This window comes from Gordionus sp. m RMFG-2023, chromosome 1, assembly GCF_954871325.1.
Source record: "Gordionus sp. m RMFG-2023 chromosome 1, tfGorSpeb1-WG-v2, whole genome shotgun sequence".
Lineage (NCBI taxonomy): Eukaryota > Metazoa > Nematomorpha > Gordioida > Chordodea > Parachordodidae > Gordionus > Gordionus sp. m RMFG-2023.
Window position 1 is genome coordinate 31,794,728 of NC_088775.1, and position 288,358 is coordinate 32,083,085.

At 27.9% G+C, this 288,358-nt stretch overlaps 3 protein-coding genes and 1 long non-coding RNA gene across 8 annotated transcripts; 2 read left to right on the forward strand and 2 right to left on the reverse strand.

The window, feature by feature from the left end:
- Positions 1-38,776: 38,776 nt before the first annotated feature.
- LOC135932019 (dehydrogenase/reductase SDR family member on chromosome X homolog) lies at positions 38,777-86,701 on the forward strand. 3 transcript variants are annotated; one of them, XM_065469357.1, is made up of 4 exons: positions 38,777-38,935; positions 38,978-39,467; positions 45,582-46,041; positions 86,510-86,701. In XM_065469357.1, the coding sequence occupies exons 1-3, from the start codon at positions 38,920-38,922 to the stop codon at positions 46,033-46,035; spliced, it is 960 nt and encodes a 319-aa protein (XP_065325429.1). In that variant the 5' UTR covers positions 38,777-38,919; the 3' UTR covers positions 46,036-46,041; positions 86,510-86,701. The 3 variants fall into 3 exon arrangements, with proteins under 3 accessions (XP_065325429.1, XP_065325431.1, XP_065325430.1); XM_065469359.1 differs by lacking the exon at positions 86,510-86,701 and adding an exon at positions 47,135-47,180; XM_065469358.1 differs by lacking the exon at positions 86,510-86,701 and having other exon boundaries at positions 45,582-46,124.
- Positions 41,754-42,780, forward strand: LOC135932020 (uncharacterized). Its single transcript, XR_010573250.1, has 4 exons — positions 41,754-41,866; positions 41,963-42,080; positions 42,121-42,428; positions 42,473-42,780. It is a non-coding gene; the product is annotated as an uncharacterized LOC135932020 (long non-coding RNA).
- On the reverse strand, positions 47,786-182,108 carry LOC135924200 (uncharacterized). Its single transcript, XM_065459250.1, has 55 exons — positions 182,096-182,108; positions 166,244-166,321; positions 162,467-163,197; positions 161,272-161,791; positions 159,765-159,951; positions 141,499-141,987; positions 141,181-141,307; positions 137,873-138,213; positions 134,663-137,424; positions 134,428-134,540; positions 130,739-131,203; positions 130,293-130,366; positions 129,807-129,944; positions 124,691-124,942; positions 121,091-121,213; positions 120,579-120,869; positions 119,856-120,019; positions 119,256-119,380; positions 117,619-117,813; positions 117,085-117,462; positions 115,764-116,861; positions 115,392-115,610; positions 114,340-114,481; positions 114,001-114,214; positions 113,238-113,535; positions 112,679-113,074; positions 112,051-112,204; positions 105,636-105,816; positions 105,113-105,314; positions 99,801-99,917; positions 97,735-98,036; positions 97,106-97,453; positions 96,667-96,978; positions 95,473-96,544; positions 94,871-94,969; positions 94,509-94,669; positions 93,776-93,932; positions 93,426-93,689; positions 85,554-85,745; positions 85,148-85,387; positions 84,358-84,611; positions 73,436-73,736; positions 62,700-62,947; positions 62,198-62,504; positions 61,817-61,995; positions 59,633-60,856; positions 58,210-58,576; positions 57,975-58,058; positions 50,825-51,354; positions 49,908-50,500; positions 49,490-49,685; positions 49,156-49,297; positions 48,967-49,080; positions 48,522-48,748; positions 47,786-48,207 (listed from the first exon to the last, which is right to left on the reverse strand). Exons 3-55 carry the CDS (start codon positions 163,044-163,046, stop codon positions 48,130-48,132), a joined length of 18,336 nt encoding a protein of 6,111 aa, XP_065315322.1. The 5' UTR covers positions 163,047-163,197; positions 166,244-166,321; positions 182,096-182,108; the 3' UTR covers positions 47,786-48,129.
- A 30,176-nt stretch (positions 182,109-212,284) lies between these two features.
- Positions 212,285-242,949, reverse strand: LOC135931210 (CREB-binding protein-like). Of its 3 annotated transcripts, none has more exons than XM_065468164.1 (27): positions 242,575-242,949; positions 242,027-242,526; positions 241,824-241,940; positions 241,498-241,774; positions 241,220-241,330; positions 240,782-241,089; positions 238,381-238,604; positions 238,077-238,194; positions 230,608-230,863; positions 230,237-230,454; positions 229,779-230,033; positions 229,069-229,657; positions 228,719-228,837; positions 228,162-228,332; positions 227,866-228,023; positions 227,661-227,741; positions 227,517-227,573; positions 227,177-227,254; positions 227,003-227,070; positions 226,598-226,748; positions 225,654-225,800; positions 224,759-224,872; positions 217,722-217,887; positions 217,369-217,584; positions 216,776-216,955; positions 216,410-216,691; positions 212,285-216,231 (listed from the first exon to the last, which is right to left on the reverse strand). In XM_065468164.1, the coding sequence occupies exons 1-27, from the start codon at positions 242,633-242,635 to the stop codon at positions 213,361-213,363; spliced, it is 7,893 nt and encodes a 2,630-aa protein (XP_065324236.1). In that variant the 5' UTR covers positions 242,636-242,949; the 3' UTR covers positions 212,285-213,360. The 3 variants fall into 3 exon arrangements, with proteins under 3 accessions (XP_065324236.1, XP_065324235.1, XP_065324237.1); XM_065468163.1 differs by having other exon boundaries at positions 241,498-241,783; XM_065468165.1 differs by having other exon boundaries at positions 216,776-216,931; positions 241,498-241,783; positions 242,575-242,946.
- Positions 242,950-288,358: the final 45,409 nt, after the last annotated feature.

Here is a 288,358-nt window from a genome sequence, read left to right on the forward strand (position 1 = left end):
ACCTAAATGGCGGCAATTCGTAGTTTAGTCATTCTAGTTTAATATTAATTACCGCAATTCGTAGTTTAGTCATTATAATTTAACATTAAATACGGCAATTCGTAGCTTAGTCATTTTATTTTAACATTATAACGGCAAATCGTAATTTAGTCAGTTTAATTTAACATTAATTACCGCAATTCGTAGTTTAGTCATTTTAATTTAACATTAATTACTGCAATTCGTAGTTTAGTCACTTTATTTTAACAATAAATACGGCAATTCGTAGTTTAGTCATTTTATTTTAAAATAAAAAACTGCAATGTAATTTAATCATTTTATTTTAAAATTAAATACGGCAATTCGTAGTTTAGTCATTATAATTTAACATTAATTATGGCAATTCGTAGTCTAGTCATTTTATTTTAAATTAAATAGAGCAATTCGTAGTTTTATCATAATTAATTTAACATTAATTACAGCAATTCGTAGTTTAGTCATTTTATTTTAAATTAAATAGAGCAATTTGTAGTTTAATCATAATTAATTTAACATTAATAACAGTAATTCGTAGTTTAGTCATTTTATTTTAAAATTAAATACAGCAATTGGTAATTTAGTCATTTAATTTTAAAATTAAATAATGCAATTCGTAGTTTAGTCACTTTATTTTAAAAATAAATACGGCAATTCGTAGTTTAGTCATTATAATTTAACATTAATTATGGCAATTCGTAGTTTAGTCATTTTATTTTAAATTAAATAGAGCAATTCGTAGTTTAATCATATTTAATTTAACATTAATTACAGCAATTCGTAGTTTAGTCATTTTATTTTAAAATTAAATACGGCAAATCGTAGTTTAGTCATTTTATTTTAAAATTAAATTCGGCAATTCGTAGTTTAGTCATTATTTTTTAACATTAAATACGGTAATTCGTAGTTTAGGCATTTTATTTTAAAATTAAATATGGCAATTTGTAGTTTAGTCATTTATTTTAACATTATAACGGCAATTCGTAGCTTAGTCATTTTAATTTAACCTAAAATGCGACAATTCGTAGTTTAGTCATTCTAATTTAATATTAAATGCGGCAAATCGTAGTTTAGTCATTTTAATTTAACATTAATTACTGCAATTCGTAGTTTAGTCATTTTAATTTAACATTAATTACCGCAATTCGTAGTTTAGTCACTTTATTTTAACATTAAATACGGCAATTCGTAGTTTAGTCATTTTATTTTAACATTAAATATGGCAATTCGTAGTTCAGTCATTTTATTTTAACATTAAATACGGCAATTCGTAGTTTAGTCATTCTAATTTAATATTAATTACCGCAATTCGTAGTTTAGTCATTATTATTTAACATTAAATACGGCAATTCGTAGCTTAGTCATTAAAATTTAACATTAAATACGGCAATTCATAGTTTATCATCTTAATTTAACAATATATAGTGCAATTCGTAGTTTAGTCATTATATTTTAACATTAAATTCGGAAATTCGTAGTTTAATCATTTTATTTTAAAATAAAATACGGTAATTCGTAGTTTAGTAGCTTTATTTTAAAAATAAATTCGGCAATTCGTAGTTTAGTCATTATAATTTACCATTAGTTATGCCAATTCGTAGTTTAGTCATTTTATTTTAAATTAAATAGAGCAATTCGTAGTTTAATCATAATTAATTTAACATTAATTACAGCAATTCGTAGTTTAGTCATTTATTTTAACATTAAATACAGCAATTCGTAGTTTAGTAATACGGCAATTCGTAATTTAGTCATTTTATTTTAACATTACATACCACAATTCGTAGTTTAGTCATTTTATTTTAAAATTAAATACGGCAATTCGTAGTTTAGTCATTTTATTTTTACATTAAATGATGCAAATCGTAGTTTAGTCATTTTAATTTAACATTAATTACCGCAATTCGTAGTTTAGTCATTTTAATTTAACATTAATTGCCACAATTCGTAGTTTAGTAACTTTATTTTAACATTAAATACGGCAATTCGTAGTTTAGTCATTTTATTTAACATTAAATAGAGCAATTAGTAGTTTAGTCACTTTATTTTAAAAATAAATACTGCAATTCGTAGTTTAGTCAATAGAATTTAACATTAATTATCGCAATTCGTAGCTTAGTCACATTATTTTAACAATAAATAGAGCAATTCGTAGTTTAGTCATTTTATTTTAACATTAAATACGGCAATTCGTAGTTTAGTCATTTTATTTTAACATTAAATACGGTAATTCGTAGTTTAGTAATTTTATTTTAACATTAAATACAGCAATTCGTAGTTTAGTAAAAAAAATTTAAATTAAATACGGCAATTCATAGTTTTATTTTAACATTAAATACAGCAATTCGTAGTTTAGTAAAAAAAATTTAAATTAAATACGGCAATTCATAGTTTAGTCACATTATTTTAAAATTAAATACTGCAATTCGTTATTTAGTCACTTTATTTTAAATTAAATAGAGCAATTCGTAGTTTAATCATAATTAATTTTACATTAATTACAGCAATTCGTAGTTTAGTCATTTATTTTAACATTAAATACAGCAATTCGTAGTTTAGTAATAGGGCAATTCGTATTTTAGTCATTTTAATTTAACATTAATTACAGCAATTCGTAATTTAGTCATTTTATTTTAACATTATATACCACAATTCGTAGTTTAGTCACTTTATTTTAAAAATAAATATGGCAATTAGTAGTTTAGTCATTTTATTTTAACATTAAATAGGGCAATTCGTAGTTTAGTCATTTTATTTTAACATTAAATACTGCAATTCGTAGTTTAGTCATTTTATTTAAATATTAAATACGGCAATTCGTAGTTTAGTCATTTTATTTTAACATTAAATACGGCAATTCGTAGTTTAGTCATTTTATTTTAACATTAAATACGGCAATTCGTAGTTTAGTCATTTTGTTTTAAAATTAAATGCGGCAATTCGTTGTTTAGTCACTTTATTTTAAAATTAAATACGGCAATTCGTAGTTTAGTCACTTTATTTTAACATTACATACGACAATTCGTAGTTTAGTCATTTTATTTTAACATTAAACACTGCAATTCATAGTTTAGTAATTATATTTTAACATTAAATACGCCAATTCGTAGTTAAGTCATTTTATTTTAATATTACATACAGCAATTCGTAGTTTAGTCATTTTATTTTAACATTAAACACTGCAATTCGTAGTTTAGTCATTTTATTTTAACATTAAATATGGCAATTCGTAGTTTAGTCTTTTTATTTTAACATTAAATACGGAAATTCGTAGTTTAGTCATTTTGTTTTAAAATTAAAAACGGCAATTCGTTGTTTAGTCACTTTATTTTAAAATTAAATACAGCAATTTGTAGTTTTATCACTTTATTTTAAAAATAAATATGGCAATTCGTAGTTTAGTCATTATAATTTAACATTAATTATCGCAATTCGTAGTTTAGTCATTTTATTTAAATTAAATAGAGCAATTCGTAGTTTAGTCATTATAATTTAACATTAATTGCAGCAATTTGTAGTTTAATCATTTATTTTAACATTAAATGATGCAAATCATAGTTTAATCAATTTAATTTAACATTAATTACTGCAATTCGTAGTTTAGTCATTGTAATTTAACATTAATTGCCACAATTCGTAGTTTAGTAACTTTATTTTAACATTAAATAAGGCAATTCGTTGTTTATTCATTTTATTTAACATTAAATACAGCAATTAGTAGTTTAGTCACTTTATTTTAAAAATAAATACTGCAATTCGTAGTTTAGTCATTAGAATTTAATTAATTATCGCAATTAGTAGTTTGGTCACTTTATGTTAAAAATCAATACGGCAATTTGTAGTTTAGTCATTATAATGTAACATTAATTAGCGCAATTCTTAGTTTAGTCATTTTATTTTAACATTAAATAGGGCAATTCGTAGTTTAGTCATTTTATTTTAACATTAAATACTGCAATTCGTAGTTTAGTCATTTTATTTTAATATTAAATACGGCAATTCATAGTTTAGTCATTTTATTTTAACATTAAATACGGCAATTCGTAGTTTAGTCATTTTATTTTAACATTAAATACGGCAATTCGTAGTTTAGTCATTTTGTTTTAAAATTAAATGCGGCAATTCGTTGTTTAGTCACTTTATTTTAAAATTAATACGGCAATTTTTAGTTTAGTCACTTTATTTTAACATTACATACGACAATTCGTAGTTTAGTCATTTTATTTTAACATTAAACACTGCAATTCATAGTTTAGTAATTATATTTTAAAATTAAATACGCCAATTCGTAGTTTAGTCATTTTATTTTAACATTAAACACTGCAATTCGTAGTTTAGTCATTTTATTTTAACATTAAATACGGCAATTCGTAGTTTAGTCATTTTATTTTAACATTAAATACGGCAATTAGTAGTTTAGTCATTAAAATTTAACATTAATTATCGCAATTCGTAGTTTAGTCACATTATTTTAACATTAAATAGAGCAATTCGTAGTTTAGTCATTATAATTTAACATTAATTACCGCAATTCGTTGTTTAGTCATTTTATTTTAACATTAAATACGGCAATTCGTAGTTGAGTCATTTTATTTTAGAATTAAATACGACAATTCGTAGTTTAGTCATTTTATTTTAAAATTAAATACGGCAATTCGTAGTTTAGTCATTTTATTTTAACATTATATAGGGCAATTCGTAGTTTAGTCATTTTATTTTAACATTAAATACGGCAATTCGTAGTTTAGTCATTTTATTTTAACAATAAATACAGCAATTCGTAGTTTAGTAATTTTTTTTTAAATTAAATACGGCAATTCGTAGTTTAATCACTTTATTTTAAAATTAAATACACCAATTCGTTATTTAGTCACTTTATTTTTAATTAAATAGAGCAATTCATAGTTTAATCATAATTAATTTAACATTAATTACAGCAATTCTTAGTTTAGTCATTTATTTTAACATTAAACACTGCAATTCGTAGTTTAGTCATTTTATTTTAACATTAAATATGGCAATTCGTAGTTTAGTCTTTTTATTTTAACATTAAATACGGAAATTCGTAGTTTAGTCATTTTGTTTTAAAATTAAAAACGGCAATTCGTTGTTTAGTCACTTTATTTTATAATTAAATACAACAATTTGTAGTTTTGTCACTTTATTTTAAAAATAAATAGAGCAATTCGTAGTTTAGTCATTATAATTTAACATTAATTGCAACAATTTGTAGTTTAGTCATTTATTTTAACATTAAATGATGCAAATCGTAGTTTAGTCAATTTAATTTAACATTAATTACCGCAATTCGTAGTTTAGTCATTGTAATTTAACATTAATTGCCACAATTCGTAGTTTAGTAACTTTATTTTAACATTAAATATGGCAATTCGTTGTTTAGTCATTTTATTTAACATTAAATACAGCAATTAGTAGTTTAGTCACTTTATTTTAAAAATAAATACTGCAATTCGTAGTTTAGTCATTATAATTTAACATTAATAATAGCAATTCGTAGTTTAGTCATTTTATTTTAAATTAAATAAAGCATTTCGTAGTTTAATCATAATTAATTTAACATTAATTACAGCAATTCGTAGTTTAGTCATTTTATTTTAACATTAAATACGACAATTTGTAGTTTAGTCATTTTATTTTAAAATTAAATAGGGCAATTCGTAGTTTAGTCATTTTATTTTAAAATTAAATACGGTAATTCGTAGTTTAGTGATTTTAATTTAACCTAAAATGAGACAATTCGTAGTTTAGTCATTCTAATTTAATATTAATTACCGCAATTCGTTGTTTAGTCATTAAAATTTAACCTTAAATACGGCAATTCGTAGTTTAGTCATTTTAATTTAACATTAATTACCGCAATTCGTAGTTTATCATCTTAATTTACCAATATATAGTGCAATTCGCACTTTAGTCATTATAATTTAACATTAAATATGCCAATTCGCTGTTTAGTCATTATATTTTAACAGTAAATACGGCAATTCGTAGTTTAGTCACTTTATTTTAAAATTAAATACGGCAATTCGTTATTTAGTCATTTTATTTTAATTTAAATATTGCAATTCGTAGTTTAATCATAATTAATTTAACATTAATTACAGCAATTCGTAGTTTAGTCATTTATTTTAACATTAAATACAGCAATTCGTAGTTTAGTAATACGGCAATTCATATTTTAGTCATTTTAATTTAACATTAATTACAGCAATTCGTAATTTAGTCATTTTATTTTAACATTACATACGACAATTCGTAGTTTAGTCATTTTATTTTAACATTAAACACTGCAATTCATAGTTTAGTAATTATATTTTAACATTAAATACGCCAATTCGTAGTTAAGTCATTTTATTTTAATATTACATACAGCAATTCGTAGTTTAGTCATTTTATTTTAACATTAAACACTGCAATTCGTAGTTTAGTCATTTTATTTTAACATTAAATATGGCAATTCGTAGTTTAGTCTTTTTATTTTAACATTAAATACGGAAATTCGTAGTTTAGTCATTTTGTTTTAAAATTAAAAACGGCAATTCGTTGTTTAGTCACTTTATTTTAAAATTAAATACAGCAATTTGTAGTTTTGTCACTTTATTTTAAAAATAAATATGGCAATTCGTAGTTTAGTCATTATAATTTAACATTAATTATCGCTATTCGTAGTTTAGTCATTTTATTTCAATTAAATAGAGCAATTCGTAGTTTAGTCATTATAATTTAACATTAATTGCAGCAATTTGTAGTTTAATCATTTATTTTAACATTAAATGATGCAAATCGTAGTTAAGTCAATTTAATTTAACATTAATTACTGCAATTCGTAGTTTAGTCATTGTAATTTAATATTAATTGCCACAATTCGTAGTTTAGTAACTTTTTTTTTTTTTTTTTTTTTTTTTCTCTTTAGCTTTCACATTTTCTGGTGGTAAGCTCCTTCAACATCTCTCTCCACTTTATGTTATTCGTACAATCTCTTTTATCTATTTTATACTTCTTTATATTGGCTCTAACTTTATGGCCCCATTGAAGTTTTGGCCTTCCTCTTTTACGTTTGCCCATCACTTCCAATCTTTCAACTATATTTCCTATGTAGTTCATAGGCCTTCTCATTGTGTGCCCATACCACCTAAGTCTGTTTACCATTAACTTAGTCTTAATGGGCACTACCTTTAAACTATTTAGTATTCTTGTACTGCGCACCTTATCCTTTCTTGTTACCCCAGCAATCATCCTCAGCATTCTCATCTCCATAGTTTGTAGCTCTCGTCTGATTCTTTGGTTGGCCATGTTTCCGAACTATATAGAATAGTTGGTTGTACTATGGAACTGTAAATTTTTCCCTTTAATTTGTGTGGGATTCTTTTGTCAAATAGCACTCCAGATAAAGATCTCCACTTTAACCACCCTTGATTAATCTTATTCTTTATCTCTTTTTCTATTGTGCCGTTTGTTTGTATAGTGGAGCCCAAATATTTGCAGCTTTCAATTGCGGATATCTGCCAATCATTTATATCAATACTCTCCGTTTCATCTCCTCCTATCACCATATACTCCGTCTTTTCTCTATTTACTTTTAATCCGTGCGTTTCTAGGATATTTATCCAATTCACTAACCTTTCTTTCATTTCATCCTTGGATTCGGCAAGTATCACAATATCATCTGCAAATATCATATTCCACGGGACTGTTTGAGGTATAGACTGTGCTAATACATCTATTACTGTAATGAAGAGAAGTGGGCTGAGAGCCGACCCTTGATGAACTCCTTCGGCTATTGTAAAGCCTGCTGAAGTACCTGTTGTGCTACGGACCATTGTTGTATGTCCCATATACATATCCTCTATTATTCTTATATATTTTTCGGGAACTTTTTTGTGGCGTAGCGCCCACCAGATAAGTTTTCTTGGGATTCTATCAAAGGCCTTTTCTAGATCGAGAAAGACCATGTGTAGCTTTTTGTTCTTTTCCCTGTATTTTTCACTCATTTGCCTAATTGCATGGATAGCATCGGTTGTTGATCTTCCAGGCATAAAGCCAAACTGTGTCTCTCCTATTTCGATTATTCTTAATCTTTTTTCTATTATTTTTTCGTATAGTTTTAGACAGTGTGACATTAGTTTTATGCCCCTGTAATTTTGACAATTGTGTGGATCCCCTTTATTTTTGAAGATAGGAACTAGATAGCTCTGCCTCCATTTTTGGGGGACCTCTTCATTTCCAAGTATTTTATTGTACAGATTTGTGAGGAGATGTATTCCATCATCTCCTAGTGCTTTAAGGCTTTCTATTGGAATATCGTCTGGACCCCTAGCTTGTTTGTTTTTCATATGCTTGAGGCATGTGATTATTTCTTGTTCTGTTATAGGTTGTACAAGGTTCTGACAAGGGGAGTGTTCGTCGAGATGCAATATGTGGGAATTAAAGTTGAGAAGCTCCTGAAAATATTCTTTCCATCTATTCATTATTTCTTTTTCCTTTATTATCAATTTCCCATCTTTATTTTTGATTACTTTCGGAGCTCCGTTTATATCCCTAGAGTTCTTTTCTCGCTGTTTGGCTAATCTGTATATTTTATTTTGCCCTTCTTTGGTATGTAGATCTTCGTACATGTCATCGTATGCCATAGATTTGGCCCTAGCCACCGCCTTTGTAGCTAATCTCTTGGATTTTTTGTATCTTGACTTGTCATCTGCATTTTTGGATTTGTACCATATTTTATAAAGGGCTTTTTTCTCCTGTATAGTGGTTTGTACCTCTTGATTCCACCACCATAGTTCTTTGTGTGATTTGTTGCCTCCCCTTGTCAAGCCTAGCGTCGATTTTGCAGTGTCTATTAATCTGGATGAAAGGTCTGTCCATATTTTTTAACTGACTTGTGAGCAATTTATTGTTTCAATGTTTGCATTGATTGCAAAGGCATCTGTCATTGTTTTTAATTTGCCCCATTTGATGCATGGTTCCAGTTTTATCTTATTTTGAGTGGATTTATTTGAGATTTGTAAATCCATGATTAGTAGCTTGTGTTGCGCGGCGATATCTTCTCCTGGGATGACTTTGCAGTCTATTACATCTTTTAATCTTCTGCGAGAGATTAGCATGTAATCTATCTGTGTTTTCCTAGTACCACTTTCATATGTTATTAAATGACTATCTTTTTTCCTATAGTAGGTGTTGGTTAAGGCAAGGTCGAAGGCTTGCGCAAATTTCAGTACGTGCTCTCCTTCATCATTTCTTTCTCCGTATCCAAAACCACCATGATGCCTTTTGTAGCTATCTCTTGCTTTCCCCACATGCGCATTTAAGTCACCACCAATTATGACTAGGTCATCCTTAGGGATTTCCATTACGGCTTCATCAAGGATAGCTCTAAAGTCATCTTTCTCTTCTTCCTTGCAACCCGTTTGAGGAGCATATACTGATAGGATGTGTAGTATTGATTGACCAATGCAGAGTTTTATCTTCATTAGTCTATCCGAGATCCTGTTGACTTCTACAACTGAGGAGGTTAGATCTTGACTGAGGATGATGCCGACACCGTTCCTATTGCTAACAAGTCCATTATAGTACAATTTATACCCATCTCCAATCATCAAAGTCTTCTGTCCTTTCCATTTCGTCTCTTGTATGCACGCTATATCAACTTTTCTCCTGTTCAACATTGATGCCAATTCTCTCGTCTTACCTTTAAGCGTTCCAATATTCAAACTTGCCAGTCATGTCTTCTTTGCTTTGACCTTTACTTTTAAGGCAATTCGTTGTTTAGTCATTTTATTTAACATTAAATACAGCAATTAGTAGTTTAGTCACTTTATTTTAAAAATAAATACTGCAATTCGTAGTTTAGTCATTAGAATTAATTAATTATCGCAATTAGTAGTTTGGTCACTTTATGTTAAAAATCAATACGGCAATTTGTAGTTTAGTCATTATAATTTAACATTAATTAGCGCAATTCTTAGTTTAGTCATTTTATTTTAACATTAAATAGGGCAATTCGTAGTTTAGTCATTTTATTTTAACATTAAATACTGCAATTCGTAGTTTAGTCATTTTATTTTAATATTAAATACGGCAATTCATAGTTTAGTCATTTTATTTTAACATTAAATACGGCAATTCGTAGTTTAGTCATTTTATTTTAACATTAAATACGGCAATTCGTAGTTTAGTCATTTTGTTTTAAAATTAAATGCGGCAATTCGTTGTTTAGTCACTTTATTTTAAAATTAATACGGCAATTTTTAGTTTAGTCACTTTATTTTAACATTACATACGACAATTCGTAGTTTAGTCATTTTATTTTAACATTAAACACTGCAATTCATAGTTTAGTAATTATATTTTAAAATTAAATACGCCAATTCGTAGTTTAGTCATTTTATTTTAACATTAAACACTGCAATTCGTAGTTTAGTCATTTTATTTTAACATTAAATACGGCAATTCGTAGTTTAGTCATTTTATTTTAACATTAAATACGGCAATTAGTAGTTTAGTCATTAAAATTTAACATTAATTATCGCAATTCGTAGTTTAGTCACATTATTTTAACATTAAATAGAGCAATTCGTAGTTTAGTCATTATAATTTAACATTAATTACCGCAATTCGTTGTTTAGTCATTTTATTTTAACATTAAATACGGCAATTCGTAGTTGAGTCATTTTATTTTAGAATTAAATACGACAATTCGTAGTTTAGTCATTTTATTTTAAAATTAAATACGGCAATTCGTAGTTTAGTCATTTTATTTTAACATTATATAGGGCAATTCGTAGTTTAGTCATTTTATTTTAACATTAAATACGGCAATTCGTAGTTTAGTCATTTTATTTTAACAATAAATACAGCAATTCGTAGTTTAGTAATTTTTTTTTAAATTAAATACGGCAATTCGTAGTTTAATCACTTTATTTTAAAATTAAATACACCAATTCGTTATTTAGTCACTTTATTTTTAATTAAATAGAGCAATTCATAGTTTAATCATAATTAATTTAACATTAATTACAGCAATTCTTAGTTTAGTCATTTATTTTAACATTAAACACTGCAATTCGTAGTTTAGTCATTTTATTTTAACATTAAATATGGCAATTCGTAGTTTAGTCTTTTTATTTTAACATTAAATACGGAAATTCGTAGTTTAGTCATTTTGTTTTAAAATTAAAAACGGCAATTCGTTGTTTAGTCACTTTATTTTAAAATTAAATACAACAATTTGTAGTTTTGTCACTTTATTTTAAAAATAAATATGGCAATTCGTAGTTTAGTCATTATAATTTAACATTAATTATCGCAATTCGTAGTTTAGTCATTTTATTTAAATTAAATAGAGCAATTAATAGATTAGTAATTTTTTTTTAAATTAAATACGGCAATTCGTAGTTTAGTCTTTTTTTAAATACGGCAATTCGTTATTTAGTCACTTTATTTTAATTTAAATATTGCAATTCGTAGTTTAATCATAATTAATTTAACATTAATTACAGCAATTCGTAGTTTAGTCATTTATTTTAACATTAAATACAGCAATTCGTAGTTTAGTAATACGGCAATTCGTATTTTAGTCATTTTAATTTAACATTAATTACAGCAATTCGTAATTTAGTCATTTTATTTTAACATTACATACCATAATTCGTAGTTTAGTCACTTTATTTTAAAATTAAATACGGCAATTCGTAGTTTAGTCACTATATTTTAACATTACATACGGCAATTCGTAGTTTAATTATAATTAATTTAACATTAATTACAGCAGTTCGTAGTTTAGTCATTTTATTTTAACATTAAATACGGCAATTCGTCGTTTAGTCACTTTATTTTAAAAATAAATACGGCAATTCGTAGTTTAGTTATTTTATTTTAACATTAAATACGGCAATTCGTAGTTTAGTCATTTTATTTTACCATTAAATACGGCAATTCGTAGTTTAGTCATTTTATTTTAAAATTAAATACGGCAATTCGTCGTTAAGTCACTTTATTTTAAAAATAAATACGGCAATTCGTAGTTTAGTCATTATAATTAACATTAATTATGGTAATTAGTAGTTTAGTCATTTTTTATAAAATAAATAGAGCAATTCGTAGTTAAATCTTAATTAATTTAACATTAATTACAGCAGTTCGTAGTTTAGTCATTTATTTTAACATTAAATACAGTAATTCGTAGTTTAGTAATATGGCAATTCGTAGTTTAGTCATTTTATTTTAACATTAAATACGGCAATTCGTAGTTTAGTCATTTTATTTTAACATTACATACGACAATTCGTAGTTTAGTCATTTTATTTTAACATTAAACACTGCAATTCTTAGTTTAGTAATTTTATTTTAACATTAAATACGCCAATTCGTAGTTTAGTCATTTTATTTTAATATTACATACGACAATTCGTAGTTTAGTCATTTTATTTTAACATTAAACACTGCAATTCGTAGTTTAGTCATTTTATTTTAACATTAAATACGGAAATTCGTAGTTTAGTCATTTTGTTCTAAAATTAAATACACCAATTTGTTGTTTAGTCAATTTATTTTAAAATTAAATACGGCAATTCGTAGTTTTGTCACTTTATTTTAAAAATAAATACGGCAATTCGTAGTTTAGTCATTATAATTTAACATTAATTATCGCAATTCGTATTTTATACATTTTATTTTAAATTAAATAGAGCAATTCGTAGTTTAGTCATTATAATTTAACATTAAATACGGCAATTCGTAGTTTAGTCATTTTATTTTAATATTAGATACGGCAATTCGTAGTTTAGTCTATTTATTTTAACATTAAATACGGCAATTCGTTGTTTAGTCACTTTATTTTAAAATTAAATACGGCAATTCGTAGTTTAGTCACTTTATTCTAACATTACATACGGCAGTTCGTAGTTTAGTCACTTTATTTTAAAAATAAATACGGCAATTCGTAGTTTAGTCATTATAATTTAATATTAATTTTGACAATTCGTATTATAGTAATTTTATTTTAAATTAAATAGAGCAATTTGTAGTTTAATCATAATTAATTTAACATTAATTACAGTAATTCGTAGTTTAGTCATTTTATTTTAAAATTAAATACAGCAATTGGTAATTTAGTCATTTAATTTTAAAATTAAATAATGCAATTCGTAGTTTAGTCACTTTATTTTAAAAATAAATACGGCAATTCGTAGTTTAGTCATTATAATTTAACATTAATTATGGCAATTCGTAGTTTAGTCATTTTATTTTAAATTAAATCGAGCAATTCGTAGTTTAATCATATTTAATTTAACATTAATTACAGCAATTCGTAGTTTAGTCATTTTATTTTAAAATTAAATACGGCAATTCGTTATTTAGTCATTTTATTTTAAAATTAAATACGGCAATTCGTAGTTTAGTCATTATTTTTTAACATTAAATACGGTAATTCGTAGTTTAGGCATTTTATTTTAAAATTAAATATGCCAATTCGTAGTTTAGTTATTTTATTTTAAAATTAAATACAACAATTCGTAGTTTACTCATTTTAATTTAACAATAATTACCGCAATTCGTAGTTTATTTTAATATTAAATCCGCAATTTGTAGTTTAGTCATTTATTTTAACATTATAACGGCAATTCGTCGTTAAGTCACTTTATTTTAAAAATAAATACGGCAATTCGTAGTTTAGTCATTATAATTAACATTAATTATGGTAATTAGTAGTTTAGTCATTTTTATTAAAATAAATAGAGCAATTCGTAGTTAAATCTTAATTAATTTAACATTAATTACAGCAGTTCGTAGTTTAGTCATTTATTTTAACATTAAATACAGTAATTCGTAGTTTAGTAATATGGCAATTCGTAGTTTAGTCATTTTATTTTAACATTAAATACGGCAATTCGTAGTTTAGTCATTTTATTTTAACATTACATACGACAATTCGTAGTTTAGTCATTTTATTTTAACATTAAACACTGCAATTCTTAGTTTAGTAATTTTATTTTAACATTAAATACGCCAATTCGTAGTTTAGTCATTTTATTTTAATATTACATACGACAATTCGTAGTTTAGTCATTTTATTTTAACATTAAACACTGCAATTCGTAGTTTAGTCATTTTATTTTAACATTAAATACGGAAATTCGTAGTTTAGTCATTTTGTTCTAAAATTAAATACACCAATTTGTTGTTTAGTCAATTTATTTTAAAATTAAATACTGCAATTCGTAGTTTTGTCACTTTATTTTAAAAATAAATACGGCAATTCGTAGTTTAGTCATTATAATTTAACATTAATTATCGCAATTCGTATTTTATACATTTTATTTTAAATTAAATAGAGCAATTCGTAGTTTAGTCATTATAATTTAACATTAAATACGGCAATTCGTAGTTTAGTCATTTTATTTTAATATTAGATACGGCAATTCGTAGTTTAGTCTATTTATTTTAACATTAAATACGGCAATTCGTTGTTTAGTCACTTTATTTTAAAATTATATACGGCAATTCGTAGTTTAGTCACTTTATTCTAACATTACATACGGCAGTTCGTAGTTTAGTCACTTTATTTTAAAAATAAATACGGCAATTCGTAGTTTAGTCATTATAATTTAATATTAATTTTGACAATTCGTATTATAGTAATTTTATTTTAAATTAAATAGAGCAATTTGTAGTTTAATCATAATTAATTTAACATTAATTACAGTAATTCGTAGTTTAGTCATTTTATTTTAAAATTAAATACAGCAATTGGTAATTTAGTCATTTAATTTTAAAATTAAATAATGCAATTCGTAGTTTAGTCACTATTTTTTAAAAATAAATACGGCAATTCGTAGTTTAGTCATTATAATTTAACATTAATTATGGCAATTCGTAGTTTAGTCATTTTATTTTAAATTAAATCGAGCAATTCGTAGTTTAATCATATTTAATTTAACATTAATTACAGCAATTCGTAGTTTAGTCATTTTATTTTAAAATTAAATACGGCAATTCGTTATTTAGTCATTTTATTTTAAAATTAAATACGGCAATTCGTAGTTTAGTCATTATTTTTTAACATTAAATACGGTAATTCGTAGTTTAGGCATTTTATTTTAAAATTAAATATGCCAATTCGTAGTTTAGTTATTTTATTTTAAAATTAAATACAGCAATTCGTAGTTTACTCATTTTAATTTAACAATAATTACCGCAATTCGTAGTTTATTTTAATATTAAATCCGCAATTTGTAGTTTAGTCATTTATTTTAACATTATAACGGCAATTCGTAGCTTAGTCATTTTAATTTAACCTAAAATGAGACAATTCGTAGTTTAGTCATTCTAATTTAATATTAATTACCGCAATTCGTTGTTTAGTCATTAAAATTTAACCTTAAATACGGCAATTCGTAGTTTAGTCATTTTAATTTAACATTAATTAACGCAATTCGTAGTTTATCATCTTGCAAAGAATATGGGTGGTGACGATATGGCGCGAGGTTCGAGTCAGTAAAAATATATTTTATTAACTTTATTGACTAATTTCTTTTTCTTTTCTTAAGGTATTTATACGTTTTATAAAATATAAATTAGAATATAAAAAATAAAATAATATAAAAAAAAAGTAAAGTTAAACCGAAAGTTATATAAATAAGGTTACGCAAAATAATAAGTAATATAAGTTGAATTACAAAAATAAAAAGTTAAGTTGAAAAGATAAATTTGAATTCATAAAATGTAATATAAAAATAAAATTAGATTACAAAAATATATAATTATATAACGCAACATTCTCCCTCTTCTGATAATTTCATCGGAGAAGTCATAGAGAGTTTGTTGTTCAAGTGGTTAACCATTTTGGTAATCAAGTTGTATCACGAATCATCATAACGTTGGCTTGTCCCAATCGTTGGTTTGATTTTGCACGTTGGTTCGTTTAAATCGCAATTTTTTTTAAAATCGTCATAATCATCAATAAGTCGCGAATAATAAGAATTAATAGTTCATCAAAATATTAAAATAAGTGAAGAATGATAAATCAATAAGATTGTTAGATTTTTAGCGTTTTAATTTTTCGCGTTTTAATAAATTTTATTTTTTCGCGTTTTAGCGTTTAATTAATTTTTGCGTTTTAGTATTTAATTTATTTTTGTTTATTTTCAATCTCCGAGGTTAAAATATGCAAATAAAATATTATTCACATTTCCCTCTCTTTAAATAAAAAATTTAAATTTAACACCCTAATTTTAATTCAAAAAAAAAAAAATTCTTCATAAGATGTTTTGAAAATTCACCATATAATTTAAATATATTTTTCTAAAATGAATGTTTTTTTACATAACTTTTTGTCTTCAAAGCTTTTAATTTCAAAAACTTTTTATCATATTAAGTATTACTTATAAGGGTTATTTGAATCAATCATGTGATTTAAAAATTACATTTTAACATATTTAAAATTAAGTTTTATCTTCTTGTTTAGGATTTTTAATATTTTTAATTATATTTAAGAATTCATCTTTAGGTTTATGTTAATTTACAACAATTGGTCATCATTCAAGAATATCCATTATGATTTTACATTTTAAAAATTTCATGCCTTTATCCTGGCATAAAATTTTAATTTATAATACTTCTTACGTGGATTAGAATAATAAGTAACCATCATTGGTCTCACAAAATAGAATTCATAACCTATCGTTCAACTTCCATATCAGTTCTTCCTAGGTTGTCACATTAGGTTAGGTGCTGGCTATTATATTCCAGTCCAACATCCAGAGCCGGGACACCATAAAGAAAGAAGCTTTTTGCATGAAAGAACGTACTAAGGTTTGATTCTTGGTCATCTCAGTAGTTTAGGTAGTCACAATAGATAAGGTAGTCATAACATCACAATAGATAAGGTAGTCATAATAGGTAGTCATCTCCATAGGTTAAGCACAAGGTAGAGTCATAATAGGTAGTCATCTCCATAGGTTAAGCACAAGGTAGAGTCATAATAGGTAGTCATCTCCATAGGTTAAGCAATCAACACAATAGGTAGTCATATAAATAGAGTCATCTCAATGGATTAAACAATCGTCACAATAGGTAGTCTAAATAGAGTCATCTCAATGGATTAAACAATCGTCAATAGGTAGTCATAGAGTCATCTCAATGGATTAAGCAATCGTCATAGATTAGATGGTCATCTTTTTCTAGTCCACCACCCAAAGGGCACCATGCAAAGAATAAGGATGGAGACGATATGGCGCGAGGTTCGAGTCAGTAAAAATATATTTTATTAACTTTATTGACTAATTTCTTTTTCTTTTCTTAAGGTATTTATACGTTTTATAAAATATAAATTAGAATATAAAAAATAAAATAATATAAAAAAAAAGTAAAGTTAAAACGAAAGTTATATAAATAAGGTTACGCAAAATAATAAGTAATATAAGTTGAATTACAAAAATAAAAAGTTAAGTTGAAAAGATAAATTTGAATTCATAAAATGTAATATAAAAATAAAATTAGATTACAAAAATATATAATTATAATAACGCAACACATCTTAATTTACCAATATATAGTGCAATTCGCACTTTAGTCATTATAATTTAACATTAAATATGCCAATTCGCTGTTTAGTCATTATATTTTAACAGTAAATACGGCAATTCGTAGTTTAGTCACTTTATTTTAAAATTAAATACGGCAATTCGTTATTTAGTCATTTTATTTTAATTTAAATATTGCAATTCGTAGTTTAATCATAATTAATTTAACATTAATTACAGCAATTCGTAGTTTAGTCATTTATTTTAACATTAAATACAGCAATTCGTAGTTTAGTAATACGGCAATTAATATTTTAGTCATTTTAATTTAACATTAATTACAGCAATTCGTAATTTAGTCATTTTATTTTAACATTACATACCACAATTCGTAGTTTAGTCTTTTTATTTTAAAATTAAATACGGCAATTCGTAGTTTAGTCACTATATTTTAACATTACATACGGCAATTCGTAGTTTAATTATAATTAATTTAACATTAATTACAGCAGTTCGTAGTTTAGTCATTTTATTTTAACATTAAATACAGCAATTCGTAGTTTAGTCATTTTATTTTACCATTAAACACGCCAATTCGTAGTTTAGTAATTTTATTTTAAAATTAAATACGGCAATTCGTCGTTTAGTCACTTTATTTTAAAAATAAATACGGCAATTCGTAGTTTAGTTATTTTATTTTAACATTAAATACGGCAATTCGTAGTTTAGTCATTTTATTTTACCATTAAATACGGCAATTCGTAGTTTAGTCATTTTATTTTAAATTTAAATACGGCAATTCGTCGTTTAGTCACTTTATTTTAAAAATAAATACGGCAATTCGTAGTTTAGTCATTTTATTTTACCATTAAACACGGCAATTCGTAGTTTAGTCATTTTATTTTAACATTAAATACGGCAATTCGTAGTTTAGTCATTTTATTTTACCATTAAATACGGCAATTCGTAGTTTAGTCATTTTATTTTAAAATTAAATACGGCAATTCGTCGTTTAGTCACTTTATTTTAAAAATAAATACGGCAATTCGTAGTTTAGTCATTATAATTTAACATTAATTATAGTAATTAGTAGTTTAGTCATTTTATTTTAAACTAAATAGAGCAATTCGTAGTTTAATCATAATTAATTTAACATTAATTACAGCAGTTCGTAGTTTAGTCATTTATTTTAACATTAAATACAGTAATTCGTAGTTTAGTAATATGGCAATTCGTATTTTAGTCATTTTATTTTAAAATTAAATGCGGCAATTCGTAATTTAGTCATTTTATTTTAAAATTAAATACGGCAATTCGTAGTTTAGTCACTTTATTTTAAAAATAAATACGACAATTCGTAGTTTAGTCATTTTATTTTAACATTAAATTGGGCAATTCGTAGTTAAGTCATTTTATTTTAACATTAAATATGGCAATTCGTAGTTTAGCCATTTTATTTTAACATTAAATACGGCAATTCGTAGTTTAGTCATTTTATTTTAAAATTAAATACGGCAATTCGTAGTTTAGTCACTATATTTTAACATTACATACGGCAATTCGTAGTTTAGTCATTTTATTTTAACATTACATACCACAATTGGTCATTTTATTTTAAAATTAAATACGGCAATTCGTAGTTTAGTCACTTTATTATAAAAATAAATATGGCAATTCGTAGTTTAGTCATTATAATTTAACATTAATTATCGCAATTCGTAGTTTAGTAGATTTTATTTTAAATTAAATAGAGCAATTCGTAGTTTAGTCATTATAATTTAACATTAACTACCTCAATTCGTAGTATAGTCATTTTATTTTAACTTTCAATACGGCAACGTAGTTTAGTCATTTATTTTAAAATTAAATACGGCAATTTGTAGTTTAGTCACTTTATTTTAACATTCAATACGGCAATTTGTAGTTTTGTCATTATAATTTAACATTAATTACCGCAATTCTTAGTTTAGTCATTTTATTTTAACATTAAATAGGGCAATTCGTAGTTTAGTCATTTTGTTTTAAAATTAAATGCGGCAATTCGTTGTTTAGTCACTTTATTTTAAAATAAAATACGGCAATTCGTAGTTTAGTCACTTTATTTTAACATTACATACGACAATTCGTAGTTTAGTCATTTTATTTTAACATTAAACACTGTTCTTAGTTTAGTAATTTTATTTTAACATTAAATACGTTAATTCGTAGTTTAGTCATTTTATTTTAATATTACATACGACAATTCGTAGTTTAGTCATTTTATTTTAAGATTAAACACTGCAATTCGTAGTTTAGTCATTTTATTTTAACATTAAATACGGAAATTCGTAGTTTAGTCATTTTGTTTTAAAATTAAATACAGCAATTCGTTGTTTAGTCACTTTATTTTAAAATTAAATACGGCAATTCGTAGTTTTGTCACTTTATTTTAAAAATAAATACGGCAATTCGTAGTTTAGTCATTATAATTTAACATTAATTATCGCAATTCGTAGTTTATACATTTTATTTTAAATTAAATAGAGCAATTCGTAGTTTAGTCATTATAATTTAACATTAAATACGGCAATTCGTAGTTTAGTCATTTTATTTTAATATTAAAACGACAATTCGTAGTTTAGTCTATTTATTTTAACATTAAATACGGCAATTCGTTGTTTAGTCACTTTATTTTAAAATTAAATACGGCAATTCGTAGTTTAGTCATATTCTAACATTACATACGGCAGTTCGTAGTTTAGTCACTTTATTTTAAAAATAAATACGCCAATTCGTAGTTTAGTCATTATAATTTAATATTAATTTAGACAATTCGTAGTATAGTCATTTTATTTTAAATTAAATAGAGCAATTTGTAGTTTAATCATAATTAATTTAACATTAATTACAGTAATTCGTAGTTTAGTCATTTTATTTTAACATTAAATACGTCAATTCGTAGTTTAGTGATACGGCATTTCGTAGTTTAGTCATTTTATTTTAAAATTAAATACAGCAATTGGTAATTTAGTCATTTAATTTTAAAATTAAATAATGCAATTCGTAGTTTATTCACTTTATTTTAAAAATAAATACGGCAATTCGTAGTTTAGTCATTATAATTTAACATTAATTATGGCAATTCGTAGTTTAGTCATTTTATTTTAAATTAAATAGAGCAATTCGTAGTTTAATCATAATTAATTTAACATTAATTACAGCAATTCGTAGTTTAATCATAATTAATTTAACATTAATTACAGCAATTCGTAGTTTAGTCATTTTATTTTAAAATTAAATACGGCAATTCGTAGTTTAGTCATTTTATTTTAAAATTAAATACGGCAATTCGTAGTTTAGTCATTATTTTTTAACATTAAATACGGTAATTCGTAGTTTAGTCATTTTATTTTAAAATTAAATATGGCAATTCGTAGTTTAGTTATTTTATTTTAAAATTAAATACAGCAATTCGTAGTTTACTCATTTTAATTTAACAATAATTACCGCAATTCGTAGTTTATTTTAATATTAAATCCGCAATTTGTAGTTTAGTCATTTATTTTAACATTATAACGGCAATTCGTAGCTTAGTCATTTTAATTTAACCTAAAATGCGACAATTCTTAGTTTAGTCATTCTAATTTAATATTAATTACCGCAATTCGTTGTTTAGTCATTAAAATTTAACATTAAATACGGCAATTCGTAGTTTAGTCATTATAATTTAACATTAATTACCGCAATTCGTAGTTTATCATCTTAATTTACCAATATATAGTGCAATTCGCACTTTAGTCATTATAATTTAACATTAAATATGCCAATTCGCTGTTTAGTCATTATATTTTAACATTAAATACGGCAACTCGTAGTTTAGTCATTTTATTTTAACATTAAATACAGCAATTCGTTGTTTAGTCACTTTATTTTAACATTAAATGCGGCAAATCGTAGTTTAGTCATTTTAATTTAACATTAAATACCGCAATTCGTAGTTTAGTCATTTTAATTTAACATTAATTACCGCAATTCGTAGTTTAGTCACTTTATTTTAACATTAAATACCGCAATTCGTAGTTTAGTCATTTTATTTTAACATTAAATATGGCAATTCGTAGTTCAGTCATTTTATTTTAACATTAAATACAGCAATTCGTAGTTTAGTCACTTTATTTCAAAAATAAATACGGCAATTCGTATCGTAGTTTAGTCATTATAATTTAACATTAATTATCACAATTCGTAGTTTAGTCATTTTATTTTAACATTAAATACAGCAATTCGTAGTTTAGTCATTAGTGTAAATTTGTATCTGACCTGGATGGGAGATTGAGAGATCAGATGGTGGCTGGAATCAAAATGGGTGCATTGGAGAAAGTTATTCGCGCCAGATTTCCAGATGGAATAAATGACATGGGAGAAAGGGTGAGTAACAGGTTTTAAATATTGCTTTGGCAATGGAAAGGGCTGAGGATGAAGTGACAAATATGATGGTAAAAAAATCAATAAACTTAAGGAGCAGATAGAGAATAATCAAGGAAATATTTCTAATTAAAAGTACCCATATAATAATAATAAAGAAAAGGGTAATTTTAGTTATTACAATAATCATAGTAATAATTTTAAGTTCAGAGATAACAGTAAATTTAACAATAATGATATGTGTAAATACAATGAATGCTTAAAATGTGGAAGAACTCCCTTTTCAATTTTTTTCATCAAGGGTGAAATGTTATAATTGCCAAAGGGTAGGGCATTAGCTAAATATTGTAAGGGACGGAAGTTACATGCTATGCATCAAGATGACAATGACTCATCAGATTCAATTAATATTTCCCAAATTGGTATAGTGCGAAGATATTTGTTAGGATAAATGGAGTACCTATAGAATTTGACTATTATACGGAGACACAGGTATCGGTGTTTGGGAAACAATATTGGGATGAAATTGGCCGACCCAAGCTTTAACCAATCAAACCTTTGTTAGTATATGGTAACCAACCGCTGGATGTACTTGGTGAGACTATGGTAAGGGTTTGTCTTAAAAAGATAAGCAGATCACTACCTATTCTTGTGACCCGTTCAAATGACATACCATTATTTGGAAGTAAAAAGGTTATGACAACTGATAAACAAATTGCTGGCATGACAACAAAATTTTTCAGTGTTTTTGATGACAAGCCAGGACAGTGAATGATATGGAAGTTAGCACACATCTGAGTGAGGCAGCAAGGCCGAAATTATGGCCAGCTCGTAGAGTACCTTTTCCATTACGAAAACCAATTGTATGGAACTCGATAGATTGGTTAAATCGGGGAATATTGAAGGAGATTGACCCAACAAAAAACGTTTGACATGGGCTACTCCAACAGTAAACCTATGCAAAACAAATGGAGAAATCAGGATTTGTGCGGACTTTAAGGTGACATAAACCCATATATTTTATACGATTATCATATTATGCCAACGGTGGATGATCTTTTAACCAAATTAAAATATGGGTTGAAATTTACGGTAAAAGATTTGAAAGATGCATATTTACAATTACCAATAAAAGAAAGTTCAAAAGAATACTTGACCATATCAACTCATATTGGTTATTTCCAATATCAATGTATGCCTTTCGGTCTTTCTAGTGCGCCGACCATTTTCCAAAGATTTATGGATAATTTATTACAAGACTGCCAAATGACCGGAGTATATCTTGACGATATTATCATAAAGGTGAAAAATGATGTAGAACATTTGAATAACGTAAAAAAATATTAATGAAATTAAAACAGATGGGTATGAAGGCAAAATGGGTCAAAATACGCTTTTTAAATGAATCAGTTTCTTTTCTAGGTTTTGTAATAGACAAAAATGGAATACACCCAGCGAAAGAAAAAATAGATGCCATTCGAAGGATACCACTCCTAATAATATACACCAATTACGATCTTTTTTAGGACTTGTGAATTATCACGAGAGATTTTTGCCACATTAGCATGGAATTGTCGCTCCAATGCATAAATTTACAAGCATTAAATGTTGATGGGGTTGGTCGGACATGGAACAAGAGGTATTTGATAAAATAAAACAGCTTTGTCAACAAATAAAACGCTAATTCCATATTCGCCAGTCAATTATATTGGAATTTGACGCCTCCAGCACTGGTTTTGGAGCTGTGTTGTGTCATTTAGTAAAAAAAAGTATTAACAGACCTATTGCATTTCCTCGCGAACATTATTGGAGTCAGAGAAAAATCATGCACCAATAGAAAAAGAGGCACGAGCACTTTTTTTTGGAATAAAAAAATTTCATACTTTCATATTTGGTCGAAAATTTATATTGCGAACAGATCACAAACCTTTGGAAAAATTATTTGGTGTTAAACCAGAACTACCAAAAATATCCAATAGTCGATTAACGCGAGCTTGGAAAATGTCCGCATATGATTTAGATATTGAATATGTTCCAGGAAAATAAAATAAAGTAGCTGATACTTTATCTAGGCTTCCAGTAGAAAGCATAGAATCAAATACCGATGAAAAACATGCGTTAAAAATCAGAGCTATAAATTTGCACGATATAAATATTGGTCAAGTTGAACTCCAAAAGGAGACAAGGAAGGATAGCTTGTTTAAAAAGGTAGTTAAAAACATTCGTGGATGGGTGGATTTTGATGCGAACAAAGAAACAGAGTTAATTTGTTTTTATAATCGTAGAGAGGAATTGTCAGTAGATCATGATGTTATTGAATGGAATGGGAAGTTGGTAATTCCAACCGTTTTGAGGAAATCAATATTAACGATTATACACAGAGGGCAACCAGGAATAAATGCTATGAAATCAATTTTTAGAATGTATTGTTGGTGGCCTAATTGCGATAAAGACATTGAACAATATGTTCATCAATGTATGCCATGTCAAAGTAACCGGTCGAATATTATGGAGGTTCCTTTATATTCGTGGAACATATCTAATATGCCATGGGAACAAATTCATTTGGATTTCGCGGGGCCTATTGATTCGCATTCATGGTTAGTTGGAGTTGATGCACATACTAAATGGGTTGAGGTTGAGTTAATGAGAGAGACCACGTCCACGACAATGATCAGGGCTTTTGGGAAATGGTTCGCACGGTTTGGAACACCTAGACAAATTGTATCAGATAATGGACCTCAATTTATTTCTTGAGAATTTTTAAAATTTTGTTTCGAGAAAAATATTATATTGATACATATATACCGTACCATCCAAAAACAAACGGTTTAGCGGAAAGAACAATACGAACCCTCAAGAGTCGATATTTTGCAACTAGGAGAGACATCAGGGAGTCTGAGGAAGTCATGGGAGAAGTTTTGATAGCATATAGAATGGATGAACATCAATCAACTGGACGTTCACCAGCAAAGTTATTATTGGGGCGAAATTTAAAAACGGGATTCCAAATGTTAGGGATGAAATGGAACGATCGAATATACGACAAAAAGCAGCGCATGATGAACATAGTCAAATGAGGGAATTTGAGATTGCACAACCGGTATGGGTGCATAATGAAATAAATTCAGGTTGGAGAGAAGGAGTTATAAAATCCAGAACTGTTAGATATTTTTATTTGGTCAAGGATAGAATGGTATGAAAGCATGCGGATCAAGTTCGAAAAGGGGAGGTAGCTAAAGAAATGGAGAAGTCTGAGCCAGGGGAAGAAAATAAATAAAATATGGAGTCAGAGAGAAAGGAAGAAAATATAAAAATCGGATATAGTTGAAATTTTAGAAAATGTGGAAGATAACGGAAAACTAGAAACGTGGAAATCACAAAGAGCTAGGAAACCTACAAATCGGCTGATTAAGTAGTTGTAAGATCATATGTGTGGGGATATGTTATAAATGAGATATATTATGTTATCAGTGGCGTAGCTAGGAATTTTCCTTGAGGGGGTCCATACACATAAAAGCAACCACCTTATACGGGCCTTCGGCCCTTTTGCTCGGCCTTCGGCAAGGTTTATCTTACAAATCATAAACATATCTTCTATAATATATAATAAATATTTTCTTAAATGCATCAATAATACGTTATTATAATTTAGTAAATTATTCTCAATGACTTTATAATAATACTTCCAGAATAATTTTAATAGTATTATAATATCCTTCCACAAAATCAAAATCAGGAAAATATAAATATTAATGGTATTTATTTGATATAAAGTCACTTTTAAGTCTTTTGAACGTATAATCTAAAAAAATTTTTGCTCTGGTAGGGGTCCAAACCCGAAAACCACCCCCGTAGCTACGCCACTGTATGTTATATATTCAAATTTGGACAATTCAATTTATATTTGTACTGTTATTACATTTCAATTTATTCAAATTATATTTTTATTTTAGTTATAATTTTATTTTATATGTTAACCTTTTTAATATTATAGTCTAATTTTAATTTGTAAAAAATGTTAAATATACCTTACGAAAAGAGAAAGATATTAGTTAATAAAATATATTTTTTAAACTCTCCTTAAAATTGTTTTTCTCTTCATGGTGCTCTATTGGCAAAAAAAACTCGCCACCACGTAAATTTTTTTTTAGAAATTTTCTTTTAAAAAAAAATTTTTCTCTTCGAAATGTAAATATGAATAATAAAAAAATTATAAAACGAAACAAATAAATTCTATATAAAGAAGGAAAAAAAAGGTAAAAATTATTTTAAAGTTCCATTATGTTTTCATTCAGACTCATTAATATTCCCTGGGAAATTTCTATTTATGATGTACTGTTTGAATTAACTAATAATTGTGGTGTACATTACTCAAGAATACTTGGTAGTGATGACGTCATGTTTGAATTTGTGAGCCTTAAATAAATGGTCAACTATTTTGAACTACTTATTGGAAGTTTTACGTATTTAATGACTCGGAGTTTATTCAACTCCATTGTATTTTTGTAAAAATATGAAGTGTTATAATTTCTAAATATGTATACGAAATATTAATAAAATATGGATATTAAACCAGAATTAATATATAAAATTCTAAAATTGGTTGGACCACTTACTGAGATTTACTTAGACAGAATATTAAGTTATTTTTCGACCAGCACATTACCGGACTCTATTAAAATAAATACTTTGCTTAATAATTTATCAGACGAGGTCTTTGACAATATTAAATCAATTTGCTCCGATACCGACATATTAGATCTTAAAATAGTGACTAAAAGGTTAACTTACCTTTTACCTGTACAAGATAAAAACATTTTGATAAACAAATTTAACTTAATTTGCTCCGATACCGACATATTAGATCTTAAAATAGTGACTAAAAAGTTAACTTACCTTTTACCTGTACAAGATAAAAACATTTTGATAAACAAATTTAACTTATTACAGCAGAACACGAGTGAGAATTTCATGCAATGGTATATAAGAGTATCGAAACTACATAAAAAATGTAATTTTTCGGACGACAGTAGATTAAAAGAAAAATTACGTACATCTACCTTGAATGACAAAATAATATATAAATTTTGTAAAAATATTAATTTAACCTTAAATGAAATGGTAGAGCTAGGAATTAAATTAGATAGTATCAATGATAAATCAGATGTTGATAACATAAGTTATATGAATAACGATAAAAAGTCTAAAGATAAAAACTTTAACAATAGAAATAGATATGACAATAATAATTATTTTAGACCTGATAATAATTTTAGAAATAATTATGATAATAGAAATAGAGATAGGAATTACAACAATAATTTTAGATACAATGATAGGAATTACGGTAATAATAATTCGAGATACCACGATAATTATAACAATTATAACTACAATAACTATCGCTACAACAATAATAATCAGTCTAATTATGGTAGAAATAAAACATGGCATGATAACAATCAAAGAAAACAGATCCAATACGGTGACGCAAATCGTAACATTTACTAAACAACAATTCAAATAATTATAGAGATAGCGACAATAATCAGAGAAAGCAAATACAATATAACAACAATTCAAATAATTATAGAGGTAGCGACAACAATAATAGAAAGCAAATACAATACAACAACAACGATTACAATATGAATATTGAAGAAATTATTGAAGAGAAAGTCGACTCTACAAAGAACAAAGATGATAGCGATTTCAATGTTAACAACTTATCTGGGGACATGCTCAATGACAAAGATAATGCATTTATGACTACTTTAAAGGTGAACGATATTGTTACATGTATGCAAGTCGACAGAGGCTCAAAACATACTATTATACCTCATGGTCTGGCTAAAAAACTTGGTATTAGAGATGTTAAGAAATCCGAGTTACAACTTACCTCTTATGACGGAAATTTAATCAAAATCATCGGCATCACTCAAGTTAAAATGACTTATGAAGGTATCTCAAAATATTTACAAGCGGTAGTCGTTGAATCAAGTAAAAATGCCTTGTTGGGACGTACCAGGATCAATGCTTTCAAAAATATTTTAAATAAATTTATAGCAAATGTTGACACTAATTAAGAAGATGTAATTAAAAAATTGATTAAAGATTGTGAATCCAAATTGACTAATGGGCCAATCAACAAAGCAAATGTCAAATTACATTTAAGAAGAGGTGCCCAACCTAAAATTATACCGCCTAGACGTACTCCTTATTCGAAAATTGATCTTGCTAGCAATGAACTTAAAAAATGGATGCATGATAAAATTATTGAGCCGGTGAATGATGTCCTGAGCAAGTCTTGTTACCGCTGTCTACAAAGATGATGGGAGGATTAGACTTTGTGCTGATTTTAAGGACATTGTACGCAGCTCTAGAAGATTTTCGATACCCTCTACCACGAATCAATGATCTAATAGCTAAACTTTCAGAAGGAAAGAAATTTACGAAGATTGACTTAAAAAATGCTTTCTTACAGATCCCGATTGATAAAAGTTGCAGAAATATTTTAACCATATCTACGCACAAGGGATATTACCAATTTACTAGACTTCCTTTTGGGCTTAAGACCTCATCTGCAATTTTTCAACAGATCATGGATCAAATCTTCGGTGACATGGATGACGTCATATTTTATATTGATGATTTACTTATAACTGGAAAAAACAATGAAGCCCATCTTAACAACATAAAAAAAGTGTTTGATAGAATATCATCGTTTGGGCTAATACCTAACTTCAATAAATGTTCTTTAAAAACAACATGATATTGACGCCAAAGGGATTCATGCTAATCAACAAAATTGATGCATTAATTAATATGCCAGAACCAAAATCAGTTGCTGAATTATCAACATTTCTGGGAATGGCTGGCTACTAGAGAAAATTTTTAAATTTTGCAGAAATAGCCGATCTTCTGTATAAGATTGTCAACAGAGAAAAATGGGCTTGGAACCTAGAACACTCTAAAAGTTTTAATGATCTTAAGAAGTTGATTAGTCTTCCACCTGCTTTGACATATTTTAACCATGAATTACCTATATGGATAGCCACTGACACATCGAAATGTGGTTTAGGAGCTGTATTATTTCATACTGAAAAGTATGATAAAGAAAAACCTATAGCTTTCGCGTCAAGAACTTTATTAAAATCCGAAATGAACTATACCAATATTGAGCGTGAGGCTCTTGCTATTATGTTCGCTATAAGGAGGTTCCAGGAATACTTAATCGGCACAAAATTTACAATTATTATTGACCATAAACCTCTAGTTCACATCTTTACCAAGGGTCTTAAAGATAATAGCACTATGTCCTTAAGACTCCAGAAGTGGAATATAACATAAGGAGAATATGATTTTATAAAGTATAAAGCCAGTAAATATAATGTTGTTCCTGATTGTCTCTCGAGATTACCATAAGAATGTCATGATGAAGCTGTTGAAAATATCACTATAATAAATGAATATGGGGATTTACCTATTAATTTTAATCAAATTCGTGATTAAACTTTGAAAGATATGGAATTAAAACAAGTCATAAATGATATTAAGAACAACAGGCCTATAATAAATAATATTTATAAAAACATTGATTTGGAATTAAGTATAATTAAGGATTGTCTTTACAAAAGCAACAGAATCATAATTCCATCTTCTATGAGAAAAAATATACTATAGTCATTACATGAAGGTCACTTGGGAGCAGGAAAAATCAAATCCTTAGCCAAAGATTACATGTGGTGGCCTGGTATAAACAATGACATAATGGAAGTGAAAAGTTGTGACGATTGTAACATATATCATGATAATCCTATAAAGATACAAAAACCATGGGTTTCGGCAACCAAACCGTGTGAAAGGATACACATAGATTATGGGGGTCCGTTTTTCAGAAAAAATTGGTTGATAATAGTCGATGCTTATAGCAAATTTCCAATTATTATTCCTGTTAAAAATATTACGACTGATGTTACTTTAAGAAAAATTTTTAAAACTATTTCGCTATATGGAAAACCTGAAACTATAGTTACTGATAACGACAATAACTTTACGAGTAACGATTTTGAAAAATTTTGCAACAAATATGGTATCAAACATGTGCTCACATCTGCTTATCACCAGCAATCCAATGGCCAGTTAGAACGCACGGTGAGAACGTTCAAAACACATATGAAAAGTAATATTAAAATTGACCTAGATATCGCACTTGGCAAATTTTTATTTAATTACAGAAATACGCGTAATGATACTACAGGAGTTACATCATCTCAGAGAATGCTTAATCGAGATATTAGAATTAAATGGGACTTATTAAAAATGGAGGAGAAGGAGAATAAAATAAAGGTTAATTTACCACGAAATAGAACCTTTAACGGAGATTTTGTTTGGTTCAAAGTACAAGGTGATGATGCAAAGGTATGATCACACATAAAGAAAGTGACATGATGTTCCAAATTAAGACAGAGAAAGGTATTTTGAGGAGACATTTAGATCAAATAAGAATTAGAAACTGTTTTAACACACTTATTAATTATGACTCTAAGGATTCTTTTAAGGAGGGAAGTGTGGACAAAAATATAAAAATTACTGATAATAACGATATAACACCTATTTCTAGACCTGTGCGAATTAAACAAAAACCTGTTTATTTAAAAAACTACATAACTTAAAATATAAAATCATTATTAAAATGTATAAAGTAAATTAAATATTAAAACGCTTACACTAAAACGCAAAAAATTAAAAGGCTGAAAATATTATATAACATTCTTATTAATTTATCATTCTTCATTTATTCTTATATCCAATTTGATGAACTATTATTTCTCATTAATCACAACTTACTGATGATAATAACAATTTTGAAAAATGATAATAATAACAACTGAGCATTACAAAGTCACGATTTATAAGGACAACTTAAGGATTTCAAGCTTGCGATTTAAACAAAACAACGTGCAAAATCGATTTAAACAAACGATTGGGACAAGCCAACGATATGATGACTTGTGAAACAACTTGATGAACAAAAAATACGATAACATAATTAAACTTATGTGAAGGCTTTTTAGAAGAAGGAGAATGTTATATATTCAAATTTAGGCAACTCAATTTATATTTGTACTGTTATTACAATTCAATTTTTTCAAATTATATTTTTATTTTAGTTATAATTTTATTTTATATGTTAACCTTTTTAATATTATAGTCTAATTTTAATTTGTAATAAATGTTATATATACCTTACGATAAGAGAAAGATATTAGTTAATAAAATATATTTTTTAAACTCTCCTTAAAATTGTTTTTCTCTTCATATATTATATATTATTAATGTTATAAATCATATACATATCAATCATGCATGTGTATACCAATTGTTATTATATACCTTTTTATCATGTGATATATTAATACTAATTAAAGGAATTGTATAATCATCTTAATTTAACATTATATAGTGCAATTCGCACTTTAGTCATTATAATTTTACATTAAATACGGCAATTCGTAGTTTAGTCATATTTTAAAATTATATAGTGCAATTCGCACTTTTTAGTCATTTTAACATTAAATACGGCAATTCGTAGTTTAGTTGTTTTAATTTAATAATTACCGCAATTCGTAGTTTATTTTAACATTAAAACGGCAATTCGTTGTTTAGTCATTTTATTTTAACATAAAAACGGCAATTCGTAGTTTAGTCATTTTAATTTATAATAAAAACGGCAATTCGTAGTTTAGTCATTTTAATTTATAATAAAATACGGCAATTCGTAGTTTAGTCACTTTATTTTAACATTAAATACGACAATTCGTAGTTTAGTCATTTTAATTTAACAATAATTACCGCAATTCGTAGTTTATTTTAACATTAAAACGGCAATTCGTAATTTAGTCATTTTATTTTAACATTAAAAGGGCAATTCGTAGTTTAGTCATTTTAATTTAACATAAAATGCAGCAATTCGTAGTTTAGTCATTCTAATTTAAGATTAATTACCGCAATTCGTAGTTTAGTAATTATAATTTAACATTATATAGTGCAATTCGCACTTTATTCATTATAATTTACCGTTTAGTAATTTTATTTAACATTAAATACGGCAATTCGTAGTTTACTTATTATATTTTAACATTAAATGCGGCAATTCGTAGTTTAGTCATTATATTTTAACGTTATATAGTGCATTTCGCACTTTTTAGTCATTTTATTTTAACATTAAATGGGCCAATTTGTAGTTTATTCATTTTAATTTAACAATAATTACAGCAATTCATACTTTATTTTAACATTAAAACGGCAATTCGTAGTTTAATCATTTTATTTTAACATTAAAACGGCGATTCGTAGTTTAATCATTTTATTTTAACATTGAAACGGCAATTCGTAGTTTAGTCATTTTAATTTAACATAAAATACTGCAATTCGTAGTTTAGTCAGTATTTTAACATTAAAACAGCAATTCGTAGTTTAGACGGCAATTCGTAGTTTAGTCATTTTAATTTATAATAAAATACGGCAATTCGTAGTTTAGTCACTTTATTTTAACATTAAATACGACAATTCGTAGTTTAGTCATTTTAATTTAACAATAATTACCGCAATTCGTAGTTTATTTTAACATTAAAACGGCAATTCGTAATTTAGTCATTTTATTTTAACATTAAAAGGGCAATTCGTAGTTTAGTCATTTTAATTTAACATAAAATGCAGCAATTCGTAGTTTAGTCATTCTAATTTAAGATTAATTACCGCAATTCGTAGTTTAGTAATTATAATTTAACATTATATAGTGCAATTCGCACTTTATTCATTATAATTTACCGTTTAGTAATTTTATTTAACATTAAATACGGCAATTCGTAGTTTACTTATTATATTTTAACATTAAATGCGGCAATTCGTAGTTTAGTCATTATATTTTAACGTTATATAGTGCATTTCGCACTTTTTAGTCATTTTATTTTAACATTAAATGGGCCAATTTGTAGTTTATTCATTTTAATTTAACAATAATTACAGCAATTCATACTTTATTTTAACATTAAAACGGCAATTCGTAGTTTAATCATTTTATTTTAACATTAAAACGGCGATTCGTAGTTTAATCATTTTATTTTAACATTGAAACGGCAATTCGTAGTTTAGTCATTTTAATTTAACATAAAATACTGCAATTCGTAGTTTAGTCAGTATTTTAACATTAAAACAGCAATTCGTAGTTTAGTCATTTTAATTTAACATAAAATACGGCAATTCGTAGTTTAGTTACTTTATTTTAACATTAAATACGGTAATTCGTAGTTTAGTCATTTTAATTTAACAATAATTACCTCAATTCGTAGTTTATTTTAACATTAAAACGGTAATTCATAGTTTAGTCATTTATTTTAACATCAAAACGGCAATTCGTAGTTTAATCATTTTATTTTAACATAAATGCGGCAATTCGTAGTTTAGTCATTTTAATTTAATATTAATTACTGCAATTCGTAGTTTAGTTACTATATTTTAACATTAAATACGGCAATTCGTAGTTTAGTCTACTTTATTTTAACCTTAAATACGGCAATTCGTAGTTTATTACTTTATATTAAATACGGCAATTCGTAGTTTAGTCATTTTAATTTAACATTAAATATGGCAATTCGTAGTTTAGTCACTTTGTTTTAACATTAAATATGGCAATTCGTACAGTAATCCTATTTTACAGCATTTTATCATAATTTATCATTATATACAACAATTCATAGTTTAGTTATGGCAATTTGCAATTTACCTGACAATTCGTAGTTTATGGCAATTCGTATTTTAGTCATGGCCTTTTAAGATATGGTTTTGGAAAAAATGATCAAGCTTATATTTTTTGATAAGTATAACAAATGGTAGAATCACGAAAAAGAGATATCCACTATAATAAATCTTAGGTACTAGTTATATATTTAGTATATATTGAACTTTTTTTATAATAGAAAAATAAAAAGGTTAGCTTAAGTTTTCCTTAAAATCAAGTTTCAAGAAATTATGTGTACTCTCAAAATTATCATATTCCATAGACGTAGCCAGGATTTTCCTAAGGGAAGGGGGATTAAAAAAATACTGGGGACTTTGCCCCTAGACCCCATTTTGGGCGGGGCCTTCGGCAGGGTTACCTTAGTCTATATATAGTCATATAAAATATTTTTACAAGATAGGTGGTTAATTTCAATAAAAAATATAAGCCTGAAACAAATATGAAATATATTTTTATTAGTTTATATGAAATATATTTTTAATAGTTTATATAAAATATATTTTTATTAGTTTATATAAAATATAATAAATTACTTGTATATACATTAATATAAAAGCATGGTAATAATTTATTCCAAACAAGTATAAGAAATTTATTTATAAAATATTAGGTAAATTTCCACTTTTACAGACATATTTGATATTAGAGTTAATATTTTAACAAATTTTACTAATCAATGCTCTTGATAAATATGGCAACAATTTGCATTCAATTATTTAACGCCATCTATTTATTTTAAAATAATCTTCATATTATTCATCCCACAATGTCTTTAAAAGATATTTTCTGTCCTTATAAATATTTTATAGTTTTCTGTAAAATATATAATTCGCTATATTGGTAAAAATACTTGAGTGTCATGTGATAATTGATAAATTATATATACTGTAAATTTTACATTCTTTCTTTCAAATTAATGTTTAAGATATAAGCATAGAATTTTGAGGGTCAGGGAGTGGGGGGAGGACTAAGGGGAATATTTTTAATTAGCTTAAAATGATTTACACAAAAAGTGATAAATTTCTGAAGGGGGGGATTTCCCCTTGCCACCCCCCCCCCTTCCTGGCTACGCCTATCATATTCCATAAAATAATATTTGGTTTTATTTTTATTTTTTTTAAATCTATTTGTTAATTTTAATAACTATAAAAGTTATTTAATAAAAAAAATAATATTTTATCAATTGATAGAGGCGGTACCAAGTTAAATTATTAGTATGCATTTTCAGTAGAAACGTGATCAAAATTAAATACTATAATTACTATTGTCATGGTGTAGCCTATGATATATATAACTATATATCATTGGGTGTAGCACAAATACGTGATACGTGATAAAAGCGTTTTCGCCCTCTGGTTGTGGATACAACAGAGCTAAGCTAGGTTTTCCTCAAAAATCCATCAAACTGGATAGTTAATTAAGGGGAGAAAAAATGAGGGGCCTTTCACACGTTTGTGGGCAAGCCGCACGTACTTGTACCCGCAACAGTCCGAGAACTGTTGCTTAAACGTCTAGGCTAATAAACAAAAAGAAATGGGCAAAACAAAAGCCTATGCCCAAGAACTGTAAAAATAATTTAATTACTTTAAGGGTGAGTGGTGTCTAATTTTAAGCTTAACATCTTTAATGTAAGCCTTAATAATTATTATCAATAATTGAGAATGTGTTCATATCAATTGAAATTAGAATTTATTCATGAAAATAAGGAAAAGCTAATGGGTCGCAAATTGTTTAAATAGGTGAAAATTCCAGTGAATAGGCAAAAACCAGTCAGTAATAGGTTTATGACTATCCAGCAACGAACACCACACAACAAAGGTTGTTGTTTTATTTTTATTTTCCAGAGAAACAAAATACTCTACGAAGTGATAGATAGATTATATAGCGAAAAAGGTCTTTGATATTGATAAAGATATGAGAGAAAGGAACTATGATGCAAAAATAGGAACCAGCTCCGTAAGTTTTAGGAAATAGAAAAGTAATTGTTGGCCAGGATTAACAAAAGGCATTATGGCTTGATTGTTATATGATAGTCTATCACTCACGGAAACTCTACCAACAAACATAATTAAAAACCACGCTCCCCCCCCTGTCGACTGGTTTCTCCATAAATGAAATAACAAGTGGTCAAAAATAAGGGAAAACAAAGCTCCGGGGCTAGATAATATCACAGCAGAAAAACCAAAAATAGCACCTATAACAATATCTCGCTACCTATTTGCCCTCTTTCAATAAAATATGGGAGAGCGGAACTACTGCAGTGCGATGGAACAAATCCTGCCTAAGTAACTACCCAAAAAACTAAAACACAGAAATTAAAGGGTTACTGAGCTATAACCATCACATCCTGTAGCATGGAAAAAAAAAATTTTTTGGTTCACTCAAAAAACCACAAGCATGTCACCTACCGAATCTTCCCCATAAAAATACATAAGTCTATACAGACCAAAAAAAAATATAAATATACTGGAGCCAAAAATTTGTTCAGAAAAATAATCATACAGAAAAGTAAGTACAAACACCCTTCTACTTTACATTTGTAAATTATGACGATTGATAATGTTAACCATGCAGCTTCGTTGTAAGAAAAAAAAAGACCTCAGCATCTTCCAGATCCAGAAAACCATTAATACATGTTTGGATACTTCGAAATCAATGACGAAGAATATTTCCTACCTCCAAGGTAAAAAGGAGTAAAACAAGGCTAAACTTTTGCCACTCCTAAATATAAACATAAAAATAAAAGGAAAAGAGAAACACTGGGAACGACCAATGTATTATATGTAGACTCCAATTAAGATGTTATGTTTTAAAAAATAAAAAAGTTAAAGACTTTAAATCTAGTTAAATAGCAATAATTAAGAAAAATAATGAAATGAATAAAAAAAAACAGTTTTCCTCTTTATTTTCCCCAAGAAAAACATGTAACCACTTCAAAAACTTATAGTTAGAAAGAGGTAAATGTAGTCACAATGTACTTAGGAAACATACTTAATAATAAAATTAATTGCAAAGAAGAAGAAAAATAAGAATACAAAGGCGAGTGGAAACTTTTAAACGTATATAAAAAGTATGGAAGATAAGAGAGAAATCGGGTTTTCTAGACTGAGGGCACATCCACAATTCCTATATTAGTCTATGGGGGGGGCGGACATGTTAGAGAGACCAAAGAAACCAGAGTTGTACATTTGCTCAAAATAAAAAGATCTAGATCTTTGAAGATCGTAAAATTTGAAGATCTTCTATTTATAAAAAAATTTGAGCAACGATCTTAAAAGATCTAGATCTTTGAAGATCGTAAAATTTGAAGATCTTTTATTTTTTAAAAATTTTGTGTAACGATCTTCAAAGATCTTCATGATATTTATTTTTTTACCCCTTTATTAAAAGTCCACAGTGGCGTAGCTACGGGGATGGTTTTCGGGTTTGGACCCCTCCCAGTACTAAATCTTTTCTTCTAGATTATACGTTCAAAAGACTTAAAGGTGACTTTATATTAAATAAATGCCATTAATATTTATATTTTTCTGGTTTTGATGTTTGTGAAAGGATATTATATTACTATTGAAATTATTCTGGAGAGTGTTATTATAAAGTCATTGAGAATGATCTACTAAATTATAATAACATATTATTGATACATTTAAAAAATGTATTTATTATATATTATAGAAGATATGGTTATGATTTGTAAGATTAAATCGGCCGAACCAGAATTTTATATGTATGGACCCCCTCTAAGAAAAATTCCTAGCTACGCCACTGAAAGCCCAGATGTTTTTCAATTTTATTAATATAATATTTCTTCTATGTTTTATACCTCTCCTCCTGCCTTGATGAAAATTGAAAAACATCTGGGCTTTTAATAAAGGGGTAAAAAAAATAAATATCATGAAGATCTTTGAAGATCGTTACACAAAATTTTTAAAAAATAAAAGATCTTCAAATTTTACGATCTTCAAAGATCTTGCTCAAATTTTTGAGCTAGATCTCGCTCAAAAATCTTCAAAGAAGATCTTTTGTACAACTCTGAAAGAAACTTGAGAAGGAAAAAAAATAAATAAATAAAATAAATAAAAAGGTAAATAAAAAGGTAAAATAAAAGAAATAGATGACTATAAACAAATAAATGTCTCATAAACTAAAGAGGATACCTTGTACCCCAGAAACATTTCGAACTCAAAAACTATGGAAAAATACAAAACATACCCAAAACTAAGTTAAAAAGAGCTGACGATTAATTCTAGCCCACATAAGAAACACAAATTACAAACTATTTCTCAAATGCCATTAATATATCTTAACTCATATAATGGGAAAAGTATAGAAGTACAACAACACCTAAGACATTGCATATGTAATGTATGTATTTAAAAATATGGGACAGTCTGATTTAAATTAGTACATTAAGTCAATAAGATAAATAAAAGCTAATGTCAGTGAAGCAAGTAATTCACAGAAAAGGTGAAAGACAAAGTCAGGAGGTAAATTGAGAAATGAAGAGATTAAATAACCTGAAATCCAGAAATAAAAAATTCAAAAAAATAAAAAAATTTTTTTGAGAGATTTAGGTAGTTCGATTTAATTTTTAGTAATTTCTTTATAGATTTTTTGTTTTTATTTAGCCTTAGGAACTGTTTCAAATTTAATCCCCCCCCCTGGCTACGCCTATGTCATATTCCATAAAATAATATTTGGTTTTATTTTTATTTTTTTAAAATCTATTAGTTAATTAAAATAACTATAAAAGTTAGTTAATAAAAAAAATAATATTTTACCAATTGATAGAGGCGGTACCTAGTTAAATTATTAGTATGCATTTTCAGTATAAACGTAAGAGTTGATCAAAATTAAATACTATAATTACTATTGTCATGATGTAGTTTAGCATAAATAAAAAATGATTATTTAAACGTCAGCTGTTTATTTAAAATGCTAAATTATTCCTCAGGATTGAAATTTTTTTTTAGGATATACAATACGATAAGATTTTTAATCCTTCATTATTATGTTTCATTAAAATCCCATATACATGAACTGACATCATCAGTGATATATTATAATCAAGAAGCACTTATAAAAAAAGTAATTCTGGTGACCGGTGGTAGTTCAGGCATTGGATATGAAGTGTCTAAAGCTCTCTATAATATAGGTATGGACGTAATTATTGGTATATTAACTTAGATTTTATAAGTATTTTGTATATTTATAGCAAGTAATCAACGAATTGAGGGTGAATATGCAATCAAAAAAATTATAAATGGCAATGATGATAAGTTTAAGAAAGGGAGAATATCCTATCATTATTTGAATCTTTTAGATCCAGTATCGATCGTAACCTTTTCAAATGTCTTAAAATTAAAATATAAAAAAATTGATGTATTAATTAACAATGCAGGTATTATGTCACCAAAATCTAAGAATTATTCTGAAGATGGTTACGGTAAAATATGTTTGCTGTTAAGCTTAGTGAATAATGATTATAAATTATTCCAAAAAATGGATATTAAAAACCAAATAATAATAAATGACAAGCATTTTATAATCAATTTTTTGGGACCTACACTTTTAACATATCTACTTCTTCCTTTATTACAAAACAATGATGGAAAATATGCAGAAAATTATGATGCACGTATAATAAACTTATCATCTGTTTTACATTATATTGGGATCCTTGACATTGATAACCTTGATGGCAAGTAATATTTTTATATAATTAGATATGTTATGTTCAAATTATATTTGTATTGCAAGTATTTTAATTTTATTTTTGAGTAATGTGTTAAGCTGGCAAATTCAAGTAAAACATTATATTTCTACTTTCTGGTAAAATTAGCAGCATATTATATACAGGGTTGCCAGGTCCCCCATCCCATCAGTGGGAGACTCACATATTAGTTTACCCACAGACATATTCCTCCTACAAAACTCCTGCAATTTTAAAATTTCTCCAGCATTAAAATTTTTAATTTATAAATAATAATTTTGAGAAATAAAATTCTATTATTTATTTATTTTTTAAGTAAATATTTAAAAAAATTTCAAAAAAACATGCCTAGTTAGTCAATTTGCTTCCTCCTACTATGTTTTATCCAATAATAGCACAAAATCATGATAACCATATGTTTATTTTACATAGTTATGATATTATAGATAATATATGGAAATATCTTAGCCCTATGACATTAAAATAATGTCCAGAATTTGAACAATTGCAAAAAATTATTAGTAATTATAAAATACCAAACCTAGATACAGAAATTCTCTTTGAGGAATATTCACAATTTTATTCTTATTATGAAGAAAAATTATCAAAAAACTATCACATGAATACCCAAGAAAAATGGATGGATTTTCTTTCTAATAAAAACTCACCATTGATAGAGAAAATATGCAATTTTCTATTTTCTATTCCGCATTCAAATGCTTCATCAGAGAGAATATTCAGTCTAATGACTACTGCTTGGCGAAAAGAACGTCATCATTGGAAGCTGAACTTATGGTTAAACAAAATATAACTATTCATGCATTTTCAGCCTATCTCCACAGTGCCGATGGGAAATCTTTATTGCAACTTTTAAAATCATCCATAAAATATAATAATTAATATTATGCTATATTTATAAACATGAGAAAATTATATATCATAATTGTTATTAGTAAATCAATAAAGAATTTTCATTGTCTTTAAAATCTTGGTATATTAAATATAACATATTAACTTAGATGAGTATGCTACATCAATTACCCCGGCCAAAGGCTCGGGAATTGGGGGTGGGGGATATGGGGGGCGAAGTCCCCCATTAATTATTATAAAAAAAAAAACTCACGTTTTCAAGTGAAGAATATCTGGCAACAGGGGCCCCTAAAACGGGGGGGGGGGAGTAAATTGGGGGTACTTTTTTTAAAAATTTTTTAATTTTTTTTTTACATCCATCATGATAATGTGATTTCTGGTTTATAAATGTAATAATAAACCCCCCACCACCACTTAATATTTAATTTAATATATTTACGGAAATTTTGGTCGATGTTTAGTAAATTTTATTTAATATCTCGTAACCAAGCCTTCTGGGGGAACAGGCAACAAGAAGGCAATATGATGGCCCTTATTAAGCTTATTGCAGATTCTGAACCTATACTAAAAATGTATATACAGCAAAATGAAGAAAGAAAAAAGGATAAAAAAAATAAGGGATTAAAAACGAAATTATATTCAAACCTATTATCATATAATAAAATAACATAAGCATTCTCATTGAAACCATGAAAAATATGGTTGTAAAAAAAATTCAAAATGAGATTACATTTAACAGGTGTTTTTCAATCATAGTTGATGGCACATACGATGTTTCTAAATCAGAAGCAATAGCTTTGATAGCAAGATATGTTGAAAATAGTGAGACGCCGAAGCCTGTTGAAAGACTGATTGACATATATTGTACGGGAAATACCACAGGTCTCGATATAAAGCATAATATAATATCCAAACTTGGCTCGATGAATTTACCCCTTGAATATCTAGTTGGGCAAAGTTATGATGGCGCCTCAAACATGAGTGGAAGAATCAATGGTGTGCAAGCCTTGATTAGAGCAGAGGCGCCAAAGGCAGCTTTTATTTGGTGTTATTGTCATCGATTAAATTTAATCGTTGTTCAATTATGCCAATCAATTAAAAAACTTCGAAATGTTCTAGGAACACTAGATAAGATTTATGTCTATTTTAATGGTGTAAAAAAATATGAGGTACTCAAAAAATTTAAGTGTAATGATCTGAAAAAATCGCAACGATTTCTACGCGTCAAGAATACCACTCGGTAATAGTTCCTTATTTATTTAAATTTTAAATGTTCTTTTTATTTAGAAGCTGGCTATCGTCATATAAAGCTATTGTAAAAATTTTTCAACTTTATGATGCCTTGAGGGCAGCTTTAACAAATTTAAAGGATTCTGAAGATCCTGCCACTTCCACTATGGCAGTGCTATAGTCTTTAGAATAGAAAAATTTGATTTATCTTATCACTTTGTGTTTTGGATAAAATATTGTTGATAACAAGTTTGGTTGTACAAAATTGCAAACCATTTCGAAGGATATAGGGTATGCAATAAATCAAATTCAATTGGCAAAAGATAGCTTGATTAATTTGAGAAGTATAATATAAATTATTGTCTTAATTATTTTTTAATCTAATAGATAATGACACTGAATTTTTGGATGTTTTTTCAAAGGCGCAAGATTTTATGAAGGAGAGAAATCTACCTTTTGATTTTGAAAGTTCTAGACTTCAAACATTACAATCCAAAAAGGAGAGGTATATATACTTTCATCATTAAATATAGAAATTTTTTTAGCTTTAAAATAGGTGTGTTTTATGCTGCACTCGATTTAATTATTATGCAGTTTAATGAAAGATTTAATGATGATTCAATGAAATTTTTACATCAAACATAATTTTTTACGCCAAAGGGAATGGCAGAAAAATCAATTATTAAAGAAGATATCGAGGATATCTGTGAATTTTACAATTTAAATTCAAGTCAAATTTTCGAAGAAATGTTGAAGTTTAGAAATATTTATAAGATGGCCAAAATAGGGAATGTAATTATTACTCATGACCTAGAGGTTCAAGAATCTAAAGATTTGTCAGATTCTGAGAATTGTAAATTTATTTAATTAAAATATTTTTACCAATACATTATTTAGCTTCTTCTGATGATTATGATAATTCAGGGACTTACGATTCAGATTGGAAAAACTATTCATTTATTTTACCTTATCGTTTACTTTAAAATTTTTGCTTTCCCTAATTTAAGAATTTTATATAAATATTTATTAACCATTCCCACAACCTCATGTACTGCCGAAAGAGTAATGAGTAAAATTAAATTAATTAAAACAAGACTGCGCAGTACCTTGAAAGATTCTTTTCTCAATAATTTAACCATATTGATATTATCAATGGAAATTTTTTTATTTAAACAATTAAATACTGATGAAATTATAAATTCTTTCGCTTTCTCTTCCCCTAATTTATCTAAATTATTAATTTAAAAATAATATTTATAAAGTTATATTTTTTGCATTTTATTTATATTATATATTAAAAATTGATGCAATAAAAATTATTTTTGAAATTTATGGGTGTCATAATTATCATTTTTTCGAAGGGGGGGGGTATTTTTCTTGGGGGTATTCTGCTTCATTCGCTCAAAAAATGTAGGGGCCACTGTCTGGCAACCCTGCTTAGAAAATGAGCATTTCTAATAAAATCTTATTGAGTTATCTCTTTGTTATGTAAACCGTAGAGAGATCCAATAGTCTTTTTATAAGGATGGATATACCAACTATAATATCTTTAATCAACTTATCATTGAAATCGGATGGACAAGTGTCGAATCTTCTTTTCCATAAAACATACTTGTTTCAATCTCAGACGCCAAAATAGCTCACATACTTTAGCTTACATGCAAATATACTGGTAATTTTGTACACGTCTCTATCGCAAGTTGATCCAATGTTATTAATAAAGTTGTCCTTTAACGTTTCTTTCATATATTTACACATGCCCTTTAATCTATTTACAAAATTATTAATACCTTTACCTTTTCCAGGATTTCTTTTAGTTCTTAAGAATTCAATACGATGAGCAAAAATAATCTTTGGCCTTTTGTAAATTTATAATTTTCAGCGTTTAAGTACAGTAGCGTAATAATGTTTACATCTTTTCAATCGTTAAATTATAATATATTTTTAATAATCTGATATAGTTTTTAAAAATTTCTAACCAAATGCTAATTTTATCATTGTAAATTATGTGCACTGACCGCGTCATTATAATATCCATTTTGCAATGTGAAATGATATATCAACATTATAACCAAGATCATATAATCACTGGTTCTTCATTTATATATTAATGTTTACACAAGTTATTCATTATATCAAAATATAATAATCATTCCATTTATATCACTATTCGAATGTTTATTCATATAAAATAGGGCCGTGCCGATTCGATTTTCCTAAAATATTGATCCAATATTTATATTGATTCTATCTTTGAACCATTATCATAAAAGTAACAATATTTTCTATTTTTATAAAAACCAACTAACTTTCACGAATGATTAAGTGTATTTTGTTTTTTATTTTCCAAAAGTTATTATCATTTAAAATATTTCCAATGTTTATGGGTGAATGTGTAAAGTTTTTAAACAACACCATTTAGCCTATTTAAAAAAAGGCTAAATCAAGATTTTAGCCAAAATATTATTACCTAAGTCTCGAAATTCCAACCTTTCCGCCATGTGTGGGCAAAATGAACGTGAGTAATTTACTTTTGGCATTTTAAAAAATTGGCTAAATTGAGCTGTTTAACAACATTAGCTGAATGTGATTTGTTGGATATTTTAAAATCCTTTCCTTGATGTAGATAATTAACAAATTATAGTGTAAAATTTTTAACTATTTTTGAACAACAAATAAATTGTATTTTAGTTCCTCTAATTAATATATTATTATGTAATTATTTATAAAATAACAAAAAGTATACACTTATATATACAATCATAAAATAACCAAAAAAAATATAGAATCGGCTAAATATCGGTGCTGATCCGATATTTAATATCGGCACAGCCTTAATATATAATATAAAAAAACCTTATCAAACCCGAATTACCTTATGTTGGAAATAAAGGTATATTTATAACTTCCGTATAAAAAAAGAGTAACCACTAGTGTCAAAATAGATTTTAGCCAAACAAATATTATCTAAGCTTCAAAATTTTCCCAAATTATGGCTGAAAGTTTTGACTTTTTTTCAGCTGAATCTAGAGGCTTAGATAATATTTGTTTGGCTAAAATGCTAAAATCTTGATTTAGCCGTTTTAAAAATTAGGCCATTTAAGAACATCAGCAACCACTGACCAAATTTAAACTAGGCTGGAAAAGCAATTAAACTTTTTGAACATAATGTATATTTTTTTTATTTCTGTTTTTACCAATATTTTAAGCAGTGGCTTCTATATCCTCTAATCCTTTGAATCAAAAATACCCTCCTAAAAAAGAGCAACAATATTTATAAAATCCCCCCTCCCCCTGTTTTTTTAGTTTGAATTTACCCTTAAAATGGTATTGAATATTTTGAAATAAGGATTGAAGGAGCAGTGGAATATAAATTGTAAAAAGAAATTAAATGAATGATTTTCTTTAACAAAATAACTTAATTAATTTTTCCGATAAATTGATAGAAGAAACATGTCTTCTAATTTTGTTACTAAAGTTTTTTCTATTTTTCATCATGCTTCAAAGTCGAGATTTAATCAGCTTAATTTTGCATATAACCCTTCTTCATTAATGGTATCGATATCACCAAAGAATACATATGTACCCTTTCTTTAGTTTATTTGGAAAATCAACATAAAATAAATGTAAGTAAATCACATTATTTAAAGTAAAAAAAATTTGACTCCCACTATTATTTGTATTTTTTTCTTGAATAAAAGATCTATAATGTTTTGTGTAAATTTCAATGAGAAAATATATTTTATTTTGAGATTTAATTTTTAAAATTTTTTTGATGGGTGCCTTCATAGAGTTGGATAAAATTGCTTTGAATGTGTATAACCCCCTCACAAATGTAATGAAGCACTTGCCTGGTACCCCCTTCTCACCCCGTTGTAGAAGCCACTGATTTTAAGAGATATGTCCAATTATTAGTTATATATTTTGAAAGAAAATATTTGCAAGAACTTCAGATTTATTGCAGCCTTTGTATTTCTTTTCAATTTTACACTTCTCACGCATTTAGGCACTACTCCTCAGGTCACGCTTTCTACGCTCGCTCCAAGCTTGCCCTAACAGCTTGGACCATTAGCCTAGCCAACATACTATCACCCAGTAGGAAAGGATCGCCTTTTGATAAATTTTTACCCAAAATTCTGGATAAATCTCACCACGGTAACAGGGTCGTAAATGTCAACTGTTGCCACCCAGGTATCATATATACTCCCGGGCTGTACCAACACTTCGCTAGCCCCGTCTTGATGTTGGTAAAACTCTTAAATTGGTTAGATCTACTACGTAAACCCATTCAAGGAGCCCAAACTATTTTGTACCTAGCATTGGCACCTGAATTGGGTAATTCTACAGGCCTATACTTCGATAATTGTCGCCCTATCTTACCATCCAGTCTTAGTCGTTCTCCAGCTATTCAAGAAGCGGTCATGGAATTATCGCAGGCTTACGTAGCTCCCTATCTTTAGAATTGAGTTCTTATAATATTTATATTAGTATACATGTACGATAATTTTGATATCTTCTTTGCTTTAGTATTAAATTTTTTTATAACGTTTTATAGATCTCAAAATTTTTTCCGCAAATCAATACATGTGGCTAACATATATATAATGCTGCTTGATTAGTATAGGGTTTTATGTCCGTTTTCTCGTCTAAATTGAATTAGGGTTGAAATATTATTCCTATGGGTCCTCTCCATCTCTTTACCTTTATAAATTAATTTTAAATGTTATTTATATATTAAGATATAGTTCTATCTTCTTTTGGCCTAATGATTTAATTATTATTGGGTCCTATATTAGTTTAACCGGCCATAATCATTATTTTTATCATGCTTGTTAATAAAAAATATTTAATTTTTAAATTTATAAAAGAAATTAAGCCTCAATAAGGAAGACTAAAAATAATAGAATTTGAGGGTTTTGCTAGTTATAGCACTAAGATTGTTATTATTTTACATTTAAAAAAAAAATTTGTATATGATTTTTCTATTTTTAAATATTGAAAAATAACTGGTTTGTTTAAATTTTTTTTGGAATGTATTTGTCCAGCCCTAATCCAGACCTCTTCATTTTTACCCAGTCTATTCTCATACTATCTCTTTTTACCTGAACTTCATTTTCTTATAAAATATTAAATTTTATTTTACGACCCTTCCCCCTTCACTATCCAAATAAACTCCACCATATTTTTTGTCCCCTCGCCTTCATTCACTTATCACCCCCCCCCCTTTACTTAATATTTACCTCCTTGGGATGCTTTATTTTACCTTATTCTTTAGGTCATTACGCCCGGGGCCAACTCCGAAATTCAAATATCACCCCCATTTTTACCCTCACTTTCAACTGACCTAAATTCTTACTTTCTCCCTTTGTCTGAATTTATTTCTTTATCAATTTAATATTGGACTTTCATAATATCATATTTCATTCTACCCATCCACTTGGGTATTAATAATTTGACAAATTTTACAGCTAGAATTGAATTACCCCCAAACACGATGATTTTGTCAAAAAGTATTATGACTAATTATTATTATAGTTATATGCGATTTTTTTAATCCAGAATGCGTCAAACGTAATGTAAAAAAACTTCAAAAAATATCCATTTTTAGCCAAAAAGAAAGATGCCAAATATATTGGGAAGTGATTTTTTCAAGGTTAAACACTTTGTATAGGGGTTTAATACACTGATCTTCTTCAAACAATTTGTTTTTAGATTTATAATTTTAATATTATATAGTTATTTACAATTTTGCCTTTTCGCACTTATTGTAATTAAATTTACATTAAGGGTCTATCTCCACTTTTTTAAAATCACATTTTTGTTGGTTTAAAAAAGTTATAATATAATTAGATTATGAATTTGTCATAATTTAACTATATTATTTCTAAAAAAATTTTTTTTAAATATCTTATAGTTTTCGCCAGAGAGCATAGTGTTTTTTTAAATCGCTATTCATTAATGGTTATCACCTAGACATTTTATAATTCCTAATGATATTTTTAAAAATATTGAAGACCCGATGTGTTTTTACACAATTTATTGTTTAACAATCTATATCTTTAAAAATAAGAAAAAGTTTATAATAAATGTATTTTTTTTTAATAAAAATTATATAATATTTTTAAAAAATTCAATAATATTAAAAACAATATAATATAAATAACAAACATATAAAAAATATGTAATAAATTGACTAATTGATATGGGATGAGAGTAGAGTTTGAAAAATTTAAAACTTAATTTAATTAAATTTTTAGGAGATAAATGCATTTTTCAAATGATGTAGTTTGGGGCAAAAAAATACGGTACAATTGTAATGGATGAGCATTTATCAAATGATTGGTCGTAAAGTCGATATCTCTAAAAAAACGAGTTATGTTTTAATTTATTTTAAAAGTTTTTATGTAAAAAAATACATTCAAAAATAATCGAAATTGCATTAATTTTGTAATAAATTTTGAAACGAGGGGTTGTAACTAGAATATGGCTGTTTAAACTAGCTTTAAATGAGCTTGAAAGACTTTAACATTGATATAAAAATAAAAAAAAACTGTTTATGGATTTAGTAATCCTGTATTTTCGGTATCTAAATTCTCGTCATTTGATGGCGTATAAAAATAATCATCGATCGCCTTGAAATATAATTTTTGTTTATTAATTTCATTTTTAAGTTTAATCCAGTAAAAAAAATATTAATCTATTTGTTTAAGGTCGGGCTTCAAAAACGAACTGAAATTAGATTTATTTCGATTTCAATCGAATAGTAAATTATTCGTTTTGTTCGAATATGAATCAAAAATTATTCAATTCATATTTATTAGGCCATAAGGGAGTAATATCTCAAATCTCAACTTCAAATCATACAAACAGTTTTCACTCATTCAAAAAAAGTCTAAAATCTTTGACCACTAACTTGACTGTACCGTGATATTGATAAATAGCTTACATTATTTAAAATATTATCGAGTCTCTGGCTCTCAGCCAGTGTGGTGCTTATTTGAGATTCAGGGTTTAAGAGCGCGAACAATTTTTTGATATCGAAGGCGCCTTTGTAATTGTCAAAACTTTCGTCCGTGCTTATAGAATTTATGATTGACGTTTCCGTGTTATTCTGAGCTGCCAGAGTATGATTACTTTTAAAGTGTCGAGGTACAAGATTTTTGAGTTCTGAACCTAGGTATTTATTTTTTAGAATATAGATTAAGTAAACGTAAATATCTATCTACCATGCCTTTTTAAGATTGGTTCTTTTGTTTTACGGGGGATTTACTTTATTGTATTTTGATGAATTTTATCAAATATTTTTTTAAAAAAAATGCATGATATTTAATGATGATTATTTCTAGGATTTATGATTATACAGGGAGGCGATGATTTATTTAAACATTTACGTGAGTTAAATGATATGGCCTGGTTGAAGGATAAAGGTCGGTTTTTGTTCTTGGTGTAAATCCTATCGAATTTATTATTGCTGGTCAGTAATGTGTTTAAACGTTGATTAGCTTCTTTTTTAAAAAATAAAACAGTATTATAAATTTATTTGAAAATAAATTACAATGTTAGGTTTGAATTAATTGTACTTCTATCAAAATTATTAGTTTTGGGTTCCTTGAAAGAAAGCTTGTAGTGTTTAGTTAAGGGCGATGGCTTGAATATGTTTTCGTCCCGAACTTCTTTACCATTCATTAAAAGAAGTTGTATTTCGTCATTCATACATTGGAACTATTGGGAATTTATTTAAATATACATTAAACAACATATAATAGATACACATTAAACAAAATATAATAAATTTTGCAAACAATTATTTTTAAGCTGACAGTCTTAGTAAATTGGTTTTAAGTTTTCGTCTACAAATGTAAAATAATCAACTCAAAGATTTTTTGAGGGTTAATTTTTTTTATCGTTTATAACGTTTAATTTATCTTGCATATTGAGGTTGCAAGGAGGGTAATAATCATAGGCCAGTTTGTTGTAGTGACTACTTTTCAGATTTAAATCATTTTTTATTGTTAAATTATTAGTTTTATCGTTTTGAATGGCGACGATGTTATTCATGTTCCATTCCTTCGTATTTGGGGATGTGTCGAGATCGAAGTTGCTTAATTTGCTAAATGTATTGAAATTTTTTTTGGTATATAGATGTTTTCATTTTTTTAAAAAAGAAAAAATTAATTCAAGCAAAATTAGTATAATTATAAAATTTTAAAGATAATATATTGCCTGAACTGATTTTTTTTGGAACAAGATAATAATCTAAATTTAAAGGCCAAACCTTGGAGATTTTAGTATAAGTCTCTATTATACACGAAGGTAGTAAAAAAAATGAAACCTTATTCTTTTCATTTCGTCTTTAGTTATATCTCTTAGCAATTTTTCGTCGCAAACACCAGTCTGCTGGCTTTTTGCATTCGTGAGTTTCCCGCCATTTTTATTATCGTTGCCAGCCGAAAGTGGATCGCTAAGAAAAGTATTGACATTGAGATTCAGCGTAAATTGCTGAGATTTAGCAGTATGACCAGTAACAGTTGTCACTTTGCTTTTCTGATGGGATATTGTGGTCATACTACTATTGAGGGTACAGGTACGATCCATGCTGCTAGCATCATCTTCATTATCATCGTAACTGCTATAGACGGCCTTATCCTTTGCTCTAGGCAAGCATTTTTGGAACGAGCCTTTATCGATATTGTCGGAGCGAGATTCGGTTAAGATTGATCGGCTCACCGCTAAATTGTTGCGGTGGATAATTACGTTGTTATTTAAGCGAACCATCGGGGTTGAAGGGTTATAGGATAAGCTCTCATCTATGTTTTGGTGGGATTGGCTGTGGTCGGATTTACCGAAAAATTTAAAAAAATTACTCCTCTTTTTAAGCTTTCTTTCGTTTTTTTCCTTAAATTTGAGGCTTTTACTCATCAGGACCTTAACGCAAAATATTAGTATATATAATATAAATATATAAGATCAATAAATTTTCCCCAAATTTTAAATCATTTAATGGATTAGAAATCTGTCTCGGGCCGGGCTGATTATTTTTAAAATATATCTAAATTTATCAATTTTATGTTGAATTTTTTATGAAAAATAAAAATTTGATTTTATTTCTAGAAACTAGACGTAGACGCCATATAACATATTTCTTTTATTTTGATTAATTATAAAATTTGTATATTTAAATAAATTCGGGGCGGGATGTGTTTAAAAAATTAGGCGATGCAGATCACTATGATGGATATTATTTCCTACACATAATTGGGGGTCTCTGGCTATATCATCTGTAATTTGAAGCGTTTTGCGAGTTGAAAGCATGGCATATCGAGATCCACCTTTATCACAATTTTTAGAATCCTTTCCGTATTTGCCTACCTTACTTTTGATGAGAGTAGATCTTTCAGTTCCACTTGGGCTATCATTAGTGACATTCAAGCTCCGATTATAATTGTTATTAGGATCAATGTGTCCTTTAATTCCGTTATTATTATAATTCTCATTAACATCATTAGCACTTGTCGGGAAATAAAACGATGTAAGCTTCTTGAGATGACCATTTTTCCTCCTTCTTTTGTATCGACAAAAATAATGTCCGCAAACCATTAACATGGTTAGAGACATGAAAACTATGGCGGGCAACGTAAAAAAGAATTTGAGATAGTCTACGGGATCTAGAGATGCAAACCATCCTTTTATGGAGTGGATTAATGTTGATGAGCTGTTGCCATGAGTCTTAACATCAATTATTTGGGAATCGTTAAATGTGAGTTGGTAAATGCAGTATGCTTTTTTATATTAATGTTGGAAACATATTTTAAAAATATGGGGAGAGGAAAGCATACGAGTATACAAGCGTTTGCAAAATTAAGCATTAAAATATCGTGCAAAATGCTTCATTTGAGTATTTTTTTAAAAACGGTAAACTTAATATTTAAGCTAGAAAAATATTGCCTATGCCTCGAGATTTGACTAATAATTTAAACCTTTGTGCTGTCTATGAAAAAATTTCATAATATTTTTCGAGATAAAATATACCCATTTATAAAAATCGACTCAAATGGAGGTCATCTATTATTTCTCTCCCAAAATCCTACCTTCTGCCTCATTGGGGCGGGGGAGTGGCAACGTCTTTTGGCGGCTAGTGGAGGAAAGGTTCCCTGTGATCTAAGTCTAGAATAGGATCACCGTCTCCTCGACGGTGTGTAAAAAGAAGGATGAGTGGAACTACGATTCGTGAAAATGAAACTTATGACGACCATAAACGACCTGATAATAAGTGGAGAAACCAGTTTACGGGGGATCGAATAAGGGTTGCGACATGGAATATTGGGAGTATGACGGGAAGAGCGGGAGAAGTGGTCGATGTATTGTATACAGGAGACCAGATGGAAGGGTAATGGCGCAAGAACGATGGAAGACTAGTGAAAAGTATAAATTCTTCTAGCAAGGAAGCAATGAGGGTAAGGTTGGAGTTGGGTTATTGGGGAGAAATTGGTGGACAAAGTAGTCGAAGTGAGAAGGTTAGATAACCAGATAATGATTATCAAGATGATTTTTGGTAGAAAACTATATAATATTTTCTCGGCAAATGTTCCTCAGGTTGGAAGAGAAAATATATTTTGAGACCATCTATTAGGGGCGACATCGAGATTGGCAAATGAAAAGGGGATTCCTGACTGGTGATCTGAATGGATTTGTGGGAGCAAGTAGTGAGGGTTATGAAGGAGTACATGGAGGATTCAGTTACGGCATGAGAAATCTGTAGGTGGGAGGATTTTAGTGATGCTATGGATATGATTATCTGTAATACAATGTTTAAGAAAGAATCAGAGAAGCTGGTGACTTATAAGTCGGGTAGTACCAAAATTGCATTGGATTATTTGTTATTAAAATAGATGTATAGTAAAAAATGTGAAAGTGATATCGGGAGAGGAATGTATTAGTCAGCATCTAATAGTTATAGGAAATCTCACTTTTAAAGGGGCCAGGAACACTAAAAGAAATTTTGTGGCAAGGCTGAAGGTTTGAAAATTTAAGGAGGAGAGTACTAGACGTCAATTCAATATGACATTGGCGATAAGGCAGGTGGAGGTGGCACAAGCATCTGGGGTAAATGACAAGTGGAGACCATGAAGAAAGCTTGGGTGATGACAACTGAGTAGGTATGTGAATGGACAAAAGGGTCACTTAGACATAAGGAGACTTGGTGGTGGAACTCGGAGGTAGCCAAAGCTGTGGATGAGAAACGCAGGTGCTTCAAAGAATGGTATAATAGTAAAGAAAATAGTGATAATTATATTTACAAGATGGCGAAAAGAAATGTTAATAAATTAATAGCGAAGACACAAGAAAAAAAAGGCAGGAGTTTGTTAAAGAAATTGAGTGCGCTGAAGGAATGGGAAATGTGGCTCGAATGGCAAAGCAGATAGCAAAAAATAGGCAGGATGTGGTAGATGTTAGATGATTGGAAAATATGGAAGGAAAAATGGTGATTGATAGTAGTGGTATTAAGAACACTTGGAAGATCAAGTTTGGGTCGTATTTTTAGACTCAAACTTGAAGTTTGGGTCGTATTTTTCGACTCAAACTTGAAGTTTAGATCGTATTTTTCGACTCCAACTCAAAGTTTGGGTCGTTTTTCTGACTCAGACTCAAACATCGGGTCGTTTCATTCAATCAGACCCAAAATATGGATCTTTTTTTAAAGACGACTTAAAGTTAGGGTTGCTTTTTTTCACCTCTAACCCAATATCTAGATCATTTTTTTCGACCAAAAGTCAAATAACATTTAGTATATATTAATATTATAGGCGGGAAAGTTACTTAAAGCTTCTTTAAATTATAATGCTCTGATTAACTATTCATCATAGTTATATTTTAAAATTTTTAAGTGAAGATATACCAAAGAAAAGTGCCATTTGTCATGATGGTTATTTTTGAACTTTTTTAAATGAAATAGATAAAAATATATATTGTAGACATGTTAAATCAAAATTTCAGTGATGATGTACCATAGATAAGTGGTAATTGTCATAATCGCTATTTTTGAACTTTTTTGAGTTTTTTTAAAGCAAATTGCTAAAAATATATATTCTAAACATGTTAAATTAAAAATTCAGTGAGGATGTATCATAGATAGGTGACAATTGTTATAATCGTTATTTTTGAACTTTTTTCAATTTTTTAAAGCAAATAGCTAAAAATATATATTCTAAACATGTTAAATTAAAAATTCAGTGAGGATGTATCATAGATAGGTGACAATTGTCATAATCGCTATTTTTGAACTTTTTCAAATTTTTTTAAAGCAAATTGCTAAAAATATATATTCTAAACATGTTAAATTAAAAATTCAGTGAGGATGTATCATAGATAGGTGACAATTGTTATAATCGTTATTTTTGAACTTTTTTAAAGCAAATAGCTAAAAATATATATTCTAAACATGTTAAATTAAAAATTCAGTGAGGATGTATCATAGATAGGTGACAATTGTCATAATCGCTATTTTTGAACTTTTTCAAATTTTTTTAAAGAAAATATCTAAAAATATATTCTAAACATGTTAAATTAAAAATTCAGTGAGGATGTATCATAGATAGGTGACAATTGTCATAATTGTTATTTTTTAACTTTTTCAAATTTTTTTAAAGGAAATATCAAAAAAATATATTCTAAACATGTTAAATTAAAAATTCAGTGAGGATGTATCATAAAGGTGACAATTGTCATAACCGCTATTTTTGAACTTTTTCAAATTTTTTTAAAGGAAATATCTAAAAATATATATTTTAAACATGTTAAATTAAAAATTCAGTGACTGAAATTTTGATTTAACATGTCTACAATATATATTTTTATCTATTTCATTTAAAAAAGTTCAAAAATAACCATCATGACAATGACACTTTTCTATGGTACATCTTCACTTAAAAATTTTAAAATATAACTACGATGAATAGTTAATCAGAGCATTATAATTTAAAGAAGCTTTAAGTAACTTTCCCGCCTATAATATTAATATATACTAAATGTTATTTGACTTTAGGTGGAAAAAAATAGTTCAAAAATAGCGATTATGACAATTGTCACCTATCTATGATACATCTTCACTGAATTTTTAATTTAACATGTTTAGAATATATATTTTTAGCTATTTCCTTTAAAAAAATTTGAAAAAGTTCAAAAATAGCGATTATGACAATTGTCACCTATCTATGATACATCCTCACTGAATTTTAAATCAACATGTTTAGAATATATATTTTTAGCTATTTCCTTTAAAAAAATTTGAAAAAGTTCAAAAATAGCGATTATGACAATTGTCACCTATCTATGATACATCCTCACTGAATTTTTAATTTAACAAGTTTAGAATATATATTTTTAGATATTTCCTTTAAAAAAATTTGAAAAAGTTCAAAAATAGCGATTATGACAATTGTCACCTATCTATGATACATCCTCACTGAATTTTTAATTTAACATGTTTAGAATATATGTTTTTAAATATTTCCTTTAAAAAAATTTGAAAAAGTTCAAAAATAGCGATTATGACAATTGTCACCTATCTATGATACATCCTCACTGAATTTTTAATTTAACATGTTTAGAATATATGTTTTTAAATATTTCCTTTAAAAAAATTTGAAAAAGTTCAAAAATAGCGATTATGACAATTGTCACCTATCTATGATACATCCTCACTGAATTTTTAATTTAACATGTTTAGAATATATATTTTTAGATATTTCCTTTAAAAAAATTTGAAAAAGTTCAAAAATAGCGATTATAACAATTGTCACCTATCTATGATACATCCTCACTGAATTTTTAATTTAACATGTTTAGAATATATATTTTTAGCTATTTCCTTTAAAAAATTTGAAAAAGTTCAAAAATAGCGATTATGACAATTGTCACATATCTATGATTCATCCTCACTGAATTTTTAATTTAACAAGTTTAGAATATATATTTTTAGATATTTCCTTTAAAAAAATTTGAAAAAGTTCAAAAATAGCGATTATGACAATTGTCACTTATCTATGATACATCCTCACTGAATTTTTAATTTAACATGTTTAGAATATATATTTTTAGCTATTTCCTTTAAAAAAATTTGAAAAAATTCAAAAATAGCGATTATGACAATTGTCACCTATGATTCATCCTCACTGAATTTTTAATTTAACAAGTTTAGAATATATATTTTTAGATATTTCCTTTAAAAAAATTTGAAAAAGTTCAAAAATAGCGATTATGACAATTGTCACCTATCTATGATACATCCTCACTGAATTTTTAATTTAACATGTCTACAATATATATTTTTATCTATTTCATTTAAAAAAGTTCAAAAATAACCATCATGACAAATGGCACTTTTCTTTGGTACATCTTCACTTAAAAATTTTAAAATATAACTATGATGAATAGTTAATCAGAGCATTATAATTTAAAGAAGCTTTAAGTAACTTTCCCGCCTATAATATTAATATATACTAAATGTTATTTGACTTTTGGTCGAAAAAAATGATCTAGATATTGGGTTAGGGGTGAAAAAAAGCAACCCTAACTTTAAGTCGTCTTTAAAAAAAAGATCCATATTTTGGGTCTGATTGAATGAAACGACCCGATGTTGAAAAACGACCCAAACTTTGAGTTGGAGTCGAAAAATACGATCTAAATTTCAAGTTTGAGTTGAAAAATACGACACAAATTTCAAGTTTGTCGAAAAATACAACCCAAATTTTGAGTCGGAGTCGTAAAAAACGACCCATATTTTGGGTCGAGGTCGTTTTTTTTGGCTTGGACTTGGGTCGGAGTCTAAAAAAACGACCCATATTTTGGGTCGAAGTCGTTTTTTTCGGCTTGAACTCGGGTCGAAGTCGAAAAAAACGACCCAAACATTGAGTCGGAGTCGAATAAAACGACCCGAGCTTTGGGTCGGGGTCGTGACTCGCGGCGTTTTAACAACACTAATGTGGGAGCATAAACTGCATCACGGACGGATGATGGATATAGTGAAAACTTTGAAGTGAAGGTAGGAACTTCATCAAAAATCCATGCTGAATCCATTATTATTCATCTTAACAATGGATGTGGTGGCACGAAAGACTTCCGTGGGAGCTATTATATGCAGATGACCTTGTATTAATGGTAACAGTCAGGAAGAATGAGGGATAAAATTAGTAAATGGAAGATGGCTATGGAAGCAATGGGCCTGAAAATGAATGCAGCAATGACAAAGGTGATGATTGGTGGAGAAAATCTAAAGATGGAGCAATCCGGCAAGTGACCTTGTGGTGTATGTGGGAAAGGAGTTGATAGAAATTCAATCCAATGCACCAGATGCCAGAAATGGGTACATAATAGATGTAGCGGTAAAAAAGGAAGTTTGATATTAGCAAGAATGACCTTTATTTATAGAATATGCATAAAAGGGGAACATAATAATGATAACATAGAAAATGGTGGTCTAGATATTGGCAATGGGTTATTCCTAGGAAAAGTGGACAAGTTTTGTTATTTTGGTGATATGTTAAACGCAAATGGTGGTGTAGAATTTGCATGTTGCAAGGGTCAGACAAGCTTGGAAGAAGTTCAGAGAGATGTCGTCTATTCTAAAAAATAAAAAAGTCTCGCTGAAGTTAAAGGAGAAAGTTTACGTAAGCTGCGAGGAGTTGTTTAGTTTATGGCGGCAAAACATGGGCAATGAAAGCGACTCACGAAGCCAAATTAGAAAGAACAGAGATGAGGATGATTATAGATGGATGTGTGGGGTATCTCTGAGAAAGAGAAAAACTAGCAAGGAATTGCGAGCAATATTGGAGTGGTAATGCGACGAAATAGACTAAGATGGTTTGGGCATGTGTCAAAGGATGACTGGGTAGAGATGCACCTTGATGGAAGTAGGGGGGTCAAGACCTAGAGGAGGGCCCAAGATGATGTGGAGAAATGTGATAGCGGCTGATATGAGAATGAATCTTACAAATATTGATGCTCAGAACCGTCAAAAATGGAAAAGAAAAATCAAAGGGAAAACTGGCCTAACTGGGAAACCTGGAAATCGCCATGAAACAGAAAAGAAGAAGAATATTCATCTATTATTTAAAATATGAAAATTATTCGAGATTAATGCAACTAGTAAGAAGATGATAATATTTTTTAATAAACGTTCAGAATATATATAAAATTGATTTCGAAACGCCAGAATTTTGGCTTATCTTATTCGCTCGAACGTTCTTGTATGTTTTTACTACGAAAAGAGAATTAAGTGATTTTCCTACTTTGTTTAATATATACTATATAAATTATATATTATAAATATATTTAAAATCTTATTTCGGCTGGCATCGATAATATAATTTTTTTTAAGCTGAATGAATTTTAAAATATTAACATGTAGAGTAAGGAGATTCTTCTTCAATTTGTGGGCTCTTAAAATATATCGTGCCTTTTCCATTGGGGCATACTTCACCGCATCCTAAAAATAAAATTGAAAATTAATCTATCCTGCAAAAACGAAACCAACCTATCTTATAAAAAAGATATTAACAAAATATTATATAACAAATTCGCAAAAACATATCTAACAGCTCACCAAGAAAAAAGAGAAACAGAAATGAATTGCATACCTTTGATCGACAGGTTAATCCTTGTACTCGTAAGCTGAGATTCGCATGCCCATTTAATCCCAAAATTTTTGACGCCTAAGAATTGCGATATTTCGGGCCTGCTTTCATCTATTCGATTTAGACATTGCCCTTCGATTGTATCATTAATCAAGAATTTAGGGTTAAGAGGGTGGTTACGGTTCATTTTAGCTGGACACTCATAATCGACGTTAATTAAACGAGTCCTCTTAATGAGAAAATTATTATTGTCTAGCGATATTAGAGTTGAGTCGTTGTAAAGCCGAGATCCTATGGTTGACTTTGTAGTGATATCGTAGAAGAGAGAATCGTGGTTTAAAATGTTGGTTATGGGGCTAAATCCATTAATCTAATATTTGTTACGTTAATAAGATTAATAGTCAACTAGCAAATAAAATGGTAAAGAGGTAGGGCCTACAAAAAAACTTATAAAATCAATATCTTACATCTTTTTTATAGCAATTATCAAAGATCAGTCTCGCGCCTTCCTTTATTTTTAGAATGGGTAGCACCTAAAAGACACTAACCTTAGAGGGGACGCGCCCACATATGTCCTAACTTTTTCTTCCCAATAATTTTTTAATAAAGGAAATTTTAAATCATAATATTTTAATACTCATACTAATTTTTTTATAAAAAATATTATCAAATTCGAAAGAAAAAAAGGACATATTAATAAATAACAATGCTATATGTCGTAAAATTAAAGTCAACTAGTAGCGTTTCTAGAGTTGGGGCACAGGGAGCTCAAGTCCCCTGAAAAATTTTAAGAGCCCCTGATTTTTGAAAAAAATATTTTAAAAAAGGTCATTTTGAAAATGTTAGCTAAAAAAGGTCTTCTTGAAAATGAAAAAAGATCATTTTCTAAAATAAGAAAAAAATTCAGAAATTAAAAAAATTTTGAGCTCCGAAATGGTAAAGGCTAGTGACTCCGCTGAAGTCAACAAATTTAGTTTCACGAATTTATTTTATATTTGGACTTATATTGGCATATTTTTAAATATGGGGGCCACCTACTATTTCATCTTTTATTTTCATAAGCTCATTCTCAGTAATTTTATATTTTGTTAATAAACGTGGGAAGATATTATAAAAAAAATAATATGAATAAATGTTACTTATCTTCAAAAGATAGTAGGTAGTATTTTTTTTTAAGAAATTCACTTTTTAAAACTCGATATATTTTTATTTTATAATTTAAAAAAAATGATTCCTTTTTGAGAGGTAGGACACATCCCGAAGATGCCAACGTGACAGGACTGCTACCCTCACAGACGGACCTTTGATAATCTATAATTTTTTACGCGGGATACTCCAGGATTTTTTTATAACTATTTTATATAGTAAAAGAGATAAGTTTAGAAATAATTCGGATATTCGTTATTTTAAATAAAAATATATAAACCTGTAAATTAGCTAAACACCCAACGAAGCCGGTTTTATTGTCACTTTGTACACCATCCCAGCGGGTGCCCAAAATCAATTCCCATTCCCCAACCTCCGCTATAACTGGAATAATTCTTCCTTTTTTTAAATATAGCGATTTAGACGATCCACTTAGCACGGAGAGTTGAACCTCGACCCTTCCTTTTCTCATGTCATTGGAATAAATTCTTATATGAGCCAGGCTCCAATCATTAGCTTTCCCTATTGGATCTAGCTTACCCAATCCCAAAACGGCTTTTTGCATCTGAGTTTCTATCTCTTCCTTTTCTTCTCCATTTTCATCATTTTCCCTCTCTAATACATCTAAGGAGTCACCTGATTTTTCTGATATGTGTGATCGTTGCCCCTCTCTGGCATGAAACAATAATAGAGAAACGTTTCCGCTTCGAGTAACTTGCGGATAATGATATTGTTTTATATCACGATCAATGCGTGAAGTGGTTATTAGCCTGAGGGATCCCGAACGACCATGATGCTTCTGCAAGCTTAGGGAATAAATTTGATGGGGACCTCTTAAGCTAGAAATATGCTGCTCAGCCTTGTTGATTACCCTAAATCGAATTGTTATAACGGTGACGTAACCAATCCTAACCTCAGGAATAGATGGAATGGCAAGGTCGAACGAAATGTTTAAGGGCATAGTCCGTGCCTTGATGGTTTTATGGGATTTGTCAAACCCGGTTTCAACAGGATTCGAATTTGCAGGCCAGCGTTTGAGGTAGAAGTGGGCATAACTCTCATCAGAGTATGATGACCCGTCTATAGAAACCACGTTTTCATGGTCTTCGTCTATGAGTTGTCTTAGAGGATCATTCTTAATTAAGGCTAGGACTATGGTATCGAATGTTCTATTAATGAAACCATGCAAATTTCTTTCTCGTGTTATTTGGGCTAAATGACAAGTACCAGGTGGCCCCTGCTCATATATTTTGTAGTTAAGATTTTTGGTTTTAGCTTTGTAACTATAATCGTTGAATTTTTTTGATAAATTTAATTGGCTTTTCTTCTGGGGATTTACTTTCTCGACATGGGTATCAACATTAAAAGAAGCTTTAGTGAAGGCGTTATAATTCTTGGCAATTGTATTAATATTTAATAAACGACCATTTTCAATGGCAGAACCCATGAGAAGTGATAGTGAAGTGTTAAAATTGTCACCATGATCTGCGGAGCAACAGGCAGCCTTGATTATTATAAAATACATGAATTTATTCATAAAAAGGCAAATTATTGAAAAAAAAATGGTCTAAGGAGCATATTATACACTAATATAAAGTAGAGGACGGCGTTATTATAGAAATATAGCAACGAATTAGGGTAACGCGTTACCTTTTTTTGAATGAATACATTTTATAATCATATTTCAACCATTTTTTTTGTTTAATATGTATTTCAAATATAAAAACATATTTTCAATTAACTTTCATATTTATATCATTCAATATCGTACCATAAATTATACTATAAAGTAGAGTGATGTTGATGTGTATTTCTTTCTATCATCATTAGCTATTCAATTCGTTTGTTATTCAATTAAATTTGCTAATAACAAATTAATCGATTAGAGTAAAAAATTTGACGAACAATAAATATAAATTATTAGTAATTTTTAAAAATCATAAATTTTGATAAATATTCGAATTATACTTTTTTTGAATTTTGCAAATATTAGTAATTAGATTTTAAAAAATCTAGCCATAAACAAATAGTTTATTTTTTCTGGCACTTGCAATATTAATTTTTTTTATCGTAATAGTGGCCTCTTGATTGAAATTTTTTAAACCTAAATTAAAACAAATGTAAATTGTAAGATTTTAAATTTTAATTTCTTCAAGATTAAAATATAAAAAAAAATTAATATTATATTGTGATTTTTTCTAATAACAAATGTATAATTGATGAAATAAAATTTGTTTATGCATTATTTTTTTCATAGTAACAATAACAAGTAAGTAACGTTTTGGGTAAGGCGTTAAATTTAAAAAAGTTACTTAAAAGGCATTATTTTTGCAGAGTAACACAAAATGTAATGCAGTTAATTTTTCGAGTATCGTCTACGAAACTAATATAAAGCGATTATGTTTAAAATAAGTTTTTTATAGTGTAGCGGTTAATTAAAAAAAACCATATTAGAATATATTACTTGCGGCGAAATTGTGGTAGCACTTTCGAGAACTCTGGTTAGCTCATCCATAGAAACGTTAACAGGTTTTACCGTATTTGTTTGTAAATTTAATATACAATTATGTGTCAATAGGACAATAGGGTACATATCATCAGGTTTATTCGAAAATCCTATATTGACTATTGATACGCATTGCGCTTGTTAAATTAAATAAAAAAACAATATATTAAAAAATGCTACGATTATGATCAGTTTTTATTCAAGGTTGGTATTTTATTATTGAAAAATTACGTATTAAACTCAATACCTATATCGTTAAGCTATCCATACGGCAAAATATTTATCAAAATCCTATGTAAATATAAATTTAAGGGTTTAATATGGCCAATTTCGACTTACTTTGATTTGGGCATAAAATCGATCTATTTAGACATGCTGAATTTTTGAGAGGTCTAACTAGGTGAAGACCTAATACACTGGCTAATTTTTTGGAGCCGTTCGAACTCTCCAACCTGGAAATAATTAATTCTGGAGGGACCAATGAAAATGAGCCATTTGCAAGGTCAGTAGTCGATATGGCAAATATTATTTGAATTGAATCCTCGTTATCTGAATGATGACCTCTCTTGAAAAATTTTCCCATCTTTGAAATTACATTATCAATTTTAGAGTTTGTTAGGGGAACTATCGATAATAGGTGAATATTCTTAAATAATTTTTAAAAAATAAAAATTTGTCAAGTGAATGTATTATATTTTAATAATCTGAGTTTAAAAAGATATCGCATGGGTATTTTTTTTGAAGGAATTGTTATTTAAATAATAATAAAAAAGGCTTAATAAAACACATTTATACTATTTTACATATGATCAATAGGGTGTAAAAAATTACGTTCCAATACCTTTTTCTCCGTGTCAAATATATAGGCCATTTTATCGATAAATGTCTCCCACATGTTTAACAGGTAAAAATTGATAACATTAATAGGACGTAATTCCATCACGATCGAATTTCGAGAAATTTCTTCTGATGTATGAATGGATATATCAGATATTCCCAAAACATCCAACCTAATTACTTTTACCATGGGGGACTCGAGATTTTTCCCATTTTCTGTGGTCGAAGATTCTACGAATAAATGATACGTGCCTGAATATCGAATATTATACATTTTAATAACTGTATTCCATGTGAATTCAGCGAAACTTATATCGCGAAACGCGAATGTCGTCGCGAATGAATTTTATAACGAAACTTTTATCGCGAATCCACATTAGCGAACTTTTCCGCGAAGACAATATCGCGATTTTTTTATAGCGAAAACTTTAAAGTTAATACATTAGAGAGAAATTTTTAACGCGAATCAATAATAGCAAAAATTTTATAGAGAAGTCATTATCGTGAAACTTAAATCGCGAAGACAATATAGCGAAAGCTTTTTAGCGAAATATATCGCGGCCTAGTATTAATTATTATTTATTTATATTTAATGTCAATATTTTATTTATCAACAAATAAACATCTGATATGAATTAATATTTTATATGATTATTATGAAAATGAATTTCTTTTCGTTGATGTTTTTTTAATAAAAAAAAATGATATGCTACTATTGTAATATTATTTTGTTACAATTAATTAGTGATTTTCAAGCCCAAAATATTAAGCAAAAAATATTTTTTGAAAATAAAAAAGATTTTTGAACATATTTTGATTTGATAAAAAATTTTAAATCTTCAATTGTAAATAAATCTCTTTTGAGGAATTCTTTTGTTGAATTTTATTATAAATAAACAATCTTTTAGGTGAAATCTTTTATAGTTTTTTTTATATCATTTTTGTAAAATTATCTATTTTTTAAGTATATTAAGAGAGGTAGGTTTTCTAAATAATTTTTTTTAAAAATATTTATGTTATTTTATATGATCGTTTTAAGGAAAATAATTTAATGTGACAATTGTCATATTCTTTATTGAAGATGTTCCTTGGAGAAATGACAATTATCATAATCGGTATTTTTAAACATATTAGATTTTTTGACGCTAAAATATGTATTTTTAATATATTAAATTAAAATTTCAATTATCATATCGTTATTTTTTAAGCTTTTTTGACATAAATAGGCTAAAATAAGTATTGTTAACATGTAAAAATAAAACTTCAATGGAGATGCCCTAGATAAGTGACAATTGTCATAATCCTTATTTTTAAAGTTTTTTAAATTTTTTGACGCAAATGTTAAAAATTTTAGATTGTAAACATGTTAAATTAAAATTTCATGAAGATGTACCATAGAAAAGTGACAATTGTCATAATCGTTAATTTTAGAGATTTTGAATTTTTTTGACAAAAATGGGTTAAAATAAATTTGACAATTGTTGTTTTTAAAGAGTTTTGAAATTTTTTGATGTAAATGGGTAAAAATATATATTGTAAACATGGGAATTGAAATTCCATGAAGATAAACAATAGAAAAGTGACAATTGTCATAATCGTTAATTTTAAAGATTTTGAATTTTTTTGACGAAAATGAGTTAAAATATATATTGCTAGTGGCATGTTAAATAAAAATTTTGACGATTGTCATAATCATTATTTTTAAACTTTTTTTGACGTAAATGAGCAAAAATATGAATTGCTAACATGTTAAAATAAAATTTCAGTGAAGATGTTATACCATAGAAAAAATTGTCATAATTGTTGTTTGTAAAGTTTTTTGAAATTTTTTGATGTAAATGGGTAAAAATATAGATTGTAAACATGAAAATTAAATTTCCATGAAGATAAACAATAAAAAAGTGACAATTGTCATAATCGTTGTTTCTAAAGTTTTTTGATTCAAATGGGTAAAATTATAGCTTGTAAACATGTTAAAAAATTTTATGAATATGTACCATAGAAAAGTGACAATTGTCATATTCCTTATCTTTAAAGTTTTTCAATATTTTTTTTGAGAAATCATTCAAAAAAAGATATTTTCTTATTTTATTGAAATAATTCAGAAAAGTGCCATGTTAATTATAACAATCTCAGATCTTTAGCTTCTTATATTTTTTTGAGAAATGTGTTAGTAACATTTGTCGAAACAAAAAAAACAAATGGAAATTTTCAAGCTCATAATCGTTGTCCCTTTTATCCTGTTTAAAATTTGATAAAAATATGCAAAATTATTAAAGATAGTTGTAACTCATATTAATTTTAAACTTTTAAGATTTGGATTCACAATCTTATTACTTTAATTAACAAACTTGAATACCCTGCATTCACAGTTAGCAAATATTTTTGTATATTCGTGGCAAAGTAGTGCTGAGTCTGAATTCAGGGTAGGATTTTTATGAAAAGAACTTAAAAACCATATGAATATTATTTAGTAATATGATACAATCAACATCCTATTAATTTAATGTTAAGATTTTGAATTTTGTAAACATATGGTAAAAATGGATTACAATCTATATTTTAACCCATTTGCGTCAAAAAAATTCAAAAAACTTTAAAAATAACGATTATATAATTATCACTTTTCCATGGTGCATCTTCATGAAATTTTAATTTAACATGATTACAATCTATATTTTAACATTTGCAACAAAAAAGTTCAAAAAACTTTATAAACAATGATTATGACAATTATCACTTATCTATGGTACATCTTCTTGAAATTTCATTTTAACATGTAAGCAATTTATATTTTTGCCCATTTGCGTCAAAAAATTTCAAATAACTTTAATATAACGATTATGACAATTGTCACTTTTATTTGATACATCTTCATGAAATTGTAATTTAACATGTTTACAATCTATATTTTTATCTTGCGTCAAAAAACTTTAAAAATAGGATTATGACAAGTGTCACTTATCTAGGATATATCTTCAAGAAGTTTTATTTAAACATGTTATCAATATTTATTTTGGCCCATATTTTTACCTTGCATCAAAAAAATTTAAAAAACTTTAAAAATAAGGATTATGACAAGTGTTACTTAACTAGGCTACATCTTCACTGAAGTTTTATTTAAACATGTTAACAATACTTATTTTAGCGCATTTACGTCAAAAAAATATAAAAAACTTTAAAAATAACTATTATGACTATTGTCGCTTTTATCCTAATTCCAATTTAACATGTTAAAAATACATTTTTGCCCATTAACGTCAAAAAATCTAATATGTTTAAAAAGGTTCCACGTCATTACAAAGAAACCATTACAGAGAATGTATTTTACAGAGAAACCTTTATAGAGAAAACAATAATAGAGAATGCACTTATAGAGAAAACAATTATAGAGAAAGTCGTTTATAGAGAATTATTTTATAGATAAAACAATTATAGAGAATGTCGTTTACAGAGAATGATTTTATAGAGAATGATTTTACAGAGAATGTTTTTATAGAGAATGATTTTACAGAGAATGATTTTATAGAGAATGTATTTTATAGAGAATTATTTTATAAAAAATTTTATTTAAAGAATATGATTATTTTATAAAAAAAAATTATTTAAAGAATATGATTAATTTATAAAAAATGTTATAAATTTTTTTGTAAATTTATGTGCTCTGCATAGTCAAAGGGGGAAAAAAATTATATGAAATATTATTAAATATTAAAATTACCTTATATAAGCGAATTATTGGGCAGTTTTTATTGTAAGAAAATTATTACAATCGGCAAAATAATAAGAGTTAAAATATAAAATTATAAAAACACTATTTTCGAATTTTAGAAAGTTTTTTTATAATCTTATATCGTGTTTAAATAAAATTTTAGAAGGTTACAATTATATTAGTATCAAGTGGATAGTAAATTCAGGGCAATCAGCTCTGTATAATATTATAATGTAAAAAAATATAAATTTATTATTTAAATATATTTATAAAGAGTAACTAGTTACTTTGGACAGTTACTTTGTATAAAATGTAGTCAGCTACAGTTAGGATTTTTGTAAATGTAACTAGTTATAGTTATCTTTTATCAAATCTACTTAATTTAACAACACTTATGTTATTTTAATTCTTCTTATAATATTATTTTTCCTAAAAATTTTAAATTATAGTTGTGAAACACGGATAATTCTTTCTTTAGTTAAAATATATTTGTCACCTTAATCGTACAATCAATGTGCTATATCAAAATATTTTTATGGCATAATTGTTTGGTTATCAATTGAAAACAATCTATGTTATTTTATATAAACGGCTCTCTATCATTGTTTTTTCTATAAATTTTTTTCTATATAATTGTCTTTTTCTGTAAATTTTTTCACTTTTTTTTTAAAATTATGGCTGAATTTATTTTAAGTAGTCGAAACAATCAGTTACTACTTCTTGATTTTTACCTCTTTCAAAAGGAAAAAACATCAAATCAAACAACCTATTGGAGATGTATTCAATTCCATGTGGATGAATGCAGTGGGCGCGCCCGAACTAAGAACGGAATACCTATATTCCACAATAAAAAACATAATCATGTACCAGACATTGCTGATATTGAAGCAAGAAAAGAGATGAATAAAATCAAACAAGAGGCTTCTAGTACCCAATCTCTGCCCAATAATATAATGGCCGATATATCTAGCAATATATCTATAGACGCCATTGGGAAAATGCCTAGTTGTTCCTTAATTAAAAGACAATTCAAAGAAAAAGACGCCAAGTAGGAAGAGCGCCTGCCATTCCCTTAAGCCTGATTGACTTGGTCATACCTATTGAATATCAATTATCCAATGATGATGAACTTGTTATATGATAGTGGTCATCATGATCACCGATGCCTCATATTTTCAACCATAAAAAATTTAAATTTTTTATCAACATGTGATAAATGGTATGCAGATGGCACATTCAAGACATGCCCTCCTCTCTTCCAACAAATATACACCATCCACGGGATGTAACATAAAACCATTATCCCAGCTATTTATGTCCTGATGACATCACGTCGCCAACAAGATTACCTTAATATTTTCAATCAAATAAAAAATTTTAAATCCTAAATTCATCATGATCGACTTTAAATTAGCAACCTTATCTGCTTTTAAACAGTCGGTTCCACTGACTGCGATCCGCGGGTGCCTGTTTCATATGTCGCAATGTATATGGCGCACTGTTCAAAAAAATTCATTAATTTGCAATGCATATAAAACGCAAACAAATTTTGCTATGTACATAAAAATGTTAATGTCACTGGCATATGTACCAGTGGAGGATGTAATTCATGGATTCGAGGAATTATGTGCCTCTGAATTCTATCAAGAAAATAGAAATATTCTCGCCCACTTGATAGAATACTTTGAAGAGACGTGGATTGGAAAAATGATAGCTATGGAGAGGAGGTCGCCAATATTTAGCATTTCTCTATGGAATTGCTACGAATCAACACTAGCTGGTGAACCGAATACCAATAATTCAGTAGAAGTCTGGCATCAAAGTTTTTCGTCTCATATAAGTTCCCATCATCCAACGATCTTGAAATTTATAAAGAGTTAGTAATTATATTATATTAAAAACTTTTCCATTTGGCTCTCAAAGACAAAGATAGCCTGAATTGTTACGAATTGGAACAATACTCTTTAGGATTAATGGCCCCGCTGTCAAAGAAAGAATATCGTGAAAGATCCAAAAGGATTTTTCTAATTGTTGGAGATTTTTATTCAAGAACTATGCTGGATTATTTAAGGGCTTTATCCCAGTCTCTTCAAAGTATTCTATCAAGGGGGCGAGAATATTTCTATTTTCTTGATAGAATTCAGAGGCACATAATTCCTCGAATCCATGAATTACATCCTCCACTGGTACTATGCCAGTGACATTAACATTTTTATGTACATAGCAAAATTTGTTTGCGTTTTATATGCATTGCAAATTAATGAATTTTTTTGAACAGTGCGCCATATGCATTGCGACATATGAAACAGGCACCCGCGGATCGCAGTCAGTGGAACCGACTGTTTAAAAACAGATAAGGCTGCTAATTCAAAGTCGATCATGATGAATTTAGGATTTAAAAAAATTTGGAAATTTTTTATTTGATTGAAAATATTAAGGTAATATTGTTGGCGACGTGATGTCATCAGGACATAAATAGCTGGGATAATGGTTTTATGTTTCATCCCGTAGATGGTGTATATTTGCTGGAAGAGAGGTGGACATGTCTTGAATGTGCCATCTGCATACCATTTATCACATGTTGATAAAAATTTTAAATTTTTTATGGTTGAAAATATGAGGCATCGGTGATCATGATGACCACTATCATATAACAAGTTCATCATCATTGGATAATTGATATTCAATAGGTATGACCAAGTCAATCAGGCTTAAGGGAATGGCAGGCGCTCTTCCTACTTGGCGTCTTTTTCTTTGAATTGTCTTTTAATTAAGGAACAACTAGGCATTTTCCCAATGGCGTCTATAGATATATTGCTAGATATATCGGCTATTATATTATTGGGCAGAGATTGGGTACTAGAAGCCTCTTGTTTGATTTTATTCATCTCTTTTCTTGCTTCAATATCAGCAATGTCTGGTACATGATTATGTTTTTTATTGTGGAATATAGGTATTCCGTTCTTAGTTCGGGCGCGCCCACTGCATTTATCCACATGGAATTGAATACATCTCCAATAGGTTGTTTGATTTGATGTTTTTTCCTTTAGAAAGAGGTAAAAATCAAGAAGTAGTAACTGATTGTTTCGACTACTTAAAATAAATTCAGCCATAATTTAAAAAAAAAAAGTGAAAAAATTTACAGAAAAAGACAATTATATAGAAAAAAATTTATAGAAAAAAGAATGATAGAGAGCCGTTTATATAAAATAATATAGATTGTTTTCAATTGATAACCAAACAATTATGCCATAAAAATATTTTGATATAGCACATTGATTGTACGATTAAGGTGACAAATATATTTTAACTAAAGAAAGAATTATCCGTGTTTCACAACTATAATTTAAAATTTTTAGGAAAAATAATATTATAAGAAGAATTAAAATAACATAAGTGTTGTTAAATTAAGTAGATTTGATAAAAGATAACTATAACTAGTTACATTTACAAAAATCCTAACTGTAGCTTACTACATTTTATACAAAGTAACTGTCCAAAGTAACTAGTTACTCTTTATAAATATATTTAAATAATAAATTTATATTTTTTTACATTATAATATTATACAGAGCTGATTGCCCTGAATTTACTATCCACTTGATACTAATATAATTGTAACCTTCTAAAATTTTATTTAAACACGATATAAGATTATAAAAAAACTTTCTAAAATTCGAAAATAGTGTTTTTATAATTTTATATTTTAACTCTTATTATTTTGCCGATTGTAATAATTTTCTTACAATAAAAACTGCCCAATAATTCGCTTATATAAGGTAATTTTAATATTTAATAATATTTCATATAATTTTTTTCCCCCTTTGACTATGCAGAGTACATAAATTTACAAAAAAATTTATAACATTTTTTATAAATTAATCATATTTAAAAAATTTTTTTTATAAAATAATCATATTCTTTAAATATTTTTTTTTATAAAATAATTCTCTATAAAATACATTCTCTATAAAATACATTCTCTATAAAATCATTCTCTGTAAAATCATTCTCTATAAAAACATTCTCTGTAAAATCATTCTCTATAAAATCATTCTCTGTAAACGACATTCTCTATAATTGTTTTCTCTATAAAAATTTCTCTGTAAAATACATTCTCTATAAAATAATTCTCTATAAACGACATTCTCTATAATGGTTTTCTCTGTAAAAGTTTCTCTATAATTGTTTTCTCTGTAAAAGTTTCTCTGTAATGACGCGATACCGTTTAAAAATACCGATTATGATAATTATTTTTCCAAGGAACATCTTCATTGAATTTAAATGATATTTTTACCCTTTTGATTCAAAAAATTTCAAAAATCTTAAAAAATAACCAATATGACAATTGTCACATCAAAATATTATCATTAAACAGATCATATAAAATAACATAAATAAGTTAAATATAAATATTTAAAAAATAGATAATTTTACAAAAATGATAAAAAAAACTATAAAAGATTTCACCTAAAAATTGTATAATTTATAATAAATTTCACAAAAGATTCCTTAAAAAAGATATATTTACAAAGAAGATTTAAAATTTTTATCAAAATATGTTCAAAAATCTTTTTGAACTTCAAGAAATATTTTTTACTTAAAATCTTGGGCTTGAAAATCACTAATAAATTGTAACAAAAATAATATTACAGCATATCATTTTTTATTAAAAAACATCTATATATATAATCACCGTAATCAAGAAATGAACGTTTTCGTATATCCTTAATGTTAATTTTTATTTTTCTTATCAACTTTCCTATCTTTTTAATGTTAATTTTTCCTATCAACTTTCCTATCTTCTTAATGTTAAATAAATCGATGGAGACTATATCTCTCTCATGTTAAATTTTAAGAAAATTTTTTGTACATAACGGGATTCGAACCCATGACTTAACGTTTTAAAGGGAAACGTTCTTCCCACTCAGCCACCTTCTATATTAAATTTTGTAATAATCTTTCTTATATATGTTATTGTTATGCAATTTTATTTTTATTGGCTTATTAATCTTTATTTTTATTGGCTTATTAAGCTCTTATTTTATTGGTTTATAGTTATTTATATTATTTAATTTTAAAATCAACCATTTTTTATTTTAATTAAAAAAATCGTAACGAAATGATTACAACAGGACATAATAGTACATCTGCCAAAGGCCCCAAAATATAGGAGACAGTAATTAAAAAGATGTTTAATTTTTATAGATATTATTACAGAATAAATCACCACCAGGTTGGCACAAGATTTAAATCATGTTTGAGCTTACCTCTGGTTATCAGAAAATAATTTTAAAGTCTCAACTGACCCATACTCAATCTGCATTTCACATGTTGATATTAATAACGAAATGATTACAACAGGACATAATAGTATATCTGCCAAAGGCCCCAGCATATAAGAGACAGTAATTAAACAGATGTTTAATTATTTTCTTTATTAACTAAGCAAACTTTATTTATTTATTTGAGATTCTTATGATACAGAATATTTAAAAATGTAGGTATAAATTGGTATTGTATGTTATTTCCAGAGTTCAAATATTGTTTGAGAATACTGGCTTATTTTGGGTTGGTAATATGAGATAAATGTTTATTTTTCAATTGGCTAAATATAATTTAAATTTATTTGTTAAATCTAATTTATAATAAGTACTTAGGTTTAGTGAGGAAGGTTAATTTTCTGGCATGGGAAGATATTGATAAATAGGAATTTTAAGCTATTTGCAAAGTTCCCATATTGTGGTTGAGATAAAAAAAAATTTTTACTACCATATTTTGCAATGGTGAACGTATATTTTTCATAAAATCTTTATGTAAGGAGTTAATGTTTTACAGCGACATGCTTTTTTTGATCAGGTTATCCTGGCTATTGCCGATACCTCAATTACTACCAGATTTTTCTGTATAGATGCTCCTGGTGGATCAGGTAAGACGACATATCTTTATAATACTCTACTACACTATCTTAGAGGACAACAAAAAAATGTCTTACCTCTAACCTGTGTTGCTTGTCCTGGGTTCAATTGCAACGATTTTAATCTTCCATCTCCTGACCCTATCACTCAATCTAATTTATATGACCCAATAATAGAAGCAGATGTCGCAATGGTAATGTTAGCCAATCTAAATGTTTTACAGCGACATGCGTTTGATCAGGTTATCCAGGCTATTAACGATACCTCAATTACTACCAGCTATTTTTATATAATGGAAAAAAGAAATACTTTCAATCTCCTTATTTAATGGAATTTACTTCCAAATTTTAGAAAATTCACTGAATGTTCTCAAAAAAAAATTTCCTGTAATAGTTCATGATTTTTTTATTCCCGTCATTCTTGATGGGTTATCAACTAGTCAAATAATAAATAATATGTTGTTTTCCTTTAAATAAATGCATTCGCAATATATTTATTGTTTCGCGGTAATGTGTTCGCGATTTCGCGGTAAAAAATTCGCTGTAAAGTGTTCGCATAAAATGTATTCGCTCTAATAAATTCGCGACAATAGCTTCGCGAAATTGTCTTCGCTATAAATGTTTCGCGAAAAAAATTCGCAGAATTGGTTTCGCGATTTTACCTTCGCTTTAAAAACTTTTCGCGAAAAACGACATACTGAATTGACCTGATACGAAGTTTGCGATTTTAAACTTTGAGGTAGAGTTTAAACTTTCTATTTTGTTAGTCTTAAGTGGGCAGGGGGGGGGGCATTTTTGTATTTAATCGTTTATAGCAATATTTATAAATACATAAAGAACACAAAAAGATACTTATGGCCCTAAAACTTACAAAACGTTTTTTAATCATGGATAATATTAAGCATTTACGCACAAAATTTCAAAGAGATTCTTTTAACATCTAAATATTGAACGCAAACCTAGAAAAATATATCGAAAAGGAAAACACTTTGTTTGAACCTTTTTAATTATCTATCTACAAAAAAAGCTGTACTTAGACCATGATCACCATACTTCGTGAGAAAATTTACTAGTAATACTAATCATATAAAATTTTGGACACTCCCCAAACCTGGCGCCAAAAATGTTCCTGAAATAAGAGTTTTGGAAATAGAATCAAATTGGAATAATTGTTCGGATCGGCAAAGAAAACCGATTGGGCAACAAACTAAAGTAATATGGGAACCGTAAAAGGCTGTCAAGAGTTTTCCAGGTGGTACCTGCCGATATTGTAATGGTAAAGTGTAGGAATAATATTGGGCGTTTTTCGAATTCGTACTATTTTCAGCGTCGATATTTTCGCAAATGCTCCTATTTTCTTTGGTGATAGTAGACGAGGATGGGTAATAATTAGTAGTTGAGAGAAGATCCGGCTTTATCAAATATTGGTTCAAATGTAAATTGTATACAAATTTAAATATGATTAATCTTAATTCTGATTGATGTTTCTCCGTGTTATGCAACGATTCTAAGACTATCTTAAGGGTAACGTACTTTATTTGAAAATAATTTAAAATAACATTAGATAAAGACCTAATAGAGTTAACTACGGTTAGTTGTGTCATTAAGATAATATTCCCATTCAAAAAATAAGTGGTATTGAAATAAAGAAAAGGTTATATTTAAAAAAAAGGTTATCTTAATTCATGATAAAATTGTCTGAAATTTATAGGGTTTCTATAAATCCTGCAGGGCTGTAGCCACGGGGTGGGGGGGGGCAAAAAAATTTTTGGGGGCAAACCTGGCTCCCAGAAAAAACCTTTGGCCCCCAAAAATTTTTCTGCCCCCCCCCCCTCCAATTGAAATTTTTTTTTAGAATTGATTATTTTTATATTTTTAATATAAATTTTGAATATTTATTCAAAAAACATGTCTATTTAGAATTGATTATTTTTATATTTTTAAAATAAATTTTGAATATTTATTCTACAAACATGTCTAGTTTGTTAATTTTTTTCTATCCTGTTTTATTTTTATTTTTATTTTTACCCAATATTAAATTATCATTCATTCATTTTTTTCCATTTTTTATGTTGTTTGTAACATTCTCTATAGGTATCACATTTATATTATAATATATAACCAGTTATTTTATTTTACAGCGTTTATTTTAAAATTACGAAGAAACAATCAGTTATTAACTCTTATTTTAAGTTAAAGTTAAACAAATGTCAAGCAACATCACCTCTACAAACTACCAGTAATACTACATCAGAAATTTCAGAAACTGATTCTTCTCATATTTAGTATAAATTTATATTATTATTTCATGACTTATATGATATTGATATAGGGCAATACCTATATATTATTTCATATATATTTATTTTATATAAGATAAGAGACAGACATTTATTATTAATATTATCATTTTTGTATAATAATTTTAATTATTAAAATAAATATATTCACTCATATTTCAAGATATGAATGAAGCTAATAATCTAGAAAATGATCCTCACTACACTCAGGAGGAGGAAGATGGTAAATAGTTTAAAATTTAACCCAAATTTTTCTATTTATATATTTTTGACAATATCAATAGGAGTAGGAGATTATGGTGTTTCATTATTACATTTTGATTTTAAAACAAATAAAGACGAAGAAGATACTCGATCATCTTCATCTAGCAGCTCAGTCTCTCATTGTCAAGAGGCAACTAGTAATTGATTTAATATAAAAATATTATATTTTTTTGTTAATCTTTAAAGATATAATGTTTATGACCCTTTTCTAGTTTTTAATACTGAATATTTATAATTTTACTGATCAACTTTACTGATAATCTTCATCAGGGTTTGCACTACAGTATAGCAAATACTTGTATCTTAAATACAAGATAAATTTTGTGTTTGTTCATTTTCAGCATGCCCTTCCTTCGCCCATCCTGATGACCATTATTATTTATGACCCTTTCCCTCATTACAATTTATTAATTATAATATTTTTAGTGTCAAAAAAGTCCTCTAATGGTTCAATTCAAATCTCAGGTGACCTTGGCCAGAATAAATCAAATCAAATTAAACAATTACGCGAAAAAAGATATCCATGGAAGGCAAAGATCATTTCAAAAATCATGGTATAGAGGCCGAGACTGGTTGGAGTATAGTGTAGAAGCTGACGCTGCCTTTTGTTTTACATGTAGGAAATACTTGTGTAATCCAAGTGATGAATTTGGACAAACGGGATTCAGAAATTGGAAAAATGCGTTAGCTGCCAAGAAGGGACTGCTAAAACACGAGAGCTCAAAAGCTCATTTAAATTCAATTACAATATGGCATGATAAAAATCAAAATATAAATAAAGCTACAGAAATAACTAAAATGTTGGGAGGTGATCAAATTAATCGTAATCAATGTTATATTAAATCAATATTTGATTTGATGCATTTCTTAGCATACAAGAGCTACCTTTCCGTGGGACTGGTTCAACAAATATTACGGATGCTGCAAAATATGAAAACATAATTTATTCTTCTGGGCTATTTATAGCAATGTTTTCCTACACCATCCAAAAAGACCCTGAATTAAATAAAATTATGAAATTTATACCCCAAAATGCCCTGTATACATCACCACAGATTCAAAACGAAGTAATATCCATTATGGCAGATATGGTGCTTGAACATATTTCAGACAAATATAATAAAAGCGAGATGCCTTTTTTTTGTCTTAAGGCTGATGAGACAAAAGATGCTTCAGGTTGTGAAAACCTGAGCATAATAATTCGCTATATTTTTTCTGGAGAAATCCAAGAAAATTTAATAGGAATCATTAATTTAGAGTGTCTTTCTGCTGAAAGCATTACAGATTGCATTTTAAAGCAACTTAATGATCTAAATATTAATTCAGCTAATATAATTAGCCAGGCATATGATGGTGCAAACGTTATGTCTGTCCGAAATAGAGGAGTGCAAACACTTCTTCAAAAAAAAATTAATAAAAATGTTCCTTTTATACATTGCTACAACCACAAGTTGCATCTTGTGGTTCAAAATTGGTATAATAATATTGTTATTATTTCTAATTTTTTTAATTTATCAAATGCATTGTATAATTTTTTCAGGCGTTTTAACGTATCCTGTAAATATACAGGCCACACCCTTAAGAGACTTTTAGACCAGAGGTGGACTGGTCATTTGGAAACATATAGCATTATTTATGAGAATTTTGAGGCTATTGGTGAAGTATTATTTTACTTTTCTAATAGAACTCTTAATTCAGAGGTTTCAATTCATGATTCAGTCGAAGTCTCTGGTCTTTTATCTATTAATATAAATTACATTATATTAGCTATCATAATTTATGAGATATTAATTACAATAGATCCACTAAATAAGTATCTACAATCAGTAGGTACTAATCTAGTGGATGCTAAAAATTGTATTGATTCTACTATCAATATATTAAAAAATAAAAGAAGTGATAATACTTTTGCTATGAGTATGATTAAGGCTGAAAAACTTTTATCAAAATTTAATCTTACTCCCCAAAAATCATCGCGGGTACGTAAAACGCCTAAAAATTTCCATTTTAATCTTTTTTCATCTTTTAATACATTGTCCCCCCTTGACACTGATTATTTTTTATCAGATAAAATGGCCCCATTAAAATCCCTGTTAAACTTAAATATGGAAACACTGCATCATGAAATTAAGATAGCAAAAGGATTGCTAGCTACGGAAGCTAAAGAAAATCATAATTTTGAAAATATCTTACATATTATGTATAAAAAAAAATATAATTATGCATTTAAAGAATTATATAAATGCTACTCAGCAGCGATAATCATTGGGATATCAACGGCTTCTTGTGAAGCCTCGTTCTCTACATTAAAGAGAGTTTTATCGAGAAGTAGAGAATCTATGAAGGATAAACGTAAACAAAATTTAGTATTAATGGCGTTAGAAAAGGATAACGCAGAATTTATCTTTTAGTTCATTTATATTAAAATTTAAAAATAAAAATCGCCGTATTCTATTATAGTAATATTTTGTTATGTATATGCATATTATAGTATTATTTTGTTTTGTATATTCATATTATAGTATTATTTTGTTATTAAATTTTTAATAAAAATAGGAAAAAATTATATGAATGCGTAATTATTTGTTTGATTTTAAAAAAATAGTGCCCCCCCCCCCAGTAAGCACTTGGCCCCCTAAGTATTTCTGGCTACGGCCCTGACATCCTTAGATGTAGCACAAAGAAAATTTTGAACTCTATAGTTTTCCCAATTTTCATAATGTGTTTTTTGATCAAATAATCACGATTTTATCATATTTTACTAAAATATTTTTTCCTCATTGTTCATAAATCATAATTGTGTTTTATTTCTGTATTTAAACATTCATCATCAATCATTATCGACAATATAATAACAGCTCAACTCAAGTAATTTTCACCTGAAGGAAATTTAATTATCAGTAAAATATTAAAAGTTAAAACATATAATAACTGAGGTAAGAATTATGAGTAGAATTAACAGTTAGAGAGATATGGGATGGGGTTGGTAGTTAATTAAAGGTTTGGGAGATGAGATAAAATAGGATTAATTAATTTTTTTGATAACAAATCTAATTTTTAAAATTATTTTGGCTGAATCAATTAATTATTCCCAATTACAATTTAATGAAATATATTGATAGAGCATCATCTGAGAACAAAGTAAGAATCTAATGAATTTGCAACAGCTGACTTAATGTCAATTTGTCTCTTTCCCTTAATTTAATGTGTGTATTGGAAAAATTATTTCTATCTTTAAAACCTGCATTTAAAATGTCTTCAAGATATTTACTCAGTAAATATTAGCTAAACCATAAATATGAAAGGATTAAAAATATAGTAACTATTCGATAAAAATTTAAATCTTATTAGTGATGGGTTGACAAATATAAGAGGGAAATGCATTATAAATTTTATTCTAACCCCAAGCCCTATGACCAATATGCATATGGAGGAATATATATATCTAATGATTTATTAAAGTAATTGAAGAAATAAAAAAAAAATTTACACTATATTAATTAATAATGCAAATAATATAAAAAAAGTATGAAAAGAAATAAATATCAAATTATTGAATGTATTTTGGTCTGTGCAAATCATAGATTTAATTTGCCTTTAAAGAATATAGCAAATTCAAAAGGGATTTTAATCTTACAATAAAATTTATTATAGATTCATTTACTGATTGCTCCGCTTAAATCGTTCATAAATTTGATATGTTTTCACTTGATAACAATTCTTTAACCAATCAATTATTTTGGTATATTTCAATTGTCTAGGTAAATGAGGATAAGCAGGTACGTAACGTAAATTATTTTATATGCCTTTGTACCCAACATAGTCTTAAGTGTTGATCGTTTTACGTTTTTAGCTATATTATTCACCTGTAGGTATTTATCAAATTGTAATAAGTAGATTTTGTAATACATTCAAATTTATTAAAAGATGAATAAGTAAAACGATCAACACCTATGACTATATGAACAAAATTATGGCCATGTTGGGTGGAATGTGTTAACTTTAAATAAATTGTATTTTGTTTAAGGATACAATATATGGTAATTGATTTATTATCGTAAATATTCTTTCAATGAAGATATAAACATATTATTGTTAAAGTAAAATTATCCTTTATTCTTTTCATTTTGTTAAAATAAAATAATATTTATTTTATTCTTATAAATCCATTTATATCTTAAACACCAAATTGGGCATAGAGGCTTATAATATAATTTACGTTCTTGCTTATCCTCAATTACCTGGACAATTAAAATATATCGAAATAATTGATTTGTTGAAGCATTATTATCAATTGTAAACAAATCAAATTTATGAACGATTTAAATTTTAAAAAGCGAAACAATCAGTAAATGAATTTATAATACATTTTATAGTAAGATTAAAATCCCTTTCAAAGACTTGTGAATATGGATAAAATACAGAGATAGATTTATAGCAGGCGTAAATGGTAATAGTATGTTATGTTCAGAGATAGATTTATAGAAGGCGTAAATGGCAACAACGTAGTTATAAAATTGTTGAAAATTTAACATATTGGAGTAAATATAAATTATTGAGATCTTTGTATTTTTTAATCTTTTTTGCTTCAGCTTGGATCAATAAATTTATGTTGGTGTTAGAAGTCAATGATGAGACACAAGTAAATCCCCTATTAAAGATTTATAGAGTCAACTGAATTTTAGTCATTCTATCAGGTCTTATTCCATTCCGTTACTATTTTTTTAATTGTAAAAATAATATTCTACAAATAAAAATATTGGCGCCTTGTTTCTTGCAAGAATTTTAAAATATATCAATTTACTTCACAAAATTGAATATCATATTTAAAATTTTAAGATTGACTCGGCCCGAATAGGCCTGACCCAGGAACAAAATTATTTTTAAAAAATAAGCCCAAGCTTCAGGCATTTGCAGATCTCTAACTTATGGTGTGCTTATAATTTTTAGAAATCATTTGAATATATTATATTCATTAGTATAGTTAGGTTATCGACTTAGTTTAGCCAATTTATTTTGACTAAGGTTAAGCCTGAGCTAGTTTATTTCTAGCCAAGGCTAAGCCCCTTAAACCTGATTTTGATTGGCTACCGCTCTGTAGTAAATCATATAATTTAATTCAAAGGGAGAAAATAAATTGTTATATGTGTCATTTTTTAAACTTTTCCAATCTTTTTTAATGAAAATATAAATAAATTATTTTATAGTTTTTATATTATATAATTATTTTTTATGACCTATATTCGTTTTTTTAATAAGAATAATATAAATTATTACCTATTTTTATTAATAATAATGGAAAAGTTTTATAATAACGATTATGACAATTGTCACCCTTCTGAATTACATTATTATTATTATTGAATTTCCCTAAAATAGATTTAAAATATTCATTTATGTCTAATTTCATTCAAAAACATTGGAAAAGTTAAAATGAGGAATATTAGAATTTTCATCCTTCTGAATCTTATCATTAAATTTACATCAGTTACGGCATGAGAAATTTGGAAGGAGAGAGGATTTTAGAATTTAGTGATGCTATGGATATGATTGTTTGTAATACAATGTTTAAGAAAGAATCAGAGAAGCTGGTGACTTATAAGTCGGGTAGTACCAAAAGTGTTGTGGATTACTTGTTATTAAGGAGATGTGATCGATGTATAATAAAAAATGTGAAAGTGATACCGGGAGAGGAATGTATAAATCAGCATCGACTAGTTGTAGGAGATCTCACTCTTAAAGGTGCCAGGGTCACTAAAAGAAAGTTTGTCCCAAGGCTGAAGGTTTGGAAATTGAAGGAGGAGAATGCTAGACGTCAATTCAATATGGCATTGGCGATTAGGGAGGCGGAGGTGGCACAAGCATCTGGGGTGAATGACAAGTGGGAAGCCATGAAGAAAGCTTGGGTAATGACAACTGAGGAGGTATGTGGATGGACAAAAGGGCCGCCTAGACATAAGGAGACTTGGTGGTGGAGCCCAGAGGTAGCGAAAGCCGTGGATGAGAAACGGAGGTGTTTCAAAGTATGGTATAATAGCAAAGAAAATAGTGATAATGATATTTACAAGATGGCTAAAAGAAATGCTAAGAAATTAATAGCGAAGGCTCAAGAAGAAAAAAGACACGAGTTTGCTAAAGAAATGAAATGCGCTGATGGAATTGGAAATATGGTTAGAATGGCAAAACAGATGTCAAAAAAGAGGCAGGATGTGATAGGTGTAAAGTGTTTGAAAAATATGGAAGGAAAAATGACGATTGATAGTAGTGGTATTAAGAACACCTGGAAGATTTACATGAAAGGACTTTTGAATGAAGAAAATGAATGGAATAATAATATTAGTTGTGCAAAGGTAGAAGGTCCAGGGTGTAAATTTGGCAAGGACGAGATAAGGAGAGCAGTGAAAAAGATGAAGAAAGGGAAGGCATCGGGTTTAACGATGGTGGTATCAGAGATGTTTAAAGGTTCTGATGATTTAGGGATTGAATGGTTAATGAATTTAGCAAATCAGATTGTCACAGAAGGTACTATTCCCGAGGACTGGCGAAGAAGTATAATTATCCCAGTATACAAGGGGAAAGGTGATCCTTTAGATTGTGGGTCTTACAGAGCTATTAAACTCTTGGAACATGCAATGAAAGTATTTGAGAGAGTGTTAGAAAAGCGGATAAGGGAACAAATCAAAATTGATGAAATGCAGTTTGGTTTTACATCGGGAAAAGGCACGACAGATGCAATTTTTGTGGTGAGACAAATTCAGGAGAAGTATCTTGCGAAGGAAAAGAAACTCTATTATGCGTTTGTTGATTTGGAGAAAGCATTTGATAGGGTGCCGCGTGAAATTACAAGATGGGCCTTGAGAAAATCCGGTGTGGAGGAATGGTTAGTTACCGCAGTGATGGCAATGTATGTTGAAGCACAAACAGCAGTACGGACGGATCATGGTGATAGTGACAGCTTTGAGGTGAAGGTAGGACTTCATCAAGGATCCGTGCTGAGTCCATTATTATTTATCTTAGTAATGGATGTGGTGGCTAGAGAAATGCGTGAAGGACTTCCCTGGGAGATATTATATGCAGATGACCTTGTATTAATGGCAAACAGTGAGGGAGAATTGAGGGATAAAGTTAGTAAATGGAAGATGACTATGGAAGCAAAGGGCCTGAAAATGAATGCATCAAAAACAAAGGTGATGATTGGTGGGGAAAATCTAAAGATAGAAGAATCAGGTAAGTGGCCTTGTGGTGTATGTGGGAAAGGAGTTGCTAGAAATTCTATCCAATGTACCAGATGCCAGAAATGGGTACATAAAAGATGTAGTGGGAAAAAAGGCAGTTTGATGTTAGAAAGAATGACCTTTATTTGTAAAACATGCATGAAAGGGATACATAATAATGATAACCTAAAAAATGGTGGTCTGGATATTGGCAATGGGTTAACCCTAGAAAAAGTGGATAAGTTTTGTTATATAGGTGATATGCTAAACGCAGATGGTGGTGTAGATTCTGCTGTTGTTGCAAGGATCAGACAAGCTTGGAAGAAGTTCAGAGAGATGTCATCTATTCTTACAAATAAAAAAGTTTCTCTGAAGTTAAAGGGGAAAGTTTACGTAAGCTGCGTGAGGAGTTGTTTAGTTTATGGCGGTGAAACATGGGCAATGAAAGCAATTCACGAAGCCAAATTAGAAAGAACAGAGATGAGGATGGTTAGATGGATGTGTGGGGTATCTCTGAGAGAGAGAAAAACTAGCAAGGAATTGCGAGCAAGATTAGGTATAGAAATGATTGGTATGGTAATGCGACGAAATAGACTAAGATGGTTTGGGCATGTGGAACGTATGACAAGAGATGACTGGGTAAAGAGATGCACAATGATGGAAGTAGGAGGATCAAGACCTAGAGGAAGACCCAAGATGACGTGGACAAATGTGATAGCGGCGGATATGAGAAGCTTGAATCTTACAAGTATTGATGCTCAGGACCGTCAAAAATGGAAAAGAAAAATCAGAGGGAAAACTGGCCTACCCGGGTAAACCTGGAAATCGCCATAAAACGGAGAAGAAGAAGAAGAAGAGCGTAGCCAGTCAAAATCAGCTAGAGCTTAAACTTAGCTAATCAAAATTAATGCTTAGCCAATCAAAATAGGCTTAAGCTTAGCCAATGAAAATTAGCTTAAGCTTGGTCATTCAAAATTGGCGTAAGCTTAGACAATCAAAATTAGCTTAGGCTTAACCAATCAAAATCGGCTTAAGCTGAGCCTTAGCTAAAATAAAATCGGCCAAGACTTACTTAACCTTAGCCAAAATAAATCGATTTAGGCCTATTCTTAACCAAAAGAAATCAGCTCAGGCATAGTATAAATAGGCTTAGTCTTAACCAATAAAAATCGGATAACCTCATCCAAAAAATACAGGCTCAGGCTTAGCCAAAATAAATCAGCTTATACCTAGCCTTAGGCAAAAAAAAAATTGGCTCAGACTTAGACAAAATAAATTGCTTAGGCTAATCTAACCAAAAAATAGCAGCATAAGATGAGCAAAAGTAAATCGGATCAGGCATAGTCAAAATAAATCGGTTATTACCCAACTATATTCATTAATAGTAGTTCAAAATTCTTAGCACTACTTTTTTTAATGGTAATAAATGGGATATTAAAATATTTAAATATTATTCACTTTAAATTAGTGTTAGAGAATAAACGAAATATTCGATCGGTAAAATCAGAGCACTAATTATAATAATATATTGTAAACCCCTTTATTTTATACAAACTGTTTGACCCAAAAATCTTTCTGGGATTTTTGCTAGGCCGTTCTCTATTATAAAAATCAATGACAAAATCTGGACATTAATATCCTATATTTATTAGGAAATGCTTTCTGGAACGTTGAGATACGTGAAATAAATGCAACGCATTTTTGGCAATGGGAATGGAAAGCAAAAATATTTCTTTTCGAGGTCAACTCCTTTAGCCCAAGAGGGAAAAATGATATAACTTGATTTTGTAAAATTTTGGGTAATAGAACAATATCAATTAAAAAATCTTTCGGAGTAGTTCAGAATTAATAGTGCCAGTTTTTTTATTCCATGAGAGAAAATGAAAAAATAAACAACTTAATTTTGGGGCCGGATAAAAAGTGTTTGGTAATTTGGGAGTATTTTAAAATGAATAGTACCAGTTTTATTACATCCACGAGGGGAAAAAGTCAAACTTTTATACAAACTAAAATAATTGTTTAAAAATAATAATGCATTTTTTGTAGATTGTTGAAAAATTATTTTTATATTAACTCTGAACCAGACTAATATTGTATTCAAACCTGAGCTAGGTCATATTCTATAGGATCAAAAAATTTAAACCAATCAGGTCTTCACTATGAAATTCTCATATGTTATATGGCAAACTTCGAAAGAAACATCTAATAGTAGTTTCACGATATTCTTTACAAAACTATTTCTTATAAAATATTACCGTTATAGTATTGTCAGTTGTCGTGCTCATTGGAATCAGGGAAGTTGGAACAGTCAATGTTGTGAGATCGGCGGCGGATGAGCCATATATTTTAACCATTTTGACCTCTATAATCAGGTGAGCGCATTCCGTTATTTCATTCAACGCCTTGTTTCGCTTGAATAAGTCCACGGAAAAATTTAACGATGTTCTATCGAAAGGAGCTTTAGCTTTTTGAAAAACGTTCGTTAAGGATTCATTCAACGTGATGTACCCTTGGGATTAATATTTTGCAAAATTAAATGTATATCACTTTAAAGAGTTGTATTTATAACAATAATCAATATCAATGTAAGAGGCTAGAGGTCTATAATGAACAAATTTTTAACCCGCCCGCCCAGTTTTAAAACAAACTCTCACCAGCTCAATGCTTAAAAATTATTTGTTCGATTGGTTTGGCTCTTTATCTATTTTATTTTAATATTACTAGCTTAAACAATATGATGCAATATTTTTAATACAATACAAACCCGTTCTGCTCATTTTGTCCAAAAATATTTAAACCAGTTAACTTATAAATACTTTTAATTTTAACCCGCTCTCCCAATGTATAAAATTTTCAACTCGCCTGCTGCAGACCTCAAAACAAGATCTCATCATAACTGATATTCTATACTCATTTTTTTTTTCGAATACGAGGATTTCGTGCCTAACAATTTGATTTGAATAATAAATGAAATTAAGACGAAAAAAACTTGAAATTTCCAGGAAAAAAAGTTGACACCCATTAATTAAGCTCAAATAAAATTACCATCTTTGCCCAGGGTAAAATAGCCCTCGCCGTTTCCATTAGTTATCTCATACTCTGATGAGCTGTCATTAACGCTTTCAGCATTTGGAAAAAGGTCATCTACGTGAATCAGAGCAGACCCAAGAGCCAAGTCCGAAGGTACGCCTAAATAATACTTCAAATAATAGTTGCTTATATGTCGGATAGGAGTGTCAATCAGCGAAAGGGTCATATTAAGATACGTGCTAAGCGATGGATTTCCTAAAATATATACATATATATTTAATTTAAGATATGTTTTAAGTTTCAAAAAACCAGCAAATCTTATAGAAGTCACTCTTTTAAAAAAAATATGATCAATAGTTAGGTATTAACTTTCATATAATTTTTAAAGGATACATTTTAAAAAATATTTTTTTAAATAAACCTGAATCAGTGGCCCTAACTTGAAAACGAATAATTTTATCGGTTTCGGTCAAATTACCGAGTCGTGAAAGGAATGACGAAGCGGAATTATTGATACCTATTATTCCGGAAGAGTGATCGATAGTGAGATGCGGTAAGCTTCCTCTTTGCGGACTCAGGATAGACAGAGTGTATTTAATTTGTGCGTTCTTACCTTAAAAAATATAATTAGTTGGTTTAAATTCTATAAAGGTCTCATCAAGGAGCAACGAGTAAGGAGTTCACCCACAAGTTTGGATATTAGATGTAGAGTTCCCCAATGAAATTTAACTTATAAATCAGAATTTAATCAGCAATAAATTTGACCTAACATGGCTGATCTCATCAAAACACATAATATATATGGCAACGGTTAGTTTATGCTTAAAAAAAATAGGTGTGCTTTTGTTTTAATAAAATTTGAGCGTTGTTTAAAGCTGGCTATTTAATTATAGCCTTAGATTCCCCAAAACTATAAATGAGAACGAAAAAAAATATAAAAAATGATTAATTTGGCAACATGTATAAATATAAACATCGCTGAATCTTGGTTGGCTTTTAAAAATATCAAATTCACAAAAAATGATAGGTGAATAGTATGAGTCAGAGTTGGCAGAAGTGAAGTATATGAGAACAAGAATAAAAATTAATTTCTCCAAAGTGATATTGTTTTTTTATTTGATACTAAAATCTTCCTATGACACTTGGATATAATGAATATTGATCAACTTACAATCCTTTTATTTAAATCAGATAATGATTTCAACTAGGGTTGTACCGATCCACGATTTTTCACCTCTCCGATCTAATATTTATTTCAAACGGCACCGATACCGATATTTACATTGATATTTTTGTATATTTATACAAAATAAGGTAATGGAATAATAAAATCTGCTTATAATTTTTTTTAAAAACATTTAAAAATATTATATCTAGTAAACCAAGATTTTCACATTGGAGCAATTTGCATGGAGGCAGACCTCCAGGACTCATCACTCTTCTTGGAAAATTCAAGCTTCAACATCCTTCGAAGATCGAGAATGCCAAACTCTCCGCATTTTATGTTGCCACCCAACAAGGAGTCACGGCATGAGTTACACGCTTAGCCAGGCTCAATAAAGAATGCAAATTTGGGCATTCAACGTATTATCGAGAATAGTGGCCACGATTTCCAAAGAGATCAGGAGAGCAGTTAGGAGCTTCATGACCATAGAAGACATATATAATCTAGGTCTAGAGAAAGATATTAGGGAGTCAAATGATATCAAAGGCGTGAAGTAGAAGCCATACTTAATAACATTGGCGGGGCTAAAAATAGCCACGAGACCGTAAAACTCAAACAGGACTCCAATGGTCATGGTAAATCTCTTGTAAATTATGATGCTTTCTGCCACGACAAACATTTCGAAACGTTACGATATACGCTACGACAACTGCCGCGACAAACGTTTCAATGTACGCCGCGCTATGACAACTGCAGTGACAAACGTTTCGATGAAGGTTACGATATTCGTCACGACAACCGTTTCGATCAACACTTTGATAATCGTCATTACAACCGCAATCGTTTCGACGACCGTTACACCACGACGATCGATACGACAATCGCGGGTACAACTACTATGACAACCGCCATGACTGTCGTTGTGATTTTAGTCAAAGTTATGATCAACGCGAAAATTACTATAGAAGCGACAATCGAAACAATTATCCACGTCACGGTCATCATAGACATAACCCTCAAAACAGCAATGATTTTCTTAAATATTCGCCTAGGCTCAACCATTACTACAACAATGATAACTATACCAATAACAGATCTTATGATCATAAAGATCGTGACTTTCCGAAGATCATCAATACCATGAACATCGTTGAAATCGATGATGAAGATGTCATAAACACAGACGTCAAAGAGTACAATCTCCAGAATCTGGAGGTGAACAATCTGGGGGTCAATGACACCAGATATAATGCGTATAACATCACTGTGAGCATTAACGATATACCCATGTTGATGCAAGTGGACACCGACACCAGGTACACGATATTACGAGGCACACAGCTATGGCTGTAGGGATAGCCACGACACGCGAGACCGATATTAGGCCGACAGGATACGATGGCAGTGCTATCAAATAGGCCTAGCCAATGTTAACGTGAAATGTGAAGAAACACACAAAAGATGGAAGCCATAGTGGTGGATAGTGATAAGTGCCTCCTGTTAGGAAGTGCATAGCTCCACGCCTTCAATAATATATTAAAAACATTCATTACGGGTAACGTAGACGATAATCTCGATAAGGTGATTTCGACTATGAAAAATGACCTTGAGGTAACACGCTCCACAAACCCAAAATGATTAGGAAAGTGAAGATTCACTTGAAGCATGAAGCTGCACCTAGAATCATACCCCCTAGGAGAGTGCCGTATGCTAGGATTGGTGCAATGACACGCGAGTTGGATGTCTGGTCAAAGGATAACATCATGGAACCTGTATCTCAAGTCAGATTGACAAGTCCACTAACACCTGTTTTCAAGAGAGACGGCATCATGTGGGTATACACTGACTTTAAAGACACCATAAACCCTGCTCTAGAGGATTACCCCTCCCCCCCCCCTACATCAACACCCCAGTCCAAGTCATACCCATCAAGACAAAAAACGAATACTTTCAATCTAAAAAATTAGCTTTTATTTGATACCCATATCTATATTTTGTGTATAAAAATATTCCTGACCCGCAAAGCCTAGACCCGCCATTTATGAGTGATTATTATTATTACAATAAAAAAATATTTTAATTACCTTTTATTTGATACCCATATCAAAAAAAATTATTTTTTACACCCCCCCCCCCCCTCCATTTACCCTCCAGACCAAGTCATACCCATCAAGACCAAGAATGAAGACTTTCAGTCAAAAGGTATTAAAATTAGCTATTATTTGATAAAAATATTCCTGACCCCCCAGACCTAGACTCGTCCATTAAGGGGAAGAGATTGACCTGCAGTTGAATAGATCTTTTGATTAGCTATCGATTGATACCCTATATTAGGCCTATTCAAAAACGAATTCGAATCGAATAATTTACTAATTGAATTCGTACGAATAATAAAATCTACTATTTGTATTCGAATAATTTGAATTAATTTTTTTTAATAAAATAATTCATACTCAAATATGACAAATTTTTTTATTACAAATTTGATTTTAAACGGAAAAAATTATAATAATATATAATCAATAATCTGATAGTATAATAATATATAATCAAGTTATAAACAAAATTAAAATGTATATTATTAATTTAATTTATAATTTAAGTCAATTTTTAAGGCAAAGAGTTTTTCTTATATTTTGTCCTTATATTACAAGCGGTTTTTTGACAATAAATTAGTTCCAACTAAGAAAAGCCTTTCACAAGCAGTTGATGTTCCTTGTATAGATAGATAATCCCTTGCCATTTTCGAGAGTATGGGAATCCGATATGCATTTGCCTTCCACCACATTAACGGGTCAGTATTAGAGGTGGACGCGGGCCGTGAAATTAGGCGTGACCCATCGTGTCACGGTGGGTCACGGCGTGAGTGTGAATAAATTTTAAATTATTAGGCGTGACGTGCCTTCCCAAAATTTTTCCCGGGCGTAAACATGAATTTCCCGTGAATCACGGAAATTTTAATTTTTTTTAAAAAATTTTGAAAACAAAAAATATTCAGGCATTTTATAAACATCTGATGTCACGCTCCTAGTTCTATCTTCTTTTTATGTTTAGATGTTTTGTCGCGAGATTTTTTACTTAAACTTTAAAATTTATTCTCAAGCACTTAAGGTAGGCTTAATTTTAGATCCTAATTTCAAAAGCCTTAAGTTTTAAATAGACGAAGAAAAGGAAGATATTTACAAAACAATCTTAAAAATGTGAAATGATATAAAATTAGATGATATGCATAAGTCAATGCCAACTGTCATTTATAACTTTCCTAATTCATCCTACATTCATAAAAAACCATATATTCTAAATGAAACATTTTTTTAGATGATTCTGATGAAGCATCAACATCTACCGATGAAAGCTGTGTGGAAATAAAAAAAAATAGACATTCTTCTTTTTCTAAGTAAAAATTTGGATTTATAATATGTATTTATTTTTTGTTATTATGGATTATGGAATTAAAGAAATAAATAGAATAAATTCAAAAAAGTGTAAAAAATTATACCATTAAAGTTTTGAAAAATTTAAAAACAGGCGTGAATCAAAATATTGCCTTTCGTGAGGGGGCGGGTCGGGTCGAAAATTTTTTAGTGGTAAGCGTGAATGGGCGAGAATATTATTTATTGCCACCTTGAGCGGGGGTCCGTGAATAAAAAATTAGGCCCGCGCCGACCTCTAGTCACTATCACTCTTTGCTCTTAGTTCACTCAGATAAAAATCTATTTCACACAGTTGAATATTATTTTGTTTAAAAACAATGTCTAGCCTGTTTTGTTGAATTTTATCTTTATTTGTTTGACAGTTATAATTATGAGCTTATAAAATAAAATCATATTTAAATGGGGGTAAATTAAATACCTGTATATCTATTGTAAATCTCTTTAAATTTGTCCATTAACTTGGATACATCAATATCATAATCAACAGATATGATTTAAAATATTCTAATTTAAGCCTGGGATCTAATATTGTGGTTATTATTGCATCATCGGCAGTTAAATTATAATAGCCCAACAATTTATCACATGCTACTTTGAAACTATTGTTAAAGGATTTATGGAAACCAGGTTTTTCATTTTTTAGATGTTCAAGAATTAAAATATAATAAGGTATAACCAAATTATAAGTGGATAAATCTCCCCACATACCATATTTGTAGTTTCTTATAAAGGCAATAGGAGAGCTTTAATTTTTATAAAGTCCTCCCATTCTTCCTATATGTTATCAAAGTATTATATTATTACCTAATTATAAATTTTAGTTTACCTCTGATATTTGTTTTTCTTGAAGAATTTTAATATTAGTTATTACTTCATTAACTAATATTGTTATGGCAGGCTTTATCAATAAGCCCCTTTCAATCATTTGGTAGGTGCTATTCCACCTTATTTCACAATCCAATTTTGGTTTTAAAAAATTTAGGGGAGGGTGTAGGGAACTACATATATTTTTTAATAAATTTAATTTTTTAGGGGAATTACGAATCATTCTAATAATGTTTCTTAGTTTTAGAATTGAAGGATCTAAAATTTTTAAAATTTCTTTGGATATTAAATTAATTACATGGGCAAAGCATCGGATGTGCCCTATTTTTATTAATGGATATTTTAAAGAAAATGTATCAATAAATGTTTTATTATTAGTTGAATTATCTAAAGTCATATAAAAAATTTTATTCTCTAAATTATAATTTTTAATTATTTTAACGAAGGCTTTAAATATATTTTCACCTGAATGTGCTTCATTTATTGGACTGACATCCAAAATTATGTTATTTATTTTAAAATTATCATCAATAAAATGGGCTGTTAGCCCTAAAAAAGGAACCTGTGTTAGGCTAATCCAAATGTCAGATGAAAAATTGATCTGACTTTTATTTTTAGATATTATTTCCTGTACCAACTGTTCTTTTTCTGCAAATGTATTATACATGTGCAATTTAAGAGTATTGGAGCGTACAGAACAATCAAGATCACTTATAAAATTTTTAAAATCATTTGAATTAATAATTTTAAAAGATATATTATTATTTATAAATAATTTTAATAGATTATCCTTAAAATTAATTTTTTTTGAAGAATTTGGTGTAGACTTTAAAAAAATGTCAATTTTATTATTTTTTTTACTAAGGTGTGAATGAAACCTATTATAATGAATAATAAGAGGAGATGTTGTTTTGCCTTTACATTTTATAATACTCTTGCAGTAATTTCAAGCAGCCTTTTCACCGTCTTTAAGGATTTGATATTGATCCCATATGATTGCTCTCTTTTGTGAGGAAATTTTCTCATCTTCAACATCAATCATAATTATCAGAAGCATTCTCCTCTAACATAATTAGGCTAGCTAACATAATTATTGAGATGTAATATATTTTTATATACCTCTGGTTTGTGTAATTTTTAATATAACTTATTATGAGATATTCAAAAATAAACTTTTCGTGAGATTCAAAAAATGTGGCAAATAAAAATTTAAATTTCCACTTCAGAAATTTTTAAATTTGTGCTAGAATTTTTATAAACACAAACACATCACCTGTCAGATTGGCAGGTCAACAAATAGAAATGACAAATGTTAGATTTATTAAACAATTTATTAAATAATTCGAATAATTCGTTTTATTCGAATCGAATAAATGATTATTCGTATTCAGATAAAACAAATAATTTATTATTCGTATTCGTATTCGTAATTATTCGATTAGATTTGAATTATTCGAATCGAATTATTTTTGAATAGGCCTAACCTATATAAGACATAGCTTATTTCATAAAGCCAAAAAAAACAACATTGAAAATTAATAAATAGCAATAAAATTAAAAAGAAATGAAACGAAACGAAACGAAACGCGCGTAAAACGCTTTTTAAAATAAGATTCCTCTTTATCACGATTAAAACATGATAATATCGTATTATCATTCCTTAACTTAAAACCCTAATTTTTTAATTATCCCTTTAAAACCCGTGATGACCCTGTATAGTTCTAATCCCTTTAAAAATTACGACATATATATAATCATAAATTATTTTTTTTTATAAATAATTGTATTAGAATCAATTAACCTTGAAAATAAAGGCAATTAATAATAGGATTAATTGTTATTGAAATTTATTATGATTAATTGATGTATTTATATTGATTTGTAAAAGATATATAAACTGAAGAAATTAATTACAGACATAATAAAATTATTCATTGTTTTCACGATTTTTATAATAATAAATTAATGAAAGGAACTAAAATGCAATTTATTGTTGTAATGTTTTAAAAAAATTATACACTATTTTTTGTTATATTATCTGCAACAAGAAAAGGATTTTAAAATACCTAATGTGTCATATTCAGTTCGTTAAACGGCTCGATTTAGTCAATTTTTAAATCGTTAAACTCAAAATTTTGACCAAAAGTAAATTACTCAAGCTTATTGATTTTGCCCACAGATGGCAGATAGGTTTGAACTTATATTTGCGAAATTTCGAGGCAGGTATTAATATTTTGGCTAATCTATATTTCGCCCTTTTTAAAAACTGGCTAAATAGAACTGTGTTTAACACCACTACATTCACCTATAAATATTGCAAATATTTTAAATGAGATTAACTTTTGGAGAATAAATAAATAAAATACACTTATTCATTCGTGAAAGTTAGTTAATATTGATATTTTTATTATATTGATGCAAAGTTAGATGGTAGATAAAAATTAATATAAATATCAAATCGGTTTTTTTAGCAATATGGGATAGGATCGGTTAAAAATTTGTGGTTCGGCACAGCCTATAAAATCAATAAGCATTTTTATTTTGAAAACTTTTTTGGGGGAATTATGAAGATTTATTACAAGAAAAGGAAATTAGTTTAAAAAAAATATATTAAAAAAATATATATTCATAAAATAGGTAGTAAATTTTTTAAAAAATCGGCTGATCCGATATTTTTCCCTAAAAATTCAATATCAGCACAGATCCGATAGCAATATTTAATATCGGTACAATTCTAATTTCTACTTTAATAAAATTTCTATACCTTAATTTTGATTCATTCATTAACTTTTTCTATTATTATTATCCACCCCATGGCAAAAATTTTCTAATTTGAGAAATTAGCAAAAAAACTAATGAGAAAGAAAACCTGTATCGTGGTCCATGGCGGTGACCTTGGTTATCATCCAGTAAGATTGGTTCGAATGCAGTTCGAATATATTGAGTGGAAAAGTGAAAAACCGCCGGTGCTTGGACGATAGCATGAATAGAGGAGGGTTGTCATTCACGTCTAAAAGATTGATAACTAATTTAGTCAGGCAAAACAGGGAACCCTGGTCCATGACCTTAACTGTGTAGCTATAGTGAGGGATAGTTTCCCTGTCTAACCCTGGACTGATTATCATGATGAGACCTAGAATAAAATTTTTACCGTACAAGCTTTAGAAATCCTAATAATTTTACAATTTTTAAAAGATTATAAAGAAAGTTATTTAAGACCTTGATTGTGATCTATGTTCACGATATGAAAGTTTCGGTCAGAATGAACAATCTGATAGGTTAATTTGCCTATGCTGGTAGAATCAACATCACTAGCGTGTATCATTCCAACGTAAGACTGTGAAGGGATATCCTCGGGTATCCATAGAACTAACTCCTGTCAATTCATTAGAAAATATCATATTTATATCTATTCAGTCGAAAGCTTATGGTTAGATTTTTAATATAAATTTATCTTGCAATAGTGACTTATCTCCAGAAAAATATTTGATTTGAGATGAACGGGCCTTACATTTTTGAGCACATAATTATTATAAAAAAAGAATTATGTTTGATGTAATAACTTGCCTAAATTTTTTGAATAATAGAATATTTAAAAAAATGTTTACTCTTTGATCATATCAAACGCTATTCAATCATTAATAAAAAAAACAAAAATTTTGATTTTTATTCGAATATATTATGCAAAAAAATAATTGTTTTCTTATTATGCTTGTTTGGAAATGGTTTATTGGAAAAATCGATAAAATTTTCATTATTTTGAGCCAAAATAATTTTTAATTGAAAATAAAAATTCAAAAAACCTTATGAAATATTAATATATTGTTTTCATAAAACAAATTTGTTTCCCAAATCTTATTATACCTTTATATTTCTTTAAAAGCTCATGCATGTTAAACATCTATAATAATAAAAAAGTAAACACAGATGAAAAAAAATTAAGGATTCAAACATCCTGGCAAACGGGCGCGTTATCGTTCACATCCAAGACCGTTATGAGTAAATTAGCATGGGCGATGTGTAAACCGTCCGTAACAGATAGGCTTAGGTTATAAGAAGAAACCTTTTCACGGTCCAAACCATGGGAGGCCACGTATAAAGAGCCATCGTTTCCTTTATGGATTAATAATAAGTGTATTAAAAAAAGGTTGTATAAGAAGTCGTATTTATTAAATTTAAAAGAAAATTATCCCTTGGAAAAGTAAGAAAGAAGAACCATAAGATTATATTATATTTATATAGTAGAAAAATCGGGGATTTAGAACATTTGAAAAATTTATATCCTAAAAATTTATGAGAAATTATATATTTTACTTATTAGAAAGTGATTAGAGTGTTTGCCTCTCAAATAAAAGGTCAGTTTATCCGCAACATCGGGATCGATGGCAGTTATTTGTGCAATGGATTTATTACCTGTGACAATGTGAAATACAGTTTAATATATATATGTTAGTGTCAATGTGTTTTTTCCGGCAGTTATTTTTTCAACTTTAAATCATTTTTTGAGTACGTTTTTTTAAATTTAAAAATATGATTTTACCGTGTATTTCAGCATATTTAAACTATTCTTATGTATTGTAGACAATTTTGCCCTTAACCCTTGAGTCATTTATAATTTATATAAAAAATCCAAAAATATTAAAAATTATATTACGTCCGAAGGTTCATCGCGAAATTGTGTGAAATTCATAGGGTAGATATTCCAAACCTGATGGAATACATTTGCGGTAAAATTAGATTTTTAAATTTTAACGCGCTCAAAAAATGATTTATAATTGAAAAAATAACACAGTGTCGTTAACGTATATATCATGAAATTTTCTTTTGCATAATAAAGCGAATCAAATCTAATATATCTTTAAAAAAAATTTGCCAGGCTTATTGAGTATTGATTAATATAACTATCTGAGATTAACTTTGTATATGCCCTTCCATTGAACTAAATCGGTACTCTTTGACGATTTGGCCAGAGGAATCCAAGAAATGAGGGGAATTATCGTTGATATCTACAACGTTAACCAAGAAGTGGGCCCAAATCTTTCGGCCTTTGAAATGCTCCACATCATGATGGGAGTATTTGTGATTAGAAAAAATTTTGTCTTTATTTTCGAAATCATCACCGAAATAAATTACTGTAACGTTGATTATGTACGCTCTTACTCGCTCGCGATCGAGCGTGTAATCGTTGCCATTTCCCCATTCATTCACAAGAGAAGGATCAAAATAGATCAAACCGAGTGTATGATCGATGATTAAACCTTGGGCAAACGAGTCCGCTTTTTCCAGCCTTATTTCAGTATCGTGTGTGAAGACATTTATTTTGCCCATTTTCTTGGCTGGTATGGTGTGGACGGATTCTATAGAGTAGGTAAGGTTGGCTGACTCAGAATTGAGGAGGTCTGCAAAATGGGCCCTAATTTTGAATAACGGCGGAGGCCGAATCGGACAAGACGATCCGTTAACGCGATCTTTCAAATCATAAGCATCTTCATATACGTCTATTTCTTGACAAGTATTTAAAGATTCTGTCAGGTTAGAACTATCTTCATATCCAGGTACCAATCGCTTGAAAATGGGATATCTGGTAAAATTATAAATGGCATCACTATTATTAATTGTCTCACACTCAAAAACTAGTTTAGGTACTGTAGAACTCTTGACCGTCACCATCGCATTGCAATACCGTTTGAGGCTGATTTTATCATAGTGCCTAATTACACCAACTTTGAATAGGTATTCCTGAATTTTTGACCGATCTAAACCTGGGCCTGATGGATTTAACTTAAGATTGCCCTGTGAAGAACCATTAACGTTGTCAATGATGAAAGTATAGAAGGCATTATTAGATTCGACAAAGCCTGGAACCAAGAAATAAGAATAATTTGCGCCAACAGAAGAAACACTAGGTTCGCCTGAGGCAATAGACGAGATATGACCTATGATGGAACCATGGGTGGAGTCTTCCGGAATCATAAAGTGGTAAAAGGGCTTTTTGAGTTTGTTTTCAGTAAATAATTTTTGAATTCCAATATTGATACTTTGAAGAAGAAAAATAAGTATTAGATAGGGCCTAATTGTAAAAATTGCATCAAAACAATATAAAATCAAACCTTTGAGCATCCAAAGTCGGCTTCGTCATTGATATCCTTAACGGACACCGTAATCGGTACATCGTTAAAATCCAACACATTGCGCTTATCCCGAATTCTGGCAGTGAAGCTAATGTCGAAGGACCTTTCTTTCGTTCCCCCTTGATGGAAATATTCCTTCAAGCTTCTCTTGAGCCTAACAATCCCACTAGTCTTATCTATATCCACCCATTTCTCCAAATGAAATGATGACGGCGAATGCGTTTGATTACTAGTGTTTGCCAATACCAGGTACTCCAAGCGGGAAGGGTTTAATTGGGGTAACGGTTCGAGCTATAGGCATAATTTTGAAGCACACAAAAAAAGGATTTAAAATTTGCATAATAGAACTGCTTATTTATTTTCGTAATAACCTTCTGATAATTTTCAGATAGTAATTAATTATTTTTTTAACACTAACCCTCAACAGTTCGGTTCCACCTACTATGAGGTTGCTAACGTCCACGTTGTAATACTTGACAATAAAATTAGGTCTTTCGGGCTTCTCGGTTCTGTTCAAGATGATCAATCTTAAGGTTCCGAACAGATTTACTGGTGAAGGAGTCATATTAACGAGTACAACTAATGACAAAAAAAAGGAGACATTAAAGGAGCCGTGAGTCAAATACAAAAAGGCTGAATAGTCTCCGTTGGTAGGTGAAGGAACGAGTGAAAAATTTATGTCGCGATAGCTAGATATGAGTTTGTACTGAATGCTGGGGTTAGTTGAGTAAGCTAATAAGGGCGTTAAATGAGACGGAATTGATACCTGTTTAAAAGAAAATAATTTTTATAAATGTCTTTTTTCAAGTAATAAACTGTGTTTATGTCCTTTCATTTTGTTCCCATTTTCTTTAAGCTCTTATACTTACAAAAATTTAACGTTGATTAGAGTACGATGCTAGTTCTCGATTTGTATAATCGAAATCAATTAATATATATATACTTATTAGCATATTAAAGAGGGATTTGACTCCCATCCTCCCCACACATTAAATACATAGAGATACACTAATATTGCTTAATTATTGAATCTAAATGGAAAATCACTTTTCCCAAAAGAGTCGGTGAGACAATATTTCCGTTAATGTAAAGCGTTTGTTCGAACGTCAAGGTTCCTAACGATTCCATAAAAGTGTCATTCGGGTCTAAATTTTCGTCCCCACGCTTCAAGACTTCCAAATCGATAAAACTGTAAAATTCCCTTAACGTGAAGGGTCTATCTTTAGTGAGCTGGTTATAACGGAGAGTTAAAACGGCGAAATCATAAAAAAGCCCGTCAAAAACGGTCACGTTTAAAGTGAAGCTATCGAGAAATGGGTATTCGGGTACAATAGCGACATTCAAGAATCCTATCAGAATAAATACAGTTTAAGTGTCGATATATATTCAGGATTATGTAAAAAAATATTTTAATTGAATTATTTAATATTAATAATTATATATCTGGTGACTCAAAAAAACATAGCGTTTTTAAATTTTTGTAATACTAAAACGCATCATCTGTTTTTTAATGTGATAATAGTAGCAGCCAGGTATAATATTTAGATAAAATAATTTTTTATTTAGTTCTTAAATTTCATTATAAAATATAATAATGTAGAAAAATCTTCACATGTAATGAAACAAAATTATTCAAATTTAGCTGAAAATAAGAAATATATTTTAAAAAAACACAAGTAGTTTTTATATTAATTTAAAATCAGTGTTGTTAGGAGCTACTTTTAAAAGTAGCGCGCTATCGCTACCACTAACGTTTCCAAAAAGGTAGCGCTTTCTTTTTATGCTACTTTAGAATTTTTTTAAATTATATATTTTATGCATCTCTATTTCCACAAATAAAAAATATGACAATTTCAGATATATATGTTATGACATTTTTTGGTGTAATCATTAGGAAATTTATGTTGTACATATTAAATCAACCTAAAAAAACTCGATTCTCAACCCGACCTCCTTCGATATTTTAAAAATTTATAACTAATAAAAATTTTAAATCTTACTTTATGAGATAGGCCATCTTTAGAAACCTGAAAATTCCAAAATAGATAATACACATTATTTAATTTTAAATATCTCAATTTAAACTAAAAACTTTATTTAAATCTTATTACTCAATAATAATAACATTTCCATACTGCTATCCCATATCAAGAGTTACGATCAGAAAGTATAAGCTATGGCTTAATAATCGTACTAGCACACGCATGCAGTATTAAATTTAATAGACATATTTTCTCTATAAGAAAAATCATCAAAAATACTCATTTGAGTATTTTTAGATTTAAAAAAAATGCTTCTAAAGGATTTTCAATAGTATTATTATATATTTCAAAAAAATCATCATATTTCTCTAAAAATTGGTTAAAATGTGAAAGGGTGGAAATAAGTATTTTTTTAAGAGTAGGGATTGGGCTACATATTGATAATAAATTTGTTTGATATTACTTTAAAACGTTTCCTTGTTGAAGCTACTAGTCTTGTTTCATTACAAAATCTTCCGGTGCATCTTACAATGAAATTTATACCCTGTGTTAATTATGTTGTAAAAATTAAAATATTTTGCTACTCCAGGAAAAGGAAATTTCATATTACTTCCAGGGAAATTACTTTGTCGATATGATCTGTACCAAAATTATCTTCAATATCAATCTCTATCGTCGACATTTTAAAATTATTATGAAAACTAAATTTATAATGCAGATTTTTAAATATATAATTCAATTTCAAAATTAAATTAAAAGATAACGATTATAGAATTCATTATAAATATATTTTAACAATTTTTATGTGTATTTATTATATAAAATGTAAACCTACTTCGCTACTTTCTAAATAAGTACGAGCTACAGCTATCGTTATTTTTTTCAAAAAGTAGAGCAAAGCTATCGCTACTGAAAAAGTAGCGCGCTACTTTATCAACACTAGTTAAAATATAATATAAATAAGTTAAATAAATTTGTTTACTATAATTTAAATTTATTTTTTTGCAGGAGAGGAGTCAATGCTATTGACAATAAATAAGTTAAATAATATTTTTGTTAAAATTTTGCAAGTTATTTTAACCCTTTAATTTTTACAATTTATGAAATGAATGACAAATAATAAAGTGTTACCTGTTATTGGATCAAGATCAAATATTGCACAATCATTTCCACTCAAAATTCCGTATGCCAATTTGTCGCGGCTTACTATATCTTCGTCCTGAGCTACGAACTGGAATATTACTTGCCCTTCATAGAATAATTAAATATTAATATAGATGATAATGTATGACGGATGGATGCATAGGTATACTAACCATAGAGAATATCGGTTCTGTTTATAAATTGAATCATTAAAATTGATTCGAACCTTTGTCATACAAACCTATTAGAATCATGTATAGAGATACTTTTTTTTAAATTTTTTTTAACTAAAACCCATACATAAAGCAACTAACGTTTATTTCATTAATATAACACACTAGGCCTATTAAATACAAATAGCGTATTATTCGTATTAATTTACTATAATATATTCGTACGATTAATAAAATTTACCATTAGAATATTTTGTTTTTTAAAAAATATATATTATTAAATAATTCATACGAAAATATGTTAACAGATCTTTTTTTTTTAATTTATCATTGCACTACTTATTATCTTATTTAGTCGTCCTAAAAAAGCAAACGAGTTGAATTAAAAATTATGCATATTCTATTTAAGTGTTATGTATGATAATACACCTAAATGATGTAAATTTCAGATTTGCAAATCACAGCCCAGGTCGCGTCTATTTTATAAAAATAATCATGGTTTCGGGCTGGGTCGAACCTAATATTTTTAAAAAAAATTCGGACCGGGCTGGGTCAATATTTTTATTACATTTTATCAGATAAATAGATATATTTTAATATTCTTGCAAAAAAACAAGCACTAATATTTGTTATTTGTAGAATATTATTTTAACAATCAAAAAAATATTATTTTTCTTTATTTAAATAATTTCGGGCTGGGCCGGTAAATAATTTTTATTTATGGATGGGCAGGACAAATTTTTTAAAAATTTTTTAGCCGAGCCGGGCTTGAAAAATTAGGCAATGCAGATTACTTATCATTTTCAAATCCTTTGAGTTTAAAATGTCCTATATTATAATTTATAAAGAGTTCTAATTATAAAAAGTTATCCTTAAAATTCTTATAAATAAATTAATTTGGTTTAAGTTTTAAAAATATTCAATTTAACTGCAACTCTTTTTATTCAGATGTGAATGGAACCTATAAATGTAATGAGATAGTTATTCTTTACATTTTATGTTCCATTGTAATGATTAAAAAAGTTTTTCCATTCCTGTTACTGTATAATATTTGTTCCCTAATGGTTCCTATTTTTGTGAGTACTTTTTGTCAACTTGAACATCTAAGTTAATTAATTCCTAAGAGTCATCCTATTATCCATAATTATGCTAATTTTTTTAATAATAATTCACACAAAATAAAGAATTATATTTTTACCAGAGACCTTCAGGCCTGGCCCTAAGCCCGGGTACACGGGCCTGGCTGTATTTTAATTCTATTCGATTCGTTTTTGAATATACTTATTGCACATACAAATATTCCTAACTTATAAATTGAAGGGTGAGGGGTAATTAGTTTGCGTATATGGTACTAAATATATTTTATTAATATAATTAATTTATATATTTTATAAAAATATTAAAATTTAGGCGAAAAAGAGGTAAATTTGTGAATCATACCTCATAAGATATTCTTAATTTCTGATTCATATATCATCAAATAAGAGAGAAAAGTATGATGATCAGTCTTTCTTGAAGGGCAAAATGAAAAATATATAACTAAAAGTACTAGAGCTCCCGTTAGGCAACATTGCTGAGCCCGTCAAAAATGACGGGGAATGAGAATTTTCTCCTTACTCTTATAATAGTTTTTACCTGTTGAAAATAATATCCAATTCTTATTCTTTATAACCCCTCCCACCTTCAGGCCAGATCCAATCCATTAAAACTAAGTTTAAATGCTATGTTTTGAGTCAAAATATATTTATAGCTTTTACTTGATACCCATATCAATATCATTTGTTAAAATATTATTGATCATGCCTAATTAAAAAAAATTCCCAAGCAAGGTCCAAGGCCATAATAGTTTTGAAAAAATTTCTCTAAGCCCAACCAAAGATCATAATAATTTAGTTGAGAACTTAAATAAAATATTAAAATAATCATAATGAATTTAAAAATACATTCAAAATCAGATTTTTATGGGCCTTGGTTTATTTGTTTTAGGTTAATGTCTGATCCATAGTTAATAATAAAAAAATTCCCAAGCGTCCAAGCTGATAATAATTTGAAAAATTATGTTCAAGCTTAGCCCTATATAATTTATAAAAAAAAAATTCAAGCCCAGCCCGACCCATTATAATTTTAAAAAATCTTTCTCAAACCTGGCCAACCGATAATAATTTTGAAATTGTTTTCTTAAGCCTGGAGCTTCCAATAAAAAAATAAATATTGATATATTTAAATTACTTTATCATAATATAGTTTCATATATAAGAAGAATTGTATTACAAAAATTTAATCTGAAGGGGGCTGACTGGAAAGAATTTATCATAATATAGTTTCATATATAAGAATTGTATTATAAAATTAATCTGTAGGGGGCTGATGGAAAGAACGTTTGCCTATCGAACGTTAAGTCAGTGGTTCGAATCCCGTTTATGTATAAAAAAATTTTTAAAAAAGTTTTCTTTTAAAAAAAAAATTAATTTAACATAGAGGTATGCAGTCTCCTTCTATTTATTTAACATTAAGATGTAGGAAAGTTGATAGAAAAAATTAAGATTATACGAAAACGTCCATTTCTTGATTAGACCATAATGTAAACAATTAGTTTCCTAATATATCCTATGCATATAATTTCTGAGAGAAAATTAGATTTATTTTTTAAGATAACACAACTAAAATATTGTAACAATTTTATATCATTTAACAATAAATTTTATATGAATACTAAACTAAAAATATAAAAAATACTTAATATCTTAAATAAAATATAAGTTTTGAATGTTAACGTAAGAAATAAGAAATAAAAACGTAAGAATATTTTAAAATATAATACTTATTTAAGTTATGAATGCAAGCAAAATAAAACAAATATTTGAATATTCATTCTAACAATATGATCCTCTTTTATCAAATTAATTCACACTACAATCGATCGTTGCTCAACTTAGTTTCATATGTCGTCTATCGTCTTATTGATTGTGGAGCTTGTTTGTTAATGTTCTTCATCAATTTTCAGTCCAAAAAAATTCCTATATTTATCATGTAATATTTCACGTCTTTTATTTTATATTTTGATTATCATGTTTTTTTATTATAGTGTTTATTATTGTTTTATGATTTATTTAAAATTTAAATATTATTTCTTCTATAGCATTTTAATTCTTCCTTTATATTCATTACAAAATTCTCGAATCCTTTAAGTAATATTTTCTTTCTAATAGGTCGTCCTTGATTATCTTGAACTTGAGTTTGCATTTGTTCATCATTTCTTTCTATCTAAAAAATTTTGTGTTTGGTTCTGAATGAAGATTATTACCACGATCTCTTTTTTAGCTGGTTGTCTATAACGTTATTTTTAGTATTTACTTTGTATAATAAATTTTCATCTTTATGTGTTACGACTCCTTTGTCCCACATGTTTTCCTTGAAAGTTTTATGCCACACCTATCTCGATATTTTCATTTAATGATATCTTCCGATTTAATTAATTATCCTTTTTTTCCAAGGGTCTAATTAGATCCCATTTGGTTCAAATTGTTCTTGAAAATATTAATTTACTTGGTATCATGTTAGTTGTCGCATTCGGTGTGTTGCGATAATTAAATAAGAATTTTTCTAAAGCTATGTCTAAGTCTAACCCATTTTCAGATCTCATCATCCTCTCACACTGGCTATTGGGCTGCTAGTGGTGTGGAGCATTAATTACGTGTTTTATTCAATGAACTTCAAAAAATTTTTAAATAAATGGCTTGTAAAATTGGTGCCATTGTCACTAACGATTTTCTCAGGAATTCGAAACAAACTTATGATTTTCATTAACTCTTTAATAGTTGTTTCTGTATGTTCTTCATTCTTTTTATTATTGGGAACTTGCTGTATGAATCAATTAACACCATCCAATTACTTTCTGCAAATTGCGCATAATCAATGTGTACACATTCAAAAATTCTTATTGTTGTTGCCCAAGCATTTTGTATATTATGAGGATTGTCAGCCCATTTGTTGCATGAATCACAATTTTTTAATTCTTGATCTATATCCGTATTAATACCAGACCACTTGGGTAAGCCGTATTTGTGTTTAAAAAAATAAAAAGTTATGATATCATCTATAATAAAAATATCAGACAAAGAATTTCCTCTAAGGAGAATATTACGACGAATGAAGTTTTAAGGTTAAGAGATGAAATGGATGAGGTTTTTTATAAAAGATATTTAATTGCAGTCAAATATCCAAACCAAGTACTACATAAAAGATACGTATGACGAAAACTTTGGCGGCATTATACGAGGCATTCACAAATTTTTTTAAATAAATGGCTTGTAAAATTTGTACCATTGTCACTAATGATTTTCTAAGGAATTCCAAACAAACTTATGATTTTCATTAACTCTTCAATAGTTATGTTCTTCATTTTTTTATGTCCTCGAGTATGTCATAATAAAAGTGCATCCTTTGTTTTGTTTTGTGCTCGTATAAAGCCGCTAAAGTTTTCGTCATACATGTCTTTTATGTTGTACTCGGTTGGATATTTTACTACAATTATTCATATTTTATAAGTTAAAAAATATATTAGAATTTAACATGAGTGTAAACGTTACTTAAACGGCATGGTAGGTGTGTCACCATATAAGTAAAATATAAAATAAAACAAATATTTGATATTTATTTTAACAACAAAGCTGTATAAGAATAATATTTTAAAGATTTTCTTCAGTCAAATATCCATAAGAAAGAATAAATTTCATGGTTGAAAACACTTCTATGCACTAACCAACACCATCAAAATAGCAATGTACAAAAGTATCTAAAAATGAAAATTTTCAAAGAAAATGAAAATCACAAAGTTGGAGATCAAATTTTTTTTATTTTGAAGAGCATTTTAAACTCTGGTTATTATTATATCAAAGGTTCAAACCGGTTGACACACATTTTAGAGGTTCGGTTCAGATGACGGCATTTTTATGGATTCAGGTTACCCAAATAATTATGGTCAAGGCCACAGTGACCATGTTAATCGATAGAATAGGGGTATAATTCTACCTATTTATATAATTTAATTAGGGTTCTCACAATATATCGTAGTTCATTCATATTAATAACTGAAATAAACAAAACAAGCAAATAATTGCTAAAAACTTGGTTTAAATTTATTTTCTATGTAGATTTCGTAATTTTTGGCAGGGAATTGAGGTGGGTTATCATTGACATCCAAAACGCGGACCTCAATTAGAGTGAATGATGACAAACGAGGGATACCCAAATCTTCAGCCACTAGTTTAAAAACGTAAACCCTGTGAAGCTCGTAATCTAAGGTATCGTTGTTATAAACGAGACCCGACTGTTGTTATCGATATTTTATAAAAAAATTAACAAAAAACTAACTTTGTTTCATTATCCTTCATATTGTTTATTAGGTATGCTTAATAATAACATTTTAATCTTACCATTTCTCTAATCCTTTTAATTTATTGAATCATGATAAATGTGCGATAATTAATGAATTTAAGTCTATAAATTTGTATAGAAAGGATTTATAATAACTATTATGATATACAATTAAATCCATTTTACAGAAGAAAGATGAAAATTACAAATTAGCAAAAATCTTTAGAGATTTCTCCCTTAATAAATCGTTAAAAAATTATTTTTATTGACTCGCCTTGTTATCTTCGATAAAAAATGGGAACATTTCAATCCCCAAATTTTCGATATTCGTTTCCCATGGTTCTATCCGATATTCCAGGAAGGAATTGTAATTTGAATCCGAGTCTGAAGCCGTAACGTTGCAAATAATTTGACCCAATTCGTTTGTCTCAAAAATGTGGAATATGTATAAGGCTCTAAATAATTAAGATAGATTTACTAGAATGTTGAGATATAAATATATTATATAAGGATCTGATTTTGGAACTAGCTTAACTTATAATACGATTAGGCATGATAGTAAAGGCATGTGCACTTATTTCTATATAGATTTTGCCTATACTCAATTCATGGCCTCATTTCTTGTTTTAAATATCTTATCTTTTAGAAAATGTCGACACCCTAAGTCTCTCTATTATCATAGATCTCTAAATTGAATTCTTATTTAATTTATATGCTTGTAGCCCAGTCTCAAAAGTCTCCTTTCTTCTTAAGTCCAAAAAATTCGTCATTTTTTTGTCTTTTATTGGATATAGCAATTTCAACTTATTTACGAAAATTATAGGATCTTCAAATTGTTTCTCATCACAAATATATTTAATTTTCAAAAAACATCGTCTGATAAGTTATTTGTTAATAATAGAGCTTTTTATGGGCCTGTAAATTTACAATTTTTAAAGACTATACCGATTTTTTTAAGATATGCCCTCACATTACTTATAAATTTTGGATTAGTATATTTATCCCCTTCACTGGAGACTGAATTATTACTTTTATCGTGATCCATTTAAATTTTATTTTACATAATTATTTCCATTACACATAATTATTACATCGCGTTTAAAATACTCCATTGTCTTCCATGGATTACAAATCTTCCATTTAAATCGTTAGGTCGTGTCCTAGGTCGACTTAATTAATAACCGGCTATTTAGCCATCAGTATTAACTAAATAGCCAAAGAAATATAAAAATAAAAACAAAAGGTGAGAATATAATACGAAAAATAGCAATGCCACCAAATACTTAAAATAAACTAAAATTGGGTGTCTTCGGTCTTGACTTTTTACATACATCTCAATTCAATGATCATATAATTAAGTATAAAAATAGCTATATAAAGTTGATTATTATATTTGGTTTGTACAATAAATTTTATAGAAAATTATTACAAATAATAAATAAATTGTTGTAATCCAAATATTAGGTAAAATTTTAACAATCTATGTTTGTTGAGCTTAGTTAGTAATAACATAATATAAATTAATAATCAATTAATTAATATTAAAAAGAAACATTAGTAAATCAAATTTATTAATTATCGTACCAGGGGTTTATTTAAAATGAATTAAGAACAAGAAATACAATCACAAATGTTGGCTATATTATTTGTAAAATAAATCAATGTATAAAAATATAATAAAATAAATTAATTAAAACTTCGCTTTCACTCTACTTAAACTCAAACAAAAGCGTTTTCACTTTATTTGAAAAAAAAAACAAAGAAAAGCACGTGGTAATGATGTATAGCGTCAAACGACATATTGATATTTTATGCAATTGCATTAAAATCAGGCGCGTACGCAGCGGGGGGGGGCAGGGAGACAAATCCCCCCCCCCCTATCAAAGCCAAAAAATACAGATGCAGGATATATTTTTCAAAAATATTATTGTTTATATTAATTTATATTTGTTAATATTTATTCCTATCTCATATTAAATATTTGATTACATTTATTTATCACATTCATCTACTGAGTTATTTTATCAATTAATTTCGATTTCAAGTTTTCCGGCGTGATATTTACTTATTATTTTCAAATTTTTAGTGGCGTAATATTTATCTACCATTTTCAAATTTCTAGTCAAATAATAATTTCTGAAACTCCTTGTCCAACAGGGAGAAAGAAATTGCAAGCTTGTTCAACGAGATAGAGTCTTCGCCATCAAGCAGTAACAGCTTTTATGGAGTTAAAAGAGCCGATTATTTGCTATTACTGAAATATCACAATGGCCTGAAAGAAATATTTCCTCAGAAGCAAGAAAATTATTGGATTCAATGCTTATTCCAAATTTTTTTTCTCATTAGAAATTGAATTATACAACTATATGTAATACTTTCAAAAACATGACATTGACTTGATTAAGAAGATGAGAATAGCGGAGAGCATATTAGAACTCAAGGAAAATTAGGGCTAATGTTGATGGAATTTCAGATTTTATATGTTATTGTTGAGTCAAAAGCAGAGGTATACGTGTTTAATATTTGTCTCCTTTGACTGCAGCAAGGCAAGCTCATCGTTAAAACATTAATATAGGATCAGTAGAAGAGTATATAATAAAACAAATGTCTCCTCTCTTAGATAAATTTATAACCCAAATGATGAATGGTTTTTAATTCATCATGCAGCACTTACCAATCTGCAGATATTACTTCCACAAAAGCCTTACCAACCATTTTCAGATGGTGATAGAAAAAAAAATATTTGTTAGATTTTTATCATGAAGATGTTAAAGTATCTTATGATGCCTTATTAGCTGAATAACTATAAAATTAACTATTGATATAGTCCCAAAAAATGCCATGGATGCTTTGCATTTCAAACACATTTAAATTATATTCCCAATGTTTTAAAAGGGTTTATATATATTAGCAATTCTTCCCATTAGTAAACTGATGAGAGAACATTTTCTTTTTTAAGAAGAATAACAGAGCCCTGCTGCAGAGGTACCATTTGCAGGGCACGGCCCGGATTTTTTTAAAATTTTTTTACAGCCCGGTTAGGGTTTTTTTTTAAAAATTCAGGCCCTCCCCGGCTTTTTTAAAATAAAATTTTCAGTCTCGGCCCGGATTTTTTTAAAATAAATTATATTTCTTTTTAATTTTTATAGCTAATAATAACGATTTCAAATATAGGCTGTTTTAAAATATACAAGCCGGTCCGCATATTTTTTAAAAAAATTTTCAGGCCCCGCCCGGGTGTTTTTTAAAAAAAAAATCGGGCCCGGCCCGGGTATATTAAAAAAATTAAAATACGGTCCGGCCCGGTGGCCGGGCCTGCAGGTCTCTGAAAAACATATCAAGAAGTACAACTTCTGAAAGTAGATTTTTGAATATTCATAGGTATTTGACGACAAGCAAGGATGAGATAATTGAAAAATTAGCTCAATCCCAATGAAGATTGGATTTTACATGTAAATATATAACATACAAAACACAATTATTCCTAAGAAACTTTTTGTGTATTAATTTATATTTTCAACATTTAAATTTTTTATGTTTAAATTTTAAAAAGGCTCAAAAAATTCAAATTTCTATTTTGGGTCATTTAAGTGATTCATATAGTGGTTATATTCATTTTATATTTTATAATTCGCATTTATTTTATAGTTTTTCTATACCGCCAGTTATATCCGTTTAATATTTTTTAATTCACATTTATTTTATAATATTTTATATGACGGTTTATACATATAATTTTTTTACGTGATACGTGATATTAAGCGCACTAGCCCTAAACGTCGTATATATAGCAAAAGTTATATATACAACAGAGCAACGCTTGGTTCTCCTAAGAAAAAACCCATCAAACTGGGATATAAATGGGAAGATAAATTCACATTAATTTAAAATTGTGTATTAGAAATAGTTATTAGTTCTAATAAATTTATGCTTGATATTTTTAAAAAACAATAATATTTCTTAAAAAATTTTATTATCCCCCCCCCCCCCACAGACCAAATTTCTGCGTACGCGCCTGATTAAAATATAGTAAAAATTCGGAATGTGATATTCAAAAATAGATATCATTAAAAATAAATAAAGATAAATTAATATGAACATAATATTTTTTCTAATCGGCCTCTTTTTTGCTATTTTCCTCTGATCGGCCTCAAAAATCGACATTTTCTCGCGGCCTCGTGGGCAAAATGCCCACCTGGTCTTATATGTCCATTCCGCCCCTGATCAATTTTGCAGCTTATCTTTGGTTTGATATCGTGAGTTGTTCATCTTTGAATTCGTAGCTTCGTCGCTGGATTGCCATCGTTGGTCGTAGTTGGGTTAGTGTTTTGTTGTACATTTTTGATTTGTAACATTGTTATTTTTATCAATTACCTATATTATTATTTTATCCAATGAATCAGAATAAACATACCTATCATAAATAAGAATTGAACACTCATTTTTATACATGCGAGTGTTTTTATATTAGTTCTTTTTATGTTATATTTTTCACGTTTGATAGGCAGATCTTTGTGGAATATGCTGTCTATTACATATCTTTCTAAATGTTTTCTATCTAGTGTTTCTCGGTATGGGTTTTCTATATTAATAGGGTAACCCTTAAAAAGTGTTGGCGTAATTTTGTTTTTATCGGTCTTGGTGTTAATATCTTTATGACTCATATCTCTTTCCTCTCTAAAAAATTTTCCATAGATAAATTGCCATGATCATTGTTAATATTCCTTGTAATGGTCTCGCCTATACTATTTTTAATTTGGTCTAAATGCCTCCTTATAACATTGTCTCCTGCAGTTAGATATTACTCGCACTATTCTTTTTTAATTATCCCCTTTTCGAACTAGTTTCTCCCTATATTTTGTACCATACATTTTCTCCTACATTTAGAATTTCCTTAAGTGATATTGTTGTTATAGCTTTATTATTATGTAAAAATTAAATAAGTTCCATTTAGTTCTTCATGTGTAAGCAAACATGATTTTACGGAATACCCGTTGTGGCATTAGATATATTCCGGTTATCAAGATCTGCAGTCTTTTTATACAAATTTCTTTTCATATTCATTAAAGTTCTGACAATCATTTACACATATTTATTAGATTGTGGGATTAGGCTTATGTTATATTTATTTTATACCATGGTCATAGTAAATTTTATATATAAATAGCTGGTGAAATTGGTAACATCTGAGACAATATGCTCTGATACCCTAAAAATACTATGGTTTTTAGCTCTTTTTATGTGGCCTCCGTTTATAGACTTCACCGGGGTAATTGAAACTTACTATAAGCATCAATCACTATTAATAGACTTCATATTCAACAATCATTTGACCTTTATGTAAAACGTGGAAAATATTATTAAAAACATATATGCATATATAAAAATGAATGTTCAATTCTAATTTATGATAGGAATCTTTACTCTGATTCAACGGATAACGTTACAAGTCAACGATATACAATTTAAGATGGCAAAAACGATGAAGGAAGTCAAAGACAACACCTCGCGATATCAAACCAATGATAAGCTGCAAAATTGACAAGCCAGAACTTATATGATAAACCGATAAAAAGTCGAAATTAAAGAAACAAATCGATATCGATAATGATATAAACAACTCGAATTCGTTCACACCTTTCCAAATAATTAGATTTTCCTAAATTTTGGTTACTTACTTCAAATCACAAATTAATTCTTTTTCTTTTATTTTATTAAATCTTAACTGTTTATCTTAAATAAATCTCTTATTTTATTAATCTTATAATAAATTAAGTTCATTTTAGCTAGTGTTGTTAAATGGTTCAATTTGAGCCATTTTAAAAACCGTTAGCTCAATATTTTACTTAGGAAAATATTACGTAAGCCTGAAGATTGTGCTCATGGATGGCGCAAAGGTTTGGAAATCTATTAGCAAAACCTCAAGGTCTAATTTGTCTAGCTGAAATATTGTTAGCCGTTTTCAAAAATCGGCTCAAATCAATCCGGTTAACAACACTAATTTTAGTTTTCTTTCATTATATTTTTTATAATTTTAAAATATATGTTATTGTTTATTTTATTATTTTCTCTTGTCGCAATATATAAAATCATTTTATTGGATGTATATATTTATTCCTTGCTTTAAGATTAATTTTAGTTAAATTTTAAAAGTAACTATTATTTTTATATTCTAATTTACCTTCCATATGTATAGAATGATTGTGAAAGAATAAAATATATTATACGAATTTTGTATAATCGATATGAATCGATATCCATGGAACTTTATATTATATGTAAAAATATAATAAAAATTACCAAAATATTATTTCGCTTTAACCAGGCCAACATGTGTATCTTCCAAAATTCATTCATAGGCAATTTATCTTAAAAATTTAGAGGTAGACCTTACAACCGACATGTCATATAAAACCACACCACGAAAAAGATCTGTGGAAACAATCAGGCGAGACTACTGAGAGTAAAAAGATTAACACAACCTTTGGAAAATTATGTAATGGAAATAAACACTAGAGATAGAGTATATCGAAAATATGTAGAATATACAATAGCTTATTTTACGGTATAAGTTATAGATAGCGAGTTATTTCCTATCCTTGACTCAAGAAATACTCTTCGAAACAATTTTTATTTTCAAACACACTGGATTTAATTCAACGAAAATTATTTTGAAAAAACAAATTTACTTGGTAAAGGATGGAACATTGTCGTTTACATCTTCGACAGAAACAGATGCGTTTAAATTCCACCAAGCACTGCTTTTAATATGCGTTACTGACACAGTAAAATTGTAATAATTCGTGGTCTCATAATTCAATGGTTTGACTAATGTTAGCCTTCCTAAAAAAAAAGTAAGTTGATATGGTAATAAAAAGATTAAAAATGCACTTTTGATACATTGGTAATCATTTCATAAAAAATGCAGGTAAAAACAATGGATACTCACTCTTTTCATTCATATAAATGTTATGATTCAAGTTAAAAATTACGGTTGTAATTATAAAAGGAATTGTAAATACTTACAAGAGATGAGTAGAAATGCAGAATTAAAATATCTAAAACCTTCAAACTGCTTAATTTAAAAAAACATGTGATAGAAAGAAGAATCAGGTGCAAATAAACTACAAGAATAGTGTAAAGAAAATACTCAAAATAAAATTTAGCCCTTCATGTATGTATAGGATAAGTTAAATAATTTAATATTCAAGCAATAATTAATTAGAAAAGGATTCATAAAACGACAAAATAATGATTATGTTACGATCATCCCTCGATTATAAAAACGACATATAACTACATTTAAAAAATGCAAACCGGTGTAAAAACTCAAGTCGAACTCATCCCCCAAATCGGCTGAAACGAATGAAAACCCATTGTTTATCACTTGGATTTGGTCTTCGATCTCAATATTATCATCGTAAACCGTATTTTTAATGTTATCGTAATAAATGGAGGCGGAAAGATAAGGGACGTTTTCGAAGATAGATGCTAAGAGCCGAAATACGATAGTACCCGTGGGAGAGTTTTCTGGTAATTTTGCCAAAATCCACCCACCATCGAAGCTAAAACTTTCGCAAGATTTTGATGAATTCCCTGATTCTATAAGGTGTTGATATGGGGTGAAGAAGGAATCGCTTATAGGGTCGGTGTCACTTGTAGAAAGTTGAAGATGCAAAGTGAGGTTCAAAAAGCACGACAAAGATGGATCGCCTAAGGGAGAGGGTTTAGATTAAATTAAAGAATTTCAAAAATTGATCGATTTCATATTTTAGCATAAAATTATGTTGTTTAGGGAGTATACGCTTGGACACGATAGAAGGAGATAACACATTGATATAGCAATGACTAATAAAAAAAATTTAATATCAAAAACCTCCATCTTGAGCCTGTACATAAAGATGATATTCCAAATTGCTGTGTACAGCGGTCACATTGTGAACAACGAATGATATCTCCCCAGATTTCGGGTCCACTGAGTAATAGATGCCAGAACTATTTCCGTCAAAATTGATTTGCATACAAGTATCACTTCCATTAACATAGCCGATAGGATCTGCCTCAATCTCTGTTTTCGAATTTTTACAATAACTCGGTACATTATAACCCTGATTAATTATCCGGTATTCTACGATATTGTTGGGGGCACTTACATCGTTGTCTGTTGCCTGAATCTTTTTTTAAAATCGTTGTAAAAATATGAATGCAAGATACTTTTGAGATTTTTATTTTACTAATGGGTTTTGATGGATGGTTATAGTATTAATCGTTAAGTTGATTCATTAATTTATTTTTTATATAATTATGATATTGTTGGGGGCAATTATATCGTTGTCTGTTGCCTGAATCTTTTTTTTAAATCGTCGTAAAAATATGAATGTGAGATATTTTTAAGATTTTTATTTTACTAATGGGTTTTGTGGGTTGGTTATAGTATTAATCATTAATATGATTCATTAGTACTATTTTTTATATAACAACTTATTCCAACATTTGCAAACACAATATTTGTTAACTGGTGACCTTGAAAAATATCTTTTAAAAGGTTAAAAATTTTATCATCGAAAAATCATTATATTGATCTTACAATGCTATAAATAAATATTATAATCATGAATTGCGAATTAAACTAAAGCTACCTTCAAAAATTTGATTTCCTTTTTGTCAAAATATAATAGCGACTTTTTAAGCCTTAAATCGACGATGACCGGAGCATAGGAAGATATTTCTGATCTCAAAAATTCGCCATAATTGAGATCAGTTATTAATTGCATAAATCTGGGTTCAAAAACTGGTGTGTTGTCATTAAGGTCGGACACTGATATCGTTACTTTAGTTTGCCGGCGATAGAGGCTAAAAAATATAAAATATATGTTTGCAATCATTCTTAAATAGGTTTCAATTCTTCATCTGTTTATAAAAAAAGTAATTCCCTAAAATTAATTTCTTTTTTTTAAAAAAAAGAGAATTTATTGCACTTTTTGGTTAAATTTGCCAAGGTAATAAGGGACGAAGGAAACTTTAACGCAACACTAATTATCAGTGTAAATGAACTATGAATTTCTGCATCGAACCCAGTTAGCGCGGAAGAATTGAGAGATAAAACTCCGAATAAGGGATCTTAAAACAAAAATAAATATGGGTTAGATAACGTTATTTAAAAAGCTATAAATAGCAAATCTCGAAAATAATATTTACTGTGAAAATATACAATAATGAAATAAAATGGCTTTTATACTTATTCATTTCTTCTTTTTTAAAAATATTAATTAAATTAGAAATATAAATGTCTGAATCAAACACTCCTCATATTTATAAAAGAAAAATTAGGAAACATTTTATTTTATAATTACAACTCTTGAAAGTTTCACAATTTCAAAGAGCACGATAATATTTATATCAGAATTTTTATTATTTTTTTTTATCATTAAAAATAGTATATTTAGTTATAAGGTTTTAACTAGAGACATGTAAGAGAAAAAAAATTTCGACCAAACCCGATCCGGCTTAAGGAAGAAAAGCATTTACAAGACCTGACCTAAGAATAAACTCCATATTCCAGACCGGAAAATCAAAATATGAAAAAAAATTACTTATTATCTATTAAAATAAGTTATAAGAAATAAAAAATGAACAAAACTGTAAAATAATATAAATATTACTGATTAAATTCAAAACAATAACAAAAATATTCTCAAACCAAACCTCACCCGCTTATAAATTTCTCAACCCGATCCAAACCGAAATAAAAATTAATAAATCCGACCTGTTTTTTTTAGTTTAGCTTGGATTTGCACACCTCTAGTTACAACTTCCTTTTCATCAATTTTACAAGAGAGCTATTTTAAATAATTCTCTATTACCGAAATTTTTTTTATATCTTTTATAAAAAAATTTACCTGACACTCTTTTATCAATTTTTTTTAAAAAAACTATAGTAAAATAACGTTGTTTATTTGTGGTAAAATATCACCAAATTCTCGTTTTTAACTGATTTTTATATTCAATTCATAAAATTATAATTGTTCACCGATAGTAAAGATATTTTCCTTGTCGTTCACCAACGAATAACTGAGAGGTAAGGTTCTAAAGATTGGAAGATTGTCTAGAGTGCTAAATGTCTTGAGTCTTAACAGAGGTTGTTGGGTGAGGTCAGTATTTTCGGAGAATTTTAGGGAGTAATTGGGAAATTCGAAATCCAGCAAGGCGTCATCTTTCAAAGATAGGATCACAATTTTCAAATCGTAAGCTTTTAAAAGAATAATATAGTTAGTTAATGGACATTAGTGTAATGCCTAATAAATGCCCTCAATATCTTTTATATCTTTAAAAAGAAAGAGGTAATTTTTAAAATAAAATTTAACCTATATAATGTTTCGAAACTAAACATAAATTTTCTCACTCTCAATCCGGTTGTAGAGATAAATCGCGAGTTTAAGATTATATATTCCTGAAAGAAAAATTAAATTCTTGCTGTATATGATCCCTCGCGTTTGGTCTATTTCGAACATATCCTCGCCCTGGTTATATGAGTCGATAATCTTGACTTGAGCCATGTAATCGAACCCTTTTTCGGATAATAATTTGCCAATGTCGTAAACTTTCGTTCCAGGGTAAACAGGCCCATAAATAGAGACTCTTGATGTTGTCTCTACATTGTTAATGAAATCATCGCGGCTCTTTGGATGATCAATTACCCGCATTTGGTGTTTCATTGAAACGTTTATGCCTACAATGCCGATGACAAACGATTTGACTAAATGAGCGAGGTGCTCTGGTTTAGGGGGTTCAAATTTCACCAGAACCCTAAACTGAATGCTGGATAGGTACTCTGGAACTATATACCCTCCATGTAATTGTTCGAACATTTTGACCAATCCTGTGAGAGAATCTACAGAGAATATTTGGGCAGGTCCATATAAGTCAACTGGGTGAATACGGTAAGATAGGAAAGGGGTGACCAACGACTTGTAATGATTGTCGTTATCTTTTTCTTTTTTATGGATAGGTTTATGATAATTATCGTTGACAACGTTCCCAGATATGATACAACCCCTGCCAACTGTTCTTGCTAAATACTCTGATACAGTTTGGACTCTGGAACTGCTGAATGGATCAAAAAGTCGTAACTGCCGATCCCCATACCATTCTGCAGTCAAAGATGGAATCCGAAGTAGCCGGTTTAGACGACCCGTTCTAAATCGAATCTTCAGGGCCTTCAACATGGATAAGTCCGGTATAGTTTCAATTTTCACAGTGATTTGAACAGTTTGAGCCCCGAGAGGGATGTTATAGTCGTAGAAGTAAGCTGTAGCTATGATAATTATCGTGAAATGTCGAATGTATAAATAGGGGTTTAACAGTGTACTTAACTCGTCGTTCCGCACACTTTTGCAAAATGGAAGTTCTTTTGGGAGAGAGGATTTTGAGTCAATGAAGGGACTGTCAATGTAAATGGCACCTGTGCGGAAGTTGATATAAAAGTGAAGAGCCTGGTTTCCTATTTAAAAAAATAAAGATTACGATTTTGTATCTTGTAAACTAATTTTTCCTTTTCTTTTCAAAAAATCATGTTAGATAAAATAAAAAATAAATACGGAATATTCATCTACACTTCAATAATTTGTTTAGCCTTTTATAAATATATTTAAGTAATGAAAATTTTTATTAGTACTTAAAAGTTTAAATTAAAATATTATGTAAAAAGAATGAATTATTGAAACCTTCCATTATCCTATATGTGTACATGTTTCCCCCATTTAGTTCGGGTTTATCGCTCAATGATAAAATCAGGGTGTCCTTAGGCGTAGATTCTAACACTTTAACTTTGTATGTATAGGAGCTGCCTATCGCTTTCATCTCGACGTTTGACGCTTGCCCATCTGGAAGGATGTTCAAAAAAACTAATGCGAAATCGGAATCCGTTGTTTCTTGGAAACGAGGGGAAGCGGAAACAATAAGCTGATATCGCGCGAAATAATTGACACGAAAGAGATGACGGGAATTGTTTAAGTTAACCAAGGTTTCCGAATACAGCAGAGATTGAGCTAAGTAGAGCTGGCCGGTCCATGGGTGTAAAGCAAAGAGACCATGATAGTTTCCTTAATAAAAATAATTTATTTTAGTACATTATAGCCAACGATTCTAGATGACAGATTTAAACATAATTGCGAACTATTATTTTGCTCAAGATCAATAATAACCAGGAATATTTGTTTAAAAAACAGAAAATATGATATCAAATAATTAAGATATACCTGATTCTATTGCGAATCTAACAGCACCTATGGTTGAAGTATTAGAACTAAGAGCCAAACGGATCAATTTAGTGCCTACCGGACTATCGGCGGTAAAATTAACCACCAAAACATCTTGCGTTAACATGACGGGGCAACATTTTTGGCCTGGTTTAACTGTTATCAAAACTCGAGCAAAGTCGGGAATATTCGTACCTTTTAGGGATAAATAGTATAAATTAAAATTAGAGATTCGTTCAAAAGGGAATCCTTATAAACGGTAAAATTTAGAATCAATGTTAATTAGATCTCAAAACTGTATGAGGACGCCGAATTTTTCCACTTAAATGATCAGAAATGTGCCGCCCTTTTGTGGTGGCATTACAATAGTGATCTGTATCGGGACTAATTTTTCAAGCCCAGTACGGCCTAAAATTTTGTACAAAAATTAATCCAACCCAATCACGAGTAATATTTTTAAATTTGTCCTAAAAAGCTTGGCCCAAAATAAAAATTATTTGCTAGTTCGGACCGAATGTAATTTAATACAGATTGTTTTTTTCAATATTCTCTCAATGACACAAATGAGTTAAACAAATACAAAATATTGGCGTCTTGTTTCTTGTTAAAATTTTAAAAATATCAATTTTTTAAAACAAATATTAGGCCTGACCCAGCCCGAACCAAATTATTTTTTAAAAGAATCCTTATATCTTTAGTTTGTTTATTTTATTTTTGAATTAAAAATTCCTTGAAATATAAAATTAACAATAATAGCCAGACAATAGAGTGCCAGGACCGGCTTTCTTAGAAAATAAATAATGAAGATATCATTTTAAAAATAAATTTATTTCGAAAATAATTTTTATTGCCCCTCCCTTCCAACTCATTAGATGAACTATTCTTCTTTTAAACTACAAAAATTAATAATAAATCTTAAATTTCTTTTCTGTCTAAATTCCTTTTTTAAAAATTTCTTTTAGGGATTCCATTTAAATGTGTATATTTATTCCAACAATTTAATTTAGAGACATAATATCAGGCGCAAAAGATAGAGAAATAAAATTAATATAATTAATTTTTTATTTTGAAATGGCGAATAAATTATCAATGTTAACAATAGGATATTGGAGCCTACAGAAAAACTTAAATGAAGTTTTGAGAAGAAATTAATAATTTTAATAAATTATTTCATCTTACAAAAATTTTAATAAATTTTTTTTAAACCTTTTGGCTGTTTCAGTAAATTTTTTAGCTAGAATTGTTCCAAAAATCATTTATGATAGTGGTAAAATGGCTATATATTTGATAAGCAAATCATCAAGAAGAAGAAAAAAATAAAGGACTATTTTCATATAGATTTCAATTTTTTAAAACAATATAAATTTTTTAAACTCTAGAATTCCAAGTCTAATGGCATTTCTAATCTATGTTTATTTTTAAATTATCTATTATTACTCTATTCCTATTTTTCTTATCTTCCCATTTTTATGCATATTTATTAAATCAAATGCAATTTATTAATATAACAAAAAATAGCAAAATTAAGTGGATTATTTGAAAAGTTCATTCGGATTTTTAAATCAAAAAAAACTAGCGATGTAAAATAGATAAAGCAATATTAAATATTACGCTAATGATTTATATTTCCACATTACTTTGATCCATTACCCTGACAACTAACAGATGAATAGGTGCCAAAATGGCGTTAAGATTTCTACTGACGTATATAACCCCGGAGTTCGAATGGACAGTGAACCGCGATTTCGATTCCACGTTTAAACTTTAAAATATTTTTTTTTTATTATATATAATTATAAGATTTTATATTAAGATTAAGGAAAGATGTATATTATTATAAACAATAAAATAATGAAAATATTTAGATTTTATTTCTAAAAAATCAGGGCTAATGATTCTAAAGATAAAACAGTCAATTCTTAAAACTGGGATTAAGGTAGACATTTCTCCACTGTTTTATTGAGAGCTATGCCTTTTATTTTAAATCTTATTAAAATCAGAAGTTGCCAGAGCTCATAAGCCATATCTTTCAATAAGGAAAGCCAGTGTTTTTTAGTTAAGGCCAGGATTTTTAATTTATATTTTTCCGGACCACTCATTGGATGTCCCCAAAAAGACATCAATTTATTTACTCTAATCTTTATTAGTTTTTTCGAATTGTTCAATCTTTGAGCAAATAAAATATTATATTTTTTTATATTTAAAAAAAATTGAAATAAATCCGAATAATTAAAAACTAGTTGTATATGGAATATGTAAGCCCGTTATTGGGGTCAGAATCCTTTGTCAGGAGTCGTAAAATCGAACTATTTATAGGAACGTCTTCTCCGATTTCTATTCTGTAGAAGTGATTTTCGAAAATTGGGAAAGTGTCATTGATACAATCGACGCTAACGCGGAACTTCAAAGTATAAGTTTAAATATTGTATTTTAAAAAAGAAGAGACAATTTGCGATAAAAAAATATTTTTATCATTTCCGACACACATGACCAATAAAAACTCCTTACTTCGATAGATTTACAATTCTAATTTAATTTTCGTTAGCCTAAATGTATCAATGTATAACTGTCCATAGACTTATGCTGCGTTTATATTAAACGCGTTATCTTCAATGTTGCGTTATTTAACGTAGCGTTATCACAGCTGATTCAGTTTTAAAAACTAATTTAGGACAAAGATAAAATAAAGATAATTATCTTATTAATATTTAAAAAAAATTATATACCTTTTTACATTGGCTATTATTTTTATAATTGCATAGCATATTTTTTAATCAACGCATCGCAACATATGTTTTTATCATAGCGTTATTATCATAACGCTTCATATTTATAAATTTATACCTATTTATTGGCTTTATTTTGTAATAATGCTGCGTTAAATAACGCAACGCTTGAACATAAGACGTTTACTATAAATGAGGCCTTAGATAGATTCAAAATTTTTTTAATTTTATAACTTCGGATTGATAAATCTTGAACCCATCGGTGATGTAAAATAAAAACGGTCTTGATTCACACGCGAGCCTATCATTCTTAAGGTGCGACTGAGTTAAAACGATCGCGTCCACTTGATTGTTAAAGTAAAAGCCCGTGTTGGACGGGATTTTATCCGGCTGTTCGATATTACCAGAATTGGCGTTACCGAACCAAGCCCAATAGACCTTTGGACCGGAATCAAGAAATAGGCCTGAGATGGCTAACGGAATCTGGATCGTGTCTCCGACTTTTGTAGATTTGGATAAGGATATCTGTTTTAATAAAAAAAAATATGGAGATTGTCTGTAAGGAGCAGGTTAAAACTTATCTATTCTATTGTTCCATCTTGATTTAATAAAAAAAATTTGTTATTATAAATATACTTTTATCGGCCATTCTAAATCTAAGCTATTTTTTAAAAAAAATAAAGATTCCATTTTTAATATAGCACTTTAATTCAAAAGGGACGCTATTTTATAATAAATTTGGTTACGTTGTAATAGGGAAGGAGACGCGGTTCCGTTGCGCTGATCATAGATGGATCCATTAGAACCGTTCTGACTATATAACGGGAGTGCGTATACAAACTTGGGGCCACTGGGTTGAATGCCTTTATCTGGTAGGAGAAAAATATAATAAGTATTGTCAAAACGCGGTATGAAAACATAGTTGGAATACATTTTAAATTAATTTTGTCTCATGAAGAGGATTATTAAAAATAATAAATTATAGGGGAGTACTAATGGATGATATGGGCAGAGACCTGCAGGCCCGGCCCGGGCCGTATTTTAAATTTTTTAAATATACCCGGGCCAGGCCGGGCCTAAAAAAATTTTTTTTAAATATATCCGGCTGGGCCGGGCTTAAGATTGTTAAACCCGGGCCGGGCCTTAATATTTTTTATAAAAATTTTTATTATGAGTTAATGGTTATAAGATTATATTATATTATAGTTATGATTAATATGATGGTTAACACTACCTAACAACCCACAGATCGATCTAATTATTAATTTCCTGCAAATTTATTCAAAGTATTAATATATTTTTTTATAATTCATATCTAAATTTTTACAACATATTTTACCAAAACAATCAAATAAAGGAATATCTTAAAAAAGCCCCAATATTCAAGTATTATTAATTTATTTTTTTATAATTCATATCTAAATTTTTACAACATATTTTACCAAAACAATCAAATAAATGAATAGCCCCAATATTCAAGTATTATTAATATATTTTTTTATAATTCAAATCTAAATTTTTAGAATATATTTTACCAAAACAATCAAATAAAGGATTATCACTTCTTAAAGTTTGTAATTGATTTTAATAATAAAGCATTTTTTAATTGAAAAATTTGTTTTACACAAGTATCATTTTATTTCTCTTTTTCTCTGTCCCAAATTTAAGCAATTACGTATGTAGTCAGGGACAGATCGCAAAATGACGGAAAACTATATAAAAGATTATATTAAATTACAAGAGGCTCAGGAAGTAAATGAAATACCATCGACCAGTCAAATTACGACTGTTGTTAAACAAAATGAATCGTTTTATGACAAATGGGGCGATGGTAATTCTGGTTATGTCAATACCCGATGATGAATATTATAATTACATAAATAATAGATAAAACACTCAAGGTGGATAATTTGTTAGAGTGGTGGGCGGCTCATCAAAGCGAATTTCCAATTTTAGCAAAATTGGCAATTCCTGCTTTAAGTGCAAGCTGTGAGCGAAATTTTTTCACTACTGGGAGAATTCTTGAAGAAAGAAGAAGTAATCTTCATCCTGAAAAGGTAGATATGCTTCTCTTTCTTCATGATAATTTGTGAATTTTTAATATCCTTCTTGAGTATAGGGTTTCGTCAATCATGCTGGTTTTTTACTTTGCAAACTGTCAAATATTTATTGCATTTATTATATTTACCTTGAGTCATGAAAGTTTTTAATCCAACATTTTTCATTATTTTTTTTTACAATATTATATAATACAATTATCTTCTTTTGTTAAAAATTTATATTTTAAAATAAATTATATTAATATTGTGCAATTAGATTATATTTTCAAAATACTATTTATTATAATGCATTTTTTTTAAATAGCGATTTATTATTATTTTATAAATTAAATAGTAAATTAAATACAATATATTATATTCTCAAAATATTTTCCATTTTTATAAATTAAATATTAGTTTTATTTTTTTTAAATGCAATATAAAATATAGTATATGCTCAAAATATTATTACCATTTTTATGAATATTAGTTTTATTTTTATAAATGCAATATAAAATATAGTATATGCTCAAAATATCCATTTTTATAAATAACAGTTTTATAATTTTTATAAATTCAATATAATATTCTCAAAATATTAGCTTTTTACATGCACTTTAAATAATAAGCGATAATACTCGCTGAAAAATATGGTAAAATACCTCATAGGTGAATTTTTGTATATACCAGGTCGAATATAATTTTAAAAAATTCCGAGCCGGGCCTGAAATTTTTAAATCCGGGCCGGGCCGGGCAGTAAAAAATTTTTTTAAAAAATATCCGGGCCGGGCCTTAAATTTTTAAATCACTACGGTGATTTAGATTTCTTAATAAAACGTCTTCAAATATGGACTGCACCCAACAATTATGGTATTAATAAACTACCACGAAATTAAAATGGAATATGATACATGTTCAGCAGTAACCATCATTAATGCAACAATATGGAATAAAATTGGGAGGCCAAAACTTAGAATGGTTAGAGCTCCAACTACATAAGGAAACAATACAATAAAAATTATGGGAGAAGCTTATGTAAAAATTCAATTAGATGATAAAATAAAATGGTTTCCTTTATTAGTTACAAAAACAAATGATGCAGCGCTATTTGGATTTCCATGGACTATGGGATTTGATCTATCATTACCAACAAAGGTAAAAGTCAATATGATCAGCAATAAATATAATAATAATGGTAAAACATGAATATTGTAAAACTATATCAAGAATTTGCTATTGTGTTTGATAGAACCAGTAAAACTACAATTAGAAGAAAGTACAAAACCAATAGCTCTACCAGCAAAAAGAGTACCGTTGCCTTTAAAAGTAGAAATTGAAGATGAACTGAAACGTTTGGTAGAAGAGTGGTCTAACTTAAGTGGAAGGGTGTTGTAATATTTAGATGAAAACGAAAAATGTATTATTCAAATTATAAGAATTATTACAATATTATTTAAGGTTAAGACTATGTAAATGATAATTAAAGAAGATATATAATTGAGATTTTGTGAATATTGTACCAATTTCCAATTTTTGGTAAAGTATTCTTTCTTAATTTTTATTTCGTTTTAACCCATTACCTTTTAAATTTTATTAATTATGTAATAAAGTGATAGTAAAATTATTTCATTTATATGTTTATATATATTCTGATTACTAAAGATAGTCGTTTAGTGGTTGGTAGGAATAGTTCAATTCAAATGATAGTAAGAAGAGGATGGCGCCAATATAATTTAATGCAATTGATGCCACTATTATAAGAAATCTTGATAATTCTTTGTTTTAGTTTGTCCTAACAGTGACTTCAAGGATATATTTTTAAAATAATACCAATATTTGATGACAAAATAATAGATTATTTGTCCATTATGTAACCAAACAAAACTAATCACTAAATTTGCTAAAACAAAAATCCATCTACATGGTAAAGTAAATTAATATCGACATGGTTTATTAAACCATTCTCATATCATCCAACACACTCAACCTAAATTAAATCATTTATTATCTAGCATCCCCAAAACTATATCTCTTTCTTTCACATTCACTTAACACTAGAACGGGTTAGAACTCAACACCTTAGACAACAAACGTCCAGATCGAATACAACGCTCAATCCATGGGCTAAAGGACAACCTTTTATTTGGGACTATACTAGTATGGACTCTTTCGCTAAGCTTGACCCTGTATGTCCTTAGCTTCGGTGAAAGGCTATATTATCCATACTTTTAAGAAATTAAATTAAAGCGAAGAGTGATAATAGAAATACTATTTATACCGACAATTCAGTACATGATAAAAACTCACATCCAACAAAAATTTTCGGGGCTCGGTCGGCAAAGGATCGGTAATGTAAACTCTCCCAGTAGTTATATCCAAGAGAAAGCTGGTTCCATCGATGGTCACAATTTGCGAACTTTCATGCTCTTTTACTGACCCTACGTCCCCGTTATGGATTAGGGGGCCAGTGCCTTTATAGAAACCATATTGAATACGTGCGTTTTCATCTGTGTCGGGGTCCAGGGCTAACGCTTGGAAAATGGGGAATCTTTTATAAAACTTGTAGTAAAAAAAACGAAATAAATTTTAGAATGTGGAAAAATAGATTATAATAAGCTATTATCAAAATTCTATTATTCAGGTCTATGATCATTAACAAATTCTCAGGCTTGCCATTTGAGTTATCAAATATATCTTGTACCGGTTTCCATTGTTCTGCGCATATTATCAATAGGAACTGATAAAAACTATAATAATTCTTTTTAAAGAATTAAGAAACCAGAATTTGTAGCTTGTATTACAACTTGCGTAATGATGGTAAAAATATATTGATTATAAATTTACTACCTAAATGAGTTTGTTTATTAAAAATACAAAATATTTTTTAAAACTTATAAATTTTTATGAAAAGATCATCCAATTCAAAGATTCTTCTCTTATGTAATGTATTTAAATAAATTGATTTTTTATATTCGCTTAAAGATACAATTTATTTACAATTTATAAAAATAGAAAAACATATATATATAGCTGATAATATTATATTAAATCATTACAATAAATTAATCAAATCATTTCATTTGGCGACGACGATTTATTTTTCAAGTCATTTTTGACGACGACGAATTATTTAAAATAAAAAGATTAAAATTATACCATGCCTCTGAAGAAGATTGAAGAACATACTCAATTTCATATTCCAGAATTTGTCAAAGAAAAAGTTAATATTCAGGATTACCTATATAATATACAACTCATTTACAAGGTAAAAAATATTTTCGATGAAAATTAAAAAAATGGATCTTTTATTGGCCTATATAGGCACCGAAAATTTAATTAAAATTAAAAAATTTTTATTTTCCAAATATTTTAAATAATATAATTTATTTAACTTTAATCGAGAATCTAGAAAAAATTTTTAAGGATGTCTCTAGCATTTTTCTTTATAGGAATAATTTTTTTACATTAAAAAGAAATAACGAAAGTATAATTGACTTTTCAATTAAATTAAAAAGCATTTGCGCTTTATGTAATTTTAAATCGCCGGTTGATGAACTCTTAAGGGATATTTTCATCTTAGAAGTAGGGTTACCCGAGCTGGACAAAGAATTTAGGTCAAAATATGCCGAAGGAAATATTACTTTTGAAGATACTGTGCGTCTAGCTATCGCGCTGTCTTCATTGGAGAAGGAAACCCTGACAGAAGTTAATAAAATAATTAAACATAAGCCTATGCAAGTTTCCAAAAATACTTATTCTAGGAATAATTATAACAACGTAAACAAATTCAATAATAATTATAATGCTAACAAATTCAACAATAATTTTTATAAACCAAGTTTTAAACCTAATTTCAGTCAAAAAAAAGTAATGCTTAAGATGCGAAAAAGCAAACCACATAGCGAAAGAGTGTTGTAGAACGCATGTACAAATGATTTTACCACGGACACCTCGCCTGTCTTTTGCTAATAAAGCTACAATCGATGCGAAGATAAATGGACTGCAGCTTACTATGGAATTCGATACTGGGGTGCGTATAGTGTGATAGACGAGGTTACCTGGAGTCGCATAGGCAAACCAACATTATCACCTGCTTATAAACTAGTAGGATATAACCATATCAAAATCGAAGTATTGGGTAAATGTCTAGTGGAAGTCGAAGTAAAAAATATTTCAAAATTTTTACCTATTTGGGTAGTTAAGGGTGAGAATTCCCTCATTTTTGGAATGCCTTTTCTTAAAGAATTTGATATAAAACTTCCTGAAGAAGTTCGTATTAACAATATAAATATGAAAGATTCCAGTTTAAATACGATTGTTTCAAAATTTCCGCACGTTTTTAAAAAAAAATTAGGACAAATAAAATTAAAGGAAGCCGTCATAAAGAATACAGTGTCAATATCGTTACCATCTAGAAGAATTCCATTTCCGTTGCGTCGAACCGTTGAAGCTGAGTTGGACAGACTTTTAAATGAAGGCGTTATCGAGAAGGTAGATCCAACAAAGACTCCAATTACTTGGGCTACGCCAACGGTTAATATTTTAAAGAAATCCGGTGCCGTGCGGATATACGGAGATTTTCGTTTAACAATCAACAAATATTTAGCGATAGATAACGATTTACTACCAACTTTCGTTGACCTGACAAATAGGATCGCGGGTGGTAAAATATTTTCAACGATAGATTTAAGAGATGCATTTTTACAATTCGGAGTTAGTCCAGAATGTAGAGACCTTTTAGTAATTTCGACTCATGTCGGTTATTACCGATATCAAAGAATTCCTTTTGGGTTGACTAGCGTTCCGATAATATTTCAACGTTTTATGCAAAACCTATTAAAGAAAATTCCTATGGTTAGTGTATTTTTAGACGATGTAATTATTGCAGGCGAGAATAATTTTGATCATATAGTTAATCTAGAAGAAGTATTAAGAAGATTTGATAAGGCTCGACTGACAACTACGACCGATAAAATTAAAATTGGAGAAAAATCAGTTACTTATTTAGGTCATGTTATTGATGAATTCGGAATTCACCCGACCGAAGATAAGATTAATGCTATAAAAAATTGTAAAACACCATCTAATGTTAAAGAATTAAGTTCGTTTTGGGAATGGTAAATTATCATGAATCGTTTATTAAAAATTTACATTCTATTTGTGCGCCTTTACACCGACTAACGAGTAAAAATGTGAGTTGGTTTTGGTCAGCTAAAGAAGATGAAATATTTAATGTAGTTAAAAAAATATTACCAAAAGAAGATACAATAATTCCTTATTCAGCCGATATTCCTGTCGTAATTTCTTGTGACGCTTCCGAAGATGGTCTGGGAGCTGTTATTGCACACCGATTTCTTACTGGCCAGGAGAAACCGATTGCTAATCGAGGACACTTTCAGCAGCTGAAAAGAATTACGCCACTATTGATCGGGAGACTTCGCCGATCATGTTCGATATCGAGAAGTTTCATCAGTACATTTATGGAAGACATTTTATTTTGGTTACTGATCATAAACCTTTAAAATATATCTTGGTGATAAAAGAGACCTTAATAAGATAACAAATAACCGTTTAAAACGGTGGGTCACGAAGCTTTTAAATTACGACTATGAGATAATTCATAGGCTGGGTAATCAAAACAAATGCGCCGACGCTCTGTCCCGTTTGGGGGTAGAGAGAGAAAAAATGAAGAAGTTAAAAAAAAATTTGAAAATGAAATTAGAGAAGTAAGGATCAATTTAATTGAAGATTTATCGTTCACTCGAAGTAAAGTTATTAGTGAAACGATCAATGATATAAATCTAAAAGAGATTGCTAAATTAATAAAAAAATCATTGGCATATGGATAATATAAATAATTATTCGGAAAGTTTAAAAAAATTCATCTTAATTAAAGATAATATTTCTTTCGAAGAAGGGCTTTTATTTTATAATGATAGAATCATCATTCCTGATAACCTAAAAAAAGGAGGTTTTGAATGTTATCCATCGAGGACATCCGGGAATAGTAGGGATGAAATCCTTATGCCGATACTATGCCTTCTGGACAAATCTTGACCGAGATGTTGGAGAATTAGTAAAAAACTGCAAAAGTTGTCAGGAAGGAAGACCGGGAGCCAGAGATGTACCATTATACAATTGGAATATTCGTACCCGACCTTAGGAAAGAATACACATTGATTTGACAGGTCCCGTGTCTGGAAAGTACTGGTTAATTTGCGTAGACGCTTTCACCAAATGGGTTGAAGTTGCAATTTTAACACATATTAATTCGACGAGTGTAATAAATAATCTGCGTAATTATTTCGCTAGATTTGGTTTACCACGTTACATTGTATCAGATAACGGTACTCAGTTTACTGGATCTGAATTCAAAACGTTTCTTTTTAAAATAATATAAAAATTTTAGATCGGCCCCTTTTAGCCCCAAGTCGAATGGTTTGGCTGAGCGCTATATACGTACGATAAAGACGCGTTTCTATGCTGGAAGGAGAAATGGGACTCCGGAACAGTTAAATTTAGCGAATGTTTTAATTACACACCGAAATACTCCAAACACAACTACCGGTAAATCCCCTGTCGAAATGATGTTTGGAAGGCCGCTCAGGACGACGTTAGATCAGTGGAAATTATCTACGAGAGAAAGGACTGAAAACGCGTTATGGAAACAAAAAAATTATAATGATAGGAACGTTGAGCCCCGTGAATTTAAAGAGAAGCAAAAAGTTTGGGTAAAAAACGAAAGGACTGCGGGATGGCATGAAGGAACAGTGGTTCAACGGAAAAGTGCGATATTGTATGATGGAGTCTGAGGGTATTGTAAAAAACAAGCATGCCGACCAACTGAGGGAAGCTCATGTACAAGCTAAAGAAACACCCATGACAATGACTGAGGATTTGGACATTGCAGAACATAATGGAAATACAACTCTAGAAAAAAGAGTTTCGAAACCCCCATTACGTTATTATGATGAATTCAATTTATAGTGGGGAGAACTGTAATGTATTTAAATAAATTGATTTTTTATATTCGCTTACAGATACAATTTATTTACAATTTATAAAAATAGAAAAACATATATATATAGCTGATAATATTATATTAAATCACTTTACAATAAATTAATCAAATCATTTCACCTTACATTTCCAGATTTTTTATTGATCATAAAAACTAACAATCCCCCCTCCCCTCTTCAAAAAAATAAAATAAAAATTTCAATAGTAAGTGACAAATACGATTTAAAAAATAATAATAAAATTCAATTTGATCAGATTTTTTATTATTGAAAAACTAAATTTATTACAAATATTTTCCTTTCGCGATGAGATTATTATTGAAATTATAAAAAACATGTTTTTAAAAAAATTTATATCGATTTTCATTAAAAAACGTTAATAAATTATTTTCTTATATTTTTACTTTGGCTTCTATGATAGGCGTCTTGATGGTGTAAATCTTTTGGGTCATTTGTGGTACATTGTCGTTTTCGTCAATCAAGGTCACGTAAACCCTCGTTTTAGAGTTGATGGATAGATCGTTTAAATTTTTAATAAAAACCTAACAGGTAAAAAAAATATATCAATATCAACATTGCTATTTTGGACAAAAATTATGAAATAGGTCTTGGCTACTTAACGTAAGGCTGAATTGACCCTAACCTTTTTAAAATCGAGCTGGATCGCTAAAAAACCAATTGCAGAGCTCTAACTCTTATATTAGAGGTCCATTTAGAATTAAGATAATTGGGTTATCGAAACAAGGATGGAAAAACCAACGGGTACAAAAAACATTCTATAATCAGCCTTTTATTTAGTTCCTATTTTAATATTATTACGTGATACGGTTATTATTCATATTAATTATGAAAAAACTGAAACATTAATTTGTAATTGCAAGGGTTCCTACCGTGAAAGAATAAAGCGATTTCGTTTCCCGGTCTAGTGGGTTTTCATTGACAAATTCGCTAATCACAATTATGCCTAAAATGAACAATACATTAAATAAAATAGTATTATAAAGGGAAGAGATGGTAAAACAATAAAATTATTAATGAAAAACCAAAGACTCGTAGAAGTATTATTTGCACGGCCCGGCTCAAATTTTTTTACAAAATATTTCCGGCCCGGATTTTTTATTTTCTTAGCTAATAATGGCGATTTAAAATTTTCGGTTTTAAATTATACGGCACGGCCCGGGTATTTTTTTTAAAAAAATTTCTGCCGAGCTAGGTATTTTTTTTTAAAAATTTTTATACAACCCGACCTGGAGGTATCTGATTAAAATATTTAAAATATGTAAGTAGTTCTGAATCTGAGAAATAAAAATATTTTTAAAATTTTTCTCAAAATTACCGTTTTGTAAAATGGCGAAATATTTGGAATCGGAACCCCAGAGGGAAAATTTATGGTTGTTGGACGGTGATGACTGGTTGAATGAGGATTCAATCCCTTCCTCTCCTTCGTACAAATAATATAGAACCGGAACGACGGTTATAATGGTAACGAAGGTATCGGGCGGAGAGTTCTCATGTATCCTGGCTACATAATGAGTTTCCTTTGCCACGATAGTGTCTTCGAAATCGGGCGATTTTCTTTTAGCCGAGAATTTCAACGTTATTGGCAAATATGTATCGCGGATTAGATTGGCTTTAGGGTATTTTTCTCCTTTTATATTGTCTCGTGCTCGAGCGATAAGGCCCAACGATGTGATGATAGGTAAATGATATCGGCCCCGCTGCTTTAAGTTACAAGTTTCTGGTGAGGTCAGCAGAGAAATTAACTGTTTAGAGGAGGACATTTTTCTAACTTTGATTTCGCCTAGTTGTGAAAGTAAATAAATATTTGAATTTTGTAGATTACTTTATTTATACAAATCTTGAGAAAATTAGTGATTGAATGCCAAAACAAAAACCTATAATTTTAGCCCAAATTTAGGATCGCTCTTACAACAGATTTATCTCTTCTTGTTGTATATCCAAATTGTTTTTTAAGTTTTATTATTCTTCTTAAATTAGATTACGTAATTTTTTTAAAATATTGATGCCTAATCACGAAAATATAAAAAAGTTTTTGAGAGGATGATAAAATATGGTCTGACACCTGACTTTTTGAAAACGTTCAATTTTTATTTTAGGACAAGGATGAGGAAGGCTTACATCCTAATCAGACAAAATTAAATCCATAATCAACATACCAGAGCATAAATTAGTTGATGAATTTTATATATTCTCGCTCTTTCACAAGAAATTTACCGGACGATGAATATATTAGGAAGTTTTTTAACAAATTGTGAACTTGATAAAGTTGATCATAATGATGTAATAAAAAAATTAATAAAGCATTTCCTATCTTAACAAAAAAATAAACCTGTGATGAGAACAAACATGAGATTATATTTAAACAAGAGACCATACCTAAATAAATACCACCAAGAAGATACTCAAAAATTGGATCCTATCCTACATTCTCTTGTCATATCAGTGACTATAATTTTTATATGCTTATGTTCGTAAATAAGTTACATCTCTTTCGTGCATTAGCTTTTTTTTACTTAAAGAATTTATCGAGTGTTAGTAGTCTTTACTTAGAACCAAAGTTTGAAAAAAAATTTTTAGAAGAGAAATTTTTTAATAAATTTTTTGTAGAAAATTTTTTATAAATATCTTGTAATTTTTAGTCATCACAAATTCTTTAAAGTTCTTTTCTTCTAAAATATATGCTCAAAATATTTTTGAAGATTTTTTCAAACTGATTAAAACCTTATTGATAATCTCAATTAACTCTCTTCAATTGGAAATTAGCCCAACTTCCTGATGAGTGACGTAGACTTTAACCCTTCATACCTTTTTACTCTTATCTTTCATCTCTTCCTATCTAACCTAATAAGCAATGAATTAATATTCAGTCTAATCTACTCTAATGAAAACTTGCTAGATCAATCTTTTATTATATTACAGAACAATGTTCGAGGGTGATAGTTTTTCCTGATATAATAACTCGTAAGAATATTTTTTACCCTTAATTACAAAATCCTATTCCATTTTATCCGCACATTCTATTGAAGCCATCTCCAACCCTTTCAAAAAAATGATTAAAATGGTGGGCATTAATTAGAAGCCGTGTCTAGTAAAAATTTAGGAAACCATTAAACTAATGAACATCTAAGAGTTACCCTATGTCATTGTCTCTGCTTCGACATAGTCCAACCTCATAGTTGCTACCACAGGTATCTGTTAATAGTAAAGTCCAAGGCCATCAACAACGGCATTCGTCAATAAACTTCACAGCTTATTCCTAAAAAGGGCTGGAATCTCTTATGTCTAGAAAACTCGTAACTTTTCATCAAATGATAGCCGATCTGAGGGCCTCACAACTATAAATTTCTCATCTGGGATTATGCTTGCTTTACAACTTTTCACCACAGCTGTTATGTTAATAAATAATAACACACTTGATCAAGCAGAAACAGAAACAGAAATATAAATAAAACAAAACACTAAATAACTTCATTTTTATCCCATTAGTCATTAGGGGCAATTAGCCCTTAACACATTGATTTTTTTAAAACTTTGGCTCATAAAATATGAATCCAAACATTCGAGGCCTAAGAATTTCTTTTTTTAAGACAGAAAGCACAATTAAAAGTTTTCAAAAATTTTTATTGCTCCTTTTAAGGATCTACTTATGTTTTTCTTAATTGAGCACCCCCACACCTTTTATAGCATAATTTTAATTTGATATTTAAAAATTTCAATAAAGAAAACTATAAACTTAATATCACATTAATAGCCACCTTGCTTAATTAATGCTTTTTAAAAATATTATTACAAATTAAGGTAATCTATAAAAAATTTAAGTTTATAATGTTGAAAATTAATTTAGATTTATTTTCTTAATAATAATTTATATTTAGAAAATATTTCTATTCTTAGGGGGGAAATTTATTTTTAATAAATTTTCCTATATTCTTACTTGATGAGTGGGTTTTATTATCAACTACTCGTAATTAAAGATCTGAAAAATAGCAAATGCAATCAGATCTTGCAAAAAAGTCTATGCAGGTAAAATTATTCACTTCCAACCGTGGTTTTTAAATTGGGAATATTTATTTAATTCATCAAGTTATTACTTAGTCGTATAAATTCGCTGATAAAGAGCTTTTGTTTAACTTTGCAGGTTTGAGTAGACGGTTCAAAGAAAAAAAAATTGTCCCAAACTTGATAGGTTAAGTAATTGTATAAAATTGAATGTGGTGCATTATTTGCTTACAAATATATAAGGATTTAACTATATGTAATTAACTGACATAAAACTTGATTAATAACAAGCATTTTTATATAAAATATTTTAAAGAAATATTCAGTGATTCCGCAGAATTTGAAATTAGACTATTGAGGTGTGGGATGTGAGCAATCTAATTACATATTATATATGCAATAAATTTTGAGAGATTGTTGGATTTGATTCATTTGAAATGAACTCTTTATCCCGATTGGTCTTTATTCGGCAATTTTCTATGTAAGTTAGATAGATATATTGAAGTCGACTAAGTTATTTGAGGGAGGCTTACATAGGTATAAAATAATGTTGACGCTTAATCCTGGATATCTCGAAAAAACTTGAAAGAATGTTATTCATTATTTTTGTCGTTAAAAATAAAAGATGTGTAAGATTTTTAAGAGCATTGTATCTTCCTTGATTTTAGCTAGAAAAATTTATATGCTTAATTTACAAGCGTATTTAGCGAGTGTGTTTTCGATATGTAGTTAACTTTGAACTCTATAAGATCTTCATTACACCCTACAAGTTAAAATAATATTATAACCTAAATTTGTTATGATTTGAGTATTATCCTAAATATAAATTAAAAAATTTGATGAAAAATATTTCAATATATTCGGAGCCAACGCCGATTTTAATGTCAGCATGAAATTCGGTACGCCCCACCAGTTTATAGTTAAAAAAACGCAGTCACTGTTGGCGCACTGGTTATATTGTATAGATAAATTGTAAATGTAACGTACACAACTTAAGCAATTTACCTGTGGATTCATTGATGACCACAAGCTTCCATGGCTTCGAAAATCTATAAGGATGAGGAAGAATATTATGACCGTCTTCAGCTTGAGCAAAATAATCGTAAACTATAGAATATCTAAAAATAAATATTTTAGTTAAAAAATATTAACTTTTCTCGATAATTAATTTTTATTTGAAGTAAAAAAAATTTATAAATTTTTATTAAGAGAATAAATTAACTGTTATTGAAAGAAATACCTTATGTTTTGATCCGGCCCTGATGCTGATAAATCGAGATCTTGGGCTGACACTTTAATAATAGTGTCATCTAATTTATCAAAAAAGATTCGTAATTTTAAAATTTTCTTCGAGTTATAACTTAAAAGCTCTTGCGAATTCAACGTTTTGGCATCCTTCATCGACCCGGGAGCTTCTATTACCCTCTTGAAGTGAGGAAAAAAATTATTGGAACCCGTTGATTCCTCTATCTTAATTGCGACGCGCCTGTATCTAAAGGCGATAAGGGCCTCGTCCACAAAGACATTTTGATCATGACGTAACATTTTTAAGTTAGGGGCATAGGTATATCCACACACCAATTCTTGCCTTACGGTTATATGCCATTCGACTTTAGGGGGTAACTGGGGTTTCATCGGATCTTTGATTAACATGATCTCACCGGTAAACGGGTCGATTCTAAAAAATGAGTGTTCGCTGAACGAATCCGTTGATTTGTGTCTTAGGTGTCTCACGTTTAAATAGTAACTGGATGTGGAAGAAGATTGATTGAAGGCAAAACTCAAAGGGGGATCCATTACTCGATAACGAATTTTGCATTTATCGTTAGAATCCAGAAAGAAAGGGTCTGGAGGGGTTAGATGGGACCTGAATCGTAATGCCAACTTTATCGAAGGGAAGATTTGAAGCGGAATAAGAGAACCGACTAGGGTATGGATTGGGTCATCGTAGCGGATTGAAAATGTTGTAGCCGTTTTATTCCATATCGATGAGTCAAAACTCAAACTGTTTGAAATGTTGAAGAGAAAAGCGTTGATATTTACCAATTGAACAAGCACGCGGGCTTTAGCTAGTATTACTGGTGTCGATGAATTAATTCCTCCTTCTCTGACCAGGGCTATAGTCAAGCTCAAGCTATTCAAAACATCTGCTAAAACGTTTTCATATAATCCAACCAGCCTGGAAATTTCTTGTGCGCTAACAACTTGGACAGATGAGATAAATAGTCGATCCCTCAAATGGGACATTGCCATAAAAACGAGTCCAGAAATGGGATCGATGTCTAAATACTTGTTATCAATAGATAGTTTCAAGAAACGAAACCTGCCTAATGGCGAATTTATCATACGCCCATTATTTACCTTCACCATGCCTAGCGATAATCTATTTTGAGAAGTATCACCGGTAGCTTTCATTACATCGTTCATTTGTAAAGCAAAGCGGAACACGGAGACTGGCAACCCTCGATCTATAAAAATGGGCCCATTGAAATTCAACGAATAGTAAATATCCTCGAACAACAACGTTATATTCACTTCGAATGTTATCAAACGACAAAATTTAGGATTAATATCGTGGCGATTTGTTTTGTAAACGCTTATTGCTATGGTAAAGCTGACGCTTTTTCCTATTTGGTCCTGGGGATTGGACGAGATATATATTCGAGTTGAGTCGAAAGGGTCAAGCCCCAAAAATTCCGGAACAGGTCTGGACACGAACATTACAGACGCGAACCCGCCGAGCGATTCTGATATGATTTGCGATGCTTGGACTAATTTCCAAGTTTCGTTCTGTGTACAACGAAAATCCAACATAGATCGCGGAAAAGAGAAAACAGTAGAGCCGATAGATCGATCAGTTACATTAACTAATAATGGTAAAGGGCTTGCTGTATTTGAGAGGATTGTTTGGAAGTCATATAAGAGATCAGTCAGGTAATTTAAGTGGCTTAGCTCAGGCCCAGTCTCATTTAAATTATAATAGTGAACTAATTCTGGAAGCTCTGGCCCACCATATTTGGGTGTCATAAATTTTTGGACCTGTTCCAATGGGTGAAAGTAGAGCAACAATCGCAATTTATGAATAACTTTTCGGTCGTAAAAACTAACAACCAAAACGTTAATCAATCTTTCGAAGATAACGACGACGCTGGAGTTCCTATCGCCAAAACATTGGGAGGTGTTGACTCCATCTTTTGAATAAAGTGATCCTTCTTCAATGTCCAGATCAAAACAATTGTAGTCATTTGGATCAGACATGAAGAAAAGATATCTTGAAAGCCGTTGCAAGAGCGTTTTGTGATAAAGGTCGTTTATTGGCCCGTTGTGGGTAAAATTTCTCGTTCCAGGCATGTTACGCTTAGAATAAACTAGGCTCCAACCTAGGTAAGGTAAAACGATGGCGTACATGTCAATAATTACCCCTCTTCGTTTAATGGAGTCCCCTAAGTGTACATCAATATTGCGGCTAATTAAGTCTTTCGAGTGGGGTCGTAGGGGGAATTTATTATTTTCTCTATTATTAAATTCAAGGCAGGGTCGTTCGTAAATAACTTTGATATCTAGTAACTTGTAACTAATTGAAGATAGTTTGTGTTTAGATACGGTGGCACGATCAATGACCTGGACCAAAAGTAAGAAAGAAATGTTACAGAAGGTAGAAAATTCACTTCTCCCTAAAATTCTTAAGTTTGTGACATTCACTCGAACTTGACCGGTAAAGGAATCGACGAAAAAAATGCTATCACCTTGGCCTAGTGATCGATTATTATCATTATTTGTGAAAGAATCGTTGATTTTAACCGAAGATTTGGTTGCGATTAAAAAGGAGTCAAAAAGATACCGACCATTTGAGGAATCGTCGATGGAGTTAATACCTTGCGAAAGGGTGAGATTGTTGATTTCCATGAAAGAAGTGGAAACGTTGTCGACGTTAGCATCGAATACTTTGAAAGTTATGCGCTGGTAAGGTTCATTAGCGTAGATAAAGATGTCGATTTCAAGCTTGGTAGGTAAATATTTATATAGAAAAGATGGAATTGATATAGTAATTTTATGCACAATAAATATATTCTTTAAAGTTAAAAGATTAAAGTATTATTCAAAAAAATAAGAGACTATTAGAGACTTTTAAAAAAAATAGTTCATACAATCTTCATACATTCAGGTTATATTTAAAATGGAAATGAATTAAAAAATATGTTGAACTCATTGAATGAAACGTTAACATTAAGTTAAGCATTTATTATCATAAAATATTAGTTTTAAAATATTCCCTTAAAGGTGAGAGTGAATTATTTAAAAAGGCCTTTTTGTTACTTTTATCACTATGATACCCCCCTTCTCCCCCATCTTTTACACAATATTTGAAACTATTTAAGAAGTATACCTAATACGGAAATAACTGATCATAAAAAATGTTATTTTTTTGTAGCATAGATTCTAGCATTACTTGTGGCACAACTATCCGAACCGGTATCATGTTTACGCTGTTAGAGTTGACAAGCTTGGTAAGGCCATTGAGGAAGTAAAATTCATAAAATCTGTGTAATAAACGACATTCCACGTTAGAGACGACGTGCTTGACAAAGGCCACTTCGACGTTCAAATCGTAAAACTGGTTTGATTTACCGAGTACAGTTGAATAACCGGTTCTGAATAATGGGAAGACGACGTCTCGAGACCGTGATCGGAAGGTGGGGCCTTTCAATCGAATAATTCCGACATCGTGATCGATTTCGAATAGACCATCCGTGTTTCCAGTAATGAGGCGGTATTTGAAAAAACCACATTCTGCATATGAAAATTTTATAAAAAAAAATATTTAAGGATGAAGAATGAAATAAATATGAAGTATATGAGCTCAGATTTTGAAAGGAGATTTAAGATAAAAATATTAATAAGGTTATTTTCCGTTGGCACTAAAGTGTTTAAAATCGCATGTCTCTTAAGAAAGAGGCCATAAGAAATTATGCTTTTATAATATAAAATCTGATTTGACATTTAAAACTAATATTACTCAGTGCTAATACCAATAGCTGATAAATCAGTCCAATAGTAATGATATATTGGTAAAAGCAATACCAATACTAATATTATTCAATAAATTTTTGGCTTTATTTCGTGAAGACAAATGTCTACAATAAGGAAACCTAAAGATTAGTGTTGTTAAAAAGCCCGATCTGGGTGAATTTTTCAAACTGATTAAGATCTTACCTAAAATATTTGGCAAATAGATGTCCAAGAATTTCTGCCAGCTATGAGCAAACTCTTTAGGCTTATATGATGTTATTTTTGTCATAATCAGGTTAATCTTTAAATATACTGCTTATTATTAAAAAAAAATTTCAAAATTTGAAGATATCATTATTCATATCCTCTATGGGGTGCTGAAAAATAAACTGTTATTAAATTATTTTTTACAGGTTATCTGTTTACAATTAGTTGGACTTTAATAGATCATCACTAAATTCTAAAATTTACTATGTTATAGTAAACAATTGCATAAAAACTTGTACGGTGTGTAATGAAAACTCGGACATAATATTTATTTCAAATATTATTATTTTTAATAAAAAAAAATTATAACAAAATTTTTTTAAAAATAAGGTATAAATATCTCTAAAATAGTATCAATATACAAATAATTCTATAAAAGTGTATCTTGATACAGATAGCACATTATCTAGATACTTTAACTTGAACTTTTATTTTACTTAAACATTTTTTATTTTATTTTGGTTTTTCTTTTAATATTTTCTATTCTAATTTTTATAGAAATTTTTAAGTAGTTTTATTTCATAAATTATTTTCTTTCGATATATATATATATATAAGATTTTATTAAAAGTATTTTATTCTAATTTCGTTTAAATCCTTTTATTTTTTTTATTAACAACCTGAGCGAAGTAAATGACTTTGATTGATATTTTTTATTAACAATTGGTAGTCATAGATCACTTATATATTTTGAAAGTAACTTATTTTAAGAGGTCTGAATTAATGTTTCTCGTATTTATTTCCTAAATGTAGTACATAGAATAAACATATTTCCAAGGGTGCTTGGGAGAAGGCACCACTGTTTGCATAACGGTCACCCTTTTCCCACTTTTGATTATATTTTTAACATTTCACATGCATGGTACACACGAATTTTATACAAACTTTACGATTTTTTCTACGTTTAATCACTAATAGATATGCTCTAAGGGTATTTCTCTGTATTTTAAGATTTGACCCGTGCTTTAAAAATGTCTATTATCTTTTTGATCATTATTTTTAAAGTTCACGAGAGCTACAGGTAAGATTTTAAGAGAGGTGAAGTTTTGACTATCGATTTTAATATATTTCTCAAGAAATTATTTAAACTAAATCTTACCAAATATTTTTATACCCTCATTTGATTTGTCAGCTTTCAAAATTCATATACTATTAGTATTTTTAGTAAATTTATTAAATTCGTTTACGTATATGTGCAATTTAAGTGATTAATTTTTAATAATAAATAGGACGAGCACCAGTATAAAATAAGATAATTCCTTTAAAAAAAATCAAGGAAACGGTATTACCGATTCGGATAGTTTCCACATTATAAAAAATGTTCTAAAATAATTTAGAGAACGACAGAAAAATCAATACATCTCTAATCACTTCTTTCTTTATCATTTGTTTTTTTTAAATGGGAATTTACTAAAAAGAAAAAAACAAATACCTTATGATTAGGGATGTACCAATATGTTTCATCGGATCAGATCGGGCCGATATTTCACACATTTTAAAATGTCGGTTATCGACAAATATTATAAAATCGAAATTCATTTTTATGTTTAATTTTTTAATAATAATAATTAATTAATAAACATTCTGCCATATTATTATTTTTTGCGCATTCTGTTTATAAAAGTGTGCGATAATCTCTTCAGAATCTGTTTTTAGTGAAATTGAAAGTCCCCATCGGTGCAGACTGACATCTGATAAATTGGAAATTTTGCTAAAAAGAAATCTTAGATATATTAATTTTAAAATTTATTTCAAATTTCATAATATATTTGTTTATTACTTATTATGTTAATAGATTAATGTTATTACTTATTATATAAATAAGTGATTTATCAATAAAAATATTTTATATACTTTTAGAATTGCAATTGAATTAATATAAACTAAAACTGATCATTATAACATATTTAAATGACATATGTTATGGTATAGTTAAATTATCATTAAAACCATTGGTATCTTTACAGGATATAACATTAGAATGATATCGGATAGGTAATCGGCCGATATTAATTTAATATCGGGAATATCGGATCGGCCTCCAAAAAGTGGTAACGGTACACCCCTACTTATGATGTAAAAAAAAATAGAGCAAATATATATGAGTCGGCCTCCAAAAAGTGGTAACGGTACACCCCTACTTATGATGTAAAAAAAAATATAGCAAATATATATGAGAACCGGAAATCGCGTTCAAACAGAACCATGTAAGGCTAAAATATTATATTATAAAATGTCCCTAAACATTTAATAGTATTTCTATTTTCAATAAAAAAAAATTATTATTAAAAGTAAAAAGAAATAGCTTTTAAGTACCGGCATAAAATGTAAGTCTCATTAAAAAAATAATTAAATTAACATATTGTATTTTAAAAACTATAAGTCGAATTAAGGCAACTTTTAAATAGAAACCGTTGCAAAATCTAATTTTTTAAACAAATTGGCTATAATATTTAAAAAATATATATTATTAAGAAAAACTTTTCAAGCTCCGCGCCTGTTTAGTCGTGTGGAGCTCAACGATAGGCGTATTGAAAGGTGTAAACTCATTGAGTTCAATGGGAGTAAGGGCCTCAAAGCTGAGAGTCAATGATTTTTTCAAAAATGCCTGAAATTTTTTTGATATAGGATTTATATATAATCAATTAATAAATAAAATAATTTCTTGTTGAAAAAAAAACAACTTTTTTAATATATAAATTGACATCAAAATAAACCCATCCTACCCCCAAAATTAAATACATTTGGAGTAAGATTAGATTATTTATTTTTAAATTCCAAAAAAAAAGAAGTAATAACCTGATATTGTGTCAACGTCAGAGTGGCATCGTGGCTGGAATATGATTCTTCTCCTTGGCTCGTCACGATTTTGAGCCGGACATGAAAATTATTCTCGAACGGTACAAATTCGTTTGATGGCCGAGATACTCTTGATGACGTTACCAGAAGTGCTAATCTCTTATAATTCAATATGAGTTGATAAGATCGGTTTTTCGACTCTATCGATTCGTCACTATATTCGTTATCGAAGTCGCTATTTGGAATCTCTTTAAGTTCGAAAAAGGCGGATCCGTTATGGGTTAAATTTAAACTGACTGATATAATATCACAGGCTGAAGTTTGAGCAGGGTTAGGTCGAATTCTAATTACCGCTAAAACCCGGTCTAAAAAAAAAGAATCAGCATTCAAGTGATCGACTGAAAGGTGATAGTGGTCGGATTTGGATAGCTCCCCGGCGCTGTATTCTAAGACATCCATGAGCGGATCAAAGGACTTTGTTATGTCGGTCTTTTTTATTTTTGGAAATTTTTCGTATAAATTATGTGGCATTTTTTGCAGCGAGAAATATTTCGTTGCATTATTAAGAGGAGTTAGTGAGGTATAATTAAGTATTACGTTAAATTATTGAAAAATGAAGGTGCATATATTATATTTAATTGCCTGGCTTATATACAAAAAAATTTTTTGCCAGACCATAATTTGTATGTTTTTTGAGCAATTTATCCAACTACATAATTATTATTGTAAACGAAAATCATTATAGTTTTCAAATAATACTAAATTTCAAATTATAAAAAGACGACAAAGGGCACTTTTTTATTGGGCAGTAACATAAATCAAAATGTGCAGTATTTATAAATGAGCAGGAGAAAAAATAGTAGGTATTTTCAATTTTTAGGTAGTTAATATTTACGAAAAAAAGCTATATTTTATTTTTAGGTTGGTCATCCCCATTAAACATATATAGTGTAATTAAGATATAATTACAAAAAAGAACTATTATTTATTCAAGTTTTTTTATTGATTCTGACAGCATTAAAAATAAATAGGTAATTTTAAAATAATTTAGCATGTATTTTAAATTTTTGGTCAGTTAATAAATAATTTCCTAGTTTTTTATTTACTTGAGGAGTTTTAATTTTTACATTATTTATTTTAGATGTAATTTAGTAAAAAAAAATTTAAAAAAGAGGAAAGCAATGTCCTGCAAAAATTTATATTCTTTATATGATAATGTAACATTTTACTAGTGCTGTAAACATTTCTAAAAAATCGAACGCGTTCAAATTTAATATCAAAAAAAAGAAACGTTCAAAATTTTATGATAAATTTTTATTTAAATTTAATCTAATATAAATAAATGTCATATTTTTTTAATATATTAGCCATGTTAAATAATAATAGTTTTATTTTGATAATATAATTTATGAAAATTCTCAGTCGGAGATGAATGTCAACCACCAGCCTCCCATAAACAAAATGGGATAATCGATCATGCCCTATTAGCTTCCCTCAACCAAGGTTGAGGACATGAATACTTGGATGTCATCCCCTCTAAAAATCTTGATCTCGAACTTTCAAATCATTAATTCAGTTTTGCTGTAGCCATTCGCTTAAATGTGACAGCCTCAGTTTCATATAAGTGCGCCAAGTGCAAAAAGCCAGTAAGTCAAACTGGTCGTCATTACCTCCAAAGCGTCTTTAGCATTGGACGCTCCGGCATGACAGTTGCAATGCTCTCATAAAACGAGCTTGAGGAGTCTGATTAATCTAGATTTTCTTCTTCTTCCCTAAATTATTTAGAATCCCCTCCCTTCCCCTCTTCTTTCTCATATAATCATTTGCATTAATTATATTTCCATTATATTTATTATTATACTTTGTATTATGAAGTCGTTGTTTGTTAAATTTCTTGAATTTTCTAGAATTATGTTTTGGATATCATTTTATTTTTATATTTAACCCTTCAATACTCCGGTGGGGGAATATGAGACCCCAGACTTGCTAGAATTGATATAATATGATCTGGAATCTTCAGTAGCTTCATCAAATATATCTTATATATTTAAATTTCATATATTTTGGCTGAATAGTTTTTAAGAATAAACATTTTGTGACTGATTGGAGTTTGTGAGACCCCACCAGAGTAAATACGTATTTTTTTTATTTTTTAATAATTATCTCATTTTTCAAATTATTTTTATCATTTATTATGATTTTCACATATTCTGAAAGTAAATATAATAAAATTATTTAAAATGTAATATCATTTTTCATATAAAGTTGGATGTGAAAAAATAACATTATTATCATATCCAAAGAAAGAAAAGGGTGTTATAAGGCTATCAACTTTCCACCATAATAAAAATGTTGATACAAATGATAAAAGCAAGCCTAAAATTATAACATTTTATAATATGACTAAAGGTAGGTTAGATATGGTGTATTGAATGACAAAAAATGATACAATTTTAAGCAGATCTTACACACTTCTAAACATAATATCAATTAATTCACATCATATAGCAAACACAAAAATATCCATACAAGAAGTAATTTCATATATAAAATGTCAATTGAACTTATTAAGCCATATTTAGAAGTACAGCAAAAATTATCAGATTGTCCTGACTTTTGAAGGAATCCATATGCAAGATATTAGGTAAAGTTCAAAATATAAATCTTATTCACTCAAGAGGAAGGTGCAGTATGTGTCCTAGAGATAAAGATGAGAAAACAAAATATTTTTGAGAAATATGGGGAAAAAAATAATGTTTGGATCATATTAATACTTTATGTGATAAGTCAAAATTAACATATTTCAATGTCCTAATTTTTTATATGTTTGCATGTATATTAATGTAAATCTTGTTTTATATTGACGAATAAATATCATAATAATGAATTATAATGATGATATGATAGATAAATTATTTTTTCAATTTAATTTAATAAAAGTAAACTATTTTTAGAAAATTTTGGCACAAATTATAATTATCCTCATTATTTTTAATCTAAGCTTAATAAATTAAAATAAATATTTTATCAAGTTTAAGGTTTGATCTATCTTATATCCAAATATTAAATCAAAATATTAAATACAAAAGGAGGTATATACATTCGAAATTGGGGTCTATTAAACCCCACCAGAGTACTAACGTCATTTTTTTATTGAAGGGTTAAAATAGGTTATAATTATTTATTTTCAATAAATTTATATGGCAAAAACGCGATCTACAGGGGCAGATGAAGGGATTATATTACATTTAATAAGCTAAAGTGGGGAATTTATAAAAACATTTATTGTTTTGCTCTTTGTTTCAAAAAATTGAGATATGTTATCCTCCTCTAATCCTTCCTCTACTTCCTCGTCAAAAAAAAGGATAACTCGAAATTAAAAGATCTTGCATTATCATTTCTAGGATTTCCATTGATTTTTTTTCAATAACGTTATAACACTGCCGGGTTCTCTTGAATAATGTATGTCACAATCGTGTCAATTCAAAAGTATATCGTAAATTGATATATCCCAAGGTATATTAATAAGTTTAAAGGAAAATAGAGTGAGAATAATTTATTTTTGAATTTGTTAGTCTCAAGAAAATGATTAAATATTTTGAACAACTTATTGGAAAATTTTACGTTTATAACGATTCGGAGTTTATTAGACTCCGGTGTATATTTATAAAAATATAAAGTGTCATTATTATTACTAATATGAAATATTATAAAAATCATTAATAAATAATGAAAACCAAACCAGAATTAATATACAAAATTCCAAAATTGGTTGGACCACTCACTGAGAACTTAGACAGAATATTAAGTTATTTTTCGACCAGCACATTACCGGACTCTATTAAAATAAATACTTTACTTAATAATTTATCTGATGATGTGTTTGATAATATTAAATCAATTTGCTCTGATACCGATATTAGATCTTAAGATAGTGATTAAGAAATTAACTTACCTTTTACCTGTACAAGATAAAAAATATTTTAATAAACAAATTCAACTTATTACAGCAGAATTCGCGTGAGAATTTCATGCAATGGTACATAAGAGTATTAAAACTGCATAAAAAATGTAACTTTTCAGACGACAATTGATTATAAGAAAAATTACGTGCGTCTACCTTAAATGACAAAATAAAATATAAATTTTGTAAAAATATTAATTTAACCTTAAATGAAATGGTGGAGCTAGGAATTAGATTAGATAGTATTAATGATAAATCAGATATTGATAATATAAGTTATATGAATAATGATAAAAAGTCTGATAAAGATAAAAACCTTAACAATAGAAATAGAAATGACAATAATAATTATTTTAGACCTGATAATAATTTTAGAAATAATTATGAAAATAGAGATAATAATAGAAATAGAGATAGGAATTATAACAATAATTTTAGATAGTATGATAGGAATTACGGTAATAATAATTCGAGATGCCAAGATAATTATAATAACTATAACTACAACAACTATCGCTACAACAATATTAATCAATCTAATTATGGTAGAAATAATACATGGCATGATAATAATCAAAGAAAACAGATCCAATATGGTGACGGAAATCGTAACATTTACCAAACAACAATTCAATTAATTATAGAGATAGCGACAATAATCAGAGAAAGCAAATACAATATAACAACAATTCAAATAATTATAGAGGTAGCGACAACAATAATAGAAAGCAAATACAATATAACAACAACGATTACAATATGTATATTGAAGAAATTATTGAAGAGAAAGTCAAAGATGATAACGATTTCAATGTTAACAACTTATCTGGGGACATGCTTAATGACAAAGATAATGCATTTATGACTACTTTAAAAGTGAACGATATTGTTACGAGTATGCAAGTCGATACAGGCTCCAAACCTACTATTATACCTCATGGACTGGCTAAAAAACTTGGTATTAGAGATGTTAAAAAATCCGAGTTACAACTTACCGCTTATGACGGAAATTTAATCAAGATCATCGTCATTACTCAAGTTAAAGTGACTTATGAAGGTATCTCTAAATACTTAGACGCGGTAGTCGTTGAATCAAGAAAAAATGCCTTGTTGGGACGTACATGGATCAACGCTTTCAAAAATATTTTAAATAAATTTATAGCTAATGTTGACACTAATTATGAAGATGAAATAAAAAAATTGATTAAAGAGTGTGAATCCAAATTGACTAATGGGCCAATCAACAAGTGTCAAGTTACATTTAAAAAGAAATGTCCAACCTAAAATTAAACCGCTAGACGTATTCCTTATTCAAAAATTGATCTTGTAAGTAGACCTGTGCGCCGCCGGCAATTTTATTCACGCCGGAACAGCCGCCGATTGAGATCAGCGGCGTAAGCCGGCTAGCCGCCGATTTTTTTATGGCGGAGGCGCGGCGTGTATAATATTTAGAATGTTGTTTAATTATATTTATATATTAAATTATTATTATTTAAATTTGAATATTAACATTAATATAATAAAACATGAATTGTATTCTATTGCTTTATATAATAGAATAGTGTATATCATTTACATTCATTCATACACCATATTCATTTCGGCTATATTAATTATTTTTATGGATTTGCGCTTTTTAAACCACCCTATATACAATTATGAAATAACAACTCTCTCTACTAATCAAAAATCAAGTTATGTGTGGAAGTACTTTGGAAATCTTATTTTGAAGAATAGAATAAGAAAAGCACGATAATGCCTGATTATATTTATTGTGAACCTTGTTTAAAATTGGGGAAAAAAGATGAGAAGATTCGGATAAAAATAATCCATTTTCACAGTAATTTATTTTAATTTTAGACTTATATTTATATATAATTTATATTTTAGTTATGATATCAAATGCTATAGCAAAAAGATAAGTACGAGTAATCTTTCTCGACACTTAATTAATGTGCATAAAATATCAGAAAAAACTAATAATAATAAATCCATTCAAACTCTAAAAATGTTTCTAAAACCAACACCAACATGTAGCAAGAACATAAAAGATAATTAATGTTTATTAATATTCATTTTAAATTTTTAACTGGTTTGTTAAATTAATTTTATTAAGCTCTATTTGTTCAAAACAACTAAATTTTTTAGTTTGTTTTGTCAGCTCTTATTTTGAGATCTTTTTAATGTATAAACTTAATATATAATTTATTAAAATAATTATGTAAAACTTTAAAACAACTAAATTTTTAGTTTGTTTATTGTCAGCTCTATTTTGAGATCCTTTTAATGCATAATTTAAATTTATTAAAATAATCATGTAAAACTTTAAAACAACTAAATGTTTAGTTTGTTTATTGTCAGCTCTACTTTGAGATCCTTTTAATGTATAAACTTAATATATAATTTAAATTTATTAAAATAATTATGTAAAACTTTAAAACAACTAAATTTTTAGTTTGTTTATTGTCAGCTCTATTTTGAGAACTTTTTAATGTACAAACTTAATATATAATTTATTAAAATAATTATGTAAAACTTTAAACAACTAATTTTTTAGTTTGTTAATTGTCAGCTCTATTTTGAGATCCTTTTAATGCTTAAACTTAATGTATAATTTAAATTTATTAAAATAATTATGTAAAATTTTAAAACAACTAAATTTTTAGTTTGTTTATTGACAGCTCTATTTTGAGATCTTTTTAATGAATAAACTAAAAATATATTTTATTAAATTATGTAAAACTTTATTTTGAAAGTTCATAACTAAATCAAATTTTTTATTTGTTTCTCTTTTTTAAATATCTTTTTTCTAATAGGGCGAAATTATGTTTTGATGTGCTGCTTAGATTTATTGCCATTTGATTCTATAAGCAATAATGGGATGACAGATTTTCTAAAGGTTTAAAATTTAAATGAAATGATTATTAAAAAATAAATTGCCTAAAAAAATAGAAATATAAGATAATTGATTCCTCGTCAGAATTGCCTAATAGGACAACTATTGTCGGGGAGCACTAGATGATGTTTATTGTTCTATAAAGGCACATGTTTTAAACCTGATTGATGCTGGTCCAAAATTTTGTTCCATTACTTTTGATTTATGGACCGATCATTTCAAGCGGCGAAATTATATTACATTTAGTCTTTATCATTTAGATGAAAATTTTGATTTAAAATATTTTACCCTGGCAACCCGAAATGTGACTCAAAAGCATACTGGGGAAACCATATTATCGGAGATTGATGGTATCGAAGAGGAGTTTCATTTAAAAGCCAAAATAATACAAATGGTAACTGATGCAGGGGCAAATGTCAAAAGAAGCGTCAGATTGGGGGATTATGAGCATCATTTATGCTTAGGCCATGGATAAAATAATTTGGTTACAGTTGAAGGCATAAAAAAAGTTGCCAGAATTGATAATCTCCTTAAAAAAATTAGAGAAATTATTTCAGCCCTCAGATATCGAGTAGCTGATCTGGAATGTGAAATTGAAGATGAGCATCGTAAATGTCTACAGTCAATTTATGAGACAGGTCATATCTTGGATATTGATGATTCTGATCCATACCTTGATGACCATTTTGATAACGAAGCGGATAATACAAATGTCATTACACCAACCAATCTATATAATACAAAAACGTTAAAATTAAATTGCCCTACCCGCTGGCACAGCATATTAATTATGCTAGAAAGTGTTCGTAGCGTGAACAAAAATCCTATTAATAATGTTTTGAATAAAATAGGAAAACAATGTTTAAAACTTTTTAATAATGAATGGGATATGATTGACGAGCTTTATGCCGTATTAATTCCATTCCGAGAGTCGGTGGAATTTCTTTCCTCCCAAAAGGGATCGACTATAAATCTAGGGTTATTATTTCGCAGTGAAATAGAAACCCACATACAGATCAATATATCTGATTCCTCAGATATTATTTGTTTAAAAGAAAATATGCAAAAAAAGCTTGACCATAGGTTTCCCATTACTGAACTTCAAGTTATTTTATATTTTTATTAATAAAATTATATTTTGAACATTAGATATTAGCGACTCTTCTTGATCCCAGATTTCAAAATCTGAAAATTGTGTCAGAATATTTAAATTCAAATTCTACTACATCATTGCAATTTTTAACAAGACATTTAAAATTTTTAGAAAATGATAAAAATGCACAAAGTGAAATCCAAGTTGAAGATAATGGAGAGACTTCCAGTTCTTATATCGCCAAAATAGCTCGTAAACATTCCATTCCAGGCAGTGATTATAACAATATAAGTAATTTAGAACAAGAATGCCATATTTTGCTAAGCCAAAATAATATCCCAGAAGAGGATGCATTAACCTTTTGGAAGAAAAAGCAACTGGAACTTCCTAGGCTTGCTAATTTAGCTAGGAAGGTTCTTTGTATACCTGCAACCAGTACACCCAGCGAAAGAATTTTTTCCATTGCTGGATTAATACTCAATGCAAAAAGGACTTCTTTATGTCCCACCAATCTTGATAAAATTCTATTTATTCATGATAATTATAATTTAGCTAAATCTGAATTCTGATTTATTATATTTCTTACTTAATATTTTGTTTGCATTCCAAATATATATTTGTTATAATAAAAATCAATAGAATATTACTAATATGTGTTGTTTATGTGACTCTGATCTGAGTGAAAATTCAATTCCTTAGTCTATTTCTGAGAATGAGAAAATACATGAATTTAAATTGAAGTGAGACAGGAAATAATTTAAGAAATAAACTATGTTAACAATGTGTTAGAAAAGAGCGCCAAATTATAAAAAAATGTAATACATTGATTTATAAATTAAATTTATTAAAAAAATTTTTTTTAATAAATATCGCGCTGCCGCCGACAATTTAGTAGGCGGGCCGTCAATTGAGACATCGGCGCACAGGTCTACTTGTAAGCAATGAACTTAAAAAATGGATACATGATAAAATTATTGAGCCGGTGAATGATGTCCGATAGACAAGTCCTGTTACCGCGTCTACAAAGATGATGGGAGCATTAGGCTATGTGCTGATTTTAAGGACACTGTAAACCTATCTAGAAGATTTCAGATACCCTCTACCACGAATCAATGATCTAATAGCTAAACCTTCAGAAGGAAAGAAATTTTCGAAGATTGACTTTAAAAATGTTTTCTTACAGGTCCCGAAGAAATATTTTAACTATATCTACGCACAAAGGATATTACCAATTTACTAGACTTCCTTTTGGGCTAAAGACCTCATCTGCAATCTTAAACAGATCATGGATCATCTTCGGTGACATGGATGACGTCATATTTTATATTGATGATTTACTTATAACTGAGAAAAACGATGAAGCTCACCTTAATAACATAAAAAAAGTGTTTGATAGAATATCATCGTTTGGGCTAATACCTAACTTCAACAAAAGTGTGTTTTTCAAAAACAAAGTGAGGTTCCTGGGTCATAATATTGACGCCAAGGGGATTCATGCTAATCACGACAAAATTGAAGTATGCCAGAACCAAAATCAGCTGCTGAATTATCAACATTTCTGGGAATGGCTGGCTACTATAGAAAATTTTTGAACAATTTTGCAGAAATAGCCGATCCTCTATATAAAATCGTCAACAAAGAAAAATGAGCTTGGAACTTAGAACACTCTAAAAGTTTTAATAATCTAAGAAGTTGATTAGTCTTCTTCCTGCTTTGACATATTTTAACACTGAATTACCTATAGGGATAGCCACTGACGCATCTAAATGTGGTTTAGGAGCTGTATTATTTCATATTGAAAAAGATGGTAAAGAAAAACCTATAGCTTTAGCGTCGAGAACTTTATTAAAATCAGAAATGAGCTATACCAATATTGAGCGTGAGGCTGTCGCTATTATGTTCGCTATAAAGAGGTTCCAGGAATATTTAATTGGCACAAAATTTACAATTATTACTGACCATAAACCTCTAGTTCACATCTTTACCTAGGGTCTTAAGGATAATAGTACCATGTCCTTAAGACTCCAGAAGTGGAATATAACATTAGGTGGATATGATTTTAATATAAAGCATAAAGCCGGTAAATATAATGTTGTTCCTGATTGTCTCTCGAGATTACCACAAGAATGTCATGATGAAGCTGTTGAAAATATCACTATAATAAATGAATATGGAGATTTACCTATTAATTTTAATCAAATTCATGATGAAACTTTGAAAGATATTGAATTAAAACAAGTCATAAAAGATATTAAGAACAGGCCTATAATGAACAATATTTATAAAAACATTGAATTGGAATTAAGTATAATTAAAGATTGTCTTTACAAGAGCAACAGAATCATAATTCCGTCTTCTATGAAAAAAAATGTACTACAGTCATTATATGAAGGTCACTTGGGAGCAGGAAAAATCAAATCCTTAGCCAAAGATTACATGTGGTGGTCTGATATAAATAATGACATAGAAATGGAAGTGAAAAGTTGTGACGATTGTAACATATATCATGATAATCCTAAAAAGATATAAAAACCATGGGTTTCGGCAACTAAACTGTTTGCATAGATTATGCGGGTCCGTTCTTCACAAGAAATTGGTTGATAATAATCGATGCCTACAGCAAATTCCCAATTATTATTCCTGTTAAAAATATTACGACTGATGTTACTTTAAAAGAAATATTTAAAACTATTTCGCTATATGGAATGCCTGAAACTTAGTTACGGATAACGGCACTAACTTTACAAGTAACGATTTCGAAAAATTTTGCAATAATTATGGTATCAAACATGTGCTCACATCTGCTTATCACCAGCAATCCAATGGCCAGGTAGAACGCATGGTAAGAAAGTTCAAAACACATATGAATATTAAAATTGACTTAGACATCGCACTTGACAAATTTTTATTTAATTACAGAGATACGCGTAATGATACTACAGGAGTTACACCATCTCAGAGAATGTTCAATCGAGATATTAGAATTAAATGGGACTTATTAAAACTGTTGGAGGAGAAGGAGAACAAGATAAACGTTACTTTACCACGAAATAGAACCTTTAACGTAGGAGATTTTGTTTGGTACAAAGTACAAGGTGATGACAAATAGTGCAAAGGCATGGTCACACACAAAGAAAGTAACATGATGTTCCGAGTTAAGACAGATAAAGGTATTTTGAGGAGACATTTAGATCAATTAAGAATTAGAAACTGTTTTAAAACACTTATTAATTATGACTCTAATGATTCTTTTAAGGAGGGAAGTGTGGACAAAAATATAAAAATTACTGATAAAAATGATATAACACCGATTTCTAGACCAATGCGAATTAAACAAAAACCTGTTTATTTAAAAGACTACATAACTTAAAATATAAAAATAAAATAAATATTAAAATGCATAAAGTAAATTAAATATTAAAACGCTTACGCTAAAACGCAAAAAATGAAACCGCTGAAAATATTATATAACAATCTTATTGATTTATCATTCTTCATTTATTCTTATATCCAACTTGATGAACTATTATTTCTCATTATTCGCAACTTACTGATGATAATAACAATTTTGAAAATTGATAATAATAACGACTGAGCATTACAAGCAAGCTATATGACAAATTCACGATATATAAGGACAACTTACGATAAGGATATCAAGCTTACGATTTAAACAAACCAACGATTACTATGACTTATGAAACAACTTGATGGTCAAAATGTTAAAACATTTGGACAACAAACTAACTATGACAATACAATTAAACTTATGTGAAGGCTTCTTTAGAAGAAGGAGAATGTTGAATAATATAATTTTAGTTTTACAATTTGTAACCTTTATTTTAGTTTTCAAATGGTAACCTTTATTTTAGTTTTCTTATGGTAACCTTTATTTTAATCGTAACTTATATTTTAGTTTATTTTAAGATTATATTTTTATTTTAGTTAAATATTATTTTTTGTAAAAATATATATATAGTAAATGGATGAACATTTTTTAATAATAATAAAAAAATATAGTGAGAATAATTTTAAAATGATTTTAAGCATCTCTATTTTTAATTTTACCCAATATGATTCCTATCACAAATTTAAATTTTGATATTTTTAATACCCTTAATGCTCACGGGTTACATTGCAACAATTTTATTTCTTTTTCTCCTAAATTTTACTATAAAGCATATTTAGAATCATATATACAAACTAGCTAATTACCCCTCAACCTCGTCATTCTTGACGGGTTATTAGCTAGTTTAGTTATAAACATTCATAAATTATTTTTTAAATTTGCTCAAATGTCACAATGTGCAGTAATAAACTGCAATTCCATATTGGATAATTTTTGATGTATTTGTTATGTTAATTTTCATAAAATTTTCTTTATAATAAAAGTTAAATTTGTATAAATGTTTAAAAGGCTGGTGTACAATAACATGTAAGTTTTAATAAAATATTTAGATTTAAAAATTATTTACAATAAAAACTGCAATTCCAAAAAAATAGCTCCTAAGCAATGACGAACTACGTCACGCCATAGGTCTTAGACTTAATTGCGATATGGTAATGCCTTACCACTGTATCCTTTGTCAAACGTCGGTCAACTCCAAAGGCCATACACTGCAAGCGCTGTAGAGGTAGATTCATTAGGCATTCAAAATGCAATGATACCATTGCCAGGGCCTTAAAATCAGCCAGCATCCCATCAGCCCTCGAACCTACTGGCCTTTACAATTCCGATGGTAAGCTGCCCAATGGTTCGACTATGATCCCTTGGAAGAAGGGGGAATTCCTAACCTGGGATTTCTCATGCATCGATCCTCTTGCCCCTTCCAATATAAATAGAGATGTCATACTAGATGCCGAGGCGAATAAACTAGCTAAATATTCGCCATCTCTTCCCGCCAATTATACATTCCTACCCTTAATCGCCACTCTAACGTCGTTCGGCTCTCATGCCCTGGCCTTCTTTAAAGAGCTGGGAAAACGGATCTCTGCTAGGACCGAGGATCCCAACAAGGGATTCTACCTACGCCAAAGATTAGCCATAAACATAGTGAAATACAATTACCTCAGCTTTATTTTCCACTATCCGAAACCCCCTAATTGAATACTATGCATAGGATAGACTTTGGCCATTTTGCTGGCTATTATAATGTTAACGCTAAAAGGGAACTTGAATCTCAATCAATAATAAAAATAGCAAGAATTAATAACTTGATATAATTGTGATTTACCAATATTATACTTTTTTTACTATTATTAAAACTTACATTGTAATAACATATTATTATATAGATATATATGATGCAAATAAAATATATTATTTGTTTTTTAATATATATTATTAATTATAATTTGTAAATGAAAAATTTGTGAAAATATGTTTTTTAATAAAGTATTTACATTTTGAATTCAATAACTTTTTCATATTTGATATATTAATTTTCATATAATATACTTGATAGCTAATAATAAAAAGTTATTTGTTAAATACTAAACTTTCAAATAAATACAGTACAATACACTCTTATTTACAATTCAACTTAATTTTTTTTACTGCTCAATATTATACCCAAATCGTTTATTATTTTGATAAATAAATACTGCCCATTTTGTTTACTGCCCTAAAAAAAATTTATAAATACTTTCAAAAAGATTAATTTGTTGATAATAAAAGCCCATTTTGATTAAAATACTGGCCCAAAAAATCATAGCCATTTTTAAACAACACACAAATTTAAAGGAATTAACTTCTGCAAAATGAATATTGCTTTCCCATATATTCCTATAATTTATAAATTGCTCGGGATTCTTAATGAGATAAATAAATTACAACAAATGCATTATTTTATAAATATTTATTATTTAGGTAAATTACATTTTTTTTATAGTTTTTGAGGATTATTACCATCATTTCTGTTATGTTTTTAATATTATGAGTGATTTTTTAGGTTCAAATTGTAATTAATAGCACTTTTTTAAAAGAAAAATAGAGCATTTTAACTCTAATTCTATCCGATTGAAAATGAATAAGAATATATTGTAAACTAGTAGATAGCCCGTCAAAAATGACGGGTAATGAAAATTTTCTTCTTACTTTTATGCATGTTACCTGTTATTTTAATATTATATCCAATTTTTATTCTTCTTACCCCCTCATCCCTTCAGGCCAGGTTTAATCTATTAAAACTAAGTGCTATGGTTTGAGTAAAAATAAATTTAAAGCATTTACTTGATAATACCAATATTATTTGTTAAATATTACTGATTAATTATACCTAATATTTACTATTAAAAAAAATCCCAGGCAAAGTTCAAAGCCATATTAATTATGAAAAATTCTTCCAAGCCCAATGAATGATCATAATAATTTTGGTAGTTAAGAACTGAAATAAAATATTTAAATAATCATAATGAATTTAAAAATACAATCAAAATTCAGATTTTCATTGGTTTTTTGATCAGTCAAGCCCAGGCCTGCAAAAAAATTTATTTTGGGCCAATGTCTGACCTATAATTAATAATAAAGAAATTCTCAAGCGTCCAAGCTCATAATAATTTTGAAAAATTTTCCCCAAGCCCAGCCCAATATAATTTATAAAAATATTTCCCAAGCCCAGCCCAGAATAATTTTATAAAAAAATTTTCTCAAACCTGGCCAACCGATAGTAATTTTTTTTTTCCAAGCCTGGAGATAGGTTAATCTCTAAAAACCATATCTATTTTTTAGTCTATTTTAACCCAGCTCACCCCAACCAAGGCCAACCCATTAAAACTAAGAGTGAATACTATGTTTTTGAATAAAAATATATTTAAATTAGATTACCTGAGGGCCATATAAATATTCTGTGTTAAATATTACACCTATGCCTAATATTAAAAAAATTCCCAAGCCAGGTCCTCGCACTTAGTTTTCTCAAACCAGCAAAAGATTATAATAATTTTAATAGTTGAGGACTGAAATAATATATAAAAATTCACAATGCATTTAAAAATACAATCAGAATATGAAAGATGCATGGGCCTTGGTTGATCAGGCCTTGCCATGTTTGCAAAAAAAAATTCAGACCAATCTATAACCCAAAATTCAAAAATCTTAAAGCACCTCTATTTTAAATTTTATCCAATATGATTACCATCAGATTTTTAAATTTTGATATTTCTAATATATGCTCACAGTGTACATTGCAACAATTTTACCTCTTTTACTCTTAAATTTTAATATTTATATAAAATTTATTAATAAAGTATATTTAATACCATACACACAAACTAAATAATACCCTTCAACCTTCAACCCATGGTTTTTTGATCAGGCCTGGCTATGTCTGCAAAAAAAATTTCAGACCAATCTATAACCCATATTTAAAATTCAAAAACCTTAAAGCACCTCTATTTTAAATTTTATACAATATGATTTCCATCACATTTTTAATTTTAATATTTCTAATACGTGCTCACAGTATACATTAGAGAACTGCAAAGTAATTTTTTCGCAACCCGAGCCCGACCCGAGCCCGAATTAAAAAAAATTTTTGTCCGAGCCCGACCCGAGCCCGAGCACACATTTTTTAGTCCAACCCGAGCCGACCCGAGCCCGACCCGAATAAAATTTTGCAATTTAAGTTTTAATATTATAATAACCAAAAAAAAATTTATGTGTATTTATTCAGTTCAGCCACCTTAAATAAAAGTTTATTTGACGGCCATAATCTATACAAGATATATATTAAGTTGCATTTTATTAAATTTGTAAAAAATATTATAAAATGATTAATATACAAGCGAATTTAAAAATTATAACGATTATATAATACAATAAGCATCATTTATGCGAATATAGATATGATATAAAAGTTAATAAATATATAAAAAATATAATGAACATATTATATTATATTGACCTCATCAATATCATTATCAAAATTATCACAAAGTGAATAATTATGATATATAAATAAAGAGGCGTCCAGTTAATCTGGCTTTAAACGAGTCCTTCTATCCTCAAAGGCCCTACCTGGAAATCGCCCTTTCACTGCTAGCCGACGAAGCAGGGATAGCCAGGAATTTAAGAGCTAAAATACTTAAATTTGGAAACTCATAATGGTTTGTTTTCCACCATTTTAAAATATTATCGTCATCAATACATAATTTCGGATCTAGGTATTTTTTTAGCTCGTCAACTTCGGCGCTAGCATCAGAATACGCATTGTCAGCCTCCCATAGAGAGAAGTCCAAAAACGTATCTACCACCTCTGTAGTTTCTTAAGAAAAAAATATTCATTAATAATGTTAAGATATATATTTATTTTATTATTTTTTAATAAATAATTTTATTAATAATTTAACCATATTTTCATAAATTTGTTACCAGCACATCGACCCATTTTCATATATGAGTTTAATATAGAAAATAATTTATTGCGGATACCATCAGCAGTATCTACTGAATTTCTAGAAATTGTCGTAGGATTTGGAATGATGCTTTTAACATCAATATTTCCATATATTGAACCAATTTTGGCAAAATATTGGCAACAATCAACAAAGCCTTCCCCATGAATTGTATCAAATGATCTCAAATCACGTCCACAAAACATAGTAAGCACCTTTGTGCACTCTTTTTTCAATTTTGTACAACTTTTGAGTTTTTTCGGATCAGTACCAAAAAGACTATCAATTGTTAATTGTGTCTTTTTACTCTCTGCTGTTGTACTTGTATTTGTATATACACATTTATGTCTTTTAAGTTGATTTGCTCTTAAAATAATTTAATAAGTTCATATACCTGTTGTTATTGAATTATATACATAAATAAATTTGCATATAATAGAAATGACATAATTAAGCTTTTCTTTATTTTCATCATATATAAATGAAAATTTCTTCCATACATCGGATTTTCCATTAAGATTCTTCCTTACTTCATACTCCTTTGTCTTAATCTTTTCACCAATTCTTTTTAATTTTGCATCCATTAAGATAATTTTTTTAATATGGCTGTGTTAAAAAAATATTTAAAATGACTTTAATCAATTAGATTGAAATAAACAGAGTTGGGCAGTACTGCTAATACTTGTATCTAAGATACATGATACAAGATCCCTTTATATCTTGTACTCAGTATATTTTGACATTTTTAATAAGATACTAATATCTGTATCTAAGATCCTTAATTCTGAAAAGAATCTTGTATCTTTTTCATTTTCTTGACAAAAGATACAGATACAGATTCTTTTTAATATTCATGTTTTAAATTTTACATATCACAGTATACATCTTATTTTCTTTGAGAATCTTGTATTAATTTCCTAATTTTTTTCTGCCATATTTTAAAATATTGACAACCAAAATTATCTGGAAAATTTATAACTAATATTAAGGTAGATAGATAAAAAAATAATAATACCAAAACGAAATAAGTAAAGATTATATTTTATATATAAATGTAACTTACCAATTTTATATAATATTTTTTAATTTCTAGGATGGGATGATTAACATTTATGGCAGTGAAATTTAAATTATAGAAATAAGTTCCCCTGAATCAAATCCCAATCTTAAATTTTATATGGAAATTTTTTAAAACAAATGTTATAAAAGACAATGTATAGGCTAGATAAATAATAAATAATGAATAAAACTTATCTTTAGTACATAAAATATGTCTTATCTTGTAATTCACGGGAAACACACAATTTAGTGATAAAATAGTTTGGTATCCGGTTGTTAGGTTTATAAAATAATAATTAATAATGACATGACATGTTAATATGATTGACATTTTAATCCTTAAATGTGATAAATATTAAATAATATGATTTTATAATTAATATTATAAATTATACTGACTATTTAAGATATTAATATTATTATTTATTTTCGGGTCGGGTCGGGCTACGGACAGCCCGTGCAGTTCTCTAGTATACATAACAATTTTACCTCTTTTACTCTTAAATTTAAATATTTATATAAAATTTATTAATAAAGTATATTTAATACCATACACACAAACTAAATAATTACCCTTCAACATCTATATAAATAATATTTTAAATTTAATTATGTTCAAATTGGTGCATGCGTGAAACTTTAATATATATAAATTAATATTTTAAATTTATTTATATTGAAGTTGGTGCATGCGGTAAAGCATATGCCTTTGAAACGGGAAGCTCGAGTTCGATTCTCGTAGAGAGCAAAAATTAACATTACACTATATAGTCTCCTTAAATTTAAAATATATTAGGGAGATAAGAAAACGATCGTGTTTATTTATGGAGATTTTATATATTAAATTAGGGAAAACTCACTTTGTTATAAAAGACGTGGAGGGTAATCGAATTGGATTTTCTGTTGGACATTGGTCCGTGGTCCTCAGCCACAATTGTTAGGTTGAGCCAACCATCCTCGAATCCTTTCAATTGATCGGTTCTTTGGGTCAAGAATACTTCACCCGTATTAGAATCCATATCAAACCCGGGCTGGAACCGCAAAAAACTGATAATATTTGTATTTTAAATGATTATATAAATTTGAGAGCACATGATCAAAAATAAGTCTAAATCAAGGATCATTTTAAACGAATGATTTAATTTTACTAAAATGTATATAAAGCTTCGGAATGATTAAACCCAGGGTTTATAAAAGGAATAGATGTGGGAAGCGAAACTCCTCTCTTAAAATGTTTACCGGAACTAAGAATCTATTAAAATTTCCTTGAGTTCTATCAGAATTCTTAGAGTCTTATTAAGTTTGTAACCAGAACCAGACCCTGAGATCGTTTCAAATGTAAGAACGGGATTTAGGAATCGAAATCACCTTTTTATAATCCCAACTCTTAATAAAAAAGCTTAATCTTGAGGTTTTTAAAGTAGATAATTTTATTATTTTAAATGTTTTTCCAATTTTTTTTAACTTATTGCCTTTCAGTCAAATGCCTGCTTAAATCCATGTTAAAAAACACATTTCATATAACAATAACTTTATAATTTTTTAATGAATATCACAAAAATGGACGTCTTTTTCTTTGTTAATCGTAGTCTTGATAGCTAAAGCTAGCATTTAGTAAAAAAAAATTGGTAAAGAAAATAATAACATCAAAAAGATCATGGCTATTTTATTTTTAATGGTAAAGTAAAGGAAAAGGTTAATAACTAACGCTCTTTTTTTCGAAGAATAAATGGTATAATAAGGAGTAGTTCGTGGTGCAAACAATCATAATTAGATTACACGATATTTTCAAAAAAAACCCATATGTTTGGGATGTTTCAAAAAGATATATTTTTTAAAAAAAATATAAATTTAAAATTTTCAAATGTTTCGTTACGTTTTATAAAATGACCCCAAATATTATTAGTTCAATAAAAAAAAATCTTAGTTATTTGATGGATAATATTCATTTATTGCAAATAGATATATTATTATATCAAAAAAAAATATGAAGTGGTTCACCCGATCCCTCATTGCCCTATAGATGATACCTCATTCAATCTAATGACGTGGAGGTCCGTCTTATGGCGAAAATGTAAAATAATTTCATTATAAAATGGATTGACTATGGATGTCAACTAAGAGAGTACCTTCCCACCCCATCCTTCTTAGATATATTCCTTGTCTACTTTTCTTTTTTTATAGTAAAACAATAAAAGATTTCTTCATAAGGAAAGAATTAATATACTTCTGGGTTTTATTCATAATTATACCATAATCAATAAAAAATTTGACAAAGTAGCTGACTACATTTTATTTTACTGTTATGAAATAACTTGTTATAACTGAAGCCAAATTGTAGAATAGAGGAAAGATAGAAAAACAAACCTGTACGAAACTCGAGCGTTTTCTCCCGCGTCAGCATCCGATGCGATAATCTTAAGGAGTGGTGCGTATAGCGAATAATTCGAATCGTCTTTCAAAGTCAAGTAATAGGATTTGTGATTAAATAGTGGAGTCAGTTCGTTGGAGTCGCGTACGGATATAGCCAACGTGCAACGATCGCGAGATATACGTTCCTTTGAATATCGTTTAGAGTATTTCAAATTTTTACGGAATTTAGAGGAGCCGTGACGGGCCGCCATTTTTAGACGTTTTTTCTGTCTTCGTATGTGTTTCCTGGTAGGCTTAATTCGTCGATCATTGTTTTTATCATTTTTCTTGCTTTGGAATGGGTAAGGTTTTTCGAAAAATTTGGCATAATAAATTTGAGAATTTTTGAGAAATATATCATCCGGTAAATCGTATAGGTCAGGATTCAGAGAATCAAGGGATTTATTGGACAAGCTATACGGAAAAGAGGCTTTTAGGTCACCCCTAGCGGGATAAGTTTCATGGCGGGGTCGATCTTTTGTTATTTAAAGTATATAAATGAGTGAATCTTTAAGTGTGCCACTAAGAAATCAATTGTCTAGTTAATACCATATTTACTACACTAATAAAATATCTTAATTTTCAAATGAAGCTCGCGACTTGATTTATAACCCTAACGATATATAATATTTATTTAACAAACGTGATTATTAGGATATCTTAATCCTTCTGCTTTATGGGATAAATAAATTGCTACCGATAAAAATATACGATACTTGGCTGGGAATCAAAAATAGGCCCTAAAGGTATAGGGTTGAATTATCGGGCCTTATCAAGTAGAATCCTGAAATAATTCTGACCCCGGCCCTATAGGACTCTATTGCCAAATTTCAAAACATTGGGGTCTTCACATTTGATTCTGGAAGTTTGACATGATAATAGCTTAATCAAGGTAATGACCATAGTTGGGTAATGGCTAAATGTCGTATAATTGGGTTCAATCTACAGGAGCGTACCAGAGGAAATCCGTTAAAATTAAGGCGTTTTAATTTATATTAGTTTCTTTCAAATTTAAGCGGCTATATTTTTAAGAAAAATTTCAAGGTCAAAATAATGTTTTCGGGTAAAAAATCAGACTAAAAATTGAAATATAATAATTACCCAACTATAGTAATGACACTAATAATACAAAATAATGGCATAACTATACCATATTTGACATGTTCGCGGTTCGTTCCATTCGGCTCCTTTGAAACAATGTGGTATTTTACGACACTGGAAATCTCGACAGAGTAGCGAGCCTTCCGCTCTCGATTAACTTCCTCGGCCCTATTTTTCCGAACACGCACAACGACACGTATAAGAGAGCCATCTACGGCAGTTTCCACTTGAAACATATTTTCGGGGTCCCCCTCTATTATTTTGAATTCGTAACCGGTTATAACGTAACGAATACCTTCTTTAACGACCTTATTTATCCCCGTGGCATTTCCATATATTTCGGCATTACATGGTATTGGTATTCCCATAAATAACTCGGCCCAAGCTAATGAATCGTTATAACCTGAGTCCGAATTAATCGGTGATATAACAGGTAAAACCAAATCCTGACCCTCGGATCCTTCGTATATGTAGCCGCTATAATATGTCCGGGAAAATGTAAAACGGGTGAAGTTGGCATATGATTTGTTGAAAGATGATAAAAATATTAGGATTAAATACTTGAGAAATATGTGATTTTCATTATTGCAATTGTGGAACATTAGTTGCGGCATAATTGAATCCCACATAAAAGGGTAATTGGTAATTGAATACTTTTTGTAACTATGGAATCGATTAAATATCCGGGAATTTTTTCTTGTGACGAAACAATTTCCATATTAATGATTTGGATATCAACGTAACATTATAAATTAATCACGATTGCCTATTAAACGTTTGCTTTAAGAAAAAAATTGCAAAATTAAATAATATAATTTATTTATTATCATTTTGAAACACCTTGTTAATTTAAATTTTGCTAATAATAAAAGAATAATAATAAAAATATTTTATTCATTCAACACAAAGAGTGTAACTGTTAAACATTAATATGTATTTAACTTTTAAAAAAAATTAAACTTAATTAACAACATTTTAGCATTTAAGTTTTTAAAAAAATCAATAACATAATAAATGCCTGTTTACCCAATCGTTATTAAGTAGTAAAGTATTTAATAGTTTAGTATGTTCTATCTTTTATAGTTCAAATTTATATTCCTTTCAATAACGACAATTTCTATTTAAAATATCTTTATTACCATTTTTTTTTTATATTTTTTTGTTTTATTATATTGTATTGAGATATGGAACTCAGGAAGAATCGGAATCTCGATTTAAATCCTTTACCGAGGGCGATTTAAAAATTTTAATATCCGATTTAACAGGAAATGTATTATAGCATGTGTAGAGTATTTACCCTATAAATTTCTGCCAATTTTGGCTATAGACATTTTAGTATTTTTTTAAATTATAAGAAAAATTAATATAAATTAGGAATAAGTTAATGGCAAAATTGTCTGAAATTTACAGTTTGGGTATTCTATACATGCTGAAATAAGATTCCTGTCAAATCTTTTTAAAATTGGCCGTTAGTAATAGAGAGATTCCGAATTTCCATAAATTCCATTTCCCAATATGATATACATATATTCATTATCATGCACTTATATTTATATTAGCCTCATTTATATATAGTAAAAGTAGATGGTTAGCTATAGCTATAATATCGCTGTGACGAAGGGCGATATCACGCTTATTCTACAAAACAAATATAAATGATGTCTAAAAAACAGAGTTAAAATCAACTGATAGTTAAAAATATTGGATACAAAATTATTTTTTTATAATTATGTAAACGCCTAGCCATAGCCCTCTAACCCACCCCCTCATCTTTAGGTCTGTGATAACTCCCCCCTCCCATCCGCTTAACTACTAAAATATAAAATAGTTACTGACTATGTTAGATAGCCCTACGTTTAACTAATATTTCTAATATCAAATAAAAATGTTTTAGAGCTCATCATCCCGTTTTTAAGTAAGGCCAGTTTAAAATTAACATTATATCCGACAAGAATTTTAAACAACTATATTTGTCATTATGGCACAATATTTTGATTAAATGTAAAAAAAAATAAAAATTTCATCTGCGTAAATCAAAATGCCTAAAAAATAGAGGAATTAGAAACCTTTCATATAAAAGTTTGTACCTACTCATATTTCATCATTATTAGTTTTTTTACTTTTCAAAAAATGTTTCATTGTATCTGTTCTGTATCTCTTCAAATGATTTTTGCCCCGTACCTTAATAAACACCTTAAAAAATATTAGGATTATTAATCCATCATCATACATAGGACAGGCTGCATTCTTTATTTATTTAAAACTGTATGTAAGATAATATAATCTGTCTATAATAAAGATTTTTTTTAAAAAAATCACAACCAAACAAACAATAATACCTCTTTCGTTAATATCTATCTTATTATAATATCTACCTACCTTTAACATTACAAAAGAAAGTTTTTATTAAGATTAAGAAAAAAAATTTTAATGAAAAGAAAGAAGAAAACTAAAAAATAATTTGTTTATTATTCAATTTTTTGCTTGCCGCACATCTAGTTTTTTTGAAAAAGTTAAAGTACACTTTAAATTAGTAATTAAAGAAGTAAAATAATGTTATATCATATAATTATTTTTCATAACTTACACTTAAAAAAGATGAGGGGAAGGGGGGGGGGGGGGACTTTTTTTTTAAATTAAAATTTGTTACCTTTCCTGTCCTTCATTTTTGTCGATTGTCGATTGATTAAAATAATCATTTTATATAAAATACTATAATAAATATGAAAATTTTCCAATCCAAGTATAAAAGTGATCGATATACATTATAGAAACGAATTCGGGTAATAAATATCATATTCATTGACATTGGCAAAGAAAAAAAATGAAGGAATGGATAATTTTTTTCATTCATATAGAAAGTTTATTGTTATTAAAATATAATTAGTTTCATTTCTGCGAAAACTAGTTACTTATAAAAAAAAATCTAACTAGTAACTGAGTTTATCTGGGATACAACTTTAGAAATAACTGATTACTTTTAAAGTTACATTTAAAATATGTTGAATAACTATATCCTATTTATTATCTTATGAAACATTTAAAATGAATGTTTATTGATTATAATATCTCATACATCTAGCGCTCCTTGTGGGATATTTTGAATTAAATTTTCCAAACCCCCCCCCCCCATTTTTACCAATGTTTAATTTTTGGGCGAGTAATAATGAATTGATATAACGTTTAAGTACCATTCATATATAAAATTTTAACTTTCGCAGGTAATTAATTATATGGGAAATGTTTTGGTTTTATAGGGAAGGCTAAAAATATAAAAACAAACATTTATTTAAATGAATACATGATATTGAGTTATAATGATGTCCATATATTTTTTTAAAAACTAATTGATTTTTTCCCCTCTCCTAAAATCTATATCAACTATCAATTGTTAATTAAGTGTCCTTATAATATAAAAATAGTTTATTTTTCATTAATGCAATGATTACTTGCTATATTGCACAGTAAATAAAATATTATCTAAATATATTTTCCTTAGATAGTAAAAAAGCATTACTAAGACTTTTTTTATTTGTTGATGTTAGGAGGATTAAGTAGCTGTATTAATACAATAAATCCAAGATAATATGATAAGATAACTTATATAGACCAATTGTTTGACAAAAATGGGATGGGCAATTATGGATTCAAATACGAAAGAAAATATATTTTAAAAAAATTACATTCCTCCCCTATCCATCTCCATAATAAATAAGGTTGTTGGTAATTCTAATTGATTTAATATTTCAAATAAGATAATTTAAGCATTCGTGATTGTTATTGATATAGAATTGTAATAAAATATTATTTATATATATTAATAAACCTTTTTGATCACATAGCAGTGGCGTAGCCAGGATATCTTTATATCATCTTTGTTAAAGTTACTGAACATGGAATAATTCTAAAATTGACCAATATTTTGTGCTTTATTAGTGTCTAACCACTTAAGTAGCCAGCATAAATGAAAAAATATTAATAACAAAATTTTGGCCAAATTTTGATTAATAGGCGACTGAAAGCATTATTCTGAAAATTTTATCAATATTTAGTGTTCAATTGTAAATTAATTCAATTCATCCAGTGTAAAAAGGAACCCCCCCCCCCCCCAAAAAAAAAACCTGCCATTTTTTGATTACTAAATATATCTTATTCTATGTTAAAAATAATTATTTTAATTAAATTTTTACATATAACAAAATTTTACAGAGAGTTTTATTATAGATTTTATTTATTATAAAATACTTTAGTATAAATAACATCCCTTTATTTAACTATGCATTTATTTTAATGATAATACAATAGAGTTCTTCATTGGGCAGGGTTTTTGGCCCGCCCGCCCATCTACGTGGGCGGGAAGGTGGGCGGGCAAAAAAATCGGGCAGACGGGCCGGCGGGTTAAAAAAATTTAAACTATGGGTGGGTGGGCGGATTAAGAGATTTAAACAATGGGTGGGCGGGTTAAGAAATTTAAACAATGGGCGGGCGGGTTAAAAACAATTTTAATAATTTAAGTAAATATTAATAAAAAAAATTGTTCCTATGAACTTTTTTGGATATTAAAAATTAAAATGTCCATTTTGGGTAACATAAAAACTTTTTTCTTAAAATAAATAAACTTTTTTGTATATTTAAAACTACTTTGGTGGAAACAACAAGAAAAAGATTGCCAAATCTATGAAGATTAGCAAGAAAAATATTGGCAATTCCTGCAATTAGTGCTTTTTCTGGACCAGGATTTAGCATTGCTGTAAGGGTTTTAGAGCAAATAAGAACGTGTTTGAATCCAGAAAATGTCGATTCATTATTATTTTTGCATTATTAATTACATATAATATCAATTTTATATTTATATTATTTTCATAAATATTTTATTTGATCAAATAAATTATCCATAATTTAAATTGATTATTTTTTTATGCTTAATATAGTAATTTTATAAAAATTTTTGTAGAGGTGTAATGCTGAAATTTTTTTTATTAGATGCTTAAAAAATTGAAATAATGGCCATAATTAATTAATAATAGTAGGCTTGGGTTAAAAATTTTTTATAAATAATGGGTGGGCGGGTAAAAAATTTTAGACTAATGGGCGGGTGGGTAAGGAATTTTAGACTAATGGGCGGGTGGTATATGTTTTTTAAAAACTATGGGCCTGCTGGGCGGACAGGTTAAATATTTTTGAAACATGGGTGGGCGGGTTATGGTCCAAAAACCCGCCCAATGCAGACCTCTAATACACAATAAAAAATTTCAAATGTATAAATTTTTTAAGATATATTAAAAATAACTGTATTTTAAAAAAATTTAGTTAAATATATAAATAATTCTTGTTGCACGTAATGGTATTTAAAAAAACATAATTTAACAGTTATAATTAATACAAATGATTATATTATCAAAATATAGATAACTTATTGCAAAAGCAATACTTTTATTAAAAATAGTATAATATATATAAATATTATGACTAAGAATAAAAATTTTATGGCTAACAACATATTACAATAATTGCAATTTTATGATTTGAATTTATAAAGAGAGATCTACTTTTCTCTGAGATTTAATCAAATTTTTATCTAGAATAATCTCCTTATAAATATTTAATAGGGCTAATCCATTTAAACGGTTTTCACCGATATTGCTTAAATAGGTTTTTAACCATTAAGTTGAAAAGACCTTTTATTAGTGCAGGTACTAATCGATTAGATAGCTAAAATAAATAAAAAACAATGTTTTGATATTAGGCAGGGAATCTAAATTGCAATTACACACAGAAAAGGCCTGCAAAGCATTTTTTGGTCTCAAAGAGTACTCTGTTTTGTCAAGATTTTTATACCAAAATTCGATATCACAAAATAATTTATCATACGATCCTGATAAATCATCAGAGTAAAAATTTGAGATTTTCTTAATATCCTCTCACGTTTCAAGTGTAATCAACTATTCAGACTCAACCGGCAAAAGAAAATAAAACTTGCTGTTTATCTTTACCAAATTAGACGATTTTTCTTTTAATTCAAGATTATAAAAAATTAATTAAAATTTTTAAAACTATCCAATTTGTTTAACAATATAAACTATATTATTAAATTTATAATTGTTTTTCAAAATCTTCGAGATATGCAAGTCATATTTTTTTTCCATCCTAAACTCTACTATGCCAGAAAATATTTACAATATATCTTTATAGCCCCCCCCCCTCCTGTTATTAAATATTTTATTCATATAATTTTTAATTTAAACCATGTGATCATTTAAAATTGAAAAAAAAAATTTATTTGTTTTTTTAAATATATCATAAAAAAAAAATTTTTAATTTTTTTCGGAAGTTATTGGGGGGGGGGGGGTATTTTAACCCCAAAACCTTCCCTTGTCTATGCCACTGTCGCATAGTGTCATTTTTAGTAACAGTCACTTTTTTAAAAGAGTGTGCTTTCTCGGTTCAATTCGCATTAGAAAAAATTATTGCTTTTTAAAAATAATCATTATGCCATCATGTCTTTGTAAAGAGACATGATGAGACTGAAAACCAGCTAGTGTTTATAAATTAATATCTGCATTTTTCACATGTTTAGTCTAGTCTAGTCCCCCAAACTATATTGAGGAATATTTTTTTAATAATTAGTTCTTTTGGTGTTGTTAAAGGTAACTATTTAGCAAAAAATAACGAAATATTTATTCTTGAAAAAATATAACTGTAACTAGTGATGCAAAATCTCTCCATTAGAGCTGATTTTTAAAAATGGCTAAGAAAAATATAAATATTGCCTAAGCTTCGAGATTTTGCTAATAGATGTCTAAACCTTTGTACCATCTATGAGCAAGATCTTTAGGCTTGCATATAATATTTTTCAAATAAAATACTGAGTTAGTCGTTTTTAAAAATCAGTTCAAATGGAGCGATGTTGAATCATTACTAGTAACTATATTTTTTGGATTTGAAATATGACATAATGATGATATTTTAAATTTAATTTTTAGAACGAGCACGTTTAAGACCCAAATTAAAAAAATTTTATTTCTAAAGTTAAATTAAAATTTATAAACTTAAGCCTATTTTTTACATATTTTTTCGTTTTTTAGGTGCAATTTTTTCTTAAAAAAATAATAAATAGCCAAATCTATGACCGAAAAAAAATATATATTAAAAATTGAGTTACATAATTAATTTATAAAGTAATTGTAGCTTGCAATATAACTAGTATTTTTTGAAATTTTACTAATACTAATTACTTTTTAGAAATGTAATAATTTATTACTTTATCCGTAACTACTACCGAGTTATTCTTCAAAAGAAACTTCAATAATACTAGTCTCAACAGTACCCTCTACCCAACTTGAGAATATACGGTATCCACTTATTATTAGTATTACACAATTTCCCGACATTCAATTAACTCAACTCTCCTTTTTAATGATAAAAAACAATTTATGAAATCGATATTTCATGTTTTTTTCGATACGAACAATTAAATGCATTTCACATTAAATATCATTTATAATCATAATTATATAAATGTAAAATGGCCCATTCTCTCACTCCAAAGCTTAAAAAGCAAAAAATTGTGTAAATTATATTATATCGATCTAATCGTACTTTCCCAATTCTCTCAATTATTTTTACTTGGCTAAATATAAAATTTACTTACCAAGAAAAAAAAATGATTTCCTTCCACCACCAATAAATATGTTAGATAATTCAACTCAAAATATGGGTATTATTATATAATTTATAAATTAAATCATGTGATGAGAAGAAAAAAAATATTTAAAAGTTGCAAGTTTTTGAATAGTTGAATTATGATTGTAACTTCAATTCCTAAATCTTCTCTGGTTGTCTGTCATTCCATGTTTGTTGGTAAATTTAATGGCCTTAGGGAAAGTTTTATGGAATTCTTAAACATTTCAATAGATCAGTTAGTAAATAATTAGCAAGGAGCTAGCTAATTAAATGATAAAATATTCATTTTTAAATAATGTGGAGTTGATGTGGAAAAAAATAAGATCATTTCTTTCATTTTATTAATTCATATATTATGTTGTCAAAATAAGTAAAGTAAAATAATTATCATTACAAGTAAAATTCTTACAAAAATAACTAGTTTCAGTTTATTTATTTTTCGGAAATATCCAGTTGTTATTTTTCTACTCAAAATATATTACAATATCCAATACAAACGAAAATTAATATGAAAATTCAAAAATAATAGGGTAATTTGAATTGGTCGACAAAAATGAGGGGAATTAGATTTGACTTAATTTTAGTGATATTTTAAAAGTAACTAGTTACCTTTGTCGTTCCACTCAATAAAATAAATATAATTAGTTGCATGATAAAATTAAACAACCTAAATATATAAGTTCTTTTTCTCCAAAAAGTAAACACTACTTCTTTCAGGATGTTAATCATAAAAAAATTAAAAAATCTATATTATCTACATAGTTGTTAATATTTACATTTAGTTTAGTACACATTTTAAATTTTACTGCCATGAGAAGATAATATTTCTAAAAAAATATTATAAATTAAAATTATATATAATAATTCATTCTTATTTGTCATAGAACTAACAATAAAAACTTTTTCTAAGATAATTTATTATAAAATATATATTAAATAGAAAATATTTTATATCTGAGTCGTTTATAATGTAAGTAATAGTGTATGTAGTATGTATATAGTATCAATTATAAAATGTATGTATTGACTAAAATATGAGTATGGCAATTCAAATATTTAAATAATAAAAAATAGGTATTATTTCCATGAATGAATGATTTTACTTTTGAAAAGAAAACAATGGATGAGAGTCAAAAAAAAAATTATAACGGTTTACAATTGTTTCGAATAATTTTCATTGTAAAAGATGACGAATTTAAAGTTAAATAGGTATAAAATTAATTTTTTTAAAAAAATATTATCATACGATCAGATAAAAAAAAATGATCTTTAAAAAAGAGTATAAAAATTAACATTTCAATTACTTAAATCTACTTAAATCAAATCTAGTTTAAGAGGTCTGAATCGGGAAAATAGCGAATATTCAATTGCTAAAGAAATAAATTGATATGATAGCTTTTATAAACAATTAATTATTCTTTTAAAATATAATAATAAACAATTATCTGCGCTTTCTGTTCGGCTAAACTTTAGACGATAATTTTTTTAAGGAATGACTTTTTTCCAGGCACCTCCTAACTTTAGTATCGGGTTCTTATATAAATAACCGTTAGTAGTACGTGTTCGTTAAATAATATAGTTCGGTTTGAAAACAGCTCAAAAAAAATCATCATGGCCCCTGCTGATCTCTAAATTGGACTGATTATAGCTTTATAATTTCGCCGAAACGTTTTCTATATTAGCAGCCTACTATAATTTTTTGTAACATTAATAAACATTTGAATCTAAAAATAATATTTTCATCATCCTGTCTGAGTCTGGCCATGAGTCAATAAGGGTAAATTTTCTTCAGATAATATTGACTTCTATTAAAAAGAGATGGATGATATCCAATAAGGCCGTTGGAAAAAAAGAAATGCTGCAAGGGATCGTACGAAAACGCAGCTCATTTGCTCGTATTTTTTTGATATAAAAACTACTATACTATTTTTTAATATTAGTTATATTTAATATAAGAAAAAACTTTATAATTATTTCATTGGCCCTCACTTTAAATAAATCAGAGACATGCGGGCCCGGCCCTAAGCCCAGCCCGGGCAGGGCCGTATTTTAAATTTTTTAAATATACCCGGGCCGGGCCTAAATAGTTATGATTAATATAATATTGGGTGATGGTTAACACTACCTAACAACCCACAGATCGATCTAATTATTAATTTCCTGCAAATTTATTCAAAGTATTAATATATTTTTTTATAATTCATATCTAAATTTTTATAACATATTTTACCAAAACAATCAAATAAAGGAATATCTTAAATAAGCCCCAATATTCAAGTATTATTAATATATTTTTTTATAATTCATATCTAAATTTTTAGAATATATTTTACCAAAACAATCAAATAAAGGAATATCACTTCTTAAAGTTTGTAATACCCAGTGACATATAATAATACCTAGACTGACGATTCATTCATTAAAAGTGTACATCAATACAAATCAGCTAGAGACGCCATCTTGGTTACTGTAATAAATATTAAAATTTTAAACGAGAGCCTAATTTTATATTATATCTGATGCAAACTTTATTAAAGAATTGCCTGATCATCGAGATAATAAGAAAGTAAGTTATCAATTTAATATTAGTTTTTAACATGAAAATAATTATAATAAAGGTTACCAAAATGGCGGGTCCAGCTGATTTGCTTTTAACGACGGTTAAAAATGCATTTTAATGAATGAATCGTCAGTCTAGGTATTATTATATGTCATTGGTAATACCTTTCAAAGCGAAAAGGAGAAATAAAATTGATTTTACTTAATATAAAGCATTTTTTAATTGAAAAATTTGTTTTACACAAGTATCATTTTATTTCTCTTTTTCTCTGTCCCAAATTCAAGCAATTACGTATGTAGTCAGGGACAGATCGCAAAATGACCGAAAACTATATAAAAGATTATATTAAATTACAAGAGGCTCAGGAAGTAAATGAAATACCATCGACCAGTCAAATTACGACTGTTGTTAAACAAACTGAATCGTTTTATGACAAATGGGGGGGGGGGGGGGTAATTCTGGTAATATGTCAATACCCAATGATGAATATTATAATTACATAAATAAAATAATAAAAAAATAGATGAAACATTTAAGGTGGATAATGTGGGCGGCTCATCAAAGCGAATTGGCAAAACGGGTATTGGCAATTCCTGCTTCAAGTGCAAGATGTGAGCGGAATTTTTTCACTACTGGGAGAATTCTTGAAGAAAGAAGAAGTAATCTTCAACCTGAAAAGGTAGATATGCTTCTCTTTCTTCATGATAATTTGTGAATTTTTAATATCTTTCTTGAGTATAGGGTTTCGTCAATCATGCTGGTTTTTTTACTTTGCAAACTGTCAAATATTTATTGCATTTATTATATTTACCTTGAGTCATGAAAGTTTTTAATCCAACATTTTTCATTATTTTTTTTTACAATATTATATAATACAATTATCTTCTTTTGTTAAAAATTTATATTATAAAATAAATTATATTAATATTGTGCAATTAGATTATATTTTCAAAATACTATTTGTTATACATGCATTTTTTTAAATAGCGATTTATTTTTATTTTATAAATTAAATAGTAAATTAAATAGTAAATTAAATAGTAAATTAAATACAATATATTATATTCTCAAAATATTTTCCATTTTTATAAATTAAATATTAGTTTTATTTTTTTTAAATGTAATATAAAATATATAGTGATGTTAAGGTAATTTTTAAAATTGTAACTAGTAACTGTAACTAGTTAAAAATTTTGAAATGTAACTGCCAAAAGTAACTAGTTACTTTTAAATATATATTAATAATTAATTTTATTTTTAATATGTTGTGATAAATTAATTTTAAATTAAATTTATTTTTTAAATTAAATTTATTAATTTAAAATTTTGTGAAAATGTCTGATTGTTCCCAACAATTACACAAATACTTATATGTATGGCAGATGTGCAGGGATTAAAATATTGTCAACCTCTAAAGGATACTATATTAGCTAGTATTGAAAAAAGGTAACTAAAATCAAATAATTATTTATAAATTAATAATATCATGTCATAGGTTTAATAATCTTTATGATAATGACAACATCATTGCTGCAATTCTTCACCCTTTATTTTAAAGCTAACTGGCCTTGAATTAGGCAAGAAAGGAATAAAGCAAAAAAGGAGGAAATTTTAAATTTAATAAATACCTTAATATCTCAAAGTGAATCCCAGACGAATGAATCATGCTCAAAACCAACATCACTTGATGTAGTTGGATTTTTTGACCTAAAGCGCCAAAATATTCTGGATAATGAACTTATAGAAAACTTTATTAAATCTAATAACAACACTTTTTCTTTATATAACGATTTTCCAAAGTTAAAATTACTCTTTATTAAATATAATGTTGTTCTAACATCAAGTGCTCCCGTAGAGCGCTTATTCAGTCTAGGTAAGCTCATTTTTGGAGATAAACGAGCACGTCTCCTAGATAATAACTTTGAAATTAATTTGTTGTTAAAAGCAAATAAACATTTTTTAGATTCTAATTTTTATGAAAAATAAATGTTTTTTTTTCAATGCAAATATATATTTTTATATTCGATGTAAATATTCAATTTTGCGATATTTTTTTATAAAAATAAATTGTATATTATTTTAAATAACTGATTATACTTTGTTTATCCTAATTTTTTTTATATAAAATAAATGCATTCAATAAATAAATAATGCGCATATGAAGGATGTATAAATTAAGTAACTAGTTATTTTTGAAAATAACTGTAACTAATAACTAGTTACTTTTGTAAAAATGTAACTAGTAACTGTAACTAGTTATGTTTCAAAAGTAACTTTTAACATCACTAAAAATATAGTATATGACATTACCATTTTTATGAATATTAGTTTTATTTTTATAAATGCAATATAAAATATAATATATGCTCAAAATATCCATTTTTATAAATAACAGTTTTATAATTTTTATAAATTCAATATAATATTCTCAAAATATTAGCTTTTTACATGTATTTTATTAAATAATAAGCGATAATACTCGCTGAAAAATATGGTAAAATACCTCATAGGTGAATTTTTGTATATACCAGGTCGAATATAATTTTAAAAAATTCCGAGTAAAAATTTTTTTTAAAAAAATATCCGGGCCGGGCCTAAAAAATTTAAAACCGGGCCGGGCCGTGCAAATGGTACCTCTGCAGGTCTCTGAAATAAATATTGAAATTCAATATTATAAAATCTGATTTAAATCAAAAAAATTATTATAAAAAATTATGTTTTTTTTGTTGTCCCTAGATCCCTTGTTCTAACCCGTATTCGAAATAAAATTTAACGATAAAATAATCGCTGTTATTTTGTTGTATAGTTAGACATATACTATAAATTACATTTTTTATAACAAAATATAATTAAAATTTTTTATTTATATTATATTTTCTAAATTCTTACTACTTGATATTATAACAATGAGAGATCTATTTGTATTGTTTTATAATTTATTATAGCAGTATGTAATTACAAATTGATATTATTCATCAAAAATATAATGCCAAACCATAGTCTCCATACTTAAGAATGGTTGGAATTTCTATCCAGCTAAATCTTCGCTGTTCACATCGGCTGTCTAGTAGGAAAAGTATTTCAAATCGTCGAATAAAGTGGTTAATTTATCTAATCTCTTTTCGTTAGCCAGATTCTTTTTTCGAAATCGAACGACTAATGTTATTCAACGGCTTAATTTGAGCTGATTTTTGAAAGAGGCTAAATCACTAATTTATGCAGAAAAATATTAGGGAAGCCTGAACATCTTACTCCTATATGGCACAAAGGTTTGGACATATATTAACGAATATTCGTGGCTTGGGCAAAATTTTTCTAACTAAAATATTGAGTAAATTAGCCGTTTTTAAAAATCTGCCCAAATCGAACTTAAGAACAGTAGAACTTTCCCCAAACCTATAAAGTGCATTGTGAATCCGGTGATTTTAAACATACTTGGAGTATGAAAGTGATGGAGCAATGCATTATATGGACAAAAGAGATTAGGATAAAAATATGTGCCGATTTTTAGTCCCATATTTCAAGGCCTAATAAATTAACAAGAAAACCCTAATTCTATCAATCTCAGAATTTATGAGAGTCTTGAAGTTCAAAATCAGTTTTAGTTATAAAAATATTAATATAATAAAAAATATCCCATAAATTAATTAAAAATAATTAAATTTACTTAAAAATATATATACATTGGAATGAGTAAAATTATTGATTGTTAATTGTGTTTAATTAAATTAGTTTATGTTGTTTTGAAATTGAAAAATATTTATCTTAAAAAACTTTTTTTTATATTGATCTTGAAAAATGGGGCTATTTGCGCCGAAAGTTGGGTCGGGAGCTTGTTTGAGTTTAATTAGAGCAAGTGCTTTCTCAAAATATACTTTCTAATAAAATGAATAGAGAATGTCTATGACCGGTTACCGTCCCGCAATCGAAAATTTTTTCAATAAAAGTGGTCGGCATTATTTAAATCTATTCTATAAACTAAATTCAATCCTAGTTATTTTATCTGCTAAAATGGGCCTTGCTAGCCCGCGGCCTAAAAATAGGTTAATCCAGGCTTCGATATCAAATTTTTTATTGGCGGGAAATTTTGAGAAAGGGTTAAATTCACCGTTTTTTAAATATGACTAAATCGAGGTTTTTGACAACACCACTTGGCAGCAAGCACCGATACCCTATTTTCGCATATACCAACCAAGTAAATTCTTTAATAAAATTTAATTTCTCAACATTATCAGCAGGGTGATTTTTTATGCTATAATTACCAATGTTCGCATTCCTTTATAGTTCACATATTTAGAAAGAAGTCTTCCAGAAAGATAATCAAAATTCAAAAATATTTTTTATTATGTTTAATTAAAAAAATATTAATGATATAAATTCTTAAGTATGAAAAATTAATTTATATGATTTTCTAATTGAACAGCAGTGTGGGAAATATAATTGGTTTCGGAGCTTATCTGTTTTGCAAACAGAGCAAGAAATCCCCATCCTCTCAGAAAATTTGCCTGTTTTCGTAAATATCATTTTAAACAAACAAAAATTACACTCCCCCACTCACTCCCCTTCCTCCAAAAATGTGTCAAAAAGAAGCCATATTTTTTAAAAATAAGTCAAGTCAATCATTATATAAAAACTATAATAGATAATTTTTTTTAAAATCTAAAACCAAGATAATATTTTTTAAAGATATATAAATCGGACCAAGTTTTAAAAGAAGGGGCCTAATTAAAAGCCCCCCTACCATTATGAAAATAATGGATACGTCACACTCATAATATTCCATCTTTTTTTTATCTTGTTGTTAATTATTGATCGTGGATTGATTTTAAAGAATTATTAAAATGAAAGTATAACTAATAACTTAATTATTTTGTGATGCTTAAAATGAAATCATTCGTATTAGAAAGCTTTTTTTATAAAATGCATTCCAAGGTTTGCTCCAGAAATGAATATAATAAACAATTACCTCAAAATTTTGATCATAGTATTAATCACCACGAGAAGCTTTCAGCTATTTTTGATAATTTCCGTTTAAAAATAAAGGTAAATATTTATTATTTACATGTATACAACACGGTACAGACTAAAATTGATGAGCATCATTAAAATATGATCGTTGATTCTTTTTTAAAACACTTCTACTGCTATTATTAATTTAAAGAGATTCGAGAGACAATAAAATAGCGTCATCTTCAATAACTCATATTTGGTGAATCTCAAAGACTACCCATATCTTATTTTCTTTTTTTTAAAAAAAAATTAGTTCTGCTAATTAATACTATGATCATAAAACTGATTGTGAGATCAAGATAATAGTCTTCACAGTGTCTTGACCCTATACTTTAAGTTTTGATATTTTTTCCATCATATCGTATCGATTATGTTTAAAAAACAAAAATATATACCCAAATTGGAATTTTAAAAGATATTTTTAATAAATAATGGTTTTTTAAAAAAATCTGAAATTAGGGCTGTGCCGATATTTAATGTAGGCTGGGATCAGCGCCGATACTTAGTGTTTTCAAAATTAGGCCGATCTTTTTTAAAAAACGGATCCGATACTTTTTTATTGTTTTTAGTCATTTTATAATTGTATATATAAACAATTTTTTTTTATTTTATAAATAATTTCATAATAATCAATTAATGAAAGGCACTAATATACAATTTATTTGTTGCAATATTTGAAATAGATTAAAATTTTACACTATTTTTTGTTATATTACCTGCAAAGAAAAGGATTTTAAAACATCTAAAGAGTCACATTCAGTTAGTGTTGCTAAACGGCTTAATTTAGCCAATTTTAAAACCGATTTAACTCAAAATTTTAGCCAAGAGTAAATTACCCATGCTTATTGATTTTTCCCACAGATATAAGAAAGGTTTGGACTTCTATTGGCAAAATTTCGAGGCATAGGCAATAATATTTTGGTTAAAATTTTGATTTGGCCCTTTCTAAAAATCGACTAAATGGAGTTGTTTAACAACACTACATTCACCCATAAAGATTGCAAATATTTTAAATGAGAATATTAACTTATGAAAAATTAAAAAAATAAAATACACTTAATCATTCGTGAAAGTTAGTTGTTTTTTTAAAGTATAAAATACTGATATATTTATGGCATTGATAAAAAAAATAGATGGTAAATAAAAATCAATATTAATATCGGATCGGTTTTTGGTAATATCAGAAAATATCGGATCGGATCGGTAAATTGTTAATCGGCACAGCCCAATCTGAAGCTAATCAATATAGTTTAAATTGATTCTTACGAAAGAAGCTCTCATTTGATTCGAGATCAATATATTAAATTTTCTCTATAATTCCCATAAATAGTTACTATTTAAAGAATTACAATAAAATAAAATAACTAAATCCGGCTAATATTAAAGGTATATTTTTTATATAGATTATTAAATTTCATAAATTATTATAAAATAACAGAACATTACCAAACCAACCATATCATTTTAATTTGCCCTTATATACTTTAATGTGGTAGGTAAAAAATAGTTATTAATTTAGAGTCTAATCATTATAATTTTAATTTTTATAGTCAATTAAACAACATATATTAAAAAATAAAATACATATCGCCAAAAAAGAACACAAATGTATTCTTTTCTTTGGTTTGAAAAATTATCTTCATTTTAGAATAAGGATAAAAGTTATTAGATATTAAATGATCTCCATAAAAGTTGAAAAACGAACCGTAAAATACCGAATTGGTGTATTTTTTCGGGTCAAAAATTTTTCGAAATTCTTGCCCGTAAATTTTTTTTATAAACCCTTATTTTGGGAGAAAGATATCACACTTTTTAAGACAGCAACTTTGAAAATATTATATACCTAAATAATCAAATAAAATTTATTAACCCCAAATTTGGGTAAAATATAAATATTCTATTGGGTTATTTATATATTTTTTTGGTACAAATAAATATTTATCATTTGTAAATCGAAATAAAAAAATTTAAGCAATTTGCAATATAACTAGTTTGATGTTATATTTAAATTATACGCAGATATGTAGATCTGGGGACACATTTAGCGCGAACAACAAACATTAGCAAAGACATGGAGCCGCTCATGAGTGAACGGATAGCCTTCGTTAGGGAAGGTGTGTTGGTAAATAGATTGGGAAGGGGAGAACCGAATTCAGGAAGTAGGTATCATTGTGCTATTGATGTGGAGACACGGGGCACATTAGGAGGTGGTGTCCGCGTGAGCATTATGGAGGACAGCGCACGGAGTCGCAGAGGCAAGGGAAGGCGGAAGCGCCAAGTGTACGAAGACTAGGAACACCATCCTTACTAAGGCTGTGCCGATCCATATATTTTTCACCGATCCGATCCGATATTGGTTCAAGACCGATCCTATATTTATTGATTTTTCATCACCTCCCTTTGAACCAAATGTTATTGAAATCAATATTTTTTATGCAAAAAATCGAATTATGCATTTCATTTAATTTTTTTATTTCAAAAATAGTATTAAATGAATATCTCATTATTCTTCCCCGTGAATTTATAATTCCGCAGATAACGCTATTATTTTAAAATAAAAGAATTTTTTAAATCTGAATTATGGAAATATTTTACAAAAGATAAAGATAATTTGCTTGAAAATAAATATTTTGTATTTTTATTATTTTCTGCAATTGAAGTATTAGATTCAGTTTCAAACACAACCCGGACTTGTTTATCTAAATTTTCTCTTTTTTAATATTTTGATTTTATCAATAATTTCTGATGAAGCCATTCGTTCTTTCGACGTTGAACAAACATTATGAAATTTTGTACCATATAACTAATTATTAACAATAATAGTTACTTTTTAAATGTAACAGTAATTAGTTACCAGTTACTCTTTTTATAAATAAACAAATCATAACAATGTAAATTCCATTGTGAATGTGGTTCACACATTAGTCTTCGTAGAAAAAAGCCATAATAAATAAATAAAAACCATCAAATTATAAAGCATAAATCCTACAATTTAATTTTTTTTTATTTATACCTTGGCATGGTGGAAATGATCAAGAATTCAGAAAGTTCTACTAAAGGAGGGTAGGTATAACCAGGGAGTCCTACCATTGAGGGTGATTGATGCAAGTCATTGAAAATGGAGGGGAGATGTAGTTATGAAAATTCAAATTATATGGGTGGGGGGGGGGGGGGAGTTAGTTTTGATTTGAAATTACTTTTTTTGCTATGTGTGATTTGGTAAGAGGAGGTAATATCGTCACTGGCTTAAGGGGTGAATAGGGATATGCAATGAGCAAGTTTTAACCTGAACGCCTGCCCAACAATTATTTTTTAAAAAATTTCCCTACGGAGGGGGGGGGGGTTAGAAGTGCTTGTTTTGGGCTGAATATTTTTAAAATGATTTTATTTTAATAAAATATTATGTTCATTGCAGGGACATAGAGGTCTGCAATGGGTAGAGTTTTAACTCATCTGCCCATTCCACAAGTGGGCAGGTAGTCTAAAATATTTTAAACATTGGGTGGGAGATTTAAAAAATATTTTCAAAATAATGGGGGGATGAATTTGAAATATTTTTGAGCGAAATTAAAAATCATTTTTTTTATTTTATAATACTTTAAAAAGATATAAATAAAGATCCAAACCAATCAATAAAATGATTTTTAAATATTGTGCGGATGAGTCATACGCGTATCCAGGGTTTTCATATAGTGGGAAACATAATTAGTTAGGGTTTTCTGCTATAAATTTTAATGCAGATTTTTAGGCTCAACTTATAGGCCTTTTGGCTATTTTTATAACATAATTTTGGGGTTTCACTTTTTTTTATAAAAATGCCTTTTTTCTAAAAATGTTGTATTATAGTCATTATTTTAAAAATTTATTAACTTTTCTATCAAATTCTTCCCCCTTTTAATTACGCGCAGTGTGGGTAAAACAAAATTATATAAACAGATGGGAGGTGAGTATTAAAAAACCATGACGATAATATTGCTTTAAGCGAAAAGGAATATATAACATAAATGGGCTAAAAAATCAAGGTTAAAAGAAAAATCTACTATCACCATTCCTTTTACACCCCAATCCCTAACTAATCCTGCTCTATAAAATTTAACAAAGCATACCTCCCACCAAATCAAGACTCACTAAAATCAAAATGGGGAAAAAAATCCAAGTCAACTACCACCCTCTCCTCCCAATTCTAATTATGACGATAGCGCCGTCATAACTACTTACACCACTCTAATTTTAGTGGGGATCTTGCGCCATACACCCACCTCCCGCAGTAGAAGTGCTCGGCTACTACCTCCTAATAAAGATCTTATGTCATATCACCCCCCCCCCCTTAATAGAATGACAAGAAGGGCCTAGTGCCAATGCAATAATCTAAAAAACCCATATTTAGGACAAAATATATTGTAATAAAAAATATTTTATTAATACCGTTTAGTTTATGTTCTAGGGATTGGTAAAGTCCAGTAGAATATTCACATTTTTTGTAAATAATTTATTGATTTGATTGATACGGAGATAATTATTTAAAAAAATATTTTTGAATACTCAAAGTTTTTAAAATATCGTTTGGTTTTTTTTATTATTTATTTTTCAAAAAAATTTATTATTATTTTTTTTTGAAACAAAAAAACCAAATTTGTTAACACTAAAAAAACATTTATTTTTATAATAAAAAAATATTTATTTATAATAATAAATAAAAAAAAATTGTATGAGTAAAACTTGCTTAATTTAATGATACAATTTGGACATTAACCCAAAAATTATCGGTCACATTAGAACAATCAAACGATATACTGAAATTGACCAGTTGCTCAGATCGAATGAGAAAGGGTTCAAATTAGGTTAGGTGTCTATTATTTTATTGCTGATTTATTTATATGTGATAACAAACTAAAAATGAATTTATTAGTTAACTCAAAACTTTAAACCCCCTCGCCTGGATAAAATTATAGTCAATCTTTTTAAGTTGTTTATATATTGTTAAATTAAACCAACAAAAATAATCATGACATTATTTTGTTGACATAAAATTTAAAAAGCGAAAAATTAAAGTGACTAATTTAAAATAAAATGAAGAAATACTTTTTTATGAATGAATTGAGTGGGCAATTTATAATATGTTAACAAAAAAAACTATGAAAATAATTTTAAAAAAAAAAGGAGAAAAATAAATTTTAAAAAAAACATTAATAATTATAAATGAATAAAGGGGGAAAAAACATCATTTTTTTTAAATTTTACAAATGTAAAGAAAAATTACAATTTTTTAATCATTGATGAATTAACTTAAAAAAACAATGTAAAACAAAAATTAAGGATTGAGGAACAACAAATTAACTTTTTAAATATAGATTACTTTTTACGTTCTTAATTTTTTAATTTATGATTCTATTTTCTTTTAATCCTTTTCATGATTTCCTTTAATTTATCGATAGTCCCCTTATTTTGCATAAAATTTGCCGAATCGGAAATTAAAAATTTTAACTACTTTTTTTTAAAGTTTTCGCCAAAAGTCAATTATTTATTTTTCAAACTTTCTTTAAATTTTAATTCATTGAATATTCATAAAAAAAACATTAGGGTATTTTATAATTTTGAGAGAAGGGTGAGTGAATAGCAGCTACTATTTAATTTTGTTGACGAAACAACCATTAGAGTGTTTATACCAAACGAAAATTATGGATAACTAACAGACCTTGACCTTCCAGTTTGAATGAAATAATTAGAACCAGGAATGCAAACCCGGCAAAAATTTAAGCCGGATTCGGTTCCAGGCAAAAAAAAATAGTTCGGGTTTTTCTGGGGAATATTTTCGAACCTGGGTTTGATTCCGGGTTCAACTCGGGTTTTGGAATTTCGAATTGATAAAAAAAAATTCAATATTTAAGGCAAAATTAAAAAACTAGTCATAAATTTAGTAAAAAAAATAAAATTTCCAGTTTATTTATAGGCAAAATATATTTAAAATTACATGTCATGTATCAATTTTATAAATTTTATTTAGACGTATTAGCATAATATCTTACAAGAGTTGTTTACACATCCTCGATCTATACAGAATGAATTTCAAATACGAAAAAGATCCTTAGCCGCTAACCTCTATTAGATATATTTATATGAATATGTTAAATTAACTTGGGTTGCAGAAATAGCAAAAAGATTTTGGACAAAATTTATAAATCAGGGTACTGAAGCTTAGCTGACTCCCAAAAATACAAAATATTTTCCTTATTATCCAATCTTTTAAAATCGCCAAATTCAATTATTATCGTTCCAATACTTTTCTCTGCAATCTTTGGCTCTCTTTTAATTATTTTCTCCCGCCTTTCTTTAAAAGGTAAATTTCTCTAAATCATCTTGTTTTCATCCGAACTATTAAAATCAGATAAAATGATCGTGGATATGGGTTTAATCCTACTCTATAAATTAACAACATCATCATTAAGTTATTACCGCTTATATTTAAATAAATTGAAAATATTAAAAAAATCTCATAAAATTATTAATATTTATATTCATAATTTTACAAATATCTTTATATAAGATTTTAAACAATGTTCACTGAACTCAGTTAAACCTTGGTTCAAAAAAATCTCGGGTTCGGTTCAGGGTTTTGGAAATTTTATAAAGGGGTTCAGGTACGGCTCGGGTTCACAATTTTTTTTCCTTTTCATTATGGGGTGGAAAATGGTATTAAAAAGACTTAATTATCATTTTTTTTTGTATTGCTAAAAAATGCTGTAATTTTCAAAAATAAATTCGGGATTGCTCAAAAATGAAAAATTAAGAGATGCAAATGCTCAGCCCACCCCATTCTTTCCCCTCATTTTTTAATGACTTATCCTCCATCTAGTTTTAATTAAATTAAGTAAAAGTTTAATTTTTGATATCCTAGCATAGTTCACATCAGGCTTGCGCTTTTAATGCATTTACGATTTTTTGGGGTGTAATATATTTGCTCGGCATTCGATATAATATCTTTATTAACGATGGCGGTGGAGCTTAAAATTTACCATATATGTCACATCGACATATGTAAAAGCGCCACAATCTCGAAATACTAGAATCTGGTTTTTGAGGCGCGTTCATAATGGAGACGGGATAAGAACCATAAGCGAAGCGTAGCAAAGCGTAGCAAAGCGTAGCAAAGGGAGGCCACCAAAATCCCCCTCTAAGAAAATCTTGGATAATAATAATATAATGATCAAATAAGGATATACCTATAGGATAATATTGACCAATAATCACTTAATTCAGCTTAATATACAGGCGTACCGGAAAAACATCGTTGAGCATGCAAATTTATCCATTTGAGCTTTCTTCGTAAGTGGATACTTTCAAAAAGGAAATCCGATGCTTAAGAAAAAAGTAAGTTTAGCCAACTAAAAAATAGAGCAAATCCTCAACTATCGTAGTTTACCGTAAGGATGTGAACCCAAATTATGGTTCTGGAGTGGAAGACTCTTCTTTAGCGGAAATTTTGATAATAGTAACTTAATGGAACCTATTTAAAAATGTCCAACTAACCCTCTCAATGAATACCCAGAATTTGATGGTTTCTCTATTTATAGGTCGCCCTAATTATGTATATGCCACCCGGTAAAATACATTATATACTAGCTATCCGGCACGGTCAGTAATGACTATTTTATAAAAACATTTTCAAAACTCCTGTCGGATCCGGTAAAATATTTTGAACAATTTGTCAGGCCTTTAGGTTTTTTTTCTGGCCCTGCTCGCGGACCGGACCTCTAGTTCTAGCACTTGCTAGTTAGTTAATTTTACTATAATAAAATTAGTTAAAAAAAAATAATACAAAAAACAAGCATGTAATATCGGTGGATTAACTGACTAAATTATTATGTTTAAAAAAAATTTAAAAAAATAAAGTTTAAAAAAATTATTATTGTCTCAAAATTTATTATTTTACTATTTTTTTTATGTTATCATATATATGAAATTATTAAAGATTTATTTTTTCCTCGGGGAGTTTATTAATATATTTTTATACTATTTTTTCATTTTTTTAAAAAAATTTGACAAAAAAGAAAAATTTGTCACACATCTAAAATATAATTATAAATACAATAAAATAAAAATATATAATATTAGGTGAAAGATAATTTACTTACCTATTAATGTTCGATGATATTACCAATACCTACCACATTGATTATTTATTACCCTATTTCTTTTACCTTCTTTTTCATTCCTTTATATCTTCAAGTTAAACTATTTTATAAATTATATACAAACAATATTGATGGTTTACATTTGATACGATGATTGCCTTAACTGACAGGATCTATGAATTTATCTAGGGAGTAAATTTCTGATTACCATTACTAACTTAAGTGTTGTAAACGTTACTTTTAAAAATAGCGCGCTAAGACTACCGCTATTTTACAAAATAAGTAACGCTCTATTTCTTACTTTTAAAGCTACTTTAGAATTTTTTAAAAATGTTTGTACCTATCCATTTCCATGAATAAAAAATATTTATATGATTATAATTTCAAATTTTTTTTTATTGCATTTCAATAATAATATCATTTCTCTACTGTCATTTCCAAGTCTAGAGCGACGATCAAAAAATATAAGCTTTGCCATACTAAATAATCGTTCAACACTAGCACTTGGGGGTAGTGCAGTATTAAATTTAATTACATATTTTTTATATAAGAAAAATCATCAAAAATATAAATACGTTAGAGGTTTTCAATAGTATTTATTATTATTTATTTCAAAAAATATCCATAGGCTGCGCCTATTTTATAAAAAGAGTTGGGTTGGAGCTATGTCGGGCCTAATTTTGGGAAAAATTCGGGTCGGGCCGGATTGGACTTAAATTTTGAAATATAATGGGATTCAATTTTGTAAAATAAATTGATTTTAAAAATTTTGAATGAAGCAAGATGTCAATATTTTTTATTTGTTTGTAGAATGTTTTTTACAATTAAAAAATATTAAATTTAAATTTTTTGTTGCTCTGAAGACTTTTTTTTTTCTATATTCCATTCCCCTTATTAATGTTTAATTTTTTTTTCTCAAAGATCCTATATGGTTACACGCTGCCATTATTTTGAATTCAATTAGAGACCCAAGTTGGTTTATAAAATTATTTGGTAACTCACTGAATCACGGGGAAATTTTTAATATTATTTTTTTTTATTTATTTTTTTATACAGATTTTTTTTTAAAAAATAATAAATATAAGATCATTTGGATATTTTTTTGGTGTTAATTTTACAATAAAAAAGGAGTATATTTAAAAATTAAAAAAAACGGAGTATATTTAAAAATTTTAAAAAAGTACTGTATTTAAAAATTTTAACAAACGGAGTATATTTAAGAATTTAAAAAAACGGAATATATTTAAGAATTTAGAAAACGGAGTATATTTAAGAATTTAAAAAACGGAGTATTTTATTTGTAAAAATTTTCATAATTCTTACAATTTACTATTAAATCAAATATTAGATAATTAATCAATTTATTTAAATAAACATAATATATATGTCGTATTGGGATATGGAGTCATGTGGGATTCGGAATCCCAACGTGGGGATAATCCCCACGTTTTATTGGGGATCTTTTTTTTTAAATATTATTTTTAAAAATATTTATAAAATATTCCGAATCCCCATGAATAAAAAATAAAATAATATAACTACTTTTCTTCTCTTTTTTTGTGGCTGGCACCATATAATTAAAAGGCCAAAATAAGGGATTTAAAATGAGAATTTGAAAAAAAGTAAATAGTATAAAATTAAGGCATATAATGAATGAAAAGAGATGAGGTTAAGACTATTTTGTTTTAAAAAATATAAAAAATATATTTATAAAAAATCCGAATTATTGCAACAATTATTCAATGCAATATGGCATTTCATTGAACATTTAAGCAGGGACTCGAACATTTATAACGGTTCAGTTTGGTTACGGTTCAGTATATAAAAAATTATGTTTATTTTTCTGGATGTAATATTGAGTTAGCCATTTTTAAAAATCAATTATGAATAAGGAAAAATACTATGTATCTTTGGTTCCACGTCATTACAGAGAAACCATTACAGAGAATGTATTTTACAGAGAAACCTTTATAGAGAAAACAATAATAGAGAATGCACTTATAGAGAAAACAATTATAGAGAAAGTCGTTTATAGAGAATTATTTTATAGAGAAAACAATTGAATGTCGTTTACAGAGAATGATTTTATAGAGAATGATTTTACAGAGAATGTTTTTATAGAGAATGATTTTATAGAGAATGATTTTACAGAGAATGATTTTACAGAGAATGATTTTATAGAGAATGTATTTTATAGAGAATTATTTTATAAAAATTTTTTTTTAAAGAATATGATTATTTTATAAAAAAAAATTATTTAAAGAATATATGATTATTTTATAAAAAAAAATTTTTAAATATGATTAATTTATAAAAAATGTTATAAATTTTTTTGTAAATTTATGTGCTCTGCATAGTCAAAGGGGGGAAAAATTATATGAAATATTATTAAATATTAAAATTACCTTATATAAGCGAATTATTGGGCAGTTTTTATTGTAAGAAAATTATTACAATCGGCAAAATATTAAGAGTTAAAATATATAATTATAAAAACACTATTTTCGAATTTTAGAAAGTTTTATAATCTTATATCGTGTTTAAATAAAATTTTAGAAGGTTACAATTATATTAGTATCAAGTGGATAGTAAATTAAGGGCAATCAGCTCTGTATAATATTATAATGTAAAAAAATATAAATTTATTATTTAAATATATTTATTAAGAGTAACTAGTTATTGGACAGTTACTTTGTATAAAATGTAGTCAGCTACAGTTAGGATTTTTGTAAATGTAACTAGTTATAGTTATCTTTTATCAAATCTACTTAATTTAACAACACTTATGTTATTTTAATTCTTCTTATAATATTATTTTTCCTAAAAATTTTAAATTATAGTTGTGAAACACGGATTATTCTTTCTTTAGTTAAAATATATTTGTCACCTTAATCGTACAATCAATGTGCTATATCAAAATATTTTTATGGCATAATTGTTTGGTTATCAATTGAAAACAATCTATGTTATTTTATATAAACGGCTCACTATCATTGTTTTTTCTATAAATTTTTTTCTATATAATTGTCTTTTTCTGTAAATTTTTTCACTTTTTTTTTTTAAATTATGGCTGAATTTATTTTAAGTAGTCGAAACAATCAGTTACTACTTCTTGATTTTTACCTCTTTCTAAAGGAAAAAACATCAAATCAAACAACCTATTGGAGATGTATTCAATTCCATGTGGATGAATGCAGTGGGCGCGCCCGAACTAAGAACGGAATACCTATATTCCACAATAAAAAACATAATCATGTACCAGACATTGCTGATATTGAAGCAAGAAAAGAGATGAATAAAATCAAACAAGAGGCTTCTAGTACCCAATCTCTGCCCAATAATATAATAGCCGATATATCTAGCAATATATCTATAGACGCCATTGGGAAAATGCCTAGTTGTTCCTTAATTAAAAGACAATTCAAAGAAAAAGACGCCAAGTAGGAAGAGCGCCTGCCATTCCCTTAAGCCTGATTGACTTGGTCATACCTATTGAATATCAATTATCCAATGATGATGAACTTGTTATATGATAGTGGTCATCATGATCACCGATGCCTCATATTTTCAACCATAAAAAATTTAAAATTTTTATCAACATGTGATAAATGGTATGCAGATGGCACATTCAAGACATGTCCACCTCTCTTCCAGCAAATATACACCATCCAAGGGATGAAACATAAAACCATTATCCCAGCTATTTATGTCCTGATGACATCACATCGCCAACAATATTACCTTAATATTTTCAATCAAATAAAAAATTTCCAAATTTTTTTAAATCCTAAATTCATCATGATCGACTTTGAATTAGCAGCCTTATCTGCTTTTAAACAGTCGGTTCCACTGACTGCGATCCGCGGGTGCCTGTTTCATATGTCGCAATGCATATGGCGCACTGTTCAAAAAAATTCATTAATTTGCAATGCATATAAAACGCAAACAAATTTTGCTATGTACATAAAAATGTTAATGTCACTGGCATATGTACCAGTGGAGGATGTAATTCATGGATTCGAGGAATTATGTGCCTCTGAATTCTATCAAGAAAATAGGGATATTCTCGCCCCCCTTGATAGAATACTTTGAAGAGACGTGGATTGGAAAAATGAAATCTATGGAGAGGAGGTCGCCAATATTTAGCATTTCTCTATGGAATTGCTATCAATCAACACTAGCTGGTGAACCGAATGCCAATAATTCAGTAGAAGGCTGGCATCGAAGTTTTTCGTCTCATATAAGTTCCCATCATCCAACGATCTGGAAATTTATAAAGAGTTAGTAATTATATTATATTAAAAATTTTAAAAACTTTTCCATTTTTAGCTCTCAAAGACGAAGATAGCCTGAATTGTTACAAATTGGAACAATACTCTTTAGGAATGGCCCCGCTGTCAAAGAAAGAATATCGCGAAAGATCCAAAAGGATTTTTCTAATTGTTGAAGATTTTTATTCAAGAACTATGCTGGATTATTTAAGGGCTTTATCCCACAATATAAATTTAAATGTTTAATTTAATCATATAATTGTATTTTTTATATTGGTATAATATTTATACTATGTTTATTTGGATTTATTATGAATAAATATTTATTTGATATTTCGAATGTATAATGCTATGCTCTTATTTTATTTAGTAGATTAACTAGATTTATCTTATAAAAACTTCAATCTTAACCAATGAATATAAATATTTTATAATATTGGGTTTAATGTAATTTAATTGATCCAGATTGTAATAATTTTCTTACAATAAAAACTGCCCAATAATTAGCTTATATAAGGTAATTTTAATATTTCATATAATTTTTTTCCCACTTTGACTATGCAGAGCATACAAATTTACAAAAAAAATTTATAACATTTTTTATAAATAATAAATTTTTTTATAAAATAATTCTCTATAAAATACATTCTCTATAAAATCATTCTCTATAAAATCATTCTCTGTAAAATCATTCTCTATAAAAACTTTCTCTATAAAATCATTCTCTATAAGATCATTCTCTATAAGATCATTCTCTGTAAAATCATTCTCTGTAAACGACATTCTCTATAATTGTTTTCTCTATAAAAATTTCTCTGTAAAATACATTCTCTATAAACGACATTCTCTATAATGGTTTTCTCTGTAAAAGTTTCTCTATAATTGTTTTCTCTGTAAAAGTTTCTCTATAATTGTTTTCTCTGTAAAAGTTTCTCTGTAATGACGCGATACGTATCTTTAGGTTGAGCCAAATAAGGTCAGACTCATTTAGAGATTGTTAAAACTAAATTATTTATAACAACGAACAAAGTTTTTTAAAAAAAAGGCTAAGGACCAATATATATTTTTATTTAGTAATTTTATATATTTTTACATATTTTTATATAGTTTTAATATTTTAGTGTTTTATCATTTTTTTTAAAATTATACCAATATCAATATTATCAAAATAAAATTTTAAAAAATAAAACAAATAACAATGGCAATATTTTGAAGTTTTGGAAGCAGGAAAATTTATTTCCTTTTTTGAGAAAATTAGAGAGTAAAATTTTGTCAGCCCTGGCAAATTCGGCTTCTAGTAAAAGGTTATTTTCTGTAGCCAATCGCCTATTAGAGGAAAGGCGTACACAATTGAAAAAAAAAATAGACATTCTTCTTTTTTTAAGTAAAAATTTGGATTTATAATGTGTATTTATTTTTTGTTATTATGGATTATGGAATTAAAGAAATAAATAGAATAAATTCAAAAAAGTTATAAAAAATTATAGCATTAAATTTTGAAAAATTTAAAAACACCGTGAATTTTTGGGCGTGAAACAAAATATTGCCTTTCGTGAGCGGGCGGGTCGGGTTAAAAATTTTTTAGTGGTAAGCGTGAATGATCGTGAATATTTTCATTGCCACATTTATTTTTTTACATTTAATTTATATTAAAACCATTTTTTCGAGTATTTAATGATTTATTTAAAGCATAAAAGTAGTACTTATTAAATATCTCTAAAAAATAAAATTTTCTGGTGCCAGCCAGGCGGCAAAAAAATATAATTTAATTGATTTTTTTAAAAAAAGATTCCGAATCCCCTTAAATATTTCTTTATAAAATTTTTATTTTTGTTATAAATATCTGAACCATAACCGTAACCGAACCGATATAATTATTTTTTGAAGGAGTAAAAAGAACCTTTATAAAAAACGGTTAAACCGGTTCAGTTTTTATATTTTGGAAATGGAAATAATTTGAATATCCAGAATTATATAAACGTGCTATAGTACTGCCGGTTCCCGCAACACAAGTTTCTGTAGAAAGGGCTTTTTGTGTTATCGTCACATGAACAAAAAGGAATACATTTATACTTGAAAATATATTACTTATAAGTTCAAATAATATATTTAAAAATGAGTTATTTTGAATATTATATATTTTTTTTATATATAATTCATAGATGCTTATAATAAAAATAAATTAGAAGATGTTCTTGCTTCAGTAAAAAAAAATATCTAACCTTAATGAACCTTTATAAACCTTTATAATTAGCTGAACCGAACGGAACCTTTATATAAATTTCTTCTCAAGAACCGTAACCAAAACGTAACCATTATAATTTTTTATATACTGAACCGTACCGTAACCAAACTGAACCGTTATAAATAACGGTTCGGGTCCCTGCTTAAATGTTCAACGAAATGCCATATTGCATTGAATAATTGTTGCAATAATTTGGATTTTTTATAAATATATTTTTTAAAACAAAAAAGTCTTAACCTCATCCCTTTTCATTCATTATATTTCTTAATTTTATACTATTTACTTTTTTTTTAAATTCTCTTATTAAATCCCTTATTTTGGCATTTTAATTATATGGTGCCAGCCGCAAAAAAAGAAAAAAAAGTAATTATTATTTATTTTTTTTCATGGTGATTCGGAATATTTTTTAAATATTTAAAAAAAAAATATTTAAAAAAAAAGATCCCGAATAAAACGTGGGGATTCAAGATCTTAATTCCGAATCCCACATGATTCCATATCCCAATACGACATATACACAATGATAATATAAATATATATTTAAGGAAAAACAAAAATATTTCTATAAAAATTTATATCATTAAAAATTTAATTAATTTATTTATATTAGACATATTTTTAATGTTACGAAAATAGGAATTATCACATATATATAAATGAGAGGAAGATTTTCTTCCATTTCTGGGGATGCTTGCCTTAAGATCCCTCCATAAACGCTCAATACGTTGAGTGTGGGTTGATATATCATTAGGATCTATAAAGTTTTTGCTATGATTGACAGGGTGATGATCATATCCGTTTTCGTTTAGATTGTTATAAATTGGAAAAATATTTAATTTTAAGATTTATCAATATTTAATTTACCTCTTCCATTTGTCCGTCATCATAGATGAATCATTATGGACATGCTTACTAATTATACCCAGAAGGGTCTCTTTATCTCTTTTCTCAGTTTCAGCTGAAAAAAATTCTATTATTTCTCGATATACCGCCTACAACCCAAATGTCATTGGATTTTAAAATCCTGCCTGTGTTATTTTTCCTCCCAAAAATATGAGATTCGTCTATTTCAATAACATGCCCAGGACCCCCTATTTTCTCAAAAGAGATGGCCTGTGTATGGCAGCAAATTTTTCTAAATATTGAATACCTAAAAAAAATTATTGACAAATTTTATAGATATATTTTACCATTTTCCAATAGTACTTTGGGCTAATTTGATTAAAACAAGATTATCATTAATAGAAGTCCTGGACACAAAAAGATATATTAGGTGGATAAATTTGTTAATAGGTAGATTTACATTTTCAAATATAGTGCCTAATTAATAAAATATAATCTAAAAAATAATATATTAAACCCTTCCATATAAAATAGCTGCTTGAACATGTTGAGCATCTTAATGCTCCATTTTTTTCTATTTTCATGCTATTATTGCAACACGTGTGATTGATAATAAATTCATGATCTTTTAAAAAAGCCATGGTCCTTGTATAAGAAATTATAATTTCGTTAAAATTTATGTGATCCATAAAGATGTAAAATGTTAAATTTAAAAAAATATTAAATTCTTAAAACTTTTGAATAATAAAACTTTGAATTTATATTGAATCAAAAAAATTTCCATCAAAATCCAGACGATCATTTTACGCCAATTGAACCAAAAAGATATGCAAAATTCTTAAAACTTTTGAGCAATTACATTTTAAATTATTATTACATCAAAAAATTTCTACCTAAATTCAGACGATCTTATATTTTATTTAAAATTTAAAAAAATAAAAATCTGTATAAAAAAAAAAATAAAAAAAAATAATATTAAAAATTTCCCTGTGATTCGGTGAGTTACCCTTCAATTTAACTTAAACGTTTAATAAAATATGATATAATAAATAAATTGATCGTCTATTTATATAAAATTTGCATATAGTATATTTAGTAATATACATACTATTAAGAAAAAATCCGATTTAATATAATATTAACTAATTTATCGTTCAACACCATTCCCCTTTAAATCGTCCAAATATACAATTATTGTTTGGTCATTTGCATTCCCTAACTTTGTTTGTCTCCCTCATGTACTGCCAGTGGAGAATCCTTGGTAAGGATATAAGTTAATTCAGGGTAAGATCGCATCAAATGGTTTCCTCCATAAACCCAGCATTGTCAAAAACTAGGTGGGATATACGGATCCAAATCTGTTTCTGTCTTTCTCCCTAAAGATTTCTCTGCTGAAGATCCTCCCTTGACTTTTTTTGTTTTGTCATAGGCTAACATCGACAACCATTATTTACCTTCTCTATATCAACCACTTGAATAATTAGGCAGAGAAACTAATTGCTGAATATTCCAATCGCAAAATTGACCAAGTGGTTTACCCATAATTGTTGAGCCTCCACCTGATACATGAATCTTCATAAATCCATAAACAAAAATCTTTTATTTAGTTAAAGCTACTTGTTAAATCCCAAACCTGTTAACAATCTATCCATTTTTGAACGTGCATCTACCATGGTAAGATATCTTTTTGTCTCATATTTCAAAAAATTTAGAATGCTAGTTTCTGGCCATTTATCTTTCTTATTTATTGATGGCACATTGACCAACATGTTACATGTATCACAACTCTTAGTTAGTTCTTCTTTCATTTTTGGCCAACAAATATATTATCCGACTATGTTTTCTTTACCATACCTTGATGACTGGCTTGAACAACTATTAAAATATTTTTTCTTAAATCAGGAATTCAATATTCTCTCATTAAACAATTATCTTCTATACTTTTTATAATTTTAAAAGATTCGTTTTCGCTTTTCTACTTGTAATTTGTATAAAACACAAATTTAAGACCCTCTAAGTATTCTCTGCTCTTATTTTAGCCAAATTGCGGCTAAGGCTTCTTTATCTATTGCAGAGTAATTTTTCTCGGCTCTAAACTTTATATATTAAAATAATACAGGTTTCACATCTCAACATTATCGTTAACAATGAATTCCACATTCCTACATTAGATGCACCCCATGCTAATATAATATCTACAGTCTCATTAAAACAATTCAGAATCGGGTTCTAGGCATATTCTTCTTACTTTTTTTCATAATCTTAAAAAGCCATATTTGCCTAAAATTAATTTCCCTTGATTTATATGGAATCTTGAGGAAGGGTTAATTCTGGAAATCCTCCCCTCCTTTTTACCTTTCCAGACTTTTTAATAGATATCTTCCTCTTGTGGCTTAAGTCCGAGTGTAGTAAATCAAGTTCTTGTTATAAATTAATTTATATCTTTAACATACAATATTTGATGGTTTTACATTTCTTATCCTTTACATTGCATTGTGTCTTTATTAATCCCTAGATAAATCCTGAAGTCATCAGCAACACTAAAAAAGACTTGAACCATTTGAACCAAATATATATCAAAAATATCAGTTTAATTAGAATAACCTTTCGAACCAAAAAAAAATCAGCATATTATCATTGGTTTATATTTATACAATCATAATTAAAAAACAAATATAAACTCACCAACCCCATCAACATAAGGTTGCTTCAAAAAAAAGCTTATTTGTTTCAATCAAAAATACATAATTCTTCCACTAAAAAAAACAAAGATCACTTTAATTGATATTTCATATAACATTATATATATATATAAATATATAACAAAAATACAAAACTACAACTGATATAATACATAATTCAATAAAATAGTAAAGGTTCAATAAAACTGTTATCAGGCTATTTATCCATTTTCTCTAGGGCTCAGACACTTAAGGACTTCATCACCTGTGAATTGAATGGGAAGTGAAGGGGATAAATATTAGGTGCATTATTGCATGATTTCGGATATGTTGTTGGGAAGTATTGAACTTGATGGGAGAAGTTACAATAGAAAATAATACAGAGATGCTATGGAAGGAGTTAATTTTTAAAGAATGAGATAGAGTAAACTCATCAAAAGAATATTCCCATTATTGAACAGAAGATGGTAAATTCTTTATTATATTTTAGGGTTTAGAACAAAAGCTAAATGATTCTAACCATAATGGTATAAAAGAGTAATTGGAACTCAAATTGTTTAGAAGATATGAGGAACTTTGAATTCTCGGGCAGTCATAGGCATTCGAAGTAGAACTGCTTATATGTATGAAATAAAATATAAAATGAGATAGGTTATTTGTACATTTTTAGGCCAGTTTAAGGAATAGTATATATTATGATGAATAATACATTTCTATTAATGTTTATATTAATTTATGGAAGGCATTGCAAACAAGGTACTAGTAAAACAAACTTCTATTGAAATATTTATATATCTGTTTTTTACAAAAATATATTAAACTTTATATACATTTTCAGTAATTTTTTTGTAACTATTCACAAAATAAAATGATACAAAAATAAGGTTTTTAGTATGTTAAATAAGAAAAGACAATTTTTAAAAGGTATTTTGAATATCATATAATATAAAAACCTTCAAAAAATATAAATATAATTAAATTAGTCATATTCAACATCTCCCCCTTTTTCTAAGTGACTCTTCCTTCATTTGTCATCTCCTTCATAGCTCCATTATTCATTTGTCGATCTGGCTCGAATTAGTTTGTACCTTGTATCATCGCTCGTCCAACATCGTTTGTTGATCTGTTGTTTGCATTTGACCTTTCCATTTAGCTTTTAAAATTTTATATACATATTTTATTAAAATCTTTCATATATTTTTAATCATTTTTTAGATCGTAAGTCATATTTCCTGTTTTGAACTTGAATTTTTGTTTGACTTTGACTTTCTTTACCTCTTCCCCCTCTAAAAATCCGTGTAGTATTATCATTTGTTATTGCGTTTGTTGTTATTTTCTTTATTTGATCAAGATGTCTCCTAATAATGTTGTATCCATTATCTATTCTATATGTCAAGTTTCCTTCCTTTTGTACTACTACTCCTTTATCCCAAATATTTTCTTTAAACGTCTTGTACCAAATCTTGTCTCTATTTCTCCATTCTTTGATATTTTTCTTCTTAATATATTCTCGTTATCTTCCAAAGGTTTGATTAAGTCCCATTTAGTCCTGATCGTTCTTGAAAACATTACTTTACTGGGTATCATATTCGTTGTATCATTCGGCGTATTTCTATAATTAAACAAAAATTTCTCTAAAGCTACGTCCAAGTCTATGTTCATGTTGTTTTCCATATTTCTTTTAAGACTAATTTTCATAGTTTTTATCATCCGTTCACATTGGCCATTCGATTGTTGATGATGAGGTGCTGTAAGTATGTGTTTTATGCCATGATCTTCACAAAACTTTTTAAATAATTGACTAGTAAAATTCGTACCATTATCCGTCACGATTTTGTGTGGTATTCCGAATAAGCTTATAATTTTCATCAATTCTTTTAAAGTTGATTCCGTCGTAATGTTTTTCATTCGTTTTATGATTGGAAATTTGCTATACGCATCCACAAATACCTTAAAATTGTTGTTTTCAAATTGTGCAAAATCTATATGTACACGTTCAAAAATCATTGTTGCTGGTTCCCATGGATTTTGTATATTGTGAGGGTTATCCGAATATCTGTTACATGAGTCACAATTTTTTACCTCTAGATCTATCTCCGTGTTTATACCAGGCCACCACAAATAATCTCTCGCTAACATTTTCGTTTTCCCTGCACCTAGATGTCCTTTATGTAGTTCGCGTAAAATCTCTTTTCTCATGTTCAGCTGTATTATTATTCTGTTTTCTTTAAATAGACAATGTTTTATCAAACTCAATTCCATTTCCATGTTTCTGTATGTTTTGTTTTTTATTGGTTCATTATTTCTAATATTATCAATTATTTCCATTAGTTCTTTATCATTCTTTGTTTCTTTAACTAATTGATTGAAGTTTATTGGTATGTCCCATAATTTATCATCCATCAACTTTTTCAACTACAATATTCTTTATCATTTTTTCTTTATTTTCCTGTGGTAATCTCGACAAACAATCTGGCACTAAATTTCTTTTCCCCGGTCTATGTATTATCGTATAGTCATATGCTCCCATTGCCAAGTTCCATTTTTGTAAACGCATCGATATTGTAGTGTTTTCTCTGAGTGTCTTTGAAAAAATGTATATTAGAGGCTTGTGGTCGGTTATTATTATAAATTTGGTCCCAATTAAATATTCCTGAAATTGTTTTACCGCAAATATTATAGACAATGCTTCTCTCTCGATATTTGTATAATTTGTTTCAGCTTTTAACAAAGTTCTTGATGCTAATGCAATAGGTTTTTCCTTACCATCTCTTTCGATGTGAAATAAAACTGCTCCTAGTCCTTTTTCGCGTCAGTCGCAATTCCAATTGGTAGATCAGGGTTGTAAAAATTTAAAGTTGGCGGACTACTAATCAACGCTTTCAAATCATCAAAACTCTTTTGGTGCACATCTTCCCATATCCATTTTTCCTTGTTAACCATTTTATATAGAGGATCAGCTAAGTCTGCAAAGTTGCACAAAAATTTTCTGTAATAACTGGCCATGCCTAAAAATGTCGCTAGTTCTTCTTTTGTTGTCGGTTTTGGCATGTTTGTTATGGCATCTATCTTATTTCCTTTCGGGTGAATGCCGGTTTCATCTATATCGTGTCCTAAAAATCTTATCTCTTTCTTCAAAAACACACTTTTTTCGAAATTTGGTGTAAGCCCATATTTTGTTTGATAATACCCTTTGTGTGTTGAAATGGTCAAAATATTCCTGCTGCTCTTGTCGATCGGAATTTGCAAGAAGGCCTCTTTAAAATCTATCTTGATAAATTTTTTTCCTTTTGATAATTTTGATATTAGATCGTTTATCCGTGGAATCGGGTACTTGAAGTCCTCCAAAGCAGGATTTACCGTGCTTTTGAAATCCGCGCATAGCCTGAGTGATCCATCACTTTTGTAAACAGGAGTAAGTGGACTTGCCCAGCGTACAGTTTCTATAATCTTGTCGTCAATCCATTTCTGTAACTCTTTTGTTATTAAATCAATTCTTTTGTATGGAATACGTCTTGGTGGTATAATCTTCGGTGTGGTGTTTTCTTTTAGGTATAACTTGACGTTGCTTCTACACATAGGTTTTTTGTTAATTTTTAACTTGCATTCTTTTATCAAATTTTCTATCGTGTCATTATGATTCTCTTCAACATGATTTACAAATTTATCCAGTATATTACCAAAAACTCATATCCATGTCCTTCCTAGAAGCGCAATCTTGTCGCTTTGGACTACAAAAGCATCTAAGTTTTGAGTTTTGTCTTCATATCTCACTTTTATTTTAACGATTCCTAGCACCTCTATTCTTCTCCCATCATAGCCAGTCAGTTTCGTATCCGATTTATTCAAGACTTTGATTCCTATCTTTCTAGCAATATTAATCGGCAATATCGAAAATCGTGACCCGGTATCTATCTGCATGTCTACCGGTATATCGTTAAGGTATATCGTAACTTTGTAAGCATCATTTGCTTTATTGTCCTCGTTCAAGTTCTTTGCACCCAAATTTAATAAATTATGTTCTTTTTTGATTATTTTATCATCATTATCCTCTTTTTATCTCCTCTATATCGACAGTGTTTACGTTGTTAGAATATCTGAGTTGATTATTATTATTGTTTTGATTTCTATTATTATATGATAGGTTGTAACTTTGATTATTGTTATATCGAGGTGTGTATCGTGATTCATTTTGTTGTCTGTTAAATCTATTATTATAATCACGTATCGATTATCATTATTATTATTTCTATTAATGAATCTCGAATTAAAGTTGTTTCGATATCTATAGTTGTTTTGGTATCTCGGGTTGAAATATTGTTGTCTTGGGTAGTAATTGTTTTGATACCTCGGGTTGTAGTTGTTCCCTTGATAGTTATTCCCTTGATAGTTGTTCCCTTGATAGTTGTTCCCTTGATAGTTGTTCCCTTGATAGTTGTTACATCTTGGTGTCCATTGATATCTATTTGTATAATTCATTTGTGTGTTTGACCCTTTGTTATGATCGTCATACTTTACCATACGCCTATCCATTTTATCATCTCTACGTCCTTCTATTTGTTTGATAGCTACATTATCGTTTTCTATTTTTATATTTTCTACTTTATCAATTATATTTACGACAGCCTCTTGTTCCTCAAATTCCATTCCTAATTTTAATATCTCTGGTATTGTTATCCCTTCTGCCCTTGCAATTTTTTGTCGTAATTCTTTGTTAATGGACGACACTCTTATTTTTTCTATTGCTCTATCAAAATTAGCATATTTACATTTATTGTTTAATCTACATTTTTGCTTACCCATTGTCCGAACGCTTCACCTTTTACTTGTTCAGCTGCATTAAATTCTTTTATATATGAATCCACCGATTTCTCTGGATGTAAAAGCTTGAACCTTTCGATTACGATTGACGGGTTAGTAAATTCTGTTAGCGTGCAAATGGCTTCTAATTTTAGATACTCTTCTTCCGGAAGTCTCTGCGTAAAAGCATACGCAATGTTATTAGAGTATATAGGGCATTCAAGTAGGCAATTTTTTAACGGTTTCATTTTGTTTTATTTTTATAATATTTTATTATTATAATTTATAATGTAATTTATAATATATATGATACTACAACTGTTTAATATCTCTGATACATTTTCGCTTTTAATATAAATCGTTTTCCGTCATCATCTACATATTCCTTGCCAATGATAGACCTATAAACGTGTAGCATGTCTTCTATATTATCATAATATACACGTGCGATCGTCCTTGATTTGTGTCGTACGTAAGTGTAATCATCGTTGGTTGCATCATAAAATCGTCTAATAGTATACTTTGATGGTAATTTTATAACTAAAAGGTAGTTCTTTCCTGCCACCATATTAATTTATGGAAGGCATTGCAAACAAGGTACGAGTAAAACAAACTTTTATTGAAAAATTTATATTGGTTTTTTACAAAAATATATTACACTTTATATACATTTTCATTAATCAGTTTTTTGTAACTATTCACAAAATAAAATGGTACAAAAATAAGGTTTTTAGTATGTTAAATAAGAAAAGACAATTTTTAAAAGGTATTTTGAATATCATATATAAAAACCTTCAAAAAATATAAATATAATATGACATGTGAATTAGTCATATTCAACAGTTTATATATTATTAATTTGGCTGTGGTCAATTAATGTTGTAAAAATAATGGGAACTATTACAATTATTAGTATTGTAAAAGAATTTTAACCTTATTTTGAAAAGGTTGGTGGGTAAGTTAGTTTCATAAATAGAACTAAATTTGAAATAAAGTTTATAGGTGAGTTGGATTTATAAAGTATATCAATTAGTGATTGAGAAATGATGTTGGGAGGATATTAAAATTAAGAATGTTGGGATATATATGTATTAATGAATTTTAACCTTATTTTGAATAGGTTGGTGTGTAAGTTAGTTTCATAAATTGAACTACATTTAAAATTAATTTAAAGGCGAGTTGGATACATTATATCAAATGATGTGTTAATATTGGTTTAATTAAATGATAAATTCAATAGGTGATATATATTTGAATGTAAAATAAATGTTATCATGGTGAAAACACATGATATGATTATTTATTGTTAAATACTAGAGGTGATTCCGTTTAGTAAAGAAATTTTGAGAATATAAAGTTATCATTAAGATGTGTGTGAAATGATAATTTATAAAACATTTAAATTCAATAGGTGATATATATATTTGAATGTAAAATAACTATTATCATTGCGTGTGGTAACATTAACATATGATGTGATTATTTATTTTTAAATGCTAGATGTGATGCATTTTATAATTAAAGAAATTTTGTGTGTAAAGTTATCATTAAGATGTGTTTGAAATGATAATTTATAAAACATTTAAATTAAAAATTTTATTAGATTTTACAATATTCCCTGTCCAACAATTGTAATAATATTTCTGGCTTTATTTTTTTAACAATTATGATTTGTTTTTGTGAAAATCAAAATATTCTATTTAGTTACATGTAATCTATATAGTTTTAATAGTGATTATGCCATTAATTATGAATACATAACAAAATAGTTTATGTAGTTTTTATCATGATTATGTCACCAAAATCATATTTTTTTATGTTTACCAATGTTCAATGATTATGTTAAAAGAATTACATCTGATGATTTTTTTTGTATTCAATATTTTTTATAAACAAAATATCACATTAATTACATATATGAAAAGGAATTGTAGTTAGATGTAATATATACTTTGATTGTTAATCTTTGATAAAGAAATATATGTCATATATGTTTCATTCAATTCCTTATATGTTTCATTTAACCCCTGATGTGAGATGAAAAATGGTGTAAATATGGGAGTATTGATGACGAATAGCTATGACTCAATGAAAAAGCCTGAAAAGATTATGAGAAGATGATATCAAATAACTGATATAAAAAGAATTTTGGGAGGATTATATGAAAAATGAGAATATCTTAGAAAATAAATTATATATTTTGTTAAAAGAATGCAACACGTGGTTTCTGAAGGGTGGGCATGTTGTAGTTTTGTATTTTTGGTATATATTTATATATATATTTAATGTTATATGAAATGTCAATCAAAAGTGATCTTTATTTTTGAGTTTTTTTAGTGTAAGAATTATGTATTTTTGATTGAAACGTTGAAGAGATTGGTGAGTAAATATGTTATATTTGTTTTTAAATTATGTTTGTATAATAGTAAACCAATGATAATAAATTAATTTTTTTTGGTTCGAATGGTTATACTAATTAAACTGATATTTTTGATATATATTTGGTTCGAATGGTTCAAGTCTTTTTTAATATCCTTACAAGGGAAGTTCATTTTCTTATACATTCTATTCTTTTTTGGTGCACGCGGTATATCATTATTCAAAACAAACGATGGTATTAGACCCATAGCTATTGGGTCTTTCTTTGTTAGTTGCCAATGTCATGGTATACAGTTTCAAAGGCCAGTTCTCCTCAATTACCTTCCTAAATGGGTTTTGGAGTCAAAGGTGGTTGCGAAGTGGATTTTCACGCTGTATACATAATTTTATAATTATTGGGTCTAATATGATTTTCTGCTAATTAGACTTCAGAAATGCCTTCAATAGCAACCATAGGAGTTATTCCTGTCCTTAAACACTTTCCTAAATACTGTAATTGTCTAAACTGGCTTCCCCTCACTTAAATTTGGAGTGTCTATTCTATTTTCCCGAGAGGCAATCCAGTAAGGCGATCCTCTATATTCCTTGCTCTTTACTATAAACATTCATAACTTGGTCAAAAATCAGATGAAACTTTAATTTCCATTAAGATTAAAATTTTAGGTATCTAGACTGGTTCTTTAAGCTGTCCTTAACCTAGGGCCATTTCGGTTATTGGAGGACTCTAAAATTGGTCTTTCCTTTAATGAAAAAGATACCCACACCCCTTTAACAAATAGAATATTATCCACCCTCACCCTTCATTTTAACATAGTTCCCTAAGAATAACTATGTCTTTTAGGTCTATCGGTTTTCAACTTCTTTTTGCAATTTTTTTTTGATAACTGGATTCAATTCCTTAAACAATCTTCCTCACTTTTCCACTCAAGAGTTTTTCCTTCACTGGTAAATGTTTTTTTTCTACCCAAATTCTTTTACATCTTTAAGTCATTAAAAGTCCAAACTATAAACTTCCAATGGTGAACGTCCAATTTATTCATAAAAAAATCTAATTAGTATCATACACGATACCCCTTATTTTCCTCCTGCGAATACTTAAACTGAAATTTATAACAATAATTGAAATAAATGCACTACTCAAATTCTTTATTAAATAAGTACAAAATTTCATAATATAAAATTATAGTCATACAAAAATAAATAAACAATACTTATACAAACTACATTGTGATGATCCACATTATTTCATACTATTCATATTGATCATCATTAAGCTCTTCCACATAAAGGACACCAAGGAACATCTGTTATTTTTCACCAAAACCCTATGTGATCACTCCTATTTACTCCCATCTACCAGGAAAAATTAATTGTATCAGATAAATGACTGACATTTAGTATATTATATTAAATTTATTTCTTCTTTTTTTTCAACGGCTACAACAAAGTCTTCCACAGCCTTCCATCCTTCTAAATTCTTTGAATTAACATTTAAACAATTCATTGAATCTCTTTCAGTCATAAAATTTTCTATTATCGATTATTTTATAAAGTTTAAAAAAGATGCACAGCAGATGATTATAAAATATAATAATATCATATATAGAACGTATAGAACATATTTAGCAAAAATTATGAAAATAGCCTAAAATTGACAAGCTCTAAGGTGGCCAAAAAATTTAAATCGATTTCTAATTTATATATTTATTGACAATTAATCAAATAAAATCCACTAACTTAAAATCTTAAATATGTATTGTATTCCTTCCCTAATTCATTAACTATATGTCTGAGATAGATTCATTTATTAAAATCTTAGAAGCTATTAATGATTTGATTTTGTCCACATTGAAATATATGTCCCATTCTTGGGCAGCACTTTTACTACGGGGAAGGAAAAGGGGTAAAAGCAAGATCATCATTGAAATTTGGAATGGGGGGGGGGGGGGGGGTGGAGGAAATATGGATAGAAGGAGGTTAGATTAATTTTTTTATTTTTTTGATCCTTTTTTATATTGGGGGGAGGGGGTTAAATTTTTAGATAGTTAATATTGTCATTGACTTTGGAGGTCTCTGTATAGAAGTGCCTATTCTCAGATGAATTTTTTTCAATTTTTCCTAATGCCAATTCATTTTCGACACAAAATATTAATGATTTTAATTATTGATAACTTTCCTTAATTTTTTTAAAACTGAGGTGTATAATGTAAATCATGCCAATGTCAGTTTTTAAAATTGTTAATAAAGTTTCGCAAATCAATCACAGTCACAGCATCCTAGTGCCATATTAATATTTAATTATTTAGTGCATAGTCATTAAAATTTATTTTATAAAAGGACATTAAATAAAAGATTCCTCAAAAGGGACGGGGAACATATATAACTTTATTAATTAATAACTTAAAAAATTTAAATCTTAAAGGAGGTTGGCATATTTCCATGTGATAAGAGACAGCAATGGTATCTAAGGCTGCAGGGAATAGAATGCAATATTTTCAAATGTTCTCTTTAAGAAAGGCAAAAAGCGGTTTATACGTATAATGAAGTATCTTTCAGTATCAGGGACGGGACTTTTTTAAAAATATAATTAACTAAGCAAAATAGAATGGAACTGACTCCGATGAAGTAACCGTATTGAAGGGACTTTTTATTAACATTAAAAGTGCTGGTTGCTAAAATGTTATAAAATATTATTTACATTAAAGGAGGCATAAATAATTTAGCTATGCGAATCCCCTAAATAAATAAATCAGACCTGGCTTCTGTAAAACTCTATAATCCCTTTGACTTGTAATAAAATTTTAATCATAAGGGGAGACCAGGGCAAGTCGGCGCAAGGGGCTTGTCGGTTCATCGGATTTTATTTAAAAACCAGACATATTTAAAAATTCAAATTTAATACTATTGTATAATATATGTATATATAAAGCGAAAATGATTTTATACCCCTTAGATATTTAAATTTTTTTAAGATAAAATGTATTTTTTAGGCAAAAATCAATATGTTTTTACACCACAATATTAGGTGGCAATAAAATATGAAGAGTTTAAAAATAATGAAAATGACATTTTATAAAATTTTAAACCCTCTTTTCACATTTCAGAAAGTTTCATAGTCATATATCATGTTTAAATATATTTTTAAAATGTATTATAATTATATTAGCAACTAGGGGCTAGTAGACTCAGGGTTAGATGGATCAATCAAATTATGCTTACAAATATGAAATTTAAAATATATTTATGTATTAATATAAAATAAGTAATCATTGGCTACTATTATTTATTTAAATCAATTCCATATGATAATGCAATAGAATCAGGAAAAAATATTATATATTTTACACATTTTCTATAATTCAAATAAATGTGATATTTTATCATTTTTATATGAATTATATTAATGTATATAGTATATTTATATCAATAAAACATTGTCCATAAAAATAATGGAATAATATTAATTATAAAAATAATTGAATTTAAAAGCTCCGGGTTCAGGGCTTGTTAGCACAAAAATTTACGAATCAATGAAGTATAAAATATTTTAAAAACTTATTAATGTATAAGGTTAGGTAGGTGTTTAGGCTATCTTATGGTATTTTGTAATTTCAAATACAACAATGATTTTTGAACCTATGATGATTTTGACAAATATTGCATCCACTAGCCCTGTCCCTAATTTGCCCTTTACTATTATTCATCTAATTTTAGAACCAAATGGAAAGACACCCAAATACAAACAGTCAAAGTAATTAATGATAAAATCATAACAGATGACCTCAACATTTTTTTTAGTCCCAATAAGTTTGCAGATAAAATGGATTATGTTACCTTTCATTCTCTCTAAATTTTTCTAATACCAAAGTAAATCATATAATGATAGTAATATGTAAATTGGACTATAAAAACTGATTTAATTTCATTTGTGGCAAAAATTTACTTCTATACTGTGAAAATATATATAATATATTAATTAAAAACAAACAAAAAATATTTAAACAAAGCATATTTATTAGTCGATTAAAGGTTTAAACAAAATCATACTGTTTATTTATAAAATATAATTTACGTAAAAATAATCATTTTTAAATATTCTTAAAAAAAATTAAAATTGCTTTTCAAAATATAAATTTCTCTGAGAATTCTCAAGAAAGATTTTTAATTAAATTCCTAATTTGTTTACATATAATGTTCACTATAGATAATATATTATCAAATTCTGTCAATTTTAACTTAAATGCACATATTTAAAATCTATTCATAAATCCCGTTTAATCGATGCCCACAAAGTTAGGATTAAATATCTATTGAATTTTTTGATATATTCAATTCAAAACTAGATTTCAAACATCATTCCACGACCTAATTTAAGAGATGAAATTATTACCAATATTATTGAGCCCTTTCGTGAATATTCCATGATTTTAAGAACTTTTACAATCAATGCAACAATATCTGGAGTTGGGTTATCGTTGGCAGCCGATTAATTAGGTAATCCCTAATAATTAATAATATTAATTTTTACTGTTTTATATTCTAAAAAGGTATCATCTTCAAAGTCGAAGAACATATGGAATGATTTTATACTTTATACATAGTATTTTTATATATCCATTATTTTATCGAAATTATAATAAAATAGAATATAATTGTGATGATTTAATAATAAGTTAACGATTAAATTAAAACCCATCATCCAGATAAAAATATTATGTTTGCAAAAATAATTAAAATAACACATTTACTTTTAGTAAAAACTTGAAAGAAAATGTTGAGAAAAATATTATTTTTATAAACTTCCGGTAATTTAACTTAAATTAAAACTTCTAATAATTCCTTTTTATATTTGCGGCAATTTTAATTTTAGACTCCTAATAATTTTTTACAAAATTTATTTCTGTTTTTTTTAAATGTCAAATTTTATTATCACTAGTATTTTGAAATCTATCTCCAGTCTCAGGTTTGTTAATATAATATTCGATTATTTGCTAACTATATACATAATTTTAGATACACCTAATGAAACTAACCAAATTTTTATCCTATTCGTTTAAGGAAAAAAAATGATAATTGGAGAGATGAAAAAATGGAAATGGCTTAAATATGGCGCAAACCAATTGATGATCAGCCCAATTCAACGGCAATGTTTCTAGCCGAAAAATTTCTTTGAATATTAAGGCGATCCTGTATCTGGTTATATAATAAAACAACGAAGTAGGAAGAAGAAATACACAACTTCAATCGAATATAGATGAATCGTTTAGTTATAATAACGGGTAATTAAAAACATAATAGAACATTTAACACCATATATAATGTTGAGCCAGTCGACTATATCAAGATGCATCAAATCAATGGGATGGAACCGGAAAAGAAACCGATAGAAGGAATTTCCCAGATGTCATCAATATTCATAAAGAATATTACCTAAAAATGATGAACGAGCCATTTAGAAATATATTCTATTTAGATGAAACATTCAATTTCCACGTCATTTCCCACTATGGATGGGCACCTCTGGGTAAGACATCCGTCAAACTCCCTCCTTCAAAGGAGAAAAGCGTATCGGTTTTGTCTACCATAGGAATTAATGGTCTCAATAATATACCTGAATGAATTATCATCCATTTTGCCGTTGGATAATGCGCCTATTCATCGTACCCATATAATAACTCATAATTATCAAAATATAGCATATCTTCCACCTTATTCCCCGCTACTAAACTCCATTGAAAAATTTTGTGGCGATTTTAAGTCAATATTGATCTATATATTCAAAACCAAAAAACAGAATCCATATAATCGAGAGGCAATTACTAGCCTTTTGTTAAATTTCACTAATTATGATTTCACAGCTTTCTACTCATTACGATACGATATATCGAAGAAGGAATCCGATCTATACCTTTGAACGACTACTTTAATAGATAATTACACTAGATTATTTTATAATATATATATTTTTTTTCGTTATATTATGTGCAATACAAATAGAAAAATAAATATATTATGATCTTTAATATAAATAAAATAACTATACATTCATAACAGATTTCATAAGTCATATTCGAAAATATAAGAAAGGTAAATTTAATAGAAAATAAAGTAAGTAATGAAAAAATTATCATAAATTGACCTTAAGTTTTACCCAAAAAGAAATTGTGTATTTTTTAACTCATTTAAAAAGTCTTCCAGTTTATAGATAATAATTAATTTTAGAAAAAAAACCTCGGTCATAAAAGCAAATTTTAAAGAAAAAGAGGAAGATTATTTAAATTTTTTTATAAATTGTGAATGTGTTATTTTAAATATTTTTGCAAACAAAATATTTTATCTGGATGGGTTTTACTTTTATCGTTAACATTAAATCATCAGTCATCACAACATATGTTAGTTAGCGTTAGGGGTATGCATTGGGCGGGGTTTCGGCCCGCCCGCCCCGGGTAAAAAATTTTCAAGAATGGGCAGGCGGGCGGGTTAAAAAAAATTTGAAACTATGGGCGGGCTGGGCGGGTTAAGAAATTTAAACAATGGGCGGGCGGGTTAAGGAAATTTAAAATTTTTGTTCACAAACAAACTAAAAAATATAATTGTTTAAATGATCTATAACAATATTTATTTTTTTATTGTACCAATCGTTTTTTTTAAGTGAAGAACATTTACCTAACTATATTATGTAATAAACACAACAATAAAACTTTTTTCTAGAATAAATTAAACATTTTTGTCTATTAAAAATTTCCTTTTATGGGAATGTAATAAAACTTTTCTAGTAGTTCTTCCGAACGCGGATTTAGCTGGAAGATTTTTAGAACAAAGAAGAACGTGTTTGAATCCAGAAAATGTCGATTCATTATTATTTTTGCATTATAATTACATATAATATTAATTTTACATTTATATTTTTTTCATAAATATTCAATTTGATCAAATAAATTGTCCAAAATTTACATTGATTATTTTTTTACTTATATTAATTTCCTAAATTATGAACTTCTTGTAGAGGTGTAATGCAGAAATATTTTTATTAGATGCTTAAAAAAATGAAAGAATGATCATAATTAAATTTTATAAGCAGGCTTGGGTTAAAATTTTTTATAAATAATAGGCGTGCGGGTAAAAAATTTTGAACTAATGGGCGGGCAGGAGACAAATGGGCGGGTCGGGCGGTATATATTTTTTTGAAAACTATGGGCGGGCTGGGCGGGCGGGTTAAATTTTTTTTAAAACATTGGATGGCGCCCAATGCATACCTCTAGTTAGCGTTAATGTGTTTTTTCCGACAATGTACCATTTTTTCAACTTCAAATCATTTTGAACGCGTTTTTAAAAATAAATGATTTTACCGGAAATGTATTCCATCATGTTTGGAATACCTACTCTATAAATTTCAGACAATTTTTCCATGAAATTTTAAACCTAATTTAATTTTCCATATATTTTTATATAAATTATAAATGACTAAAAGGTTAACAGCAAAGTTGTCTACAATGCACAAGAAGGGATGCGAATCTGGCAAAATTTTTGACTGGGTTCGGTTTAAGGTTAAAAAAATAGGTGGATTCGGTTTCAGCTCGGGTTTAAGAATTTTTGGATTGATAAAAAAAAATTATATATTTAAATCATAATTAAGAACTAGATATAAATTTGGTATAAAAAATAAATGTTTTATTTATAGGCAAAATATTGTTAAAAATACAAAAGTTTACAAAAACTGCCCTACACCTTTGTTTAACAATTTTTAAGTTGGATTTTGAGAATTCTTTAAATTAACAATATCCAATATAGTAATTTTTTACTTTGACTTGTTCACTTTCATTTTCCTCTTATTAGTAATCTCTGAGAACAATTTAAAATTAAAAATATATAGCGTAAATGAATTTAATTGTTTAAAATTTATTATTAACGCTCTAAGACCAGCCTATATAATCAAGCTCAAATAATAACACTGATAATATCTAATAAAGAAAATGATGATTATTTTTCTTTTGGTGAAACAAATGTTGCTGAGTTTAATAATACAAATAACATTGAACTGGAGGTTTTAAATTATATTAAAGAAAATACATTATAAAAGCTTAATTATTATCCTTTCACTAAATTTTTTATAAATATAATACTGCAATACCTTTATCAACTCCAATTGAAAGGTAATTAAGTTTTGGCACAATGTTAAGTAGGCCAAAACGGCAAAGGTCTAATGATTAATTATTTGAAAAATTTGATTATCTTATAAAATAATGAATGTATTTTAAATACTCTTTTGCAAATTAATATTTCAACTCCCATTAAAAATACTAGTCTCCCTTCCCTATCTATGCTATGAATGGCTATTACTAATATTAAAATGCTTAATTATTATAATTAACTCATCATTAAATATTCATTCTTATTATATGCGTATGTTATGTTCTTCATACATAAATAATAAAAACTGTTCTAAATTAATAGATAATGATAATTTAAAAGTATCTTGTATTTAAGATACTTAGGCAAAAGATACTAGTATCTGTATCTAAGATTCGTTTTTTTAAAAGAATCTGTATCCAGATTCTTTTTTCGCGCAAGTAAGTTTAACTTTGAGTTTCCTATTCCGTCATAAAAATGATTCATTTTAGTAGGAGACATGAAAATCTTTATAGCAAAAGGATGAGCGAGAGCGGATCAAATGACGGTCATTAAATATAATCTTGTCAGTGTTTTGATGATTTAATGAAACATATTGACGATTAAATTAAAAAACTCATCCATATAAAATTATTTTCTTTGCAAAAATAATTAAAATAACAAAAGGAGTAATAAAAAGAATTTTCAATAATGCTTTGTCTATATTTTAATTATTTTTGCAAAGAAAATAATTTTATATGGATGGGTTTTAATTTAATCGTCAATCACTGTATTAGCACCTTGTCAAGATATTTGGTAATATATAGGCTATGCCAATGTCATCAAAAGTAACCTAGACAAACGATTTATTTATTAAAAGTACGCACATATAAGTAAGCTGTAATCCATGTCATTAGATGTAGTATGCCACTCACATTTCAACTAAAGGTCTTTCAATGGCTATGCACACTTTTTATGCAATTTAATAAAAGAATCGTCAGTTTAAGTTAGTTTTAATATCATTGGGCTGTGCTAACGAATTCTTATTAAGGTCACAATCCAAAAAGGGTGTTAAATTTAACAATATTTTATTTCAATAATTTTTTTAATAATCAAATAATATAACATTGATAATAAAAAGTTAACTTTTGCGTAAAGCATAGGGGGAGGGAGAAAAGGGAGAAATTAAAGAATCTTTTTTCAAAAAATATTTTGATCTCATTTTTTGCCAAATCCAAATATTTGGAAAAAACGGTCGATTCTATCATTTATAAATATATAAAATTATGAGAGAGAGGGAAGGTAAAAATGATTCAATAAATAAGTATTTTTTTCTCCTTCCTCTTCCCGTTATGCGAAAATACGTTAAAACCCAAGTTCGGTCTTACTTGGGTTTTAATTTAATTTAAATATGTATAATTATTAAATTTAATATAAAAAACAAATTAAAAAAATGGGAAAACAATTAAATATTTGTACAAATCAACATGTTTTTGTGTGAGGGATTGGAGGAGATTTTGAGGATTGGGGGAAACGGATAAAAGAATTCATCGAGGAGAAACATTTTAAAAATCTTGTTTTTAAATATGTATAATAATTATATTAATAATATATATTAAAAACAAAATATATTATAATATATTATATATTTATAACGTTCCATCATTAAAAAAGGTTGTTTTATTTCAAAGCATTTTATTTGTTTTATATTATTATTAAAAACAGTCAATGTGGGTGGGGTAAAATAAGAAACATTTTGCTTGGGGAGAATAAAAAAATACAAATTCTTGAAAATCTTATTTTCTTTTATTTACCATAATATGTGTACGAGTAGTTTGGGTTAAATATTTTTTATTTAATAATCTCTTATCAAAATCAATAATATTTTATATAAAATTTAATAAATTTTTTAAGTTTTTGTTTCAAGTTGTAAATTTGTATTTTAATTTAACAGTAATAAAAAAGAAAACAAAGAAATATTAAATATTATTTTATATCTTATAATATATTATATTTTTTGGGAGAGGGAAGAGGCAATAAATGTATAATTTTTTGTTTAAATAGGCAACTAATCAAACTATTATCACGTTTGGGGTTAAAATATTGGGCAGGGGGATTAAAACAATCAAAACAATATAAATATCCCAATATGAATAAATAAAAAAGGGGGAAAGTATTATGGGCATTTTCGGTTATAAAAATATAATTTTATCAATAAAATTTGTAACAATTATTTATCTACGAAATGTGTAAGTGGATCACTTCCGGTAGTATTCGAATTGTTATTGCTCAGACTGCCTGGTGGCTTTATGCTTTTGTCCCCTTGTATGTCAAGACCATAGCCCATTAGATTGTGGGTGTGAGGCGAGGAGTGGTGATGATAGGAAGGTTGTTGAAGGGAGATTGAAGGGTATGAGGCAACTCTAGGAGAGGGAGTGGCTTTATTCCGAGCTGTCCCGTGCAAAAGTCCACTGTGAGGAGAATGTTGTTGAGCGAGAGCGGAACCAGGAGGCCCGGATATGTAAGGGGGTGGCTGCGATGTGGGGTTTCTTTGTTGCATGACGACTTGCTGCTGTTGAGGCGATGGGTGGTTGGCTGCCAAGCCAAATTTGTTGGAAAGAGGGGCATTGACCGAATTGTGGGGTGAGTGTACAAGATTCATGTTGTTATTGTGGTCGCCTGATAGACTGTTCTTATTCCCACCACTAACATTATGAATGAGCATCGAGGGCGAATTGAATCTTTGAAAAGTTGACAAGTGGGGAGAAGAGTTATTATTGTTATTAGGATTTTGTTGAGTGCTCCGGGAACTGAATTGTTGCTGCAGCATCGAGTTCAAACCGTTCATGTTATTGGCATTGAAATTGGGGTTTAGGCTAAAGTTTCCTAATTTGATGGGGTTATTGTTGATGAGATTAGGGCCAGAGCTTTGTTGAAGATGATTGGTATTATTGGAGTGTTGAAATTGCATAGCCTGGAGCAGAGGGTGATTTTGTGACGCTATATTTTGCTGCAAGTGCTGAGGATGTGGCTGCAGCAAGGATGAGTGGTTTTCGTCACCGTTTGATGAGGTCTGGAGGTAATTGAAGTGGGAGGAGAGTGGTGTATTTAGCATTCTACCTCTTCCGGGATTCATGGTATTAAGAGGATTATTGGATTGAAGGAGTGGTGGCCCAGAGGGATGGGCACCCCTTAAAATGAAGGGTTGTTGGTTGGGATTCGAATTAAGGCGAACGTTTGTGTTGTCAATGTTAGATATTGGTAAATTAGAATCAGCTGGAGAGCCACCTTCAAAGTTGGATGAGCCAGTGGCGATCATTCCATTGTTGTTCCACTCCATCTTTGCATTGACGGGATGGAGGAAGGTGGACGATGCATTGGGCGGGTGGGCATCCAACTGCACACCTGAGATGGAGGCTTGCTGCTGCTGTTGGTGCTGAAGGGCAGCAGCTATCTGCTGCTGCTGCTCTTGTTGCTGTGTTTTGGATTTTAGGAAGGCAGCCATGATTTGGGGATTGCTCTTGAGTATGGTTAAGACCTGTTGTTGCTGCTGAGGCGAGGGTGACGCCTTAAGTGTGTTGATAAGGTGGTGTATTGCGCTCAGCTTTTGAGAATTTGGATTGTTAGAGTTAGCAGCAGCCGCAGCTGCCAGCACATGACTAAAGTTCTGTCTAGATAAACTCTGTTGCTGAGGTGGCAATGGCACATTATTGCTGCCAGCATTGTTATGCAGCATTTGGGGTGAGTTCTGATTGTTAGGGTTAAAGGGGTCAGATGCTACAGCATTGGCTGAGGAAAGAAAAGATTGAAGATCGCCTACCGACAAGTCATAGTTTGGAGGAGGGTTAGCATTATTGTTGTTAATATTAGTTATTAGCTGATGTGGGGGTAATGGTAATTTGTGACGCGACATAATATTTGCAGTTTGTTGCTTAAGTTGATGTTGGGGTTGTATCAAGACACTATCCATGGATGGGTCGATTGAATCACCTTGAGCTCCATAGTTGGACTCCCATAAGGGCTTGGAATGCAAATTTACGGGATTTTTGGCGGTGACACTGTACCCAATGGAAATGTTGGATGTTGCGCCTTGAGAGTGATGAGTTGCAACAAAAGAGCCGTCATTGCCCATTTGATTGTTAAAGATTGTGGGAACCTGTATGGTGTTATTGCTGCTGAGAAAGGATGTATTATGGTTGCCATATAACAACCCCATCTGATTTGGAATGCCGTTATTGGGGGCGTTTAAGTTGGATTCGAATTTGTTACCTTTTCCAATTCCCATCATCAATTGATGACCGCCTGGTGGGTTGTTAAAAGGTGCCCCAAGTACCACATTGCGCTGAGCCGCGTTTTGTTGTTGTTGTTGAATAGCCATTTGCTGAATCTTCTGGGCAGCTTGGAGGGCACCCATGGGAGGTGGAGCCAGTGGAGCCGTTGCAGAATGTAACTGATGTTGTTGATTGAAAACGATTGGGATTGATGGCCCACCAGAGCCTAAGTAATTACCTTTACCACCAGTTGATCCCTGGGGGAGTCGACCTGGGGTAATGGGCACACTACCAGACACTGACGAGATGGATTGGGCGGCCTGGGCAGCGTTCATGGCTGCCATGCGACGCAAGGCATGTTGCTCTTGGGCCAAACGTTGCTGTTTCTTTTGCAAGGCCAACTTGTGCTTTATGTTGTTGCAGAAGGGGACCGGACACTTAGGCTCTGGGCAGTTCTTTGCATGGAAGCAGCATAGTGTGATGAACTGCTTGCACACAGGACATCCTGAGTTAACTTTCTTCTTGCAACCTTTTGTGTGTGCTACAACACGCTTCATCTTCTGACATGAAGAAAGGCGGCAGTTGGCATCCTTACACTGTGAAGCGTGAACCAAGTTCTGGATACAGCGCTGAATGGATTGTTGACGGGCCTCAGCTAAGTCCGCCTCCCGTTTGACCGAATCTGAGCTTCCATTTCCTAGCAATAGGGAGCATGATGAAGAGGATGATCCGCTCGAACCTATGCCTCCATCGTCTAGATCGAAACCAAGTTTATCCATTTTATGGGTGTGGCCCTGATGTTGGTAGCATGTGACACACAGGTCGAAATCCTGTGTAAAAAAATAAGGTTCAAATTTCTATTTAAAAAATGAATATAATAAAAATATGATTATCCAATCACAAAAACTTTTAATAGTGTTTCAAATGTTTGATAACAAGGATTTACTAACCTTTTACTTAAAAATTAAAATTAATAATCATATTATATGTATTGACATTTATACTTACATCACATACAGTGCAATGGTATCGCGTTTCAACCTGGTTGCGGCAATGGTTGCATGTGTAAACAAAGCGGTCTTGTCCCTGGTTGTGTAGCTCATACAGCATCACTAAGGTCGAGTAGAAAGCCCGACGACGCGATGAAAACTCCAAATGTTTCTCGCGGGCCAAGGAAAGAAAGGCATCGCGTCCATCCATCAGATCGCAGTTGGTATAAGGGTCAGGATCCACGATGGGCCCAAGGTGGTTCGCATCACCAGGCAAATGGAGCCTCACCACAAAAAATACCTGTTTAAAATTACAGAAAGCAATTGAAAAGTAAGAAATTGAGAATAAGAATTATAACAAGCGTTCATAAATCATGTAAAAAACTTCTTTGTGCTTCTCCATGGTGGCGTAAATTTTTGCGGAGAGATCATTCGAAACCTGGGGGAAAATGGCACGCTTATTGCTCTTTCGGGAGTTCCCCTTGTTCTTTAACGTTGATTTCTTATTCTTGTTCTTTTTACCCTTCTTGCCGAGTTTTCCCTGCAAAGATGAGAAACCCAAATACTGTTTTATGAGTTAATTATATCTTATGAACCAGCATATAAAAGAGACATAAATTTTATTTTTTCAAATATCTACCACATGAATATGAGAACTTAATCTGTAAACTATTTTTTATAATGACTATTTAATAAACAAGGTCTTGTGATAAATCATCAATAATCCTTTTTATTTTACAAATTAATATTCCCTCTTTCCTTAAATTTATATATTTTCGAAAGAATTCCAACCTTTGGAAGTTCCTATTAAATTACATGAGATTTTTTTATTCGAGTCCATCCACTCTCCTCTATTTACCCCTTTTTTTAAAACATAATCTGATATATATTGTTATAATTTGTATAGGGTAAAAATCTATAAAAGGCAGATTATATTAATTGCTTAATAAATGAGTTAAAGATATTAGTCATGATTACGTCTTCACTATCAAGGTCGTCCTCATTAACGGAAGATTCCGCAAGAGCGGCGGCTGCTGCTGCAGCAGCTGCTTCGATCTGTTTTCGTTTGTTTTCCTCTTCTTGTTCTATCTCCTTAATGGTCTCCTCAAGTGCGTTTGGCCAAAAATCGCCTTCGAAATAGGGTAGATCTGTAGGGCTTTGCAAATTATCTTCCATAGCTTGTTTAAGTATGTCCTATATAAGAGTTAGATTATAATTTCAGATTTAATTTGGAAATATAAAAAGGATTTTCTAGTAATAATAAAGGTTAGTTTTATTTAATTGTAGGCATCCTAAAATATCGAATGCTGTATAATGTATAATGATCCCACTTTGTAGTCCACAACAACACGGTCCAATATGCCTTTGTCGAGCATTTTCTTGTACCATTCTTGAAGTCGTTTGGGTTTGGGTATTTTTTGGTCAGGAGGATGGCAATGGAATATGTAATCGTCGCCTTCACTGGGAGGACAAGCCCAGATGTGTGCCATTGTATAACTATAATCAGCAATTTTTATTAGAATCATTATTTTTAATTATAAAATGTTAAGGGTAATTCCAAGTCAAATCAATCACTTTTCGGCCGACCTCTTTCGATTTCGATAAGAAATCATCGGTTGGTTATATATGTTCAATTTAGATTATAAACAAAATTTTAGCGCATTAGCAACTATATTGATAATCGGGGTTAAAGGTTAAAAAACGTCTTTTTTTGCTTTTTACTGATGTTAAATAATTCGTTTTTAATTTAAAACTAAATATGATCAAATATTGAATCTAATACCAATAGCTAAGTTAATAATTGATAATTAAGGCGAAAACATCAAAATTAATTTTTTTTAAAATATGAGTCATCTTATGGTCAGTTGAAAACTTGAAATTGATATTTCGAAATGTATATGATCTCCGATTTTTAATTTTTTTAAGGAATATTATCCGTTTACTATTTTTTTAATAATTTCTTTAACAATTAACATATTGGATATTTATTTTAAAAAATATTGCGATTTTTATACTTTAAAAAAAAATAGAGAGCGCTATATATAATGTTTTAATATGTTAAAATTCATTTTTTTTTATTGATAAAATATTTTAATGTATATATATATCATACTAAATCGATTATAATGTGCATTATATATATTTATTTGTAATTCAGATCATGAAATTTTTAAAATCTTCACAAATTTGCCTAATTAAGATGGTTTATAAATTAATTAAATCTTACTTCATCTAAAGGAATACAAAGCCTGGCTAGCTTGTGAGATTTCTTCAGGAGATAATATATATGTTCGACTATGGGAGTAGAAGGATTGACCAGCAAGAGAATATGAGATTTAGGCAACACTAAACTATCATCTTTCAGATGAAATTTAAATGAGGCTGAAGGTCCACAAGGGTGTAAAAATCGGATTTTTACATCTTCATTTGTATCATTTTTATCTATTATATATCATAACCACCATTTATCATCATATACACATGTTACATATCCATTAATATAATTTTCTCATTTAAAAACGAAACTTGTTTTATATTAAATTTTTTGGAATTAGAATATATTTTGGTTTTAAGTCTATTTTGATCAATGGGAATAACCCCGTGAATTTTTTGGGTCATATGTATAAGCAGTGCATTAAATCCTTTACAAAAAGCTAATTCCCCTTCGATATATTCTTGATTGGTTACATATTCAAATTGAATTCCATTAATATTTTCTTTAGCATAATTATATAATTCTAATGGGGTTAGGATTTGATTTTTATTTGGCCTTTGAAGACTAGCTGGCAACTAATCTTTTGACAAACATTTTGGCTGAGATGGATTACAAATAATTTGCGCCCAAAATAGTTATAAGAATTTATACAGTAATCTTCTTTTGCTGTAATTTCAGCTATTACATTTGTCATTAATTAATTTCACATTCTGATGAATGGCGCAGACACAAACAGTGTGTGTGCCACTTTGGTCTAAGTTCGGCAAATTTAGAGAATCCAATTGATATATTTGCATATTCTTCCTTAAACATCTTGAATATTTCTTTAAGATTATTTAATATAAGTCTTTTTTGGGCTGGTTCTTTCTCGCCTTTAACAGATACAAAATCTTTTATTCCAGGCATGAGTCGGCTTATTTCATCAGAACTATAATTTTGTTATTTTTATTGCTTAAATTTTTTCAAGATCTTCGAAATTTTATTCTATTTTAATAATATAAGACAATGACAATTTCATAACATTATTCGCCTTGATGGGTATGACTTAGTTTGAAGAGGGGGGGGGTATGGATGGAGGAAGGGTAGGCCTGGTAATTAATGTGATTTTCGATTTTTCCCTTAATTCCTGCACTCCTTTAATCCTGCTTTTTTGTTCGTGTGCTAGTCGGATTTTTTAATTATTTTTAATTTACAATGAAATATTTTAAAAAAATTTTATCCTGGGAATATCTCAGGGGAATAAGGTTTACAAAGTTATATAATCGAATTTTATGATATATTTATTATACATTAAAATATTTTTAATCAATAAAAAAATTAATTTTAACATATTAAAACTATATTATATAGCGCCATCTATTTTTTTAAGTATTTAAGTATAAAAATCGCAGTATTTTTTTAAATAAATATCCAGCCATGCTAATTGTTGAAGAAATTATTAAAAAAATAGTAAACGGATAATATTTCTTAAAAAAATTAAAAATAGGAGATCATATACATTTCGAAATATTAATTTCATATTTTCAACTGACCATAAGATGACCCATATTTTAAAAAAAATTAATTTTGATGATTTCGTCTTAATTATCAATTATTAACTTAGATATTGATATTAGATTCAATATCTGATCATATTTAGTTTTAAATTAAAAACTAATTATTTAACATGAGTAAAAAGCAAAAAAAGACGTTTTTTGGACCTTTAACCCCGATTATCTCCGCTAATATAGTTGCTAATGCGCTAAAATTTTTTTATAATCTAATGGGAACATATATAACCAGTCTACAACTTTTTATTGAAATTGAAAGGGGTCGGCCGAAAATCTTGATTTTTTTGCTCATTTGACATGAAATGACCCTTAATAAGAAATAATAAGATATGAAATAGAAAAGTATTACCTTTTATTTTTTTAAATAATACTCAATATCTTTTACGAGATGTAATAAAGAAGCAAATTTTTTTTAATATAAAAAACAAAACAAAAATTATTTTAACGAAGTTTTTTAAAACATTCAAAAAATTGATTTTCTTAGAAAAGAATAAACAGTTAATTTTTTAACAAACTCCATGTAACGAAATGAACGAGTTATAAAATGATTGTGATAATAAACTTACAACAAAATATTGGGAGATAAATTTCCAATAAGAATTGTAGTAGTAATAAATTTTTGTTATTTTTTCCCTAAATATTTTAAAATCTTAATTTTTTTATTTTTAGGTTAACCTATTATTGGTTGCTTCCATTTCCTGATAACTAATAACCTTAAAGAAACCGTGAAAATATCAGCCCAACATCTTATCAAATTTCTAAGTTTGTATCAGATAAAAAACTTTAACGATTATAATATACAAATTTTCCTGCAAATTGAATTACAACATATATTTATGAAAAATCGACTGTTTTGCAGATCGCTAATCTTCTTTGGCCTATAGGGCGTCTACAGAAGATTTAAACGAAGGCTACTATGTTTCATGTTTTAAATTTGTAGGAGATAGTGATTTTCAGATAAGAGGAATAAATAAGTCCATATTGATCAGAACGTTCTGCGGATGGTGGTATCAACTATGAAATTACTGCAAATCTTTTTAGCATTGGAATAACAAAATCAAAATGTTATTAATTGATTTACATATCCCATTCACTCCTGGCGTATCACCTATGATACTTTAATAATTTAAAGATATTTTAAAGAATAATTGTATATTAAAATAAAAACCAGTGTATCATAAAAATATATGAATTTTTCTATATATCGTATTTTATAAATAATACCTCCAAAAAGCGCGTTTTTTATAAAAATTTATTGTAATTTCGAAAAATCATATGGCAAGTCAAGATCTTCAAAAGGTAAAAAAATAAGTTTTAATAAACAATTATTTAAATTTTTTTCTTAAATAGTTAATAAATTATGCTCTGGTTATAAACTCTATTCAAAATTTATTTATTTTTAAAAAAATTTAAATCAATTTTAATTAAAGTATCCAATATGATTCTAGGTTTTTATGTATACATTTTAATATTAGCGACATAAGTAAATTTTCAGCAAGAGATTTAAATCCAATAATAAAAATAATTTTCCTTTGTCATTTTTTCGGCAAAAGGTTTGGAGACATACTACATAGTTAATTTTTATTATAAGATTGATTGATTATATTTAATTTCTAGATTCATAGATATGTCAGAGCGCAATAATGTTAAGTATATTCCAACACTTGTCATTAGATTATTTTAACAAATATTTTAGGGAACTAATTTATTAAACTGTAAGGCATAAAACTAATATTCGAATTTTTAAATACGACAAGAGAAAGGTAACTTTTAGATTTTATGATGTAGGAAAGGGAAGTTTTACTGAATCTATTCTATACCTAATTCCTGAAAAATCGATGTTGGTGATAAAATAATTTTATGAATTACGCGATAAGCCTCCACTTAAAACTTCCATATTTTTCGATAGATATTTTACTAATTAACAATAGAATGCCTTAAGAAACGTCAGGATCTGGCTTGTTAAATCATCGGCTTCTTACAGAAGAGTCTTAACTGACCTATCTTTGAGTAAGCAGTGGCACAGTGCAATTGATGTAATGTCAGACAATGATATCTACATCACTAAATGGTTTGATAATACAGTATGCATGACCTCTAATATTTATGGATCAGAACCAATTGATTTTGTTGGCAATGGTCAACAGAAAAGTTATATTATGGTCAATCGTCCATATTGTATCTTAAATAAGATAAATAGTTGGAGTTAGTGTTGTTAATTTGCTTGGTTTGTAAAATTTAAGACCCAATTTTGTGCTCAGGCCATGAACCCCCTGAAGTTGAGACCCAGGGTCAAATAAAAAAATATTTGCCAAAAATATAGAAACAGCAATTAATCTTATGGTAAAAAAAATTATCGGGACCAGGGACCACTTAGGGCTGAGAAATACCAAAAAAATAAAATTAAAATGAGTTATCCGAGCGATTATTATCAGCTATATCATCCTAGTTCAGAATTAGATTAGAACTTTCTGGCCGGATTTGTTAAATTTTATCGCTATTTTTTAAATAAGTATTGATTTTTTTTCTAATTTTAAAAATGTATGTTAGACAAATACATTTGATAAGATTTGTTTCTAAATTAAGCAATATTGAGCTTGAATGAGATATTTAGAACACTTTTGGTTCGTTTTTATTTAGGGGGGGGGGGGGTGGTTATAAACAAGGGTCTTTTTCTACTGCCTATTCTGAAGTCAAAATATATAATCTTCAATTTACACTTTTGAAAAAGTTTGTGTAATTGATATAATTGGGTAATGGCTAAACACAAGCCAACTCTGTTCAATCTTCAGGCGCTTGCTGAAGAAAATCCGTTGGCGTTTTAATTTATATTAATTTCTTCCGCAATAGTGGTAGTACTACTTTTAAATGTAGGTAGTTTAACAACTCTGATAAAATTAAAGAATTGTTAAAATTTTTACCAAAATATTTTCACCAATATCCAATCCAAATGATAGGAATAGGATTTCTTTTTTAATAATATATAATTAAAAATTAATAAATAAAAAATATATATATCTTTTACTTATCTTTTAACAATATGTATATTTATAATTTTTTATAAACAAATTTCTCCTACTCATAATTTCCGATTACAGTGAAACGACGAGTATTATTATTATTTTTATATATACAATAAAAGGGGGTAAACGAAGTAAGATTTTATTTTAATTTAATACATATTGAAATTAAATATGGACAAAAAATAAAGATTAAACATCATGCATGTTTAAATAATAAATTTATAATTTGTGATGAAAATGAAATTTTTTTTCATCTTTAAAAATTATTAATTTAAATGTAATGATATATTTAAAAAATAAAAAATAGATTTGGGCCGGGCTGTGTTTTACAGGTCTCTAATAGGAATTCAATTTCTTATACTACCCTATCCTTGCTGATAATTGAGTTTGTGCAAATAGTGATATTTTTTAGGTAAATCGAAATTGTTTTTTTTTATTTTCATAATAAAAAATTGTATTGATTAACTCCCACATATATGATAAACCTCAAATTTTTTCTATATATCATTTATGAATTAATTATTAAAAACCTAATTTCGAACTTTTGATATTTTATTAATTTTTTTGGAAAAATAAAGAGTCGTTTTGTTTAGTGTATGATTGGGATATATGTGTTATTGGTCAACGCTAAAAGAATCGAGATCCTTATCTAAAAAATAAAGGCAAATAATTGTTCTTTCTGATTAAAATTCACGGCTCAGAAAATTAGATAAGTAATCTATATTTGTGTTTTATTATATCAAACTGGTCTTTTTATACTAATCCAATTTTCTAATTTGTTTTGTTAGCTCTGATTTAGCATCCTATATTTTAAATGAGCCCTCAGGTAGAGAGATGTTTCAATCCAACAAGATTGTAAAACCGATTGTCACAACTCACTTAGATATTTTCTTTATCTTCGTCTGATAACATATACACTTTTCAATGCTTTAGGGACTAACGATGGAATGAGATCTAAAGTTTCCTTTTAATAACCCGGTTAGATAATCTTTGCAAAATAAACCAGAATATCGTTCTCTCCTTCGGCTGTAGTCATAGAAGGCTTTTCAATATCTATACTTAAAAGATCTGGAAAAATATTAGATTAATGACCTTATCTAAAATGATTTATAAAAAATTTGTATAAATCTTGAGTTTCTTTAATTTCTTTTCTCGAATAAACAATAAAAATTCACCGATTTAACAAGATATAGTTTCGAGTAATAATTTTGGATTAGAATTTGTAAATGCTGCAATTAATAGATGATAGCTTAGATTTTGATATTTTCAAAGTTTCTTTAACTAATCACTCTGATAGCATGATGAATAACATTTTTGTCCAATTTAGAAAGTATTCAACAAATCTTTGGATAGGTTTTATAATGACTGTGGTCCTCTTTTACCACTGATTATAAGATGGTCCGTTTTCATCAGAAGGATGACATGCATGCCATTAAAAATAGGTTCTTTAATAAATTTTAAAAAAAATTTGGGGCCAAATTTCAGCTTACCAGTTTTAGATAACTTTTCAAGTTAGTAATTAATGATGAATGTACAGCTTTTATGAAGTAAAATACATAAATATATTAATTCAATGTTACCCTAATTTTTTGCAATAATCCAAATATCCAATCAATATTTCGTGATACACTGCCGTTCGAAAACTGCTGGGTCTAAAGAAGTAGACACTGTCCAGGTAGGAGATGTAAATGCGTCTAATAATAAGTATAATTATTTTTAATAAAAGTAGCATGGAAAATTTTATCGCTAATTTTTAAAATTATATAACTAATTTTAGATTATTTAACCCTTCAATACTCCGGTGAAAAAAATGACGTTAGTACTCGGGTGGGGTTTAATAGACCCCAATTTCAAATGTATATATCTCCAGTAATATTCATTATTTTCATTTGATATTTAAATATAAGATAGATCTAACCTTAAGCTTGATAAAATATTTAAATATTTTTATTTCTTAAGCCTAGATTAAAGATGATGATAATTATAATTTTTGCCAAAAATTTTTTAAAAAAGTTTACTTTTTTAAAATTTCAAATATAAAATTAAAAAAAATAACTTATCCATCATATAATCATGATAATTCATAATATGGATCTTTATTCTTCAATATAAAAAAAAATTACACTAATACATGCAAATATAAAAAAAATATAGAACATACAAATTTACTCTGGTGGGGTCTCACAAACCCCAATCAGTCACAAAATGCTTATATCTTAAAAACTACTCAACCGAAATATATGAAATTTAGAATATAGATTCTAAGATATATTTGATGAAGCTACTGAAGAATCAGATCATAATATTTAACCGTTTTTATGTAATATCATTTCTAGCATGCCTGGGGTTTCATATACCCCACTAGAGTATTGAAGGGTTAAATAACATAGGCCTATTATAAAATGTCTTATTATAAATTAATTTACTTTCCTTCATTTCCTTACTGTTTCATATAAAATGGTAATTTTATAAAACCTAGTGTTAGGAGCTGGTGCGTCCGACCCATACTCTTGAACGTGCATACCGAAAAAGCAAATGTCGACTCCATCTATCTCCTCAAATGCGAACAAGGCTTTTGATTTATAGGGGAAGCTGCTGGGGAATCTCCCAGTATCTGAATATCTTTTAATTAGAATGGATCATGTAATACAAGATAGTTAGTTTCGTTAGTATTTTCTAAAAGTATTTATGATCAGAGTTTAATACTTAGTTCCAGTTTCGAATGTTTTTTAAAAGGTTGTTCTGGTTTTTAGCATTTTTAAAAGTGGGTTGTGATTCTGGTTCTTATAATCGACCAGTTCCGATTAGAGGTCTGCAATAGACGGGTTAAAAATCAATATGGGACACTGGTAGGCGGTTAAAAATTATTTTTAAGGGCAAGTGAGAGGCTATGTAAATTTAAAATAATTTATGGACAGAAAGGGCTATATTTATTTTGGATTTTTTTTTATTTCATAATATTCCATATTCTATAAGTTTAATTTTTAGATGAAGGCAAATTTTAAAAAAAACCCGGGTGGGCGCAGGTTTTTGGGTTAAAATCCACCCATTACAGACCTCTCGTTTCTACGTTTCTGGTCTATGAAAGTTATAAATATATTCAAAATATTTAAATAGTAAATAAATTCTCTAAAATTCTAAACTATATTATATTTAAATTAATTGCAATTTTTTAAAACCGATTCCAGAACTGGTTCTTGAAAATTTTAAAATGGGTTCTGGTGCTTATAAATTTTAAAAGAGGGTTCCAGGTTCCGATTTCGGTTAAGGTTGTAAATTGATTTTAAAAAGCGTTCAAGTATTATCTTATAACATTTAAATTATAATTATCATTCATTATTTTTTTAAAAGAAAAATATTATATCCATATAATTTACTTTTCTTATTTATAAAATTATTAATAATGATTGACTACTAACCGTTCCCTCATAAGGGATTTGACTTCTGTCACCTTCTCCGAACTCGACAAAACACGAATGGTGACCTCCCCAGCACCTGGGGCTTCCTTCTTCTTGAGGAAAGTGTTGACTCTGTTTTCTAGGTAGGTGCCCAGGCGAGATTTCGGTAAGCCTTGTCAGTTATAAGATTGTTATCAAAGAAAATCAATTTAAAAATTATTAGTGGACGTTTACAAAGAAGCAATTTTGAGAGTTAAACAAATGGTTGCTATATATACAATTTAAAGAAGAATCTCAGTGGATACAACAGAAATTTTATTTGCTATGTTTTGATTAAATATAGAAATAATGCGAAGATTAAATTTTGCATGCTAGCATAATAAATTGAGAAATTGGTAAATTTTAAATAATAAATTAAATTCTCACGTTTGGAGATAAATTTGTGTTCTTTCCTCCGGGATGATTTTAATTTGTGACAGGTGTCGCAAGTGAACCTAGTGTAATATTTAATATATCGTTATATGCAATTAAATCATGAAATCGATTTATGAAAAATAAAAATACTTTATAAAATTCATCACAAAAAATTTTCTAACTCACCCATTTGACCAAATTTGTTCCATGAAAACGGCACAAATTTGATGAATCAATCTTCCACATTCTGCACATTCGATCATCCTATAATGGCAAATGGAAGAAAAAAAGTGTATAGTTTTTATCGCCTTTCAAGGCATACATAGTTAGTCACTTGAATATCGATGAAATGAATGGCTGTCTCTCAATTAAAATTTTAGCCAATACCATGCCAACCCACTAATGAAATGATCCCTTAATGTTGTTATATTTCCCCTTTCAATGGTAGTAAAACATTTTTAGGAATGCTAGTCAAGTTACCCTATGATTCAAGCGACGTAATATTTTTTAAAAAAAGGATACATACTGTTCAGTTTCCAGCTTATCGTTCTTTTCTTTAACAAACTCTTCTTTCTTGATAGTGCTATAAAATACGAAATATAGTATGTAAGAGTGTGATATAGGAAATATAAAATTTAACGCCAAAATGAATATATAGATGAATAAATACGTTTGAGGTTGAGTGGGGTCGTCACCCAGGGTTACGGTGTCTCCTTGAATTTCAGAGAAGCATTTTTCGCAATAAACGTACCTAGTATCAAGAAAGATAAGGTATTTGGATATAATTGGTATTTTAGCATGTATTCAATATATCCCTTCCTTACACTTATCACTTTATTGGTCGATATTTGAAATTGAAATAAAAATTAATTTACTTGTTTTTGTAGCTCATGTAGGCCATGTCCCTAGCTATAGTGCACAACTTATTGCCATAACAGCAGAGCACTTGGGGTTGAAATACGAATTTGTGGCCACAACAAAAACCGAGCAATTTCATGATAGGGTCAATGTCAGCTTCAAAGACTTCTTGTAGCTATTAAAATTATTTTAACAAAAATATATTCAATTAGGCAGGAGTAAACATAAGGATTGGTTTCAGTTATAACACCTTGAGAGTAAGGATCATAAAGAATTTATAAATTATACTGAAAAATTGCTTAAATATGTTTACCCTGGTACAATATTTGTAAACGCGGGACGTTTTACGGTTGTAAAGGTAGGCGTTGTTAAACATGAGGTAAATATCTTCGATGTATTGCCAGGGGTCCCGGTATTGGCCTGTATCAAGCTTCTTCTTGATGGTGGACAAGTCCATGGGCGTTTTTATGATTTGAAAATAATCCTATTTTTGCAGAGGGGATATCGATAAAAAAAAGATATTATTAAGACCTGAGAGTATAATGTTATTATGACCCTAATATTAAACTGATAATCAGGGATTCAGTCATGATATTCGTAGAATATTACCATGAAATTCAAAATAACCTCAATATAAAATCCTAATATCGTATGAAAGAGAATGTCACACCGAGAATAATGAAATTGAATGACAACTTTAAGACTTGTAATGGTAAATAATTGGCAAGCAAAATGCTTACCATACAAGTTCCTTGCTTCCTCGAAAAAAATTTCGGGTTCTAATTATCTTAGAAACTTTAATAGCTGCTTAAAACGAGTTGCGACTTAACCTTTATTTTTATATATCATTTTTAAAAATAATTAACTAACTGGTATTTGGAGCATGGTGGGATCAACTGGTTGACGGAAAGGGATAGATTCAGGATCTTGTCTATATAATTTTTCGAGAGTTGGCATCAATGATTGTCGTAATTCTTCTGGTGGAAAGACTGGTAATTAAGATAAAAATTATATATAATTTTTTTGAAGTAATTCATAGTGATCAGTTTAAAATTTTGTGCCAATTACCGGATCCTAAAATTATTCAATGAACCAGATTTCAGATCGGGCACATCTCTAACATTTTAAGGGATTTTATATTAAATAACAAGGAATCATTTACATTATGCAAATGGAAAAATTATTGCGATAGGGTAAATATTGTCATAAAAAAATTTTACTTTTTCGATTGCAAGGCTGTTTAAGTGTTGTTGCACTGGAGACATTGGGGGTAATCTGAGATTTGACAGACCTACCCCCTAAGGAGGCTGGTGTTAGGACCGATGAAGGGATGGGGGTGAGGATTGAGGCAGACGTCTGCTTAGACATTAGTGGCGAAGCGGGCTCGACAGTGGTGTCTGCCACTGATATTATATTTGAGTTATCAATCAATGGTGCCTCAAATGAAGATGGGGCAATCGGAGCGTGGGGCAAGGGAGTTGTGGCGACTCCTGCTGCTACACTTTCAATAACCTTGCCCACCTTGTCATCTTCGTCATTATCATCTTGGTCGTCGCGGTTGATCTCCTCCTTGACCTCATCAAAACATCGGTCGAGTCTTTTGTCCTTGCGAGCAGCATAACTCGCAGGGGTGGAGCCAGGTGGTAGTGGTTGAGGCGTTCGAAAGAAGCTGCCATTGAGCATAGCCGAAAGCTTAGGACTCTTGCAGCAAGCGGGAGGCAAGAGGGGGAGTGGTTGAGGGTTTTCTGATTTAATGGATGAGACTAAGGAGCCTGGCTGACGGGAGAACATTGAGTCCGTTTCCGAAGGCTTTAATATAATTTATTAAAAATTTGTCAGAATGCTATATTTGCATGAAAAGTTTAATTGAGAATTTGAGACCTATTTTTATAATTCAAAAAAAGCAAGTCATATATTTACTTATAATTACCTCTTTGATTTCGGTCTTTATTTGGAAAAAGGGTGGATTTGTTGAGGTGAACAGGGAGTTAGTAGAGGACTGGTTGGATTGAAAAAAGCTTTTATTTTCCATCTTGATTTCAGTCCCATAACCAGAAAGGGACGAGTTGTCTTTAATTTGTGAATTCGAATACAAATTGAGGGGCGGGTTGTTAAAGTAGAGAGAAGTAGTGTGATGGTGTGACATGGACAGATGGTGTTGCAATAGGGACATAGAGGGACTAGTCTGTTGGAGAAATTTGAGTAAACAAATTAAAACGTTTATGTATTATTGAATTTGATTGTGGGTCTAAATGAATCTCTGGTAGAATTTGTATAAGAATTAATTCAGTTGACAACTTTTGATAATCCTAAATGCCTAACAAATTTTGTCCAATTTCATTTTAAAAAAAATTTTATTAGGCATATTATAAATAAATTATTCCAAACTTTGCCCATGTTGATGTTATTGCCATGTTGTTGCTGCATCATTTCAGGTGGCTGACTACAGCTCATCATGGAATTGTTATTGTGGTATTGACCAGTGGGCAGGGAGGAAAGAGCCGAAGGAAGGCCCTGAAATTGTTTGGGGATGGTTAAGTTGGGGGGAGGTTTCTTACACCTTAATTGAGCAATGAGGTCAGTTGATGAGATTCCTGAGGAGTCGGCTGTAAAATTATATTAAAGAAAAATTTGAATAACAATGGGTGGGGTTGGATAGAGATTCTCATTAAATGGTAAATAAAATACTAATTTATTCTTTTTCTTTCTTATTATTTAATGTGTTTGCTCATAACATTTTGAAATCGTATATATATTACAAGGTAAAGATGGGAGTTTGGATAAGGAGATCTCGTTGTCCTGACCACTGATGTTGTCCTGGAGCATGGAAGTGACATTTAATTGCGAAGGTTTGTTGATAAGATTTTGTTGAAAGCCGGAGACTGTGGAATATTGTTTTTGCAAGCTTTTCTGTTGCATGAGGGATTCCTTGAGTCTTTGCCTCTCGTGCCGCTTTTCTTCTAATTCTTTCTGGATCTTGTAGATCTTTTCTGCCAGCAAATGATAATACTCTTCCTGCAAGATAAGAAAAAAAATGCAATTGTTTTTTAATTATTAATAGTTTATTTATAACCATTAATATTTTTGGCAAAGGTTTTGGCTCTTTTGATTCAATTATAGTTCACCTCTCTCATACTACCAAAATAAAAATGTAAATAAATTTAGTAATTTTTTTTTATTTACCAAAAGATATACTTTTAAATTATTAAGCATTAAAAATGGCATATATATTGTTCCACTAATGAAAATGAAAAAAATAGGTTTGGCATACTTAGCTAAAAAATATATATTTTTTTAAAACACCTACCCTCATGTTAGACCAAAAATAACACTCATCTAAAATAATGTTTTCAGAATAAAATATTCTCTGAAGTAGCGGAAGGAAGAATATCTATCATACATGCACTGGCATCTCTTCAAAATATTTCCTGAGTAACATGAAAATTATAAGGTAATATAAATTTAAATATCGTTAAAGAAATGTCAAAAACCGTAAAGAGAAAAGAGGAAATGATCATAAAATCAAATCGACATTTTTTATTTATAGGTATAGAATTAATTAATATATATGCGAAATCTCTTTTTACATTAAAAAAATTTTAACAATATTTATCATTATATAACTTTAAGGCCTAACGATTAAGCTATATTAAGAAATTTAAATGATATCAAAAGATATTTAAGGGGGTGCATTTTAACCAAAATGTCCCATCTTGAAGTTGTAGGCTAAATTTGATTTTTTCTTAGTTATAATATAATCTAACTCTCGTTAAAATTTGAAGGGGTCAATAGTCATGAATTCACCATATATATTTACGTGTTCCATAGGTAGTGTATATAGGTCTGCAATGCCCGGGACAGGCAGGGTAACATCTGAAAAAAATTAGTTTGAGTCAGGCTGGCAAAAAAATTATTGGGTTAAATTATTGATGAATTCTGATATTCGATAGAAGTGATAATCCATAAAGGCATATAACTATAATATAAATTAGGGGTGTACCGATTAGTGTTGTTAAAAAGCCGAGTTTTTACGGCTCCGACCTTGAAATCTGAGTCGAAAAATTGGTTTAGGCTCAAACTGGCTCAGAAGTTAGTCTGAGTCTAATTTTGAGCCAAAATTTATTTATTTAAATATTTTAAAAGAATATAATAAATATTTTTTATGTTTTTAAATTTTTTTTTAAACATAATAATTTATATTATATTATATTATGAAAATAGATTTATGTATTTGATGTTTTTTTAAACATAATAATTTATAATATTATATTATATTATGAAAATAGATTTATGTATTTGATGTTTTTTTAATAAAAAAAATGATATGCTGCTATTGTAATATTATTTTTGTTACAATTTATTAGAAATTTCATGCCCAAAATTTTAAGCAAAAATATCTTTGATTTTTGAACATTTAGAATTTTAAATTTTCTTTGTATTTGAAGAAATTTTTTGAGAATTTTATTATAAATAAACAATCTTTTAGATGAAATCTTTTATAGTTTTTTTTTATCATCTTTGTAAAATTATATATATTTTTACATATTAAAAAGAATTAGTTTTTTCTAAATAACTTTTTTAAAATTATTTATATCAAACTTTTTTATGTTATTTTTTATGATCTTTTTAAGGAAAATATTTTAATGGACAATTGTCATATTCGTTATTTTTAGACATTTTTGAAACTTTTTGACATAAAAGGGTAAAATAATATTTATATTGATGTTAAATTATAAATTCAATGAAGATGTTCCTTGGAAATTTGGCAAATATCATGATCGATATTATAAACATATTCGATTTTTTTTGACTAATGGACAAAAATTATGTATTTTTAACATGTTAAATTAAAATTTCAATTAAGATGTAACATATATAAGTGACAATTGTCATAATCGCAATTTTTAAATTTTTTTTGATGTAAATGGGCTAAAATAAGTATTACTAACATGTTTAAATAAAACTTCAGTGAAGATGTACTCTAGATAAGTGACAATTGTCATAATCGTTATTCTTGAAGTTTATTGACGGAAATGGGTATAAATATAGTTTGTATACATGTAAAATTAATATTTCATGAAGATGTACTATAGATAAGTGACAATTGTCATAATCTTATTTTTAAAGATTTTTGAATTTTTAAACGCAAATGGGTATATTGTAAACTTATTAATTAAAAATTTTATGAAGATGTAGCATATAAAAGTGACAATTATCATTTTTAAAGTTTATGTGAATTTTTTTGATATTAAATGAAAATTTCATGAAAATTGTCAATCGTAATTTTAAGATTTTTGAATTTATTTGACGCAAATGGGCAAATATATAGATTGCGTACATGTTAAAATAAAACTTAAAAGTTTTTTGACTTATTTGACCCAAATGGGTTAAAATATATCGTAAAAATGTCAAATTTAAATTTCATGAAGATGTAAGAAAGTGATAATAAACAAACTATATTTACACCCATTAGCGTCAAAAAATATAATAAACTTCAAAAATAACCATTATGATAAATGTCACTTTCCTACATCTTCATGAAATTTAAATTTGACATTCTTACAATATATTTTAATCCATTTGGGTGAAAAAAAATCAAAAAACTATAAAAATAACGATTATGACAATTGCTATTTATGTATACATCTTCACTGATGTTTTATTTTAACATGTACGCAATCTATATTTTTACCCATTTGCATCAAAAAAATTCAAAAAACTTAAAATAACGATTATGACAATCGTCACTTTTCCATGGTACATCTTCATGAAATTTTAATTTAACATGTTTACAATATATATTTTTACACATTTGCGTTAAAAAAATTCAAAAAACTTTAAAAATAACTAGGGATGTACCGATATTTTATATCGGATCGGATCGGGCCGATATTTCGCTCATTTTAAAATATCGGTTATCGGCAAATATTATAAAATTTTCCGATCCGATATAAAATGGCGCTTTTAACAAAATTTAAAAAAAATTATATCTAAAAAACCATTTATTTATATAAATAAAATCGAAATACATTTATGTTTAATTTTTTTAATAGAAATAATTAGTTAATATAGTTATTTTTTTTCGCATTCTGTTTAAAAAAGTGTTCATTAATCTCTTCAGTATCTGTTTTTAGTGATGCTAGTGATATTAACAGTCCCCATCACCGCCGACATATCTCTGATATAAAAAGAAATCTTCGATATATTAATTTTAAATATTATATATTTTTTTATTACTAATTATGTAAATAGATTAATGTTATTACTTATTATATAAATAATAGCAATTGAATTGAATATAAACTATAACTGACCATTATAATATATTTAAATGACATATGTTATGTTATAGTAAAATTATAGATGTTGTACTAATAAAAAGTATATTAAAAATTAAAACCGGTATCTTTGCAGAATACAAAATTAGATATGATATCGGATCGGTTATCGGCCGATATCAATTTAATATCTGAAATATCGGATCGGATCGGCCTCCAAAAAGTGGTATCGGTACACCCCTAAAAATAACGATTATGACAATTGTCACTTATCTATAGTACATCTTGACTGAATCTTAATTTAACATGTTTACAACCTATATTTATACCCATTTGCGTCAAAAAAATTGTATAAACTATAAAAATAACGATTATGACAATTGTCACTTATCTAGGATACATCTTCACTGAAGTTTTATTTAAACATTTTAGCAATACTTATTTTAACCCATTTACATCAAAAAAAATTTAAAATTTTAAAAACAACGATTATGACAATTGTCACATTAAAATATTTTCATTAAAAAGATTATATAAAATAACATAAAAAAGATAATTTTAAAAAAAATATTTATAAAAACCACATCTTTTAATATACTAAAAAAATAGATAATTTTACAAAGATGATAAAAAAAAACTATAAGAGATTTAGCTAAAAGATTGTTTATTTATAATAAAATTCTCAAAAGAATTCCTCAAAAATGATTTATTTACAAAGAAGATTTAAAATTCTTATCAAATCAAAATATGTTCAACAAAATGTATATAAATATTTTAAGGTAAAATCTTTGTTGATATTGAAGATAGAAATATCAATAACAAATCAAATGATTGAAAGATAGTGGTTCCTAAAATAACATTTAAAAGTCCGGGACAGGTAGGCTCTGAGTATATAAAGCACGGACTATGTCTAAATATTTTTAAAAAAATCCTTGCCAGGCCTAATTTTTTTTTTTGAAAAAAGCCTGTACTAAATTTTTCTATTTTAAAAATTTGGGCCATGCAAATTACCTCTGCAGCTATCTGATATTAATATTTTAAAAAAACCACATTAAATTCATAAACAATACTTAATATTAATAAAAACCATCTTTAAAAATGTTTAATAAAAAATAAAGAAATAAAATGTTGAGTTAATGAAAGATTATTTATCAAAATATCTTTAGCTTAAAAGAAAAAAATGATTTATATTTTAATTTATATACCTATAAAATAAAATAACATGTACAAATAAATTTAAAAACAAAAAAATAAAATATTATTATAAAATATATATGAGGATATAAATAATAATTTATTTACAAATTCTAAATTTGTGTTTTTTTCCATTATTAACATGGGTATATTAAGCATAAATAATATAAAATAATAATTTAAAAAATTACATTAAACAAATTTAATAAATAAAAAATATAAAAAATGAATCAATCCTTTTTTTATGTAATTTTTTTAAAGATATTTTAAAATAGCTGGTTCCGATTATTTAATATCCATAGTCTTTTTTTTTAAATGAATATTTTTAAAGTAGGTGTTATACTCAAAATGATTAAGCAACTTGTGAATGAATTTTGTCTAAATCAGAGACCTGCAGGCCTGGCCTAGGTACCAGGCCTGGGCCGTATTTAATTTTTAAAATATCTTGAAATTTTTTTTTAAAAAAACCCTGCCAGGCCTAAAAATTTTTTTTTAAATACCCGGTCCAGGCCAAAAAATTTTTAAAAAAAATCCGGGCCAGGCCGTTCACATGGTACTGGTACCTCTGCAGGTCTCTGGTCCAAATAACCAATTATTATTGGCAGGAATACAATAGACTGCAATTTCATAATGCAGGTAGAAAAAAACAATAGTATGATACCAATGCAATGTGTGTCGTAGATCTTAATTATGGATCTTCCTTTTGGGAGCCTCAGTCAATTTTTGACTCAAAAACAAGCTGAATTTAGGGCTAAGCCGGCTTAGCTCAGACGTTTAACAACATTAACAACATAACAAATAAATGGTTCAAAAGTAGGCTTGAGCCAAGTCATGAGCCTACTCGAGCCAGCCGACTAATTTGCTCAAAGAGCCGGCTTGAGTCAATTTTCGACTCAAAAACTAGATGAGTTTGGGGCTAAGCCAGCTTGGCCGTTTAACAACACTAATCTCAAATAAATAAATTTTGGCTTAAAAGACGGCTTGAGGCAACTCCTTAGCTGGCTTGAGCCGACTCAAACCAGCCGACTAAAATGGCTCAATGAGCCGGCTTGAACCTAAGTCAATTTTCGACTCAAAAACTGGTTGAGTTTAGGGCTAAGCTGGCTTGGCTCAGCTGTTTAGCAACACTAACACTAATCTCAAATAGATAAATTTAGCCCCAATAATCGGCTTGAGTGAGCCAACGGCTTAACCAGCCAACTCAATAATCCGGCTTGAGCATGAACCTATTTGGCTCAAAAACTGGCTGAGTTTTTGACAAAACTGGCTTGGCTCAGCCGTTTAACAACATTAGTACCTATATCACTTTTTGGAGGCCGATCCGATCTGATATTCCCGATATTAAATTGATATTGGCTAATTACCGATCCAATATCATATTAGTTTTGTATTCTGTAAAGATGCCAATAGTTTTAATTTTTAATACACTTTTTATTAGTATAAAATCTATAATTTAACTATACCATAACTTATGTTATTTAAATATATTATAATGATCAGTTATATTTTATACTCAATTTAATTGCAATTCTAAAAATATATAAAATATTTTTATTGTTAAATCACTTTTATATAACATTAATCTAAATACATAATAAGTAATAAACAAATATATTATGAAATTTCAAATAAATATTTAAAATAATATTAACATTAATATATCTAAGATTTTTTTTTAGAAATACCGAAATTTCAAATTAATCAGAGGTCAGCCTGTGGCGATGGTACTGTCAATATCACCAGCTTCATTAAAAACAGATTCTGAAGAGATTATCGCACACTTTTATAAACTGAATGCACAAAAAATTAACAATATGGCAGAATGTTTATTAATTAATTATTTACTAAAAAATATAGATAAAAATGGATTTCGATTTTATTTATAAAAATACATGATTTCAAATATTTTTTAAAAATTTATTTTTGTTAAAGACTCCATTTTGTTATTGGATTGGATTGGAAAATTTTATAATATTGGCCAATAACCGATATTTTAAAATGGGTGAAATATCGGCCAGATCCAATCCTATATAAAATATCGGTACATACCTAATATAACAGTAAATCTATTAAAGATTTGTCAGAATTTCCAAACTCTATTAATATTTATACTCAATAAGCTTTATATCAAAAATATCATTTTGTTGAAGCGTTAATCTTCTGAACATGACATCGGCATTTTTTGGTTTGGGTGTGGTCCAAATCCTAAAACTGTAGCTATGCCACTGTGTACTCGTTTCATTTTTTTCATCTATACCATGACAGATCCAAACTTTTATTTATCTACACAGCTAATCTTATTTTAAAAAATTATTTACTCTCTTATATGTAAAATGTACATTTAATTTAAGATTTTTCCATCATAATTTCTAAAAAAACAATAAGATAAATATACATTTAAAAATTAAAATTCTCAAATTTATATAAAACATTCTTTTATTTATGTTGTATTTTAAATAAGAAAGTGGGTAAAAACCTACTGGACCTATATAAGGAGATGTAGGCCCAGCCCATTATCACTGGTACATTTCTAATATTTATTATAAAGGCAAACCAATAATCCATTTTTTAATAATATAACCATCATAAAAAAGAACAATTTTCTTTAAAAAATAAATAATTGTCTTACCTTATAATTAAACTAAAGTTAGTGGAAATAACAAGTAAAATGTCAGGTTAAAATTTTCATTTTATGATACAACTTCATGACCTAATAAATCTCTAATATAACAGATCTTATAGAATATAAAATTTACCCTGCTTGTGGCACTTTCAAACATGTCTCCTTCCACTTTTTTAGCATAAGCAACTAGGTGTTGCATCCTTCTATCCTGTAGGGATGTAGGGTCTGGGGTGGGAAATATGGCTTGCACACTTAAATATATTTTCATAAACAAATTAAATATATAGGCTTTGAATAATTTAATATAACAAAAGCATGCATTTCTATCTGTACTCTGTACACAAAATATTGAAACTTACCAATAAAAACTCTGAAATCATTTTATTTTTACTCTCTTTTTCAGTCTTAATATCAAGAGGTCAATAATGTGAACTCACAGCTTAAGAACAAGATGACGCCTCAAATCTTCTGTGACTAGAGAATGCCAAGGCTGGATGCCCTTGACAGATTGAACGGAGGTAGTGAGGGCAAAATTGGAGCCTGAGCCAGTGGATGGTAGGGAGAGACGTGATCCAGGGTTCAGCAAGGTGACTGCCGATCCAGCGTCTTGCTGGTTAAAAGTCATTCCCGACCCTGATATGTTGAACGTCGAATGGGCCAACTGTAAAATAAAATATTTGTAGTAGTGATCTGCATAGGGCCTTTTTTCAAGCCAGGCCCGAACCCAATATTTTTTAAAAAGTTTTGCCGGCCAGGCCCAAACCCAAAATTTATTTTAAATACCGGCCCGGCCAGGCCCGAATTTATTTAAATATAGAAATTAATTTTTATAATTACTTAAAATAAAAGACATATGTTATATAGCGTTTAGTTTCAATAAATTATTGATAAATTTAGAGATATTTCATAAAATTTCCAAGGTTCGACCCAACCCGGCCCAAAATTTTTTTTAAAATATTAGGACTCGGGCCGGGCCTAACTTTGCAGATCTCTAATTTGTAGGTGTCATGATATTAGCTTAACTTTGACATTTCAATGCCTGAGCATATCAAAATAAACCAAACACCAGAAATGGATTGATACCAATACAATTATATAAATTTATTATAAATGATAAATAAAACATCATAATATAAATTAGGTTTGTGCCGATATTAAATATCGATTAAATATCGGATCGGCACCGATATTTAGCGTTTTATAAAAAATATGGAATCGGGTCGATACCTGTAAAAAAACCCGATCCGATCTTTTTACTTTACTTTTTTTGTTATTTTATGTATATTTATTTTACAGTAATAATATTTTCTAAATAATTTTTTCCAAACAATGTAAATGCACAACACCCCTTAAATTTTATTTATTTTTTTAAATAGATTTATAGTATTTTAAAAGTTTTTTTTATAAAAATAGAAAGGAACACCCAAAGTTTTATTTATTTTAAATCTTTTTAAATAACGCCAATTTTATTATTTCTACTTTAAATAAAAAAAATTTTTTAAATATAGTATCTGAATTATGGAAATCTTTTACTAAAGACAAAGATAATTTTGCAAAATGTGTTATCTGCTGAATTCTAATTTCACAGGGAGGAATAATGAAAATTCATTTAATACTACCAATATCTGTAAACTTTTTTAATTATTGTAGAAATAAAAAATTAAATTAAATGTATAATTAGATTTTTTGCATATAAAATAATGATTTCTTATTAACATTCGGTTCAAAGGAAGGTGGTGAAAAATTAATAAATATCGGATCTGTATCGGATCGGTTTTGAACCTATATCGGAAATATCGGATTGGTGAAAAATATGTGGATTGGCACAACCCTAATATTAATGAATTATAACCTTTTTTTAATAACTAAACAATATTATTTTTTATGCATTTCTGCACAATACTTGGAAAAGATTGAAACTTAAATAGCAGAAAACATTAGATTTAAATTCTAAACAAATATGAACTGTGATTTTTAATATATTAATATCTGAATGTTATTAGTATTTTTTTAAATAAACATTTTTTTTAGAAATGTAAGATCAGTTAGAAATTATAGTTTAAAAGTTTTATATTCAGAATATTAATTTGTTATTTATTATATTTTTTATTCACATCAAAATTTGAAATATAAAATAAAACTAATCACACAATTTTGTTCTGAAATTTTATGAAAAATCTATATAAATCAAAAATCTGCAGGTTCAACCAAGTCCAGAAAATGGGACAATTAAAAATAATATGCAAACCTGCAGGACCTAAGAAAAATTTTTACAACCTGAGCCCCTGGCCAAATATTTTAAAGTATATATTAAAATCATATTATTAGCTAGTTAGAAGATCATGTATTATTCTGTATAATAATATTCATTTGTTACTAATTTCTCTTTAAACTAGAAATCAAATATTGGCATAAAATGAGTAAAATTTTAAAAATAAACCCAGACCAGGCTAAAAATAATATAATAGAGATCAGGTATAGAAATGAAAAAATTCAAAACCAAGCCAGGTCTAATTTGATCTCTGCAGTTTTTTTATACAAATTAATAATAGTTCAAATGTTCATGGTAAAACTGTCAAAATTATATTAGGTATACATGCTGGAATATATTTCCAGTAAAATTAGATTTTTTAAGTTTAAAATTCATCATCCACATAAAAGTGATTAATTTTATTATCAAAAATGCTTTTAATTTATCAAAATGTTTAAAAAAGGCATTCTAAAAAATCAAATAATTGGCATTATTAGAATCAGATGTCATTTAAAAAAATATTTAGGTATTAACTTTATAAATTAAATAATATATTAATATAAACAATATTTAGGCATGTATATTACATGAGGATTTTGCATAAGGTTGCTCGATTGCATGGCTGTTTGTGTATGAAGGGTAATGGGTCCTTGAGAATTATGTGGGTAAGGTGGAGGTGGCATACCTCGGTTCAGAGAGTTGTTCATGATATTACTCATATTATTGCTGCTGAATAACGTTTTGTTGGCATTCAGAGGGATCATATTGGTGATGCCCAGCTGAGAGAAATTAGAGGTCTGAATGATGGAAGGGATGAATTGTAAATCCTGTGAGCTGTTGATCTGCCCTGAATTGGGGATCAGGTTTGAGGTTTGGTTTAGTATTTGAGATGTCGCTATAAAAAATGAAAATAATTTAGGAATAATTGACAGCCACCATAAATACAATAAGTGATCAAAATATTAGGGAGGGGAGTGTTTGTATAAATTATAGGCATTTGTATTAAGAATAAAAAAAATATTTACCATTCAGTGTTTGAGTAGAGGGTCTTTTCAAGGGAAGACACACAGTGCAGTCTAATCTTGTACAATTTTTCCAGTGTTGTATTATCTGTCGCGAGGAGGCACAATGAGGAACTAAGATAATGTAAGTTTAATTAATGTGTTATTAATAATAGTGAATAAAGATCATCTTCTTGAAAATAACATAAAATCTGTAGATAATTTTAAGTTAAAATGCTTAACTGCATATAACAAAATGTCTTGATTATTATTTAAGAGAATTATATATCATAAATTTATACCTGTGCAAGTTTTTCCAGCAGTACAGGTCATCATATGATTTAATACATTTTTCATGGTTTTGCAGTGTGGGAGTGTACATGCTGGTTTTATCTCCCCATTTGGTGCAAACTGTTCTCTTTTTTGACATTTGTGTGCATGTAGCAGCAAAACAAGTTGTTGCTGAATCAATTTTCTTTTCTCAGGATCTGCAACATGCTGAGTAGATGGTGCAGACGAAACCATAGATGTCATTATATTTTTGCCCTGATTCAATGTAAGATTGCTTTGCACCATATGCTGCATAATCTTTTATTTGATATAAATATTTTTATGTAAAATAAGTTACTTTTTGTGTTTGCTGTAGTTGAAGTGATATTGGAGAGGTGTTAACAATTTGTATATTTGGAGGAACTTGTTGATATATTGCACTACTAGGTATCATAGATGTGAGTGCAAATGAACTCTATAAATTTAAATTAGTCAAATTTATATAAAAATGAATTTAAAAATAGGTACAGCACATGTAAATTTATGCAAATTCTCTTAAACCTTTATATTAATCCCAGACACATCATTTGTGGATTGATTATTCTGTAAATTTTGATCAACATTTAACATTGTGTAAGGATTATTTTGGCAATTTGATATTAATTGATTTTGGTTCATATTATTATTAATGTTGTTAACCATATTACTATTCATTCTATTAATTGTAGAAAAATTCTTTTTTGGTGCAGCTGGAAAGAAGGAATTATGTAAAGATGCATGCAAAGGACTTTTGTGAGAATTAACATTAGGACGACTATAAGGATTTGGAACAGCGTGAGGATCTGGTATTGAAGTTAAAGGAGGGCTATGGAAAGATGAAGCTGATGGAGATTGGTTTAAAAGTTGTGCTAATTGAGGATTTTTTTGTGCATCTGATTCAATATTAGCATTTGGCCCATTAGCAATTTTAAGACTATTCCCTCCATAACTTGATGTAGAAATAGATGAATTCATCAATTCATCTGGCAAATCATTCTCTAAATGGTTCAGAATATTCCAATCTAATATATAAAATATAAATAAAATATTGGCAAAAATAAATTTCTAACCAAGATTTTCATATGGGGACGAAACTCTTCTCCGTTTATTAGCAAGAGTATCCATTTCCATTGTAAAACTGATATGGGACACTTTTTGAATATCAAGTGTGCAGTATTTTCCCCTATGGTAGAATTTTTTTCATTTTAAGGAGGATTTTTAATCATTGGAAAAATACTTTTATCTATGGAGAATTTTTGAGATTTGGAATATGTAACATGAGAATAGCCACGAGTCGTTTGAATTACTAGCACTCATCTTACCATATCATTTTTATAACATTTTTTTCCAAGCAATCAAAATATTTTTAACATGTAAGAACAAAAGAATATCGAATATTACTAAGGGAAAATAATTTTAAAAAAAGTTTATATAATCTATATAAATAATTTTAATCTTTTACGAACAAGATGGCGACCATTTCAAATTTTTACTTTTTTTTATTTTACAACTGCGGAAAAATCCGATAGCATACGGGATGATAGAGCGATTCGATATAGGCTATTGGTAAAAAATAAATCACATGATTAGTGTATAAAAATTAAATTATCTCAAATATAATATTTAATTTAAAATCTTTTAGAATTATATTAATTAATCTGAATTTATAAATTAGAATAATAAATGTTTAGGTATAAAGGTATTTTGCAAATATTTAAAAACCTGTAATGAGTATATATAAAATAAATATTTAAAAAAAGAGATGCAATATTAAAATAACCAATTTCATTTATATTATTTGTTTAAAACAGTGTAAAAGCTTGACCTTTATCGATAACATAGAAATATTGATTATTTGTCTGCAATTAGCGATAGTTTAATCTGATAACTTAAAGACTAATATATAATATAAAAATTTTGTAAAATTAATAGAAACAATTTTTACGCCAAAAATATTTTACAAGTAAAATAATTCTCTTCTCAAGAAAGAAAGAAAGAAAGAAAGAAAGAAAGAAAGAAAGAAAGAAAGAAAGAAAGAAAGAAAGAAAGAAAGAAAGAAATCTTTCTTAACTAAGAATACAATGTGGTTTAATTGATGGCTCAGGTCGACTTAGTCAAAAACACAGCAAGGTTTGAGCCAAAAAAAAACGCAACCCATTTAGGTATAGATCAGACCCGATTCAATGGGCCTCATGATCTAATCCGATGGGTCTGCTCGCTGGGACGGATGGATCAGCCTGCTGGGTTAGCCGGCAGGGTCTGCTTGGTTAATGATAGTCACTACCAAGTCAAAGTATGGCAATTTTCTAAATACCATTTAAATTTGCTAAATACCGATCAAAATTTATTAAAATGTAATAAGACTCTTTTTGTTTAACATATATTATAACCAAATCACTTGTTCGAGTCCGGCCTCCTATATATCCTTTCCCCAAGGACGGAACCACCAAGTTAGATTAAGAAAAAAAACATGATCATTGCTGGGATTCTAACCCATAACCATCGGATTGTTAGATGCTTTGGAAAAATTACGATTTTTCAAATATATATTATTAATAAGGTCTGTTTGCTGTGTGGCCCGGATGAGTCGGCCTGCTGGGTCAGCTCGCTGGCTCAACATATATAGATAATTATAGTTTGTTTTAATCCGATTTGTAGTAGAAAGATGTTCTAAAATCTTTGGTTCGAGTAATAATTGGCATTGCCCTTATATTTTATTCCATGAGGGAATAAAGAATTTTTTTTTAAAACTTTGTTTTAAGTCTAGTTAAAAGTTTCTGAAAGTAGAAAAAAGCTTTAAATGCATAGGGTCTAGTAATAAATTGGCACTGCCATTATATTTTACTTAACGAGGAAAAAAATTTGTGATTTTTTAATGCTTTAAACCTAGTTAGAAAAGTTTTTAATATTAGAAAGAAGTCTAAAATTAAGGCATAGTAATAAATTGGCAGTGCCATTATATTTTACTCCAAAAGGAAAAAAAATTATAAAAATTTTTTAAATTTTGCTTTGGACCTAGTTAAAAGTTTTTGTTATGAGAAATCTAGCAATAAATTACCACTAATTAAATGTTAGTTAACAAGAAAAATAAATTATGAAAAATTTTAAAACCATGTGGCTTATTAGAGGTTTTTGACACTGTAAGGATATTCTAAGACCTTTGGGTCTATTAATAAACTGACACTGCCATCAAATTTTACTCCATGAGAAAAAAAAATTATGAAGATTTTTTAAAAATTTGTCTTAAGCCTAGATGTCTAAATGGGTATAATGATAAATAAGCACTTATATTTTAATCCTCGAAGAAAAAAATTATGATAAATTTTAAAAATTTGTTTTAAGCCTATTTAAAAGTTTTTAATACTAAAAAGATGTTCTGACCTTTAGGTATAATGATAAATTGGCACTGCCCTTATATTTTACTCCTCAAAAAAAAAATTATTATGAAAATTTTTAGAAAATTTGTACTAGAGTTTTTAATACTAAAAAGATGTTTTAAAATCTTTAGGGCACAGTAATATAAAAAATTTTTAAAAATTTAGTTTGAGTCTAGTTAAAAGTTCTTGATAATAAAAATTATTCTGAAATCTTTTGGTTTAGTTATAAATTAGCATTGCCATTATATTTTTTTCCACGAAGAAAAAAAAATTATGAAAATTTTATAAAACTTTATTTTAAGCCAGTTAAAATTTTTAATACTATCGATTTTAATTCTAAAATGTTCTCTCCTTAAAATTCTAATTATGTCAACTTTTATTATAATATTAGAAAAATAGAAGTTAAATATTACTTTCTCGAAAGATGTTCTAAACCCTTTGGGCCTAGTAATAATTGGCACTGCCAATTTTATTACACGAGAAAAAAGTTATGAAAATTCTGTAAAACTTTATTAAGTCTAGTTCAAATTTTTTGATATTAAAAATATGTTCTAAGAACTTTGGGTTTAGTAATAAACTGGCACTACTATTATTTTTTATTCCATGAGGCAAAAATAATTATGAAAATTGTTTAAAACATTGTTTTAGGCCTAGTTAAAAGTTTATAATACAAGAAAGAAGTTCTAAAACCAGGGTCTAGTAATACATTGAAATTGCCATTATATTTTACTCCAAGAGGAAAAAAATAATGAAATTTTTTCGATATTAAAAATATGTTCTAAAAACTTTGGGTTTAGTAATAAACTGGCACTACTATTATATTTTATTCCATGAGGCGAAAATAATTATGAAAATTGTTTAAAACTTTGTTTTAGGCCTAGTTAAAAGTTTATAATACAAGAAAGAAGTTCTAAAACCAGGGTCTAGTAATACATTGAAATTGCTGTTATATATCCGAACTTAACTCAGGGTGTTTAATCAGTATTGGAAGAGCAATTAAGAATACAAGGTTTGTTAAATCTTTCTTTTCTTTATTAACTCTTTTCTTTTTTAGGCCATGACTAAAATACGAATTGCTATAAACTACGAATTGCCAGGTAAATTGCGAATTGCCATGTCTAAACTACGAATTGCGTAAATTAATGTTAAATTTAGATAAAATTATGGAAGATTGGATGACTAAACTACGAATTGCCGTATATAATGTTAAATTAAATAGAATAAACTACGAATTGCCGTATTTTATGTTAAATTAAAATGACTAAACTGCGAATTGCCGTATTTAATGTTAAAATAAAATGACTAAACACGAATTGCCGTATCTAATCTTAAAATAAAGTGACTAAACTACGAATTGCCGTATCTAATCTTAAAATAAAGTGACTAAACTACGAATTGCCGTATCTAATCTTAAAATAAAGAGACTAAACTACGAATTGCCGTATTTAATATTAAAATAAAGTGACTAAACTACGAATTGCCGTATTTTATGTTAAATTAAAATGACTAAATTGCGAATTGCCGTATTTAATGTTAATAAAGTGACTAAACTACGAATTGTCGTATTTAATATTATAATAAAGTGACTAAACTACGAATTGCCGTATCTAATGTTAAAATAAAGTGACTAAACTACGAATTGCCGTATCTAATCATAAATTAAAATGACTAAACTGCGAATTGCTGTATTTAATGTTAAAATATAGTGACTAAACTACGAATTGCCGTATCTAATGTTAAAATAAAGTGACTAAACTACGAATTGCCGTATCTAATCATAAATTAAAATGACTAAACTGCGAATTGCTGTATTTAATGTTAAAATATAGTGACTAAACTACCAATTGCCGTATTTTATGTTAAATTAAAATGACTAAACTGCGAATTGCCGTATTTAATGCCAAAATTAAGTAACTAAACTACGAATTGCCGTATTTAATATTATAATAAAGTGACTAAACTACGAATTGCCGTATCTAATCTTAAAATAAAGTGACTAAACTACGAATTGCCGTATCTAATCATAAATTAAAATGACTAAACTGCGAATTGCTGTATTTAATGTTAAAATATAGTGACTAAACTACCATGACTAAACTACGAATTGCCGTATTTAATATTATAATAAAGTGACTAAACTACGAATTGCCGTATCTAATGTTAAAATAAAGTGACTAAACTACGAATTGGCGTATCTAATCATAAATTAAAATGACTAAACTGCGAATTGCTGTATTTAATGTTAAAATATAGTGACTAAACTACCATGACTAAACTACGAATTGCCGTATTATAATAAAGTGACTAAACTACGAATTGCCGTATCTAATGTTAAAATAAAGTGACTAAACTACGAATTGCCGTATCTAATCATAAATTAAAATGACTAAACTGCGAATTGCTGTATTTAATGTTAAAATATAGTGACTAAACTACCAATTGCCGTATTTTATGTTAAATTAAAATGACTAAACTGCGAATTGCCCTATCTAATCTTAAATTAAAATGACTAAACTGCGAATTGCCGTATTTAATATTATAATAAAGTGACTAAACTACGAATTGCCGTATCTAATCTTAAAATAAAGTGACTAAACTACGAATTGCCGTATCTAATCATAAATTAAAATGACTAAACTGCGAATTACTGTATTTAATGTTTAAATAAAGTGACTAAACTACGATTTGCCGTATCTAATCTTAAATAAAGTGACTAAACTACGAATTGCAGTATTTTATGTAAAATTAAAATGACTAAACTGCGAATTGCAGCATCAAATCTTAAATTAAATGACAAACTGCGAATTGCCGTATCGAATGTTAAAATAAAGTGACTAAACTACGAATTGCCGTATTTTATGTAAAATTAAAATGACTAAACTGCGAATTGCCCTATCTAATCTTAAATTAAAATGACTAAACTGCGAATTGCCCTATTTAATGTTAAAATAAAGTGACTAAACTACGAATTGCCGTTTTATTGTTAAAATAAACTACGAATTGCGGTAATTACTGTTAAATTAAAATGACTAAACTACGAATTGCCGTAATGAGTAAAATAATATGACTAAAAAGTGCGAATTGCACTATATAATGTTAAAATATATTGACTAAACTACGAATTTAGGTAATTAATGATTGAATTAGAATGAGTAAACTACCAATTGTGATAATTAATGTTATAATATAATTACTAAACATCGAATTGCCGTATCTAATCTTAAATTATAATGACTAAATTGCAAATTGCCGTATTTAATGTTAGATTTAAACTACGAATTTCGTATTTAATGTTAAAATAAAGTGACTAAACTACGAATTACCGAATTTATGTTGAATACCCAACTGCGAATTGTCATATTTAATGTTAAATAAAATTACTAAACTACGAATTGCGGTAATTAATAATAAATTGTCATGACTTAAATACGAATTGCCGTATTTTATGTTTGATTAAAATGACTAAACTACAAATTGCCATATTTATTGTTAAAATAAAATGACTAAATTACGAATTGCCTTATTTAATGTTAAATTAAAATCACTAAACTACAAATTGCCGTATCTAATCTTAAAATAAAGTGACTAAATTACGAATTGCCGTTTAAATGTTAAAATAAACTACAAATTGCCATATTTATTTATAAAATAAAATGACTAAATTACGAATTGCCCTATCTAATCTTAATTAAAATGACTAAACTACAAATTGCCGCATTTAATGTTAAAATAAAATGGCTAAACTACGAATTGCCGTTTTAATGTTAAAATAAAGTATGAATTGCGGTAATTACTGTTAAATTAAAATGACTAAACTACGAATTGCCGTAATGAGTAAAATAATATGACTAAAAAGTGCGAATTGCACTATATAATGTTAAAATATATTGACTAAACTACGAATTTAGGTAATTAATGATTGAATTATAATGAGTAAACTACCTATTGCGATAATTAATGTTATAATATAATTACTAAACAGCGAATTGCCGTATCTATTCTTAAATTATAATGACTAAATTGCGAATTGCCGTATTTAATGTTAAATTTAAACTACGAATGCCGTATTTAATGTTAAAATATAGTGACTAAACTACGAATTGCCGAATTTATGTTAAATACCCAACTGCGAATTGTCATATTTAATGTTAAATAAAATTACTAAACTACGAATTGCGGTAATTAATAATAAATTGTCATCACTTAACTACGAATTACCGTATTTTATGTATGATTAAAATGACTAAACTACAAATTGCCATATTTATTGTTAAAATATAATGACTAAATTACGAATTGCCTTATTTTATGTTAAATTAAAATGACTAAACTACGAATTGCAGTGTTTAATGTTAAAATAAAGTGACTAAACTACGAATTGCCGTTTTAATGTTAAAATAAAATGACTAAACTACGAATTGCCGATTTAATGTTTAATTAAAATGATTAAACTATGAATTGCCATATTTAATATTATATTAAATTGTCTAAACAGTATATGATGTAAAATTATAATGGGTAAACTGCGAATTGTAATATATAACGTTAAATTATTCGAAATGCGTTAATGTTAAATTATAATTACTAAAATACGAATTGCCTTAATTTTTGTCAAATTAAATACAATATATGTTAAATTTAAATTACAAAACTGCGAATTACCGTATATTATGTTAAATTAAAATGACTAAACTACGAATTGCGGTATTAATCTTAAATTAAAATGACTAAACTGCGAATTGCCTTAATTAACATTACATTTAGATTTTGATAGAAAATAATGATGATAGCTAATCGTTTTAATTGGTCAAAAATATAAGATTTTATTAACTATATTACCCTACATTCATACTATCTCTGCCTTAATACAAAATTTAAACATTTTCCTATTTTATTTATAAAATTTATTGCAATTATTAGCGTTTATAGACATAATCCTCTCTATATATTGAAAAAATTTAGATTATTAAAAATAACATAACATATTAAAGAGATATTTTATTTTACAATTTCATAATATATGAATCAAAAAAATGTAAATATATATTTAGAAAAAATTATAATTATTGACTAATTTTATTTAATTTCAATATATATATTTATTATAAATAATTTATTTAGTTCATAAATTTACAAAATAAAGATGCATTAATAATTTTCATCCGATTTTTTGTTTTTCATGTTATGAATGCACATTATAAATTTACTTAAAATAAAAATGAGTTATATAAATAATTTAATTTATAAATTTACAAACATTATTGATATCTGTTTGGATTTCCTTGTGATTTTTGATAGGGGACTTCTTTGTCGCTAAATGTTAAATACAGCATATATAAATTAATATATTTTATAGCATATTTTATAAATAAAAAAGGAATATTACGATAGCAATTTTTTTTCTTGTTGCAAGCTCAGGATATCCATAGTTCTACTAACATATTAAAAAATTATAATCATAAATGTAAAAATTCTATCTCAATTTTATTTTATAAATATTAAATTAGTAAATTTAAATAGTTTTCTATAGAAATGAAGGTTTTGTAAATAAAATCACCTTATTTCTCCTTTATTATAAAATAATATCTATAAACCTGATAAATTATCTCAAATTATTAAAAAATATTATTTGTGAAATATACTTTACATTTGACATTTAATCACAGCTAAATATTTTTACAATTAATATAATTAAATATTAATTCTCAAGATGTGAGATTTAAAAAGTATTTAAGCTAATAAATTGTTTTTTTGCGATGTTCTTCTGAATTATAATTTTAATTTAGCATAGATAGGACCCTGCCAGCTAAAATTCTTTTATATAAAAATGTTTAATCTAAACCTTTATGATTTTTGGTTAAGAATGGTGGTTTTTCTTTTGAACAATATACAGCTGAAAACCATTGCTAGGAATATATTATTAGCATTTTTAAACGCTAGTTGAAATGTTAAATGTACGAGCGCTGTAAGGATCATCTACTTATATTAAAAAATTATATTTATAAATATGAAAGAATCCATGTGATATAGCTTATAATTACCAAGACAACGAACTTACATCTAATCAGTAGCCAATTATAATACTCGTTGTTGTAACCCGTTTATGGCATTGTAATATTTTATTTTTGAAATTATGTTTATCATTCATTTAAATAAAATATATTACTATTCTCCTGTAGACTTCTATATATTATTAAAAAATAATATCAAGCAAGTTTTGGAGGCCTGTAAATAGCTGCTTAAAATAATTAAAAACATTCGGCTAACGGATAAGATAATAAATATTTTTAAAAAAATAATTTGAAGATATTCCGTAATTTATAATTTTAACTATATATTTCAATTTAAGATATTCAGTTAAACCAATTTAACTAAATGGGTCTCGAGGATTTTTTTAAAACTATTAACAATACATATATTATACTTTTATTTACAATATCAAAATAATTCAAAACAAAAAGAAATATATTCGTAATTATAAATATAATCATTTATCATTATTGGTGCACTATTTATATTACTTTATTTTAGACTGTTGGATTTTATTAGCTGATTATCTCCACTCTCCTTATTTATTTCATAATTTAACCATGATTTACTAGAAAACTCCACCAAATTTATCTTTATAAATCTCCTAATAACCGATTCAAATAGATGTGATGTCATTGTTTATGATATAGTCTAAAATACGAATTGCTAAAAACTACGAATTGCCAGGTAAATTGCGAATTGCAATGACTAAACTACGAATTGCGCAAATTAATGATATTATGATAAAATGTTGCGAAATAGGATGATTTATAATATAAAGTTAAAATGAATAAACTACGAATTGCCGTATTTTATGTTAAATTAAAACGACTAAAGTGAATCATGCTGTTATACAATAAATATTTTTATATATCACTAGAAATCCGATCCAGTGGATAATAATATTATATTTTTGTAATCTAATATACGCTTATTGACTTTTTTATTCATCATTTTTATATCTAATAATAAAATAATATTTTATTTCTGCCATTCCATGTCAAATCGATCAAACATTTTCGGCCGATCCCTTTTAAAATTCTTAAAAATTTCATGAATTATTAAGATAAGTAAGTAAATGAATGATAAAGCCCCCCCCCCCCAAGACCAAATTCCTGAGTATGAGCCTCGAACAAATAACTTGTCCTAAAGACTTTTTTGCCTATTGTAAGGAAAATATTAAAGGTATAAGATTTATTTATTAATATATATTATAATTTTTTTTTAAATAGATTTCTCTTACATTATGAAAAACGAATATGAGAAAGAGCTAATAATTTTAGAAGAGAGATTCAATAAAGCGCGTGCAATACCTGAAACGCAAATATTTCATACGTATCATCTAATTTCTCAGAATAAAATTGAGGCTAAATTTTATACAAATTCAACAGACTTCAAATTTTAAATTATGGATAGAATATGATTATCTATCTATATTTCTATAATATTAATAAAAAATTAAATTAAAGATAGTTAATATCGTAAATTTGATTTCAGTCTAATGGGCATGTATCCACACTGCCCCTCAGTTTTTGGTATATTTAAAAGAAATTGGAAATTTTTTAATATAAAAAGTGAAAATATACTGTTATAGGTAATAACAAAATTTTAACCTGAAATTTGTAATTTCCTATAGGGCCATCTATTTTTTCCAATTTTTGATAAATTGAAAGTCTCGAAAGCTTCGCCAAGGTTATGACATAGTATATATATTTTTAACAAAGGTGTTAAAATAAAAAGATAAAAAAAATTTCGAAAACAAACTCCCTTGCCAATGTTTATTGTTTTATGATTACTTATAACTTTATATATTATGTACCTTTTTACTATAATTAGTTTTTGAGATATAAATATTTTATATTTTACAGATTCATAAAATTACTAAATAATATAATATATCAAATATAATTTTTTATAAAGTGAGTAATTTTAATTTATTTATCTTAATAAAAGTAAAATATAATTATGACTATTGATAAAATAAAGCATAAATTAAATAAAAAAATTTGAGCTGAATACAAACAGTAGAATTATATGTTGTAGATTTACAGTATATCTAATTTTATCAATTATCATATGACAATCAAGTAATTTTTACCAATTTAGCAAAATATATATTTTACAGAAAACTATAAAAAATTGATAAGGATATCAGAAAATATATTTTAAAGACATTGTGAGATGAATAATATGAAGATTAATTTTTAATATCATTTTTTATTTAAAATAAATAGATGGCGTTAAATAATAGAATGCAAATTGTTGCTATATTTATTATCAAGAGCATTCATTAGTAAAATTTGTTAAAATATTAGCTGTAATATATTCTCTAACTGTCAAATATAAAGTGAAATTTTACCTAGTATTTTGTAACTAATTCTATATAATAGAGGAATATCAACTATATACTTTTTATAAATAAATTTCTTATACTTGTTTGGAATAAATTATTACCATGCTTTTATATTTAATGTATATACAAGTAATTTATTATATTTTATATAAACTAATAAAAATATATTTCATATTTGTTCCAGGCTTATTATTAAAATTATAAAAATATTTTATGACTATATATAGACTAAGGTAACCTTGCCGAAGGCCAGGCAAAGGCGGGCTGAAGGACCGCCCAAAACAGGGTCTGGGGCGAAGCCTTTTAATCCCCCCACCCCCTCCCCACCCCTTAGGAAAATCTTGGCTAGGCCTATGGATGAAAGCAATTAAAATTTTATATATTATTATCGCACCACCTCTAGCTGGTATATTATATGTATCTTAAAATAATAGTAGTTTATAATAATATCAAAAATATACTCGTGTCTTAAAAATTTAACTCAAAACTGCTTTTCAAACAAAAAAAATAGCTTTCCTAAAAACACGTAAATAAAGATAAGTGAAGAGAATCATGATAAACGTGCAAGTATGTAAAAATATATTTTATTATTATTAACTAACTACTTTTTCTCTTTTTTACAACTATATATATACTATGTAAAATTAGAATATATATGATTAAACAAAAAATAAAAAGTAAAGTTAAGAAAAATAAAAAGTAACATAAGTTGAATTACAAACATAAAAAGTTAAATTTGAATTCATAAAAAGTAATATAAGTTGAATTACAAAAATAAAAAGTTAAATTTGAATTCACAACATTCTCCTTCTTCTAAAAAGCCTTCCCATAATCTCATCAGAAGTCATGGAGAGTTCGTTGTTCAAGTAGTTTATCGTTTTGGTCATAAAGTTGTTTCACGAGTAAACATATTGTTGGCTTGTCCCTGTGTTTGTACGTTGGTTTGTTAAAATCGTAAGCTTGATATCCTTATCGTAAGTTGTCCTTATAAATCGTTGTCATATAGCTTGCTTGGTTGTACTCAGTTGTTATTATTATCATTTTTCAAAATTGTTATTATCATCAGTAAGTTGCGAATAATAAGAAATAATAGTTCATCATATTGGATATAAGAATAAACGAAGAATGATAAATCAATAAGATTGTTATATAATATTTTCAGCGTTTTAATTTTTTGCGTTTTAATTTTGTGCGTTTTAATGTAAGCGTTTTAATATTTAATTTACTTTATGCAATTTAATATTTATTTAATATTTTAAGTTATGTAGTCTTTTAAATAAACAGGTTTTTGTTTAATTCGCACAGGTCTAGAAATAGGTGTTATATCGTTATTATCAGTAATTTTTATATTTTTGTCCACACTTCCCTCCTTAAAAGAATCCCTAGAGTCATAGTTAATAATTGTGTAAAAACAGTTTCTAATTCTTATTTGATCTAAATGTCTCCTCAAAATACCTTTCTCTGTCTTAATTTGGAACATCATATCACTTTCTTTATGTGTGATCATACCTTTGCACCATTTATCATCACCTTGTACTTTGTACCAAACGAAATCTCCTACGTTAAAGGTTCTATTTTGTGGTAAAGTAACGTTTATTTTATTCTCCTTCTCCTCCAACGGTTTTAATAAGTCCCATTTAATTCTAATATCTCGATTAAACATTCTCTGAGAGTGTAACACCTGTAGTATCATTACGCGTATTTCTGTAATTAAATAAAAATTTGCCAAGTGCGATATCTAGGTCAATTTTAATATTCCTCTTCATATGTGTTTTGAACGTTCTCACCATGCGTTCTATCTGGCCATTGGATTGCTGGTGAACGCAGATGTGAGCACATGTTTAATACCGAAATTGTTGCAAAATTTTTTAAAATCGTTACTCGTAAAGTTAGTGTCATTACCAGTAACTATAGTTTCAGGCATTCCATATAGCGAAATAGTTTTAAAGATTTCTTTTAAAGTAACGTCAGTCGTAATATTTTTAACAGGAATAATAATTATAAATTTGCTGTAGGCATCAACTATATTATCAACCAATTTTTTGTGAAAAACGGACCCGCATAATCTATGTGTATTCTTTCAAACGGTTTGGTAGCCGAAACCCATGGTTTTTGTATCTTAATAGGATTATCATGATATATGTTACAATCGTCACAACTTTTCACTTCCATTACTATGTCATTATTTATACCAGGCCACCACATGTAATCTTTAGCTAAGGATTTTATTTTTTCTGCTCCCAAGTGACCTTCATGTAATGACTGTAGTATATTTTTTCTCATAGAAGACGGAATTATGATTCTGTTGCTTTTGTAAAGACAATCCTTAATTATATTTAATTCCAATTCAATGTTTTTATAAATATTATTCATTATAGGCCTGTTGTTATTAATATCATTTATGACTTGTTTTAATTCAATATCTTTCAAAGTTTCATCTCGAATTTGATTAAAATTAATAGGTAAATCCCCATATTCATTTATTATGGTGATATTTTTAACAGCTTCATGATGACATTCTTGTGGTAATCTCGAGAGACAATCAGGAACAACATTATATTTACCGGCTCTATACTTTATATTAAAATCATATCCTCCTAATGTAATACTCCACTTCTGGAGTCTTAAGGACATGGTGCTATTATCCTTAAGACCCTTGGTAAAGATGTGAACTAGAAGTTTATGGTTAGTAATAATTGTGAATTTTGTCCCGATTAAGTATTCCTGGAACCTCTTTATAGCGAACATAATGGCGAGAGCCTCACGCTCAATATTGGTATAGTTCATTTCGGATTTTAATAAAGTTCTTGAAGCGAAAGCTATAGGTTTTTCTTTACCATCTTTTTCAGTATGAAATAGTACAGCTCCTAAACCACATTTCGATGCGTCAGTGGCTATCCCTATTGGTAATTCAGGGTTAAAATATGTCAAAGAAGGTGGAAGACTAATCAACTTCTTAAGATCATTAGAACTTTCAGAGTGTTCTAGGTTCCAAGCCCATTTTTCTTTGTTGACAATTTTATATAGAGGATCAGCAATTTCTGCAAAATTGTTAAAAAATTTTCTATAGTAGCCAGCCATTCCCAGAAATGTTGATAATTCAGCAGCTGATTTTGGTTCTGGCATATTAATTATTGCTTCAATTTTGTCGTGATTAGCATGAATCCCCTTAGCGTCAATATTATGACCCAGGAATCTCACTTTGTTTTTGAAAAACACACTTTTGTTGAAGTTAGGTATTAGCCCAAACGATGATATTCTATCAAACACTTTTTTTATGTTATTAAGGTGAGCTTCATCGTTTTTCTCAGTTATAAGTAAATCATCAATATAAAATATGACGTCATCCATGTCACCGAAGATGATCCATGATCTGTTTAAGATTGCAGATGAGGTCTTTAGCCAAAAAGGAAGTCTAGTAAATTGGTAATATCCCTTGTGCGTAGATATAGTTAAAATATTTCTTCGGGACCTGTAAGAAAACATTTTTAAAGTCAATCTTCGTAAATTTCTTTCCTTCTGAAAGTTTAGCTATTAGATCATTGATTCGTGGTAGAGGGTATCTGAAATCTTCTAGAGGTAAGTTTACAGTGTCCTTAAAATCAGCACATAGCCTAATGCTCCCATCATCTTTGTAGACAGCGGTAACAGGACTTGTCTATCGGACATCATTCACAGGCTCAATAATTTTATCATGTATCAATTATTTAAGTTCATTGCTAACAAGATCAATCTTTGAATAAGGAATACGTTTAGGCGGTATAATTTTAGGTTGGGCATCTCTTCTTAAATGTAACTTGACACTTGCTTTGTTGATTGGCCCATTAGTCAATTTAGATTCACACTCTTTAATAATTTTTTTATTTCATCTTCGTAATTAGTGTCAACATTAGCTATAAATTTATTTAAAATATTTTTGAAAGCATTGATCCATGTACGTCCCAACAAGGCATTTTTACTTGATTTGACGACTACCGCTTGTAAACATTTTGAGATACCATCATAAGTCACTTTAACTTGAGTGGTGCCGATGATCTTGATTAAATTTCCCTCATAAGCGGTAAGTTGTAGCTCGGATTTCTTCACATCTCTAATACCAAGTTTTTTAGCCAGACCATGAGGTATAATAGTGTGTTTGGAGCCTGTATCAACTTGCATACATGTAACAATATCGTTCACTTTTAAAGTAGTCATAAATGCGTTATCTTCGTCATTAAGCATGTCACCAAATAAGTTGTTAACATTAAAATCATTATCATCTTTGTTCTTTGTAGAGTCAACTTTCTCTTCAATAATTTCTTCAATATTCATATTATAATCATTGTTGTATTGTATTTGATTTCTAATATTGTTGTCGCTACTACTATAATTATTTGAGTTATTGTTATATTGTATTTATTTTCTCTGATTATTGTTATTGCCTCTATAATTATTTGAATTGTTGTAATAGGATTGGTAATTGTTACGATTTCCATCACCGTATTGGATCTGTTTTCTTTGATTATTATCACGCCATGTATTATTTCTACCATAATTAGATTGATTATTATTGTTATAGCGATAGTTATTATAGTTATTTGTTATAATTATCGTGGTATCTCGAATTATTATTACCGTAATTGTATCTAAAATTATTATTATAATTCCTAATTCTATTTCTATTATCATAATTATTTCTAAAATTATTTCTAAAATTATTATCAGGTCTAAAATAATTATTGTTGTCGTTTCTATTTTTATTGTAAAAGTTTTTATCTTTATCGGACTTTTTATCGTTATTAATATAATTTATATTATCAACATCTGACTTATCGCTAATGCTGTCTAACTTGATCCCTAAATCGACCATCTCATTTAAAGTTAAGTTAATGTTTTTGCAGAACTTATATTTTATCTTATCATTTAAGGTAGAAGTACGTAATTTTTCTTTTAATCTACTGTCGTCCGAAAAATTACATTTTTTATGAAGTTTCGATACTCTTATGTACCACAGCATACAACTCTCAGACGAGTTCTGCTGTAATAAATTAAATTTATTAATTAAAGTGTTTTTATCTTGCGCTGGTAAAAAGGTAAGTTAACTTTTTAGTCACAATTTTAAGATCTAGTATGTCGGTATCAGAAAAAATCGATTTAATATTGTCAAAAACCTCGTCTGATAAATTATTAAGCAAAGTATTTATTTTAATAGAGTCCGATAATGTGCTGATCGAAAAATAATTTAATATTCTGTCTAAATAAATCTCAGTAAGTGGTCCCACTAACTTAGGAATCTTATGTATAAACCCTGGTTTTATTTCCATATTTTATTAGTAAAACATATGTATAGGAAATTATAACATTTTATATTTTGATAAACATACAATTTAATTCAATGAATTCTGACTCATTGTATACGTAATGTTTGCCATTTAATAACTCAAAACAATTAATCATGTCTTTGAGGTTTACAAACTCAAATAAAACATCTTCGGTTCCCCGTATTCTAGAGGAATTCACATCACAGTTATAAGTTAAATCAAACAAAATGTCGTAAATAGAAATTTCATGAGGAATGTTGATTAATTTAAAAGCAAACATGATAAAAATAATATCACAATGATTTTACCTTTTATTTTATTCTTTATATAGAAATAATAAATTTTTTTTATTCATCATATTTACAAAAAAAATTTTTATTTTTTTAAAAAAAATTTCTATAAGGCGAGTTTTTTATGACTAACATGGAGCACCATGAAGAGAATCATGATAAACGTGCAAGTATGTAAAAATATATTTAATTATTATTAAATAACTACTTTTTCTCTTTTTTACACTATATATATATATACTATATAAAATTAGAATATATATGATTAAACAAAAAACAAAAAGTAAGGTTACGAAAAATAAAAAGTAATATAAGTTGAATTACAAAAATAAAAAATTAATTTTGAATTCACAAAAAGTAATATAAGTTGAATTACAAAAATAAAAAGTTAAATTTGAATTCACAACAATAAGAAAAGATATCTAATTTATTACATCCATCGTGGGATGAATAATAAGATGTTTAATTTTAATAATACTTTTAAAGATGGCATTAAAGAATTGAATGCAAATTGTTACTTATATTTATTATCATTAGCATTTATTAGTAAAATTTATTAAAATATTAACTATAATATATTATATAACTGTCAAATACGTCTGAAGTGACATTTTACCTAATATTTTATAATCAATTATATATAAAGGATTATAAACTATATGTCTACTTACTTTTTATAAAGAAATCTCTTATGCTTATTTGGACCTTTAAAATATTTTTAGGAATAGGCATGGTAATTAAATTTAAAAATGAATATTATAATTAATTAGTGAATTTGAACTTGGCTAATTGCAATATTAAATTTATTAATTTTCAATTAATAAATTATTATATTAATTTATTTGGGTTATATTATAATTTAAATAATAAAAGTCAATTAAGCTTCAACTGCTAATGCTAAATTAATATTTAGTAAGTGATATTTATATTCAATTTTTAACATATGATTGCAAGCTGACATAGTGAAAATATAATTTATATGCATTAATCTAATCTTATAATTATAATAGTCTTCATTTAATAATAATAAATAATAAAATTAAATCTATATATTACTTAATAAAATTATAAAAGAAATCGTTCAGATGCAATCAAAAAAATTTATTTTTAGTTCATGGGGATATTAAGGAGCCATTAAAAAAATATTTTTTTTGCTTCTGGGGGCTATTTTAGGGGATTCGAGCCCCTGCGCGCCCCTCCCTAGTGACGCCACTGATTGTTTGGCATGAATATAAGTTAACTTATAGAATCTTTAACCTTTTTAAATTACTTCTAAAAGGGTACAGAAACTGATCCAGAAATTGTTTTATTTGGAAAATAATGTTTATGAATATGTGCAATATATAGATTTAGTCGATGTTTAGCAATATCATTGTATTATAATAGGTTTATTATAAAGTATTAATTTTTACAGCAATACATTTTGCCCTTCATCTAATAATTTAATAAATAACCTACTAAGAATTTATCCTACCCCTAGTCTACCTCCTTTAAATGCCTACCCCTGTCATATGCAAACGGTTCCTACACCCGCCAATCATGTAAATGCTGTTTGAGCCTAGTAAAAATTTTGGGTCTAGTAATAAGCTTTCACTGTCATTCTATTCTAATACACGAGGCAAATAAAAATTTAAAAGAGTTTTATAAACTATGTTTTGAGCTTAGTAAAAAGTTTTAGATAAAAGTTCTAAAATCCTAGTGTCTAGTATAAATTAGTACTGCTATTAATATTCTTTTTTTAAACTTGAGTTAAGTTTTAAATTTATGGTGAGTGGTATACCAGGGCATTGGTAGTGGAAAATAAAAGACTGGGAAAGTTTATCAGTGGATTCCATTTTAATATATCTTAAATTGTCCATCTATATGCTAAAAATATTTTGAAATATTTAACTTTTATAAATTTATTATATCAAATTTGGAAAAAGTTCTATAGGGCAAATAATTTTTAGCAAATTTTAAACTATCTTAATTTGCTATTTTTGCAAACACCTATGATGAGTTTTACAAACATTTATGATGTCTAAATAATATTTAAATCATGATTAGTAAAGCGTGTTAATGGAGCTTGCTAAACCCCAAGATACTTGCAACCATTAATTAAATTATAATTTAAATATATATTTTATCTTTGGTAATTGTGTGAATAACTTATCCGAAATTACTTGAGATATAATAAAAAATTACAAAGAACGTATAATATTTTTTCCTAAATGTTTATAAAATTTTCGAAATTTTGATTTTTATATATATTTTGATAAAATTTTATTGTAATTCAATAATAAATTTATGTATTTTGCTCCCTTATAAGGCTGGTGTCTTATGAAACAACATTAGATTGTTTAATTAACTTTATATTGGGCAATCATGGTACAACATTATAGCATGTATATAAATATAGATCGACCAATATTTATTTTAAATCGTGTTATTTTTTTATCTAAAATGCATCTAAACAAATGCCAAAAGCAAAATATTCGTTCTTGAAAATATTATCATAGATCAATGCCAAAACAGATGAAAAAAAGTTATACGCATTGCCAGGTGGTGTTTATGCAAACCCCTAGATCCAAAAAACTTTTATAATTCATGAACTACTCTACAAAATCGAAATTTATTCTGCACACATATACTTTACCTAAAAATGTTAAGCTATTAAAAGATTGATTCAGGCAAAAATATTGAAAGAATTTTAAGTAATAACGTTTTCAAAATGACTGGGGTCTGCATAGTTCCACCTGTGCTTATCATTTCCAAAAAGAAAAAGGGTGGGGAGGGGGGGGGTTTATAAATATAAAATTTTTAATTCATAATTAGTAGTATCTCTTAAGATCTAAATGTTATTTTGTCTGATAATATTCTTAGGCACAATAATTATGCTTCTGGCAGTTGCGGGATGTATATTATATACAGAAATTTAAACACTTATAAATATTAGTCGATCTATATTTATATACAAGCTATAATGTTTATCGTCAAATGATCAAGCTGAAGGCTCATTTTTATATTTCTACATTCTACGCATGTGGTTAAAAAGTAAAGGCATTATAAATTTCTTACTAAAATAATGAGTAAGCAGTTTTTAAAAAACAACTCAATTAGAACAAAAACAAGAAACAATAAATTCTTGGCTTTTTTTATTATTGATTTCTTTTGAAAGAGAATTATTGTGATGCAAATTTAACTAAAAGAAACTTTAGTTTATTTGCGCTAAAGTTCAAAATTAATGATATTCCGCTTAAAAATTATATCATTCCTTTAATTTATTTACTAAATTATTTTTGGAAATTATATTTGCAATATGCCTAATTTTATATGCACAATAAATATTATTATCGGTGAAATATGATTTGTATTAATTAGATTTTATAAAGAATTTTATGTCTAAAATCAATATGATTTTAACCATGCTATTCTTAAAATAAAAAATACCAGTTGTATCAGGCGCGTACGCAGGAATTTGGTCTGGGGGGGGATAATAAATTTTTTTAAGAAATAATATTTTTAATTAAAAATACTAAGCATAAATTTATTAGGATTAATAACTTTTCTAATACACAATTTTAAACTAATGTGAATTAAAAAAATTATATGTATAAACCGGCATTTAAATGTGAATCATAAAATATAAAGTGAATATAACCCATGATATGAATCACCTAAATGACCCAAAATTGAAATTTGAATTTTTTGAGCTTTTAATATATATAAAGTATAAAAAATTTAAATGTTATAAATATAAATTAATACACAAAAAGTTTCTTAGGAATAATTGTATTTTGTATGTTTTGAGCTAATTTTTCAATTATCAATCCTTGCTTGGCGTTAAATGTCTATGAATATTCAAAAGATCCAAATCATTCAATCTACTTTCAGATGTTGTATTTCATAGGTATGTTTTTCACAGACTTGCAGGCCCGGCCCTTGAGCCAGACCGTATTTTAATTTTTTTAAATATACCCGGGCCGGGCTCGTAATTTTTTTTTTAAAAACACCCGGGCTGGGCCTGAAAATTTTTTAAGAAAAAATATCCGAGCCGAGTTGTATATTTTAAAACCAAATATTTGAAATCGCCATTATTAGCTATAAATATCAAAAATAAATATAATTTATTTTAAAAAATTCGCTGAAATTTTTTTAAAAAAAAACCCGGGCCGGAAAAAATTTTAAAATAAAATCTGGGCCTGGTCCTGCAAATGGTACCTCTGCAAGGCTCTGTTATTCTTCTTAAAAAAGTGAATGTTCTCTCATTAGTTTACAGAGCTGCTAATATATATATAACCATTTTAATAATTGGGAGTATAATCTAAAATGTGTTTGAAATAAAAAGCATCCATAGCATTTTTTGGGACTGTATCAACCATAGTTAATCTTTTAATCATAGTTATTCAGCTAATAAGGCATCATAAGATATTTTAACATCTTCATGATAAAAATATAACAAATATTTATATTTTTTTTCTATCACCATATGAAAAAGGTTGGGAGAGGGGACATTTGTTTTATAATACTCTTCTACTGATCCTATATTAATGTTTTGATGATGAGCTTGCTTGCTGCAAGTCGAGGGGGACAAATATTTAACACGTATAGCTCTGCTTTTGACTCAACAATAACATATAAAATATGAAATTCTTCAACAACACTAGCTCTATTTCATTGAGTTCTAATAAAATGCTCTCCGCTATTCTCATCTTCTTAATCAAGTCAATGTTATGTTTTTAAAAGTATTACATAAAATAGTTGTATAATTAAATAATACATTCTAATGAGAAAAAAATTTGGAATAAGTATTGAATCCAATAATTTTCTTGCTTCTGAGGAAATATTTCTTTCAAGCCATTGTGATATTTCAGTAATAGCATTAATAATCAGCTCTTCTAACTCCAAAATAGCTGTTACTGTGGCGGAGACTCGATCTCGTTGGACAAGCTTGCAATTTTTTTCTCCCTGTTGGACAAGGAGTTTCAGAGATAATTATTATTTTATTAGAAATTTAGATAAATATTACGCCACTAAAATTTGAAAATAATAGGTAAATTACGCCAAGGAAAACTTGAAATCGAAATTGATTGATAAAATAACTTAGTAGATGAATGTGATAAATAAAATATATATATATATATATATGTATATATGAGATAAGAATAAATATTAACAAATATAAATTAATATTAACAATAATATTTTTGAAAAATATTTGTTCACAGCAAAATATTTATTCGAAAACTTTAACGAAAAACATGAAATAAGTCTATTTTTATAAAATATTATTAATAAAATAAAATAATATCTGATTTTATTTTTTTTGGAAAATAATTATTATTGAAAATATATTTTAAAAAAATATTAATTAATTTAAAATTTATTTATATCTTCAACTCCCCTCCCATCCAAATTTTTTACTTTTTTAAATATAAAATATAATTATAAAATATTTCTGTAATTGGGAACATTATGAGCCATTATTTTTTGTTATTTTAGTTTTTAAATTTTGTTATGTAAAAATTAAAAAACATGCAAGGAAAAGGAATGATTAAAAATTACAAAAAAATTATAGCAAAATAAAATTAAATACTACAAAAAATAGTTTTTAAAAGGAAGTTAGGGAAAACATATTGATATTTTGTTTGGGGAAATTGTTATACCCCCTATTTTTTTATTCTCCAGAATACTCAAACGACAAATCCCCCCAAAAATATCCGGTATTAAAAATAATTTTTTTTTTTACATTTTCTTTATGTATCCACATACTTTCTGAATTCGTTGAGTTTTATAATGAACACCTTATTATATCTCAAAAATATGATGCAGTTTTTTATGTCATTTCTTAAAATACTTTCATTCAATTAACAATCCCCCAATTATCAGATATTTTTTGAAATGATTTAAAATACGCAAATATGTGGTTTGCCCATTTCTTGATGTATATGTTTTAAAAAAAAATTAAAATCATTGAGATATAAAATTAAATCAGTTATTGTGTTAACCTATTTAAAATCATTTTTGTTAACCGAAAGAAAAATGAAATATTTTTCCAATAAAGGTATAGACAATATTTGAAACAAATATAATAATAATGGATAAAAAAATCTAGGCAAGATGCATTGATAGATATGTTAAAAACATTACATTTAATGGGTTGATCTTAGGTCAGAATCTTTAGAAGAAATGAATGGAAATAAAAATGTCAAATATTCACCTATAGATTTTTTAAATAATAAAAATGTTTCTTTAAATGTGTCAACGTTGCTTGACCAATTTAGCAACCTTAAATTGCTTATTTTAAATATAATGAGTTGGGCAGTATCGCGGTTATTTGTATCTAAGATACAAGATATTTTATTAAATTTTGGAAAGTATCTTGTATCCAGTATCTAAGATACATATTATTTAAAAGTATTTGTACCTTATCCAACTTTGTATTTAAAAAGATACAGATACTTTAAAAAATATTTATATTAGTTAATTTAAATAGTATTAAAATTTAAATAGTATTAAAATTTAAATAGTATTAAAATTTAAATGAAAAATTTAACCAGAAGTTAGATATTTTAAGGTAATGTATGTTATATGACGTTGGTTGTCATATAGCAATTTGCTAACAATTAGAACTACCATATTTTATTTGAATCGTTTTATATCCATCAATTAAAGAAAATAGAATAAAATGTTGACAACTGTTTTTCCAAATTTTTTTCTGGTTCGGTTTTTCCGGTACGAGTGATGAATATGGATATTATCTTCAAGGATGGTTATAAACTGATAAGTGACTGTATTTGTACTTAGAATTTAATTTAATCATATATTTATTTCTTATTTTAGGTTTTAAATTATATTTCTAGAGTACCTTCCCCGTCCCTTTTTTTTAAAAATAAATAGGGCCGTAGGTTTTGGGTGTGGGCTGTTCTCTTGGTCCTCCCTATCTGTTCCAGCCCACAGACGTTTAAATAATAGTTTATGAACTATTATGCGTACAAATACGTGCGACTTGCCCACAAACGTGTGAAGGGCTCCTCATATTTTACTTTATACCTAACTTAAATCTTCCAATTAGATGGAAATGAGGAAAACCTAGCGTAGCTCTGTTGTACCTACAACGTTGAGAGGGCGTATGCGCTTTATTCCGTATTCCAAATAAAATGTTTATCTATTTAAATTAAGTATTTTAAATGGGAAATTTTTTCAAGTACTTCAACATGATCATAATAAAATTAAATCTAAAGAATGCCACAAATTTATAAGTGGTTCTGCAGACTCGTCATCAAATTTTGTCAAGCATTTAAAAGTATAATATATAATTATATAATAAATCACATTTATAATCATATTCATTATCATTTCATATTCCATATATATCTGTTGCTAAATTTAGAAGTATTTTTAAATAAATTTTTATATTATTGATTGATAATGAAATTAAAATGATATATAAAAAATCTATGAAAAGAATAAGAAAACTAATATTGATAAAAAAGAGGTTGTTAATTTGAATACTAGGCCAAAATATAATCCAAATTTTTGGGGCACCATTTTTATATGATAGATAGTACTTAGCAATATTTAATCCACCTTTCATAGGTATTTTTTTTAATTTTTACATATATGCTTAAAATATAATTTTCTTTATAAAATTAATTAAAAGAAATATTTATTAATAACACAATATTACCCTCCTCTGCCCCCGTTGAACGATTATTTAGCTTTGCTAATATGGTTAACGAACCAAATCGTCAAACATTGAACGATAATTTATTTGAAAAATTAATAATATTAAAAAACAATGCTGATTTATGATGCTGATATATTAATATACTAATTATATAATTATTAAAATAAATATCGCATTAAAATATATAATAAATTTGTTATTTTCTACAATTTATTTTCAAATTTTTTTATAAATTTATATTATAGATAAGAAAATAAAGCTTTTTACATTTTGATTTTGACTATTTAAAGTTTTTTAAAAAAGTATCTTGTATCTTAGATACTTTTTTTTAAAAAAATACAAGTATCTTGTATCTTATAATAAAGTATCTGTATCTGTATCCGAATACAATTTTCTGAAATTTGCCCAACCCTGTGTTTAATACATAATGAATATTATTAGACTAAGCAAGTTAGAATATATACCTATTGATGAGAATATAATAAAATATTCCTGCTCTTTATTAACATTTGGAGTTTATTACTTAATGAATATTAATATTTTATATAGACTAACACTAATCAATATAAAAGAAAATCTCTATACTAATAAGAATATAGTTTAAAATTTTATCATTTCCAGAGAAGTAAGGAATTTTTGTTTTCTTTAATACTTCATGAATATCTTTAAGATTTTTCAAATATATTTAGACTTATCAAGTTAGAATGAATATTTTTTATAAGAATTAATTTAATATTTTATATTTATATCAATAACAAAAATCAAAGTGAGGAAAGATATATTATGATTTGAAATTTATTATAAAATTTAATATATTTTAAGAAAATGTTAATATATTGTAGTGCATATGGCTCTAACCAAAAATATTGTTCAGGAAGCAAAATTTCATAAGTATATTATCTCAAATTAAATATTTAGAATTAAATCTAAAGATGCAGCTTATATTAATAACCTATTCTTTCTTGTAAAAATTATTATGTCAGATTTGCTATGAAAATATTTAACATGTGATTTGGAATTTTAGAAATTACTCCAAAAACAAAATTGAATATATATGATTTTATTGGTAAATATTTTGAATTATATAAAAAAAATTTTTGATATAATTTGTTTTGTATTTATTTTTTTAGCAAATAAAAAGAGGTTATAATTTATAATTTATAAGTCTTTTTATATTTTATTATTGCTTTGAATTATGTTATTCCTTAATAATTATAACTATCCATGTCTAAACATATTTATTTAAATTTAATTCACTAAAGTACAAAAATCAATAATGAGTATGTATACTGCGAAAAATAAAATAATCTTATAAATTTTTACAATAATAAATACAAATAATATGTTATATTTACTTCTAATAAAATAAATGTATTATTATAACCAAAATTATATGGTATAAAGTGTAGTTTTTCTTACAAATAATAACCATAATTTTTCCTTGACCTATAAATATTTAAGTTAAATAACACATTTATATAATACTTGATGTATGCCCTTGAAAAAGTATAGTTCTGTTAAATTTTTGTCTAAAATCTAATTTTAATTTTTGATTACATTAGGCAATAATCAAAACAGTATAACCATAAATGCTCTAAAAATGTTTTTTATTCATCGTAAAACATATAAAATTATAAATCTTCTTATCTTATCTTATCTAGCACGTTGGTCATAGACCTGCCCAAAATGAGCGAACGTGAATTTTATGAAGGCCAACCCTTCATAAAATTATGCCGATTTTTTTTCTCAAGGATACCAACAAACCTTGTACCCAGTTGTAGTTTAACTAAATGAGTGAAACTTACCCTTTACGATATTGTAATTGTAATTTAATAATTAATAATATAAAGATATATATATCTTATCTGTTTTTTAGTCTTGAATAGTTATATTCATGATAAGGAGTGAGTTAAGAATATTTGAATCCATAGACATCAAAATTCCATTTCATTTGTTAGGTTATATTCTTCCAAAAGATGAACCAGAAAATCTTCGCCATTTGGGATGGATAGATGAAAAAAAAATATTATCAGCATACCTGGTTTTTTTCATAAGATTATAAATATAATACATTATAAAAATAAATCTGAAATTTATGAAATTATCATACGTTTCTTTCCTAAAAGCTCCAAGCACAGAATGGCTGCTACTCAATTCAATTTTTACCACTTCAAATTTGATTTTAGCATTACGATCGGCAGTCTATAGTATTAATGTCATTGGTTAATGCTAAATTAATATTTAGTGAGTTATATTGATATATTTTAACACAGAATTTGATCGCAAGCTGACATAGTGAAAATATAATTTATATGTATTAATATAATCTAATAATTAAAATAGTATTCATATAATAAAAATTTAGATAATCTTATTAATTTTTAAATAATAAAATTAAATCTATATATTACTCAATGGAATTATAAAAATTTTTTTTAGGGAGCAATTAAAAAAAATTTATTTTTAGTTTAAAGGGATATTAAAGAGTCATTAAAAAATTTTTTTGCTTCAGGGGGCCAGCGTCTACATGATAGGATTTTCACTAGATGCAAGCCCCCTCCAAAAACCTTTACTAATTTATTGATACTCTTTTCAGAGAATTTATAAAGGTTAACTTAAATTAATTTATCTCTACTACCAACTATCGATATTTTGTGAATATAAAGAATTTATATTTTAGATAATAAATACAATGAATTAATTATTATGGCATTATGAGCTTGCTGAAATATCTAAACCTTTTAAATGTAATTTAAAAGGATAGCAGAAAGTTTTATTTGGAAAACAATGTGTATGATTGTTTGCTATATAGATTTGGTCGATGAATTGTATTATAATAATTCTATGATAAAAGTATTAATTTTTACTGCAATAAATTTTGTCCTATTTCATCTCAAAATTTAATAGATAACCCCCCCCCCCCCAAAAAAATTTATCTTACCCACATTAAAGCAGCCTACCCCCCTCAAAAAATAGGATGCAAACTGTTCCCACCCCTCACGCTCATGTAGACGCTTCAGGGGGCTGTTCAAATTTTTCAGGGGGCTTGAGCCCCTGCGCGCCCTCTCCTAGCGACGCCCCTGTTATGGTATCATTATTTACATAGTATAATACTCGTCCTATTATTAACAGTATACATATTCAAATTTTACATATACTCTAAATATTCAACTTTATATAAATAGTCCGTAAATATTCAAATTTTACATATACTCTAAATATTCAACTTTATATAAATAATACTATTTTCCGTAAATATTCAAATTTATATACACAAGATTTTAAATAAATGCAAATCAAATAATACAATTTTACATATCATAGCAACAATAATAATAATAATTTTAAGTATAGAGATAATAGTAAATTAAACAATAATGATATATATAAGAACAATATCTGCAATGTGGAAGAACTCACACCTAATTACAATGTTTTGAATCAGGGTAACCTGTTACAATTGTCAAAAGATGATAATGGATCATCAGATTTTATTAACAACATCTCCCAAATTAATAAAAACAGTGATAAGATATCCTTCAGGGTAAACGGAGTATTGATTGAATTTGATTGTAATAAGGGTGCAGAGTTGTTGGCAATTGGAAGACAATATTGAGATGAAATTGGCTGAACAAAACTTGGACCAACAAAACTATTGTCAGTTTAAAACAATCAATAGCTGACATTATTGGTGAAACTATTGTAAGGGTGCAACTTGAAATCATAGGCCGATCTTTACCAATTGTGGTTACCCGGTCAAATGACATACCACTATTTGACTACCATGGATGCTGATATTTAATATGTCTACCCCACGTCAAGTTACAATAGTAAAGATATTATGACAATTGATAAACAAATCTGCCATGACTACAGAATTTGTTAGTATTTTTGATAATAAGCCAGGACCAGTTAATGATTTTGAAGTTAGCATACATCTTAGAGATGCAGCAAGGCCATAATCTTACTCAGCATATAGAGTACCTCTTTCATTACGAAAACCAATTGAAATGGAACTTGATAGATTGATGTAATCGGGGTCAACGTAACAAAAACGCATATTAGGCCACTCTAGTGTTGTTAAATGGTTGGTTTTTTTCGACCAAGACCCCGAGTCGAAGTCGTAAAATTGGCCCAACCCTGAGCCAGGGTCGAAAAATCGACCATGACCCAGCCCGACCCATTGGGTCAGTTGAGCCGACCCGGGTTGGCTTACTGGACGGCCTGGGTCGACTTGCTGGATCGGCCTGCTGGGTCGACTTGTTGGGTTGGCTTGGATAGGCCTGCTGGGTGGGTTGGCTTGCTGGGTCTGCCTGCTGTGTTGACTTGCTTGGTTGGCTTGCTGGGTCAATTTGTTGAATATATAGAAAATTAAATTAGTTTATTTTAATCCGGGTTCATTGTTTTTGATATCAGAAAGATGTTCAGAAATCTTTGGTTCTAGTAATAAATAGGCACTGCCATTATATATTACTCCACGAGGAAAATATAAATGTGAAAATTTTTAAAAAATTTATCTTAAGCCTAGTTAAGATTTTTGATACTAGAAATATGTTCTTAAACCTTTGGGTCTTGTAATAAATTGGCACTGCTGTTATATTTTATTCCACGATTGCGAATTATTTTTAAGACGTTTTTTAAACCTAGTTAAATGTTTATGATATTAATAGGATGTTTTAAAACCTTTAGGTTTAGTAATAAATTTGCACCGTCATTATATTTCACTTCACAAGAAAAAAATAAATTGTGAAAATTTTGTAAAAATTTATCTTAAGACTAGTTAAAAGTTTTTGATATTAGAAAAATGTTCTTAAATCCCTGGGTTTTGTAGTAAATTGGCATTGCTGTTATATTTTTCTCCACGAGGAAAAAATTTATATTTTTTTTAAGACCTTGTTTTAAACCTAATTAAATGTTTATGATATTAGGAAGATATTTAAAACCTTTGGATCTAGTAATAAATTTTCTTTGCTATTATGTTTTACTCCACAAAGATAAATTCTGAAAATTTTTTAAAAATTTACTTAAGCCTAGTTAATAGTTTTTGATACTAGAAAGATGTTCTTAAATCTTTGGATCTTGTAATAAATCGGCACTGCTGTTATATTTTAATCCTGAAGAAAATAAAATTGTGAATTTTTTTTAAGACGTTGTTATAAACCTAGTTAAATGTTTATGATATTTGAAAGATTGTTTAAAACCTTTGTGAATTGGCACTTTCACTATATTCTACTCCACAAGGAACTAAGTTATTAATTTTTTAAAAAATTTTGTTTTAAACTTAGTTTAAAGTGTCTGATACTAAAAAAGGTGTTCAAAAATTTTTGTCTTTAGTAATAAATTAGCACTGTTATTATATTTTAGTCCACGAGGAAAAAAAATTACGAAAATTTATTAAAAATTTGCTTTAAATTTTTAGTTAAAAGTTTTTGATAATAGAAAGAGGTTCTAAAACTTTTGGGTCTAGTAAATTGGCATTGCCATTATATTTTACCAAACGATGAAAAATATTTATGAAATCTTTTTAAATTTTGTTTTAAGCCTACTTAAGTATTTTATAGTAAATAGATGTTCAAAACTTCTGGGTCTAGTAATAAATTGGCACTATCATTTTATTTTACTCTACGAGGAAAAATAAATCACGAAAATTTTTTAAAATTATGTTTTAAGTTTAGTTAAAAGTTTTTGATAGTAAAAAATGTTCAAAAACCTTTGGCTCTAATAATAAATTGGCACTGCCATTATATTTTACCCCATGAGAAAAAATAAATTATCACGAGAAAAAATAAATTATTTAATTTTTTTTAAAATTTATTTTAAGCCTAGTTAAATGTTTTTGTTATTATATAGATGTTCTAAAACATAGTTCACAAATAAATTTATAGTGCTAATATTTTTAACCCCTGTGTAAAATGTAAAAACAAAATTATATATTTATGTTTTGAGCAAGGTTCATATAGTAAATCCACACTGCTATTCCATTTCATTCCACGAGGAAGGTTAAAATATGAATATTTTTAAAAACTTTGTTGTGAGACTAGTTAAAAGTTTTTGATACTAGAAATTTTTTTTAAAACCTTTGATTTCATAGAGAGATTCCCATTAACATTATTTTTTATAATTCCTTGCGTTAGAATTTAGAAATATTAAAAAAATATATATTTATGTTTTGAGCCCAATAGTAAGTTTGGGTGTAGTAATAAGTTGTCACTCTCATTCTTTAATCCCCAAGATAATTAAAAATTTGAAAAATTTTAAGAACTTTGTTTTGTGCCTAATAAAATGTTTTTGATTTAGAAAAAAGTTCCAAAGCCCTAGTGTTTAGTATAAATTAATTTAATATTGCTATTATTTTTTATTATTTTTTTTTAACTTGAATTTAGTTAAAATCTTGGTATTAGAAATGAGTGGTATACCATTTGAAACTTTTTAGGGGATTGGTAGTGGAAAAGAAAAGACTGGGGAAGTTGACCAATCATCCCATTTTAAAATTTAAGACACTTGGATATATAAATTTATCCTAAAATAGATCTTAAATCGTCCATCTATATACTAAAAATATTTTGAAATATTTAACTCTTACAAATTTTTGATTTCAAATTTGGAAAATGTATGTGACAAATAATTTTAGTAAAATTTGAAGTATCGTAATTTGTGATTTTTTTTATGATGAATTTTACAAACATATATGATGTCAATAAAAGTTCGACAATAGTTTCCAAAAGAAAGATAAGGAAAAGTTCTTGATATCTTGTTTGGGGAGATTGTTATACCCCCTATTTTTTTCTATTCTCCAGAATACTCCAAAATGAAATGGGTAAAATTTTTTAGAAATAACGATAAATCCCCCAAAAAATGTACTGTACCTATTTTAATTTAATTTGTCCTCTTTTTTTATGTATCCCTATCATGTACCTTTCTGAATTCATTGAGCTTGATTATAAACAACTTATTATCATAAAAATATGATCAATTTTTATTTTCTTATATCATTTCTTAAAATGTATGAAGCCTTAAAATCGTACTTTCTTTCATATAACACCAATTATCATAAATTTTTTTGAAATGATTTAAAAAACGCATATCTGTGGTTTGCCCATTCCTTGATGCATATGTTTAATTAAAAAAAATTTAATCAGTTATTGAAATATTAATTAATTCAAAATCATTAAAATATTTGTTAACCGAAAGAAAAATAAAATATTTTTCCATTAATAAAAGTAAAGGCAATATTTAAAACGAATATAATAAAAATGAATAAAAAATCCAAGTAGATGCTTTGAGAGATATGTTATAGACATTGCATGAAATGAGTTGATCTTATGATCTCTAGAAGAAATGGATGGAGATAAAATATCCAATCCTTGAATAATAAAAAAAATTTTCTAGTAAAAGTTGTTTAACCTCAGCCTTGTTTATAGATAAAAATAGCCAAAACTAATTAAAAAAAAATTATACATCGGATAAGGATTTCTGCTAATCACCCTCAGGGTTATATTATAAATATAAATAAAATAATTTTTAATAAATATAAAGAAAAATTGTGTAATGCATACGGATAATTAGCCGAAATCCTTAGCCAATGCCTAATTAGCTCAGCTGATTTTTAGGCTAAGCCTAATTAGAATAGTTTTTGGACAATTATGCAACACAAGATCAGACCACAACACCAAAATTTTTATAAAATTTGAAAATAAAAATTTTAATCATGGATCTTTAAAAATAATGAAAATAAGGATTACGTTAAATGACACACAATATATTGTCAACAGATGCTCTTCGTTAGAGTTTAAAAATGGGAAAATAATAAGGTCATTAAGGTATGTAATTTACGATATTTTAAACTTTTTTCCCAAAATCTGCACACAACTGATTATAATAATCTAGATTATTTTTTATTAATATATTTTGCAATTGAATTGTGAAAGAACGTTTAGTAAATTTAAAATAGGCTTAGGGCAAATATGAGATACAATAATTTGTAGACAGTTTTTATTGATATCCTTAGTAAATTGTTGATGCAAATTCAACGATTCTATATTTAAGTTAAAGTTCTAAATTAATGAGATTTAATAGTTTTAAAAATTTTATCATTCTTTTAATTTATTTATTTAAATTCTATTTGATTTTACAATCAATTTTATTAAAGGTTTAATATGATTTGTATCATTTCGATTTTGTAGTGCTATATGTAATAATTTTAAATATGAAATCAATAATTTTAATTGTCCAATTTAATGTTGTTAAACCGCTAAGCCGAGTCAATTTAGCTTATACTCTAGCCTAGTTTCTAGTCGAAATAAAGACCCGACTCAAGTCGACTCTCGAGGAGATTTTATATATGTTGAATATGACTAATTTACATGTCATATTATATTTATATTTTTTGAAGGTTTTTATATTATATGATATTCAAAATACCTTTTAAAAATTGTCTTTTCTATTTTAATATGTTAAAGAGTTTAAAATTGTCTTTTCTTATTTAACATACTAAAAACCTTATTTTTATATCATTTTATTTTGTGAATAGTTACAAAAACTGATTACTAAAAATGTATATAAAGTGTAATATATTTTTGTAAAAAAGAGATATATAAATTTTTCAATAAAAGTTTGTTTTACTCGTATTATTATTTTATGGAAGGCATTGCAAACAAGGTACGAGTAAAACAAACTTTTATTGAAAAATTTATATATCACTTTTTTTACAAAAATATATTACACTTTATATACATTTTCAGTAATCAGTTTTTGTAACTATTCACAAAATAAAATGATATAAAAATAAGGTTTTTAGTATGTTAAATAAGAAAAGACAATTTTAAACTCTTTAACATATTAAAATAGAAAAGACAATTTTTAAAAGGTATTTTGAATATCATATAATATAAAAACCTTCAAAAAATATAAATATAATATGACATGTAAATTAGTCATATTCAACATCTCCCCCTTTTTCTAAGTAACTCTTCCTCCATTTGTCATCTCCTTCATAGCTCCATTATTCATTTGTATGGCTTAAATTAGTTTGTGCCTTGAATCATCGCTCGTCCAACATCGTTTGTTGATCCGTTGTTTGCATTTGACCTTTCCATTTAGCTTTTAAAATTTTATATAAATATTTTTTACAAAATTTTATTTATTTATAACAATCATTTTCTATGTCGTAGGTCATATTCTCGCTTTTGAACTTGACTTTAATTTTTGAATTTTGAACTTGACTTTGAATTTTCTTTTTTGTTGAACTTGAACTTGTTCACTTCTTCCCCCTCTAAAATTTTTTCATTTGTTTGTAGTAGAATTTTCATTTGATCTTTTGTTCGTATCATGTTTAGCCTGAGTCATATCTTTTTCATTGATTTGTTCTTAGCCTGTTATCCTTATCATCTAATCATTCGCTTGAACATCATCCTCACATTAGCTTGTTCATCTCGTTATTTATTATCATTTTGATCAATGTTTTTAAATATATATTATGATCAAAATAATTTTGGAATAATTGAAATAATGGAATAAATAATTTATCAGAATCATTCATAAGAATAAGAATCATAATTTGGAATATAGAATAATAGAATATTTGTATTGTTTCATTTTATATTATAATTTTTTATTTATTACTTAATTATTTTTATTTTTAAATTTTACTCCTTTATTTTTTAATTTAAACACTTTTTTATATCATAATTTCTCTTTAACTTGTTCTTTGTAACAAAATTTCTCTTTCTCCTTCCATTTTCAACATACGATCTCCATATAGTACTCCTAATCTCTCTTTCAACATCACGATATTTAATCACCTTTGTTTTAATTATCTTTTCCAAAGTTTTTTCCAATTTTTTATTAATTATAAAAAATTTTATTTTATTATTTTCTTCAATTTTTATTTCATTATTGTTTTTAACTATTATTTCTTCAATTGTTATCAAATGATTTATTTCTTCTAATTTATAAGAATTTATTTCTTTTTTACCATTTACTTTACACAATTCAATTTTATTCAAGTTTTTATTATTATGATATTTACAATTATAATTTTCATGCTTTTTATTGTAATATGTACCTTCATAATTTTACTATCTACTTCTCTATTTTCCTCGATTATATTTACAATTTTATTAAGTATGTTCCCAAAAACTTTTATCCATGTCCTTCCCAGAATTGCAATTTTGTCATTTTGGACTACATACGCATCTAAATTTTGAGTTTTGTCTTCATATCTCACTTTTATTTTAACGGTTCCTAGTACCTCTATTCTTCTCCCATCATAGCCAGTCAGTTTCGTATCCGATTTATTCAAGACTTTGATTCCTATCTTTCTAGCAATATTAATCGGCAATATCGAAAATCGTGACCCGGTGTTGATCTGCATGTCTACCGGTATATCGTTAAGGTTTATCGTAACTTTGTAAGCATCATTTGCCTTGTCATCATCATCCATTCTATTTACGTCTATTCTGTTCTTGTATGACTGATTATTGTTCTGATTATTATTGTATCTAGGTATGTATCTCGATTCGTTCTGATGTCTATAATATCTATAATTATTTTCATTATATTTGTAATTATCTTTATTATTATATCTATAGTTATCGTAGTTATAATTATTTTTATTGTTAAATCTTGTAAAATTATTATACGGTCCTGGCCCAGATGATTGTTATAAATAAATAAAAATTTTGTAAAAAAAATATATATATATAAAATTTTGAAAGAGAAATGGGATGATCAATACAAACAGCAAATATTATTTTATGGAAGGCATTGCAAACAAGGTACGAGTTAAACAAACTTTTATTGAAAAATTTATATATCTGTTTTTTACAAAAATATATTACACTTTATATACATTTTCAGTAATCAGTTTTTGTAACTATTCACAAAATAAAATGATATAAAAATAAGGTTTTTACTTTTTAGTATGTTAAATAAGAAAAGACAATTTTAAACTCTTTAACATATTAAAATAGAAAAGACAATTTTTATAAGGTATTTTGAATATCATATAATATAAAAACCTTCAAAAAATATAAATATAATATGACATGTAAATTAGTCATATTCAACATCTCCCCCTTTTTCTAAGTGACTCTTCCTCCATTTGTCATCTCCTTCATAGCTCCATTATTCATTTGTCGGTCTGGTTTAAATTAGTTTGTGCCTTGTATCATCGCTCGTCCAACATCGTTTGTTGATCCGTTGTTTGCATTTGACCTTTCCATTTAGCTTTTAAAATTTTATATACATATTTTATTAAAATCTTTCATTTATTTTTAATCATTTTTTAGATCGTAAGTCATATTTCCTGTTTTGAACTTGAATTTTTGTTTGACTTTGACTTTCTTCACCTCTTCCCCCTCTAAAAATCCGTGTAGTATTATCGTTTGTTATTGCGTTTGTTGTTCTTTTCTTTATTTGATCAAGATGTCTCCTAATTGTTGTATATGCAAATACATTTTGAGAAATTAGAATGTTAATTTTTGGAAGTTATTATTCATAAATTAACTGAAAACGAATATAATATATTTTTTTGGGGAATTATTTTTGTAAATGAACTTAAAATTAACATAATATTATTTTATATATTTTCATATATTCAAATTAATTGTAAAACAATTATTATATATATCGCTTTAAAAAGTAAAACACATAATATGATTATTAAATTTTTTTAATATAATTTGGATTCTTTATCGAATAAAGTGATTTTCTATAGTCGTAAAGTTTTTTTTATTCTTTGTTATATTATATATTTGTTATCCTAATTTATTTAAATATATTTTATTCTTTCTTTATTTAGATTCCAATATAATAATAATTCTAATTGAGAGTTTTAGTTAACATCGATAATAATTTAATCAACTTCTATACACAACTCAACTCAAGCTTGCAGCAACCTGCAACAATTGGTGCCGAAACAAAAAAATCGAACCCTGTACCTTAGGTCTTCAGTCTAACCATTACATAATATTTCGGGGAACTAAAGCGTTAAGAAGATTCTATCTAATTTATACTAGGATATTTAGGGTAAAAAAAAAATTATATTCATGATATATTTATTTTATTTTTTATTTATAATATTAATAATTGTTTTATATTTAATTAATTTTGGTAGGATTTTTAAATTATTTTTAATTAGATTTTTATTAAGCACGTTATAATGTATATTAATCAGATGTATTTGGAATTTATTTTTAGAAAATATAATTTTAATAGTTTTTGTGGTTATAATTATTGTTTTTACATTAGGTTTAATCATAGGGAGAAGTACAGCTTATATTAAGATAGAGATTATAGAATTAGAAAAGGTTAAGAATATATTGAGAGATGTAGAGAAGAAGATAAATATAGATAATTTCAGACGGACAGATAATTATAGACAAATAATTTGTTTTAGTTGCGGCCAGCCGGGTCACATGTCGTGACAATGTGATTGAGCGAAAGATTTAAAGTGCGCGAGATGTGGCAAGAATGGCCATGTAGCTATTAGATGCAGATTAGACAATTTGATATTAAGATGTAATACGTGTGGTCAAGATGGACACACACAAGAGAGATGTAAGAAATGACTAGTAGAAGGAAATGTTAATTTTAATGATAATTTGAATGATAATTTTAAGGATAATTTTAATTATAATTTGAATGATAATTTTAATGATAATTTTACGGATAATTTTAATGATAAATTTTGTAATGATAATAATTTTTCTAATGTTGATAATTTTAATTCAGATAAGAACAAATATTTTAATTTTAAGGATAAAGGTTGTAATAATAATTTTGCTAATGGTGATAATTTTAGTTCAAGTAAGAATAAGTATTTTAATGTTAATGATAAATCCGGTGATGATAATGAGTGTGTTAATGTTGATAATAATAATTTGAATAATAATAATAGAAGTATAGGTAAAGATAGAAAGTAGGAATTTTGAAATATATAGAATAAAAGGTTCAACTAGTGTAGATGCACGAAAGATTAAATTAGAAATTTTTTTAATGAAAAATAAATGTCCGAGAGTCAAGATAAAGGCTGAAGAAGCAGAGATATGTTTTTTATTGGATACAGGAGCGGAGATTAGCCTAATGAGTGTAAAAGATTTTAATAAATATTTTCCAAAAGAAAGATTCATTGCAAAGAGAATAAAAGTTAGACAATTAGACGGTAGCATGGTTAAAATTCTAGGTTTTTATGTGATAAAATTGTTAGATATAAATAAGGAAGTAAAGTTATGGATTACGACACTAAAGATAGAGCCTATTTTAGGTTGGAATGACATTGAAAAGATAGGTCCTGAGTATAATTGGTGGTCTTTGTTTGAAAATGTCCGTGAGAAAAACAAAATAACGAATGAGATAATAAGAAGTGAGGATAAAGAGAAGACTGATTTATAGAGCCTATTTTAGGTTGGAATGACATTGAAAAGATAGGTCCTGAGTATAATTGGTGGTCTTTGTTTGAAAATGTCCGTGAGAAAAACAAACGAATGAGATAATAAGAAGTGAGGATAAAGAGAAGACTGATTTACCTTGTTTAAGAGTTAAACAGGATATAGTTCTCGATAAACTCAAAAATCGAACACCAGAATTTTTAATTAGATATAGAAGTAACTTAGAAGAAAATAAGGAAATAAGAGATATAAAGACAATAGAGGTAAATACAGTCGAAGATAAACAACAAGGAATTAATAAAATTGTTGAACTGAATGTTGTTGAGGACAATTTTAACAAAGAAATAAAGATTATTTTGAATAGATATAAGGAAGTCTTTAAAGAAGAATTAGGGACTCTTAGAGATTTTGAAGTATATATACGATTAGAACAAGATTATCGACCTAAATATTGCAGCACAAGAAGATTGCCGTTTTCGTGGATAGAAGATATAAATAAGGAATTAGACAAATGGTTAAAAGAAGGAATTATAAAACCAATAGTGCATTGCATAGTGTATGGGCAACACCGTTAGTTCCCATAAGAAAACCAGATAACAGTTTAAGACTGTGTATAGATTATAGAGTATCAGTTAATCCGTGGGTAATAAACGAAAGATATCCATTACCTAGAATAGAACAATTGCTGGCTAATTTAAGAGGAGCAACAATTTTTTCAAAAATAGATTTTTCGAATGCTTACTTGCAAATAAAGGTAAGTGAGAGAACAAGTAAGATATTAACGATTACAACGCATAGAGGATTATTTGCTTTTTGTCGTTTACCATTTGGTTTGAAAGTATCAGCTCCAATATTTCAAAGAACTATGGCGGCATTATTTCAAGGAATAAAGGGAATAATGTATTATTTAGACGATGTTTTGATATCTGGTAGAACAGAAGAAGAACACAATGCTAGGTTAGTTAAAGTGTTAGATATTATATTAGAAAATGGTTTAAAAGCTAATATTAATAAAAGTGTTTTTGGAACAAGAAAAATAAAGTATTTAGGACATATTATAAAGGGAGATGAAATTACTCCAATTGCAAAGAATATAGATAAGATAATGAATATGAGAGCCCCAAATAATAAGACTGAAGTACAGGCGTTTTTGGGAGCAACGGATTATTATCATCGGTTTGTTAAAAATTTTGCAGAAATCGCCTCACCGTTGTATGATTTATAAAAGAAAAATAAGAAAAATAAAGTATTTAGGACATATTATAAAGGGAGATGAAATTACTCCAATTGCAAAGAATATAGATAAGATAATGAATATGAGAGCTCCAAATAATAAGACTGAAGTACAGGCGTTTTTGGGAGCAACGGATTATTATCATCGGTTTGTTAAAAATTTTGCAGAAATCGCCTCACCGTTGTATGATTTATGAAAGAAAAATAAAAAGTTTGAATGGGGAGAAACACAGGAGAAAAGTTTCGAAACATTGAAGATAAAGATGGTAGAGAAACCGATTTTAAATAATGAGAAATTGGATATTATATTAGCGGTTGATGCATCTAATGAAGGTATAGGAGGAGTTTTATTACAGATGACCGATAAGGTTGAGAAACCGATTTTATTTTTATCGAGACGGTTTAGTAGCACTGAGAAAAATTACTCCACGATCGAGAGAGAGGCGCTGGCTGTGAAATTCGGGCTAGAGAAGTGCAAAGAATATCTGATTGGAAGAAGATTTATTTTATATACGGATCATAAGCCGTTGGTAGATTTATTCAAAAAAGAAAATAAAGAACTTATGATGTCACCAAGACTACAGAGATGGTTAATTTTAGTGGGTAATTTCGATTTTGAGATAAGATTCAGAGCAGGTAAACAGAATTGTTTACCAGATGTTTTATCGAGATTGTTTGATAAGGACTTTGAAGACAAAAACAAAGAGCCAATGATAAATATTTTAGAATATAGTAAAACAGAAGAACTTAATAATAATGTTATAAGAACCTTAATAGATACAAGAGAAAAACCGATAACTTTTGAAATAGTAAAGGAGATATCCAGGGAAGATGAAGAATTATTAAGAATTAGAACTTGTTTAAAAGGAGATGCAGAATGGAAGAAGGAAGACAAAGCATTTAAGAATATTAGAAGCGAATTAAATATAGAAGACAATTGTTTATTGAGAGGATATAGATTAGTGATACCGAATAAGTTAAGAAAAGAAACCTTAGGTGTAATACATTCAGGTCATCAAGGCATAGAGAGAATGAAAAATAAAGCAAGAGAATACATTTGGTGGCCTAGAATAAATAAGGAAATAGAAGAATTAGCTAAGAGCTGTGAAACATGTAATATGTGTGCTAATTTACCGGCAAGGGATAAGGAAGATAAATGGCCAGAGACAAATGTGCCATGTGAAAGAATACACGTTGATTTTTTAGAATTTGAAAGGAAAAGTACTTTATTATGGTAGATGCTGGTTCAAAATGGATAGATTGTCAACAGGTATTTGGCCTATCTTCAAAAGTAGCGTTGAATAAGTTAAAAGATTTTGTAAGTAAATATGGATTAATGAAGACATTAGTATCGGATGGTGGTCCAGCATTTAGAGGCAAGGCATTTGATAAGTTTTGTGATAGGTGGAAGATTGAACATGTATTATCTTTACCATATTATCCAAAAAGTAATGGACAAGCAGAACGAATGGTGGCTATAGTTAAAAATTGGTTAAAAAAAGAAAAATATGGAGAAGGAAAATGGTGGTTATTATTATTAGCATACAATAATACTAAGAATAGCAAGGGGAACTCGCCAGCAGAGATGTTTTTAGGTACAAAAACAAGAACTGAATTAGATTTTTTGAAAGAAAAAATAAAGCCAAAAGATAATACATATGAGGAGAAAATTAAAGTTGGAAGTTTGGTATGGATTCTTCTGTTTGAGGGTCCAGTTAAATGAGGGAAAGGTATAGTAAGCAAGAATATAGGAAGAAAGAAAGTAGAAGTAGAAATTGAAGGACAAGAAGGTACATATACAAGACACCTGAAACAAATAAGGCGTAGAAGCTTAGGACCTTAAAGAGATTTGAGAAATATATGAAAAATTAGAAGAAATAAATTGATGAAAGACATATTTATGAGAATCATAATTTCTGATGAGACATATTTATGAGAATCATAATTTATAAAGAAATAAATTGATGTTAGACCTATTATGAGAATCATATTTTCCAAGAAATGAAATTGATGATAAACATAGTAGGAGAATCATAATTTAAAGAAGGAATAAATTGGTTAGGCGTAATGGAAGGAATCATAAATTGGAATGAAATAAAATGGATAATAGACCTAATTATGAGATTCATAATTGATAAATGAATAAATGGTAAGTGGAGAAAATATAATGAAATATAGATAATTAAGAGTTGAGGAATATATATATGTTTATAAAGTAACTTTAATTAGACGAAAAACAAAGTTTTAGGAAATTTTCATAATTTCTTTTTCGTCATGGTGTAAAATATAATGGTATTGCCAATCTATTATTAGACCCAAAGGTTTTAGAAATCTTTCTAGTATGAAAAACTTCTAACTAAGATTAAAAAGAAGTATAAAAAATAATTTTTTGCGGAGTAAAATTTAGGGGCGATGTTAATTTACTACTATACCCGAAGGTTTTAGATTTCTAGTATTAAAAACTTATAGGCTTAAAACAAATCGAAGTAAAATATGATAGAAGTGCCAATTTATTACTAGACCCAAAGATTTAGAACATCTTTCTAATATCAAAACTTTTAACTAGGCTTAAAACAAAGTTTGAAAAAATTTTCATATTTTTTTCCTCAAAGAGTAAAAAATATATTGGCAGTGCCAATTTATTACAAGACCCAAATGTTTTAGAACATCTTTAGTATCAAAAAATTAAATTATACTTAAATTTTATAATTTTTTTACTCGTGGAGTAAATTTAGGAGACGTGTAAATTTATGACTATACCCAAAGGTTTTAGAATTTTAGTATTAAAAACTTATAGGCTTAAAACAAATTTATTTCTTGTGGAGTAAAATATGATGGCAATGCCAATTTATTAAAGATTTTAGAACATCTCTCTAGTATCAAAAAACCCATAATTAAGCGAAAAACAAAGTTTTAGGAAATTTTCATAATTTCCTTTTCCGTCATGGGGTTAAATATAATGGTAGTGCCAATTTACTATTAGACCGAAAGGTTTTAGAATATCTTTCTAGTACTTTTAACTTTGGATTAAAACGAAGTAGAAAAAATTTTCATATATTTTTTTCCTTGTGTAGTAAAATTTAGGGGCAATTTTAATTTATTACTATCCGTAGGTTTTAGATTTTTAGTTTTAAAACCTATAGGCTCAAATTTTTTTTCTCGTGGAGTAAATTATGATGGCAGTGCCAATTTATTACTAGACCCAAATGTTTTAGAACATCTTTCTAGCATAAAATTGCATAATTTTTTTATGGCACTTCCAATTGGTTACTGAACCCAAAGATTTTAGAACATATATTTAGTAACAAAAACTTTTAGCTAGAATTAAAACAAAGTTTCAAACAAATTTCATCATTTTTTTCCTCTTGTAATAAAATATAATGGCAGTGCCAATTATTACTAGACCCAAAGGTTTTAGAATATCTTTCTAGTATCAAAAACTTTTACCTAGTCTTAAAACAAAGTTTTAAGATATTTTCATAATGTTTTTACCTCGTATAATAATAATGGTAGTGCCTATTTTTACTATACCCAAAGGTTTTAGAACATATTTTTGGTATAATAAAACTTTTAAGTAGATTTTAAACAAATTTTAAAAAAAATTTAATATTTTTTTCTCCTGGAGTAAAATATAATGGTAGTGCCAATTTATTACTAGACCCAATTTAGAACATCTTTTTAGTATTAAAAACTTTTAACTAGGCGTAAAATATAGTTCAAAAAATTTCATAATTTTTTTACTCGTGTAGTAAAATATAATGGCAGTGCCAATTTATTACCAGATTTAATAGTTTTAGAACTTCTTTCTAAAACCAAAAACTCTTAATTAGACTTAAAACAAAGTGTTAAAAAATTTTATTTTTTTCTTAGTGAAATAAAATATAATGGCAGTGCCAATTTATTACTAGAACCAAAGATTTTAGTACATCTTTCTAATACCAAAAACTCGAAACCCGGTTTGAAACAAAATAGTTTAATATTCTTATATTTTGTTGGCCCAGAGAGCCGATCTATCGGCCCGACCCAGCAAGCTGACCCATCGAACATCGGGCCAATCCGATGGGTCAGGTTGAGTCGTGGTCAATTTTTTGACCCTGGCTGTTGAGCCAATTTCTGCGACTTCGACTCGGGTTCTGGTCGAAAAGAACCAACTATTTAACAACATTATAAAAATCTTAAAAGGCTATTTTTTGACTTAGTTTGGGTCAAAAATAGGCACTCTTGAGATCTAGAGTCAGTGTATGGCTACTATAAATCTTTCTACATGATTAGTCCTCATATTTTTCATGGGATAGCCATGGACTTATAGGAAGGGATGTATGACCAAAGATCGTGTCGAAATTAGGGAGTAGATAGTTATGAAACGCTATACACATTTAAATAAAATTAGAACGGGGGGGGGTTAAATTTTTATTGGCTTAGAGGGGTGCAAACGTCTCTGATATCTGATAAGGAGGTTTATCTAGGTGTGTTCAGGGTTGCCATGTCTCTCCCCATCAGCGGGAGACTCCCGCAATTTTTTAGTTTACACGCAGACATCTCTCTCCCTCAAAACTACCGCAATTAGAAATCTCTCGCAAAAATCTACCGCAATTTTTTAATTTCTCCCGCAATGTTTTTAAAAAGTATTTTAACGTTTTTAATATATAAATAATAATTTTGAGAGACAGTAATTTATTAATTTTAAATATTTCGAAAAACATGTCTAATTTGTAAATTTCTTTTTATCTTGTTTTATTTTTATAATAATAAATAAACATTATTTCATTCATATAAGTCAGTATAAAGGAGTATATCTTATATCAACATCGATTGCAATACAAAAATATTCTCCAAAAATAATACATTCAAAGAGCTATATTATCACAATGTTGGTCGAATCTTTTCCCCATGATATTTAATGACTCCAATATAAGTGCAAACCTTACTTGGTTTTAGTACCTGAATCCTAGAGGTTAGATGATTTGAAAGATGAGTATCCATATGCAATTCTAACAGATGCATCTAATAAGGGAAATATTAAAATACTTCCCTTGATCCTTCGCTATTTCAACTAGAATAAGAACATAACAATTAAACTGTTAAAATATTTTCCTCGGATAGTGAAAAATCCAACGATGTAGCTAACCACATAATGTAAATATAGCTGATTCAGGGTTATCAATGAATTGTATGTCAGCTATCTGCGCTGATAATGCCTCTGTAAATTTTGGAAAAACCAAAGATTTACCTAATATAGGCAGCACAATAATGAATTAATAACAAATGGCTGTATATGCCATATACAACATGATTCTTGCAAGAAGGCAATAAATGTACTATCTATGGATGCCGAAATAATTGTGATGAAATGTTTTAACGAATTTAGTTCATCAACTAAAAGAGTTAATGAATTAAAAGAGTTGGTAGAGTGGTCTGACTTGGAATGGTGTGAGTTTTTGCGATATGTACCTATCAGGTGGTTATCATTAATACCTGCCATCGATAGAATTTTAAAATTTTACAAACCCTTAAAAAAATACTTTTTAAATAAAGATTTTAAAAGCTGTCCTAAAATTTTGAAAAATTTTTTGGATTATGAAATGGCAGAAGCATATTTGGGATTAGTTTCATATGTAGGAAATTTATTTTATGCAGTTAATATTCAGTTGTAAATCAGAATAATCTTTATTAATAAAGATTCACAAAATCATGCTACAGCTCTGTTCATCTCTACAGTTAAAAATTGATAATAAATTTTATGGCGCTATTGCTAAAAATTTTATATTAAAAGGTTTAAATAATACTCTAATTAGTACATTTTTGAATGAAGCAGATATTTTTATTAAGACAATTTTAGAAAATTTACAATCAAAATTTTAACAAATCTATTTACAAATAGATAAATATGACCTTGGAACAGAAACCATCAATTGATGGTTTTTGTAATTTAATAAATATATTAAAAGTACTGAAAAACATTGTATCTTGTTTGAGGAGATTGTTTTTCTCTTTATTTTTTATGATTAGCAAGAATACTTAAAGTTAGATGGTCTAAAAGTAGAGGAGAAATGGGTTAAATTTTTTCGTAATAACAATAAATCCCCATGCTTGGAAAAAATATACGAGTGTCTTCTCCTTACCTCATTCTAATGCCTCATCCGAGCGCATTTTTAGCCTGATGAGGACTGCCTGGAAAAAGGAGAGAAATCGGAGCTTTAACAACATTAGAGGCCGAGCTAATGGTTAAACTTTATAATATGTCATGGCAGGAATTTTATAAATATCTCACTAACGACGGTAAACGTTTAGTTCCATTATTTAAATGTCAAATAAAATAAAATTAACATTATAACTATTTAATTTTTCCTATTTTTTATATATTTTTTACATTGTAAATCAAAAATAGAGAGCATTACAATCTCCGACAAGACATCAATGTATATCGGTATTTTTAAAATGTATTTTAATGTAGTTTTATCAATGGCGCCATAAAATTTATTGTCAATTTTTAAATGTAAAGGAGAACACATCTGCAGCATAATTTTGTGAATCTTTGTTAATATTCTTCTGGCAACTGCACATTAACATCATGTAGTAGATTTCCTACATCTGAAATCAATCCTAAATACAGGGATCCAAACCGAAACGAATATCGGTTCGGATTCAGGTTCGGATAAAAATAACGGTTCAAGGTTCGGTTTGTAAAAATTAAAATATCGGTTCGGTTCGAACCTCTAAAACCCGGTTTTGAACTCTTTTGTATTCAAACCTACATTCGAATTATGTATAGGGAAAATATTTTTTTATTTAATCATTAATTTAAAAAACACATGTATACAGTGTTGTGATGATTTAATGAAACATATTGACGATTTAATAAAACCCATCCATATAAAATTATAATCTTTGCAAAAATAATTAAAATAACAAAAGGAATAATAAAAAAATTTCAATAATGCTTTGTCTATATTTTAATTATTTTTGCAAAATGGGTTATAATTTAATCGTCAATATGTTTCATTAATTCATCACAACACTGTAAAACCTTCTTTTTATTAATTGCACATTATAAAATAATATTTAATTTATAAATATAAATATAGAAATAAATGTCAATAATTAATTTTAATATGAACAATATTTTACTTTTTTTTACTTAAATTATTTTTATTAAGCCGGACAATTAATATATTTTCAAAATTCGTTTCACTTAAAATACATCTAAGGAGATA

Coding starts and splice junctions, on each gene's coding strand:
- LOC135932019 (XM_065469357.1), top strand. Junction 39,468..45,581: donor ATTGATAACCTTGATGGCAA/GTAATATTTTTA, acceptor TCACGCATTTAG/GCACTACTCCTCAGGTCACG.
- LOC135924200 (XM_065459250.1), bottom strand. CDS start 163,046: ATGTGGGATTCAATTATGCCGCAACTAATGTTCCACAATTGCAATAAT. Junction 117,814..119,255: donor TGTCAGGGTAATGGATCAAA/GTAATGTGGAAA, acceptor TATCCCTAAAAG/GTACGAATATTCCCGACTTT. Junction 58,577..59,632: donor GGTGTTTAGCTAATTTACAG/GTTTATATATTT, acceptor AACAAATATTAG/ATTAATGGATTTAGCCCCAT.
- LOC135931210 (XM_065468163.1), bottom strand. CDS start 242,635: ATGGAAATGGATACTCTTGCTAATAAACGGAGAAGAGTTTCGTCCCCA. Junction 238,605..240,781: donor ACCTTATGCAAAATCCTCAT/GTAATATACATG, acceptor TTTATTTTACAG/TTGGCCCATTCGACGTTCAA. Junction 228,333..228,718: donor CCACCATGCTCCAAATACCA/GTTAGTTAATTA, acceptor CTGCAAAAATAG/GATTATTTTCAAATCATAAA.